Raw genomic sequence first — 236,517 nt, 5'->3', positions numbered from 1 at the left:
GCCCCTGGCACATTATACATTGCAGCTTGATAGTATAATCACAGGAGCACCCTCTTGTATAAGAGCAGTAGCAGTTGCAGCTATGCTTAAAGACAAGGCAGCAGATTTAGTGCTGGACCACTCATTGATCATACAGGTTCCCCACTCAGTAACAGAAATACTTAACCAGGCCAGAACTAAGCATCTTTCTGCAGCCAGGTTAACTAAGTATGAGGTAGCCCTACTAAGCCCTACCAATGTGACCATTAACAGGTGCACGGTGTTGAATCCTGCTACATTGCTTCCAACGCAGGATTCAAAAGAGGGGAATAGTGAGGGAGGCATACAAACACCTGTTGATAACATACCAGGTAATGGCAATAAGGAACACAACAGTGAGGATAATGAGGGGGATAATGTACTGCAAATACAGTCACATAAAAATACAAATCAAAATTTTTCTGACCATGATTGTCTTGAACTTATGGAAATGAAGGACCTAGAAAATGTAACAGATGTTCCCTTATCTAATTCAGACTGGGAATTGTTTGTAGATGGCTTTAGATATTATCATGAAGGGTCCTCGAGAACAGGGTATGCAGTCACCGCCTTAGATGAGGTATTGATTCAGCAACCACTCCCACCTTCCTGCTCAGCACAGGAAGCAGAGTTGAGGGCACTCACTGAGGCATGTATAATGGCTGTAAATCAGACAGCAAACATTTACACTGACTCCAGGTACGCCTGGGGTGTGGCCCATGATTTCGGGCCTATTTAGAAGAGTAGGGATTTTATGGGCTCGGCTGGTAAAACCATTAAGCATGCTGAGCTCATTACATTGTTGTTTGCAGCCTTACAGCTTCCAAGTAGAGTAGCCATTTTAAAGTTGCAAGCACACACCAAGGAGAAAACAGCTGAGGCCAAGGGGAATGCCAAAGCAGATGCTGCGGCTAAGCAAGCTGCTCTGTTAGCTATCCCAGCCCTCTATGGTATAGAAACAGACACAAAGAAAGACCCTTTGGACATACAGGCTTTACACCAGTATCAACAAGCCATAGAAGACGAAAAGAGATGCTGGGAGAAAGAGTGAGCCACCTGTGTTAATATGCATTGGGCTAAAGCCACCAGGTGGTGCCTCCCAAGGGCCTTATATCCCCTGATGACCCAGCTGGCCCACGGTCCAGTGCATAATTCAAAGGAGGCCATGGTAAATACGGTGCTCCAGCACTGGATAGCACCAGGCTTTAATGCAGCAGCTACAGCATACGTAGCATCATGCCAGGTGTGTGGGAAACAATCCAGGACAGACAGTAAACGTACCACAAAGGCATACACCAAAGCCATAATACCCATTTCAGAGACTGCAGATGGACTATATTCAGTTGCCTAGGGTGGGGACATATGAGTACACCTTCGTTTGTACAGACCTCTTCTCTAACTGGCCAGTGGGCATGTAGATACTAAATGTTACCCTCAAACTAAAGATACAAAAGATGATGGCACAGGCAGGCAAGACATGGGTGGACTGTCTGTCCATAGGTTTATATTCAGTAAGAACCACCCCCAGTAAGAAATATAAGTTGTCACCTTATGAGATACTATTCTTAAGACCTCCTAAGACAGGGTGTTAGTCCTCCCCAACAGTTGCAGCACAATCATTCAGATTTAACAGACTATGTAGCTACTCTTTGTAATCAAGTGAATAACATCCATTTTTTTAGTTTTCTCCTCCCTTCCAGACCCAGAAGCAGTACCTGGTGTACATTCATTGGAACCGGGCGATTGGGTATACACTAAAAGACACGTCAGAAAGTCTCTGGAGCCAAGATTTGATGGTCCATATCAGGTTCTGTTGACTACACCAACTTCAGTGAAAATTGGAGGAAAGAGCACGTGGATATACCTTTCACATTGCAAGAAGTTGACGGTCAAGATTGAACCACCATCATGAATCCTTTTTGTGTGATAATGTTGGCTATACTTAGTGTAAGGGTATTGCGCACACACCAGGGGACAACAGGAGGACAAATAGAGTACTCTAGGGTAGTCTATGGTAACCAAACTTACCAGTTACACAGATTTAATGTATCCTGGTCAGGAGGTTCGATATATGTAAAAAGTTTGGGACAGTATAATATAAGGCATCTCTACTGGGCACCAAGGGAGCATGATAATATTACTATCATAAGTGGAATAAAAATTAAGTGTTGTACTGATAAGTTTACGGGTGATAAAGGATTTACGAAAACATGGACATAGGGTAGTCAGTGTGTCAATAGTACGGACCCTGGTATACCCATAGGAAGCCCAACAACTATAGAAAGAGGTGTAGTGCTAGTTTGCACTAATACCACGCAATTACCAAATAATTCAGTAATAATGACAAGGATGTACGTCCTAAGTAGCAAGCCCACTATAAGGAATGACTCACTAGTTAAAGTTCCCTCCACTTGTGTAAATGTGGGTACCCAAAGACAAACCACTATATTAAGATTTAATATTTCTTTCCCCCCAGATCCAAAATGCTATAACAGACAAAAGAGAGAATGGTATGATACATTGCTAGGAGCATCAGGTACAGGTATAGGGTTACTTAATAGTATAGATATAGAAACTTTAGCCAGTAAAATGAGTAATGCAGGAGAAGATATGAGAAGATTAGTTACAATGCAAGCTACATGGATACCTACAGTATTTACCCCATTACAGGCCAGTATATCTTGGGATAATGAATATTTACAGGTGTTCAATAGTACATTGTGTAACACACTTTACCTGTCAACAAATGTTTCTGAACTGTTTAGTTGGACTGAATGTTCTCTCAGAACCATGCATCAACATATGCAAAAGGGTAAAGCACAAACACAGTTAATGACAGGTAACGAACAAGTATACAGAAGGATGTTTAATATATCTTCTTTGTTATGGATACAAGTTCAGGGAGAGAAGATGTACAGTTTGTATTTCAGGTGACTGAGATACCTCCCCATAACCTTACAGTTATTCTCCAAAGTATCATTAATGCCATTAATAATACAGACAAACTTGCTCACCACTTACAGAAAGTAACTATTCTGCCCATCATGCACAAATGCAGACAATTGTAGAAGCAGAGAAATTGGTGGAAGTAGCCACACAATTAAAAGATAATTTACAGCACCATTGGTGGGATGTGTTCACAGGTAACTCACCTTCAGTCACAAGGATGTTTAGTGGTCTCATTCACCCAGTAATCGTTATAATCATTGTATTAATTTTGCTCATTCTGTGGAATTGCTATATATCTTATAATATCAGAAAATGGTAAATAAGGCATCTGCACCTGTAGGGACTCTCTCTGTCACACATAAGAAGAGAGCCTCCGAGTGGGAAGAGTGTTCAGTGTGTGAAAGAATTACATTGATCACACCTGAGAAGAAATGTGTTTTCTGTAGTACTGATGTCGGAAGAAACCCCTCTTTCTAGGGAAAGATGCGCCGGGATTCTTGGTATTCAGGTGATGAATGATGCTTGTATCTACTTGCATAGGGTGACTATGGAAGTAATATAGTTACTATGAAAGCCATGACTCCAGTAAGGGAAAGATAGTATGTTTTAATAAAAAGAGGGGACTGTGAGAGTCTATAATAATTTATAGTGTTTATTTAAAACATACTGTATGATTCCTCAGAAAAAGCCATTTTCCTTTACACAAATATCATGAGATTAAACCACATTACGGTATACTGAACGAGCAGTTACAAGACAGCAGCAGCTGAATGATCCCAGAACAGGATACTAAGGGGCATATTCAATAGGCTGCGAGAAAAGCCAAAAACCTGCACCTGCGAGGTATTTCCTGCAGGTGCGGGTTTTTTATAAAAACACGCGCCGGGAGGTTTTTTTTTGCGCACCTCCTGAGCAAGCGTGATTTTTCCAGAAATCAATGTTCTTTGGAAAAATCACGTGTACTCGCTCTGACACCCCCCTCCCCAAAGGACTAATTAAGCAATTGGAAGTATCCAATTAGCTTAATTAGTCCTTAATTACTCACCTTCCGAAGCGCTGTCTTCTCATCTTCTGCATCCAGCGTCGGGAGCCGGCTCTTCTGCTGCAGCGGAGAGTATGTCAGTGTGTGTACTGTATGTCAGTGTGTATGAGAGTGTGTGTGCTGTATGTCCGTGTGTATGAGAGTGTGTGTGCTGTATGTCAGTGTGTATGAGAGTGTGTGTACTGTATGTCAGTGTGTATGAGAGTGTGTGTGCTGTATGTCCGTGTGTATGAGAGTGTGTGTGCTGTATGTCAGTGTGTATGAGAGTGTGTGTGCTGTATGTCAGTGTGTATGAGAGTGTGTGTGCTGTATGTCAGTGTGTATGAGAGTGTGTGTGCTGTATGTCAGTGTGTATGAGAGTGTGTGTGCTGTATGTCAGTGTGTATGAGAGTGTGTGTGCTGTATGTCAGTGTGTATGAGAGTGTGTGCTGTATGTCAGTGTGTGTGCGAGTGTGTGTGCTGTATGTCAGTGTGTATGAGAGTGTGTGTGCTGTATGTCAGTGTGTATGAGTGTGTGTGTGCTGTATGTCAGTGTGTATGAGAGTGTGTGTGCTGTATGTCAGTGTGTATGAGAGTGTGTGCTGTATGTCAGTGTGTGTGCTGTATGTCAGTGTGTATGAGAGTGTGTGTGCTGTATGTCAGTGTGTATGAGAGTGTGTGTGCTGTATGTCAGTGTGTATGAGTGTGTGTGCTGTATGTCAGTGTGTGTGCTGTATGTCAGTTTGTATGAGAGTGTGTGTGCTGTATGTCAGTGTGTATGAGAGTGTGTGTGCTGTATGTCAGTGTGTATGAGAGTGTGTGTGCTGTATGTCAGTGTGTATGAGAGTGTGTGTGCTGTATGAGAGTGTGTGTGCTGTATGTCAGTGTGTATGAGAGTGTGTGTGCTGTATGTCAGTGTGTATGAGAGTGTGGGTGCTGTATGTCAGTGTGTGTGCTGTATGTAAGTGTGTATGAGTGCATGAGTGTGTGTGACACCCGGTGTGGTGTGTGTGGCCCCCCCCGGAATGGGCGCTGGGAGAACTACATCTCCCAGCAGCCCTTGCTCCTCCCATCAGCCCCGGGATTCCCAGCAGCCCCCTCTCCAGTAAGAAGAGAGAGGGGAGGCCGCCGGGAGCCGCGGAGACCCGGACAGGTAAGTGACTTTTTTTTTTTTTAATTTACGCGGCGCGTGGTTTTCAGTGATGAAAACCCCGCGCCCACTGTTTTTTTAATTGAATCCCGTGGGTATCGGGAGCGCGCATACCAGCGGGATTTCGAAATTGGCCGCGAGGAGCACAAGGTTTTTCCCTCGCAAAACCTCGCAGCCAATTGAATATACCCCTAAGTCTGGACATTGTGAAAAAAGACAAACTGAAGATACATTGACACATCCTATGTACTTGTTAAACCAATCATATGTATTCTATTCTGTCAAACCATTTTTGGCAAATGTTTGTGACAGCAGTTTTCTGAACTTATAAAAGACGTGCTCAAAGGGGATGTACCTGTGAGAGCTAAGTGCAATTCATCACATATTGTGTTGAGTTTCCTTATCTTCCCAGCTGGCTGTAAGGAAAATTGATAAAGCACAGGAGTAGTGTTTTGCATACCATGATCCAGGGGTAGGAAGCCTCGTCACCCCAACACGGTCTGTGTCAGCGTTCCTTCCCCGGGCCCTCCTCCTCTCTGCTCCTTGGCGTGCAAACGTTGCTGGACGCTTGTTACAGGTGGCATCATGGTCCGGGTCCCCCCACATACCTCTCCTATGATAAGGCCAGTGTATGCAGCACCATTTCCTACCAGGCTCTGCCTGCGTAGTTTATTATAGCGCTGGTAGTGCAGGATATTATTTCTGCATTGTATGTGACTTAATGCTAGCGCTGTCTGCCTGTACTTTCACTTCTGACTGTCAGCCATTTTACTATACCTGTTCTTCTGCTTTGCCCATGCCCTCAATGTCCTCTTTGAAGGATGTTACGGATCGCAAGGTGGAAATATGCCTAAAATCCATTTATTCCCTTGCTGGAGGGGCTTCCAGACCGGCTATGGACGTGTGCTGGATGGCCAGAGCCATGGAGTGCTGGGCAGATAACTTGGAGGCATCTCTAGACACTGACTCTTCAGCCAAGCAGGTGGGGCTAGTGGGCAATCTCAGAGACTCAGCCACGTACATCAATGAGGCAGCCTTAGATATGTCTCATTTCCAGAATCTCCTCGGCAGCAGTAGTGGCTCACCGCTCCCTGTGGTTGTGCTCTTGGAAAGCGGTCGCAGATTCCAAAAAGGGTTTGGAATGCTTGCCTTTTAATGGACAGGTCCTGTTTGGCCCTGATCTGGACAAAATTGTGGCCACGCTGGCAGCAGCTAAATCTGCGTGTCTGCCAATGGCTACAGTCCCATCAGGGTCTGGTGCTTCGTCCTTTTGGCCTTATAGAGCCCAGGGTAAGTCCTTTCCGAGACAGGGCCAAGAAATCTGCTAAGCCAAAGAAGCAGGCTTGGAGTACAAGACGTCCTACTCTCAAGTTGGACGATAAGCCTTCAGCCTGGCAGAACAGGCCTCACCTTGGAGGACCCCAGTGTGGGAGGCCGGCTTCTCCAGTTCGCCCAGTGCTGGTGTCTGACCACCATGGACACTTGGGTAAGAGGTGGTCTCTCGGGAGTACGTCCTCCTTATGGCGAAGGCCTCCCAGCTGGGTTTTCACCACAGGCCTTCAGTCAGATCAAAACAAAACCCTGGAATTCCGGAAAGTGTTGCACTCTATGCTCTAAGCTGCAGTTGTAGTGCCTTTTCCGTTACCCCTGAGGGGAACGGGGTATTACTCCAATCTCTTTCTGGTACAGAAACCCAATGGGTCTTACCGGCCCATCCTCAACCTCAAGTCCCTCAACAAGTCCTTGAGGGTTCCTCGGTTCAGGATTGAGACCCTGCATTTCATCGTTTTGGCAATGGAGCCTGGGGATTTTATGGTGTCTGGGGATATTCAGGATGCTTACCTGCATATCCTCATTTTCTCAGCACACCAGCGTTTCCTCAGGTTTGCAGTGATCGATCAACGTTTCCAGTTTCAGGCACTGCCCTTTGGTCTGGCCACAGCGCCTAGTGTGTTTACCAGAGTCATGGCAGTTATGGCAGCCCACCTGCGGATGCAGGGGGTTCGCTTGTTACCCTATCTGGACGACCTCCTCTTGCCAGGGTCTCCAGAGATACTTCAGTGCCATCTGCAACTGACAATATCTGGGTTGCAGAGCCACGGCTGGCTGATAAGTCCTCTCTGGTTAGCTCACCGAGGATGCTTCATCTCAGAGCCCTGTTGGACTCCCAACATCAGAGGATCTTTGTGACGGAGGAAAAGATCTCTGCATTACTGGCAAAAGATACCCATTTGCCTGCAGAGTTGTTGAGTGTCTATTCACTCGGCACTGAGGTTACCGGGATCCATGGTATCGATGTTCGACATAGTGAACTATGCCCAGTTTCACTCCAGACCTCTGCAGAAATTGATCCTTTCCAGATGGAATGGGTTGCCCCATCGGCTAAAGACACAGACAATAGTGCTTTTCACGGAGGTACGTCTGTTTCTGGCCTGGTGGCTATAGACTGCTCACCTAAACAAGGGGCACTCCTTTTTGGATTGCGGACTGGGTCCTGCTGATGATGGACGCCAGTCTCCAAGGCTGGGGAGCTGTATAGGGTCCACACTTGTTCCAGGGAAGGTGGACTTCGGCCAGTATTCAAAGCTCTCCAGCAGGCAAGACATGTTCTCCACGGAAAACCCATGCAGGTACAGTTGGACATCGCCACCTCGGTGGCTTACATAAACTGCCAAGGAGGAACACCGAAGTCAGGCGGCCCTGACAGAGGTGTCCCGCATTCTGGCTTGGGCAGAAGGCAATCCTCAACTGGGAAGCAGACTTTCTCAGCCGTCAAGAGGTGCATCCAGCGGAATGGTCTCTTCACCAGGATGTGTTTCAACTACCGGTGAACAAGTTGGGCCTTCCAGAGATAGACCTCATGGCCTCCCGACACAACATCAAACTGCCTGTGTATGGGTCAAGAATAAGAGACACGGAGGTTCTTCTGGTAGATGCTCTGTCGGTCTGGTGGACCTTTTAGTTTGCGTAACTCTTCCCTCCGTTCTCTCTTCTTCCTCGAGTAATTCACAAAATTCAAGCAAGAAGGCAACATGCTCCTGCTGATGGCTCCAGTGTGGCCCAGACATCACTGGTACTCAGATCTTTGGAGTCTCTCCATACATTGACACTCAGATGCTGTTGCCTCAACGTCCAGACCTGTTGTCTTAAGGTCCTTGCCATTACCCAGACCTGGGTCGTCTGTCTTTGATGGCGTGGCTGTTGAGACTGCCCTCTTAAGGTCCAGGGGTTTTTCCAGCTCTGTAGTTAACACCATGCTCAGAGCTCTGAGTGGTGTCGCCCTAGAGGCTAGGATCCTCAGGGGTTTAGGATATCCAGGGCTTTGGCTTTAGTTCAGACGGGCTTAGATCATGGTCTTCACCTTGCTTCCCTGAAGGGGCAGGTTTCTGCCCTGTCAGTGTGGTTTCAGCATAGGATTGCTACTCTTCCCAATGTCTGCACCTTTATGCAAGGTGTACTTCGCATTTCAGCCTCCCTTTGTTCCACCAGTGGCTACTTGGGATTTGGCTGTGGTCCTGAGGGCTCTCCAAGGTCCGCCATTTGAACCACTGGGCTGTGGATTTAAAATGGCTTACAGCCAAGACTGTGTTTCTTCTGGCTATTGCTTCGGCCAGAAGGGTGTCAGATTTGGGGACTCTCTCATATCGCCCTCCCTTCCTGATTTTTCATAGGGATAGGGCGGGCCTTCGCACTCGCCCTGGTTTCCTACCTAAGGTGGTATCTAGTTTCCACATTAATGAGGAAATCATAATACCGGCCTTTAATTCCCCAGACCCCTCTGCTGGTGAGGCCTCCTTGGATGTGGTACGGGCTTTAAGGATTTATGTTGACCGTACCAGTCCATTTCGGAAATCGGACTCCTTGTTTTTCCTCTATGGTTTCCATAAGAAGGGTTGGCCTGCCACAAAGCACACTTTGGCAGGATGGATTCGCATGGTGATTTCTGAGGCTTACATTCATGAGGACCTTCCTGTACTGTCCTCTCTTGTAGTTCACTCTACTCGGTCTGTGGGTCCTTCGTGGGCAGCTCGCTGTGGTGCCTCTGCTTTTCAGCTTTGCAAGGCTGCCACGTGGTCTTCTGTTCAAACCTTTGTGAGGTATTATGCATTTGACACCTTCGCCTCTCAGGATGCTTCCTTCGGGCGGCGGATTCTCCTTTCAGCACAGGAGCATCCCCACCCTTAAAGGATACTGCTTTGGGACATCCCCAAGGTATCCTGTGGATACCCTATGGACCCTGAAGTAGAAAATATGAGATATGGTAAGAACTTACCATTGTTGTCTCTATTGCTAAGAAGTCCATATGGTTCCACAGGACTCCCACCCTGTCGTACCTGTACTGCAGATGGGCTTTGCTCTGGTCACCGTTTTTTCCGTCTCCTTCTGGTGAGAATGTGATTCTTGTGTGTTCCAGACTTTCTTCTCTCTTTGTTCTCCACCTCCGGCCCATGGCTTGTTACGTAACTGATTGCCTTGGCTAGGGGGCGGGGTACAGGAGATGGACCCCAGTGCATCCTGGGAGGGTGAAAATTTTACTCTGTGGTGCCCAATGACTACCGCCATCGCCAATACCCCACAGGTACCCTGTGGAACCCTATGGACTTTGTAGAAATAGAGAAAACAAGGGTAAGTTCTTACCATATCTCATATTATTTATATAAAAAAAACCAGAAAGATAGGACAAAAGACTTTATACTATTACCCTACACGTGATTAGTCAAAAGACTTTCATTCTACTTATCTCCATCTGTTCCCAGATGGTCTGTTGATTACTCTTGGAAACCTGCATGGAGGTACTGTGGGGATTCCTAGCATTGCCTTTTCCCCTTCCCAGCGCGGTGGATACAGTAACCCAGGTAAAGCTTACGGCTGCTAATTCATGAAATATTAATTTCAGTGTTCCAGTGAGCACACAAATATTTGAATTAGCAGTTCCACCATTTTGTAGGTGACAGTAGTCTCACTCTGCGAGAGTGCTGAATCTGCAGTTACCCACAGGGTGTGAGATGGCATACCATATCTGTATTATGCAAGGAACACATACATTAAGGCGTCAGCCTTAATGATTGAAATTTCATTCTTTTTTGGCACTCGCCAAACAAAACATACATACCATGCCAATGCTTCGATCTCACCTGGGACCTTTATCGTAGAACTAACCCCCGGCGCCGGCAAGCAGGTCGGCAACCTTGGCCGAGTCCTCACAGCACAGGGAGGACCCCAGCCGCACATCGGGGGCAACGAACAGGTAAGGGCGGCTCTAAGTGGGCTCTCTGTTAGCCCCGGCCCATGGTGTGATCCCTCACGGAGGCTTCCCGCCATTGGATTACTCCTCCATCCAGCGGGCTGGGATTGGATTGTTGAGCATTATTTGCCTATTATACTGCATTGAATGTGACTTTGCTTGTTCTTTTTTTTCACACTATTGTCTCTGTCTATCTTTCTTACTATAGCTGTGAAAGGGGTCAATTCCCCTTCTGTGGCCTCACTCATTGTTTAATTTATGTGGCCCCTACATTCAGTGCACTGTTCCATATTGTGCACCCCTGTTATATAACTAGGTGTGTTGGACCTTTCTTGGAACACTGTACAATGTATTCCAGGAACAAAGTGCCCAAGGAGGTGGAGGCTCCTTTGCTGCCTACATATAGACACTGTTCTGCTGGTCTTTCCCCACAGGATGCAGTCAAGGATGGTCTCTGTATCCGGTGTTACTCAGACACACAGCGTGACGTCCCATCTACTGCTTCCAACCAGGAACCGACATGGGCCGCCAACTTGTCACAGGTAATGTCGCAGTTGGTGGATCGCTTTACAGCTCCCACTCCTGTCCTTCCTACTTTGTGGGTCCAAGCTTCCCCCATTATGCAGCCTCATTTGCAGCTGCCTGTGCAGGAACCCCCATGGATGAGCACCTTCTCACAGTCCGTGCAGGACTTCGCTCAGGTGTCAGCCTCCTTTCAGCAATTGCTAGATAAGGACCGTACTTCTTGGAGCAGCCCGTCCTGGCATGAGAGCTTTGTCTCCCAGATGGTTGATGTTTCTGTTTCCGAACTTTCCTCAAACCAGGAGGAGGATTTTTTCTGGTGCCTCTGAGGATGAGACCTCATCGGTTTAGGAGGAGCCTCTCAATTGGACGTTGGTGCCTTAGTTAGGGCAGTCAGATCAGTCCTTTCTATTGAGGAGGAGGAGGAGCTGGCTCCTAGACCCAATGCGCCGGTTTTCAAGCATCAGAAAAAGGTTTCAGTGGAGTTTCCTTAATCTGAACTGCTTGATGAAATACTAACGGAGGCTTGGACCACTCCTAACAGACAGATTCAGGTCTCCAAGCGCATTGCGTCCTTTTACCCGGGCCCTGCCGAGGAGTGTAGCAAATGGGAGTCTCCTCCTGTTGACACGCACATTGCCCATCTTATCAAGAGTTCTACCCTCCCTATATCGAATACGGCTTCCCTCAAGGATCCGACTGACAGGAAGTTGGAAAATTTCCTTACGGGAATTTATGCGCATACAGGTGCTACTGCACAATCGGCCATGGCGTCTGTGTGGGTGGCCAAGGCGCTTGAGTGGATGCCCTAGATGAGGGCTGTGGCCGGAGGCCGGCTCCACGTGTGGAATGGTGGCCGCGGCACTGAAGGGGTTAACCCCAGTGCTGTGGCGCCATTTTTAATTGGACCACAGAGGCTGGACGCCATAGTTAAAATGTATTAGCGGCGCTAGGCGCCAAATGTTTTAAAAATTTGGTGGCCACGGCAGGGATGAGGTAACCCCCGGTGCGCCACACCGGGGGAGAACGGAGTGCAGGTAGCCGCTCTGCGTTCCACGCTGGGACCTGGGAGTGTAAATCCTGGCGTCCCAGCTCCACAGGGACGCTGCTGGTCCCTCCGTGCCAGCTGCTTACTGCGGCCAGGCAGCGGAGGGCAGGGTTGAGAGCGCAGCTCCCGCCGCCCCAGCTATCCGGCAAGGTGGTAGGCGCCGGGGGCTGTGTGTTGTGCTACAGCTCACGTTCCACCTCCGGAGGCTGCCGGGCTATGTGCTGACTACTGGGGACCGGGAGCAGAGCTTCTGGCGCTCCAGTGCACCGGACAGCAGGGAGCTACTGCAGCCGGGACTCATGTCCCGGACTGCAGGGCTCAGTGGCCACCCGCTGGGAGACCAGGACAGCCGGCTCCCAGTGTAGTGGCAGATGGGGACAGAACGCAGCTGCAACCGGGACAAGTTTGTTCCGGACTGCAGGGCTAGGGTCTCCCCAGGTGGTGCTGTGCGCTGGGGGGCTGGTAGCCTAGCTCCCAGCAACCCCGCTCCACAGCACAGCATGTGGGCAGTTAACCCTTGGTGTGCTGCACCGAGGGGAGGACTGCAAGGGCCGCACACTGGGGGATCGGGAGAGCCCGCTATCCATACCCCCAGTGCAGGTAGCAGCGTCTGCATCCTGGACTGAGCCCCGTGGCTGCGGACTTAGATGGCAGCAGGGGGAGCCTGGCAATGAGTGCCAAGCACTGCTTATGCTGCAGAGTGCAGGGGACCGGGAGATTAGCTCCCGGTGCCGCCAGCACTGGTATAGGGAAGCCCGGTGCTGGGCACAGTAAAATAATAAATAACAGAGAAACATATTCCAAATGGTTCGTGCAGCACTGAGCCAGGATAGCAGGTCCTGGGCTACAGAGCTGCTGTGTGTAACGGCCTGATGCAGGGCACAGGATTGGTGTATACAGTATGGAAAAACAGAATGTATTTTTTAAATGTATTATTTAAAGTAAAATGCACTTACCTGTGGTCTGTGAAGGTCCAGGGGGATCCGGAGCTCTCTGTGGGCTGCTGGGTCCCCCAGCCTCTTCCCTAGGGGAATAAAATGTTCCCCTATGCAGCCTCATGCCTGGAAGTGGTATGAGAAGGTGCATAGGGAGCTGGCTAATGCAGCCAGCTAACTGTGGCAGGGAGCTGCAAATGAGCTTCCCTTCCGTGCCCAGGGTCCCTGCTTGCCCACCTCTGGAGCTCAGATTCAGGCAGAGGTAGCAAGCTTGGTCCCTAAGCAGATTGCTGGAAGTCCATTTTCGGAGGGAGATTCTTCTCTCCCCAGGCGTTTCCTAGCTCCGAGGTTGAGCCCAGGCACAGGGGAGTCACCACTCCCACTTGCCATGAGGGACAATGTTAAACGTGCATGTGGCTAGCACATGCACAGGTCATGCACTTATGATGATTGGTTGGAAAACCACAGGGCGGGCTTACCCCCTGTGGAAATGTGTATTAGAGTGGCATAAAAGGAGGCTTCGTGTCTGGTAATATTGTACATCCTTGTAAATCCCGTGTGGAAAAGACCTGCTGTAACATCTTGTATGCTGATTATTCCCCTTCAATCTGAAGCCCCCCTTCTTTTTTAAGACTGAGAGCAATAAACACTGTTGCCTTTACTCCGACTACATCTGTACCCTGTGACCAACAAAATTGCGCCAAAACGCTATTCCGTTCTGCTGTTCTGGGTAAGAGCTCAGCGTCTCCAAGTTCAAGCCCTCTGCCAAGCTACCGTGCAGACCTGGTCCATTGTGAGGGATCAGGTGGGAACAGCTGACACCAAACAGAAGGTGTCCACAGTTAATCAAACGCATATGCAGCAGAAGTGGTTCCAGGTGCCGAGGTAGGAGCCTGAGTGTACCTAATAAGCAGTTCCAAACGCTGATGGTAGAGTTTGGTGGTGGAAGCTTCAGTAAACGCCCACGGCGCATTGGGCGGAGTCAGTGACAGGCAGTCACTGACGTGAGTGGGAGACCAAAAGCGCTAACCCGTGACTTGGGCCGGCCTAGACGAAAGGTGTCCGGTCACAAGGGCCTTACGTCCCTTATCTTTGGTGGCGCATATTAAGCAGGCCGCTCTTGACACCAGCGTCTTTACCTCCAAGGTGTCAGCTTCTTCTGTTTCAGCCAGAAGGGCCCTCTAACTGTTCTCCTGGCATACTGACTTGGACTCTAAGAAGGCCCTTGAGGCCCGTCCTTATTCTGGCAATGTTCTCTTTGGGCCGGAATTGGACATAATAGTGGACACGGTGGCAGCTTCAAAGACAGCATTTCTGCCTTCAGTGGCAGCCCCTAGAGCTCAAGCGTTTTCCTTTCGCCCGCAAGGGACAGTCCATTTCTAGGTCCCATACTTCTTCCGCTAAAACCCAGAAGCAAGCAATCCTGGCTTACCAGTCGCCCAGCTGTAAACCAGCCGACAAGCCTATCGACTGATGGGACGGTTCTGTCCCTGGGGGACCGCAGTGTGGGAGGCCGGCTTCTGCTTTTCTCCTACGTCTGGATGGTGACCATGTCAGATGCCTAGGTTTGCGGCGTGGTCTTGCAGTGCTACGCTCTGACCACCGTAGCAGAGGGGCTCTGGCTTCTACGCCAATCTCTTTTTGGTTAAGAAGCCAAATGGTTCCTTTCGCCCAATCCTCAACCTCAAGTTTCTCAACAATTATTTGCAGGTTCCCAAGTTCTGTGGAGTCTTTGTGCTACATTATTTTGGCTTTGGAACAGGGAGATTTCATGGCATCCTTGGACATCCAGGATGCTTATTTACATGTGCCTATCCGACCAGCGCTTCCTCCGGTTTGCAGTCAAGGATGAGCACTACCAGTTTTGGGCCTTGCCCTTTGGTCTTTCCACGGCTCCTCATGTGTTCACAAAGGTCATGGCAGCGCACTTGCAGCACAAGGGTAACAGAATTCTCCCTTACCTGGACGATCTACTTATCCTGGCCAGGACTCCGGACATGCTCAAGGAGCACCTTCATCTGACAATAGATCTTCTCCAATCACACGGTTGAGTCATCAATTGGAGGAAGTCCTCCCTGACTCTGGCCCAGGAGATGCTCCATCTCGGGGCGCTGTTGGATTTGCGGGTTCAGAGAGTTTTTCTCCCAGTGGACAAGACAGGATTAGGGGGTTCTTACTTAATCACCGGGTGTCAATCCAAAACCAGCATGCAGATCCTGGGATCTCTGGCCTCCACCTTCAATATGGTGGATTACATCCAGTTCCACTCCCGGCCTCTCCAGGAAGAAATTTGGGCTTGCTGGTACGGATCCCATTTCCAGATCAGCTGCAGACAATCGTCCTATCTCGGGAGGTTCGTCTCTCCCTTGTGTGGTGACTCCAGAGCTCCCACTTGGACAGGGGTCGCCCCTTCTAGATTCTGGACTGGGTCCTTTTCACGACGGATGCCAGTCTTCGCGGGTGAGGAGCTGTGACTTGCCAGCAGTCCTTCTAGGGTCGTCTCCCAATCAATGTCCTGGACCTTTGAGCTGTCTTAAGGGCTCTGGGTCAGACTAAGCAATTCCTTCAACATCGCTCAGTCCAGGTGCAATCAGGCATAGCGATGGCCATCGCTTGCATAAACCATCAGGGCGGCAGTCGCAGCGCCATGAAAGAGGTGAGTCGCATTCTCCTTTGGGCACAGTGTCATGTTCCAGCTCTGTCTGCAGTTTTCATTCTGGGGTACCAAAAATTGGGAAGCGGACTTTCTAAGTCGCCAGGACGTCCACTCGGGCGAGGGGGACCTTAATCCGGATGTCTTTCAGCTTCTAGTTCATCGTTGGGGCCTGCCGAACGTCGATCTGATGGCATCTCTGTACAACCACAAGGTACCAAAGTACGGATCTCGCACCACAGACTCCGGGCTCTTCTGGTGGGCGCCTTGGTGGTTTGGTGGACTTTCAATCTCATGTACATATTCCCTCTGATCTCACTTCTGTCAAGGGTTTTGTGCAAGTTCAAGTTTGAAGGCGGCACCGTGATTCTGGAAGTTCCCGATTGGCCGCGGAGGGTTTGGTATGCTCTGCGTCTTCCTCCTTTCATCCAGATCTGACTCGTCTCGCTCTTGAGACATCTGTCTTGAAAGGTAAAGGTTTCTCGCGGTCATTCGCACCATGTTGAATGTGCGGAAGCATTCATCCGCTAGTTTTTATCATCTGATTTGACTTGTATACTTCTCCTGGTGTCCTTCCAGGGGCCTTAACCCCAGATTTATCAGGCTTTCCCGAGTTCTCTCGTTTCCACAGACCGGTCTGGATTTGGGTCTTTTTCTGTTGTCCTTAAAAGTACAGGTCTCTGCCCTTTCAGTTCTCTTTCAGAAACAGATTGCCTTGATGCCGGATGTTCATACCTTTTCTCTGTTGTTCCTCCGGTGGCTCTGTGGGACTTGTCCCTGGTTCTTCGGGCTCTTCAGTCACCTCCCTTCGAGCCTTTGGATTCTGTGGGCCTTCGTTAGCTCATGTGGAAGACTATTTTACTTCTGACTTTTGCTTCAGCTCGGAGACTGTCAGACTTGAGCGCAGTGTCGTCTTGCTCTCCTTTTCTGGTCCTTCACTTGGACTAGGGCGTTCTTCAGACTCGACTAGGCTACATCCCGAAAGTTGTTTCCAGATTCCACCTCAATGAGGAGATTGTGGTCCCGGTTTTTCAGTCTTCGGAGGCCTCTTTAGATTTTGTGAGGGCCCTCTGCATCTATGTTGAACATACCAGGGATATCGGGAAGTCAGATTCCCTTTTCATTCTCTATGGCCTCCACAAGTGAGGCTGGCCGGCTGCCCAGCAGACCTAAGCCAGGTGGCTCCGCTTAACCATCCGTCATGTGGCGGACCTTCCGACCCTGGCCGTGGTGACTGCTCATTCCACAAGGTCGGTTGGTGCCTCTTGGGCAGCTCGTCGGAGTGCAGCTTTGCAAGGCCGCTACATGGTCTTCTATTCACACATTTCTCCGCTTTTATGCTTTGATACCTTCGTCTCCGTGGAAGCAGACTTTGGGCGATGGGTACTCAGTGCAGCTCAGGAGTGTCCCCTCCCTTAGGGGGATTTCTTTGGGATGTCCCCTATGGATAGATGAAGAAGAAAGTGACATGTCTTACCTGTTAAGTCCTTTTCTTCAAACTCCATGGGGGACACAGGGCACCCGGCCTACCTTCTACTTCTTCCCATTCCTGCCTTAGGCTTGCTAACTTGACTGGCCTGCCTCGGCTGGGGGAGGAGGATTTTAGATATGCGCTGACACAGCCATCTAAATTTGGTCCAAAGTCGCTCAGATGCTTATGCTCGCCCATTTTTCCTGCTTTGAACACATTAACTTCAAGAACTGACTGTTCCCTTGCTGCCTAATGTATCCCAGCCCCTGACAGGTGTCATTGTAACTAGATAATCCATGTAATTCACTACAACTGTCAGTAGTTTTAATGCTATGGCTGATTGTATATGCAATCAATTGGTAATTGTTATAGGATAGTAATATCTAAAGGTATTGAAAGGTGGTGCCACCATATTGTGATGTCTTGAAAATGCCCAGACATGCATCAATTGTAATCTGACATCTCGTGAGTCAGTAAGAACACCGGACAGGCTGCTCATGGCAAGCTGATGTGAATTAGAGTTTGAACGGGGCATGATAGTGGGGGCTCAACAGATGGAACATATAATTTCCGAAGTTGTGTCGACAATCAACATTCCTCAATCTACGGTGTCGTGAATATATAATGGTAGGTATTACAACCCACCGTGGACAGTGCAGTGGCCGAACACGGTTGCTTTATGATCGTAACCAGCGACGTCTGGCCAGAATTGTCTGTGGTAACACACAAGCGACGATGGCTGAAATCACATCCACATTCAATGCAAGAGGTACCAGACGCATATACAGCAGGTCAGTGCAGTGTCGTAGCTTCCATAGGATATGGGAGCAGAAGACCAACCAGAATGCCCGTTAACACTACAATACCAGACATAGAGCCTCACCTGAGCTTGTGATGTCACTAATTGGACGGGTTGGGTATGGCAGACTGGCAGTCGGGATGCTGGCTGTCAATACTGACGGCGGCATCTCATTGCTCTGAATCCGGACAGGGGCTGATTAAGTATTCCAACCCTCCCACCGCACCCTTACCCACCCTGTTAGTGCCTAAACCTTACCATCCCCCTTTAGTGCCCAAACACCCCCTCCCCCCCAGCTAACTTGGCCCACTATACTTACGTTCAGGATCCCAGCATCGGCATCTGATGGGATTCCGGCGCTGGTGTCCTTGCTGCAGGTCGTGATTCAGGCACTGGGATTTCGGCTGGCAGCTTCTCGCGCGGCGGTCACCTAAATACATCCCAATTGGACCCTAGGGGACAGGCAACATGTGGCATGGTTGGATGAGTCATGGTTAGTTGTTTTGGGCTGATGGTAGGGTTTGGGTGTGGCGCAGGCTACATGAGGCCATAGATCCCGGTTGTCAATAAGGCACTGTGCAGGCTGGTGGTGGTTCCATAATGGTGTGTTGATGTGACATGGGCTTTTTACGCTGGTCTAGCTGAACACGTCATTGAACGGTAACTGTTATGTTACATTACTTGATGACCATTTGCAGCCCTTCATGGACCTTATGTAACCCTACAAGGATGTAATATTCCAGCAGGATAATGCACGTGTCATCTGTCCCAAGTTGTCCAGAAGTGGTTCAAGGAGTGTTCCGACGAATGGTGTGGCCACCACGATCGCCTGACATGAACCCAATGAAGCATTTATGGGACTTGGTGGAGAGGTCCATTCACACCCAAAATCCTGCACCTACAACTATCAGAGAGCTGTGAGAAGCTATCCAGACGGCATGGGTCACCATCTCTCCAGAGGTCTTCTGTCCATTTGTAGTTGAGTTGCTGGGCTAGCGGGTCCTACACGATACTTTTGGCACTTGTGTGTGTGTGTGTGAGATTATATATATTTTGTATATATGATCTCCTAATTAAACAAAATTGGTTGTGTACATCAAATATGAAATCTATCAGTTTGTTATATATGTAATTATAGTTGCAAGAAAATCTTATTATAGAATCAGTGTATTAGCTAAAACCCTAATGAAAGGAACAGGACTCCCATCGTGTGAGACTATTTATCATATCATTTATACGAGATTAAAAACTGCTCACATAAAATTCAAGCGCTTCTCTGTAAAGCTGGCGGCGTTCTCTGGCGAAATTCAGCTGGACATAGACTCAGGGATCCCACTGTTACTAGGCAAAATTTTTAAACAAAACAAATCTACCCGGATTTTTGCCCATAGGGCCGGGTCCGACAACGGTCTTTCTGCTTGTATACATATATGGCAGAAGTTCCCAAACACGGTCCTCAAGGCTCCCCATTCCTTCAGGTTTTAGAGACATCCATGACTGAGAGCAGGTGGTTAAATCAAATTGATTGAGGTACTAATTAAGTCACCTGTGGTCAAGCATGGATATCCTTAAAAGCTGGACAGTTAAGCTGGCCACACACTAGACCAACTTTCATCCAACTAGTTGATTGGTTGGAATGAAAATCTGGTAACGTATGGGAGTAACTGATGATCAGCAATTTGCTCCTAAATGCCGGAAAACAGAGGAAAATGGTCGTCAGACAAGTTTGTTAAATATTTGATCTAAACCAGAGGTTCCCAAATGCTGTCCTCAAGGCTCCCCAACAGCTCAGGTTTTAGAGATATCCTTGGTTGAGCACAGGTGACCTAATTCAGAGCCGTAACTAGACTTTTTGGTGCCCTATGCCAGAGAGACTTGACCCCAAATTCACATGAATATGGCACACATGGATGTTCTCTATCTTCTCACCAGCAGACGTGACCTCTCCCAGCAACTGCCCTACAGTCAGTCTGCTGGTGGCTCCTCTGTCAGTGTGTGCTGGGCGATGTGGAGGTGGCTGCTGGCTGAGGAGTAGCGTGGAACCATGGCGCCCGCAGAAAGTGTATGTCATAGCGCACCCTCCCTGTACCGAGCTGTGCCAGTGGGGTATGGCCAGCCTGTGGGGGAATACTGAAGTGAAAACAATAACAGCAAACAGTGGCAGTATCACGTTGGGCATGGAGGTCCCATTGGGGGAATAGAATGCTTCGGACATTAATGGGTAGCACCTTGGCACGGTTTTATTTGTGCACCTAGGATCTGACTTTTATCTCCTTTGAATCATTGTTATTAGTCAATAGAGGAGATTGTATTATATATTCTGATCATGTAACTTAAAGTGACAGAGTACATGTGCTAGAGTGAGATTCCACATGGCGCACAGCTGATTACTGCAATCACTGCCCCGAGCAGCTGTCACTGGAGTGGGAACACCTATGGGAAGCTCCATTCTCAGCTATGCGCCTACTGCGCAAATATACATTGCACCTATATTATGTGAGTACTACTAACCATGTTCTGTCTACCACCATAATTATTATTTCAGGTCTCCTAATATTTTTTTAAAAGACCTTTCAAATAACACTGTGTGGCCATGCCTGGCACCTCCTCATTACTTTATATAGCAAAGCTGTGACACTTTACCTTATAATTGATGTTTAGGATATTACCTCAGATGTGTCACTTTTAAGCCCATTGAAGCACAGAATGAGGAGAGGAGGGAGGCGATCACAGAGGAGGGGGAGAGGAAGGTGCTGGTCAGAGAGGGGAGGTGACAGGGGCCAATAAGAAAAGGAGAGGGGAGTGGTGGTGACAGAAGCCAATCAGAAAGGAGAGGGGAGGGGCAAAGAGCCGATCCCATGGTAGATAGGGGAGGGAATTAAAGAGGTGAGAAGTGAACGTAATCACTGTGACAGGAAAGGGGAGGTGACAGAAGATGGTCACAGAGGAGGGAGGGCCGGAGAGGAGGTGACAGAAGATGGTCACAGAGGAGGGAGGGCCGGAGAGGAGGTGACAGAAGATGGTCACAGAGGAGGGGGGGCCGGAGGGGAGGTGACAGAAGATGGTCACAGAGGAGGGAGGGCCGGAGGGGAGGTGACAGAAGATGGTCACAGAGGAGGGGGGGCCGGAGGGGAGGTGACAGAAGATGGTCACAGAGGAGGGAGGGCCGGAGGGGAGGTGACAGAAGATGGTCACAGAGGAGGGGGGGCCGGAGGGGAGGTGACAGAAGATGGTCACAGTGGAGGGGGGGCCGGAGGGGAGGTGACAGAAAATGGTCACAGAGGAGGGAGGGCCGGAGGGGAGGTGACAGAAGATGGTCACAGAGGGAGGGCCGGAGGGGAGGTGACAGAAGATGATCACAGAGGAGGGGGGGCCAGAGGGGAGGTGACAGAAGATGGTCACAGAGGAGGGAGGGCCGGAGGGGAGGTGACAGAAGATGGTCAGAGGGCCGGAGGGGAGGTGACAGAAGATGGTCACAGAGGAGGGGGGGCCGGAGGGGAGGTGACAGAAGATGGTCACAGAGGAGGGAGGGCCAGAGGGGAGGTGACAGAAGATGGTCACAGAGGAGGGGGGGGGCCGGAGGGGAGACAATCTGGGCAGCCTGAGGGAGCATGAAATGTAGAAACGGATCTCAGATCCATAACTTATATAGGATATAGAGCAAACAAACCAAGATAAAACTAACAGGCAGCCGTCATACTGTGCAGTGCCCCATGAATTCCAGAACCCTGGCTGGCGACCTCTGTCCATTTTGGCGCCCGGCGATCATGCTCCACTGGAACCACTCTCGCTACTCCCCTGGTTGCCCCCTGGAGCAATGGTGCTCTAAGCATTTACCAATATGGCCAAAGCCCAGCTCTGCTTCTCATCATGTATTCAGCTCCCAAGGAGGAGGCATTTGTACCATTCACTGATGATACCAAATCTTTCATTCAACGCATCTGATTGCCCATAATGTAAGGCAGGTGGATCAATAAAATGTGTGCCCATGTCAGCAGAATGTCCGGTCTAGCTTTGCTAAAAGATAAATCAAAATTCACCTCAAGGCTCTACCCCATTGTTCCACAGATACATAGTCTTACCCACATCCTTTCCTATAATCCCCAATATAAGTTGGAAGAAAGATTCCCCAATGCTGGAGGTGGTATCAGGGGAAGGGGCATCATCATGGGCAGAGGGCAAGGATCCCATTGGATGACCACCTGAAAGTCTCTACCCACGTGAGGCATCATCTGGACACACAGGATGTTGGGAATAACATTTTGTCACAATGTACTGTAATCATCTCTCCAATGTTCCCCTAGATGAAGCCTTGTGGAGAAAGTGGAGCATTTGCCGTAAGCAACCAGCTTCCGTCAGGTCAGACTTTGTTAGATGACCGGAGCTTTGAACAACTGTTCCACTCTATCTCTCTCCAACTCTTGATAATCTCCCACTTTGTGTGTTCTGTAGGAGACTGTGCTGTGCAGTGTCCATGGGGAACATGGAGAAGGACAGGCGCCCTTCATGAGTCATGGTTATATCTCTATCACTATAGTGTTGGCCGATGGCAGGTTCTAGTTACTGAGGTTTCTCCTGTTCTGAGCCTGGATTTCTCATTATAAAATGCAATAATGTCCTGCTCTCTTCCAGCACCGCAGAACCAGGCTCGGCCACCCACAACCCTCATTTATAAAGTATATGACAGCCCATGCTGTGACAAAGGTGAGCTATACACACAGGGCAATATTCAGGGTGTGATGCAAATGAATACATATTCTCCGCAGTTTTTTTATTGCTCATTCCAACCCACCACAGATCTATGGTCTCTTAAAGCTTCACGGCATCATCTCACAGAAACGTGTTGGAGCAGAGTCTTGTGAAACCCTCGGTTATGTACATGTATAGACAACACTCGCTCAAGACTTTATATAACTCAGTCATGTAAAATATTCCTACAGACTAGGCCAAATTCTAATCACATTTTCATATATAAATCAGAAAACTTCAATTGCACTGTTCCACCTTTTCCTACAGGTCACAACGGTCTGGTTTATATACAAAAAGCTCACCACACACTACCATCATAGTTGCCTACCTTTGATACTCTCTTCCCGGGAGAAGCCCAAGTAAGAGAAGCAGCAGGGGGCCGATGGGGGCGGGGCATGACATTTCGCATCATTAAGCCCCGCCCCCTCGCGGTAAAATTGTCGCGATTGGGTACAATTTACATAGGGGCGGGGCGGGGCCAAAAGCTGTGATTCATGCAGAATCACAGCTTAAGCCCCGCCCCCTTCACGGAGACCCGCGATCGCCGCGGGTATTCTCATTCTGCCCACTTCACTACGAAGTGAAACCCTCGGTTATGTACATGTATAGACAACTCAGTCATGTAAAATATTCCTACAGACTAGGCCAAATTCTAATCACATTTTCATATATAAATCAGAAAACTTCAATTGCACTGTTCCACTGATTTATATATGAAAATGTGATTAGAATTTGGCCTAGTCTGTAGGAATATTTGGGACAGGTCCTCTCACTTTGTCCATACCTAACAAAAAGGTTTGGTCACCTACATCTTGCCCCTCATCCCCCATTGCTTAGTAATGGTGCATATACACGGTCAGATTTTCCTTCAGATCTGTACGATAACCATTTTAAAAGTCATTCAATACTTCATATCTGAAGGAAAATCTGACATGTCAGATGAACGATGCGCGTTCCCGATGGTCAGATAACGATATCTGACATCTGATGTGTTTGCAGTCAGGTTTGGACGATTCCATTAATTTTTTTGCAGTCGGAAATCGTTCATCTGTCAGTGTATATGCACCTGAACTCTCCTCATAGTTGTAGCTCCATTAATTTAGTTAGCAGACTTGCGTCCTACCAGATGATTTCTGTCTCCATTCTGTGCGGTCGTATTATACTATACACTTGCATTATGTTGCACAACTCAAAAAATGAGTTTATTTCTATCATTTAACCATTTCTTTGAATTGTATGTAATATGCACATTTTTATTTTATGTCCATTAATCATCTTCTGAGTGACGGTGGAAGAGAACATCCCATATCAGCATTAAAGACAACAGATGCTTTATTCACGTTAAGGGATGCGAATGAGTCCTCTCCTATTACTGGTTTGTCCAATTCATCTCCCAATCTATGTGAGTGGCAGCCAGTCTGCCGAGGATTGGAAGTGTGTGTCCGGTTACAGGATCCTTACAGTAGATGCCAAACGCTACTCCCCTGTGCCAGCTACCCAAGTCTATAGGGAGGGACTGGTGGGATTCAGCCAGCACCAATCAGGATGCAACACACACGCACACAGAAATAGGCTGTTCCAGATGCCAGAGCCTGTATAGTGGCGAGTTACCTGCCCACGATGCAGCGTGATGAGTCAGTAACAGGCGGTCACCATAGGTGCTAAGTCCACTTATAACAAGTAGAATTGGGCTTGTTTTTTTTTTGGTGTACATCGCCGAGGCAGCCCTGGAGGTAAGTGAATGTGTGTATATTTGTTTTTTTTTTTACACTGGCAGTGACTGCTGAAGACTGAGGTCAACTTATTTTCTCTGATGAATCCCCTTTCAGATTGGAATCTGGAAAACCGCTTGTCCGGAGAAGGAAAGATGAGCACTACCATCAGTCCTGGGTCATGCCAACAGTAAAGCATCCTGAGACCATCCCTGTGTGGGGGTGCTTCTCAGCTACGGGAGTGGGGTCACTCACAATTTTTGAACACAGCCATGAATAAAGAATGGGACCAAAACATCCTCCAAGAGCAACTTCTCCCAACCATCCAAGAACAGTTTGGTGAGGAACACCGCCTTCTCCAGCATGATAGTTATCACTTTTGCCGTATAGCGAGGTGCTCCAAGTGGCTCGGGGAACAAAACATCAAGATTTTGAGCAGCAAATTTTGTGTAAACCAATACTTCTCACCATTGTAATTAATGTACAGCCATGGGCAAAAGTTTTGAGAATGATAGAATTGTCTTTATGAGAATAATAAATGTAAATATTGGCCTGATCAATAGTAATTCCACTATTCAGGAAAATAATCTGGATCATTGCTGAAGATATCCTCTATATCAAATTATAATACATACCATATATAGTCTATACATAACACACCTTACCTCATTACTGTGCTATCTCCTCTCACTCCTTCTACTGTACCTAGTCTCCTGGCCAGTTCAACCTCATCATCCCGTCATTAACGCTACAGCTTTGGGGGGGGGGCGCATCCTCTTCCCTTTTGTTCCTTTCCCTGCACTCTCTTTACGGCTAGGGCTCCTTGTCCATCCGCTTGAGAAAGTCGCCCTGAAGGCGAGGAAACGGTGAAGGCGAGGAGTGCTTGCACCTGTCAGCTACTGTGGAAGCTCCGGTATTTGCCAGACTCAGCATCCCAGCGTGGAGCTTCATGGGGCACCTAAACCCCTGCTGTGCCTGCAGTATCGCTGCCCTGCTGGTCCCGGCAGGCCCATATACCCATCAGCACAGAGGACCACCCCCTCCACTATCTTTGGGGTAAGGATTTGCTTTGCAGGTGAAGCCATTGTATTTCCATTATAGGATTCACTATGTCACCTGTATTAGTGAATAGAAGTGGAATTCTCTGCAATCGATGGCCTAAGTGGACGTACCTAATTCATGTACTACATAAAATGACTCCTTGGAGCAGAGTGTGATTTTCACACCTGGAACACCAATGGTGATTGATACCTAATTCATCTCTTATTGAATAGACCAAGCAAGACTGAGAACTATTAGTGATTGTGGATTTTATAGATGTAGCTTTGTGTTATTGCTTGGGACAAGTCGCTTTTTCTTGACCCACGCCCAGGAGAGATTAATGTGTTAATTGAATTGAAAATTCTCTTTTCCAGAATACGGTATTTGTGTATAAGCACCACCTTGGTTTGTCCTTTGTGCCCTCCCCCAGCGACTCTGGCACTGTCTGCCCGGCCATACAATGGGTACAGGATCATTGAGAGCTGTAACAAGTGGCCCAACCCCGTCCCCTGTACCTCTCCATCCGTGGTTTACGGCGATGTTTGTATTTCTGCTCTGTCCTCATGCGATGTTCTCACTGTTGTGCATTGTAAGTATACGTACATTACTGCGTCTGTGGTTAGGTGTAACTCTTGCAGAGGACAGAGTGCACACCATGTGGTTCCTAATAATCATTCCATGTGTATATTTCTATAATATTACTGCAAAACAGATCAGCACTGCGTATAGTGGGGCAGATGTATGAAGTTCTGGAAAGTGATAAAGTGCAGAGTGATAAACGACCAACCAATCAGCTCACAATTGTCATGTTACAGGCGGTGTTTGAAAAATGACAGGTGGGAGCAGATTGGTTGGTCATTTATCACTCTGCACTTTATCACTTTCCAGAGCTTCATACATCTGCCCCAATAAGTGACAACTGTAATATAAGAGACTAATGCTGCAGCTATGCTAAACACAATACATGGAACGATCAAAAAACAGGAATATAAAATGACAAAAATGAACACGATTAACACAAAATACAGCAACTGTCTGAGCAGAGGGTTTTAGCATATCTGCAGCAATATTCTCTATCTTATTTATTTTACAGCTTTTAAACATTACATTGTACCTATGCAGCACTGTCTCTTTTTGTTTATTTTTTTTTTTGGCCTGTAACCATTTAACAGCAGAGAGAAAAGGAGACTTATGTCTTAACAGGCAAGTCCTGTTCATTGAACTCCATAGGGGACACTGCCTGTCAGCCTATACCCCAGCGTCATCAGAGTCTGGGCACCACAGTTACAATTCTTCAGAGAAGTACGGCCCAGGCGGCTCCTCCTCCCTCCTACCCCCAGGCGGCTCCTCCTGCCCCCTCCTCCCCACCCCCAGGCGGCTCCTCCTGCCCCCTCCTCCCCACCCCCAGGCGGCTCCTCCTGCCCCCTCCTCCCCACCCCCAGGCGGCTCCTCCTCCCCCCTCCTCCCCACCCCCAGGCGGCTCCTCCTCCCCACCCCCAGGCGGCTCCTCCTCCCCCCCCCCAGGCGGCTCCTCCTCCCCCCCCCCAGGCGGCTCCTCCTCCCCCCTACTCCCCACCCGGCTCCTCCTCCTCCCCACCCCCAGGCGGCTCCTCCTCCCCCCTACTCCCCACCCGGCTCCTCCTCCCCCCTACTCCCCACCCGGCTCCTCCTCCCCCCTACTCCCCACCCACAGCAGGCCAGTCACGTTAGCAAGCCTAAAGCTGCATACACACCTAAAGATTTTCATCCAACTAGTTGATTGGTTGGAATGAGAATCTGGTAACGTATGGGAGTAACTGATTATCAGCAATTTGCTCCTAAATGCCAGAAAGCAGATGAAAATGACGTCAGACAAGTTTGAACAAATTGTTTAGATTAAACATTTAACAAACAACAGTTTTTGTCCATTTTCCGGCATTTAGGAGCAAATCGCTGATTGTCATTTGTTTTCATACCTTACCAGATTTTTATTCCAACCAACCAGTTGGATGGTTGGACAGAATCTTTACGTGTGTACCCAGGCTACAGCAGGAGTGGGAAGAAGGAGAAGGAAGACCTGCACACACAAAACAAAAAACACCCAAAGAGACAGGGAAACCAGATAGAGAAATCCCGCCAGCATCAGGGTGGACACCCTGTGTCCCGTATGGAATTCGAAGAAAAGGACTTATGTTTTACCTGTTAAAGTCTCCTTTTCTTCTTCACTAGTCCATAGGGGACTCAGGGACTACGCTGGGGATGTACCAAAGCAATCCCCCTAAGGGAGGGGACGCTCCTGAACTGCACTGAGAACCTGTTGCCCAAAAGCCGCACCTGCGGAGGCGAAGGTATCAAAATAAAAGCGGATAAACGTGTGAACAGAAGACCAGATGGGCGCCTTACAAAGCTGCTCCGCAGAAGCACCATGTACGCGTGGTGGATGGTTAGACAGAGCCACCTGGCTAAGGTCTGCTTCATAGCCAGCCAACCACGCTTGTGGAAAGCGTAGAGTATGAAAACGGAAACCATTTTCGGAATGTAACAGTCTAGTCTGAAGAACGGCCCCGTCCGAGTGAAAGACAAAAAAAAGGAGAGCGTCACGACCGTGCACTCAAGTCTGACCCTCTCTGAGTCGAAGCATTAGCCAGGAGGAAAATAGTTTTCCACATGAGCCCATCGAATTCAAAGGCTCGAAGGGAGGCAACTGGAAGAGGCCGAAGCACCAGGGACAAGTCCCACGGAGCCACCACAGGAACAAATGGAAGCTGTACATGGAGAACACCCTGAAAGAAAGTACAAATATCCGGCATCAAAGCAATCTGTATCTGACAGAATGGGCCGAATGGGCCGAATGGGCCGAGACCTGTACTTTTAAGGAAGACAGACAAAGACCCAAATCCAGGCAGGACTGTTGAAATGAGAGCGCTCGGGAAAGTCAAAAATGATCTGGTGCGAGATCCGTAATTTTTTTACCTGGTTCAACCGAGATGCCATCAGATCGACTTCCGGCAAGCCGAACGATGAACTAGAAGCTGAAAAACGTCCGGATGAAGGGCCCACTCGCCGGAGTGGACATCCTGATGACTTAGAAAGTCTGCTTCCCAATTGTGGACCCCCGGAATGAAAACTGCCGTCAGAGCTGGAACATTATGCTCCACCCAATGAAGACTGTGACGGACCTCTTTCATTGCGCCGCCCTGATGGTTTATGCAAGCGACGGCAGTCGTGTTGTCCGATTGTACTTGGACTGGGTGATGCTGAAGGAATTGCTGAGCCTGGCAGGGAGAATTCTGATACCCTTGCACTGCAAGTGAGCTGCCATAACCGCTGTAAACGGCACATGTAAATAAGCATCCTTTATGTCCAAGGAGGCCATGAAATCCCCCGATTCCAAGACAAAAATGATGGAGTGCAAAGACTCCATACGAAACTTGGGGGACCCGCAAATACTTGGATGGAAGGAGCCGTTCGGCTTCTGAACCAGGCAGAGATTGGCGTAGAAGCCAGTGCCCCTCAGTTCCTGTCCCTCAGGATCAATTACCCTGGAGGCTAGTAAAGAGCAAATTGACTTCCGCAGCACTTTTGCCTTTCCCTGATTTCCTGGAAGTCTGGTGGTAAAAAAACCAGTGACGGGGGACGCCTCCTGAATGTCAGAGCGTAGCCCTGCGAGACTACGCCACAAACCCAGGCGTCTGACGTGGATGTCTTCCAGACGTTGGAGAAAAGCCTCCCACACTGGGGACCCCCAGGGAGAGGTCCGCTCCATCAATCGGAAGGCTTATCGGCTTGGTTTGGCCGCTGGGCGTCTGGTAGGCCAGGACTGCTTGCTTCTGGGCTTGGAGGTCTTAGCGGAAGAATTCTGGGACCTTAAAAAGTACTGTCCCTTGGCCTTTCCTTGTGGACACAAGGTCTAGGTGCTGCTGCCGAAGGTAGAAACGATGTCTCAGAAGCCGCCACCATGGCCACAATTTTATCCAATTCTGGCCCAAGTAGAACGTCACCGGAACAAGGAAGGTCCTTCTTAGAGTCGAATCAGCTTGCCAAGAGCGCAGCCAGAGGGCACTTCTGGCCGACACAGAAGCAGACACCTTGGAAGTTAATATGCAATTGTCAATAGCCGCTTCATCTAGATAGCCTGCTTGATATGTGCCACCAGAGGTAATAGCTGGTGGTCATGGGTCCCTGACGTAAGGCCCTCCCTCCAGGGCATCCACACAAGCACCTTGGCCACCCACGCAGACACCATGGCCGGACGTGCAATAGCACCTGCATGAAAATAAATTCCCTTAAGGAAATTTTCCAGCTTCCTGTCAGTTGGATCCTTGAGGGAAGCCGTATTGGAAATCGTAAAGGTAGAGCTCTTAAATGAGATGAGCAACATGCGCGTCCCACAGGAGGAGACTCCCATTTGCCACGCTCCTTGGCAGGGAGCAGGTAAAAGGACGCAATGCCCTTGGAGACCTGAAACAGCCTGTTCGGAGCGGTCCAAGCCTCCACTAGTATTTCCTCAAGCTGATCAGAATAAGGAAACTCCACTGAGATCTTCTTTTGATGCTTGAAAACTGGAGTCCTTGGACTAGGAGCCAGTTCCTCGTCCTCAGTATAAAGAACCGATCTGACTGCCTTAACTAAGGCAACAACATCTACTTGAAGGAGAGGTTCCTGAACAGACAAGGTCTCATTCTCAGAGGCATCGGACAAATCCTCCTCCTGGTCAGAGAGCTCTGAATCAGAAAAGTCAACCCTCTGGGGGACAAATTTCTCCCGCCTGGGCGGTCTGCGTCCAGAAGTACTGCCTCCTTTCAGCAGATGCTGGATAGGGACCGAGACATGAGCTAAACCCTGCACTGATTGTGAGAAGGTGCTCATCCATGGGGGTTCCTGTGCAGGCAGCTGCAATTTACGCTGCAAAATAGGGACGGCCTAAGTAGGAAGGACAGGAGCGGGAGCTGTAAGGCGATCCATCAACTGCGACATTACCTGCGACAAGTTGGCGGCCCATGTCGTGTACTGATAGGAAGCAGTAGAAGGGACGTCTCGCTGTGTCTCTGAGTAACACCGGATACAGACCATCCTGGACCGCATCCTGTGGGGAAAGACCAGCAGAACAGTGTCTATATGTACGCAGCAAAGGAGCCTCCACCCCCTTGGGTACTTTGTTCCAAGAAAGGTCCCACACACCTAATGTCTTCCAGGAACACTGTACAGTTATATAAACAGGGGTGCGCAACAGGGAACAGTGCACTGAATGTAGGGGCCACACAAATTTGACAGAGGGGGAGTTAACCCCTTTCATAGCAAAGAAAAATAGACAATAGTGTGAAATATGAGAACAAGCACACAGTACATTCAATGCAATATAATAGGTAGAAAATACTCAACAATCCAACCCGTGTCAGCTGGATGGAGCTAGACTGTATAACCTGACCCGAGGAGAGGTATGCAGGGAGCCAGCCTCTCTGAGACTGGGCTGTAGGGAAGGAGGAGCCTAGGCTGGGCTGTAGGGAAGGAGGAGCCTGGGCTGGGCTGTAGGGAAGGAGGAGCCTGGGCTGGGCTGTAGGGAAGGAGGAGCCTGGGCTGGGCTGTAGGGAAGGAGGAGCCTGGGCTGGGCTGTAGGGAAGGAGGAGCCTGGGCTGCACTTCTCAAGAAATTTGCACTGCACCATGTATAGCATTACTGTACAACACACCTTGCACCTAACATTGCATAGCATTACTGTACACACACCTTGCACCGTACCTTGCATAGCATTACTGTACAACACACCTTGCATAGCATTACTGTACACACCTTGCACCGTACCTTGCATAGCATTACTGTACAACACACCTTGCACCGTACCTTGCATAGCATTACTGTACAACACACCTTGCATAGCATTACTGTACACACCTTGCACCGTACCTTGCATAGCATTACTGTACAACACACCTTGCACCGTACCTTGCATAGCATTACTGTACAACACACCTTGCATAGCATTACTGTACACACCTTGCACCGTACCTTGCATAGCATTACTATACAACACACCTTGCGCCGTACCTTGCATAGCATTACTGTACAACACACCTTGCTCCGCACCATGTATAGCATTACTGTACAACACACCTTGCTCCGCACCATGTATAGCATTACTGTACAACACCTTGCACCGTACCTTGTATAGCATTACTGTACAACACACCTTGCACCGTACCTTGTATAGCATTACTGTACAACACACCTTGCTCCGCACCATGTATAGCATTACTGTGCACACACCTTGCACCGTACTTTGCATAGCATTACTGTACAACACACCTTGCACCGCACCTTGCATAGCATTACTGTACAACACACCTTGCACCGCAACTTGCTCCGCACCATGTATAGCATTACTGTACAACACCTTGCACCGTACCTTGCATAGCATTACTATACAACACACCTTGCGCCGTACCTTGCATAGCATTACTGTACAACACACCTTGCTCCGCACCATGTATAGCATTACTGTACAACACCTTGCACCGTACCTTGCATAGCATTACTATACAACACACCTTGCTCCGCACCATGTATAGCATTACTGTACAACACCTTGCACCGTACCTTGCATAGCATTACTGTACAACACACCTTGCGCCGTACCTTGCATAGCATTACTGTACAACACACCTTGCACCGCACCTTGTATAGCATTACTGTACAACACACCTTGCACCGCACCTTGTATAGCATTACTGTACAACACACCTTGCTCCGCACCATGTATAGCATTACTGTACAACACCTTGCACCGTACCTTGCATAGCATTACTATACAACACACCTTGCACCGTACCTTGCATAGCATTACTGTACACACACCTTGCATCATACTTTGTATATAACTGTACAATCCTTTCATTCTACCTTGTATGTTATTGTACAACACCTGGCACCATACCTTCTATTACATTACTATCTATCTTATATAAAATTACTGTAGAACTTTAAGATGGAACCTCACTATTTACTCTCTATAGCATTATACCTTATATTATATGTGCATTGGCAGAGCATTACACCTTATATTATATGTGCATTCTATAGCATTATACCTTATATTATATGTGCATTGGCAGAGCATTACACCTTATATTATATGTGCATTCTATAGCATTACACCTTATATTATACGTGCATTGGCAGAGCATTACACCTTATATTATACGTGCACTGGCAGAGCATTACACCTTATATTATACGTGCATTGGCAGAGCATTACACCTTATATTATACGTGCATTGGCAGAGCATTACACCTTATATTATACGTGCATTGGCAGAGCATTACACCTTATATTATACGTGCACTGGCAGAGCATTACACCTTATATTATACGTGCATTGGCAGAGCATTACACCTTATATTATACGTGCATTGGCAGAGCATTACACCTTATATTATACGTGCATTGGCAGAGCATTACACCTTATATTATACGTGCATTGGCAGAGCATTACACCTTATATTATACGTGCATTGGCAGAGCATTACACCTTATATTATACGTGCATTGGCAGAGCATTACACCTTATATTATACGTGCATTGGCAGAGCATTACACCTTATATTATACGTGCATTGGCAGAGCATTACACCTTATATTATACGTGCATTGGCAGAGCATTACACCTTATATTATACGTGCATTGGCAGAGCATTACACCTTATATTATACGTGCATTGGCAGAGCATTACACCTTATATTATACGTGCATTGGCAGAGCATTACACCTTATATTATACGTGCATTGGCAGAGCATTACACCTTATATTATACGTGCATTGGCAGAGCATTACACCTTATATTATACGTGCATTGGCAGAGCATTACACCTTATATTATACGTGCATTGGCAGAGCATTACACCTTATATTATACGTGCATTGGCAGAGCATTACACCTTATATTATACGTGCATTGGCAGAGCATTACACCTTATATTATACGTGCATTGGCAGAGCATTACACCTTATATTATACGTGCACTGGCAGAGCATTACACCTTATATTATACGTGCACTGGCAGAGCATTACACCTTATATTATACGTGCACTGGCAGAGTACATAAATAAAACGACACAATAGAGTAACATCTAGAAAGGTTTTTATTTCAGGCTTTTACAATAGAAAGGTCCCACTAAGATATCGCTATGAAGACAGATGACAGACAGTCACAGAAACCTGTCACTGAGGCTTCTCTCAGCAGCGTATCAAACACCCCCCCCCTCAATGCTCCAGCACTGACCCCCACCCAACGCCGGACCCCCGGACACAACTTCCTGCGCCCTGTGCCACTACAGCTACTCCCTCTACTCCCCCCCCCACCCGGACACTGATGAGCCGCCACGCAGAGCCCAGCAGCCGTCCCGACTCCACGACACGGTTTAGCGCAGCCTCGCGATCAGCTGTGGGCGAGGGTCCGTATTCTCGTGCAGCTGAAGTTTCAGGCTTCATTAAAGTGGTCAACTTACTATATATTTGGTAAAGGTCTGATAGAAGATAATGTATAATTGCTCTGGACACGCTCATCTAGTGCAGGACCCCCACTAAAAACCAGCTCCAAAATTTTACCCAGAGTTAACCCCCCTGCTGCCAGCACTATTGCGCCATGACGGTGCTGGGATCTCTGGAAAAGATGGAGGCTGCTTCCTCCTCCTCCAGAGACCGTCGCCCTAAAGACACGGCAGTAACCTTACACTGCGTGCCCAGTAGGGATATTTAGTTCAAATTCATTACACTCCGTTACTGGACTCTCTAGGCTTGCTGGGACTATTGGTGCAGAGAGAGAGCGAGAGCAGGATGGATGATTTTATGCAGTGAGACATTTGGCACATTAGGGGAGAAGGATCGTACTGCCTTTATGTATACTAAGTACCGATGTTGGAGAAACTGGTGAATGTACTGGTGTCCGGCAGTACTATCGCATCGTTGCACACCTAAGTAACCAGGTGCAGAGAAGTACCGAGCCGGCAATTGTGGAGGACAAACATCTACGCTGGAACCCAACTCACCCATAAACTGTATTCGTTAGTGTAAGTTTCTAACTGAAAAACGTGGAACAAAATTGCAGAGCCGTCCCGACCGGTCAGCGACCAGCGGTCATCGCCTTCGATGTACAATCATTGCGAGTAACAAATCAGACTGAGCCTCAGACCCTTGTCCCAATTCTCGTCTCTTACCCATTGCTCAGTTACTTAGGGTGTAAACATTTCAGGATGTAAAATGGCCGTGATATATACTGCAAGATATCACAGGGTCAGTGGGGGGGGGGGGGGGGGGGGAGGGGAGACGACAGAACTAGGAATTATTAACACACAACGGCTGGAATGACAGACACTACGGGGGTTAGACAAGACGTTCTTCTAGAATAACGGACATGCTGGAAGCTATTATAACAGGAGATCTTCAGTAAGACCATATTTAATGTATGGGGAGAGCGACTACAAAAGAAACACATTTTAGGATTTCTCTTCCACGAACCTGCGGCTGCCACGGCTGACGGACCGTGGTTACTAAGCAGGGAGCACTCGCACCGTAGCGTAAATCAGTTCCAGGAACTGTACTCCGCAGCCGCTAACGCAGCGTTCCGATACAAGGCCAGGACTGGCCGCGGAGAGACCCAAGAAGCCAGGAGGCTGCGATACTGACGGAGAAGGCGAGGAGATTTCACAGCTGCGCTCAATATATTAAATTCCACTAGTTAGGATCCTGTTCCTGGCAGAATCAGCGGAGAAAGACCAGTTATACTGTACGGACGCGCTCCCGCTGATGGGCAAGCAGCCAGGCCGAGGAATTAGTCAAAGTTATGATTTTACATTGAAATCATTTTCGGCTTGTTCAAATAATGTCAGATCGATTCAGCTGCCCAAGCGCCCACCGAGTAAAGGGCCCGATTCAGCAGAGATCACAAATACGTGCGTAGAAGCTGCAGTGTGTACGCGCTGCGATCACACATGTACAGAGGAACCCATCGCATAGTGAGTGACATGCTGTCAGCGTTTGGAGCTGGTGACGGAGGAGTGGTCTGAAAAACGCAGGCGAGCCTGTCTGCTTGAATGCCGCTTCAGGGGCGTGTATAAATTAAGCAACGTGTGCTGTACTCAGCGTCAGCGTGTAACGAGACTTGGCGACTGCGCTGGTCAGACCTGCTGTAAATGTTCGTGACGGGCCAATGTGTGTCGATCTTACCGATGATTACGCAGAAGTGTGAGGCGTTATGGATGTGAGAAGGCAGCAGCGGGTCTCTCTAGGCTGGCTGAGCGGTGGCAGGCATTAGCGTATTGTTGCAATCCGTGCTGAATCAGGCCCAAAGTCTATCATTGCAGTAAGGATCCCATGTGCCCTGGCAGACTCTACATATATAATGGGGAGTACTTATCAAAGCTTGGACAGATACAATTGTGAGAGATAAAGTACCAGCCAATCAGCTGCTCACTTACAGGTTACAGACGCTGATCGTCTCTCCTCTCCAAGCTTTGATATAGTCTGAATCCATCTCCATGTGCAACACCCAGAGCAGGGAGCAGAATGTCTCTGTAAGGGATCATTATAGGCTGGATATTTGGTACCTGACGTTACCATTAGATATTACACTTAGGAGTGCACAGGCCACACACACAGCAATTTCAGATTTGTTGCGGCCGATCACGTGACCTTACAGAGGTACCAATGCCCCACAGAGAACGCAAATGCCATTTAAAGATCCAGCACACTAAATGGCCGCCTTCACATGTGAGAGCGCTATTATAAACATAAAACAGCGAGAGCGCAAAAGAAAATGCATGCAGTTCCCAATACCCATCAATGTATAGTAATCTTTACATTTAGCCAAACTCTCACACCAGCAATCACTCTTATTATAGAAACAAAGGGAGTGAGAGGGTTATACGGAGAAAGCACAGGCGGGAATTATACCACACATCCAAATAGTGACAGGGGGGGGGAGGGAGGGGGAGGTGGATACAGTGGGTGGGAGGAGGGTATAAGCATATGACGGACCATTTGGGTTAATCCTGATTGGTTGAGCACGGAGTAAAAATATTTAAAGACTATCAGACAACTGCAATTTTGTCACATTTTTAATGTCATTTTATTAGAAATCATGCAACAATTTTAATACAGATATAAAAAAATACAAGTGCAATAAGAACTGTGTGTAGGTACAGTGTGTCGGGGTACGATATTGCTCGCTGCGCAGCCCCTCTGCCCACGCTCTCCCATCTATTGTAGAGGCTCCTGAAGACTTTATTTACAGGTCAGTCTTTAGTGTCTTTCACAGCACATAAAATGTTAGTTCAAACCACAATGGTACAAAAAAAAAAAAAAAAGTAATTATGTCTCCTTACTATACCGTCATATACTACGTTTTCTTACATTGCGAATGAAATGCTTCCTTTCCAGGGGAAGACGTCTGTTTAGCGCTTTCCCTGGGCCCCTTCATATCACATTTGGCGAATGCTTCTTGTCCAGAACTGCTCCATAAACAGAGAAGCGGTGAACGCACCTACGCTAGGTCACGCCGCCACAGATACTAACCGGGAGCCGGAGCTGCTCTCCTCACCTCCCCAAGGTTTTAATCCAGGTAATTAAGGGACCCTGCGGTTTTCCTTCTTCCTAGGATAGAAGCAACGCTCCCTGGAGAACACAGACCCTCGGTAAGAAGTACGTGGAAGGTCATCTGAATTAGGTCCAGGTGAACAAGAGCGTTGCTTCCATCCAGACATCACATACAAAGAACTTTCCAATAGAACATGCCTCTGCCCAATATAACTGATCCGCCCTTCAACAACAGAACATTAAAAACAGAAAACACTGTCACGACTGCTCGATATGTTTAGTAGCTAGCACTGCAGAACCCCAGTCGCCGACTGAGCAGACTGGGATGAGCGAAACAAAGCATTGTAGAAATGAGTACAGGAATTCCACAGCAACGCAAGACGGAGTTCTGGAATCCTACAGTACAGACGAGTCTACGTTGTGTGCAAGTGTCATATATATATATATATATACTTAACATTTATATCATTATTCATATTAAATAATAACACAGGAACACAAGTTTGCAAATGGGGATGGAGTCACAGAGCAACCGAGGTAACCGGCCGCCGGTGGCTTCTTAACCCTGGTCTCTGGCTGGGTGATGGACGAGCCTGGTGCTCCGTAACCTCCCTCACCCGAAAAACAGAAACAACCTAGAGATTGTCGTCATTTCCGATTTGTTCATTAAATAAGAATACATGGCTCCCCCCAGGACTCCACTCTATAGAACCGGAGAAGAGCAGCTATAGGGTTTATATGACTGTACATGTTGGCCGCCATAAACACGGGAAGGGCTGCGGTATAATTTTATTAACGTGTTCTAGAGAACTACCAGAAAGAAACTGCTAAAAAAAAAAACCCACCCAATTCATAGAAACCGTCCTAAAAATAAGACACGACAGACAATTCACTTCACAGGGTGCATCTGCCCGACACCCTACGAAGGCTGATGAGAACCCATCACCGTAGCCAGACACCAGGTGAAGAGCTCGGGCCGGCCATCTCTCAGAAAGTGCATAATGTGACTGATGGGAGTACAAGCCTTGCGGTGGGAGGAAGCGGCAGATGGACCCCTTGCGCAGGACGCCATGGGAGGAGATAAGCCCTCTGTCTGGTGCGCTATGGGTGTAGCTGGGATGTAAGTGCTGTATGAAGGCTGAACAGGGTGAAGACACCTTCTCCGTGGTCCATCTCTCGCTGGCAGCCTGACGAGCTCTCAATCTGCAGGAAAACAGTGTGACGGTTTCGAAGGTGGGTGGAGAACAAGTGGGAAGGACAGATGGTGGGAGTTGTACAGGGAGGAGATCAGACAATGAGAGAGATGGAAGACGACACCACAAATTCATCATTAGATGCCTGGAAAATAAAAGCATGTGTGATAATACAACTAAGCACTATACACAAAGCGTCACCTCGATGTAGGCCTCTATCGCCCTGCAGAACGCGGCGCCAATCCGTGTCATGTGCTGTGTGTCAGGCTAATGGGACAGGAAGACGAGGGCAGGTTACGTGGCTTCTGTCCCCATGGGGTAGGGAATATAGATTGTTAGCTCCATTGGCGCAGGGACAGATGTGAATAGTCTCTGTATAACACTTAGATTATTAACCTATGTATATGGATATTACTATCATTCAGCAGATGAGGAACATTACGGCATTATGTACAATACAAAGCATTAGGGACAGCTAGAATCAAAGTTTCATACTGAAGATCCGTCTCCAGACAATGGCAGCTGTCAGGGACACTTTACAGGACCACGAATTCCACTCAGCCACTCCTATAGGTGGACATACTAATCCAGGTCACCCCATTCCCTCCTTTACATTTATACCGGCATCTGCTTCAGACTAAAACCAGACTTCTCAGAGAGATCTAGCATCTAGCACAGCATGAGGCAGCAGTATGGCGGGACACTGGACATAGTATGGCAACGCAGGTCAGTGCAGATTGGGATGGACATAACGGCTATGGTGACAGCACAGGGTAGATGGGGCTGGCAGCGACGGCTAACGTGACCACACACTGTCCCCCCCCCCCCCCCCCCCAGGAGTCAGGGCAGATTAGCGGTGATTCTTACTTGTCTCTGGTATGAGAGTATTGAAGCTCTGGATTTCCCTTTGGTTGCTGCCATTCATGGGTAGTGTCTCCTCTACGCCGTTTTCTCGCGTGTCCTCGGCTATAACTTCTATGGGTGCCACTAGGTGACTGTTCTGTGGAGGCTCCATCTGACCGGCCCCATTTTCCTGTGTGAGTGTAAAACAGAGGTATTTTACCAACAGGCCCAGGGGTATATCCAATGGGGCACGCGGTTTTCACCGAAAAAAATTAACGCGGGGATTGCGACCAATTTTCTATCACCATGGGTATTTCTTCTATTGGACACTCCAGGTATCCAATAGAGAAGAAAAAAAAAAAAAAACTCCAGCAAAAACCTGCAGGGGTTTTGGGGGTGGCGAAATGTGTAAGTAAGTATTTACCTTAAAAAGTAAAAAATATTGTGTAACAATAGTAGTTATTCCTGTACCAAAGAAAAAAAAAAAAGACATTGAATGGCAAACTTTTTTCGTTTTATTACAAACTAATAAAATTTAAAAAAATAAATAAAATATATATGATTTTGGGGTAATTTTATGCGAATATTAAAAAATATGTAGCAATTATTTTTTGTTTCAATTAACGCTTTAAATTTGGTTTGCAAAAATTTGCAAAAATGTTTAAGTTGGTTGCTAGAACCAGGAATGGCCTCAAATGACACCAATAATAATAATAATAATAATAATAATAATAATAATGTAATTATTGAACTGATTAAACGAATTGGAAACTTCCAATTGCTTAATGAGTCATTAGGAGTGGTGTCTTAGGGGCCCTGAAGCAAGTCCAGACAATTTTTCATTAAATAAGGTTTTTTAGGAAATATTAAGCTTGCTCTAAAGCTGGAAGAAAAAAAGCCGCTTTAATTTCAATAAAAATTACCAGAACTTCCCTTTCTCGCAGGCAACTGAATAGGAAACACCTTGCGGCTACGGGAAAAACCCAGCGCCACTAATTTTTTTTTTTCAAAATTTTGCCTGTAATTGGATATGCACCATAGAGTTATACTTTGCTGGGATAAAGGTGGGCCAGATGGTGCTTCACCTGGGCAGATGGGGGCAGTAACGGATTTTATATATATATATATTTAATGTATATCAGTGTCCGCATTGCATACACCGGGTCCCGTCACCCCTCGCGTCTCCTCCAGGTGTCGCTGTAACTCACATTCACGTCGTCCTGTGGTTTCTGCTTTGTCGCTTCCTCCTTCTTGGTGTTTTCCTCAGATTTGGAGTCACCACCACCACCTACAAGGATAACAGGAAAAGTGTCACTAGCGCACCTGGGATTTACCGATCTGCAATAAGCTCGGCCAGAGCCTGAACCAACCAAAGCCCATCACTTCCCCATGCTGGCCATGGCGCTCACTCAGACTGGCACAGAAACGTCTGAATGTTCTAATGTATGGCACAGCTCACTGAGCCCCACAAACGGATCATTCTAATTTGACATTTATTTAAAACAGTGAGATTTAACCACATAAGGGTGGAAGTAAGGCGGGAGAGGCACATCCTAGCTAACTGCAAATTGCAGCGTAATAACACAGCTGCCCAGGATTTGTGGGCTACATGCAACAGCAGCAGCCAGTAATTTTACCCGGCATGGAACAGCAGCAGCCAGTATTTTTGCCCGACGTGTAACAGCAGCCAGTATTTTTGCCCGACGTGTAACAGCAGCCAGTATTTTTGCCCGACGTGTAACAGCAGCCAGTATTTTTGCCCGACGTGTAACAGCAGCCAGTATTTTTGCCCGAGATGGAACAGCAGCAGGCAGTAATTTTACCCGGCATGGAACAGCAGCAGCAAGTATTTTTGCCCGGCGTGTAACAGCAGCAGGCAGTATTGTTGCCCGACGTGTAATAGCAGAAGCCAGTATTGTTGCCCGACGTGTAATAGCAGAAGCCAGTATTTTTGCCCGGCACGGAACAGCAGCAGGCAGTATTTTCGCACGATGTGTAACAGCAGCAGGCAGTATTTTCGCCCGACGTGTAACAGCAGCCAGTATTTTTACCCGACGTGTAACAGCAGCCAGTATTTTTACCCGACGTGTAACAGCAGCCAGTATTTTTACCCGAGATGGAACAGCAGCAGGCAGTAATTTTACCCGGCATGGAACAGCAGCAGCAAGTATTTTTGCCCGGCGTGTAACAGCAGCAGGCAGTATTGTTGCCCGACGTGTAATAGCAGAAGCCAGTATTGTTGCCCGACGTGTAATAGCAGAAGCCAGTATTTTTGCCCGGCACGGAACAGCAGCAGGCAGTATTTTCGCACGATGTGTAACAGCAGCCAGTATTTTTGCCCGACGTGTAACAGCAGCCAGTATTTTTGCCCGACGTGTAACAGCAGCCAGTATTTTTACCCGAGATGGAACAGCAGCAGGCAGTAATTTTACCCGGCATGGAACAGCAGCAGCAAGTATTTTTGCCCGGCGTGTAACAGCAGCAGGCAGTATTGTTGCCCGACGTGTAATAGCAGAAGCCAGTATTGTTGCCCGACGTGTAATAGCAGAAGCCAGTATTTTTGCCCGGCACGGAACAGCAGCAGGCAGTATTTTTGCACGATGTGTAACAGCAGCCAGTATTTTTGCCCGACGTGTAACAGCAGCCAGTATTTTTGCCCGACGTGTAACAGCAGCCAGTATTTTTGCCCGAGATGGAACAGCAGCAGGCAGTAATTTTACCCGGCATGGAACAGCAGCAGCAAGTATTTTTGCCCGGCGTGTAACAGCAGCAGGCAGCATTGTTGCCCGACGTGTAATAGCAGAAGCCAGTATTGTTGCCCGACGTGTAATAGCAGAAGCCAGTATTTTTGCCCGGCACGGAACAGCAGCAGCCAGTATTTTCGCACGATGTGTAACAGCAGCCAGTATTTTTGCCCGACGTGTAACAGCAGCCAGTATTTTTGCCCGACGTGTAACAGCAGCCAGTATTTTTACCCGAGATGAACAGCAGCAGGCAGTAATTTTACCCGGCATGGAACAGCAGCAGCAAGTATTTTTGCCCGGCGTGTAACAGCAGCAGGCAGTATTGTTGCCCGACGTGTAATAGCAGAAGCCAGTATTGTTGCCCGACGTGTAATAGCAGAAGCCAGTATTTTTGCCCGGCACGGAACAGCAGCAGGCAGTATTTTCGCACGATGTGTAACAGCAGCCAGTATTTTTGCCCGACGTGTAACAGCAGCCAGTATTTTTGCCCGACGTGTAACAGCAGCCAGTATTTTTGCCCGACGTGTAACAGCAGCCAGTATTTTTGCCCGACGTGTAACAGCAGCCAGTATTTTTGCCCGGCATGGAACAGTAGCAGCCAGTATTTTTGCCCGGCATGGAACAGCAGCAGCCAGTATTTTTGCCCGGCATGGAACAGCAGCCAGTATTTTTGTCCAACGTATAACAGCCAGGGGCGCCAAGAGGGGGGGGGGGGGGAGAGCAATCACACTGATCACGCCCCCCCCCCGGCTTTGAGCAGGGCTGAGGGGGCCCAGAGCGCCCCCCTCCCCAGCGTCGCAATTTTTTTCCTGGAAGGGGGCGTGGCCACGCCTCCCGCGATTAGGCCACGCCCCCTATTACCTGGGCCTGCCGCAGCTCTCAGGGGGCCTGGTAACAGCAGCAGCCAGTATTTTTGCCTTGCAACACGTTTTTGTCCAACATTACTTCTCTGCTCCCAACTTTGAATCTGCCCCAAAATAAATATTGTCATTTCAAAAGAAGAGCTGAGCGTAGCCTCCCCTGTGCGCCCCTGCCCGGTATTCAACCCCAGTATTTACCTGGCTTATGTTTAATATTTGTTTTAGAGCCACACTTTGCAGCAACCTTTGATACATCCACTTTTTTGTTCAGGATCTGCACCTAGAAAGAGGATAAATGTCAGCCTATTAGCAACCAATGGCCACACTTACACCCCCATCCATTACTGTGGTCAGCCACAGCCGCCATTACGTCATCTACCCCCCTCCCCAAATACATGACTGGGGCGCCCTGAACTCGGACATCTAGGGATAGACAGGGTTATTCCCCGCCGAAGTCTACAATGGAAATATCAATAAAAGTGTAATAAAGCGATTAATCCAGACACCCGAACAGGAAGCCAGGAATGGGGAATCAAGAGGCCACGGGCACAATACACGTACACCAGGAAGGCAGAGAGATCATCTGCGCATTAATAACGGAGAATAGAGAATATTGGGAGATAAATACAAGTTCCTGCTATACGCAGGCAGCTGCACTACAGGCCAGAAATATACTACTAATACCACAAGGCCACTGGAAGTTTAATCCAACGTATGACGTATATATACACAGTATATCGGGGAGGCTCGGAGCGGCGTCACCAGGTAACAGGACAGGCAGAGAGGTGGAGGTGTCAGTGACCCCGGTACTCACATGGGCACCGCCTGGTTTGAGGTTGCTGGATGCGGGAGGCTTTGCAGCGTGTGTTACCTGTGAATAATATGTTATTTAGTTTGTTGTTGTCCTGGCGGGCTGGAGAGAAGGCAGGAGAGACGGGCCAGGCTGGCCGAGAAGCAGAAGGGTGAATAGAGAGATGTAACAGACGAGTGCAGGCTGGGTCTGTCCGTCCGCCTGCCAGCGGGCCGCTTCCTGCCGACACGCTATAGCGTTTATATCAGATTATACTCAGCGGCGCTCCGTTATACTAGCGACACACGCCACAGACGCCTAGCTTCGTCTTATAACCAATATATGATGTCTGACACACGGGTTATGCTGGGAGTAAGATCTATTGCACAAAACATGGGAACTGCACTCAAAACCCAGAAAAGCCAAACGTTCTCCTTCCTCCCAAATCATCCTGTCCTAGAGGTTCTAATCATCTATATAACGTAACGCGCCCGACCGCTACGGACATGTTAGATCGGGGGTCTCTCGCTGTCACACAGCAGACGATAATGCTTGTATGGTGAACAAACGTATCTATATGCGGCCATAGCTATCACAGAGTCACATCTATATAAAGAGCCAAGAATATAAAAAGCGTATTCACACAACTCTATTACCCAGAATACTGTGTTTCCCGGGGGTTCGAGAACCCTGGGCCCAACCCACCAACACACATTAAACACTTGTCTTCCCCACACTGTATCTTATTCTCTCAGAGAAGGAATATAGTAAATAATCCCCCCAACCCCACCAGGGCGCATTGTAATAAAGCCGTATCGGGTTTACATACAAAAACCAGAGTATCAAAGGCAGTCGCTCGCCCCTCCAACACAAAAGCACCATCTACAAACCAAGAGCAAATGGAGGACTCTGCGCTGGAGGAGGAGCTATCATGCGGGAGCCAGCTGGCAGGTTTTCATAGGAGTAAGGTAATGAATTACACCCTTCTTCGTGATTCTATACCATGATCTACAGAGACAGTGAAGGGCCACCATTATTAGTATATACTGCGGGGACACAGAAACGAGGGAGCCAGGAAGCCGCAGGAACGCCCGTGTATGGTAATCGCTGGGTGTTCGCCGTGTCTGCGCAGCGTGTCAGTCTCCCGTCAGCCATGCAGATGTTCTGAACCAATTGGCAAGCAGAAGATCTATAAATAAATGGCGCTTATGTACACTGTGTAAAGGGTTAACGAAGGTCACGTGACTGGACAGGAGTGGTGCCTGCGGAGGGCACCAGGGGGTGAATGTGATGTGCTGGGGAACAAAGTTACTTATACGGTTTGGAATGGACACGTTGCCTTTGATGTCATCATTAATTAGTCCCTCCGGTGTCCAATGCACTGAGAGACTTCAGACTGGGGACCAGTTCCATGGTGGTGAATGATACAGCCTCCTGCAATCCTCATATAACAAACTCCCTGGGCCCCTGAAATGCCCGGGACACATAACAAGGGCTGCAGCAATACTGTCCACATGGCGTGCACGGCCTGGGAGATACGCAGGGCAGCGCACGTATGGGACAGCACGTGCATGCTCTGACCTCCTGCCTTCAGTCACTGCAGAGCATCGCGCGTCAAAGCAAATGCAGAGCACAAAAAGCAGTTAAATGTTTAACAAAGTCCCTGCTGAAATGTACAGGACCATAACTGCAGATCATACTGGTTGTATTTGGTACTTTCACAACATTATAAAGCTGGTGTAATGCTGGCCATACGCCTGCACCATTTCGGGCCGATTTTTGAAGAGTCGTAAGATGGATCTTGTGAAAATCGCGTATTATGTTAGCGCTCCGGCAGCTCCTATAATGGTATCGTACGATCAGATGTGCAGCGCATCTTGTCCGTTGTATCGTGTGCAGATCGTGCCGTTTATTTTGTTCATGCGATCCATCGTGTGTAAATTCATATCATTTCGATGACTGTTTCCCTAATGAGCCTGTGAGACACAGGATCGATCTTACGACAGACCCTGTGCTAAGAAAACCAACCAACATGCTGCCGGGACTACCAGGGAGCTCCGGGGGGCCGTAGTGAAATCGTATGATGAATGGGATCTTACGCTGGTTGTGTAGGTGTATGGCCAGCATAAACGCACACGTCCTATTTCCTCTACGTCCTGTCAGGCTAGCCCCAAGACGGTGGGTGGGCGAAGCTCTGCCTCATAGGGAGCAATGATCCTTCATGCACACATCAGACACTTGCTACTCCCATCTTACATTCCTCTTATTCGTCATTTTACTGTAATGCCACTATATAAATAAGGACTTGCATGCTTACAAATGGTGTATGCATCTGATAACCAAACACCGTCTTCTGCATTATTGCCTTAGGAATGGTCACAACGTATTTGAGAATATCAATAGAATTAATTATAGCGACCACCTGGAAGATGTACAGTCTCCGTAATTCTAGTCCTCATCCACAGCAGCCGTACGATGCACCGATAATCGCATCCACTCGCCCATACAGAAACCCCCTCCCCCCAATGTACCCGCCTGCACAGTAACCGTCTAACGAGCAGCAGGAGGTGCCACACAGCAGCCGTACGATGCACCGATAATCACATCCACTCGCCCATACAGAAACCCCCTCCCCCCAATGTACCCGCCTGCACAGTAACCGTCTAACGAGCAGCAGGAGGTGCCACACAGCAGCCGTACGATGCACCGATAATCACATCCATTCGCCCATACAGAAGCTCCCCCTCCCCCCAATGTACCCGCCTGCACAGTAACCGTATAACGAGCAGCAGGAGGTGCCACACAGCAGCAGTATGATGCACCGATAATCACATCCACTCGCCCGTACAGAAGCCCCCCCCCCCCAATGTACCCGCCTGCACAGTAACCGTCTAACGAGCAGCAGGAGGTGCGACACCGCAGCCGTACGATGCACCGATAATCACATCCACTCGCCCATACAGAAACCCCCCCCCCCCAATGTACCCGCCTGCACAGTAACCGTCTAACGAGCAGCAGGAGGTGCCACACAGCAGCCGTACGATGCACCGATCATCACATCCACTCGCCCATACAGAAGCTCCCCCTCCCCCCAATGTACCCGCCTGCACAGTAACCGTCTAACGAGCAGCAGGAGGTGCGACACAGTAGCCGGAGCCCCCCAGGCAGACAGACGTGGTTAGTGCAGATGGATATTAGAACACACATACTTACATTCCCACCACCAGGGACATGCTTAATATTGTCCTTGGAGCCACACTTGGAGCGGACGTGGGCGTAGTTGACGTTTTTGGACACTATCTGGACCTGGAGCGTGAGAGGATGGAGAAAACGACACAGAAGTGGAAAGGTACGGTTAGAGAAACACACGACAACACAGAACGGAACAGTGTTAATGAATGGCGGGAGGGTCGGCAGCGTGAAGCAGGTGTGCACGAGGAAGCAGACATAAAGCCATGAGGACAGCGACACAAACACCAACAGCAGGAGATCCCGCTATAGTCACACGTAGACGGCAGAACCACCACCTCCGTACACGGTAAGCAGAGCTCTTGGGAGAGAGACAGTGGTTCCACACACGCCGCGCCCTGACGCAGAGGTGAACGCCCGAATGTTTGTAAAAAGGTACCAGGCTTTAATTCACAATGTGCGTATTCCAGAACTGGCGTACGCAGCAAACACAGGCAACGCAGAGTCGTATGTATTTCAGTTGTACCACCACTGCCACAGAAGAAGCACCACTTGGCTGTACCATGGCGCTCATACACCAAGTTCAGAGAGGGTGCGTCAACGGAACCACAAGCCAGGCAGAGCATGACAGAAGTGTAAATACGCCAGTTTTTAGATGTACCATGTGCGGCAAATATGGGCTGGCGCAACTGCGCGCTGATGAGGAGCAAGTGTACAGATCGGAAGGGAATCATTGCAAGATGCGCACGACTCTGTATGTGGGCGAATACACACAAGGCTTCCACGCACTGCAGGAAAACGTGCGGCAGATTCAGGCCCATAATGTGTTTGGAATTCTATGAAGCCGCGACCTCTCCCTTTCAGTGTCATCACCTTATATAAAGCAAAAAGCGGTGATCGTGTACATTATATCACACAGAACGGGCATGGAGGCTCACTACCCGGCCCTACTGTGCAGCCCCCCACAAAGAACAGGGCTAACCTAGTACGCCATTAATGTCTCACACGCATGAGGGCATCACTAGAGAACATGGCATAGGGTAGAATCAGACAGGGCACCACCTCAGTGAGTACGTAGAGGGCAATTTCATGCCATGTGTGCCTTGCTCAGAGTGCAGACGCCCATGTGTGACCATTTAAACTTTGGGCTTCCGGTAAAGTTAATCTACTGGCAGTGGAAACAATCAATTCTGCATTCAATTTTAGGAGCAGAAGAGCTCCTACACCTCCCTGGCAGCTTCCTTCCTACCTTCACCCATGGCCCTGTCTCCATATCCCCAATACTACAGGCTCAGTGGTGGGGTAGGGCAGCACATAGCTAGGGGGGGCAGTGGAGGGAAGGGGCATGCTCAGGTAGGCACAGTACAGTAAGGGCATGCTCAGGTAGGCACAGTACAGTAAGGGCATGTTTGCCTATAAATGCAGAGCGGCATATCAGATGCTTGGAGAACCTGAGCCGTATTATGTGCTGCTGTACCGGGGCAGACACCAGACAATGATGGTCGCCTGCACTAGGAAAGCGCTTGTGACTGGCTGCTAGCGAATGCTGGAATAGGTGATTGCGTCATTTCCCCGCCATAGATTAAGCTTTTTCTGTGCATAGTTTAGCAGCATTTCCTCTCTCAGCACGAGGCGGAGATGTTCCTGACTTATTGAGGCCTAGTAGTGAATGCGGATTTTGCAAGGAAACCCCCCCCCCCCCCCCCCTAATGACAGACTGCTCCTACGGTTACCAGGCACACAGGAAGTGTATCCGCAGTCACACAAACACCATGCCCACCCGCCCCAATGACGGACTTTCCACAGAATTCCAGTACGAAAATACACTGGTGGCCAAAATTGTGGACAAATTTGAATGTTTATCAACTTCGAATGCTTATAAAAAAACTGTTACATGTCATGCAGTGCAATGGTTCATATATCAAATGAAAGGAAATTTAATGCTGAATTCAACACAATGAACAGAGGTCAAATATCTGCGTTACAAGGGAAGTTATGCCATGAAAACAACACTTACGGGTGAAAATATGAGATATGGTAAGAACTTACCTTTGTTATCTCTATTTCTACGAAGTCCATAGGGTTCCACAGGATACCTTCGGGTATAGGTGATGACGTCAGGCATCAGGCACCATAGAGTTAAGTTTTCAGCCTCCCAGGATGTAACTAGGGTCCTTCTCCTATACCCCACCCCCGAGCCAAGGCATCTCAGTTACGTATCAGGCCATAGGTCGGAGGAGGAGAAGAAGAGAGAGAAGAAAGGTCTGGACACACACAAGAATCACATTCTCACCAGAGGGAGACGGAAAAACCGGTGACCAGAGTAAAGCCCATCTGCAGCACAGGTGCGACAGGACGGGAGTCCTGCGGAACCCTATGGACTTCGTAGAAATAGAGATAACAAAGGTAAGTTCTTACCATATCTCATTTTCTACTTCAGGGTCCATAGGGTATCCACAGGATACCTTTGGGATGTCCCAAAGCAGAATCCTTCAAGGGTGGGGACGCTCCTGTGCTGAAAGTAGAATCCGCCGCCCGAAGGAAGCATCCTGAGAGGCAAAGGTGTCAAACGCGTAATACCTCACATCGGTATGGACAGAGGACCACGTGGCAGCCTTGCAGATCTGGACTGCCGAGGCACCACGTCGAGCTGCCCACGAAGGACCCACAGACCTAGTGGAATGAGCACTCACAGACGATGGAACCGGCAGGCCTTCATGAAGATAAGCTTCTGAAATGGCCATACGAATCCAGGCTGCCAAAGTTTGCTTTGAAGCAGGTCAACCCTTTTTATGGAAGCCATAGAGGACAAACAAGGCATCCGACTTCCTAAACGAAGAAGTGCGGTCAACATAAATCCTTCGGGCCCGCACAACGTCCAAAGTGGCCTCACCCACTGACAGGTCAGGTGAGTTAAAAGCCGGCACAACGATTTCCTCATTGATATTAAAACGGGAAACAACTTTGGGAAGAAAATCAGGACGAGTGCGCAGCACCGCCCTGTTCCCATGAAAAATCAAGAAAGGGGGGGTCACCAGAGAGAGCCCCTAAATCAGAAACACGTCTGGCCGAAGCGATGGCCAGAAAGAAAATTGTTTTAGCTGTCAGCCATTTAAGATCCACTGAGCCCAGTGGTTCAAACGGCGGTGCCTGGAGAGCCCTCAGGACCACAGCTAAATCCCAAGGCGCCACCGGTGGAACAAATGGCGGCTGAATTCGAAGAACACCTTGCATAAAGGTGCGCACATCAGGGATTGTAGCAATCCTACGATGGAACCAGACAGACAGGGCAGATACCTGCACCTTCAAAGAAGCAAGGCGAAGCCCATGGTCTAGTCCCGCCTGTAGGAAGGCTAGCACTCTAGACAGACGGAACTCCCGAGGTGCATAACCTCTCAGTCGACACCATTGGAAGAACGTATGCCACACACAATGGTATATTCTTGCAGAAGACGGTTTCCGAGTTCTCAGCATAGTGCGTACTACAGAGCTGGAAAACCCCCTGGACCTTAACATGGCCGTCTCAACAGCCATACCGTCAAAGACAGGTGAGTCAGGTCCGGGTGAAGACAAGGACCCTGTGACAGTAGGTCCGGTCGTAGCGGCAACCGCAGAGGAATGTCCACGGACAGACCCTGAAGGTCTGAGAACCAGTGCCGTCTGGGCCACGCGGGAGCTATCAACAGGAGCATCCCTCCTTCCTGTTTGAATTTCCGAATTACCCGTGGAAGAAGGGAACACGGAGGAAAGAGATAAGCAAACCGAAACGTCCACTGGACGGACAGAGCATCCACCAGAGACGCCTTTTCGTCTCTTGTGCGAGACCCGTACACCGGCAACTTCTTGTTGTGCCGTGACGCCATGGAGGTCGATCTCTGGAAGACCCCACCTGTCCACCAGAAGTTGAAAGAAGTCCTGGTGCAGAGACCATTCCCCCGGATGAACGTCCTGGCGACTGAGAAAGTCGGCCTCCCAGTTGAGGACTCCCGGGATGAATACCGCTGATATGGACGGGAGATTGTGCTCCGCCCAGATCAGGATGCGGGACACCTCTACGAGTGCCGCCCGACTTCGGGTTCCTCCTTGCCGATTTATGTAGGCCACGGTGGTGGCGTTGTCCGACTGGACCTGCACGGGATGACCGTGGAGAACCCGATGAGCCTGCTGGAGAGCATTGAAAACGGCGCGGAGTTCCAAGATGTTTATCGGAAGCTCCTTTTCCGCCTAAGTCCATCTGCCCTGGAACAAGTGTGGACCAGAGACCGCTCCCCAGCCCCGAAGACTGGCGTCCGTCGTCAAAAGGACCCAGTTCGCCACCCAAAACGGACGAACCTTGTTGAGATGGGTCGTCTGCAACCACCAGGCAAGGGACAGGCGAACCTCCGGAGTGAGCACCATCGTCTGGGATTTGAGACTCTGAGGCAGTCCATTCCATTTGGACAGGATCAATTGCTGCAGAGGTCTGGAGTGAAACTGGGCATATTCCACCATGTCGAATACCGACACCATGGAGCCCAGTAACCTCATTGCCGAGTGAAGAGACACACGGCGACTCTGCAGACAACAGCAAGGCAGAGATCTTTTCCCCCGTCACAAAGATCCGCTGCTGTCTGGAGTCCAACAAGGCTCCGAGGTGCAGAATCCTCTGAAACGGGATCAGGGTGGACTTTTGCCAGTTTATTAACCAGCTGTGACGTTGCAGTACTGCAATCGTCAGATCCAGATGGTGTAGAAGGAGCTCCGGAGATCCTGCTACCAACAGAAGGTCGTCTAGGTACAGCAACATGCAGACTCCCTGCAGCCACAGAGATGCAGCCATGACCGCCATAACCTTGGTGAACACACGTGGTGCTGTCGCCAGGCCAAAAGGTAACGCCCGGAACTGGAAGTGATCGTTGCGGATTGCAAACCTGAGGAACTGTTGATGGCGCAAAAGAATAGGGACATGCAGGTAAGCGTCCTGTATGCCCAACGACACCATGTAATCCCCAGGTTCCAGCGCCAGAATGATGGACCGTAGGGTCTCCATCCGAAACCTCGGCACCCGCAAAGACTTGTTGAGGGCTTTGAGGTTGAGGATCGGACGGCACGACCCATTGGGTTTCTGCACCAAAAACAGATTGGAATAGAAACCCTGGCCCTTCTGGGAGAAAGGAACAGGCACTATAACTCCAGCCTGGAGCATAGTGTGCAAAACCTTCCGCAGTTCCAAGGCTTTGTTCCGGTCTGATGGAAGACCCGTGGTGAAGAATCGGGATGGGGGCCTGTGCCGAAAGGAGAGGGCATACCCGTGAGAAACCACCTCGTGAACCAAACTGTCTGTCGTGGTTACCGACCAACACTGGGCGAACCGTAGCAGGCGGCCTCCCACTCTGGGATCCCCCAAAGGGAGGCCCGGACCGTCAGGCTGCAGGTTTGTCATCGGACTTGGGGGCGGACGTCTGGTACTCCAGGCCTGCTTCCGGAGCTTGGCCGATTTTTTGGGGCCAGCCTGACGGGGAAAGGACTGTGCTTTAGGCCTACCCTGGGCCCTGTAAGGCCGAAAGGACGACGTACCTGAACTGGAAGGAACTGCAGCAGACGGGAGACATGCCGATTTGGCTGCCGCCAGCGTGGCTACAATTTTGTCCAGATCCGGACCAAATAGGACTTCTCCATTAAAAGACAAAGCTTCCAAACCCTTTTTGGAATCAGCGTCCGCCTTCCAAGATCGCAACCATAAGGTGCGATGAGCAGTCACAGCTGCCGAAGAAACCCGAGAAGTTAGGGTACTGATCCATAAAGATGGCCACCGAGGAGTAGAGAGGAGGCCGGCCTGGGGGAGGAGCACTGCCACAGGGCCAATCGGCAGGTGCAGAGAGGGCTGTGTGCAGCGGGGGAGGCGCCGGCTGTGTACAGGGAAGGCGCGCTCCCCTGGCATTCAATTAACCCCTGGGACACCGCAGCGCTACCGCTCAGCTGCGGTCCGCTGTCCCAGGGGGGTAGTGGAAGCGCAGGTCCGAAACCTGGCTCCACGCTGCAGCCAGTCCCCAGGGGGCCCCCTGCCTGGGGACTCCGGACCATGTTCCAGCGGGGACCCACCGCGGGACCCCGCTGCTTACCTGCTGTCCCCCTTAAATCCGGCCATGGTCCCAAACATCTGGGGTCACCGCTAGCTGTGACCCCAGATGCCTACCAGCATCCCCGGATCAGTACCGGCGGGGGTGTAGGGAAGACAGCATGGACGTCAAGAATGACTGTCCATGCTGTACCTCCAGATGTGCAGCCACAGCTGCCTTGTAGAAAAACTTCAGGCGCTATCCTTAGCCCCCCTCTAAACAGGTGCATCCAACTCTGGGCCGGGCACCAACGAAACTGAGATGCCTTGGCTCGGGGGCAGGGTATAGGAGGGGGACCCTAGTGCATCCTGGGAGGCTGAAAACTTAACTCTATGGTGCCCGATGCCTGACGTCATCACCTATACCCCAAGGTATCCTGTGGATACCCTATGGACCCTGAAGTAGAAATCCCTGTGTACTTATGTTACTGTCCTACCAGTATTTTGTTAGGTATCCTTTATTTTTCAAGACCGCAGCACAGCGACGTGATCCAGGATTGTGGTGGTAAGTGAAAATGGTCCTTCGTATGCAGCAATTGCGGGAGAAGTTGGTGGGAATGTGACAACATCAGGAGTAAGAAAGTTTTGTTTACGCTATCAGGAGGCACAATCTATACAAAACAAAGAAGAAAAATGCCGGAAAAAGTGCACAACAGCTGTTGATGATAGGAGAATAAAACGAATTTGCGTCAGGGACAGATGGACGTCATCTGCGGCCATTAGCAGTAACCTGAGTGCAACTGGTGTTTTTGTCAGTGCAAGAACGGTACGGAGAAGACTAACGGAGGTTGGTCTAAAAGGTAGGATTCCCCTAAAAAAAGCCATTGCTGAATAAAAAGCAGCGGCAGAAACGAATACAGTGGGCAAAAGAACACATTGCATGGACAGGTGGTCAGTGGAAACACGTGATATGGAGTGACGAAACTAAGATATCCATATTTGGTAGTGATGAGAGAAAATATCGGAGACGTCGCATCGGGGAAGAGGTACATCCAGATTGCATTCAAGCAACAACAAAGAATCCTACAAGTGTTATGATCTGGGCATGTATGAGAGCAGATGCTGTAGGCCGCCTTTATGTCATAGATGGCACACTGATACCATCCTACAAGTGTTATGATCTGGGCATGTATGACAGCAGATGCTGTAGGCCGCCTTTAGGTCATAGATGGCACACTGATACCATCCTACAAGTGTTATGATCTGGGCATGTATGACAGCAGATGCTGTAGGCCGCCGTTATGTCATAGATGGCACACTGATACCATCCTACAAGTGTTATGATCTGGGCATGTATGACAGCAGATGCTGTAGGCCGCCTTTAGGTCATAGATGGCACACTGACACCATCCTACAAGTGTTATGATCGGGGCATGTATGATAGCAGATGCTGTAGGCCACCTTTATGTCATAGATGGCACACTGAACAGCAGAAAGTACACTTGACACCATCCTACAACCAAAACTTCTACCTTCTATCAGGATCTTTTTCCAGATAATGCCCCATTTTTTCCCATCAGGATTCAGCTCCCTGCCACACTGCACGGACATACAAACAGTGGTTCACGGAGAATGACATACAGGTGCTGGGATGGCCAGGAAACAGCCCAGACCTGAACCCCATAGAACATTTGTGGTTCTCGTTGAAAAAAAACTGGTACATCTGAGGCGTCCATCCAATAAAAGACAATTAATTGAGGTTATAATTGTCTCATGGCACCACATAATAAAGAAGAAAGAGCTCCAAACATTGGTTGGCTCAATGACACGTCGCTGTGCTGTTGTCTTGAAAAATAAAGGATACCCAACAAAATACTGATAGGACAGTAACATCACAAGTACACAGGGATTTTCACCATAAGTGTTGATCTCACAGCATAACTTCCCTTGTAATGCAAATATTTGACCTCTGTTTATTGTGTTGAATTCAGCATTAAATTTCCTTTCATTTGATATATGAATCATTGCACTGCATGAAGTGTAACAGTTTTTATATGCATTTGAAGTTGAAAAATATTCAAATTTCAGAAAGTGTCCGCAATTTTGGCCACCACTGTAGATATATAACATATATAAATACATGTATTGAAGGCTTTGACAGTTTAACCATATTGATTTAGTGAGTTTACAACCATTCCAAATTTTTATTCGAAAACCATTCCTGCTACATCAGAGGTAGGCAGCCAGTGGCACCTCCAGCTGCCAGTCTTCGCAAAACTGGCAGGGAATGCTGGGATGTGTAGTTCCACAGCAGCTGGAATGCCACAGGTTCCCTTTGTTCTAGAGACATAGATATTAATCACCGTCATGTGATGTCATAGAAGGCGGGGTTTACAATGCAGCACCATAATCGTGATGTCACAATTCCACGTGTAACTCCGCCTGCCACATACAGGATAGGGGTCCCGACAGACCCAGAGCCATGGATACAAGAGGGAATCCCTGCAGCAGCAGAGACGGGTAGGGAGGGGATCGCAGGAATGCTGAACACATGAGAACAGCTGAAAGTTGTACTAAAAAAAAAAAAAAATGAACAAAACTACCCGCCAAGCGCCTAAATTCTGTACGATAAAACATTAGCCAGAAACCTCCCCTCAGACGGGTCATAGTGAGAATGTCGACAGGTTCTAAATGTAAACATGGACAATGTAAACAAAGTCAAAATGCCGACCGTACATTTTCATGTAACTATTAGGGTTACGTTTAGAGTTGGGTTTTTGCTTATTTTAGCCTTACCCCTAAACCTGTTTACATGTTAAAATGCCGACATGGTCATAATGTCGATGTATAGCTATGTTGACATTTATGAATGTAGACATTTCCTTTGTCAACATTCAGAATCTGCCGACATTCTGTTGACTTTTCATACCACACGCCCACCAAAAAGGCCAAGTATAATATGGTATTGAGGTCACGAAGTTCAGTGATGGGTTTATACAGTACAGAAACTGTGACGACGATTTTACCAAACACAACGTACTTTCCACGTACTCATAATATTCACTGAATTTAAACCATTTTTGCATGGAGCGTGTTACTTCGGACTAATTACTCACATATCTATGGAGGAAAACTAGATTGGCCACACGGTCACAGAGATCCTGTATCTGGCTACAGACCGGAACCTGACGTCACGAACCTCTGCGGTTCCTCAGAGCAGGTCACATGACCTGGAGCGTGAGGGGTCTCTCGCTCTCCCCCGAGATAAAAGCTTCCAATAGCAAATCCCCAGGGACAAGCAGCAGTATCAGGTACCCCGAAGTCACAGCACTGTCAGTGTTACAAAGGACTAAACCAATATATATCCAGAATGGTTTGTATTGTATAACAGCGCTATCTGGATCCGTAATACAGTTCTGAGTGATGTCGCACTAATACATACCCAACCCCGCTGCTCTGAGCGTGCTGGCTCTTCTTTATATCTCAGGTAGCGGTACTGAGAAATGGCGCACTGGGCGGATTCTATGGCAGTACCTACCTGTAACGCAGGACTGCGGGAGGTACACAGGGGAGCATTGCCTTATGCTGACAGTACAGGTAGGAGAGTAGGGAGTCAGGAGAGGAAGGAAGAGAATCAGGAGAAGAAGTGACAGGAGAGAGCCGGCAGCGGCCCGGGACACTCACTTTCCCATTGCTCTGCTTTTGTGCGGCCTCTTTGGGCTCTGCGGGCTTAGCGCTGGCTGCTTTGGAGGCAGCGGAGGGTACAGGTTTTCGGGCTGTGCTGGTTGGCACAGGTTTTTTCTCTACTTTTGCCTGCTGAGGGAAATGTAAGACGGTTTATGAGAACAGCAATGAGAAGACATCTTACAAGTCTGCCATCCCAACATAAACCCTCCAATCAGTGACCGGCGCCGACACCGCGGCTAATACCAAACATTTACCTGCGACATAAAGGGGCGTAACTGGAAAATGGCCGATCTGCAGCAGATTTGTGCGCACTCCTGAGACTTAACCAACTGCGCTAGACAGGGCTTAAGCCTCCTAAGTAAAGACCATTCTAATATGTATCGGAGTGCTAGCTCTGAGGGACAGCCCAACTTTCACCACAGAGAACACATCCCTGTCATTGGAAATCACGAAAACAAGGCCTCGAGGGGTTACAGGCTGCAACGCACTGCCCGCTAGGTGCGGCCTCTATGCGGAGACCCCTGAAGACTTCCTGTGGGTGACATGTAAAATATGGATGGGGAACTGACAGACGGATGACCATGCACCGCCAGCTACAATAACGATCACATCTGACCAGTAACCGGCTCATCTCTGCACAGATGTCATCTCCACATACGATGAGCGTCACACAATACAGCAGCCAGTTCATGGGAGGGAATGGCAGGATGTACAATGTATCACAATACAGACCCAGGGAACGCTCACCTTGCCGCCCCCAGGCTGGTGTTTCAGGTTGTCAGTCGATCCAATCTTGGAGCGTATGTTCTTCAGGTCAGGGGCTGTTGCCGGACGAGGTTGTTTGGGAGCAGCAATGGGTCTACTGGAGGGAGCAGTGAGGGGTTTGCTGGAGGGAGCAGTGAGGGGTTTGCTGGAGGGAGCAGGAACGGGCTTACTGGTGGGGGCCACAGTTGATTTACTGGCAGGGCCCATGCCGGTTTTACTGGATGGGGCAGGTCTAGTAGGGGGCAGTTTCTTCACATCTCCCGAAGCACCGGAAAGTGTTTTAGAAGCAGTAAGTTTGGTGGCCTTGGGCCGGCTGAGGGCAGGACCGGGGCTGGCGGGAGCGGTTCCGTTGCTCTTCGTTACGTCAGCTGGAACAGTTTTGGGGCGACTCAGGTCTGAAATACAAATGGTGATATTTTAAGAGTACAGAAGTAGCAAAAAGGAGAGTTATGGTAAAACTTACCCTTGTTAACTCTTTCTTCGAAGTCCATAGGGTCCACAGGGTGACATTGGGGTGTAGGTGGGACTTGGAGGACCGGACACCAACAGCAAAGCTTTTCAATCCCAGGATGCTCCGGTCCTTCCCCCCCTATACCCCGCCCACAGCCTGGAGGCAACTTAGTTTTGTTAAGAAGCCCAAGGCAGGAGCAGGACAGGAAAGAGGAAAGACTGGGACACTGAGGAATCGCACTCTCACACAGAGAAGGAAACCGTGACAAAGAGAAGAAGCCCATAGAAGCCAGGTGCGTCAGGGCAGGTGCCTTGTGGACTTCAAAGAAAGAGTTAACTAGCCGAGGGCTGATGTCACGGCGCTGCGGAGGGATGATGGAGAAGCAGTGCAGACGTCCAAGGGACAGTCTCGTGCTGCAGCTCAGTAGTAAAAATACTAGAAATAAATATAAATCATAAAAATAAGCTTGGGATGCTTAAAGCAGCCTCACTATTAAAAATGGTGACCCAGCTCCGGCCGGACAACAACGAAACTGAAGTGCCCTCAGGTTGTGGGCGGGGTATAGCGGGAAGGACCGGAGCATCCTGGGATTGAAAAGCTTTGCCGTTGGTGTCCGGTGCTCTAGTTCCCCCACCTACACCCCAATGTCTCCCTGTGGAGCCCTATGGTCCCTGAAGAAGAAATGAAGAACAAAGACGTATATTTGGCTATCACCAATCTAGATCCAAACCGGATTTATTCATTATAATCAAAAAAGCAATTGCTGCGGTTCTCCCCTTCCCCCAGCACAGAGGAACCCCATGTCAGATCACACCTCCAACACCCGCTCCAGACAGTACCCCATCTATCCGTACATCCAGCGTGAGCGCCAAACTACATACCAATTGGGGATTTAGTCAGATTTGGCTTCTTGGCATCTGCCGCCCTCACATCATTCTTAAGAGCTGAAAAATAAGAGGGGTTCAGTGATGCCAACGGCTGCAGATACCATGTCTGCCAGTTACATGGAGGTATAGGACTAGTGCCAGCGGGCGTGACTACTTACATGTTGGCCGTTTTGGGGTGACGCTGGATTTTGCGGTAGGCCCTCCTGCGGTATTTGCAGCTACCGTGGATGAATTGAGCTTGGGGGCAGCAGGGCTGGCCTTGGCGGCAGACCGAGGGGTGGTCACAGGAATCGGGATCTTCTTTTCTGGGGTCTTTACAGGACTCTGCCAATCACAAAAATGCCACTTATTCATGATACAGCACAAAATGATTGGGATGAAACAGTAAAATCCCCATTAGTTCATTTCTCAGGTTCCAGTGTTCACTTCAATAACTCTTATTAGGAGATCTTATGTCACTGAGTAACAGAATAAGCCACAATAACAGCACCGCTCCTGCCAGTCTATTATTAGTATACATGCTGCAGTATCCAACCCTAACCCAATGCCCGATCTCTTCCTGTCCTCTATACAGTAACTAGTGTGTGTTATGTGACCCGCCATAGGCACTAACAGAATAAGGCACAATAACAGCAGATCTCCTGCCAGTCTATTATTAGTATACATGCTGCAGTATCCAACCCTAACCCAGTGCCCGATCTCTTCCTGTCCTCTATACAGTAACTAGTGTGTGTTATGTGACCCGCCATAGGCACTAACAGAATAAGGCACAATAACAGCACCTCTCCTGCCAGTCTATTATTAGTATACATGCTGCAGTATCCAACCCTAACCCAGTGCCCGATCTCTTCCTGTCCTCTATACAGTAACTAGTGTGTGTTATGTAACCCGCCATAGGCACTAACAGAATAAGCCACAATAACAGCATCTCTCCTGCCAGTCTATTATTAGTATACATGCTGCAGTATCCAACCCTAACCCAGTGCCCGATCTCTTCCTGTCCTCTATACAGTAACTAGTGTGTGTTATGTGACCCGCCATAGGCACTAACAGAATAAGCCACAATAACAGCACCGCTCCTGCCAGTCTATTATTAGTATACATGCTGCAGTATCCAACCCTAACCCAGTGCCCGATCTCTTCCTGTCCTCTATACAGTAACTAGTGTGTGTTATGTGACCCGCCATAGGCACTAACAGAATAAGGCACAATAACAGCAGATCTCCTGCCAGTCTATTATTAGTATACATGCTGCAGTATCCAACCCTAACCCAGTGCCCGATCTCTTCCTGTCCTCTATACAGTAACTAGTGTGTGTTATGTGACCCGCCATAGGCACTAACAGAATAAGCCACAATAACAGCATCTCTCCTGCCAGTCTATTATTAGTATACATGCTGCAGTATCCAACCCTAACCCAGTGCCCGATCTCTTCCTGTCCTCTATACAGTAACTAGTGTGTGTTATGTGACCCGCCATAGGCACTAACAGAATAAGGCACAATAACAGCAGCTCTCCTGCCAGTCTATTATTAGTATACATGCTGCAGTATCCAACCCTAACCCAGTGCCCGATCTCTTCCTGTCCTCTATACAGTAACTAGTGTGTGTTATGTGACCCGCCATAGGCACTAACAGAATAAGGCACAATAACAGCAGATCTCCTGCCAGTCTATTATTAGTATACATGCTGCAGTATCCAACCCTAACCCAGTGCCCGATCTCTTCCTGTCCTCTATACAGTAACTAGTGTGTGTTATGTGACCCGCCATAGGCACTAACAGAATAAGGCACAATAACAGCAGCTCTCCTGCCAGTCTATTATTAGTATACATGCTGCAGTATCCAACCCTAACCCAGTACCCGATCTCTTCCTGTCCTCTATACAGTAACTAGTGTGTGTTATGTGACCCGCCATAGGCACTAACAGAATAAGGCACAATAACAGCACCTCTCCTGCCAGTCTATTATTAGTATACATGCTGCAGTATCCAACCCTAACCCAGTGCCCGATCTCTTCCTGTCCTCTATACAGTAACTAGTGTGTGTTATGTAACCCGCCATAGGCACTAACAGAATAACAAGAGATATGGTAAGAACTTACCTTTGTTATCTCTGTTTCTACGAAGTCCATAGGGTCCACAGGGTTGACCTTGGGGTATAGCTGGATCTGGATCCACGGGCACCACGCAGTTAAAGCTTTGCTGCTCCCAGGATGCACTTGGGTCCGTCCTCCTCTATACCCCGCCCCGGCCACAGGCACCTCAGTTGGTAAGCAGCTAAGGCCGGAGGAGGAGACTAAACAGAGAGAAGGAAGACTGGAACACACAAGAAACCATACTCACAGAAATGGGAGACGGAAAACCGGTGACCAGCCACACAGCCCATTTGAAGCCAGGTGCGTCAGGGCGGGCGCCCTGTGGACCCCATGGACTTCGTAGAAACAGAGATAACAAAGGTAAGTTCTTACCATATCTCTTGTTTTCTACTTCAGGGTCCATAGGGGGTCCACAGGGTTGACCTTGGGGATGTCCCAAAGCAGTTCAACTAAGGGCGGGGACGCTCCTGTGCTGAAAGGAGTACCCGGCGCCCAAAGGATGCATCCTGAGAGGCGAAGGTGTCAAACGCATAAAACCTCAAAAACGTCTGAATTGAAGACCAAGTAGCCGCCTTACACAGCTGAACAGCGGAGGCGCCACGTCTAGCAGCCCAAGAGGGACCCACAGAACGAGTGGAATGAGCCTTAACAGAGGCTGGCACAGGTAAACCCTCCTGCGCATAAGCCTCACAAATAACTGAACGAAGCCAACGGGCTAACGTTTGCTTGTTGGCAGGCCAACCCCTCTTGTGAAAACCGAAGAGGACAAACAAAGAATCCGACTTCCTAACCGAAGCAGTCCGGTCCACATAGATTCTAAGTGCCCGGACCACATCCAAGGAAGCCTCACCAGCCGAAAGATCAGGTGACTGAAAAGCTGGCACAACAAGTTCCTGATTAATGTGGAACTTTGAAACCACTTTGGGCAAAAACTCAGGACGCGTGCGGAGCACTGCCCTGTCCTGGTGAAAAATCAGAAAAGGAGGGCGACAGGAAAGCGCCCCCAATTCTGAAACCCTCCTGGCCGAAGCAATTGCCAGGAGAAAAATGGTCTTAAACGTCAGCCACTTGAGCTCCACCGACTCAAGCGGCTCAAAAGGAGGACCCTGCAAGACCCTCAGTACCACCGTCAAGTCCCACGGAGCCACCGGAGGCACGAAGGGAGGCTGGATCCTGAGAACACCTTGGAAAAAGGTGTAAACATCTGGCAGTGTAGCAATCCGTCGCTGAAACCACACGGACAAAGCAGACACATGAACCTTCAGAGAGGCCAGGCGTAAGCAGAGGTCCAAACCCGATTGAAGAAATTCCAAGATTCTGGAAACCCGGAACACCTGCGGATCATAGTTTCTGGATTCACACCATTGAAAATAAGTGCGCCACACCCTGTGGTAAATCCGCGCGGAGGCAGGCTTGCGTGCCCTAAGCATGGTACCAATCACTGAACTGGAGAAACCCCTAGACCTCAAGACGGCTGTCTCAAGAGCCACGCCGTCAAAGACAGCTGACCCAGATCCGGGTAAAGGCAGGGCCCCTGAGACAACAGGTCCCGACGCTGAGGAAGAAGGTACGGAGCGTCGATGGAGAGGCACCTCAGATCGGAGTACCAAGGACGTCTGGGCCACGCCAGAGCCACCAGCACGAGCGTGCCGCCGTCCTGCTTGAATTTCCGCAGAACCCGAGGAAGTAAGGATATCGGAGGAAACAGATACGCCAGGTGAAACGTCCATTTCACCGACAGAGCGTCTACCAGACAGGCGCCTGCGTCTCTTGTCCTTGACCCGTAAACGGGCAACTTGTGATTGTGACGGGAGACCATCAAGTCCAGCTCCGGCAGCCCCCACCTGTCCACGAGTAGCTGAAACACCTCTGGGTGAAGCGACCATTCCCCGGGATGCACATCGTGATGGCTGAGGAAGTCCGCCTCCCAATTGAGGACTCCGGGAATGAAGACTGCCGAGATCGCTGGAACGTGACACTCCGCCCAAGCAAGAATGCGAGACACCTCCGACATTGCTGCCCGACTGCGAGTTCCCCCTTGGTGGTTGATGTACGCCACCGTGGTGGCGTTGTCGGACTGCACCTGAACCGCCCTTCCGTGAAGAGCGGGGCCGGACGACTGCAGGGCCCTGTACACAGCCCGCAGTTCCAGGATGTTGATGGGGAGAAGTGCTTCTTCCGCGGACCAACGACCCTGAAGCGATAATGAGCCGGTCACTGCCCCCCAACCCCGAAGACTGGCATCCGTCGTGAGCAGGACCCAGTCCGGGATCCAAAAGGGGCGCCCCTCGACCAGATGCACCGTCTGAAGCCACCAAGCCAAAGACTGCCGAACCTCCGCGGACAACACCAGCATCTGAGAGCGGATCCGGTGAGGTAACCCGTTCCATTCCGATAGAATCAGCCCCTGCAGGGGCCGGGAATGGAACTGGGCAAATTCCACCATGTCGAATGTCGACACCATGGACCCCAGAACTCTCATAGCTGAATGGACCGACAGGCGGCAACTGCTCAGGCAACTGTGTATCCGCAGCTGCAGGGAGGAGACCTTCTCTGGAGTCAGGAAAATCCGCTGCTGACGAGAATCCAGCAGGGCTCCCAAATGAACCATCCGCTGTGATGGAATCAGGGAGGACTTCTTCCAGTTTATCAACCACCCGTGTGCTTGAAGACAAGCAATGGTCAGGTGGAGATGTCGAAGAAGCACCTCCGGGGAGCTCGCCAGCAGCAGAAGATCGTCCAGGTACGGCAACAGACGTAGACCCTGACCCCGAAGGTGGGCAGCCATAACCGCCATCACCTTGGTGAACACCCTCGGAGCCGTGGAAAGGCCAAAAGGCAACGCCCGAAATTGGTAGTGATGGTTCAGGATAGCAAACCTCAGATACCGCTGATGTGCCGGTGCTATGGGCACATGGAGATAGGCGTCCTCGATATCGAGGGAGACCATATAATCCCCGGGTTCCATCGCCAGAATGATGGAACGTAACGTTTCCATCCTGAACCTGGGAACTCTGAGGTATCTGTTCAGAGACTTCAAATTCAGGATAGGGCGATGAGAACCATTGGGTTTCTGTACCAGAAACAGAGTAGAATAGTACCCCGTCCCGCGCTGAGACTGCGGAACGGGAACAATGACCCCTGCTTGTAGCAAGGATTCTATAGCTACCTGAATCTGACCAGCTTTGGTCTTGTCCAGAGAAGGACTCGTACAGAAAAACTGGTGGGGCGGCCTGAACCGAAAAGACAGGGCGTACCCCTGAGAGACTACTTCTCGAACCCAGGCATCCGTGGTGGTATTGTGCCAACACTGGGCGAATTGGAGAAGTCGGCCTCCCACTCTGGGGTCCCCCAGAGAGAGGCCCGTCCCATCAGGCAGCAGGCTTATCCTCCTGCTTGGAAGAAGGGCGCCGAGCACTCCATGCCTGCTTCTTGGGCTTGGGTGCGGCCTTGGTCGCCGAATGTCTCGGGAAGGACTGGCCCTTGGCCTTACCCTGAACCCGAAAGGCAGAGCTCCTCACTTTAGCCGGCGCAGAGGCCGAAGGGAGAAAAGCCGACTTGGACTTAGCCAAAGTATCCACTATTCTGTCCAAATCCGGACCAAATAGTAAATCACCATTAAAAGGCAAGGCCTCCAGACCCTTTTTTGAATCTGCATCAGCCCTCCAGGACCTCAGCCACAGGGAGCGCCGAGCAGATACCGCTGCAGCCGACACCCTAGAAGTGAGCAGGCTGGCATCCAAAGACGCTTCCCCAATATAGGAAGCTGCATCCCGCATCTGTCCCACTAACGCTCTCTGGATATCCGGAGCCTCATCAGGAAAGGTATCCTCCAAGGCATTGGCCCATGCCTCAATGGCTTTAGCCACCCAGGAGATAGCCATGGACGGGCGAGCCACCGCCCCGGAAAGAGAATAAATGGACTTTAAACAAGTCTCCACCTTCCTGTCCGTGGGATCCTTCAAAGAGGAGATAGACGGCAATGGCAACGTCGCGCTTTTGATCAAGCGGGTAACGTGGGAATCCACCGCCGGCGGAGTTTCCCATTTCCTGCAATGAGCTTCAGGAAAAGGATAGTTCGCCGCCAACCTCTTCTGTGGATGGAACCTCTTACTAGGTAATTGCCAGGCCGCCGCCATATGATCCGATAATTGATCAGACAGGGGGAACACAGTTGAGGTCACCTTGGCCTTTTTAAAATTAGGAAACTTCGACCTAGGGGCAGGCGCATCATCCTCAACATGTAGGATAGCCCGCACCGCCCTAACTAAGGCTGGAACATTAATGGAGGACTTAGCTTCCACCTCCTACCCCATGACATCAGAGTCAGAGTCCTCATGGATTTCTCCATCATCTGAGGATACTTCCGAGTCCGACAACTGCGCAGCTAGTGAACTCACAACCGGACGTTTAGACACCCTTGGTGGCACATCACCTTGCAACATGGACTGAAACGCCGAGGATGAAGCCGCCAGACTCTGTACGGAGCTGGATAGAACATCCACCCAAGGCGGAGGAGCCGTCGGAGCAACACTCTGCAAAGGCACTACAGACTGACACGTCCCTGGGGAAGACTGCACATACACAGGCAGTCCCGAGTAAGGACCCACAGTCTGGGCCCCGGGGGAAGACCGCAACATTTGTGGAACCCTCGGGGAATGGGGGATGGTGGGCTGCGGTAACGCCCTAGAAGGGACCGCTGATGGGACCGATAACCGGTCCGCAATAGACGCCAGCACCTGTGAAAACATCGCCCAAGGAGGGTCCTGTGATACAGGGGGGTTGGAGGGGCCCGGTACCAGCTGGCACCGCCCGCACAGACCATCCTGAGATAAGTCCTCCCCATCAACTCCAGCAGCACAGCGTCTGCAGGAAAATAGCACAGGAGCCACAGAGCGCTCAGTCTCCTCATCAGACATGATACCGTAAATCACAAGAAATAGGTATCACCAGAGGAATTACGGTTTTAACACCCGCGCACTCACCAGTATGCGACACAACAGCCCAGATATGGTACTGTGTAGCACACAACAGTATGTGACTGACCCCACAAATACGTGTTTTATATAAGTGAGGGTCTCAGAAAAACGCCCTTCCCCCACACACCTGCCGGGCCGTAGGAGAAGGAAAGGGATAGTTATAAGCTGACAGTAAGGAGAATAAGTCACAGACAGGCAGCACTAGCAATAGTCACATACAATGCAGAAAAGTTAGTACTCACTGCACCTTCCGCTACAATCAACCGCCCAGATTCAGTGTCTGGGAGGGCTATAGCGCTGTGTACACTGTCCTTTAGCAGGGGAGAGGTACACAGGGGGACCGGTCCACTTGATACCGCCTGGGAGTCTGCGATGTGCCAGTAAAGATGGCCGCCGGAGACCTCAGAGGAGGAGTGGCCGAGATAAGAGCAGCTCAGCGACGCCAGACTCCTAGTTGAAAGGCGCGCTGAGCTGAGGGGAGGTGCCGCTAGACAGGGAAGGCTGCCTCCCCTGGCTAGCAATTAACCCCCGGGTTGCCGGTCCCGCTACCAGCCTGATACCCTGGTGGTCTAGCGGACACGCGGGGTATTCCTCAAGTGAGGGGGAGCCCGCCGCCGCCGCTAGCGCCTCCGGTCTGTCCCCAGAGACCCGAGGCTCCTGACTGCATTGAAGTATCCGCGGGCCGCCGCACGCGGCGACCCGCGGCTTACCTGATCCCCGTCGCGTCCGGCAGCAGTCAAGGGAGTCCCCAGAGCCCGGCTAGTACAGGCTCTGGGGTCCCGCCGCGATCCCCAGAGCTGTACTGGCGTCGCGGCGCCAGCGGGGAGAAGGAGCGGCAGCGTGGACGTCCTAAAGGACAGTCTGATGCTGCCGCTCTAACAGTGTAAAAAAAGAAGAAAAAAATAAAAAATTCTCTTTTAAAATAAAGCTTAGGGGCTGCTCCTGCAGCCCCACTGCGACAGGGTGACCCGACTCCGGCCGGGCACCAACTAAAACTGAGGTGCCTGTGGCCGGGGCGGGGTATAGAGGAGGACGGACCCAAGTGCATCCTGGGAGCAGCAAAGCTTTAACTGCGTGGTGCCCATGGATCCAGATCCAGCTATACCCCAAGGTCAACCCTGTGGACCCCCTATGGACCCTGAAGTAGAAAAGCCACAATAACAGCACCTCTCCTGCCAGTCTATTATTAGTATATATGCTGCAGTATCCAACCCTAACCCAGTGCCCGATCTCTTCCTGTCCTCTATACAGTAACTAGTGTGTGTTATGTGACCCGCCATAGGCACTGATTAAGGCTTGGTGCATTTCTATGTACTTTATTAACAGGAAGAAAACGTATGCTATGCCTCCCCCAACGCTAGCTCTCACTGGGACCGTACACTAACACCTGAGTATTGTATGATGTAATAACCATGGCAGAGAGGTGGCAGCTGGCTGTGCTGTACACAGGAACACCATCAGGCTTGGGGCACACGTATTTGCAGCGACAAACGCTATTGATTTAGCATTGACTGGCCTGAATAGTGCTGGAAGCTGCCAGCATGAAGCATAATTAATTGCGCAACTCAGTTAAGAAGAAAGAAATTCTATTGTAATTTTAATTAATTACACCAGATGGCCCCATTGAAATCCAGCACAGCGAGAGCACGTACGACATGTGCTAAATAAACCGCGTACTGGAGGCGAGAGACTCCACGTATCCTGCAGAGCTGTGTAGGAGCAATTAACAAGTACCTCGTGCCTCCGTGGGTAATAAATCTATTCAATGTTATCCCGAGTCAGACCAAGCTTATAGCACACCGTGTCTTATGCACGCGATACAATATAATTCACCATGATCAGAGTAGGTAGGGTTTATTATCCCATATATGTAAGGTGATCACATGACTTTATGACGCTCACTGATAGGTAGAGGATGGGGGGGCAATACATGTGACCAGACCCCGGACAGCAGCGGCAAGACTCAGACAAAGGGCCCACACAAAGCACTAATCAGGTACCAGCAAGCGTTGAGGAATCACTTACCTTTGGCTTTGTGTCTTTAGGTGTTGCAGCTTTTGCCACACCCCCAAGCGGGCGTTTTGGGGTAGCATTGTTGTTGGGGGCAAGAGCAGGGGTGCTAGGCTTTTTGGGCTGGGTGAGTGTTGAGGAGACCAGTTTCTTGGGGCTGGGTGCAGACAGGGGTTTGCCTTTAGGGGTTGCAGCTGCAGCCTTGGATGGAGTTGCTGCTGTACCCTATATAGGGATATAAGAAATGATTGAGTCATATAGCGGATATACGGTGTGATGCAGTGTGGCCCATTACACCCCCCTAAACAGCTCACACTGATGGCACAGTACTGACATTACATATGGCCCCATAGCCTGCTGTAGGGATTGGTATGACACGCATATAAACGGGTATGAGGATCACCGTATGTTTTGACAGCTGGGTATTTGCTGATAATCCAGCGATGTCCGTAGTGAGTTTAGTACGTTATCAGGAACAAAACTTGGAAGTAATAGTAACGTAGCGTTGATTTAACATGAAGATAATCAAAACGGTCAGACAATTTATTATACCAGCGTAATGTCAAGGGGCATATGGCAAGGAGGAGATGAGAACTGCACCCAACACTGTACCCCCAGCTATCCTTTATCCTCTATGCCCAGATATATACCAGCGTAATGTCGTGGGACATATGGCAAGGAGGAGATGTGCACTGCACCCAACACTGTACCCCCAGCTATCCTTTATCCTCTATGCCCAGATATATACCAGCGTAATGTCATGGGACATATGGCAAGAAGGAGATGTGCACTGCACCCAACGCTGTACCCCCAGCTATCCTTTATCCTCTATGCCCAGATATATACCAGCGTAATGTCATGGGGGACATGGCAAGGAGAAGATGTGCACTGCACCCGACACTGTACCCCCAGCTATCCTTTATCCTCTATGCCCAGATATTTACCAGCGTAATGTCATGGGGGACATGGCAAGGAGAAGATGTGCACTGCACCCAACACTGTACCCCCAGCTATCCTCTATGCCCAGATATATACCAGCATAATGTCATGGGACATATGGCAAGGATGAGATGTGCACTGCACCCAACACTGTACCCCCAGCTATCCTTTATCCTCTATGCCCAGATATATACCAGCATAATGTTATGGGACATATGGCAAGAAGGAGATGTGCACTGCACCCAACACTGTACCCCCAGCTATCCTCTATGCCCAGATATATACCAGCATAATGTCATGGGACATATGGCAAGGAGGAGATGTGCACTGCACCCAACATTGTATCACCAGCTATCCTTTATCCTCTATGCCCAGATATATACCAGCATAATGTCATGGGACATTTGGCAAGGAGGAGATGTGCACTGCACCCAACATTGTACCCCCAGCTATCCTTTATCCTCTATGCCCAGATATATACCAGCGTAATGTCATGGGGCATATGGCAAGGAGGAGTTGTGCACTGCATTCCTTATTAGTACCCTGTGAGCTACACATCTTAATGCCATGTACCAATCCACAGGACCCTGCAATCTCGGCCCCATCACCGGCAAGGACACCCTCTCTGTCTCTGGTGCCACATTACAATTACATTTTCCTCCATGTTTATTATATTACCCCCCAGAATGTGAAAGCAGCGGCTTCTGATCCCATGTACAATAAGAAATCACAGACACATATGTAGAACCTAGCATGCACTTATGTCACTTACTAAAGAGGACCAGCCAATGCGGATATTTATAATTAATCTTTATGGCGTTTAATTCTATTTAAAGTCACATGCCCAAAACCTAAATGGCATGATGGGGGGCGGGAGCAGGGGCATAGGACGGTCAGCAATTCGGTGGCATCAGAGAGTCCGCTCACAGGTGTAAATCACTTTGGCCAGTACAGAGCACCAGTGGTCACTTACTAGTTACTAGTATAACAGGCCAGGACATGGCCCAATGTCACCATTTGCATATAGGGGCAGTAACTTGCATTAGGGGATCTATATGGGGTAGGTGTGTCCTTATTTAAAAGTAACAAAAAAAACACTATAAAGATTCATGTAAGTAACCATCGGTATGACTGATTGGCACCAGTGCCAGGCGTAGAACTCGTACCTTGACTTTCTTCTCAGGACTAGCAGGAAGTTCCTTGTTCGGTGGAGCAGTGATGTCACTTCCTGTAATAACTTTCACCGGTTCCGCTCCGTCTGTTTTCCCTGGTTGATGACATTTAGAGAGTTTGGTTATTTCGGAAGCTGCTGTAACTCTACAGGGTTCTCTCATCCTTATTAACAGAGAAACCGAGACTAAAGCTGGAAATAGATATTTGTGATGGAGACGCAGGTTAGTCTTACACTGTGCAGGAGTGATGGGGTAATAGTAATAATAATACAATACTTCCTGTACATGGTAGTAAGTGATTATATCTAAACCCCTCAATAGTGGATAAAGAAACTCAGTATTTTGTGACACAAGTGATTAGTGAACTACAAGATAAACGTGCAAAAACATAATCAGTGGCTTCCAAACATGCATCACAAAGCAGGGTAAGCCAGTCTGCCACCAAACCACAAACTGTGCCCCAATGCCTGTACACGCCACACTGCAGCCTTCTACTCCCACCGTGCCCCAATGCCTGTACACCCCACACTGCAGCCTTCTACTCCCACCGTGCCCCAATACCTGTACACCCCACACTGCAGCCTTCTACCCCCACTGTGCCCCAATGCCTGTACACCCCACACTGCAGCCTTCTACTCCCACCGTTCCCCAATGCCTGTACACCCCACACTGCAGCCTTCTACTCCCACCGTGCCCCAATGCCTGTACACCCCACACTGCAGCCTTCTACTCCCACCGTGCCCCAATGCCTGTACACCCCACACTGCAGCCTTCCACTCCCACCGTGCCCCAATGCCTGTACACCCCACACTGCAGCCTTCCACTCCCACCGTGCCCCAATGCCTGTACACCCCACACTGCAGCCTTCTACTCCCACCGTGCCCCAATGCCTGTACACCCCACACTGCAGCCTTCCACTCCCACCGTGCCCCAATGCCTGTACACCCCACACTGCAGCCTTCCACTCCCACTGTGCCCCAATGCCTGTACACCCCACACTGCAGACTTCCACCCCCACTGTGCCCCAATGCCTGTACACCCCACACTGCAGCCTTCCACTCCCACCGTGCCCCAATGCCTGTACACCCCACACTGCAGCCTTCTACTCCCACCGTGCCCCAATGCCTGTACACCCCACACTGCAGCCTTCCACTCCCACTGTGCCCCAATGCCTGTACACCCCACACTGCAGCCTTCTACTCCCACCGTGCCTCAATGCCTGTGAAATCCAGGTGTGTGCTCTAATCTCTCTGGCTTTTCACATTTAACAAAGTACAAGTTACATGATGTATATTCAATTATATCAAGTTATAAACCCCTTATACCCCTTACACTCCCTCCCCCTCACGGGTGGTCTGTCTCTCAGACTGAAAACCTCCATTGTGTTACTGTGGAGACGGTATATTATAAAACCATACTGCTCTGATATCTGCTCCCTGGCTGTGTGTGTGTTTGGAGTCGCTGCACATACATGGGGGGAGAGAGCCAGGCTGCTCTGATATCTGCTCCCTGGCTGTGTGTTTGGAGCCTCTGCACATACATGGGGGGAGAGAGCCAGGCTGGACTGATATCTGCTCCCTGGCTGTGTGTTTGGAGCCTCTGCACATACATGGGGGGAGAGAGCCAGGCTGGACTGATATCTGCTCCCTGGCTGTGTGTTTGGAGCCGCTGCACATACATGGGGGGAGAGAGCCAGGCTGGACTGATATCTGCTCCCTGGCTGTGTGTTTGGAGCCTCTGCACATACATGGGGGGAGAGAGCCAGGCTGGACTGATATCTGCTCCCTGGCTGTGTGTGTTTGGAGCCGCTGCACATGAATGGGGGGAGAGAGCCAGGCATGACTGATATCTGCTCCCTGGCTGTGTGTTTGGAGCCTCTGCACATACATGGGGGGAGAGAGCCAGGCTGGACTGATATCTGCTCCCTGGCTGTGTGTTTGGAGCCTCTGCACATACATGGGGGGAGAGAGCCAGGCTGGACTGATATCTGCTCCCTGGCTGTGTGTTTGGAGCCGCTGCACATACATGGGGGGAGAGAGCCAGGCTGGACTGATATCTGCTCCCTGGCTGTGTGTTTGGAGCCTCTGCACATACATGGGGGGAGAGAGCCAGGCTGGACTGATATCTGCTCCCTGGCTGTGTGTGTTTGGAGCCGCTGCACATGAATGGGGGGAGAGAGCCAGGCTGGACTGATATCTGCTCCCTGGCTGTGTGTTTGGAGCCGCTGTACATACATGAGGGGGGAGAGCCAGGCTGGACTGATATCTGCTCCCTGGCTGTGTGTTTGGATCCGCTGCACATACATGGGGGGAGAGAGCCAGGCTGCTCTGATATCTGCTCCCTGGCTGTGTGGTTGGATCCGCTGTACATACATGGGGGGAGAGAGCCAGGCTGCTCTGATATCTGCTCCCTGGCTGTGTGTTTGGAGCCGCTGCACATACATGGGGGGAGAGAGCCAGGCTGCTCTGATATCTGCTCCCTGGCTGTGTGTTTGGATCCGCTGTACATACATGGGGGGAGAGAGAGCCAGGCTGCTCTGATATCTGCTCTCTGGCTGTGTGTTTGGAGCCTCTGCACATACATGGGGGGAGAGAGCCAGGCTGGACTGATATCTGCTCCCTGGCTGTGTGTTTGGAGCCTCTGCACATACATGGGGGGAGAGAGCCAGGCTGGACTGATATCTGCTCCCTGGCTGTGTGTTTGGAGCCGCTGTACATACATGGGGGGAGAGAACCAGGCTGGACTGATATCTGCTCCCTGGCTGTGTGTTTGGATCCGCTGTACATACATGGGGGGAGAGAGCCAGGCTGGACTGATATCTGCTCCCTGGCTGTGTGTTTGGAGCCGCTGCACATACATGGGGGGAGAGAGCCAGGCTGGACTGATATCTGCTCCCTGGCTGTGAGCCGCTGCACATACATGGGGGGAGAGAGCCAGGCTGGACTGATATCTGCTCCCTGGCTGTGTGTTTGGAACCGCTGCACATACATGGGGGGAGAGAGCCAGGCTGGACTGATATCTGCCCCATGGCTGTGTGTGTGTTTGGATCCGCCGCACATACATGGGCTAGAGCCAGGCTGGACTGATATCTGCTCCCTGGCTGTGTGTTTGGAGCCGCTGCACATACATGGGGGGAGAGAGCCAGGCTGCTCTGATATCTGCTCCCTGGCTGTGTGTTTGGAGCCGCTGCACATACATGGGGGGAGAGAGCCAGGCTGGACTGATATCTGCTCCCTGGCTGTGTGTTTGGATCCGCTGTACATACATGGGGGGAGAGAGAGCCAGGCTGCTCTGATATCTGCTCTCTGGCTGTGTGTTTGGAGCCTCTGCACATACATGGGGGGAGAGAGCCAGGCTGGACTGATATCTGCTCCCTGGCTGTGTGTTTGGAGCCTCTGCACATACATGGGGGGAGAGAGCCAGGCTGGACTGATATCTGCTCCCTGGCTGTGTGTTTGGAGCCGCTGTACATACATGGGGGGAGAGAACCAGGCTGGACTGATATCTGCTCCCTGGCTGTGTGTTTGGATCCGCTGTACATACATGGGGGGAGAGAGCCAGGCTGGACTGATATCTGCTCCCTGGCTGTGTGTTTGGAGCCGCTGCACATACATGGGGGGAGAGAGCCAGGCTGGACTGATATCTGCTCCCTGGCTGTGAGCCGCTGCACATACATGGGGGGAGAGAGCCAGGCTGGACTGATATCTGCTCCCTGGCTGTGTGTTTGGAACCGCTGCACATACATGGGGGGAGAGAGCCAGGCTGGACTGATATCTGCCCCATGGCTGTGTGTGTGTTTGGATCCGCCGCACATACATGGGCTAGAGCCAGGCTGGACTGATATCTGCTCCCTGGCTGTGTGTTTGGAGCCGCTGCACATACATGGGGGGAGAGAGCCAGGCTGCTCTGATATCTGCTCCCTGGCTGTGTGTTTGGAGCCGCTGCACATACATGGGGGGAGAGAGCCAGGCTGGACTGATATCTGCTCCCTGGCTGTGTGTTTGGAACCGCTGCACATACATGGGGGGAGAGAGCCAGGCTGGACTGATATCTGCCCCATGGCTGTGTGTGTGTTTGGATCCGCCGCACATACATGGGCTAGAGCCAGGCTGGACTGATATCTGCTCCCTGGCTGTGTGTTTGGAGCCGCTGCACATACATGGGGGGAGAGAGCCAGGCTGCTCTGATATCTGCTCCCTGGCTGTGTGTTTGGAGCCGCTGCACATACATGGGGGGAGAGAGCCAGGCTGGACTGATATCTGCTCCATGGCTGTGTGTGTGTTTGGATCCGCTGCACATACATTGGGGGGGGGGTTGGAGAGCCAGGCTGGACTGATATCTGCTCCCTGGCTGTGTGTTTGGATCCGCTGCACATACATGGGGGGAGAGAGCCAGGCTGGACTGAGCTGTCACTAAGAATTAATTCCCGGTCACGGCCCAGGTCAGGAAAATGTCAGGACGCTCCTTCTGAAATCCGCAATGTGAATGGCAGCGCATCAGACAGACTCTCCAAGGGCCCCGGAACACAGGGCCACATCCTCACCATACAACTTTCCTAAACAACTTTTACTCATTGCAAGTCAGACTAATTACATCTGACATTTAAAGGGACTAAAAGGAAAAAATGTGTACGAGTGTTCATTCTAGGACTGTACTACACTTCTATGACGGTGCTAGTAAGCCTACTTGTATTATTAACCATAGTTTGTCTTCTCTTCCCCATGACTACTATTCTTCCCAGAGTGCTTGGGTCCTAGCGGCCAGGGAAGGGACAGCATAGTGGTCAGCGTATAATGAGATGTGAACAGGACTGGGAAGGGAGACTAATAGGTAGCACATCGTGGTGCCAGGCACAGAGCAATGCAAATAAAGAATCACAGCTACAGTTCCATTCATTGCCATCTGCAACATATTCTTCCTAATTGCCCATTCTCCAATCTATATGTTTAAAGTCGTTCAATTCTCTAGGATGCAGCATGGAGAGAGGGTTACACCATGGCGACCTGCGCAGTCCTGGATACTCAGACCCCCATGACACAGACTGGGAATTCCATGAGAGATCACCATCACTTATGCCTGGAGTGGAGATACCCCACCTGCCGTTGTGACAGACAGGGGACATCGCTGCTGTGAGATCACTATAGCTTATGCCTGGAGCGGAGATACCCCACCTGCCGTTGTGACAGACAGGGGACATCGCTGCTGTAAGCGAGATCACTATGCATGGAGCGGAGATACCCCACCTGCCGTTGTGACAGACAGGGGACATCGCTGCTGTGAGATCACTATCGCTTATGCCTGGAGCGGAGATACCCCACCTGCCGTTGTGACAGACAGGGGACATCGCTGCTGTGAGTGAGATCACTATAGCTTATGCCTGGAGCGGAGATACCCCACCTGCCGTTGTGACAGACAGGGGACATCGCTGCTGTAAGTGAGATCACTATGCCTGGAGCGGAGATACCCCACCTGCCGTTGTGACACACAGGGGACATCGCTGCTGTGAGTGACATCACTATAGCTTATGCCTGGAGCGGAGATACCCCACCTGCCGTTGTGACAGACAGGGGACATCGCTGCTGTAAGTGAGATCACTATGCATGGAGCGGAGATACCCCACCTGCCGTGGTGACAGACAGGGGACATCGCTGCTGTGAGTGACATCACTATAGCTTATGCCTGGAGCGGAGATACCCCACCTGCCCTTGTGACAGACAGGGGACATCGCTGCTGTAAGTGAGATCACACTATGAGAAGGCTGACCCCCTTATATCCCCAAGGTGGTCCCATACAGAGGCCTTCCTCCTATACCCAGCTAAGGTACAAGGGAATGGGCAATGTCAGGCATATGACAGACCGGTGTCAGGAAAATACCTGGAGTCTTTACAGCTAACTGATCATACTACATGTAAGACCACACTGTACACGTAACATGCTCTGCAAATACCCCACAACACAGGAAAAAGGACAATAAGGTAAAGAAGCATACACAGCAAGGCCAGGGACTGGACATATAATCTTATATACATATTACACAGCAAGGCCAGGGACTGGACATATAATCTTATATACATATTACGCAGCTGCACCAGTCCCAACCCCAGCTTGCAGTCTATAGCCTACCACACAAAAGACTCAAGACCCAGTGCAAGCATGTGGAGAACACACAAACTCCACACAGACCATACACCCTGGCTGACATTGAACCCATAACCCCAGTGCTGTGAGGCAGGAATGCTGACCAGACATGTACAGCTAGAATCATACCCTGTACAGAAGATGAGCCCATCAGCGCTGTAGGGCATTTAACCCTATGAGTTGTCTCCAGTGAAAGGACGGCTCCAGTAAGTCAGACATACCCCATCTAACCCCAGACCAGTCACTCGCAGCAGTTACACGATCCCCTATCCTAAGCACAGAACCTGCTAAATTACTAGTTAATATAATTACCCAATTCCTTCCCCAGAGTCTCAGCTACCTAGGACTCCCGAGGAAGCCGCCAAGCGGATGACGCGCTCTCTCATTACCCTTATGCCTCGGATGTCAGCACATAACTGTAATTAGAGGACGGACACTCAAGGTGCCTACACACATAGCGATGTGCTCACAATCCCACCATGTGTACGATTCCCCCCTGAACTCTCCCCGGCAGTCGTGGGCACGATTTGGTCTGAAACAGCTGCCAATGTGACACACGATCTATCGTGCCTCCTAAACTATCCAGTGCATCCTGCCTCCTAACTACTCCAGTGCATCCTGCCTCCTAAACTATCCAGTGCAGCGTGCCTCCTAACTATCCAGTGCAGCGTGCCTCCTAACTATCCAGTGCAGCGTGCCTCCTAACTACTCCAGTGCAGCGTGCCTCCTAACTACTCCAGTGCATCGTGCCTCCTAACTACTCCAGTGCATCGTGCCTCCTAAACTATCCAGTGCATCGTGCCTCCTAAACTATCCAGTGCATCGTGCCTCCTAAACTATCCAGTGCATCGTGCCTCCTAAACTATCCAGTGCATCGTGCCTCCTAAACTATCCAGTGCATCGTGCCTCCTAAACTATCCAGTGCATCGTGCCTCCTAAACTATCCAGTGCATCGTGCCTCCTAAACTATCCAGTGCATCGTGCCTCCTAAACTATCCAGTGCATCGTGCCTCCTAAACTATCCAGTGCATCGTGCCTCCTAAACTATCCAGTGCATCGTGCCTCCTAAACTATCCAGTGCATCGTGCCTCCTAAACTATCCAGTGCATCGTGCCTCCTAAACTACTCCAGTGCATCGTGCCTCCTAACTACTCCAGTGCATCGTGCCTCCTAACTACTCCAGTGCATCGTGCCTCCTAAACTATCCAGTGCATCGTGCCTCATAAACTATCCAGTGCATCGTGCCTCCTAAACTATCCAGTGCATCGTGACTTGAGATGGTCAGATCTGCCCTACAGCACGGCAGATCTGAAGAAGCGATGTGCGACCTGCGGGGACGCGCATCGCATTGTGATCGTGCGTGGGGACTCACGATTTGGGCATATTTTACATGATCTGTCGTTCCGATGCGTCGGAATCGGCCAGATCGGGTAAAATATCACCATGTGTGTAGGCATCTTGAGAATACAACCAGGCAGAATAACCTGCGGATGTGGACGTACCTTCTCCCGCACACAATGTGGCCCTGGATCTCTCCATCATCATCTGATCTCGCTGTTACTCTATAATGGAAGCAGCGCTTGTAGAGGCAGAAGGCCGCGATTTGACCGCAGAGGATGGTTATCCGATACAAGTATTAGCGCGCGTCACTTCAGACAGGACGTGCAGCACATTGCCATACAGACGCAGGTAGTGTCCCCCCACTAATGTGGACGGTTCCACTCTAAGATAATGGTTGACAACAGAGTTTCCCAAACTCTGCCATTACAGTCCATGTTTTAAGGATATGCATGTTTGAGCACAGGTGACTTAATTAGTACCTCAGTCGATTTGATTTAACCGTCTGGACTTAAGCATGGATATCCTTAAAACCTGGACTGTAATAGCGGAGTTTGGAGACCTAGCTTACAAGGATGCTGGCATGCACTCCACCTCTTCACCACTGGATGGCCCCATTTCACTTGGGATTCAACCCATGAACGTCCGCTCTATCACATCATCTCCATGAGAACCAGGTCAGCAGCTGCGGTGGGCTAGGTGGGGTGCACATCAGCAGCTGCGGTGGGCTAGGTGGGGTGCACATCAGCAGCTGCGGTGGGGTGCACATCAGCAGCTGCGGTGGGGTGCACATCAGCAGCTGCGGTGGGGTGCACATCAGCAGCTGCGGTGGGGTGCACATCAGCAGCTGCGGTGGGGTGCACATCAGCAGCTGCGGTGGGGTGCACATCAGCAGCTGCGGTGGGCTAGGTGGGGTGCACATCAGCAGCTGCGGTGGGCTAGGTGGGGTGCACATCAGCAGCTGCGGTGGGCTAGGTGGGGTGCACATCAGCAGCTGCGGTGGGCTAGGTGGGGTGCACATCAGCAGCTGCGGTGGGCAATGAAGGCTGAAACGCTGTGAATTGGCAGCTATACACTTTGGGGATGGAGAGTTGTTATAGAAATAGGAGGTATCACTCCATAGGTTTAGGTATTACTGGATAAATGTGAGGGCATGTTCCTGGTCATCATAGCATAGTATAAAGCTTATTCCTACTAAACATTTGGTGAGTAGGGTTACAAGTAATGAGGGGGTAAGTACAAGGTGCAGGGTGCTAGAATGAACACCTAGTACACACATACACTGAGTAAAGTGGTTTGCTGACAGGCGGGTGTATCATACGGCAATTCGGCGAGGTTTAGGGAAAGATGATAGCGTTGGACATGCAGAAAGGAGAAAGCCGGGATATTGGCTGCAAACCTGAAACCATCATCATCATCATAACATTAATCCTCAGACTCCCACCTGACCAGATACAGAGATATGTGCAGGGGGATAAGTGCTGACAATGGGGGCGATTCAATTCAGTGCGCTGTGTGGTCGAAGAATGCCGGTTATCGCGCCTTAACAAGGGTGTTAAGGCGCGGTAACCGGCATTCTCTGACCAAAGTTCTGGGCGCGCGGCTTTTAGCGTCGCGCTGTGCAGAAAGAGTCGCACACCCGACACTTTGGTCGGATTTCTCTTCGCAACCCTAGGGGCGGTGCGAGAAGAAATCCTTAGCACGCCCAAACAGCATGGTGTATTGAACAGCTTCGGGAGTCCCTCCCGTCGCTATTCTATAGCGCGTTGAATTGAATTCCCCCCAATGACTGCTGCTCTGTTGGCATTTCCATGTGACATTATTGCCGTGCAGGTGTTGTACAGGCTGAGTCTCCCACATCCAAATATTCAGAAATACAGAATGTTGTCAGATAGTGAAATTTTTGCTTTTTGAAGGATCAATGTATAGAAACTTTGTTTAAGACAGACATTTAAAATATTGTATAAAATGACCTGTATGGCTGTGTGTATAAGGTGTATATGGAACATAAATGAATTTCATGTATGTACACAAACTTAATTTGAGCCACAAAATATAGAATATATTGTATAAATGACCTACAGGCTGTGTGTATAAGCTGTATATATATAACAAATTAATTCTGTGTTGGGGATGGGATTTGGGTCCCATTACCAAGATATTACATTACGGTATGCAAATATTCCAAAATACGGAATATTCCGATATCCAAAATACCCCTGGTCCCAAGCATTTTGCATATGGGAGACTCAACCTGTATAGGCAAATCTAAGCTGGCATATTGCGGTTTTGATTTGCAGATAGTGCATACACCAGCCTTTGACCCTTGCTGGGTGTGATTATGTTACTTCTTGTGGACCTGAGTATCCATGGCTAAAATCTCGCTCATTAATTTAGTCACAATATCCCCAAAGTAATCATTAAGGGTGTAAATGTTTGGCAGAAGATACACGGAAACGTAGGTACCGGTAAAGATGTTACAGTTATTTTTACTGGAGAACAGCACCACGGGCAGGGATTCACCCAGGATGAGCCCCTTCCAAAGCTTACATCAGATAACAGTTGATGGAGCCATCGATGGCTCCTGGACACTGCACACGCTGACCCTGGTATTAATGCTAGGCATTCAGCAGGTGCACTGGTGGCCCACGTACCCATCCACTGCACACGCTGACCCTGGTATTAATGCTAGGCATTCAGCCAGGTGCACTGGTGGTATCTGTACCTATCCACTGCACACGCTGACCCTGGTATTAATGCTAGGCATTCAGCAGGTGCACTGGTGGCCTCCATACCCACCCACTGGCACCCAGACACTGCACCGTAGCAGTCTTCCCCCCCCCCCCCCCCGGTCTCCTGTGGCCATAGCCGTCTCCCCCCCCCCGGTCTCCTGTGGCCGTAGCCGTCTAAAGGTCTCCTGTGGCCGTAGTAGTCTACCCCCCGATCTCCCGTGGCCGTAGCAGTCTCCCCCCCCCCCCCCCCCCACAGTCTCCCGTGGCCGTAGCCGCCGACCCCCCCCCCATGGTCTCCCATGGCCTCAGCAGTCTCCTCCACCACCCCCCCTTCCGGACTCCCGTGGCCATCTCCCATGACCGTAGCCGTCTCCCCCCCCCCGGACTCCCGTGGCCGTAGCCGTCTATATGGTGTCCAGAGTCTTCCATGGAGGGAGGAATAACTTACTGCACCAATTTCTATTATCTATTAAGGTCTCCTCTTCATATTTAACATTACAGCTCCCTTGTTCAAAGAAATGGTCTGAATGGTATGTATTACTGTATTACTGCAAATGTGCATAGTGTGTGACGGCACTGACATGGGGATGCAGTCAGGAAGCCGATTGTCAAAATGCCGACCACCGGCTTCCCGACTGTCAAATCCCGACAGGGTAATAATGACAGGCGTCAAAATCCCGACCCGTCATTATACTTACGCCGGGAGCCCGACGGCCAGCATACCGAACGATGGATATATGACGGACGGCGGCAGCAGGGGGGTAAAAAGGGGGGGGTAGGTTAGGGACTCCCGAGGGGGGGGACGGACGGACGACTTAGGGTTAGGCACCACCCCCCCGTCCCCGGGAGGGTTAGGCAAGGGCAGTGGTTCTCAAAACTCGGTCCTCAGGACCCCACAGTGTTCACTTTTTGCAGGTCACCCAGCAGGTGCACAGGTGTATTCATTACTCACTGACACATTTTAAAAGATCTACAGGTGCAGCTATTTCACTGGTAATTATGTGAAGAGACCTGCAAAACGTGCATTGTTTGGGGTCCTGAGGACCGAGTATGAGAACCTGTGGGCTAGTGCAAAGGGGGGGGGGGTTTAGGGTTAGGCGCCCCCCCGGGAGACTTCGGTTTAAGCTGTGGGGACGGGGACGGGGGGGTTAGGTCAAGGCACCCCCTAAGGGAGGATTAGGGTTGGTGAGGGGGGGGCAGGGTTAGTTATACTTACCGGATCCCCTGTCGGGATCCTCACTACCGCCGGTCTTCCGACATCGGGATTCATGTCAGGGGCAGGATGCTCGCCAACATGTTTATGCAACAATGATTCTTTTGTTGGAGTGGCCACCAGGGAGTCTTCCTGCGGCCATGCAGCCATTCGACGGTTACTGTAACTTGTGTTCAAATCCTAATTTCAGCCCAGTGTTCACTGTGCCCAGATGCTAACTCATTAATATGTAATACTGCGGGGTCTGTAACAGGAAAGGTATGTCCTGAGGACTACCCAGAGGAGACACTAGCTATACACAAGTATGAGTGCTCGCCCATTGGCACAGCCAACTCTAGTGATGATTAGATGGCTCCATGCAGTCTACCCCTCTTCCTGATTGTCCATCCTGCCCAAGTCATGGTTAGGGGTGGGGGGTAGACGACCCTATATAAATGGCACGTTACTCTATTCCTGGGGTATGCATTCTCACATTCCATCACTAGCCCAGAGTAGAGCTACATGTGAGCAGCACTATTCCGAAGACCCTGTACAAACGCCTATTATCTGATGTAATCCTGCAACCTACAGATAAGAGCTGAACTCTAATCCCCTTCCCGGCTGTCCTGCGCTGAACCCGGCGTCCTGAATCACCGCGCTTGCTGCTGTCCTGATCCGTAGTAAGCGCTCAGGAAGATCCAGCCACAGTGACCAGCAAAGAGGCGCTGCAGCAGCAACACAACATTAGGAAGTCAGCGGTTGCAGGTGTGGAGGAAAGAACGTGGTGGTGGCAGGAGGTGGCACATCCTGCCAGCTGCACATAGTAAATACCCCAAGCACTGGTACCTTTACTGGACAGGCAGAACAATGAGGACACGTCTACCCAACTTCTCTATGTGGCTACTTCTTCTGGATTTTATGCTGACCTTATAAATGATATATTAGATTCTTATCTACATCTGTCACTAATGTAACGCAGCTCCCGGGTACGGGCGTTTTATTTGGTAGAATTATCCATTTCTACTCCATTTTGGTCTCTAAGAAGTGAATAGCTCAGGACACGATGCGGCCAGCACAGAGATCTGTGACCTTCTATTGTTAGAATGACTGAATGGGAGCAGAGATCAGGTTCTGCTGTGTACAACAGAATAACCCGACACACAGCAATAAGCTGTAACTGCACCAAGCCGCCAATCCGTACACACAGCAATAAGCTGTAACTGCACCAATCCGTACACACAGCAATAAGCTGTAACTGCACCAATCCGTACACACAGCAATAAGCTGTAACTGCACCAAGCCACCAATCTATACACACAGCAATAAGCTGTAACTACACCAAGCCACCAATCCATACACACAGCAATAAGCTGTAACTACACCAAGCCACCAATCCATACACACAGCAATAAGCTGTAACTACACCAAGCCACCAATCTATACACACAGCAATAAGCTGTAACTGCACCAAGCCACCAATCTATACACACAGCAATAAGCTGTAACTGCACCAAGCCACCAATCTATACACACAGCAATAAGCTGTAACTGCACCAATCCATACACACAGCAATAAGCTGTAACTGCACCAATCCGTACACACAGCAATAAGCTGTAACTGCACCAATCCGTACACACAGCAATAAGCTGTAACTGCACCAATCCGTACACACAGCAATAAGCTGTAACTGCACCAATCCGTACACACAGCAATAAGCTGTAACTGCACCAATCCATACACACAGCAATAAGCTGTAACTGCACCAATCCGTACACACAGCAATAAGCTGTAACTGCACCAATCCGTACACACAGCAATAAGCTGTAACTGCACCAAGCCACCAATCCGTACACACAGCAATAAGCTGTAACTGCACCAATCCGTACACACAGCAATAAGCTGTAACTGCACCAAGCCACCAATCTATACACACAGCAATAAGCTGTAACTGCACCAATCCATACGCACAGTAATAAGCTGTAACTGCACCAAGCCACCAATCTATACACACAGCAATAAGCTGTAACTGCACCAATCCATACACACAGCAATAAGCTGTAACTGCACCAATCCGTACACACAGCAATAAGCTGTAACTGCACCAATCCGTACACACAGCAATAAGCTGTAACTGCACCAAGCCGCCAATCCGTACACACAGCAATAAGCTGTAACTGCACCAATCCGTACACACAGCAATAAGCTGTAACTGCACCAATCCGTACACACAGCAATAAGCTGTAACTGCACCAATCCGTACACACAGCAATAAGCTGTAACTGCACCAATCCGTACACACAGCAATAAGCTGTAACTGCACCAATCCGTACACACAGCAATAAGCTGTAACTGCACCAATCCGTACACACAGCAATAAGCTGTAACTGCACCAATCCGTACACACAGCAATAAGCTGTAACTGCACCAATCCGTACACACAGCAATAAGCTGTAACTGCACCAATCCGTACACACAGCAATAAGCTGTAACTGCACCAAGCCGTACACACAGCAATAAGCTGTAACTGCACCAAGCCGTACACACAGCAATAAGCTGTAACTGCACCAAGCCACCAATCTATACACACAGCAATAAGATGTAACTGCACCAAGCCACCAATCCATACACACAGCAATAAGCTGTAACTGCACCAAGCCACCAATCCGTACACACAGCAATAAGCTGTAACTGCACCAAGCCACCAATCTATACACACAGCAATAAGCTGTAACTACACCAAGCCACCAATCTATTCACACAGCAATAAGCTGTAACTGCACCAATCTATACACACAGCAATAAGCTGTAACTGCACCAAGCCACCAATCTATACACACAGCAATAAGCTGTAACTACACCAAGCCACCAATCCATACACACAGCAATAAGCTGTAACTACACCAAGCCACCAATCTATACACACAGCAATAAGCTGTAACTGCACCAAGCCACCAATCCGTACACACAGCAATAAGCTGTAACTGCACCAAGCCACCAATCCGTACACACAGCAATAAGCTGTAACTGCACCAAGCCACCAATCTATACACACAGCAATAAGCTGTAACTGCACCAATCTATACACACAGCAATAAGCTGTAACTGCACCAAGCCACCAATTTATACACACAGCAATAAGCTGTAACTGCACCAAGCCACCAATCTATACACACAGCAATAAGCTGTAACTGCACCAATCTATACACACAGCAATAAGCTGTAACTGCACCAAGCCACCAATCTATACACACAGCAATAAGCTGTAACTACACCAAGCCACCAATCCATACACACAGCAATAAGCTGTAACTGCACCAAGCCACCAATCTATACACACAACAATAAACTGTAACTGCACCAATCTATACACACAGCAATAAGCTGTAACTGCACCAAGCCACCAATCTATACACACAGCAATAAGCTGTAACTGCACCAAGCCACCAATCTATACACACAGCAATAAGCTGTAACTACACCAAGCCACCAATCCATACACACAGCAATAAGCTGTAACTGCACCAAGCCACCAATCTATACACACAACAATAAACTGTAACTGCACCAATCTATACACACAGCAATAAGCTGTAACTGCACCAAGCCACCAATCTATACACACAGCAATAAGCTGTAACTGCACCAAGCCACCAATCTATACACACAGCAAATCTATTGTCAGGTCAATATGACATTTCTTATTATACAGCTACACCCTGACCCGTCCGGATATTCCAAAATTACAGTTTATGGGGTCAACCCAATAAGGTGCGAGATGCGGTTTTCTCGGAATTCATTGTGTAATACAAATAACTCGCACTAAACCAGTCAGAGTGAATTCGCATTTTTCCATTCGAGAGATGAAAGGGAAAATATTTATTTTAAGGTTAAAAAGTCAGGACATCAGGCTGAACCCCTTTGGACACCCCCCTAACGACTAATAGGCAATTGGAAGTTAACAATTAGCTTAATTAGTCCAATAATTACATATTTATTGGGGAAAAAAATAAAATAAAAAAAAGATAGCCTCATATTACCCCAAAATTAACTTTTCCGTTAGTTTAGGCACCCCAAATGTAATTACAATATTTTAATTGAAAAATTATTGTTTATCAATTTTTTTATTACAAATATTTCAAAGTGCCCTTAAAGTACCCCAAAGTCTTCTATTCTCCTACTTTTTTCTGCATTTTTGTTTCATTAGTTTGAGATTAAACGAAGGTGATTGGCATTTAAAAAAGAAAAAAAAAGCAAACAAAAATTAAAAAACACCCCACACAAAACAGCAATTAGACACCATTTAAAGACCTTCAGTACTTTACTAATGCCCACAGCCAGCCTTCCATACGGTCCTGCTAACGAAATGACCTATTTTGGTGGGGGTCCAGGATGGTCTCCCCACTTTTTCATGCACTTCTCTCTCATCGCATTTGGCAGTCAATTCCCAAACCTCCGCTGCGAGTAGCGTGAATAGGCAATTTTTAATCGCATTCAAGAATTCTCGGGAGGAGCGCATTGGTGCGAAGTCTGCGCGTTTCATGAAAAACTCGCTACTCGCAATTCACACCTAATTGGATTGACTCCCATATGTTACAAAATATAACCACTTTTTGTTACATTTCAAAATCTGTGCTCAGCACCAGCTCCCGAAACCGGATCTCAACTTTTGAGACAGATACGTTTCCAGAGGCTGTCTGTAGACCCAACTACTCATTCCCATCCCCCCCATGCCGACACCTGAGCCTCCGCAAGCTATCAGCAGCAAGTTATTACCTATACAAGCACTAACAAAAAGGTACCAACACAATGCAGTAGAAGACACCAGAGACAGCACCACCGAACAAGAGAGATAAATACATAGAACAGTCCCAATGCCGGCAGCGAGTACGGCCACCAGGAGAGGGAGTGTAATGTCGCCTGTACCGTAGGAGCGTGTGGTCTAACAATAGCTCAATGGAGGTAAACGCGCAGCTTCCGTATGTGAATAAGTAGCCCCTGGTGAATACCCCGGCAGCCATACATTTTCCCTTACACTGCCCTTTGGCCTGGCATACACATGACAGGTTACAGATGGTTATGGGCACAGATTCCATGGGCAGCACTCAGAGACAGTCCGTGCAGCAGCAGCAGCAGGTAACCTGAGCCGCACTCGGGGGTCAGTAATACCCCAAATCGCTCAGCACAACATCTGCAGCTCTCACCCACTAAACTGGATCTAAGAGCACTGAACACGTGTAACACGCACATTACAGCTAATGCAACAACAAACATCACCACGTTCTAATGCACACCTGGGAGTGCCGAGAAGGACGGGCGCCTTTCATCAGGGTCACTGTAAGAGCAGGGATTTAGGTCCTTGCCAATATGGAGTTAAATATGACCATGGCTTTCATTGTGGGAATGACACCAGCATATAGAGACCCGGGTTTGCTGCACATATGAAAAGACACCAAGATAATTTACGCAGCGTACAAAGTGGCCATAATAAACCTGTAAATAAGCGACTACATCGTCAACACTTGTGCTCTCCGACAGAGGCCCAAGATGCTTGGACGTGGAAACCTACCTTTCCAGATGGGTTGACCTTGAGGGGAGGATGGGGATACATTAACATGGGTGACATCCAGTCTTGCCTCATCCAAGACAATCCCTGAGGACCCCTCTAGGGTCCCGACATGCACAGCCTTCTCCTCGCCTTTCTTACCCACCGGCTCACCCCATGGGGCACTGACTAGATGGGTCTCCTGATGGAACTCACCCCTCTCACCAACACTTGTTTCCGGGATCTTGTCCAACTTTGCCAGATGCATCTCTGGGGCCAGGAGTTCCTGGCTGGTGAAGAGAGGCCCATCGTTTCCTTTAGCTTCCCTGGTGCCAATAGGCTCCTTTGTGCGAGAGGCAGAGAACCCACTGAGCTCCTCTCGGCTGCAGAACTCGTACCCTGCCGTCTGTTCTTCTGCCACAGTCATGGACCTTTTCATGGAGTTTGCTTGTTTTTTTGGCTGAGCCGTTTGGCTGTAGTTCAAGCCAGCAGGTGGTGATGTCAGCGCACTGTTCTCTAGGGCTCCCGGAGTCTCCGGATACTTGTCAGCAATGTTGGCAGTTAGAGGAACCGCCAAGTGCGAGCACTCAGACATCGCCCGCCTTATCGCCTTCCTCTGATATGAAGTTCTATCGAGTAAAGGGCAATCGAGCAGACTGTCATCTGTGTCCACAGTAAATCCATCCTCATCTAGGTCACAAGTGCTATTGGCTGGGTCGGGTTTAATGTCCTCCTGGGCGAGTTCCACCAATGTCATTGGTGGCTCGCAGTTGGAACCTGGCATTTGGAGAGCGCACCCATTCTTAATGCGGTCGCCTGCGACCCCCGTGTCGGACCAGGAACACCTCTCTTTATTATAGGGATTATCAGCAGGCTGGAAGGGGTTACATTTTGGATTCCAAACACTATCCTCATGGTTCAGGAGCGACTTCTCCAGCTCGTTCTCGTAAGCGGCCAAACCAAACAGCTCCTGCTCCCGTTGACGGATGGGCTCCAGGCTGGATCTATTCGCCGCTTTTTCATGGTCTGTGATCGCTTGGATTTGATCAAAATCATGAAAGTTTTGTTGAGGTCCATCTGAAGCCAGAAGCTCCGCAGTCTTGGAGCAGGTGAACGGCTCTGTTAGAAAAGGAAGGCCGCCGAAATCCGGATTGGATAGGACTTGGTTGCACTTGCTCTGCCCATCACATTCCATCTTCTCCTTGGGTCCTAGCTGCAGGCTTTTGTCTAGTTTTGTCTCAAAGAAGCACAGCTTATCCTCGTCCGTGAAGCCAGCGTTCTTGTTAAGCCCCTCTTTCAGTTTCCCTTCTGTGTTGACGTTTAGACCGATCTCGTTAAGCTTCCCCTCCGTCCTCTGCCACTCGTACTCCGCTTTGGAGCAATCTCTCTGGGGCTCGGTGCTAGGGATGCCATCTGGGTTCCGGGCATTGCACAGCTGGTTGTATTCAGAGAAAGCTGGGGGCTGCTGATTTGAGAACGACATTTTTTTTTTTCCTGCTTCGCTCGTCCTGGTTACTGCAGAGAATGAGACAGCCTCGCTCTGTGACATCACATCTGGTCCTCGCTCTCTCCATGGGAATTATTCTCTCCACCTACCGATCCTCCCCCTACAGGCTGACAACACGCTGGGAGGGAGACCCAACCATCATCCCAATGGTCTCTGCACAACACCGTACGCTGGTCGCACGATGACCTTCTAATGAATGATATTTCATTATCAAGCCTGGCCACTAAGAAATACACTGTCTGATTAGTACACGCGCTACAGACTTCTAGAGCGCGGGAATGCGCAATGGGACGATTACCGTTCGGAATATAAAGACTTTGCAAGAAATAACACTATGAATTAATGGTCTTCAAATACATCATGCATTAAAAGTTTAGCATATTTAGTTTAGGGGGCAATGGCCTCAATGTGCGTTTGTTCTTCACCTATAAGCCGGACAAATCTGTAGAGACAATTATGAATGATACATCTTGTGCTTTCTAGGAAGGAGTTTCAATGGGCGAATACAGGTGAGGAGTCGTCGTCGTATAACAGAACCAGGGCTGGAATCTACAAACGCTGATAAAAGGGGGAGGATAAAATACATGGATCTGATCATAGACGAGCATTTAATAGACAATTAGAAGCACACTGGGTACAGGGTCTCCCTGCGGCAGCGTGCATCCTGCTTAAGGATTGCTCCTGTATAGATCGAGGACTATGGATTTCTCCTTGGTAAAAAATACCTTATAAATAGAACCTCGTTGTACTTTATCCAGCGCGAAAGCTGCAGCCACTGTAGCAACAGACGCAAAAGAAAAAAGTAAATGCAAATACAGATCCGTCCACTCATTATATTCACAATTTAATCAGCAAAGTAAAATAGATTGTAAGGAGCAGCCTAAGAGCAATGTCCATGTACCAGGCTGTAGCGGTGCGCGTTCACAACGGGTCTAAATCATGAAATGGTGAATTCTCCTTACAGTATTTTATATCGTGTTCACCAAGCGCTGAATTGTAACAACGCTCTCTCATTTCGGAGAAGAACAATAAATAAAATGATACTTAAAATTAAGTTCTCTAAACGAAGGGCTCTGTAGCTATAATTAGCAGGGTTACAGACCACGTTTAATGAATGTGCAAAATAAAACAATACATAATAGAACAGGTGTGGTCACAGGATTTAGGTTAATTACCGGCAGTTACATGAGCATTAGGCAAAGGTATGACACCCCCCCCACCAGGTGCAGCGTTTCCATGTAACACCACAGGATCGCGAATTGTATGTACGGAAGAAATGGGGGATCTGGAAATCCCAGCGTCACCCAACGATCAGTGTGAGTCAGACGTGACCTGGGTTCTGTGGCCACGCGTTACACCAACAGTAACCGATATTACTGCGGGGTCAGGGGGAAACGGTCCTGCTATAGGTAAGTAATGGGGTATCTGATCAATTAGTACACACTAAAAAGGTCGACATCAGAAGGTTGACACATTCTGGTCATTACATGGTCATTAGATCGATCATCTCTTTACTGACTGGCAAAATTCAGAAGCAGCTGAACCTTTTGGTGTCGACCTTTTCACAGTCGATCTTTCACCCCACACATTACACTGCGTTATTAATGGAGCTGCAGGCTGGCAGACTATTCCTATGGACCCCTACCTAGCCCCTGTGAGGTCTGGCAAAGGACTCGTACATGGCAGCAGCTATAGAATACGGCTGGAGAAGGTCTCTCACTGGGATACACCTGAGCTGGGAGTCTGTGGATATAGGACAATGTGATCAGTCTCTCAGTGACTGTACGTTACATCTAATTACACCACACAGACAGAGCCCCCTACTGTGCCCACGGCTCCGGCCAGACCTACTTCCAGCAGGCCCCCCGAAGTGACGGACGGCTCCAACCACAGACCCTCCTCCGGCCATTTCTGCCATAAGACGCTGCTATTCTGGGATACGTAGCAATGGATTAGCAGTCGTGCGCCCGGACACATTGGAATTTACGCTGGAAGAGAAATCTCTCCGTGGACCGCGCTCTGCCATGACCCAAGCATTCAGTACATGTGCATTAGGCCGTACAATGCTGCGTTCCCAGGTTACATTACAGCCATATGGCCGCCGTACAACCCTACGACATACTGTCCCGGCATCATAACGCCTAACCTACAACATACAGCCCAGTGTGTGACTCTACACCATCCTACAAAAGGTTTCATACACCCTCCTCAGCAATTCACAAACCTAGATTGTGCTCATGCATCGGCTAATACCTTATTTATAATCTGCTTGTACTGGTATGCATATCGTACATGGAACGCATTGCACAAGCACCACTGTAACCAGCAATATGGACTCCTCTTGGTAATAGACAAACACTGCCTTATGTCATTCCCAGCCCAGACCTGCCCGGGCACCAGGGGATTGCTGAATGGATGCAATATACCCCAGGCCTGCCCACCACCAGGGGATTGCTGAATGGATGCAATATACCCCAGGCCTGCCCACCACCAGGGGATTGCTGAATGGATGCAATATACCCCAGGCCAGCCCAGCCACCAGGGCATTGCTGAATGGATGTAATATACCCCAGTCCTGCCCGGCCACCAAGGGATTGCTGAATGGATGCAATATACCCCAGACCTGCCCAGCCACCAGGGGATTGCTGAATGGATGCAATATACCCCAGACCTGCCCGGCCACCAGGGGATTGCTGAATGGATGCAATATACCCCAGACCTGCCCGGCCACCAGGGGATTGCTGAATGGATGCAATATACCCCAGACCTGCCCGGCCACCAGGGGATTGCTGAATGGTTGCAATATACCCCAGACCTGCCCAGCCACCAGGGGATTGCTGAATGGTTGCAATATACCCCAGACCTGCCCACCACCAGGGGATTTGCTGAATGGATGCAATATACCCCAGACCTGCCCGGCCACCAGGGGATTGCTGAATGGATGCAATATACCCCAGACCTGCCCAGCCACCAGGGGATTGCTGAATGGATGCAATATAAACCAGACCTGCCCGTGCAATAATGCCACTGAGTAATCGAAGCATATTTCTGGAGAAGGGGTAACATCTAATTCCTTCCTGGAGCTCAGGGGTTAAACCACAGCCTAGACCTGTCCAAACAGCAGAGCGCGATTCTACAGCGATGCTATTTTTAATCTGCTATTTTTTACCCTCATTGAACACTCTCCTTCCTCTCCCCGCATCTCACATTCACATTTTGTGATCCTATTCGGAAACTCTCGCTGGTTTCCAAGGCAACAGTGGTACATCAGGGTAATGAGGGGGATCGGTAACAGGCAGTTACATCTAATTACAAGTTATTAGTAAATGCACAGATCTGTTAAACGTAGGAATCTGGAGCAATCAAAGAGCCGCTATCTTAGGGGAACCTCAATTTCCTGCATTCAGTAGCTGGTCAGGAACCAAATCCCACCGTAACCAGACCATGAATCATTATGGGGTCTATTTACTAAGCTGTTAGGAGATAAAGTGCCAGCCAATCAGCTCCTAACTGCCATGTCACAGGCTGTGTTTGAAAAATGACAGAAGCCGATTGGCTGGTACCATATCATCATTCACTTTTATCCTAACACTGCTTAGTGACTAGACCCCTGTATCAGAGGAAACATTATATAGGCATAGCCACACTTTATACAGCAGATATGAATACGGTAAGTGACGTCTATGTTGGGTCCATGTGACTGAAGGACATAACGGGAAGAAGCAGAAAGTTTGATCATTTCAGAGTTTCATGAGGACAGAAATATAAAGTGACAACATCCCTTATGGAGAAGGCACTATACCAGCTCGTTATAAACGTGTAGGTTCTTACAGCGTAAAGGGAGCGATAGAGCCAGCAGCTGCCCAAAGGCTTAAACCACCCACAGAAAACAATTCTTATATAAAGCAGAACATTCACTACACAGTATAACCACTATGTAACAGCCTGCTGCCATACACACCGTGGTACCCTCACCTACACACTGCATGTCCACTATGTAACAGCCTGTGCCATACACACCGTGGTACCCTCACCTACACACTGCGTGTCCACTATGTAACAGCCTCTGCCATACACACCGTGGTACCCTCACCTACACACTGCGTGTCCACTATGTAACAGCCTGTGCTATACACAACGTGGTACCCTCACCTACACACTGCGTGTCCACTATGTAACAGCCTGAGCCATACACACCGTGGTACCGTCCCCTACACACTGCGTGTCCACTATGTAACAGCCTCTGCCATACACACCATGGTACCGTCCCCTACACACTGCGTGTCCACTATGTAACAGCCTGCTGCCATACACACCGTGTGTCCACTATATAACAGCCTGCTGCCATATACAACGTGGTACCGTCCCCTACACACTGCGTGTCCACCATGTAACAGCCTGTGCCATACACACCGTGGTACCGTCCCCTGCACACTGTGTGTCCACTATGTAACAGCCTGTGCCATACACACCGTGGTACCGTCCCCTACACACTGCGTGTCCACTATGTAACAGTCTGCTGCCATACACACCGTGGTACCGTCCCCTACACACTGCGTGTCCACTATGTAACAGCCTGCTGCCATACACACCGTGGTACCGTCCCCTACACACTACGCGTCCACTATGTAACAGCCTGAGCCATACACACCGTGGTACCGTCCCCTACACACTGCGTGTCCACTATGTAACAGCCTCTGCCATACACACCGTGGTACCCTCACCTACACACTGCGTGTCCACTATGTAACAGCCTGAGCCATACACACCGTGGTACCGTCCCCTACACACTGCGTGTCCACTATGTAACAGCCTCTGCCATACACACCATGGTACCGTCCCCTACACACTGCGTGTCCACTATGTAACAGCCTGTGCTATACACACCGTGGTACCCTCACCTACACACTACGTGTCCACTATGTAACAGCCTGCTGCCATACACTGTGTGTCCACTATATAATAGCCTGCTGCCATATACACCGTGGTACCGTCCCATACACACTGCGTGTCCACTATGTAACAGCCTGCTGCCATACACACCGTGGTACCATCCTACATACTGCGTGTCCACTATGTAACAACCTGCTGCCATACACACCGTGGTATCCTCACCTACACACTGCGTGTCCACTATGTAACAGCCTGCTGCCATACACACCGTGGTACCCTCACCTACACACTGCGTGTCCACTATGTAACAGCCTCTGCCATACACACCGTGGTACCGTCCCCTACACACTGCGTGTCCACTATGTAACAGCCTGCTGCCATACACACCGTGGTACCATCCTACATACTGCGTGTCCACTATGTAACAACCTGCTGCCATACACACCGTGGTACTGTCCCCTACACACTGCGTGTCCACTATGTAACAGCCTGCTGCCATACACACCGTGGTACCCTCACCTACACACTGCGTGTCCACTATAACAGCCTCTGCCATACACACCATGGTACCGTCCCCTACACACTGCGTGTCCACTATGTAACCGCCTGCTGCCATACACACCGTGTCTCCACTATATAACAGCCTGTGCCATACACACCGTGGTACCCTCACCTACACACTGCGTGTCCACTATGTAACAGCCTGCTGCCATACACACCGTGTGTCCACTATATAACAGCCTGCTGCCGTATACACCGTGGTACCGTCCCATACACACTGCGTGTCCACTATGTAACAGCCTGCTGCCATTCACACCGTGGTACCATCCCCTACACACTGCGTGTCCACTATGTAACAGCCTGTGCCATACACACCGTGGTACCATCCTACATACTGCGTGTCCACTATGTAACAACCTGCTGCCATACACACCGTGGTACCGTCCCCTACACACTGCGTGTCCAGCCGGCTGCCATACACACCGTGGTACCATCCTACACACTGCGTGTCCACTATGTAACAGCCTGCTGCCATATACAACGTGGTACCGTCCCCTACACACTGCGTGTCCACCATGTAACAGCCTGCTGCCATACACACCGTAGTACCGTCCCCTACACACTGCGTGTCCACTATGTAACAGCCTGCTGCCATGCACACCGTGGTACCGTCCCATACACACTGCGTGTCCACTATGTAACAGCCTGTGCTATACACACCGTGGTACCCTCACCTACACACTGTGTCCACTAATTAACAGCCTGCTGCCATACACACCGTGTCCACTATATAACAGCCTGCTGCCATACACACCGTGGTACCCTCACCTACACACTACGTGTCCACTATGTAACAGCCTGCTGCCATACACACCGTGTGTCCACTATATAACAGCCTGCTGCCATATACAACGTGGTACCGTCCCCTACACACTGCGTGTCCACCATGTAACAGCCTGTGCCATACACACCGTGGTACATTCCCCTACACACTGCGTGTCCACTATGTAACAGTCTGCTGCCATACACACCGTGGTACCGTCCCCTGCACACTGTGTGTCCACTATGTAACAGCCTGTGCCATACACACCGTGGTACCATCACCTACACACTGCGTGTCCACTATGTAACAGCCTGCTGCCATACACACCGTGTGTCCACTATATAACAGCCTGCTGCCGTATACACCGTGGTACCGTCCCATACACACTGCGTGTCCACTATGTAACAGCCTGCTGCCATTCACACCGTGGTACCATCCCCTACACACTGCGTGTCCACTATGTAACAGCCTGTGCCATACACACCGTGGTACCATCCTACATACTGCGTGTCCACTATGTAACAACCTGCTGCCATACACACCGTGGTACCGTCCCCTACACACTGCGTGTCCACTATGTAACAACCTGCTGCCATACACAACGTGGTACCATCCCCTACACACTGCGTGTCCAGCCGGCTGCCATACACACCGTGGTACCATCCTACACACTGCGTGTCCACTATGTAACAGCCTGCTGCCATATACAACGTGGTACCGTCCCCTACACACTGCGTGTCCATGTAACAGCCTGCTGCCATACACACCGTAGTACCGTCCCCTACACACTGCGTGTCCACTATGTAACAGCCTGCTGCCATACACACCGTGGTACCGTCCCATACACACTGCGTGTCCACTATGTAACAGCCTGTGCTATACACACCGTGGTACCGCCCCCTACACACTGTGTGTCCACTAATTAACAGCCTGCTGCCATACACACCGTGTGTCCACTATATAACAGCCTGCTGCCATACACACCGTGGTACCCTCACCTACACACTACGTGTCCACTATGTAACAGCCTGCTGCCATACACACCGTGTGTCCACTATATAACAGCCTGCTGCCATATACAACGTGGTACCGTCCCCTACACACTGCGTGTCCACCATGTAACAGCCTGTGCCATTCACACCGTGGTACCATCCCCTACACACTGCGTGTCCACTATGTAACAGCCTGTGCCATACACACCGTGGTACCATCCTACATACTGCGTGTCCACTATGTAACAACCTGCTGCCATACACACCGTGGTACCGTCCCCTACACACTGCGTGTCCACTATGTAACAACCTGCTGCCATACACAACGTGGTACCATCCCCTACACACTGCGTGTCCAGCCGGCTGCCATACACACCGTGGTACCATCCTGCACACTGCGTGTCCACTATGTAACAGCCTGCTGCCATATACAACGTGGTACCGTCCCCTACACACTGCGTGTCCATGTAACAGCCTGCTGCCATACACACCGTAGTACCGTCCCCTACACACTGCGTGTCCACTATGTAACAGCCTGCTGCCATACACACCGTGGTACCGTCCCATACACACTACGTGTCCACTATGTAACAGCCTGTGCTATACACACCGTGGTACCGCCCCCTACACACTGTGTGTCCACTAATTAACAGCCTGCTGCCATACACACCGTGTGTCCACTATATAACAGCCTGCTGCCATACACACCGTGGTACCCTCACCTACACACTACGTGTCCACTATGTAACAGCCTGCTGCCATACACACCGTGTGTCCACTATATAACAGCCTGCTGCCATATACAACGTGGTACCGTCCCCTACACACTGCGTGTCCACCATGTAACAGCCTGTGCCATACACACCGTGGTACCGTCCCCTACACACTGCGTGTCCACTATGTAACAGTCTGCTGCCATACACACCGTGGTACCGTCCCCTACACACTGCGTGTTAACTATGTAACAACCTGCTGCCATACACAACGTGGTACCATCCCCTACACACTGCGTGTCCAGCCGGCTGCCATACACACCGTGGTACCATCCTACACACTGCGTGTCCACTTTGTAACAGCCTGCTGCCATATACAACGTGGTACCGTCCCCTACACACTGCGTGTCCATGTAACAGCCTGCTGCCATACACACCGTAGTACCGTCCCCTACACACTGCGTGTCCACTATGTAACAGCCTGCTGCCATACACACCGTGGTACCGTCCCATACACACTGCGTGTCCACTATGTAACAGCCTGTGCTATACACACCGTGGTACCGCCCCCTACACACTGTGTGTCCACTAATTAACAGCCTGCTGCCATACACCGTGTGTCCACTATATAACAGCCTGCTGCCATACACACCGTGGTACCCTCACCTACACACTACGTGTCCACTATGTAACAGCCTGCTGCCATACACACCGTGTGTCCACTATATAACAGCCTGCTGCCATATACAACGTGGTACCGTCCCCTACACACTGCGTGTCCACCATGTAACAGCCTGTGCCATACACACCGTGGTACCGTCCCCTACACACTGCGTGTCCACTATATAACAGCCTGCTGCTAAACATCCTGCTATGGGTTTACATACAAAGTGACCGGTTCCACGTACGTAACCACCATGTAAATATATGGGCACACAGGGGCGTTAGGTGAGCAGCACAGAGCCTGCATGGGGTATCTTGTCTGACCAATTATGAGAAGAGGACAACAGAGTTCCCCATTTCACTCTCTAAACCCCAAATCAACTCACTTTCCTATTACAAGGCAGAAAATATTTTGCTCCACGTCACGATGAAATATCTCCAGAAACTGACAGGCAGAGCGAGGACTCTCATCTAAACGGACTAATAATGCGTATTCTTATCCCCTACACAAAATCATGAACTCTCCCCACATGATCACTACAGCGGTCAGAACATGCCAGGCCACATACATGAAACACAATAATTTTTTGCAGAGAATTAAAAATTTAGCAGCAACTGAAAGTCAGGCAGAGAAATCCGGGAAGCAGTACTAGGAGCACCCATGGGGGGGCCTACAGAAAGGACTCGGAAGCGTTAGGTAACAGCAGTACTTTTAGGCTTTTGGTAATGTTATGCTTTCAAGCTTCTGCATGGTTATGGATGGTAGCAGCAGAGCTGGAGGCCAGAGACACAAAAGGACAACATCCCATACAGATGAATCGGCATTTCTAATAATTACATTAGGTAATTCAGCAAAAAGAAAAAAAAACTATTAAAAAAAAACAAAACAAAAAAAAAAAAACCACACTTGAAATATAATTTCCACCTGAAATTGCCTGCTGAAGACTCATGTGTAACGTAACAGCCATTTGGCAGATAGTTTCAGAACTGACTCCTTAGGAGAGAGGAAAACGTGCAGCGTTTCGTTTCCACGGCTACAGATGTGTGTGAGGAAGGTCACCTACTCAGACCCGTTCTAATAACACCTGATCACTGAGACTTCAGCAGACAATTTCAGAAATCAGTACAATTTCAAACAACAAGCGATATTCCGGTATGATCTAGCTTTCAGCAAAATGATTTTAAATTTGCATGAGGTTACACTTTAACACTGTACTGTCAACAGGTAGAACATTATTCCCAGTTAGTAGTCCAACCATGCATATAACGTGTTTAAGCCACACTACTCAACGTTCCCCTCGCAGCCAGCGTCCCGACGGTAGCTCTGATGCTTAGAAGGGAATTATTATACACAAGCCACCTAATAGGTAAGATATCAGCTATATACACACCACACACTGTAGCAGGTATGAGACATCAATGATAAAACATGTGAAACATTCTTGCGTTCAGTGTTAGGAAGACCATGAATGCGCCATTTTGTTTTATGGCCAGAATAGCAGGGCCTGAGTTCTAACAAAACTAGTGTATTATTAGCAGTGTACATCACACAAGCAGCAAACAGCCAAACTTCATGCCACGATCATGGTGCAGGCATGCTCCCCAAACTCCACGCCAAAGGAAGCGCACACACCTTTCTCTGCCCTGTGCTGGCTTAGGCGGGGTTCCTTCGTCTGCTTGGCCTTCTCAGATTCAGGTCTGGCAACTCTAGAGGGTGTTGGAGCCGTACCTCTGGCCTTTGTAGGCCTCATGTAACCTTTCAGCACTTCCGATGCTTTCACTTTCTCCTCTGCCTTCTTCTGAGGTCCTCTCTCTAAGTCACCACAACTATTCGCTGCAGGCGTTAACGGCAACATCCTCAATTTGCTTTTAGAAATGTCTTTGGTGGTCCCTCCGCTCGGACCTTTAGGAGGAGGTGGAGTGGTTTCACCAGCACCACCAGATGTGGCCGCCACGGCATCACACAGAGAGTGGGATTCTTCAACAAACAGGTCACTTTTTGTGTTTTCTTGCACTTCGGTTATACCACACGCAACGTGCTCATTTCCTGCATGTAAAGGTTCCAGAGCTGCTGCCTGTCCAACTGGGACTGCATCTTTGGTGCCACAAACTAAAATTTCGTTGTCAACAGGAGTTTCAGCCATCGTCGCTAAGGTATCACCTGGTGCCACGGCATTGGACGGCAGTGTGGAAGCCTCTCCAAGACCATCGAGGTTACCGCCAGGAATACAGGTCGTTCTCATTAAAGAGCCAGTGTCAATGTGCCCAGGATGTGGCTTTTCAGGCTCAGTACTCTCATTTGTAGATACAAGTGTAGCATCCACTAGTTCGGTTACTGGAGTAACTGGGAAGTTCATCAATCTCTCCCCAAAATCTGTGTTAATTTCAGTGCTGGCTCCTCCAGTTTCTAATGGAGTCTCCCCCAACGGTAACTCTCCAGCTGAAGAATGAGGCACCAAATCTGCACCGGACGTTAAGATCCCAGCAGGTGAAGCTGCTGTGTCCGGACCTGGTTTCAGGTTGTCCTGAGATGTAACAATAGGACTCGTGTCTCCAGTTAACGTTAAAATATCTTCACTCAGCTGTTTCAATAATTCCGAATCTCTGGATGTGTCCTGATGTTTCTCCGGTTGGTCCTTCTGACAGTCAGCAGGGATAAAATCCACCTCTGCGCCACCCTTTTCTTCTGGTACAGCGCCAATTGCCTTTTCCTTCGTCGCCGCATCAATTACGGAAAGTTGCGGAGATGTTAATGGAACAGGATCAACTGTATCTACTACACCACCAGCAACAACAAGATCATCTCTACCACGTGACTGGCCAGCGTCGGCTACAGCTGCATTTCCCTTGCTCTCTGAGCTATAAGGACGCTTTAAAGACCCACGCTCTGCTTTCTTAGCACTTTGAAAGCTGGCTTCCTTGGGTTTGTAATTTGGCTCAGGGCATGTAGACGTTGGCAAGCTTGGAAGCTCCGACTCCCTCTCACCAACATCACAGGCCACCAGGGATGCAACGCCATTTGATTTTGCCCTGATTTTGCCTCTTTTACCTTTTGTTCGCCTCTCAAAAGAAATGTTATCATCAATCCGACCCTTTTCATACAATGATGCTGGCTGGTCCTTTAGTTCAGGCTGAACATGGACACTACCTGAACTAAAACTGGGTTTTGGGAAAGACTCTTTAACTTCTAGAATTGTATCTGGAGTTCCCAGAACTAAACCAACCCCAGGTTCCGTGCTCTGCAAGGCGATGCTACAGAGCTCTAGATCATCATCTACCTTTATCGTGCTCTCACATGCGACAACTGAAACCTGGTGACTGAAGTTACACAAGTCAGGGTCAGGTTCTACTCCACTATTAGCACTTAAACTACTGCCTATAGGGGTGTCATGTAAATCAGAAATACTATTTACCCGGGGAGCTGGGATTTCTTGCTCATGATTGTCCAAGGTCGGGTCTATTTTTTGCTCCTTTATGATTCTCTCGGCTTCCGCAAGTGGAACCTCCTCATCCAATTTGTTTTTTGTTTCAGTTGCCAGTAACTTGCTGGATACGTTTTTACCTGCTAGCGCCGGACAAGAGTCAAATGATAGGGGTTCTCCGGAATCTGAATTTATATTTTTGTGAACCTCATCTTTTGGACTAGATTCAGGTGCTTTTTGTTTATTATCCTTCATTTCATCTACAGGTAGACTAAAAGGACATTGCTCTTCCCTAAAGGTTTTCCTCTCAGAGTTCAATGGCAGCTCTCCCCGCACAGGATCACCTAAATCTGCCGGACCATGCATTAAATCAGTTGAGTATCCTGCAGGTGTCCAGTCACCAGCCCTTCCATCTCTCTTTTTCGGCTTGTCCCATTTCACCGGTGCGATTGTAGGAAGAGACCCCTCAGCATCATCTACTCTGGGCAGTGGGCTCTGCCCTAAAGGACAAGCAGCCTTGTTTTCATCTATTGAAGAGCTCGCGCTCTGCGTTTGTCCTGAAGCAAAGTTAGAGACATGTTCAGGATTTAAATAGGGGCACTTAGAAATGTCTGTGTCAGCAAATGCAGACACAGCGGCCATTAGAGTTCCAGGTTCTTCACTATCGGAGGGAGACTGGTGTGTTTCCAAAATTCTTTTATCCACTTGCTTGCCAGGTAGGTTGTCAAACTGGCAAAAGGAGAGTGCATCAGTGGTTTGTGGAGCAGGCATTAATTTCTCCTTAGAACCCTCCAGGATTCTCTCAGCTACTGCAAGGTCAGCTGGAGGCAAGGTGACGTTTCTGGAGGTGTGTCTGTCAAGGGGATGCTCAAATGCAAGGTTTTTGTCAAGAGGTTCCACATCTCTGGTTTGCAGGCCTGCACTGGCATACAAAGGCTCGGCGCCACCTCTGGTGAATTTAGGGACTTCTCCCTCGCCAAAGTCAGATTCCCTTTCTGTATACATTTTCCTCTGCTTAGTTTTTTTCTTTTTCTTCTTCATGGTTATCTGGACACCTTCTGGATCGCCGGCTTCTTTTGCAGCCTCTCTCCGGTGTTCCATCATGCTGTGGGCTTTTCTGTGCAGTTCTTTGGCTCGAGAGGCCAGGGAATCAGAATATTCAGGCTGCATCAGAGGCAGGTCTCTGCTATGCCTGGGCACACCAGGATCAGGAAGCATGTCTGGCACTAGCGCAGGTTTAGCTCTGCCCAGCCTGCGGTCACTTGTTTTGTACGTGTGCCTTAGGAGTGCTGTAGATACAACATGAATAGGTGAGGTTTTCCAAACTAATCCAATTTATACATTGTAAATGAGAACCGTAACCCTTATGTTACAATCCCTTGTGTATACTACCATCACTAGAACAATAGACACAAACCTCTCAAAACAGGAAAGTTTCCCTCTTAGAAGCCATAGCAAAAACCTTCAATTGGACCCTTCCCCATAATACAACATTCATGAAGGAACACAACCCCCTTCGTGATCTGGCTCCCGGGTGGTCATCTAGATGTGTATATAGTTTGTGACTGTAGAATGGTGCTTACTCGGCTTATAAAGAATGTGAGAAATAAGCCACAATGAGGAACAAAATCAGCCAATAATAGATAAGTGTCACACCTCATTTTATATCTACTTTACAACATGATACATATTTATGGCCGAGAAAGCTGCAACGGCAGGAGGGACGTTACTGACTGGCATGGCTTCCTAATTAGGTAGAACCATTATCAGGGCAAACATATCCGAACATGGGAAAAACAGGAGGGAGCCAACCGTCAAACGTGGATTACTGTGCAAGGACAGTAAATAACTGTAGGGGAGCATGACTTCAGCACAGTCCATGGGAGACACCAACGTGATGTCCACATGGAACATAAATACAGAAACTAATAACATGTGGTATGGTGACACGCTCTATAATTTCACATGAGTCCACAGCAATTGCATGAACCATACATATTTCTTACCTTGGTCTATGGGCTGCTGAAGCTCATCTATCTCTCGCTTAGGTGGCTTTTCTACTAGCGGAGATGGCTCTTCTAAGTGCAGGCTACCCTCTGTTACAGGAGAGGCCAGGGACTCTGTCAGGCCCTCCAAATCAGAAGCCAAAGGTTCTTCCTGGATTAAAGTTGCTGGTGAGGCCAAAGGTTCTTCCTGGATTAAAGTTGCTGGTGAGGCCAAAGGCTCATGCTGGATTAAGGAGTCGGGGTCCAACACCAGAGGCTCCTCCTGAACAGCAGCAGCTGGGATGGTGGCCAGAGGCTCCTCCTGGACTACAGAAGCTGGGATGGTGGCCAGAGGCTCCTCCTGGACTACAGAAGCTGGGATGGTGGCCAGAGGCTCCTCCTGGACTACAGAAGCTGGGATGGTGGCCAGAGGCTCCTCCTGGACTACAGAAGCTGGGATGGTGGCCAGAGGCTCCTCCTGGACTACAGAAGCTGGGATGGTGGCCAGAGGCTCCTCCTGGACTACAGAAGCTGGGATGGTGGCCAGAGGCTCCTCCTGGACTACAGAAGCTGGGATGGTGGCCAGAGGCTCCTCCTGGACTACAGAAGCTGGGATGGTGGCCAGAGTCTCCTCCTGGACTACAGTGGCAGAGAGTGAGGCCAGAGGCTCCTCTTCGACTACAGTGGCTGGAGGCGAGGCCAGAGGCTCCTCCTGGACTACAGCGGCTGGGGGCGAGGCCAGAGGCTCCTCCTGGACTACAGCGGCTGGGGGCGAGGCCAGAGGCTCCTCCTGGACTACAGCGGCTGGGGGCGAGGCCAGAGGCTCCTCCTGGACTACAGCAGCTGGGGGCGAGGCCAGAGGCTCCTCCTGGACTACAGGGATAGATGAGGTCGGAGGCTCCACCTGGACTAAAGAGGCATGGGGTGTAGCTGGAGGCTCCTCCTGGACTAAAGCAGTAGTGTGTTCTGCAGGTGGCTGTTCCTGAAAGGAAGAGGCAGGGGGCTCTGCAGGAATGTCTGTAGCAGTGTAGACTCCAAGTTCTGCAGGGATGTGTTCAGCAAGGGACACAGTGGGCTCTATTCCTGCCAGAGAAGTAGGTAGCACTTGTTCTGTCGGAATCTCTTCTCCGAATAGGTCCCTTCCCACTGATTGACTAATATTTGCAGCTTCTTCAGAAAGAACAGGCTTATCTTCACTTCCATGCACACACGTTCCAGCAGATGGATCAGGGTCCTTGATGGAGGTAGAAGACTGTTCTGGGCTTAGCTCAGTATTAAACAGATCTTAAAAAAAAAAATAAAAAAAAAATTAAATTTTAGCCAGTGTAAGACATAAGGAAAAAAGGACACGTGCGCCCAAATGTAACAGCCCACAATTTCCGGGCATCTGTGCTGTTCCGGCGAGATAGCTGCTAGATGTAAAGAGACAATAGCTTTGAAAGGCAAAACCAACCTCTTATTGCCTTAAAACGGTCACTTTAAAGTTGGAGCGCCTCTATTCATGGGCTATTACATTTGGGGTCTGGACTATTTTCTTGCACAAGCTGCGTTAATGCATCACAAACCCTAACTTCACATAAACACAGGAATTCCTAGGGCCAATGAACTGAACAATTAAATGGTGCATTAAGGGTTCCAATGGCAGCCAGAGATATGCTGGAGAGATGTTGGGGGCCAGAAGTTTAACACTAAACTTATATGTAATATATGTCTGTTTGCACCTTGGCTGAAGTCTAAATCTGGTCACAGACATAGCGATGTGTTCACGATCCGACATCGTGCACGATTTCCCTTGAAAACTCTCCCCGGCATCTCTGCACACGATTTGGTGTTTGCAGTGTCGAAGTGTTACATTTCTCCAGCGCATTTGTATACCAGATATACCAGAAGTATACACGCGCATTGCATCGTGAGTGGGGACTCACCCATTTTTTACTCGATCTGTCGTTCCAATGTCTCGGAATCGGCCAGATCGGGTAAAAAAAAATCGCCATGTGTGTGGCCAGCATAAGCCCCAGTTACTGCAGACATTACGCCATTTTTCTGGCTTTGCAGGAAAACTTACTGATGTCAAAGCTGAGCTATTTTTAAATATCTTCTTAAATATCTTTAAATATCTTTAAGAGTCTCCAGCAAAGAGACATTCCTGTTGCTAAGATCCACCCCTATAAAAAGGTACGTAGACATGCCCTCTGCCCGCTCACTTAACTCATTCAGATGAGCGGACACTTCCCCGAGGACAGAATACACAGGCTATTCATGGCAGGTTTTATACTGGATTAAAAATATTTCCAACAAAAACTACAGAAGAACTGGAAAACAGACTAAGAACAGGAAGAAATACAACCTGGTAAAGACTGTTCCCCACATTTTCGATGTATAGTCCAAATAGTGAATACAATGCCCTCTTCACTACAAATGGGGAGAGAGAGAGAGAGTAGAGCCCCCAACACAAGGCCCCAGTACGAGTAAAAAAAAAAAAAAGTGCCCGGCGGCTTTAGAGAATTAAACTCCTTGTGCCCCTTACCAGCGTCATGTTGTGTCATATACTGGCTGTCCAATCCGGGAAAAAGATGGCTTCCTTCGGGTGGCTGAAGGCCAGGAACGGGAACAGATTGATTCAACGTGTGTTCTTCATGTTCTGAAATGAATATATAAATATTAAAAGCTGCCCAAATCTGTTCAATAACAGCTGCGTAACACAGGACGCCTACCTCAGAGTCACAGTAACAGGAGACTGGATTATCGAGAAAGTGAAAAATAAATCAAAGACTACAAAAAAAAAATTAAAAAAAGTGAATAAAACTGGATAAAACTGTACTTGCAAAATCCCTAAACTCCGATAGGGGCAGCCAGTGCCGGGAGGAACACTACTAGCTGCGGCTGGAAAAACACTAAGAGCCCTCTCCCCAAACCCAAGTGAGGTTACGGGTGACTGATCAAGCTGTCGGCGGGTGGAAAGTTATGCCGGGTTTGTGAGTCAGCAGTTTCTTCTCCAGTCATCTCCGCTAAAAATCACAGAAAGCAGAGGAAGAAGCTTCTGGCCCATTAAACACAGCTATCCTGAGAGCTCCGAGCAGACAGGAGGAGTCCGCTGGTGAAATGTGAATGAGATCCTGGGACAGCTGCACGGAGGGAGCTATAATACTGCACATGACCAGGCACTGGAGGAACGATCGCTATGTGAGGCTAATGCTGGGGATCTGATCACTGCAATGTAACACACACACACACACACTGATTGTATCTACACATTACCTAGACCAGAACCTGATCACTGCAATGTAACACACACACACTGATTGTATCTACACATTACCTAGACCAGAACCTGATCACTGCAATGTAACACACACACACTGATTGTATCTACACATTACCTAGACCAGAACCTGATCACTGCAATGTAACACACACTGATTGTATCTACACATTACCTAGAGACCAGAATCTGATCACTGCAATGTAACACACACACACTGATTGTATCTACACATTACCTAGACCAGAACCTGATCACTGCAATGTAACACACACACACTGATTGTATCTACACATTACCTAGAGACCAGAACCTGATCACTGCAATGTAACACACACACACTGATTGTATCTACACATTACCTAGACCAGAACCTGATCACTGCAATGTAACACACACTGATTGTATCTACACATTACCTAGAGACCAGAACCTGATCACTGCAATGTAACACACACTGGTTGTATCTACACATTACCTAGAGACCAGAATCTGATCACTGCAATGTAACACACACTGATTGTATCTACACATTACCTAGAGACCAGAACCGATCACTGCAATGTAACACACACACACTGATTGTATCTACACATTACCTAGAGACCAGAACCTGATCACTGCAATGTAACACACACTGATTGTATCTACACATTACCTAGAGACCAGAACCTGATCACTGCAATGTAACACACACACACTGATTGTATCTACACATTACCTAGAGACCAGAACCTGATCACTGCAATGTAACACACACACACTGATTGTATCTACACATTACCTAGAGACCAGATTACTTTCAGGACAGACCGAACTTTTACACACACACACACACACACACACACACACACACACACACACACACACACACAGACAGAGAAACTGTCGGTCGCTGCTGCTATCTCATGGGGTGATTTCATGGCAAACATGCGGCATCTCACATACTTGCGCTCGCAGATAATACAGGACACGCGCATGGCGTTCCTGCGGCCTCACCTGGGGTGTTGTGGGGGCTGAGCGCTAGCTGTTCCTCCGCTGTCGGCTGCCATATGTCCAGAGTGGAGTCACTTTGAGGCACTTGAAATGGAAGTTTCACAGAGTCATCACTTGGAGTCTCACCAAAGGTCTCTTTATAAAATGAAAAGTGTAAGAGAGGGACGTGTCCCGATACAAAGCAATTTACACCCATTAATAAGAAAAAAAAAAAACCCTTCGGTAAGATATTTAAGGGGAAGAGGATTCAATGACATACAATGTTGGGGCCGTTGCGGCAGCATTTGAACGCTGACAAAGGCCTCCCGCATTTAACCTCACACCCCCATAAAACTGCACAATGTCAGCCTATCGTATTTACAGGAGACGTGCGCAGTGAACACGATTGTACCTCGCGCCAGCGCGTGTGACCTTACTTTGCATGTAACTGAATAGACCCCATAGAGTAATGACTAGTTTGAGGTGTCAACATGCTAACCCATACCACCAATACACCAATCAGGACAAGGCACAGCGACCGCAATGTTACGCCGTTCTCATACCCGTTCTCTCGGAAGAGTCGCCGCTCTGCAGGTCTGTTTTAGAGTAGGAATCGGTCAGCCATCCATCATCAAACGCTCCCTGGAATGATTCTGTAGGAGGCAGACACAGGTGCGGAAACATGAGTACAATCTCCAGATAGAGAGACCCCCCCCCCCCCCCCAAATATCAATACACGGTGAAGATGTGAGTAAGGGTGGGTACACACCTGCACGATATCGTACAGATTTGGACAAATCAGAACGACAAATCGGGCATATGGTGCAGTGTGTATGCCAGATTTGCGCGCTTCCTCTGTCGCATGCGTTAACGTGTGATTGGCTGTGCTGCACAGCCAATCACAATAATATCTCATGCGACATACGCTTTCATGCAGCGCTGTGCGGGCTGGGGAGAGTGGTGCCGGCATATTGGGCGGTCGGCCACCCGATCGCTCAGTGTGCAGGTACCGCCCAATATGTCAGCCGTCGGATCACAGGTCACGTCGCAAGGTGCATATCGCATCGTGTATGGGCGGCTTCAGACTGCCAACAGAGGTAAAGGGTCATAGTCGTAAAAAGCAAAGGTTGGATACAGGACGCCGGCGGTTAGAATCCCAACGCCGACATCCGACTGGGTTAGGGCACAGATACCTGCAGGTATGTATCTTACCCCTACCCTTAGCTTTAAAAAAAAATAAATAAAAAACACCCCCACACCCTAACCCTCCCCCTAACACCAATAATTACAGTCAGCATGTTGGCGCCAGCATCCCAGCCACCGGGTTATCACCTATAAATCCTTTAACGCAATCCATCCTAACAGCATAATTTGTAAAATGTATGAACATATATATATCGCCGCCATACGCTGTTATACAACATCACAGGCCCTGGAGAAATGCACAAAACAACCCGACCATCTACAGCGAAATACACCCAAAACCCATACTGGAGCCGGACTACATCACAAGGCATAAAAGCTATAAACCCCTCTATATACAGGAGATGCACAGTGGTGCCAGTAATGAAGGTAAAAGGAGGGTACCCACCTGCTGGGTTCAGGGGCTCACTTTGCAGGTGGGGCAGAGAGTCCGGAGAGTCGGTGAAGCCCAGGAGACAAGCTTCGGGTAAGTCTCCTAATTAGAGGAGAGAGAAGGACTAGACGTTATACGGGGGGGGGGGAAATAAAGTCATTCTCCTAAGCGGCTGCATTAAATAAACAAATCATTTCTTTGCTCTATAAACCTCAGCGCTATGTATAAGGAACGTACCCTAATGACATTACAGCCACTTTATACCACCTGGCCTGGGAGAGACCATCGGCACCAGGCAGTGGATACATTTCACCGAGCAGGAAAGACTGGAGTGGAGGGAAAAGGTCTCTTACATGGTATATGTATATATGGAGGCTGAACAGCATTGGATTAACCCCTAATGGATAACGTCATACTGTGAGTAACGCTGAGCCTGAAGTCCCTGACGGTGCATAGGATCTGTGGAGCCCCAAAGAGGGAGGGAACGTTTTACTTCTGGTAGTAGCGCATCAGAGTATCAATGTATCACATGTATTTGGACGGGTTTGATTATTGTAATTGGGTAAAGTGTGTACAGGTCATTCCCCCTGGCGCGGGGGTGTGATGCACTGCGAGATGGATGCTCTGCAACGTGATGGGACGCCCCAGTTTCTGACGTGCACTCAGTCCCCCTCTATCTACGCCGTAGCACAGGCCTATGCCATGATTTATTGCCGGCATCTGGTGGCTCTCTTGGACTGGAATGATAAATGAGCTGTCAGAACGCTCTGCAGCTGAGCCATGTTTATTTATAGAGTCAGGGTGGTGAGGAACAGTACCGGGGAGCTGTGCTGCTGTCTCTCTGAAGTGCTCTGTGAAGGCTGGGCGCGGGTGCACATCATGGGGAGGGTGGAGCAGATCTGACAAGACGTCTTCATCACGGTCTGATCCAAATGGATCTGAAATGAAGCAAACTAACGTTATTCTTCCTGTAACTGAGGACTAGCGCAGCCGGGGGCAACGCACAAGATGCTTTGTGATGGAGAGTATGAAGCCGGTCTGCCTAGCTAAACACAAAATATCTGCAAACCTGGAAATCAGAATGGTAAGCCAAGTGCCGACACAGGGCCTGCCCCGCCAGTCAGCCGCCATTCACAGGGCCTGCCCCGCCAGTCAGCCGCCATTCACAGGGCCTGCCCCGCCAGTCAGCCGCCATTCACAGGGCCTGCCCCGCCAGTCAGCCGCCATTCACAGGGCCTGCCCCGCCAGTCAGCCGCCATTCACAGGGCCTGCCCCGCCAGTCAGCCGCCATTCACAGGGCCTGCCCCGCCAGTCAGCCGCCATTCACAGGGCCTGCCCCGCCAGTCAGCCGCCATTCACAGGGCCTGCCCCGCCAGTCAGCCGCCATTCACAGGGCCTGCCCCGCCAGTCAGCCGCCATTCACAGGGCCTGCCCCGCCAGTCAGCCGCCATTCACAGGGCCTGCCCCGCCAGTCAGCCGCCATTCACAGGGCCTGCCCCGCCAGTCAGCCGCCATTCACAGGGCCTGCCGCGCCAGTCAGCCGCCATTCACAGGGCCTGCCGCGCAAGTCAGCCGCCATTCACAGGGCCTGCCGCGCAAGTCAGCCGCCATTCACATGGCTGGAGGCTGGCTAGGTTACCAGAAAACCAACCTGTCCCATTACATGAAAAGTGGGTATATAACCACCTTATAAGAGGTGACCAGAATTTACCAGGTTATTTAGCCAAGGAAACACTGCATAATACACATTTTATTATCTATATGTGGCTTTTTCAAGCTTGAGTTCTCATTGCAGGCAATGGCATTATTGAGGATTTAAAGGAAGACTTATACCATGAAAAACGTATCAGCCCCTCGTTGTGGACATTTGCAGACAATTATATTGGACATGTTTACCCCATTTGATATCTGGATTGCCACATATGAATCACCTAGTGTGACAGTGTACACAGCCGGTACTAACTAGGATGACAGGAGCCTTTTGTATAGTGACAGCTTCCTCAGTATAGCACCTCTCACACGTTAGTGATGAGAGATCATTGTGTGCGGTAATCGGAGGGGCCTCAGCCTGATGACAGAACACGCCCCCCCCCTGCCATCAGGGGATTAAGATATAATGCTCAATTCCAATAGCAACAGATTTCCGAGGCAGAGAGGCTTTTCCCCTTTAATCATAAGTGTGTATCATGGCGCTGTCAGACGCTGACCTACTTACAGCCTGAGATCAGCCTGTACTTCGCCGTTATATAAGAGGTGGAAATTCTGCAAGTATCGCTCCCTATTATCCCGTCTCTTCCATTTACATTCAGCGGCGCTGAGTGTTCGGGCAGCGGCTCTTAATGAACGCTGGAGTCACTTCACGCATCACTGGCTAAGCTACCAAGGGGCTGACTAAAGTGGAAGCTATTTCTTAACACATCAGCCAAAAACAAAAGTTGTTGCTTCCTTCTCAAATAGACCAATCTAAAAAGTTCAACTTCACCGAGAGGTCAAGGACACAACTGCACAAGGTCAGACAAAAACACACAGGAGACAGCAGGGCCTAAAAAAAATTGCTAAAGATTATTAGAATTGTGTAGAATCTTTGGGGTCAATTTACTAAGCCTTGGATGGAGATAACATGGACGGTGATAAAGTCCCAGCCAACCAGCTCCTAACTGCCATGTCACAGGCTGTGTTTGACAAATGACAGATAGGAATTGGCTGGTTGGGACTTTTTCTCCATCCAAGGCTTAGTAAATACACCCCTTAATCACTTAGAACTAGTGCACCTTCCGTCCCCCTTATAATTGGATGAGAATTACATGTTGCATGGTGCCTGACTGGCCTCCATTCCTTGTTTCGGATATGCTGCTCCTGTTTCCACTGCAGACATTCCTTTAATCTAATCTATACACTAATATGGATGAGGGCACATTTCCTGTCATATGTTGACACTATATAAAAAAACATAAGAAAAGCTATGTACCATTACGCATAATATGTGACATAGCCGATGTCTTTATACCAAACTAAATAGGTTAAAAGCTCTGCTGTACAATTCCACATTAGGAGGGAGGGGGCTTCTCTAGCAGAGCAGATACAGTCACTGACAGCCTGCCAGACTTGTACTGTATAAGAACACATTAGGAGGGAGGGGGCTTCTCTAGCAGAGCAGATACAGTCACTGACAGCCTGCCAGACTTGTACTGTATAAGAACACATTAGGAGGGAGGGGGCTTCTCTAGCAGAGCAGATACAGTCACTGACAGCCTGCCAGACTTGTACTGTATAAATACACATTAGGAGGGAGGGGGCTTCTCTAGCAGAGCAGATACAGTCACTGACAGCCTGCCAGACTTGTACTGTATAATTCCACATTAGGAGGGAGGGGGCTTCTCTAGCAGAGCAGATACAGTCACTGACAGCCTGCCAGACTTGTACTGTATAAGAACACATTAGGAGGGAGGGGGCTTCTCTAGCAGAGCAGATACAGTCACTGACAGCCTGCCAGACTTGTACTGTATAAGAACACATTAGGAGGGAGGGGGCTTCTCTAGCAGAGCAGATACAGTCACTGACAGCCTGCCAGACTTGTACTGTATAATTCCACATTAGGAGGGAGGGGGCTTCTCTAGCAGAGCAGATACAGTCACTGACAGCCTGCCAGACTTGTACTGTATAAGAACACATTAGGAGGGAGGGGGCTTCTCTAGCAGAGCAGATACAGTCACTGACAGCCTGCCAGACTTGTACTGTATAAGAACACATTAGGAGGGAGGGGGCTTCTCTAGCAGAGCAGATACAGTCACTGACAGCCTGCCAGACTTGTACTGTATAATTCCACATTAGGAGGGAGGGGGCTTCTCTAGCAGAGCAGATACAGTCACTGACAGCCTGCCAGACTTGTACTGTATAAGAACACATTAGGAGGGAGGGGGCTTCTCTAGCAGAGCAGATACAGTCACTGACAGCCTGCCAGACTTGTACTGTATAAATACACATTAGGAGGGAGGGGGCTTCTCTAGCAGAGCAGATACAGTCACTGACAGCCTGCCAGACTTGTACTGTATAATTCCACATTAGGAGGGAGGGGGCTTCTCTAGCAGAGCAGATACAGTCACTGACAGCCTGCCAGACTTGTACTGTATAAGAACACATTAGGAGGGAGGGGGCTTCTCTAGCAGAGCAGATACAGTCACTGACAGCCTGCCAGACTTGTACTGTATAAATACACATTAGGAGGGAGGGGGCTTCTCTAGCAGAGCAGATACAGTCACTGACAGCCTGCCAGACTTGTACTGTATAAGAACACATTAGGAGGGAAGGGGCTTCTCTAGCAGAGCAGATACAGTCACTGACAGCCTGCCAGACTTGTACTGTATAAGAACACATTAGGAGGGAGGGGGCTTCTCTAGCAGAGCAGATACAGTCACTGACAGCCTGCCAGACTTGTACTGTATAAGAACACATTAGGAGGGAGGGGGCTTCTCTAGCAGAGCAGATACAGTCACTGACAGCCTGCCAGACTTGTACTGTATAATTCCACATTAGGAGGGAGGGGGCTTCTCTAGCAGAGCAGATACAGTCACTGACAGCCTGCCAGACTTGTACTGTATAAGAACACATTAGGAGGGAGGGGGCTTCTCTAGCAGAGCAGATACAGTCACTGACAGCCTGCCAGACTTGTACTGTATAAATACACATTAGGAGGGAGGGGGCTTCTCTAGCAGAGCAGATACAGTCACTGACAGCCTGCCAGACTTGTACTGTATAAGAACACATTAGGAGGGAGGGGGCTTCTCTAGCAGAGCAGATACAGTCACTGACAGCCTGCCAGACTTGTACTGTATAAGAACACATTAGGAGGGAGGGGGCTTCTCTAGCAGAGCAGATACAGTCACTGACAGCCTGCCAGACTTGTACTGTATAAGAACACATTAGGAGGGAGGGGGCTTCTCTAGCAGAGCAGATACAGTCACTGACAGCCTGCCAGACTTGTACTGTATAAATACACATTAGGAGGGAGGGGGCTTCTCTAGCAGAGCAGATACAGTCACTGACAGCCTGCCAGACTTGTACTGTATAATTCCACATTAGGAGGGAGGGGGCTTCTCTAGCAGAGCAGATACAGTCACTGACAGCCTGCCAGACTTGTACTGTATAAGAACACATTAGGAGGGAGGGGGCTTCTCTAGCAGAGCAGATACAGTCACTGACAGCCTGCCAGACTTGTACTGTATAAATACACATTAGGAGGGAGGGGGCTTCTCTAGCAGAGCAGATACAGTCACTGACAGCCTGCCAGACTTGTACTGTATAAGAACACATTAGGAGGGAGGGGGCTTCTCTAGCAGAGCAGATACAGTCACTGACAGCCTGCCAGACTTGTACTGTATAAGAACACATTAGGAGGGAGGGGGCTTCTCTAGCAGAGCAGATACAGTCACTGACAGCCTGCCAGACTTGTACTGTATAATTCCACATTAGGAGGGAGGGGGCTTCTCTAGCAGAGCAGATACAGTCACTGACAGCCTGCCAGACTTGTACTGTATAAGAACACATTAGGAGGGAGGGGGCTTCTCTAGCAGAGCAGATACAGTCACTGACAGCCTGCCAGACTTGTACTGTATAAATACACATTAGGAGGGAGGGGGCTTCTCTAGCAGAGCAGATACAGTCACTGACAGCCTGCCAGACTTGTACTGTATAATTCCACATTAGGAGGGAGGGGGCTTCTCTAGCAGAGCAGATACAGTCACTGACAGCCTGCCAGACTTGTACTGTATAAGAACACATTAGGAGGGAGGGGGCTTCTCTAGCAGAGCAGATACAGTCACTGACAGCCTGCCAGACTTGTACTGTATAAGAACACATTAGGAGGGAAGGGGCTTCTCTAGCAGAGCAGATACAGTCACTGACAGCCTGCCAGACTTGTACTGTATAAGAACACATTAGGAGGGAGGGGGCTTCTCTAGCAGAGCAGATACAGTCACTGACAGCCTGCCAGACTTGTACTGTATAATTCCACATTAGGAGGGAGGGGGCTTCTCTAGCAGAGCAGATACAGTCACTGACAGCCTGCCAGACTTGTACTGTATAAGAACACATTAGGAGGGAGGGGGCTTCTCTAGCAGAGCAGATACAGTCACTGACAGCCTGCCAGACTTGTACTGTATAAATACACATTAGGAGGGAGGGGGCTTCTCTAGCAGAGCAGATACAGTCACTGACAGCCTGCCAGACTTGTACTGTATAATTCCACATTAGGAGGGAGGGGGCTTCTCTAGCAGAGCAGATACAGTCACTGACAGCCTGCCAGACTTGTACTGTATAAGAACACATTAGGAGGGAGGGGGCTTCTCTAGCAGAGCAGATACAGTCACTGACAGCCTGCCAGACTTGTACTGTATAAGAACACATTAGGAGGGAAGGGGCTTCTCTAGCAGAGCAGATACAGTCACTGACAGCCTGTCAGACTTGTACTGTATAAATACACATTAGGAGGGAGGGGGCTTCTCTAGCAGAGCAGATACAGTCACTGACAGCCTGTCAGACTTGTACTGTATAAGAACACATTAGGAGGGAGGGGGCTTCTCTAGCAGAGCAGATACAGTCACTGACAGCCTGCCAGACTTGTACTGTATAAGAACACATTAGGAGGGAAGGGGCTTCTCTAGCAGAGCAGATACAGTCACTGACAGCCTGCCAGACTTGTACTGTATAAGAACACATTAGGAGGGAAGGGGCTTCTCTAGCAGAGCAGATACAGTCACTGACAGCCTGTCAGACTTGTACTGTATAAATACACATTAGGAGGGAGGGGGCTTCTCTAGCAGAGCAGATACAGTCACTGACAGCCTGTCAGACTTGTACTGTATAAGAACACATTAGGAGGGAGGGGGCTTCTCTAGCAGAGCAGATACAGTCACTGACAGCCTGCCAGACTTGTACTGTATAAGAACACATTAGGAGGGAAGGGGCTTCTCTAGCAGAGCAGATACAGTCACTGACAGCCTGCCAGACTTGTACTGTATAAGAACACATTAGGAGGGAGGGGGCTTCTCTAGCAGAGCAGATACAGTCACTGACAGCCTGCCAGACTTGTACTGTATAATTCCACATTAGGAGGGAGGGGGCTTCTCTAGCAGAGCAGATACAGTCACTGACAGCCTGCCAGACTTGTACTGTATAAGAACACATTAGGAGGGAGGGGGCTTCAGCAGGCTGCCAGGCTAACACTGAACTGTGCTTTTACCCTTTATCTATACATATTAGTAGAGAGATGACGCAGGATGAGGACACTGGTTTGAGATGAGGGTACATGCGACAAAAAGGCAGAGACTGCGAGAGGTCATTATAAGACCCCAGACAGTGGGTTACGCAGCGGAGCCTCTGCAGGACTGGTAACGGTCACTTAGAACACTCCCATTATATATGTGTACAGAGTAATGACAGCAGGGTCTAGGTGTAACATAAGAGAATTAGACCTGCAGGACTGGTAACGGTCACTTAGAACACTCCCATTATATGTGTGTACAGAGTAATGACAGCAGGGTCTAGGTATAACATTAGAGAATTAGACCTGCAGGACTGGTAACGGTCACTTAGACCACTACCATTATATGTGTGTACAGAGCAATGACAGCAGGGTCTAGGTGTAACATAAGAGAATTAGACCTGCAGGACTGGTAACGGTCACTTAGACCACTACCATTATATGTGTGTACAGAGTAATGACAGCAGGGTTTAGGTATAACATTAGAGAATTAGACCTGCAGGACTGGTAACGGTCACTTAGAACACTCCCATTATATATGTGTACAGAGTAATGACAGCAGGGTCTAGGTATAACATAAGAGAATTAGACCTGCAGGACTGGTAACGGTCACTTAGACCACTACCATTATATATGTGTACAGAGCAATGACAGCAGGGTCTAGGTGTAACATAAGAGAATTAGACCTGCAGGACTGGTAACGGTCACTTAGACCACTACCATTATATGTGTGTACAGAGCAATGACAGCAGGGTCTAGGTGTAACATAAGAGAATTAGACCTGCAGGACTGGTAACGGTCACTTAGAACACTCCCATTATATATGTGTGTACAGTAATGACAGCAGGGTCTAGGTATAACATTAGAGAATTAGACCTGCAGGACTGGTAACGGTCACTTAGAACACTCCCATTATATGTGTGTACAGAGTAATGACAGCAGGGTCTAGGTATAACATTAGAGAATTAGACCTGCAGGACTGGTAACGGTCACTTAGAACACTCCCATTATATGTGTGTACAGAGTAATGACAGCAGGGTCTAGGTGTAACATAAGAGAATTACACCTGCAGGACTGGTAACGGTCACTTAGAGCACTCCCATTATATGTGTGTACAGTAATGACAGCAGGGTCTAGGTATAACATAAGAGAATTAGACCTGCAGGACTGGTAACGGTCACTTAGAGCACTCCCATTATATGTGTGTACAGTAATGACAGCAGGGTCTAGGTATAACATAAGAGAATTAGACCTGCAGGACTGGTAACGGTCACTTAGAACACTCCCATTATATATGTGTGTACAGAGTAATGACAGCAGGGTCTAGGTATAACATTAGAGAATTAGACCTGCAGGACTGGTAACGGTCACTTAGACCACTACCATTATATGTGTGTACAGAGTAATGACAGCAGGGTCTAGGTATAACATTAGAGAATTAGACCTGCAGGACTGGTAACGGTCACTTAGAACACTCCCATTATATATGTGTACAGAGTAATGACAGCAGGGTCTAGGTATAACATAAGAGAATTAGACCTGCAGGACTGGTAACGGTCACTTAGACCACTACCATTATATATGTGTACAGAGCAATGACAGCAGGGTCTAGGTGTAACATAAGAGAATTAGACCTGCAGGACTGGTAACGGTCACTTAGACCACTACCATTATATGTGTGTACAGAGCAATGACAGCAGGGTCTAGGTGTAACATAAGAGAATTAGACCTGCAGGACTGGTAACGGTCACTTAGACCACTACCATTATATATGTGTACAGAGCAATGACAGCAGGGTCTAGGTGTAACATAAGAGAATTAGACCTGCAGGACTGGTAACGGTCACTTAGACCACTACCATTATATGTGTGTACAGAGCAATGACAGCAGGGTCTAGGTGTAACATAAGAGAATTAGACCTGCAGGACTGGTAACGGTCACTTAGAACACTCCCATTATATATGTGTACAGTAATGACAGCAGGGTCTAGGTATAACATAAGAGAATTAGACCTGCAGGACTGGTAACGGTCACTTAGAACACTCCCATTATATATGTGTGTACAGTAATGACAGCAGGGTCTAGGTATAACATTAGAGAATTAGACCTGCAGGACTGGTAACGGTCACTTAGAACACTCCCATTATATGTGTGTACAGAGTAATGACAGCAGGGTCTAGGTATAACATTAGAGAATTAGACCTGCAGGACTGGTAACGGTCACTTAGAACACTCCCATTATATGTGTGTACAGAGTAATGACAGCAGGGTCTAGGTGTAACATAAGAGAATTACACCTGCAGGACTGGTAACGGTCACTTAGAGCACTCCCATTATATGTGTGTACAGTAATGACAGCAGGGTCTAGGTATAACATAAGAGAATTAGACCTGCAGGACTGGTAACGGTCACTTAGAGCACTCCCATTATATGTGTGTACAGTAATGACAGCAGGGTCTAGGTATAACATAAGAGAATTAGACCTGCAGGACTGGTAACGGTCACTTAGAACACTCCCATTATATATGTGTGTACAGAGTAATGACAGCAGGGTCTAGGTATAACATTAGAGAATTAGACCTGCAGGACTGGTAACGGTCACTTAGAACACTCCCATTATATATGTGTGTACAGAGTAATGACAGCAGGGTCTAGGTATAACATTAGAGAATTAGACCTGCAGGACTGGTAACGGTCACTTAGAACACTCCCATTATATATGTGTGTACAGAGTAATGACAGCAGGGTCTAGGTATAACATTAGAGAATTAGACCTGCAGGACTGGTAACGGTCACTTAGAACACTCCCATTATATATGTGTGTACAGAGTAATGACAGCAGGGTCTAGGTATAACATTAGAGAATTAGACCTGCAGGACTGGTAACGGTCACTTAGAACACTCCCATTATATGTGTGTACAGTAATGACAGCAGGGTCTAGGTATAACATAAGAGAATTAGACCTGCAGGACTGGTAACGGTCACTTAGAACACTCCCATTATATGTGTGTACAGAGTAATGACAGCAGGGTCTAGGTGTAACATAAGAGAATTAGACCTGCAGGACTGGTAACGGTCACTTAGACCACTACCATTATATGTGTGTACAGAGTAATGACAGCAGGGTCTAGGTGTAACATAAGAGAATTAGACCTGCAGGACTGGTAACGGTCACTTAGACCACTACCATTATATGTGTGTACAGAGTAATGACAGCAGGGTCTAGGTATAACATAAGAGAATTAGACCTGCAGGATGGATGAACTAGATACAAGAGAATGACTCCGTGTAATGGCAGCTTTCTCTAGGGAGGAACTAAAATTACTGCCTTGTACTTAATCATTTCCTCTATGGAAATGAAGGGAAATAAAACCTAATAAAACATGCAGCATAGATATCAGTGAAAACCACGGCAGTCTCCCAGTACTTCAATTCTAAACAACGCCCTAAGTGTGTAGTTTGTATGTTCTCCCCTATGGGTCCTTCAGTCTGCTACCAGTATGTTTTTAGACTGACAATTTTGGTTCTAGTGTGCTGTGGGCAGATTAGACTAAGGGCCTGATTCAGAGGCGCTATTTGCGTACGCTCGCTCTGAATAAGGGCGTCCCTTTTTTTTAATTATTTTAATTCTGACCTCCAGGCCGTTCGCACAGGCCTGGCGATGGTCGCGATTATCGCTACCATCGGCACTGCGAGGAGAACCTTGTGGTAGGGTCTCAGCACTCACAATGCCGAGTGGACTTCCAGCTCTAACTCGTGATGTCAATAGGGCCGCCCACAAACGGCAGGCGTTCCTTCGGGAACGCCTCAGTTTGTTCAGCCACCCCCCCTACAAAATGGGGCGAGCTGTCGATCAACATCGACAGCCGCCCCGTTTTGCAGCGAGCTCCGGAGCGAGTGAAGGTCTCACTCGCTAAGGGGCTTGCGCGTTGCGTATGCACTGGGCCACCAACGACCCGCTTGCGAGCGCTATGCGCTCATGAGCGCTTCTGAATCAGGCCCTAAGTGTCAACAGCGTAGGGACGGATATGAGGGCGCCCAAGATGGCTGCCTCGCCCTCAACAATCATGTAAAAGGCTTTGAGTATATTTGGGATAAAGGCGCTAATTATAACAGTTACTATTAAAGCAATTTTCCTTACAGAGCATTGCTGTAATTATAGCAGTATACTGTATGGGACGTAACACCGTCGCAGGACTGAAAACCTGAGGTGGCAGCTTCCACCAGAGAGCACACAATGACTTCAGCCCGTCTGTGTGAGCCGGCTGCGATGGAAAGTTGCTGCGGCAGCTGTATAGCGTATGACCCAGGATCACTCTCTCCGTCCTCCCAGAATAGCTGCGCTCCTGGCATGCTGAGGAGGGGGCTCCCACACAGCAATGTCACATTTGGTTACTGGCAGCAGAGTCTAGACACAATATGCCCCATTTCATGTCTACTTCAGCTGCACGGAGGGTCTGTACCATACATTCTGTATAGAGTCAGGCTGAACGGAGGGTCTGTACCATACATTCTGTATAGAGTCAGCTGCACGGAGGGTCTGTACCATACATTCTGTATAGAGTCAGGCTGAACGGAGGGTCTGTACCATACATTCTGTATAGAGTCAGGCTGCACGGAGGGTCTGTACCATACATTCTGTATAGAGTCAGCTGCACGGAGGGTCTGTACCATACATTCTGTATAGTCAGGCTGCACGGAGGGTCTGTACCACACATTCTGTATAGAGTCAGCTGCACGGAGGGTCTGTACCATACATTCTGTATAGAGTCAGGCTGCACGAGGGTCTGTACCATACATTCTGTATAGAGTCAGGGTGCACGGAGGGTCTGTACCATACATTCTGTATAGAGTCAGCTGCACGGAGGGTCTGTACCATACATTATGTATAGAGTCAGCTGCACGGAGGGTCTGTACCATACATTCTGTATAGAGTCAGGGTGCACGGAGGGTCTGTACCATACATTCTGTATAGAGTCAGCTGCACAGAGGGTCTGTACCATACATTCTGTATAGAGTCAGCTGCACGGAGGGTCTGTACCATACATTCTGTACAGAGTCAGGCTGCTGAGAATCATCTATGTGCTGCTCTATCAGCTACTCGTCTATGCAATATCTAATTGAGAACAGTAACGCGGAATGGACCAAGATCCTCATTCCAACACACATACAGCCCCAGCCCCCCTATACATCATCTCTCCTCATTCCAACACACATACAGCCCCCCTATATCATCTCTCCTCATTCCTACACACATACAGCCCCAGTCCCCCTATACATCATCTCTCCTCATTCCTACACACATACAGTCCCCCTATACATCATCTCTCCTCATTCCTACACACATACAACCCCAGACCCCTATACATCATCTCTCCTCATTCCAACACATACAGCCCCAGCCCCCTATACATCATCTCTCCTCATTCCAACACATACAGCCCCAGCCCCCTATACATCATCTCTCCTCATTCCAACATATACAGCCCCAGCCCCCTATACATCATCTCTCTTCATTCCAACACACCTACAGCCCCAGCCCCCCTATACATCATCTCTCCTCATTCCTACACACATACAGCCCCCCTATACATCATCTCTCCTCATTCCTACACACATACAGCCCCCCTATACATCTCTCCTCATTCCTACACACATACAGCCCCCCTGTACATCATCTCTCCTCATTCCTACACACAAACAACCCCAGTCCCCCTATACATCATCTCTCCTCATTCCTACACACATACAGCCCCCCTATACATCATCTCTCCTCATTCCTACACACATACAGCCCCCCTATACATCAGCTCTCCTCATTCCTACACACATACAGCCCCCCTATAAATCATCTCTCCTCATTCCTACACACATACAGCCCCCCTACACATCATCTCTCCACATTCCTACACACATACAGCCCCAGCCTCCCTATACATCATCTCTCCTCATTCCTACACACATACAGCCCCAGCCTCCCTATACATCATCTCTCCTCATTCCAACACACATACAGCCCCAGTCCCCCTATACATCATCTCTCCTCATTCCAACACACATACAGCCCCAGCCCCCCTATACATCATCTCTCCTCATTCCTACACACATACAGCCCCCCTATACATCATCTCTCCTCATTCCAACACATACAGCCCCAGCCCCCTATACATCATCTCTCTTCATTCCAACACACCTACAGCCCCAGCCCACCTATACATCATCTCTCCTCATTCCTACACACATACAGCCCCCCAATACATCATCTCTTCTCATTCCTACACACATACAGCCCCAGCCTCCCTATACATCATCTCTCCTCATTCCTACACACATACAGCCCCCCTGTACATCATCTCTCCTCATTCCTACACACATACAACCCGAGCCCCCTATACATCATCTCTCCTCATTCCAACACATACAGCCCCAGACCCCTATACATCATCTCTCCTCATTCCAACACACCTACAGTCCCAGCCCCGCTATACATCATCTCTCCTCATTTGAACACATACAGCCCCAGCCCCCTATACATCATCTCTCCTCATTCCAACACATACAGCCCCAGCCCCCTTATACATCATCTCTCCTCATTCCAACACTCATACAGCCCCAGCCCCCTTATACATCTCTCCTCATTCCTACACATACAGACCCCCTATACATCTCTCCTCATTCCTACACACATACAGCCCCCCTATACATCTCTCCTCATTCCTACACACATACAGCCCCCTATACATCATCTCTCCTCATTCCTACACACATACAGCCCCAGCCCCCCTATACATCATCTCTCCTCATTCCTACACACATACAGCCCCAGCCTCCCTATACATCATCTCTCCTCATTCCAACACACATACAGCCCCAGTCCCCCTATACATCATCTCTCCTCATTCCAACACACATACAGCCCCAGCCCCCCTATACATCATCTCTCCTCATTCCTACACACATACAGCCCCCCTATACATCATCTCCTCATTCCTACACACATACAGCCCCAGCCCCCCTATACATCATCTCTCCTCATTCCTACACACATACAGCCCCCCTATACATCATCTCTCCTCATTCCTACACACATACAGCCCCAGCCTCCCTATACATCTCTCCTCATTCCTACACACATACAGCCCCAGCCCCCCTATACATCATCTCTCCTCATTCCTACACACATACAGCCCCCCTGTACATCTCTCCTCATTCCTACATACATACAGCCCCAGTCCCCTATACATCATCTCTCTTCATTCCAACACACCTACAGCCCCAGCCCTGCTATACATCATCTCTCCTCATTCCAACACATACAGCCCCAGCCCCCCTATACATCATCTCTCCTCATTCCAACACATACATCCCCAGCCCCCCTATACATCTCTCCTCATTCCAACACACATACAGCCCCAGCCCCCCTATACATCATCTCTCCTCATTCCTACACACATACAGCCCCCCAATACATCATCTCTTCTCATTCCTACACACATACAGCCCCAGCCTCCCTATACATCATCTCTCCTCATTCCTACACACATACAGCCCCCCTGTACATCATCTCTCCTCATTCCAACACATACAGCCCCCCTATACATCATCTCTCCTCATTCCTACACACATACAGCCCCAGCCTCCCTATACATCATCTCTCCTCATTCCAACACACATACAGCCCCAGCCCCCCTATACATCATCTCTCCTCATTCCAACACACATACAGCCCCGGCCCCCCTATACATCATCTCTCCTCATTCCAACACACATACAGCCCCCCTATACATCATCTCTCCTCATTCCTACACACATACAGCCCCCCTATACATCATCTCTCCTCATTCCAACACACATACAGCCCCAGCCCCCCTAGACATCATCTCTCCTCATTCCAACACACATACAGCCCCAGCCCCCTATACATCATCTCTCCTCATTCCAAAACACCTACAGCCCCAGCCCCCCTATACATTATCTCTCCTCATTCCTACACACATACAGCCCCCCTAAACATCATCTCTCCTCATTCCTACACATACAGCCCCAGCCCCGCTATACATCATCTCTCCTCATTCCTACACACATACAGCCCCCCTATACATCATCTCTCCTCATTCCTACACACATACAGCCCCAGCCTCCCTATACATCATCTCTCCTCATTCCAACACACATACAGCCCCAGCCCCCTATACATCATCTCTCCTCATTCCAACACACCTACAGCCCCAGCCCCCCTATACATCATCTCTCCTCATTCCAACACATACAGCCCCAGCCCCCCTATACATCTCTCCTCATTCCTACACATACAGCCCCCCTATACATCATCTCTCCTCATTCCTACACACATACAGCCCCAGCCCCCCCTATACATCATCTCTCCTCATTCCAACACATACAGCCCCCCTATACATCAACTCTCTTCATTCCTACATGCTTACAGCCCCAGCCCCCCTATACATCTCTCCTCATTCCAACACATACAGCCCCAGCCCCCTATACATCATCTCTCCTCATTCCAACACACATACAGCCCCAGTCCCCTATACATCATCTCTCCTCATTACAACACATACAGCCCCAGCCCCACTATAAATCATCTCTCCTCATTCCAACACATACAGCCCCAGCCCCTTATACATCTCTCCTCATTCCAACACACCTACAGCCCTAGCCCCCCCATACATCATCTCTCCTCATTCCAACACATACAGCCCCCCTATACATCATCTCTCCTCATTCCAACACACATACAGCCCCAGCCTCCTATACATCTCTCCTCATTCCTACACACATACAGCACCAGCCCCCTTATACATAATCTCTCCTCATTCCAACACACATACAGCACCAGCCCCCTATACATCATCTCTCCTCATTCCAACACACATGCAGCCCCAGTCCCCCCTATACATCATCTCTCCTCATTCCACACATACAGCCCCAGCCCAGGAAAAAAAAATATATATATTTTTTTAATAAAAGTACTTTACATAGTCCTTAGAAATGTTTCCCCATGGAGCTGGGGTCAGTGGTTATCTCTGCACGCCCTCAATACATCATCTCTCCTCATTCCAACACATATAGCCCCAGCCCCGCCATATACATCATCTCTCCTCATTCCAACACATACAGCCCCAGCCCCCCTATACATCATCTCTCCTCATTCCAACACATACAGCCCCAGCCCCCTATACATTATCTCTCCTCATTTCAACACACCTACAGCCCCAGCCCCCCTATACATCATCTCTCCTCATTCCAACACACAAAGCCCCAGCCTCCCTATACATCATCTCTCCTCATTCCAACACACACACAGCACCAGCCCCCCTATACATCATCTCTCCTCATTCCAACACACATACAGCCCCAGCCCCCCCATACATCTCCTCATTCCAACACACATACAGCCCCAGCCCCCCTATACATCATCTCTCCTCATTCCTACACACATACAGCCCCCCTATACATAGTCTCTCCTCATTCCTACACACATACAGCCCCAGCCTCCCTATACATCTCTCCTCATTCCAACACACATACAGCCCCAGCCTCCCTATACATCTCTCCTCATTCCAACACACACACACACCAGCACCCTATACAAAATCTCTCCTCATTCCAACACACACACAGCACCAGCCCCCAATACATCATCTCTCCTCATTTAAACATACATACAGCCCCAGCCCTCCTATACATCATCTCTCCTCATTCCAACACAGAAACAGCCCTCCTATGGATCATCTCTCCTCATTCCAACACATACAGCCCCCCTATACATCATCTCACCTCATTCCAACACATACAGCCCCAGCCCCCTATACATCTCTCCTCATTCCAACACACACACACACACAGCACCAACCCCCTATACATCATCTCTCCTCATTCCAACACATACAGCCCAAGCCCCCCCTATACATCATCTCTCCTCATTCCAACACACATACAGCCCCAGCCTCCCTATACATCTCTCCTCATTCCAACACACATACAGCCCCAGCCCCCCTATACATCTCTCCTCATTCCAACACACATACAGCCCCAGCCCCCTATACATCTCTCCTCATTCCAACACACATACAGCTCCCCTATACATAATCTCTCCTCATTCCAACACATACAGCCCCAGCCCCCCTATACATCATTTCTCCTCATTCCAACACACATACAGCCCCAGACCCCCTTATACATCATCTCTCCTCATTCCAACACACATACAGCACCAGCCCCCCTATATATCATCTCTCCTCATTCCAACACACATACAGCCCCAGCCCCCTATACATCATCTCTCCTCATTCCAACACACATACAGCACCAGCCCCCCTATACATCATCTCTCCTCATTCCAAAACACATACAGCCCCAGCCCCCCTATACATCATCTCTCCTCATTCCAACACACATACAGCCCCCCTATACATCATCTCTCCTCATTCCAACACACATACAGCCCCAGCCTCCCTATACATCATCTCTCCTCATTCCAACACATATACAGCACCAGCCCCCTATACATCATCTCTCCTCATTCCAACACATAGTCGCAGCCCTCCTAAACATCATCTCTCCTCATTCCAACACACATACAGCCCCAGCTCCCCTATACATCATCTCTCCTCATTCCAACACACATACAGCCCCAGCCCCCCTATACATCATCTCTCCTCATTCCAACACACATACAGCCCCAGCCCCCCCTATACATCACTCCTCATTCCAACACATATACAGCCCCAGCCCCCCTATACATCTCTCCTCATTCCAACACACATACAGCCCCAGCCCCCCTATACATCATCTCTCCTCATTCCAACACACATACAGCCCCAGCCCCCCTATACATCTCTCCGCATTCCAACACACATACAGCCCCAGCGCCCCTATACAACATCTCTCCTCATTCCAACACACACAGCCCCAGCCTCCCTATACATCATCTCTCCTCATTCCAACACACACACACACACCAGCCCCCTATACATCATCTCTCCTCATTCCAACACACACAGCACCAGCCCCCTATACATCATCTCTCCTCATTCCAACACACACAGCACCAGCCCCCTATACATCATCTCTCCTCATTCCAACATACATACAGCCCCAGCCCCCCTATACATCATCTCTCCTCATTCCAACACACATACAGCCCCAGCCCCCCTATACATCTCTCCGCATTCCAACACACATACAGCCCCAGCGCCCCTATACAACATCTCTCCTCATTCCAACACACACAGCCCCAGCCTCCCTATACATCATCTCTCCTCATTCCAACACACACACACACACCAGCCCCCTATACATCATCTCTCCTCATTCCAACACACACAGCACCAGCCCCCTATACATCATCTCTCCTCATTCCAACACACACAGCACCAGCCCCCTATACATCATCTCTCCTCATTCCAACATACATACAGCCCCAGCCCCCCTATACATCATCTCTCTTCATTCCAACACATACAGCCCCAGCCCCCCTAGACACATACAGCCCCAGCCCCCCTATACATCTCTCCTCATTCCAACACATACAGCCCCCCTATACATCAACTCTCCTCATTCCTACACACATACAGCCCCAGCCCCCCCTATACATCATCTCTCCTCATTCCAACACATACAGCCCCCCTATACATCAACTCTCTTCATTCCTACATGCTTACAGCCCCAGCCCCCCTATACATCATCTCTCCTCATTCCAACACACATACAGCCCCAGCCCCCTATACATCATCTCTCCTCATTCCAACACATACACAGCACCAGCCCCCCTATACATCATCTCTCCTCATTCCTACACATACAGCCCCCCTATACATCTCTCCTCATTCCAACACATACACAGCACCAGCCTCCCTATACATCATCTCTCCTCATTCCAACACACACACACACACAGCACCAGCCCCCCCTATACATCTCTCCTCATTCCAACACACATACAGCCCCAGCCCCCCTATACATCATCTCACCTCATTCCAACACACAGCACCAGCCTCCCTATACATCATATCTCCTCATTCCAACACACATACATGTCACTCACAGTTACTAAGCTAATTATTCTGCCAGTGTCCCAGATCTGTATGACATGAGGGGGGAGGGGGGGGGGCTCCAGCTGAGGTGGGACAAGAATAAAATATAATCACCATGACAACCAGAATGGCACGCTCGCTGCTCGCCTGTCAGATCTAATCAGGGTGAGGAATCCGTTCTACCAGCAGGAAAATCTGCCTGTGCAGTCAGTAGACCGAGGGGCTCCATTACATATACACACACACTAATATATATATATATATATATATATATATATATATATATAGCAAGCTCCATTGTTTCACTCAGGTAGACCTCTAACATATTTAGTTTCCATCTCACCACTCCAGTAACACATTAATCCTTCACCTCTATAGTAATGCATCACTGCTATAGTAAGACATTCCCCTCCCTCACCTGTGTACCAACACATTCCACGCCCTCAGCTCTGTAGTAAAACATTTCCTTCCCTCACCCGTGTTCTAACACATTTGACAGTCCCCTCCTGCAGAAATACAATCCCTCCCCCACCACTAAGTACCACATTACCCCCACTTATCCCTGTAGTGACATTTTCTTCCTTCACCCTGTAGTATCACATTTGAATTCCCCTCCCTCACCTCTGTAGTAACACATTCCCCTCCCTCACCTCTGTAGTAACACATTCCCCTCCCTCACCTCTGTAGTAACACATTCCCCTCCCTCACCTCTGTAGTAACACATTCCCCTCCCTCACCTCTGTAGTAACACATTCCCCTGCCTCACTCTACAAATAGGGGAGCCACACCAACTGCCAGTGATATTTGGCAGCACTTGGGGTTGGAATATGATCTGTGCTGCAGCTACGCTGAGTCAGCCAGACAGGACAATGCACAGGGGAGGAAACTTTTGAAACCTTTTCACCTCTTAAGCCGCTTACACACTAGACTATTTTTATGAATGATAACGTACGATATAACGTTCAGTGTGTATGCAGTGAACTACCAACGATGCGCGCTCCCATGGGTCGTTAACTATGTCTTTTGACGTACGTACATGCAGGCCAATCTGACGACATCGTCAAGAATTGCCTGTTCAGAGATGTGCCAGGAAGACTTCACTGAGATGTATCAGTGTGTACACCCAATATCTATCTATCATATATATCTATCAGTGTGTATACCCAATATCTATCATTTCTATCAGTGTGTATACTCTATGTCTATCATATATATCTATCAGTGTGTTTACCCAATGTCTATCATATCTATCTGTGTGTATACCCAATATCTATCATATCTATCCATCATATATATGATAGACATTGGGTGTACACACTGATATATATGATAGACATTGGGTGTACACACTGACAGATATATATAATAGATATTGAGTATACACACTGATAGATAGATAAGATAGACATTGGGTGTACACACTGATAGATATGATAGATATTGAGTATACACACTGATAGATAGATAAGATAGACATTGGGTGTACACACTGATATATATGATAGACATTGGGTGTACACACTGATAGATATATATCTGTCAGTGTGTACACCCAATATCTATCATATCTATCAGTGTGTACACCCAATATCTATCATATATATCTATCAGTGTGTACACCCAATGTCTATCATATATATCTATCAGTGTGTACACCCAATGTCTATCATATCTATCAGTGTGTATACCCAATATCTATTATATCTATCAGTGTGTACACCCAATATCTATCATATCTATCTATCAGTGTGTACACCCAATATCTATCATATATATCCGACAGTGTGTACACCCAATATCAATCATATCTATCTATCTATCTATCAGTGTGTACACCCAATATCTATCATATCTATCAGTGTGTACACCCAATGTCTATCTTATCTATCTATCAGTGTGTATACTCAATATCTATTATATATATCTGTCAGTGTGTACACCCAATGTCTATCATATATATCCAGTGTGTATACCCAATGTCTATCGTATATATCTGTACACCCAATGTCTATCATATCTATCTGTGTGTTCACCCAATATCTATCATATCTATCTATCAGTGTGTATACCCAATGTCTATCATATCTGACAGTGTGTACACCCAATGTCTATCATATCTGACAGTGTGTACACCCAATGTCTATCATATCTATCTATCAGTGTGTACACCCAATGTCTATCATATCTATCTATCAGTGTGTACACCCAATGCCTATCATATATATCAGTGTGTACACCCAATGTCTATCGTATATATGTCAGTGTGTACATCCAATATCTATCATATCTATCTATCAGTGTGTACACCCAATGTCTATCATATCTATCAGTGTGTATACCCAATATCATATATATCTGACAGTGTGTACACCCAATGTCTATCATATCTATCAGTGTGTATACCCAATATCGATTATATCTATCAGTGTGTACACCCAATATCTATCATATATATCTGACAGTGTGTACACCAAATGTTTATCATATCTATCTATCAGTGTGTACACCCAATATCTATCATATCTATCAGTGTGTACACCAAATATCGTTTTCCCTGCACTACAGAAACTTCACGGGAAATCTCTCACCAATAGCATTCATATGGTGTGTACACACGGTACAATCGGTCAGCGATAACGATATTGCTGACTGATCGCCCTGCACCTTCCCGGTGTGCTGGATGATAGATATCGTTCATCCAGCACACCACCAACAACGGGCCAGCGATCCACGATCGGGGGTCCCTATGTAACCTGGTCGATATAGTTATTCATATTGTGCATTTTTATTGTATCGTGAGTACGCACCATAATAGCAAATTGTCCAGTGTGTATGAGCCTTTAGTAGTTGAATTTCTAAAAATCCCTTCTTAGTGGGCACTTATGTCATGAGAGAGAGAGAGAGAGAGAGAGAGAGTCTATCATATATATCTATCAGTGTGTACACCCAATATCTATCATATCTATCAGTGTGTATACCCAATATCTATCATATCTATCTGTGTGTATACCCAATATCTATCATATCTATCTGTGTGTATACCCAATATCTATTATATCTATCTGTGGGTATACCCAATATCTATCATATCTATCAGTGTGTATACCCAATATCTATCATATCTATCTGTGTGTATAGCCAATATCTATTATATCTATCTGTGGGTATACCCAATATCTATCATATCTATCTGTGTGTATACCCAATATCTATTATATATATCTGTCAGTGTGTACACCCAATGTCTATCATATATATCCAGTGTGTATACCCAATGTCTATCGTATATATATCTGTACACCCAATGTCTATCATATCTATCTATCAGTGTGTACACCCAATATCTATCATATCTATCGGTGTGTATACCCAATATCATATATATCTGACAGTGTGTACACCCAATGTCTATCATATCTATCTATCAGTGTGTATACCCAATATCTATTATGTCTATCTATCAGTGTGTACATCCAATGTCTATCATATATATCAGTGTGTACACCCAATGTCTATCATGGATATCTATCTGTGTGTACAACCAATATCGTTTTCCCTGCACTACAGAAACTTCACGGGAAATCTCTCACCAATAGCATTCATATGGTGTGTACACACGGTACAATCAGTCAGCGATAACGATATCGCTGACTGATCGCCCTGCACCTTCCCGGTGTGCTGGATGATGGATATCGTTCATCCAGCACATCACCACCAACGGGCCAGCGATCCACGATCGGGGGTCCCTATGTAACCTGGTCGATATAGTTATTCATATTGTGCATTTTTATTGTATCGTGAGTACGCACCATAATAGCAAATTGTCCAGTGTGTATGAGCCTTTAGTAGTTGAATTTCTAAAAATCCCTTCTTAGTGGGCACTTATGTCGAGAGAGAGAGATCGAGAGAGAGAGAGATCGAGAGAGATCGAGAGAGAGATCGAGAGAGAGATCGAGAGAGAGATCGAGAGAGAGATCGAGAGAGAGATCGAGAGAGAGATCGAGAGAGAGATCGAGAGAGAGATCGAGAGAGAGATCGAGAGAGAGATCGAGAGAGAGATCGAGAGAGAGATCGAGAGAGAGATCGAGAGAGAGATCGAGAGAGATCGATCGAGAGAGATCGATCGAGAGAGATCGAGAGAGATCGAGAGAGATCGAGAGAGAGAGAGAGAGATCGAGAGAGAGAGAGATCGAGAGAGAGAGAGATCGAGAGAGAGAGAGATCGAGAGAGAGAGAGATCGAGAGAGAGAGATCGAGAGAGATCGAGAGAGATCGAGAGAGAGAGAGATCGAGAGAGAGAGAGATCGAGAGAGAGAGAGATCGAGAGAGAGAGATCGAGAGAGAGAGAGATCGAGAGAGAGAGAGATCGAGAGAGAGAGAGATCGAGAGAGAGAGAGATCGAGAGAGAGAGAGATCGAGAGAGAGAGAGATCGAGAGAGAGAGAGATCGAGATCGAGAGATCGAGATCGAGAGATCGAGATCGAGAGATCGAGATCGAGAGATCGAGATCGAGAGAGAGATCGAGAGAGAGATCGAGAGAGAGATCGAGAGAGAGATCGAGAGAGAGATCGAGAGAGAGATCGAGAGAGAGATCGAGAGAGAGATCGAGAGAGAGATCGAGAGATCGAGAGAGAGAGAGATCGAGAGAGATCGAGATCGAGAGAGAGAGATCGAGATCGAGAGAGAGAGATCGAGATCGAGAGATCGAGATCGAGAGAGATCGAGAGAGAGAGATCGAGAGATAGAGAGAGATCGAGAGAGATCGAGAGAGAGAGAGATCGAGAGAGAGAGAGATCGAGAGAGAGAGAGATCGAGAGATCGAGAGAGAGAGAGATCGAGAGAGAGAGAGATCGAGAGATCGAGAGAGAGAGAGATCGAGAGAGAGAGAGATCGAGAGAGAGAGAGATCGAGAGAGAGAGAGAGAGAGATCGAGAGAGAGAGAGATCGAGAGCGAGCGTCTGTGTGTTTGTCTGTCCGGTTATGCATTCGGACACCCCTGCACCGATTGGGAGCAAGGTGGTCCAGATGAATCCTGACCAGGTTTTGTTGGATTCGGGTCTTGGTCAGACCTCCCATTGGTGTACGCTGTGCAGAATTTTGAACAGGGGAGCCGGTTCTTGGCCTTCCACTGGATGGATTTGGATAACATCACATAATAAAATTTAACTTGATTGAAAGACCTATACACCCCTCCCCACACACAGGATGAGTCTCCCATATCCAAATATTCCAAAATACAGAATTTTTTTTAGCTTGACTGAGAAACCTTTGCTTTTGATGGTTCAATGTAAACAAAAAGTTTGTTTAAGGCACAAAATAATTGAAAATATTTTATAAAACTACCTTCAGGCTGTGTATATAAGGTGTATATAAAACAAATGCATTCTGTGCTATATTTGGATCATTATGGTATGCAAATATTCCAAAATACTGAAAAATCTGATACCCAAGCATTTTGGATGTGGGAGATATTTTCCTGTATTTTGGAATATTTGCATACCATAATGATCCAAATATCCATATACACACACAATATATATATATATATATATATATATATATATATATATATATATATATATATATATATACATACATACATACATACACACATATATATATATATATATACTAGGGGTGAGCGGGTTCGGATTTCTGAAATCCGAACCCCCCCGATCCGAGTCCGGCTCGACTTTTCCCGCCTGACTCGGATCTGAAATCGAGGCAAAACGTCATCATCCCGCCTTCCGAGTCTCGCGGGTTTTGGATCCTATATAAGGTACCCGCGTCGGCGCCATTTTCTCACTCGGCTGTGGACAGTGAAGAGGGAGGGTGGGAGTTAGGGCTGTGTAGTGTAGTGTAGTGTAGTGCTGCTGTTGTCCACTACTTCAAAGTCCATAGGGGCTGGCTGTGTTGTGCTGTGCTGCTGTTGTTAATAGGGGCTGTGTCCACTACTTCAAAGTCCATAGGGGCTGGCTGGACTGTGTTGTGCAGTCAGTTCTCCATAGGGGCTGTGTCCACTCCAAAGTCCTGTGCAGTGTCCCAGTCCTAAAGGAGTGCTGTAGTGTTGTCCAGGGGGTGCTCTGTCCATCAGGGGTGCTCCCCCCAAGTGCTAAAAAAATAATATATTTTCTGTGTTTGTGAATTGTGTGCGCAGTAGCCGCACGTGCATCAACAAAGTAGTGCCAAGCGTGCGCCTGTGTCATAAGTAAAGGGCCGGCTGGTTTGACCGTTAAAGGGTGCTGTAACCCCCGAAAGTACACTCCAGTCCAAACCAAAAAAAAAATTATTTTCTGTGTTTAGCCGCACGTATATATCAAATCGATATAACATAAATGGAGGACCAAACTTTCTCCGATAAAAATAAAATAGAGAAAGATCAAGAACCACTTCCTCCTAGTGCTGAAGCTGCTGCCACTAGTCATGACATAGACGATAACATGCCATCAACGTCGTCTGCCAAGGCCGATGCCCAATGTCATAGTAGAGGGCACATACAATCCCAAATGGCAAAGTTCAGGAAAATGACCTTGAAAAAGACATTTAAATCAGCTGAAGAGAAACGTAAACTTGCCAATATGCCATTTACGACACGGAGTGGCAAGGAACGGCTAAGGTCGATCCCTAGTATGTTCATGACTAGTGGTTCAGCTTCACATGACGATGGAAGCCCTCCTCCCACTAAAAAAATCAAAAGAGTTAAGCTGGCAAAAGCACAGCGAAGAACTGTGCTTTCTAAGAAGATATCACAAATCCCCAAGGAGAGTCCAAGTGTGGTGGTGGTTGCGATGCCTGACCTTCCCAGCACTGGACGGGAAGAGGTGGCTCTTTCCACCATTTGCACGCCCCCTGCAAGTGCTGAAAGGAGCACCCACAGTCCACTTGCTGATATGCAAATTGAAGATGTCACTGTTGAAGTACAACAGGATGAGGATACTGGTGTAGCTGGCGCTGAGGAGGAAGTTGGCGAGGAGGATTCTGATGGTGATGTGGTTTGTTTAAATCAGGCTCCGGGGGAGACAGTTGTTGTCCGTGGGATGAAAAAGCCCATCACGGTCATGCCTGGGCAGAAGACCAAACATTCCACCTCTTTGGTCTGGCAATATTTCTATCCAAATCCGGACAACTGTCTTGCCATATGTACCATATGTAAAGGTGAAATAAGTAGGGGTAGGGACGTCAACCACCTAGGAACATCCTCCCTTATACGGCACCTGCAGCGCGTTCATAAAAAGTTACTGTCAAGTTCAGAAACTTTGGCTAAGACCGTAAGCAGTCCAGGGACACCTAAATCCCGTTGTCCTGTTGTATCCAAGCGCCTGCAAACCACACCGTCAACTCCCTCCTCGTCAATTTCCTCCTTAGTCAGGATCGGAAGTAGTCCTGCAGGCCATGTCACTGGCATGACTGACTCTCCTATCCGGGATTCCTCCGGAGGATCCTGCATTGCTACGCCTACTGCTGCCGCTGCTGCTGTTGCTGCTGCTGGGAGTCGTTCATCATCCCAGAGAGGAAGTAGGAACACCACTACTTTTACTAAACAATTGACCCTCCAACAGTCCTTAGCGAGGAGGATGAAGTACGACAGCAGTCATCCTGAAGCAAAACGTATAACTGAGGCCTTGACTGCTATGTTGGTGTTAGACGTGCGTCCGGTATCCGCCATTAGTGCAGTGGGATTTAGACAATTGCTGGAGGTAGTGTGTCCCCGGTTCCAAATCCCGTCTAGATTCCACTTCACTAGGCAGGCGATACCGAGACTGTACAGAAACGTCAGAAAAAGTGTCCTCAGTGTCCTGAAAAATGCCGTTGTACACAATGTCCACTTAACCACGGACATGTGGACAAGTGGAACAGGGCAGACTAAGGACTATATGACTGTGACAGCCCACTGGGTAGATGTATCACCTTACGCAGCAACAGCAGCAGCGTCAACAGTAGCAGCATCTCAGAAACGCCAGCTCGTTACAAGGCAGGCTACGCTGTGTATCACCGGTTTCAGTAAGAGGCACACCGCCGACAACCTCTTAGAGAAACTGAGGGAAATCATCGCCCAGTGGCTTACCCCACTTAGACTCTCCTGGGGATTTGTGATATCTGACAACGCCACCAATATTGTGCGGGCATTACATCTGGGCAAATTCCAGCACGTCCCATGTTTTGCTCACACAATAAACTTGGTGGTGCAGAATTTTCTGAAAAGCGACAGGGGCGTGCAGGAGACGCTTTGGGTGGCCCGAAAAATTTCTGGCCACTTTCGCCATTCAGCGACTGCGTGCCGAAGACTGGAGCGCCAGCAAACACTCTTGAACCTGCCCCGCCATCACCTGAAGCAAGAGGTTGTGACGCGGTGGAACTCAACCCTCTATATGCTTCAGAGGATGGAGGAGCAGCAAAAGGCCATACAAGCCTATACATCCACCTATGACATAGGCAAAGGAGGGGGTATGCACCTGACTCAAGCGCAGTGGAGAATGATTTCCGTGTTGTGCAAGGTTCTCCAGCCCTTCGAACTTGCCACACGTGAAGTCAGTTCAGACACAGCCAGCTTGAGTCAGGTCATTCCCCTCATCAGGCTTTTGCAAAAGCAGCTGGAGAAAGTGAAGGAGGAGCTAAGACGGAGCGATTCCGCTCGGCATGTGGGACTTGTGGATGAAGCCCTTCATTCGCTTTGCCAGGATTCCAGGGTGGTCAATCTGTTGAAATCAGACCACTACATTTTGGCCACCGTGCTTGATCCTAGGTTTAAAGCCTATGTGGTGTCTCTCTTTCCGGCCGACACAAACCTGCAGAGGTGCAAAGACCTGCTGGTGAACACACTGTCAGCTGAAGCGGAACGTGACACGTCAACGGCTCCTTCTTCATTTTCTCCCGCAACTGGGGCTGCCAGGAAAAAACTTAGGTATCCTAAGCAACCCGCTGGCGGTGATGCAGGGCAGGCAGGACCAAGTTTGGACATCTGGTCCGGACTGAAGGACCTGGCAACAATTTCTGATATGTCTACTGTCACTGCATATGATACTGTCACCATTGACAGAATGGTGGAGGATTACATCGGTGACAGCATCCAAGTAGGCATGTCAGACAGTCCATACCTGTACTGGCAGGAAAAAGAGGCAATTTGGAGGCCCCTGTACAAGCTGGCTCTATTTTACCTGAGTTGCCCCCCCTCCAGTGTGTACTCCGAAAGAGTGTTTAGTGCAGCCGGGAACCTTGTCAGCGAAAGGCGTAGGAGGTTGCTTCCACAGAATGTGGAGAAGATGATGTTCATCAAAATGAATTATCAGCTCTTCCAGGGAGACCAGCCTCCAGAAGGTACAGAGGGACCTGTGGTGGTGGATTCAAGTGGGGACGAGTTAATACTTTGTGAGGATGAGGATGTACACACTGAAGAGGGTGAGGAATCGGTGGATGAGGAGGATGAGGATGACATCTTGCCTCCGTAGAGCCAGTTTGTGCAGGGACACATTAATTGCCAGCTTGTTTTGTGGGGGCCCAAACGAACCAATCATTTCAGCCACAGTTGTGTGGCAGACCCTGGCGCTGAAATGATTGATTTGTTAAAGTGTGCATGCCCTGTTTATACAACATAAGGGTGGGTGGGAGGGCCCAAGGACAATTCCATCTTGCACTTCTTTTTTTTCTTTGCATTATGTACAGTTTGGGGCCTAGTTTTTCAAACTGCCATCCTGTCTGCCACTGCAGTTTCACGCCTAGATGGGTCACGTGTTTGTGCCGCCCACTCGTGTCGCTTAGCATAGTCATCCAGCTACCTCGGTGCAACCTTTTGGACATGAAAACACTATTGTGAGGTGTGAGGTGTTCAGAATAGACTGGAAATGAGTGGAAATTAAGGTTATTGAGGTTAATAATAGCATAGGAGCAGAGAAACCAACAAATTCTGTGATTTTAGCTGTTTTTATGCTTTTTAAAAAAAAAATACAGATCCAAAACACAAAACCCAGAACCCAAAACACGGAAGGGTGGTTTTGGCAAAACCAATCCAGATCCAAAACACGAAGAAAGATCCAGATCCAAAACACGAAAAGTGGCCGGTGCACACCCCTAATATATATACACACACACAAATGAAGCACCTGAGCTGACTGAGAACCCTGGGTACACGAGTAGGATGGCAGCTGTAACCGCGACGTCATGCCCTAACCTCGGCTGGGTTACTCTACCCCAGAAGGAGTTTCATTTTGGGGATTTGCAGCCATTGGCATATATTACATCCAGACAGCCCTATGATGCCAGGGTTGTGTATTTGTTGTGGCAGCAGCGTGACACAATCTTCAGCAGACTTTTGTAAAATACACAAAGCACCCTGGTCACCAACACAGAGGTTCCGAACAAGGTGTATAGAAAATATCTATATATCCGATTACTCCCTGCCAACATGCACGTAGAAAACACACACACACACACACACACATATATATATATATTATGGTTTTTGGATTGTGGGAGGAAACCGGACCACACGGAGGGAACCCACGCACACAGAGAGAACAGATAAACTCCAAAGAGATAGCTTGCGATACAATTCCCACAAAACTCTAAAGCTGCCCACACACATGGCGATATTTTACCCGATCTGGCCGATTCCGACACATTGGAACAACAGATCGTGTAAAATTGTCAAATCCTGAGTAAATCGCGAGTCCCCCCACTCAGGATCACGATGCGATGCGCGTCCCCGCTGGTCGCACATCGTATAGTCAGATCTGCCGTGCAGTAGGGCAGATCTGACAATCTAGGAGGCGATGCACTGTGAGTCTGGATGCAGGAGAGATCGTATGAAGATTGGACACCAAATCGTGTACAGAGCTGCCGGGAGAGTTTCAAGGGAAATCGTACACATCGGCTCATCGTGTGCAGATCGCGTGTGTGTGGGCACCATTAGTCTTGTGAAGCAGCAATGCTAACCACTGCACCACCATGCTGTACATCCTGTACTTCTGGATGAATCGCTAGCACCACAGACTTATGTGTAACGGCCAACGTAAGGACTCCCGACGAGCAATAGACACCATATTGTCTGATGGCTATTTGCCTGCTGTATTCCTGTGACCTACTAACAAGAGCTAAACTCTAATCCGCTCCCCGGCTGTCCTGCGTTGAACCCAAAGTCCCGATTCACCGCTCTGTCTCCTGTTATGATCTGGAGTAAGCGTTCAGGATGAACCATCCATGGGCAGAGGCAAAGAGGTTCTGCAGCAGCTACACAACACCCAAATGTAAGAGGCTCCATGTGCCAGGAAAGGAGCCTGGCACTATTAGGTGTTGAGTGACACAGTGAGGAAATGCCAGTGACCGCAGGTTTCTCCCTAATCACTAACAGAAATATTCTGCTGCCGTCCAACCATGGTAAAAATTATCCTCCCTTCAGTGGATAAATCTAGCCTCCTTGCGCGCTAAACAGCCCTTAAAGTTGTGTCATGCCGTGGCGTGATTTGGTAGCGCCAAGTGTCTTTTCGTGCAACTTTTTACCTTCAAATGCGTCTTAGTAACACTAACGTAGCGTTTCGTATGCATACACCTGCAGTCACACACACAGAACACAGGCATACGGAATATCGTTTTACTCAGCAGAAGCTGCTTGTGCTAAATAGTCACATTGCTGTGCAAATAAGACTCATTTGAAGGTAAAAAGTCTTACAAAGACGCTCAGCGCTACAGAGCCATGTGGCGCTCCGGCGTTGTGTAGCGCAACTTCTAGCCCATGGAGGATAGATGTATGTGGGCACATCTGTATATGTACTCTGGCTGAATGGATCAGACCACTTACATACTGTTGTGGATGTATATAAAGATGCCTCGAAAACCCACATCCCCAAAGTGCTTCTGAGGAGTCTTCTATTTTGGCTTCCAAATACCCAATCAGGACCGTGTCTTACATGGCTTCATCCACCTATCAGCAATCAGAACGCGAGAAAGGGCCGAGCGCCCTGATGGGCCGTGAGGAACCACACTTAGGGTACAGGGATAACACACAGAAACTTCATACCAATGCAAGGCAACGTAACTGGTAAGGAGCAGGGCCAGTGCACGTAATCGCCTATTACCTTCGTACTCTTTGCGCCGTTACTGCTCATTGTGCATCAAATTCTCCCAGTAAATGTTCTTTTGCGTCACAGGTCATAATCCCGCAGTACAATGCAGGTTCGTTATACAACGGCTACGGACAATGGTGCAGCTGAAGCCTCGGTAACTGCGTCACGTCCTCTCCGCATGCGGCTTGGGTGCAAACACGAGACCTAATCACTTTCCTAATAGACCCGTCAGTCACAGCCCAAAGCAGTCCCAGCCTCTACAATACCCTGCCAACACCTACAGGAACAACCTACAGACATTAATCAGTGCGATGTAGCACATCGGCCGGCGTGTAACCCCCTATGTATATAAGGGAGCAGGGACTATAAAGTTGTAAAGACGACATCTGCAGGACATCATTGTTCCTGGTGAGATCTGCTGCTGGGCCTCAGTAGCAGATTCTGGTCACCAACGTATAATATAGGAAATGTGGAACTGGAATGTGACGAGCTCATTTGTAGCCTCTCCTCGTTACATTTCTAATTCACTTCCAAACATTATCTCGGTGATAACTTCTTCCCCATACAACATGGATTATTAAGCTTTCGTATTACATTATAACAATCTGATACACCATAAACATGATTGTGCATGGTAGGTCAGATGAGCAGAAGTCTGGACACGGCCTCTAGTTGTGCGCTTGGCCATTTCAGCCTCCAGAGTCGCAAATTAGCAATAGCATGAGACTGGTGGCAGAGCTCAGTGACCATCAACGTTGCCCTGCAACAGGCTCCCCGTCACCTGAATGTGCCCTTATGGTGAACTGGAAACCCGTCTAGAGAACGCGGTTCTACTGCTCCAGAGCCCAGTGGTGGTGCACTGTAAACTACATTAGCACTTGGTGGCCCCGTTTTGTGACTTACCATTTCGCATATAAAACAGTTTCAGGCCTGGCCAGCCTGTGGCTCTCCAGCTTTCCCATTAGCAAAACTGAGGCAGGGCATGCTGGGACTTTTCACAACAATTGGAGACCCACAGGTTGGCCAGGTCTGCTCTAGAATAATGAATCACGTATCGATGTCTGATGGACAAAGCTGGGTTTAGCAGAGCCCAAGAGAACACCTTCTGCCTGTACAGGTACTGCCAACTATAAGGTTTGGTGGAGGAGGATTAATGGTCTAAGGGCTGGGAGTCATGGGTTGGCCTGGGCTTCTTTGTTACAGTGAACTAAAACAACATGTTAAAATGCTACAGTGTACAATGCAATCCTAGCGAATTATGTGGTAACGGTTCAGAGGAAGGCCCTTCCCTGTGCCAGCATAACAATGCCGCCACCCTCCCCGTCGCCATGACAATGCCCCGTGTACAACTAATTTCTGAACCTTGCTGTGGAAGAACGTTACTGGGATGAATTGGTTGCGAGCCGCATACACACCAAGCGTGGCCAGCGGATGGAGAGAATATATTCTGCTCTTTTCATGTAGAATCCTAGCGTATATCGGCAAAGCTCGTACATAAAGGTATATTGCATAACAGCGCACATCATGCCTGTAGGCCGTATCCACAGACATACCCACTGACAGGCGCTCTGCTAACAATCTCATCACCAAGACATAAACCTCACAGGCAGCCGAGAGACAGAACCATTCTCCTTCGCTCACATCAAAGGCCAGACCTGACGCGTTACAGAACGGCGTTATCTGTCGCCCAGTAGACTCCTGACACCACCTACATCAGACGTCGCTGGGATTCCTGCAGCTGAAGCCCAGGTCACAGTGTTCCCATCGCCTGACAATATCATATAACACAAAGCTACTGTTCTGGGTTACTCTACCATGGCTTCAAGCATAGCTCATTATAAAGCTGGTCACTAGGCACCACAGCTACACCGAGTGCTACGGCTGGCAGCGATTCCTAGCGTCACCCATCAAGCATAGCTCATTATAAAGGTGGTCACTAGGCACCACAGCTACACCGAGTGCTACGGCTGGCAGCGATTCCTAGCGTCACCCATCAAGCATAGCTCATTATAAAGGTGGTCACTAGGCACCACAGCTACACAGAGTGCTACGGCTGGCAGCGATTCCTAGCGTCACCCATCAAGCATAGCTCATTATAAAAGGTGGTCACTAGGCACCACAGCTACACCGAGTGCTACGGCTGGCAGCGGTTCCTAGCGTCACCCATCAAGCATAGCTCATTATAAAGGCGGTCCCTAGGCACCACAGCTACACAGAGTGCTACGGCTGCCAGCGGTTTCTGGCGTCACCCATCAAGCATAGCTCATTATAAAGGTGGTCCCTAGGCACCACAGCTACACCGAGTACTACGGCTGGCAGCGGTTCCTGGCATCGCCCATCAAGCATAGCTCATTATAAAGGTGGTCACTAGGCACCACAGCTACACCGAGTGTTACGGCTGGCAGCGATTCCTAGCGTCACCCATCAAGCATAGCTCATTATAAAGGTGGTCACTAGGCACCACAGCTACACAGAGTGCTACGGCTGGCAGCGGTTCCTAGCGTCACCCATCACAGATTTCATGCCAGTTTATCTCCGGATAAAAACCCCTGAGATGGGGAAACCTGTCATTAGAAGGGATGATCAGCGTCACTACTAGGAGACGCAGCATTTGCAGTACGCTGACGTATCATTGTGCAGACAATTCCATATAAATACCATTGGTAACATTGTGTTTTCTTTTCTCCAATGTGTCAGGAGTTCGAAGACCGTCCAATAAAATTGTACAGACCATTACATACAATTATCCCGACTACTCAAAAAAAAAAAAACCCATAGGAACACCATCATACAGGAGTGTCCAGTCTGTGACTTAAATATGTTTGGTAAGATAAAAAAGTTGAACGTTTTAATCACTCCAGCAGGAAGAAATATGGCCGACAAGAGCAGATGAGATATTACACTGGGAGAGGGATAAAGGAAGCGGAGCTCAGAAGTCGGTGTAGAGGGGATGAGATGCATGGCACAGCTGAGAGTGGGGAGACACTGCCATCTAGTGTAGAACAATGTATATAGACTACTCACAAGAATGTAACTAACTGGAAGAGACAATAGTTTTATTCCCTGTATAAAAGAATCTGCTGTACAGAGCATAACATGGCAACAATTAATGGCCGGAGGTTCTGCCCTCTTACCAGCAATCACCAACGTTTTCACCTATTCATACAGATACTGTATATTCTATTCTGAGTCCAGGTAGAGTCCTTACCCCAGCTGACAGCCCCCCACTCCAATTTACTGTTACATTGTATAGCCAGCACCACCCCAGCCTCCCATGTATTGTCACACAGCACCACCTGCACCACCCCAGCCTCCCATGTATTGTCACACTGTACCACCAGCCTCCTACATACTGTCACAGCACCACCAGCACTACCCAGCCTCCAATGCATTCTCACACAGCACCACCAGCACTAACTACCCCAGCCTCCCATGTATTGTCACACAGCACCACCAGCCTCCCATGTATTGTCACACAGCACCACCAGCACTACCCCAGCCTCCCATGTATTGTCACACAGCACCACCAGCACTATCCCAGCCTCCCATGTAGTGTCACACAGCACCACCAGTACTACCCCAGCCTCCCACATACTGTCACACAGCACCACCCCAGCCTCCCATATACTGTCACATAGCACCACCCGAGCCTCCCATGTATTGTCACACAGCACCACCTGCACCACCCCAGCCTCCCACATACTGTCACACAGCATCACCAGCACTACCCCAGCCTCCCACATACTGTCACACAGCACCACCCCAGCCTCCCATGTATTGTCACACAGCACCACCTGCACCACCCCAGCCTCCCACATACTGTCACACAGCACCACCCCAGCCTCCCACATACTGTCACACAGCACCACCCCAGCCTCCCATGTATTGTCACACTGTACCACCAGCCTCCTACATACTGTCACAGCACCACCAGCACTACCCAGCCTCCAATGCATTCTCACACAGCACCACCAGCACTAACTACCCCAGCCTCCCATGTATTGTCACACAGCACCACCAGCCTCCCACGTATTGTCACACAGCACCACCAGCACTACCCCAGCCTCCCATGTATTGTCACACAGCACCACCAGCACTATCCCAGCCTCCCATGTAGTGTCACACAGCACCACCAGTACTGCCCCAGCCTCCCACATACTGTCACACAGCACCACCCCAGCCTCCCATATACTGTCACATAGCACCACCCGAGCCTCCCATGTATTGTCACACAGCACCACCTGCACCACCCCAGCCTCCCACATACTGTCACACAGCATCACCAGCACTACCCCAGCCTCCCACATACTGTCACACAGCACCACCCCAGCCTCCCATATACTGTCACATAGCACCACCCCAGCCTCCCATGTATTGTCACACAGCACCACCTGCACCACCCCAGCCTCCCACATACTGTCACACAGCACCACCCCAGCCTCCCACATACTGTCACACAGCACCACCCCAGCCTCCCATGTATTGTCACACTGTACCACCAGCCTCCTACATACTGTCACAGCACCACCAGCACTACCCAGCCTCCAATGCATTCTCACACAGCACCACCAGCACTAACTACCCCAGCCTCCCATGTATTGTCACACAGCACCACCAGCCTCCCATGTATTGTCACACAGCACCGCCAGCACTACCCCAGCCTCCCATGTATTGTCACACAGCACCACCAGCACTATCCCAGCCTCCCATGTAGTGTCACACATCACCAGCACTACCCCAGCCTCCCATTTATTGTCACACATCACCACCAGCACTACCCCAGCCTCCCATGTAGTGTCACACAGCACCACCAGTACTACCCCAGCCTCCCACATACTGTCACACAGCACCACCCCAGCCTCCCATATACTGTCACATAGCACCACCCGAGCCTCCCATGTATTGTCACACAGCACCACCTGCACCACCCCAGCCTCCCACATACTGTCACACAGCATCACCAGCACTACCCCAGCCTCCCACATACTGTCACACAGCACCACCCCAGCCTCCCATATACTGTCACATAGCACCACCCCAGCCTCCCATGTATTGTCACACAGCACCACCTGCACCACCCCAGCCTCCCACATACTGTCACACAGCACCACCCCAGTCTCACACGTAGTCACACAGCACCACCCCAGCCTCCCATGTATTGTCACACTGTACCACCAGCCTCCTACATACTGTCACAGCACCACCAGCACTACCCCAGCCTTCCATGTATTCTCACACAGCACCACCAGCCTCCTACATACTGTCACAGCACCACCAGCACTACCCAGCCTCCAATGCATTCTCACACAGCACCACCAGCACTAACTACCCCAGCCTCCAACGTACTGTCACACAGCACCACCAGCACTACCCCAGCCTCCCATGTATTGTCACACAGCACCACCAGCACTACCCCAGCCTCCCATGTAGTGTCACACAGCACCACCAGCACTACCCCAGCCTCCCATGTAGTGTCACACAGCACCCCCAGCCTCCCATGTAATGTCACACAGCACCCCCAGCACTACCCCAGCCTCCCATGTATTCTCACACAGCACCCCCAGCACTACCCCAGCCTCCCATGTAATGTCACACAGCACCACCAGCACTAACCCAGCCTCCCATGTATTGTCACACAGCACCACCAGCACTACCCTAGCCTCCCATATACTGTCACAGTAACACCAGCACTACCGCAGCCTCCCATGTACTGTCACACAGCACCACCAGCACTACCCCAGCCTCCCATGTATTCTCACACAGCACCCCCAGCACTACCCCAGCCTCCCATGTAATGTCACACAGCACCACCAGCACTACCCCAGCCTCCCATGTATTCTCACACAGCACCCCCAGCACTACCCCAGCCTCCCATGTAGTGTCACACAGCACCACCAGCACTACCCCAGCCTCCCATGTAATGTCACACAGCACCACCAGCACTACCCTAGCCTCCCATATACTGTCACAGCACCCCCAGCACTACCCCAGCCTCCCATGTATTCTCACACAGCACCCCCAGCACTACCCCAGCCTCCCATGTAATGTCACACAGCACCACCAGCACTTTCCCAGCCTCCCATGTATTGTCACACAGCACCACCAGCACTAACCCAGCCTCCCATGTATTGTCACACAGCACCACCAGCACTACCCTAGCCTCCCATATACTGTCACAGTAACACCAGCACTACCGCAGCCTCCCATGTACTGTCACACAGCACCACCAGCACTACCCCAGCCTCCCATGTAGTGTCATACAGCACCACCAGCACTACCCCAGCCTCCCATGTATTCTCACACAGCACCCCCAGCACTACCCCAGCCTCCCATGTAATGTCACACAGCACCACCAGCACTACCCCAGCCTCCCATGTATTCTCACACAGCACCCCCAGCCTCCCATGTAGTGTCACACAGCACCACCAGCACTACCCCAGCCTCCCATGTAATGTCACACAGCACCACCAGCACTACCCTAGCCTCCCATATACTGTCACAGCACCCCCAGCACTACCCCAGCCTCCCATGTATTCTCACACAGCACTACCCCAGCCTCCCATGTAATGTCACACAGCACCACCAGCACTTTCCCAGCCTCCCATGTATTGTCACACAGCACCACCAGCACTATCCCAGCCTCCCATGTATTGTCACACAGGTTCTAAATTCACAGAGAGAACAAAGCTGCACTAAGATTTTATAATCATCTTCCTGAAGATCTCTATTCCAGCGAGTTTACCTACACACTTACCAGGTGTCCGTCCATCATCTTCCTACCGACATCTAAGCAGCCAAGTCAGTAACTGGTAACGCACCGCAGGGGCGCAGAGCATTGCCCACAGCCAGAACTCATTACTTCTGACCTATAACAACAACAACTTCTGATTGAGGCGACCCTGCAAATCTCGGAATGCCGCTCCCAGTACGGTCCTGCAGCATCGCTAATTACTGTAATGGGACAAGAGCTCCGTCCTGAGTGACCAGATAGGGCAGCACAGGGTAACACGCCTTCACACGGGAGTGACCAGAAAGGGCAACACAGGGTAACACGCCTTCACACGAGAGTGACCAGAAAGGGCAACACAGGGTAACACGCCTTCACACGGGAGTGACCAGAAAGGGCAACACAGGGTAACACGCCTTCACACGAGAGTGACCAGAAAGGGCAACACAGGGTAACACGCCTTCACACGGGAGTGACCAGAAAGGGCAACACAGGGTAACACGCCTTCACACGAGAGTGACCAGAAAGGGCAACACAGGGTAACACGCCTTCACACGGGAGTGACCCGAAAGGGCAGCACAGGGTAACACGCCTTCACACGGGAGTGACCAGAAAGGGCAGCACAGGGTAACACGCCTTCACACGGGAGTGACCAGAAAGGGCAGCACAGGGTAACACGCCTTCACACGGGAGTGACCAGAAAGGGCGATACAGGGTAACACGCCTTCACACGGGAGTGTCCAGAAAGGGCAACACAGGGTAACACGCCTTCACACGAGAGTGACCAGAAAGGGCAACACAGGGTAACACGCCTTCACACGAGAGTGACCAGAAAGGGCAACACAGGGTAACACGCCTTCACACGGGAGTGACCAGAAAGGGCAACACAGGGTAACACGCCTTCACACGGGAGTGACCAGAAAGGGCAACACAGGGAAACACGCCTTCACACGGGAGTGACCAGAAAGGGCAACACAGGGTAACACGCCTTCACACGGGAGTGACCAGAAAGGGCAACACAGGGAAACACGCCTTCACACGGGAGTGACCAGAAAGGGCAGCACAGGGTAACACGCCTTCACACGGGAGTGACCAGATAGGGCAACACAGGGTAACACGCCTTCACACGGGAGTGACCAGAAAGGGCAACACAGGGTAACACGCCTTCACACGAGAGTGACCAGAAAGGGCAACACAGGGTAACACGCCTTCACACGGGTGTGACCAGAAAGGGCAACACAGGGTAACACGCCTTCACACGGGAGTGACCAGAAAGGGCAACACAGGGTAACACGCCTTCACACGAGAGTGACCAGAAAGGGCAACACAGGGTAACACGCCTTCACACGGGAGTGTCCAGAAAGGGCAACACAGGGTAACACGCCTTCACACGAGAGTGACCAGAAAGGGCAACACAGGGTAACACGCCTTCACACGGGAGTGACCAGAAAGGGCAACACAGGGTAACACGCCTTCACACGGGAGTGTCCAGAAAGGGCAACACAGGGTAACACGCCTTCACACGAGAGTGACCAGAAAGGGCAACACAGGGTAACACGCCTTCACACGAGAGTGACCAGAAAGGGCAACACAGGGTAACACGCCTTCACACGGGAGTGACCAGAAAGGGCAACACAGGGTAACACGCCTTCACACGGGAGTGACCAGAAAGGGCAACACAGGGAAACACGCCTTCACACGGGAGTGACCAGAAAGGGCAACACAGGGTAACACGCCTTCACACGAGATCCCTTCCTTTCGGGTTTAGATGGGAGCAGATCTGAGACTGAGATTAATTATAAGCTGGACACACACTGAGCAAATTTTCATCCAAATGACCCATAACCTGACTAACTAAAACGACAATGAAGTTGGCTTCACACGCTACCAACTTTAATCACATCTGCACGATATTTACCCTCAATGGGGGAAATTCAATTCAGAGTGATGCTGAATAGCCCCGGGAAGGAGCTATTCACTCCACGGCACCGTTTAGTCCGACTATAGGATTTCTTCTCACAACCTCCTGAGGTGCGAGCAGAAATCCAATTTAAGAGCCGGCCGAGATGCAGTTTTCCGGCTTAGCGCGGTGCTAAGCCTTGCAGCCGGCTCTTTAGTTGGAGAATGCTGGTTAGCGGGACTAAACTCCCAATATAAGGCAGAGTTACCGGCATTCTCCAACTCAAGTGGTTCCAGTCAGACTTAACAGCGCGGTCCATTGGATAGCGACGGGAACTCCTCCATGGCACTATTCACATGGCGCTGAATTTATTCGCCCCTAAAGTAAGTTCACACGAGCAGGGCCCTCTTCCCTCATGCACTTTTCCCTCCCTCAGTTATACCGTCATCTCCTTTGGGTTCTGCCGCACAGCTGGTTATTTGGGTGGCGTGACGCTGCTGCAGCTGCGATGTGCATCATCCATCTCCTGTACTGGAAGTCACTTCTTTCTTATTTTGTTCATATGTTTCACTGTATGTACTATGTAAGGCGCTGCCGGTCCCCTGAGGCGCCATAGAAATAAAGAATAAAAACTTGCATCATCTCCCCATACAGCCACAGATAAATAGAAAAATCTGGACAGTAGGAGCTTGCTAAGAAGCAAGTCCCCCCCCTCCCTGTAGTGAGAATCCCCTTCCCCATTTATTAAAGTTTCTGGAGGTTTTAGGTTTAAACTTGTAGATTTGTCTTCATCTATGTTTTTCCTGGGCAAACTGCAAGACCCAGCAAGCGTTGGGGTGGTAACATGAGGTTCTACAAGTGGAAGTATACCCCAGCAACCGTACTGGTACTTGTAGTTCGCCAATGACCATGTTTAATTATTGATTTTTTTTCTCACTATTACCCTGTAGCCTCTGGGCACCAGATGTGGGGAGAACCCAGGTGCTATTGTCACACTAGGACTGGCGATATCTAGGAGGGGAGCATGCACGGCCTCCCTCGGGAATCCAGCCCTGGTGCCAATCGACCTATTGCTGGTTGGAACCGTGGTGGGGGGGGGGGGGGGGGGACTGGCACATTGCAGGTCTCCCCTCTACGGCTGGCAAAGCCCAGTGCTGGCTGCCCTGAATACATACAGAAGGGCACAGTGTCCGTCGACTTCTGTGGAACATTCCCTCATACACGACGGCTGCTTGGATTCAGCCAACCAGTGTGAACGACCATTTTTAGTTGTATTTTAGTGGTTTCACACATGGCAAAAGTTTGCCGTGTATGTCAGTGTATGGCCAACTTTACCGCAACGCTGCTGTACATAATGGACCCCAATAAAGGCCTAAACATGACAGACCAGGAAAACGCCATCACCCAGCAGATATGGCTGTAGAGGGGAAAGCATTGCAGTGTTACTCTTACACAAAACATTACACAAAGCTACAAACATTGTGTTAACTCAGCAAACACTTGGTTTAGATAAATTAGTGGTAGTAAGTAAGACAAGAGAGCTTGAGACACTTTATTACGTAGGTTAACAGAGGACATTTATTCGCTAGAAGAGAAACTCCAGACAGCTTGGGTGAGAAGTGTTAGAACATTAGTAACACCGACCAGTCACCAGGTTCCAGTGTTCCTATTTACTACAATAATGATTTGTGCACTGTGTGACAACCCTGAGACAGATTATTCTACGCAGGCAGAGCAGGCCGGAGAGGGGCAGAGCAGGCCGGAGAGGGGCAGAGCAGGCACAGAGCAGTCAGACAGCTGGACAAGGAATCCCAGGCATTCTCATCAGTGCGCGCCACGGTCTCACGCCGTTCGCCAACTCCTGCTCTGCACATCGCGTCTCCCTACTCTCCATCCCACCCCTATTGTCTGCCCACTGCACAAAGCAAAATAAACAACTGGGGGACACGATGGCAGGTCAGCATTAACCAGCAGGGAGGAGGAAAGGCACTAAGTTCTAACCAGTCCTTACTGGGGGCAGCGGAGGGTCAGACAAGTGTGTACTTTCCACGGTGCTGGGGAAGGAAGGAAACTGCCGCCAGGATCCGCCTCTCAGGAAAGCGCATATTATTCATGCTGATATATCGTAGATGGTGAAAATAAGACATTTATGGTGGAGAAGAGAGAGAAAAGCAGTAACAGGTCTGAAGGTCCATTGTGTGCTTACACGGAGACGGAAGGGTTTCAGCAAGTGAGGAAGAGGAGAAGGAGCGGCCTTCAGCAGAGAGGAGCTAACGCAGACAGCCGCGGCTTCTTCTATCCACCAGCGACCGGCAGGGAAAAGCGGATATCGGAGGTTAGAGCGCTGAGTGAGCAGAGGAAGCAGACGGGTGTCCCAGTGTTTGAGGAGCAAAGCTCTATGTTTCTAAAGGGAGAAACAAGGAACCGGGGTAGTAAACAGGGCGGGAGGAGGAGGAGGAGGAGGAGGAGGAGGAGGAGGAGGAGGAGGAGGAAGAGAAGAAAGGCACAAGGCACAAGGTTAGTAAGACACGTAACCAGCAGATTACACTACATACAGCCGTACATGTATGTTCCCGCAGGACTACTACTGATCCACCTATACACCCACCACGTCCCCAGTGCTGTCCCATGACCCGAACATTCCGCCATCAGGCGCTAACGCAGCTTTCAAGACAGACATAACCAACAGCAGCGGCGATAACCCCACCCATAAACCGCTGTGACCTGCGGTGTCCAGTAGCACAATTATCCCCGATATACCCACAAAGTCCATTGAGGTCTCTGGCTGGGACGTTAGCCTGACCTGTGCACAGTAATAGCGTGGGCTACTCTAGTGTACGGAATAGTCTCTTCTACAGAACGCGATTGTGAGCGGGTAAGAAAATCAGAAACATTTTACCGAAAGTTAATTGTATAACCGATCCCTTACTATGTAACGCAACGTTCCCTAGGGGCTTTGGCAGCCAAATGTATTATTTACACACACATAGGGAGTAGGGAGACACTTCTCAGAATTTACCTTGGAAGAATGATTAATGGTCTCAACTACACATATACAGGAGTAAGCAAAAGAAAAATGTTCTGATAAAAGAATTTGATGCAGTGATTTATGGGATCCTGTACGATTCCCAGCAGCGCCTGGCTAACAGATGAGCAGAGCCCGGCGGCGGAAGCCCGACAGCGCTGGAAATCCCGATCCTCGCTAAGGTAAGTATATACTAACCTAACCCCCTAACCCTCCTCAGGGGTGCCTAACTCTAACCTCCCCCCCAAGTGCCTAACACTAATCCCCCCTCTAAGTGCCTAACCCCCCCTCCGCTGCCTAAACCCAAGTCCCCCAGGGGGGTGCCTAACCCCAAGTCCCCCCCTGGGTGCCCAAAACCTGACACCCCCCCCCCCCCCCACGGCTGTTCGATCGGGATGCCGGGCGTTGGTCTCCCGGCGTCGGGGAAATGTCGGCATCTACATCTAGACGCCCGGCATTTCACCCTCGCCGGGATATAACAGTCGGGAAGCCGGCTGCCGGTTTCCCGATTGTATACAGATTTATGGGTTTTGTTACCCAGGGTCTGACCAGGTGATATGAGACATGGGGAGTGGTGCAAGCATCGCTGGGATCCCAGCACCTGCGCCCCACGTTATCTTTTAGATGATTGTCCCTTTAAAACCACACAAGCCACTAACTAGTGTACAGGTGACTCCGTCTACGGATCGAGGCTTCATTTTACGGGTCTCACCTTCCTCATTGAACGCTCACTGCCAAGTGCAAACCGGAACACCCATTACAGGAATCTCGCACGCGCCACATACCGGAACACCCATTACAGGAATCTCGCACGCGGCACATACTGGACACATTACAGGAATCTCGCACGCGCCACATACCGTAACACCCATTACAGGAATCTCGCACGCGCCACATACCGGAACACCCATTACAGGAATCTCGCACGCGCCACATACCGGAACACCCATTACAGGAATCTCGCACGCGGCACATACCGGAACACCCATTACAGGAATCTCGCACGCGGCACATACCGGAACACCCATTACAGGAATCTCGCACGTGGCACATACCGGAACACCCATTACAGGAATCTCGCACGCGGCACATACCGGAACACCCATTACAGGAATCTCGCACGCGGCACATACCGGAACACCCATTACAGGAATCTCGCACGCGGCACATACCGGAACACCCATTACAGGAATCTCGCACGTGGCACATACCGGAACACCCATTACAGGAATCTCGCACGCGGCACATACCGGAACACCCAATACAGGAATCTCGCACGCGCCACATACCGGAACACCCATTACAGGAATCTCGCACGCGGCACATACCGGAAAACCAATTACAGGAATCTCGCACGCAGCACATACCGGAACACCCAATACAGGAATCTCGCACGCGCCACATACCGGAACACCCATTACAGGAATCTCGCACGCGGCACATACCGGAACACCAGCATTTTATAGCTAGAAAAAGGTGGTGAATTGGATGTAAATGATTAGTGGGGAACAGGTTTACAATCAGATACAATCCTACAGCCATTATACTCAACCCACATACAGGATCCGCACTAGTGCCCTCCACATCGCTGGCATTCCTGTCACATTAGTGACCAGTGCCTGCCCCATGCCTACAGAATTAGATAATTGGCAAACGCGGCAGAAAATGACCAAAGTTGGACAGTGTACGCACTGACCCCAATACGCCCCAGCGACTTTACTGTGTGTGCAGTCACCCCAATACGTCCCAGTGACTTGAGTGCACGCAGTGACCCCAATACCACCCCAGTGACTTTGCTGTGTGCACACAGTGACCCCAATACCATCCCAGTGACTTTGCTGTGTGCGCAGTCAGCCCAATATGCCCCAGTGACTTGCTGTGTGCGCAGTCAGCCCAATACCACCCCAGTGACTTGCTGTGTGCGTAGTCACCCCAATATGCCCCAGTGACTTTGCTGTGTGCGCAGTCACCCCAATACCACCCCAGTGACTTTGCTGTGTGCACGCAGTGACCCCAATACCATCCCAGTGAGACTGCTGTGTACGCAGTCACCCCAATACCACCCCAGTGACTTTACTGTGTGCGCAGTGACCCCAATACCACCCCAGTGACTTTGCTGTGTGCGCAGTCACCCCAATACCATCCCAGTGACTTTGCTGTGTGCGCAGTCACCCCAATACCATCCCAGTGACTTTGCTGTGTGTGCAGTCACCCCAATACCATCCCAGTGACTTTGCTGTGTGCGCAGTGACCCCAATACCACCCCCAGTGACTTTGCTGTGTGCACGCAGTGACCCCAATACCATCCCAGTGACTTTGCTGTGTGCACGCAGTGACCCCAATACCATCCCAGTGACTTTGCTGTGTGCGCAGTGACCCCAATGCCACCCCAGTGACTTTGCTGTGTGCATGCAGTCACCCCAATACCATACCACCCCAGTGACTTTGCTGTGCGTGCAGTCACCCCAATACCACCCCAGTGACTTTGCTGTGCACGCAGTGACCCCAATACCATCCCAGTGACTTTGCTGTGTGTGCAGTCACCCCATTATGCCCCAGTGACTTTGCGGAGTGCCAGTTTCCCTCCGGCTCGGCACCATTTGGGTCCTGCCATAGCTGTCAGCTCTTTATATTTGTCTCATCCTTTGATCGGGGATCTCAGTTTACCATCCACCAAGGGAGCTACGAGAGGCTGCAATGAGTCAGCAAGTCATTAATAGGCGTCTCCTAATGTGAGTGACTCATGCAGATAACACGGCAGGGAGCGTGTATTATTAATTAGCGGGAGCTACCTCCAGGACGCGCAGAGCCCGGCGGGAGCTACCTCCAGGACGCGCAGAGCCCGGCGGGAGCTACCTCCAGGACGCGCAGAGCCCGGCGGGAGCTACCTCCAGGACGCGCAGAGCCCGGCGGGAGCTACCTCCAGGACGCGCAGAGCCCGGCGGGAGCTACCTCCAGGACGCGCAGAGCCCGGCGGGAGCTACCTCCAGGACGCGCAGAGCCCGGCGAGGGCTACCTCCAGGACGTGCAGAGCCCGGCGGGAGCTACCTCCAGGACGTGCAGAGCCCGGCGGGAGCTACCTCCAGGACGTGCAGAGCCCGGCGGGAGCTACCTCCAGGACGTGCAGAGCCCGGCGGGAGCTACCTCCAGGACGTGCAGAGCCCGGCGGGAGCTACCTCCAGGACGTGCAGAGCCCGGCGGGACCTGTCCTCTGCAGATTACCCAGTCTATACGTTAGCTTCCCTAACAAAGCATTGACTGATTTGGGCAACTACAATGTAACAGCATGAGTGAGCGATACGCCGAGCCCAGCAGATGTTACCGATGTACCTGTTCATTCATAAACCCATGTCCCTCTCTGCAACAGGAAGTACTCCCAATAAGAAGGACATTTTGTAATACAAATGGTGAGATGTGCCGGACTATAACCTTGTCTATAGCTGGCTGCACACTAGATTATTTTCTGCACGATTTGCACAATTTAGAATCGTTCAAGTTTGTGCAAATCGTGCAGTTACCACGAGTACGATCCGATGCACGGTCCCGCGGGTCGTTTGTCGTATCTTCAGATCTTACCTACTGCAGATAAGATCTGGCAATCTCCATAGCGATGCGCTGGAAATCATTAAGGACGCACGATAGGTCGTTCGTCACATTGCACAGTTTAGCAAGATATCGTCTGTCCAGGAGCGCCGGCAAGTTGCCCGGGGAGTTCAATGGAAACCGTTGACGACATCACATCGTTTGCTAGTAGTTTAGGGTGTGACCAGTATAACTAACCTATCAGCTGCTGCAATGAATTTACCAGTATAGAACCCGTACCTAGATGAGATACATACGGATTCGCTTTGGCAGCGTAATTGTGTAACTCAGGTCACCGTCGTCTTAGGTATAGTTCTCTCTCATAATGACATTGGCAATAGGTGAGCGCTAATACACCTTACTGGGCACAAGGCAAACTCTGTATATATGACTGACCATGACCCGCACAGGTTACAGAAGCTGCTCAGTACCGGGCACAGGGCAAACTCTGTATATATGACTGACCATGACCCGCACAGGTTACAGAAGCTGCTCAGTACCGGGCACAGGGCAATCTCTGTATATATGACTGACCATGACCCGCACAGGTTACAGAAGCTGCTCAGTACCGGGCACAGGGCAATCTCTGTATATATGACTGACCATGACCCGCACAGGTTACAGAAGCCGCTCAGTACTGGGCACAGGGCAATCTCTGTATATATGACTGACCATGACCCGCACAGGTTACAGAAGCTCCTCAGTACTGGGCACAGGGCAATCTCTGTATATATGACTGACCATGACCCGCACAGGTTACAGAAGCCGCTCAGTACCGGGCACAGGGCAATCTCTGTATATATGACTGACCATGACCCGCACAGGTTACAGAAGCTCCTCAGTACTGGGCACAGGGCAATCTCTGTATATATGACTGACCATGACCCGCACAGGATACAGAAGCCGCTCAGTACCGGGCACAGGGCAATCTCTGTATATATGACTGACCATGACCCGTACAGGTTACAGAAGCTGCTCAGTACCGGGCACAGGGCAATCTCTGTATATATGACTGACCATGACCCGCACAGGTTACAGAAGCTCCTCAGTACTGGGCACAGGGCAATCTCTGTATATATGACTGACCATGACCCGCACAGGATACAGAAGCCGCTCAGTACCGGGCACAGGGCAATCTCTGTATATATGACTGACCATGACCCGTACAGGTTACAGAAGCTGCTCAGTACCGGGCACAGGGCAATCTCTGTATATATGACTGACCATGACCCGCACAGGTTACAGAAGCTCCTCAGTACTGGGCACAGGGCAATCTCTGTATATATGACTGACCATGACCAGCACAGGTTACAGAAGCTCCTCAGTACTGGGCACAGGGCAATCTCTGTATATATGACTGACCATGACCCGCACAGGATACAGAAGCCGCTCAGTACCGGGCACAGGGCAATCTCTGTATATATGACTGACCATGACCCGCACAGGTTACAGACCTTCTGACGAGAAAAATAATGATAAATGAAAAAGAGCATAAAAATAAAAAGTTATTTCAACATCAGATGAACAGACGAGTGAAATGGAGAATAACCTTCTAATGATACTGTGTAGACCCATAAAAGCTCATTCTGCCAGAATCTACACCCGACACGCATTTATGTTCTATGCAAGTACACGCTAAAGACAGTATATGGTCACCTCAAGTCATTATAACTGAGGTGGAAACCCCCAACTGCGAGGCTTTTACCTCAGAGGTCATCAGGCTATTCCCCCGGAGACAGGATTTCCAACTACACAAAATATAATGCAAACAAGATGGCGTATCCCCAGCAAGAGCGCGCCCGCGTGAGACCTGTCACCGCCCCGATACTGTGAGAGTAATGAGATCTGTACATGGGAAGAGTATGCTGCGTGTTTGGTTATACGGCGTCCAGGAATGTTTCCTATGTAAGGGGATAATTACATAGTACACACAGCCAGAGACCAGTGCTGGCTTCACCTATTACACCGGGAGCTTACATTATAATAAAGTGCCACATTCACCAATCCGTGGGAAGCGTGCACGCTACGCCATAACAACGTATGCACATAGGGTCTCTGTCACCACGTGTTCCGGACTCCGCCACGGGTCAGAAGGGAATTAGGAGAGTGTAAATTATCACCTCCCGTCAGATCGACTGTAGAGAAGCGTTTCTGCAGAACTAGGGCCATAAAATGGGAATGAGCCCCAACATACTAATGGTAATATCGTACCTGAGACCCCCATCTCTGTGTTGTGTTCTCCGTTCTCCAGCACGGACAGGTGAGAAGCTGCAGGATAAACAGTAACAATAAGTTAGTCGTCCAACACCAATAAACACCTCACAATATGCAATGAATGCTCCGCACAATGACAGGAATGCACCAATACGTCTCCGTTACACAATACTCGTAGCATATTTTGGGTTTATAAATCCTTTAGTAGACATACAAAATAAAATGAAATCTAAAAGGCGTCTTGTCCTTTGGTGGATTTGGAATCACTGGGTCACTACATAGGGTCTCTATTACTTTATTCCCCCCCCCCATGAGCTGCGCTCAGAATTCCCAGACTGTAAGGACGATCCGCATGCCGTGACATGTACAGAACAGCCCCGGAGAGCTGCACGACATTACTCCCATGTAGGGCCATTCAGCCATAACGCAGATCCTGGGCGACATCGTATTATCTAGAGAAGGCCTGTAGTGCGGTCACCTGACGCCGGCCATACATACACACTGCGATTACAGCGACAATGTGACTGGTCCAATCACACCCCCTTGTGTTTCCTACCAATATGACCACACAGTCCGGGGCCATTGCTGGGAGGGGAACACATAGCACAGGTGCGGATAGAGGCGCCCACATGAATACAGAATAATGACATTTATCATCACTTTGCCATTAAGCAGCCAGTTTGTGAGAGATCAGAGGATCTTCTCCTCTGGAACATCACAGAATGATCAGATATCCATACATGCTGCAAATCTATATGTAGGAAGGAAGCTCAGCGCAATCGCTGCCCTGACCATGGACTCTGCACCCGCGTCGGTCTACGCCCATAGGGCATGTCTGCGACAGGAATCTGGTAGGTACGTTGCCCGCAGCATACCAGCCAGCCAATGCCGGCCTCCCCCTGCCGCACAGGCCAGCCAATGCCGGCCTCCCCCTGCCGCACAGGCCAGCCAATGCCGGCCTCCCCGTGCCGCACAGGCCAGCCAATGCCGGCCTCCCCGTGCCGCACAGGCCAGCCAATGCCGGCCTCCCCGTGCCGCACAGGCCAGCCAATGCCGGCCTCCCCGTGCCGCACAGGCCAGCCAATGCCGGCCTCCCCGTGCCGCACAGGCCAGCCAATGCCGGCCTCCCCGTGCCGCACAGGCCAGCCAATGCCGGCCTCCCCGTGCCGCACAGGCCAGCCAATGCCGGCCTCCCCGTGCCGCACAGGCCAGCCAATGCCGGCCTCCCCGTGCCGCACAGGCCAGCCAATGCCGGCCTCCCCGTGCCGCACAGGCCAGCCAATGCCGGCCTCCCCGTGCCGCACAGGCCAGCCAATGCCGGCCTCCCCGTGCCGCACAGGCCAGCCAATGCCGGCCTCCCCGTGCCGCACAGGCCAGCCAATGCCGGCCTCCCCGTGCCGCACAGGCCAGCCAATGCCGGCCTCCCCGTGCCGCACAGGCCAGCCAATGCCGGCCTCCCCGTGCCGCACAGGCCAGCCAATGCCGGCCTCCCCGTGCCGCACAGGCCAGCCAATGCCGGCCTCCCCGTGCCGCACAGGCCAGCCAATGCCGGCCTCCCCGTGCCGCACAGGCCAGCCAATGCCGGCCTCCCCGTGCCGCACAGGCCAGCCAATGCCGGCCTCCCCGTGCCGCACAGGCCAGCCAATGCCGGCCAGTAATAGCAGTGATAAGTATTAGGCAGCACAGTATAGCACAATGTGCAGGGTAATAGCAGTGATGGGTATTAGGCAGCACAGTATAGCACAATGTGTATGTAATAGCAGTGATGGGTATTAGGCAGCACAGTATAGCACAATGTGCAGGGTAATAGCAGTGATGGGTATTAGGCAGCACAGTATAGCACAATGTGTATGGTAATAGCAGTGATGGGCATTAGGCAGCACAGTATAACACAATGTGTATGTAATAGCAGTGATGGGTATTAGGCAGCACAGTATAGCACAATGTGCAGGGTAATAGCAGTGATGGGTATTAGGCAGCACAGTATAGCACAATGTGCAGGGTAATAGCAGTGATGGGTATTAGGCAGCACAGTATAGCACAATGTGTATGGTAATAGCAGTGATGGGTATTAGGCAGCACAGTATAACACAATGTGTATGGTAATAGCAGTGATGGGTATTAGGCAGCACAGTATAGCACAATGTGCACAGTAATAGCAGTGATAGGCATTAGGCAGCACAGTATAGCACAATGTGCACAGTAATAGCAGTGATGGGTATTAGGCAGCACAGTATAGCACAATGTGCACAGTAATAGCAGTGATGGGTATTAGGCAGCACAGTATAGCACAATGTGCACAGTAATAGCAGTGATGGGTATTATGGTGCATACACGGTCAGATTTTCCTTCAGATATGAACGATAACTATTTAAAAATCGTTCAGTCGTTCATATCTGAAGGAAAATCTGACATATCTGAATGATGGACGATCAACTATGCGCGTTCCAGTTTGTCAGATAACGATATCTGACATCTGATGTGTTTGCAGTCAGAATTGGACGATTCCATTCATTTTTATGCAGTCAAAAATCGTTCAAAACTTTGGTAAAATCGTTCAATCGTTCATCTGACCTGTGTATGCTCCATTAGGCAGCACAGTATAGCACAATGTAGTTATGGGTATTAGGCAGCACAGTATAGCACAATGTGTACGGTAAAAGCAGTGATAGGTATTAGGCAGCACAGTATAGCACAATGTGTATGGTAATAGCAGTGATGGGTATTAGGCAGCACAGTATAGCACAATGTGTATGTAATAGCAGTGATGGGTATTAGGCAGCACAGTATAGCACAATGTGCACAGTAATAGCAGTGATGGGTATTAGGCAGCACAGTATAGCACAATGTGTATGTAATAGCAGTGATGGGTATTAGGCAGCACAGTATAGCACAATGTGCACAGTAATAGCAGTGATGGGTATTAGGCAGCACAGTATAGCACAATGTGCACAGTAATAGCAGTGATGGGTATTAGGCAGCACAGTATAGCACAATGTGTACGGTAATAGCAGTGATAGGTATTAGGCAGCACAGTATAGCACAATGTGTATGTAATAGCAGTGATGGGTATTAGGCAGCACAGTATAGCACAATGTGTACGGTAATAGCAGTGATGGGTATTAGGCAGCACAGTATAGCACAATGTGTACGGTAATAGCAGTGATAGGTATTAAGCAGCACAGTATAGCACAATGTGCACAGTAATAGCAGTGATGGGTATTAGGCAGCACAGTATAGCACAATGTGCACAGTAATAGCAGTGATGGGTATTAGGCAGCACAGTATAGCACAATGTGCACAGTAATAGCAGTGATGGGTATTAGGCAGCACAGTATAGCACAATGTGTACGGTAATAGCAGTGATAGGTATTAAGCAGCACAGTATAGCACAATGTGCACAGTAATAGCAGTGATGGGTATTAGGCAGCACAGTATAGCACAATGTGCACAGTAATCGCAGTGATGGGTATTAGGCAGCACAGTATAGCACAATGTGCACAGTAATAGCAGTGATGGGTATTAGGCAGCACAGTATAGCACAATGTGTATGGTAATAGCAGTGATAGGTATTAGGCAGCACAGTATAGCACAATGTGCAGGGTAATAGCAGTGATAGGTATTAGGCAGCACAGTATAGCACAATGTGCAGGGTAATAGCAGGGATGGGCATTAGGCAGCACAGTATAGCACAATGTGCAGGGTAATAGCAGTGATGGGCATTAGGCAGCACAGTATAGCACAATGTGCAGGGTAATAGCAGTGATGGGCATTAGGCAGCACAGTATAGCACAATGTGCAGGGTAATAGCAGTGATGGGTATTAGGCAGCACAGTATAGCACAATGTGCAGGGTAATAGCAGTGATGGGCATTAGGCAGCACAGTATAGCACAATGTGCAGGGTAATAGCAGTGATGGGTATTAGGCAGCACAGTATAGCACAATGTGCAGGGTAATAGCAGTGATGGGCATTAGGCAGCACAGTATAGCACAATGTGCAGGGTAATAGCAGTGATGGGTATTAGGCAGCACAGTATAGCACAATGTGCAGGGTAATAGCAGTGATGGGTATTAGGCAGCACAGTATAGCACAATGTGCAGGGTAATAGCAGTGATAGGTATTAGGCAGCACAGTATAGCACAATGCGTACGGTAAAAGCAGTGATAGGTATTAGGCAGCACAGTATAGCACAATGTGTATGGTAATAGCAGTGATGGGTATTAGGCAGCACAGTATAGCACAATGTGCACAGTAATAGCAGTGATGGGTATTAGGCAGCACAGTATAGCACAATGTGTATGTAATAGCAGTGATGGGTATTAGGCAGCACAGTATAGCACAATGTGTACGGTAATAGCAGTGATAGGTATTAAGCAGCACAGTATAGCACAATGTGTATGGTAATAGCAGTGATAGGCATTAGGCAGCACAGTATAGCACAATGTGTATGGTAATAGCAGTGATGGGTATTAGGCAGCACAGTATAGCACAATGTGCACAGTAATAGCAGTGATGGGTATTAGGCAGCACAGTATAGCACAATGTGCACAGTAATAGCAGTGATGGGTATTAGGCAGCACAGTATAGCACAATGTGTATGGTAATAGCAGTGATAGGTATTAGGCAGCACAGTATAGCACAATGTGCAGGGTAATAGCAGTGATGGGCATTAGGCAGCACAGTATAGCACAATGTGCAGGGTAATAGCAGTGATGGGCATTAGGCAGCACAGTATAGCACAATGTGCAGGGTAATAGCAGTGATGGGTATTAGGCAGCACAGTATAGCACAATGTGCAGGGTAATAGCAGTGATGGGCATTAGGCAGCACAGTATAGCACAATGTGCAGGGTAATAGCAGTGATGGGTATTAGGCAGCACAGTATAGCACAATGTGCAGGGTAATAGCAGTGATGGGTATTAGGCAGCACAGTATAGCACAATGTGCAGGGTAATAGCAGTGATGGGTATTAGGCAGCACAGTATAGCACAATGTGTATGTAATAGCAGTGATGGGTATTAGGCAGCACAGTATAGCACAGTGTGTATGGTAATAGCAGTGATGGGTATTAGGCAGCACAGTATAGCACAATGTGCAGGGTAATAGCAGTGATGGGTATTAGGCAGCACAGTATAGCACAGTGTGTATGGTAATAGCAGTGATGGGTATTAGGCAGCACAGTATAGCACAGTGTGTATGGTAATAGCAGTGATGGGTATTAGGCAGCACAGTATAGCACAGTGTGTATGGTAATATCGGTGATTGGGTAATGAAGGACAGCAAGATGTTACAGGGAACCCGTCACCTCTGTGACTTCGTTTGGCTACATGTTTGTAAGAGCCTGTACATAATGCATGTTACATATCCCTTTTATGTCTTATACTTCACAGAAACACCTGCTGAATTGTGTAACCTGTATAGAAGGAACATGGAAAAGCAGTCACATGGCATCAGAAGCCAGGCGTAATCACGGTGAGACTTACGTTCAGTCTGGCTCCCACCACTTAGGCCTTTGCTGCCTGGTTCCTTTGTGTCATCATCCAGCAGGGGAACATAGTCCGTTCTGTCACACGTCTCCCCAATAACATCATCATAAGCCTCCGCCTCCAGACTGCTGATGAAGTCCCGTTTGATCTCCGGCTCAAAGTCAGGTGGAGCGTCTGTCAGGGCATCCACAAGCTCAAGGTCAGCCATTCTCTGGTCTGGGGAAATGAACGGAACATTATCAGGTTGTGTAAGAGCAATGCCACACAAGGTACCAACAGAATTATCACTATGGTTATAAAAAGGCAGGTTTCTATAGGGTCTAATAGATGCTTAATTCAAAGGTCTCGGCAGGTTTTTGCCTAGGTGTAAACTTTGTCAGGGCCACACATTGTCACACAATCCCTAAAAATGGGGACACAAAATTACACAGGTACCAGGACTGGCTATAGTGGAAAATGGCAGTCTGCCAACAACCTGTGTACAAAAGTATAATTTTACCTCAGTCTGAGTGGAATTGGTATGAATCACTGCCAGACCTAAGCCCGGCAAATGAAATACCGACAACAGCAGCTGAAGATCCCGACTAGCGTTCCCGCTAGGCTGTTTTAGCGGGGCGCACCCTGCCCTCCAGAAGGAGGGCAAAAGGCGCCCCTGTCCTCACAGCCTGCGGGTGCCGGGAGAAATGTGCGGTGACCAGGTCACAGTCGGAGAATAGACGCCAGGCGCATGCGCCTGGCATCTATTCTCCCTGTCTGCAGCGCTCGGGCGCCGCCCGGTGTGTCCGTAAGTGCCGGGCACGCCCGCAAGTATGACGAAAAAGGGAATGCATCTTATATACACGCCCCTTTTTATTGCCACGCCCCTTTTTATTGCCACGCCCCCTTTTCGGATGCACGGGCGCCTTTGGCGCTTGCACAAAGTTCAAAGTTGCCCTCTCTAGCTCCGGCGCCCTGCCTGCCGCCGGAGCTAGAGTGAACACTACCCGACTAAGGTAAGTAACACCCCTAACTCTCCCCTTTCCCCCCCCCTAACCCGCCCTTTGGGGGAGGCACCCTTGAGTGCCTAACCCCGAGTAGCCTTAGCCTAAACCTAATACCTTACCCTAACCCCCCATTCCCCTAGCGTTACCCTAACCCTCCCGGGAGGGTCCCTATCCCAAAAGTACCCCCCCTCCCTCAGGAGTCCCTGATCCTAACCCTCCACCCCTTCCCACAAGATGGGAGAATATTCCATCTGATCCCATCTTGTCAATTTTTCACCATTGTAACCAAAGTTGTATCGCTGAATAAACAGCAATAGGATTAGACGTACTGCACCTATTTCAGATTTACAGGGATAAGTTACAATAGGACAAACCTACAATTAACATGGTGTGTGTGTGTGTGTATGTGTATGTGTGTGTGTATGTGTGTATGTATGTGTGTATGTATGTGTGTATGTGTGTATATGGTTGTGTGTGTGTGTGTGTGTGTGTGTATGGTTGTGTGTGTATGGTTGTGTGTGTATGTGTGTGTGTATGTGTGTGTGTATGGTTGTGTGTGTATGGTTGTGTGTGTATGGTTGTGTGTGTATGGTTGTGTGTGTATGGTTGTGTGTGTATGGTTGTGTGTGTATGGTTGTGTGTGTATGGTTGTGTGTGTATGGTTGTGTGTGTATGGTTGTGTGTGTATGGTTGTGTGTGTATGGTTGTGTGTGTATGGTTGTGTGTGTATGGTTGTGTGTGTATGGTTGTGTGTGTATGGTTGTGTGTGTATGGTTGTGTGTGTATGGTTGTGTGTGTATGGTTGTGTGTGTATGGTTGTGTGTGTATGGTTGTGTGTGTATGGTTGTGTGTGTATGGTTGTGTGTGTATGGTTGTGTGTGTATGGTTGTGTGTGTATGGTTGTGTGTGTATGGTTGTGTGTGTATGGTTGTGTGTGTATGGTTGTGTGTGTATGGTTGTGTGTGTATGGTTGTGTGTGTATGGTTGTGTGTGTATGGTTGTGTGTGTATGGTTGTGTGTGTATGGTTGTGTGTGTATGGTTGTGTGTGTATGGTTGTGTGTGTATGGTTGTGTGTGTATGGTTGTGTGTGTATGGTTGTGTGTGTGTGTGTATGTGTATGTGTGTGTGTGTGTGTATGTGTGTGTGTGTGTGTATGTGTGTGTGTCCATATTGCAGCTATAACGGATCTGAAAACTATAACGGGTCATGTACTAACTTGCAAGACCCAGAGAGCAAATGTCCACTTTCAGCTTTCAGGGGTGGGGAACCTTATTTCTGCCAAGGGCCATTTGGATATTTATAACATAATTCACGGGCTCGGGCCAGGCCACGCCCCTACATGTGACATCACTTGGGGGGAGCGGTGTGACCATCTGAAGCATCGTAAGGACGATCCAGGCGGCACTGCTGCATCGATTCTGGCTGCATTGGCACCCTGATAGCCAGCAGTGGCTAGCCGAAAAAAGCTCCTAGATTTATTGACTTGGCAGGGACAGACAAAATGATTTTGCAGGCCTTATACGGCCCGCGGGCCAGACGTTGCCCACCCCTGAGCTAAGTAAAGGTGTGGTTACAGTCCCTTTTAATGAATGAATGTACCATACATTTTGCTCGGCTTCAATTCCCCAGACACAACCTACATTTGAAGAGTGCAGTTAGGTGACAGACATGAGCGCTGGCACTTAATGTACAGACAATCCCCACACACTGCTCTAAGCCCCGCACAGATTAAGCAACGCTAACAAATACAGAAAGACATCCAAATTGTGCTGTGACTGCCATAAATACCCATTTACAGATCTAAAGCTTCCAGGCTGTCCACACTGCACACTAATCCCAGATCACCAAAATGCTGAACTCCTCTGGATTTAGGGCCGAAAGCTTTTTTTTGGGGGGGGGGGGGGGGGGGTGATAGACAGGAGCAAAGTACTGAACACGCTATAAAGGCCAGCAGCAAGAGTGACACCTTATATGTAACATCACACAGTATAACCAGCATCACAGCAGGCATAACGGAGCGCGGGAACACAGCGACAGCTTATAGATCCGATCTTTACAATCTCCCCGACCTGCCGCAATCTGAGAACAATCCATAATAATGACCAGTAATTGTCTGATTACCAAAATTATCAATGGCTGCTACAGACAGCCGAGAACAGCGGCCCGCCAGGGTGTACATAGGGGTCCCACCCAATGAGGTGCGAGTTAGTTTCATGAAACTCGCTCTGCATGAATTCTCGCTCCCGAGAAACACTTCAAACAACTAGAGATGCCAACTCGCGCTACACGCGGGGAGGGCGAGCGAATTTACTGTAACGTGACTTGGGAGAAGGACATGATAAAGTGGGGAAACCATCCTGGACCCCCAAAAAAGGGACAATGTCATTAGCACAATCATGCAGAAGGCTGTGTGTGGGCATAAAGGTGTCAAATGCGTGATAGGTGCATTAAAAAAAATAAATTAAGAAAAAAAAAAAAAACTTTCTTCGATTAGTCTCAACGAATTATACGAAAAATTCAAAAAATAAATAAAAATATAGAAAAAAGGTGTTTGGTTTTTTTTTTTCCCCCTCAGTGTCCTCAAATTAACACAAACAGTAAAAAAAAAAGCTTTCATTTCCAAAAACACCACTTTCCTGACTGAGCTCTGCGGTGGTCAGCAAGGCGCACAGGCGGTCCGCCAGGAGCGGCGATTTGCCGATCAGTATGCAGAACACTGTCTGATCCTGCACTCAGAGTCCGGCCAATAACATATTCTGTGTTCCAAAGCCGGTTCCCCATGCCACTGTGCATAAGGGACATTTATTACTGCTGCCAGGCAGATTATGAATTGGGGCACTGCTGTGTGTGGCACGATGAGTTATGGGCACTGCTCCCAGGCAGATTATTGTATTGGCTGCATTATAGTGCGTGACAAGTTATGGACACTGCATCCACTGTGATAACATCCTGCCCTTAGTAATCCTAAAGCGAACACTAGGCCGAATGCTGTACTGCACCGACCTGACTCTCCCAGCGCCTTAAAATCCTTTAAACATAGCAGGCGGCCACAGTAAATGAATCAGTTTCGCAGGTGCAGCAACCGGACTGTCGGCCTAGCTGGCTGCCAGCGACCTCCTCTGCATTTACTATTCCCATAAAGGTGTCCTCTCACTTCCTCTACAGTAACTTCATTCATTCATATAGGAATTCAGACGGCTGCGCGGTAGTAGTTTTACTGCGATATCAGCAGCTATTCTAGCTCACTATACATGTTACACATGACAGTAGTGTTAATTTAGGTATAACGTTCCCCTGGTTAGACGTTACCGATACACGAGCTACAGGTAATGGCTAGAAATCGGTCTTACAGAGAGAGACAGACGCCAGCACTGTGAAGTACCCTGGTAAGGTGGACACAGTGATCTACACAACCACGGATCATCATAATCCTGAGACATTACGGGCAGCCATTCGTTTTCCAAAGTGAGACGGGCTACAACGGAGCCCACTTCAATCTACAGACGCCCAAACAGGAGTAAGAGGACAGTATGCTCCAAATAGAAGTTTTGTCTCCCGATTCTCGTACTCGCGGGTCATTGCGGTTGTATGTGGCGCTTTGTAAGCAGATAACAAATCCCTCTCCTGCACTGATGAGCTCTAACAAGAATTAAAGTGTAGTTTGGTTTCTCAGCACTGATAGGCTAAAAAAAAACAAACAAACACACAATTGGAAATACCACCGACCAATAACCACTTTGCAAAGATCTCACTCAGTTTGCTCCCTTGGGGCGAGGAATGTAATTCCCTGGTATTGATGTAATGTCAGTCATTATGGGGTGAGGTGGAAAACTTGCCATGTCGGCACTGCTGTAAGTGACAGCTATGTGCATATATATTGTTCACTCTAGGTCCACAGCACCGGGCAGGGTGCCGGACCTAGAAATAGGCACATTTGCGCGCACACGAAAAAGGGGACGTGGCCACGAGAAGAGTAGCGCGTCTTTAAGACGTTCCCCTATTCCTAACTCTTGGGGGTGTACCCGACACTTAGACAGGAGCGGCAGTGCCCGATGCACGGCTATTTTCCCCACCAGCAGACTATTACCGGGGAGCCGCCAAAAAGGGCAGGGCGCATTCTTTGCTAAAGAAAATTGGGCATGGCGTCGCTCTCAAAAGTCAACATGAATGAGTGCTCATCTGTATGTAGCTAATGTCCTTGAGAGGTTGGTGCAAATATATATATATTTTTTTAATTTTCTTTTCTTTTACACGGATTACACGAGGGACATACTGGTGGTGATCGGGGTAAGATTAGTGACCACCAAATGCTTATCTTTATCACCACAAGCTATTTTAATTATTTTGCAAGAGTCAACTGCAGGATAAAAGCTATGTTAATGGGAAATAGTAACAAGTTAATAAATCCATACAATAGTGCACCTTCCTAGGGAGTCTTATTCAGAGATTTATGGTGCAGCCCAAACAGCAATTAGTACGGTCACATACGCAGAGACTGATGGCGTATTCATAAAAGGGGTTAAGGAGAGTCAGTGTGGACAACACCTTTTCTACATTATTATTATTACAGGAAAACATAACATATACATAACCGTGGCGCATCTAGAATACCGTGATGTATCATACAGTCTCTGGTGAGAAAGGTGCAGCAACACCTATTCTTCCCGAGAAGGATGGGGGCTACAGGAATGAGTAAATAGACATACGATATTTCATCGATGTATAGTTTAGAGTGTTTTGACTTCTGGCATCGTAACTGTACAGTTGCCGAGCGTGGACAAGACAGTCGGGCGCGTGATTTTAAAAAAGGCCAAGGAAATAATCACAAGTGTCATCCATAATTGTGGTTTGTTTAATTTACGGTCTTCATAAAGACGTCTGAAGCTGGCCACACACTAAACGACTCGCAAACGATGCAAAGTCGTTAACAATTTCCCTTGAACTCCCCGGCAGCTCCCTGGCAGTCCTGAACAAAAGATATTGTGCAGAGTGTTAAATTTTGACAAACGATCTACGAACTACCTATCGTGCGTCCTTAACGGTTTCCAGCCCATCCTTAAAGTGGTTGCCAGATCTTACCTGCAGTAGGTAAGACCTGAAGATACGATTAACGACCTGCGGTACCACGCATCGGATTATCATCGCTCAGTGGAAACTGCACAATTTGCACAAGTTTTTAACTATTTATTGTTACGATGCATCGAAATCGTGCAGACAATCGTCTAGTGCAGGGGTCTTCAAACTTGGCCCTCCAGCTGCTGTGGAACTACACATCCCAGCATGCACTGCCACCTTTTTGATATAAGAGCATGCTAAAACTATGTGCAGTGCATGCTGGGATGTGTAGTTCCACAGCATCTGGAGGGCCAAGTTTGAAGACCCCTGGTCTAGTGTGTGGGCACCTTTAGAACTACTGTAGAATGAGTCACAATACGCAAATGAAGAACTACTCCTCTTCCCCACGGTAATCAGCACGGTGAGCGCAGACTGTGCACTAGGCTTGAGTTTTATGTAATCGTTTTCTTCTTATGACCAGAGAGGTCCTTCCTATGTATTCACTATTAATTCTTGGTCTGAAGGAAGCCACTTACACCACGTGTCTAGCAAGGTCTTCGTAAAGAAGTCACCAGAAATGTGGCATAAGGAGAAGGTAGCAATGGCTAGAGCGCTGCACCAGTCTTTGCCATCTTCTGTGCAATATTTTTAGGAGGGAGAGGCCCCTTATTTCTTAACACCCGTCTGCACAAGAATGAGATTTGTGAATGGCTGTTGGGTAAGTAAAGGTCTCACACTCGGTAAATATAAGGATATCAGGCACATGGTGACTATTGCCCTGCGGGTACCATAACTGGCTTATATGTGCGCGGCAGGGGGTCACAGCAATGCATTCCCCCCCATAAGAGCAATGCCAGTGGTTACATGCCATGATCAGAGTACCACTCTGCCTCCAGTGTGCCCTTGCTCTCCACAGTAACTTGTCTGTAATCTCCTTACAGGGGATTATGGGAGAACAGTTTTAGGACGAGCAGCTACAGAAACGTGGATATTCAGCGAGGTCACAGCAGCCTGCGCACTAGTCCAGGGGCGCAGTAATGCGTATTTACAGCATCCCAAAAATTTTTCCTAATAAAAATAAAATAATTGAACATTGTTCCTTCCGACAGTGGACAGAAATTCCATATACACAGACGCAGTAAGTCTGGTCACCATCCATCACAAAACCTAAACAGTGCCACACCACTTCCACCAACGCTGAAACTAAACCCTATAACGCCTCAAGTGAACAATTTCTGCCACTGATCGTGGCGCAGACCTGCCCTAGTAACAGAGGGCGGGAGGGGCGATACCACTGCCTGGAGCTATTGACGCATCAGTCACGGGGGTCTGACAACTGCGAGCAAAACCGGAAACATTAACACATCATCTAGGAAAGAAGTCCCTAATGACTGCACTCGTGTATAACGTAACAAAAGGACAATTATTAATCATCCATTTATCAGGAGACAGAAGCACATCTGTCCCTGTAACCAGTCTCATGACTGCACTACGTTCCTAGTCCCTACAGTTGTTACAAAGTTACAGCTAAACCATAATACAGCATTTATGTAGCATTACTGCCCCCCAGTAACAATACAGATGTGCCCAGTATGACATACACTATATAGACAAAACTATTTGGCCACAGCTGTTAATTATTGAATTGAGGTGTTTCAATCAGACCCGTTGCCACAGGTGAATAAAATCAAGAACCTAGCCACATAGTCGCCATCTGCAAATGTTTGTGATACAAAATGTGTCGCTCTGAAGAGCTGTGACTTAAGCGTGGTCCTGCGATAGGCAGCGTGGTCCTGCGATAGGCAGCGTGGTCCTGCGATAGGCAGCGTGGTCCTGCGATAGGCAGCGTGGTCCTGCGATAGGCAGCGTGGTCCTGCGATAGGCAGCGTGGTCCTGCGATAGGCAGCCACCTTTGCAATAAGACAGATCGTGAAATTTCATCCCTGCTGGATATTCCACGGTCACCTGTAAGTGATATTATTAGAAAGTGGAAGCGTTTAGGAACAACAGCAACTCAGCCACAAAGCGGAAGACCACGGAAAATCAGAGCGTGGTCAACGACTGCTAAGGCGAATGGTGCGTAAAAGTCGCCAACGCTCTGCTGACTCCATAGCTGAAGAGTTCCAAACTTCCACTGGCATTAACGTAAGCACAAAGACTGTGCGACAGGAGCTTAATGTAATGGGTTTCCATGGCCGAGCAGCTGCATGGAGGCCTCACATCACCAATGACAAGCGTGGGATGGAGCGGTGTAACGTACACAGACACTGGACTGTGGAGCAGTGGAAACGTGTTCTGTGGTGTAACCAATCACGCTTCTCTGTTTGGCAGAGTCTGGGTTTGGCGGATGCCGGGAGAACGTTACCTGTCTGACTGCATTGTGCATACTGTGAAGTGTGGTGGAGGAGGGATAATGGTACATGGGGCTGTGTCAGGGTTTGGGCTACACCCCTTATCTCCAGTGAGGGGTAATCTTAGTGCTTCAGCATAAGACATTATGGACAATGCTGGGCTTCCAACTTTGTGGCAACAGTTTGGGGAAGGCCCTTTTTTATCCCAACATGACTGAGCCCCAGTGCACAGAGCAAGGACTATAATGACATGATGTGATGAGGTCAGTGTAGGAGAACGTGACTGCCCCGCACAGAGCCCTGACCCCATCCAGCACCTACGGGATGCCTTGGAACGGAGATTGTGAGCCAGGCCTTCTCATCCAACATCAGTGCCTTACCCCATAAATGCTCCACAGAATGAGTGGGCACAAACTCCCACAGAAACCCTACAACGTCTTGTGGAGCCTTCCAAGGAAAGTGGAAGCTGTAATAGCTACAAAGGGGGACCAACTCCATATTAAAGTATATGTATTTGAATACAAGGTCATCACAGTCCGTTGGTGTAATGGTCAGGCCTCCGAATACTTTTCGTCATTATGACTTCATCAGTGGGTGTGGTCTGGTCACACTGGGTATCCTCCTTATAGTGGCTTTGTATATATAAAGTTTGTTGGTGAATATCTTCCACAGCTCTCAAAGTAAAGCTGCTAAATCTTACATAGTTATTCAGTATCAAAAAGTAAGCAACAAACCTCATCTATAAAATGTCATTGGTCTATTTGCCTGTCCGATTATGGATTTGGACCCCTCTGCACCGATTCGGATGAAACCAATGCGAGGTGGTCCAGTTGGATCCTTGCCAGGTTTTAGGGGGGGGTTAGGGTCCTAGTCGGACCTCTCGTGTACGATGAGCAGAACATTGATCCGGGAAGTCTGTTTTGGGCCTTCCACTGGATGCTGCATTAACCCCCGGGTGCGCTGGTTTCGAGTAGCAACCGCTATTACACTTCCCCGGCGCCCGACAGATTACCACCCACAGCTTTTGCAAGCGGCCAGGTGATGGTCGCGACCATCGGGCTTGCGACAAGACCCTTGTGGTAGGGTCTCATTCCCGCAAGCCTAATAGAGCAGGAAACTCACTATTGACATCACTCGTTTGGCCTGCCACCCCCCGGCCCCTCCTACAAAACGGGGGGAGCTGTCAATCACAAACGACAGCCGCCCCGTCTTGCAGCGAGTCCCTCAGCAAACAAAATTTTGCTCGCGCGAGCGCACTGCCCGGCCATCGAGCGTCATGCGCACACGGGCGGGTCTGAATCAGGCCCCATGTTCACTCCCGATGACCGAAGGAGAGCAATCATGACTGACATGAGTTTGGTGAAAATGTGGGGAGCCGAGGATAACCCAAACTGCAATGCCCGAAACTGGAAGTGATCTTGCAATATTATGGCAAAACGCAGGAAGGCCTGATATGGAGATAGGCATCCTTGATATCCAGGGATTTGTGGTTTAAGATGGGCCTGACTGATTTCCTTCCAGTTTGAGTACTACAAACAGGTCCGAGTAAAATCCCGTACCTCGATGTTCCGGAACCGGAACTAGCACAGATGATACTAGTAGAGACTGGATAGCCTCCTGTAGAACCCTGGCCTTGTCTGCAGGTATTGGCAGACATAGTGAAGAACCAAGATACTGCTCTCTTAAGCTGCATACACACAAAGATTCTGTCCAACCATCTAACTTGGTGATTGGTTGGAATGAAAATCTGGTAACGTATGGGAGTAACTGATAATCAGCAATTTGCTCCTAAATGTTAGGAAACAGATGAAAATGGCATCAGACAAGTTTGTTAAATGTTCGATCTAAACAATTTGCGCAAACAGTTTTTGTCCATTTTCCAGCGTTTGGGAGTAAATTGCTGATTGTGATTTACTTTCATACCTTACCAGATTTTCATTCCAACCAATCAACTTGGACAGAAAATCTTTAAGTGTGTATGCAGCTTAAGTCTGCAAATCCACGGTTCTGAAGAGGTCTGGTTCCCAACTTGTTGAAATTTTGTTTTTTTAAACGGGCTCCCACCGCATTAGACCCCAGGTGGGAGCGGTAGACCGTCATGCCACCTGTTTATCAGCTGGTTGAGACTCCTGTCGACACAATGTGTGGCCGACCTCTACCTTTGCCGCCTCTTACCAGAGGGCTCTGCGTCCCGAAATAGCACAAGCAGATATACGAGCACTAATGTGACTGATATCCTTAGAAGCTTCTCCCAGGTAAACTGCAGACTCACGGATGTGTTCTGCTAGTAGACGTAGCTCTGCTCTGGCGGTACCTCAGACCTGTAATCAACTGGTCTGCCCAGCAAACCACAGCCTTGCTAAGCCAAGCGGTAACAACGGTGGGTCTAAGCTGAGCACCCGCTGCAGTATAAATAGACCTTAGTATTGTCTCCAACTTACGATCTTTTAGTACTGTAGCTCCCGGTACTGAGAGTGATGCTGCTTTTCTTAGAAAGACGGGAGACAGACACATCTACAAGAGGTGTTTCCCACTTCTCCATCATGGATGATGGAAAGGGATAGATAGACGGAAACCTGCGCGGAATTTGGAACCGCTTATCCGGTTGTTTCCAGACCACTGAGAGCGGTTGTTGAAGTTGTTGTGAGAACAGAAAAACAGTCGAGCTCTTTGGCTGTTCATTAAATAATTCACCCTCCTGGGATGCAGGAACTATATCTTCCGGTAATTTAAGGATTTTTCTGAACGCCCAAATTAGAGATTCTTCCCCTGGAGAGGCTGACTCTAACTTCCCTCTTCGGACTCCGTTGCGAGGAATTCATCGTCCAACTCCTCTGACTGGAGAACAGTAGTTAGAGGACACTTTGAGTCGGTCTTTGGTAGTAAGTGGAGGGTATAGATATCGCTGTACCCATAACCTGTACCACGGTGTCTAGAGACTTGGTTGGCCGAGCAACCCAGGGAGGTGGAGACTTACGTGCCTCAGCTAACTGACGTTAAGTCCGTCATAACTCCCTATATGTCAGCGGCCCATGGAGGAGCAGGCGAGGCAGTAATAGCCATAGGTGGATCCGTTACTATACAAGCATCACATAACGTGGACCCAGTGGCATGCAGCTTGGTTTATATGTTGTTACACTTAGAACAGACAAACATCTTTTGAGAAGCCTTCGTTCTGTTTGACATGGATACACACAGTCACCCAGAGGGACAGAGTATACACAGAAGAGAATCGGAAATGAAACAGAAGCCCCACACCCTTCCCACGGATAAGATTCCCTGCACTTACACCCCAGTGATTATCTCTACCAGGGACATAGGGCCCGATTCAGAGTTGATAATAGAGAGAGATCTCTCGCTCTCAACTGATCATCTTGGTGACACCAGGCTGCAATGCGGGGGGGGGGGGGGGGGGGGCAGATTTAAAATGTGCAGAGAGATTTAGATTTGGGGAGGGAGGTGTCCAAACTGACATCAAAATTGTAGAGTAATAATAAAGCTGTGCGGTATTTGTGGGATACATGTAAAAGCAGCCAGTATTTACCATCCATGCAGATTTTTGGTTATGTATTTACACCCCTTGCATTTCAACATGGTTTGCCCAAGTACACGGTTAAGTGCTCTCTCTCTATTTCCCAACTCTGAATCAGGCCCATAGGCAGGAGAATCAGCCTTCTGTGCGAACAACAGCCTCACACGGGATATAGAGAGGAGAATCAGCCTTCTGTGCGAACAACAGCCTCACACGGGATATAGAGAAGAGAATCAGCCTTCTGTGCACACTACAGCCTCACACGGGATATAGACAGGAGAATCAGCCTTCTGTGCGCACTACAGCCTCACACGGGATATAGCCAGGAGAATCAGCCTTCTGTGCGAACAACAGCCTCACACGGGATATAGACAGGAGAATCAGCCTTCTGTGCGAACAACAGCCTCACACGGGATATAGAGAGGAGAATCAGCCTTCTGTGCGCACTACAGCCTCACACGGGATATAGAGAAGAGAATCAGCCTTCTGTGCGCACTACAGCCTCACACGGGATATAGACAGGAGAATCAGCCTTCTGTGCGCACTACAGCCTCACACGGGATATAGCCAGGAGAATCAGCCTTCTGTGCACACAACAGCCTCACACGGGATATAGCCAGGAGAATCAGCCTTCTGTGCACACAACAGCCTCACACGGGATATAGCCAGGAGAATCAGCCTTCTGTGCGCACTACAGCCTCACACGGGATATAGCCAGGAGAATCAGCCTTCTGTGCGAACAACAGCCTCACACGGGATATAGAGAGGAGAATCAGCCTTCTGTGCGAACAACAGCCTCACACGGGATATAGAGAAGAGAATCAGCCTTCTGTGCACACTACAGCCTCACACGGGATATAGACAGGAGAATCAGCCTTCTGTGCGCACTACAGCCTCACACGGGATATAGCCAGGAGAATCAGCCTTCTGTGCGCACTACAGCCTCACACGGGATATAGCCAGGAGAATCAGCCTCACACGGGATATAGCCAGGAGAATCAGCCTTCTGTGCACACTACAGCCTCACACGGGATATAGCCAGGAGAATCAGCCTTCTGTGCGCACAACAGCCTCACACGGGATATAGCCAGGAGAATCAGCCTTCTGTGCGCACTACAGCCTCACACGGGATATAGCCAGGAGAATCAGCCTTCTGTGCGCACTACAGCCTCACACGGGATATAGCCAGGAGAATCAGCCTCACACGGGATATAGCCAGGAGAATCAGCCTTCTGTGCGCACAACAGCCTCACACAGGATATAGCCAGGAGAATCAGCCTTCTGTGCGCACTACAGCCTCACACGGGATATAGCCAGGAGAATCAGCCCCACACGGGATATAGCCAGGAGAAAGCCTTCTGTGCGAACAACAGCCTCACACGGGATATAGCCAGGAGAATCAGCCTTCTGTGCACACAACAGCCTCACACGGGATATAGCCAGGAGAATCAGCCTTCTGTGCACACTACAGCCTCACACGGGATATAGCCAGGAGAATCAGCCTTCTGTGCACACAACAGCCTCACACGGGATATAGCCAGGAGAATCAGCCTTCTGTGCACAGTACAGCCTCACACGGGATATAGCCAGGAGAATCAGCCTTCTGTGCACACAACAGCCTCACACGGGATATAGCCAGGAGAATCAGCCTTCTGTGCACACTACAGCCTCACACGGGATATAGGCAGGAGAATCAGCCTTCTGTGCGCACTACAGCCTCACACGGGATATAGCCAGGAGATTCAGCCTTCTGTGCGCACTACAGCCTCACACGGGATATAGCCAGGAGAATCAGCCTTCTGTGCGCACTACAGCCTCACACGGGATATAGCCAGGAGAATCAGCCTTCTGTGCGCACTACAGCCTCACACGGGATATAGCCAGGAGAGTCAGCCTTCTGTGCACACAGCAGCCCCACACGGGATATAGCCAGGAGAATCAGCCTTCTGTGCACACTACAGCCTCACACTGGATATAGCCAGGAGAATCAGCCTTCTGTGCGCACTACAGCCTCACACGGGATATAGCCAGGAGAATCAGCCTTCTGTGCGCACTACAGCCTCACACGGGATATAGCCAGGAGAGTCAGCCTTCTGTGCACACAGCAGCCCCACACGGGATATAGCCAGGAGAATCAGCCTTCTGTGCACACTACAGCCTCACACTGGATATAGCCAGGAGAATCAGCCTTCTGTACGCACTACAGCCCCACACGGGATATAGCCAGGAGAATCAGCCTTCTGTGCACACTACAGCCTCACACGGGATATAGCCAGGAGAATCAGCCTTCTGTGCGCACTACAGCCTCACACGGGATATAGCCAGGAGAATCAGCCTTCTGTGCACACTACAGCCTCACACGGGATATAGCCAGGAGAATCAGCCTTCTGTACGCACTACAGCCCCACACGGGATATAGCCAGGAGAATCAGCCTTCTGTGCTCACTACAGCCTCACACTGGATATAGCCAGGAGAATCAGCCTTCTGTGCTCACTACAGCCCCACACGGGATATAGCCAGGAGAAACAGCCTTCTGTGCACACTACAGCCTCACACGGGATATAGCCAGGAGAATCAGCCTTCTGTACGCACTACAGCCTCACACGGGATATAGCCAGGAGAATCAGCCTTCTGTACGCACTACAGCCCCACACGGGATATAGCCAGGAGAATCAGCCTTCTGTGCTCACTACAGCCTCACACGGGATATAGCCAGGAGAATCAGCCTTCTGTGCGCACTACAGCCTCACACGGGATATAGCCAGGAGAATCAGCCTTCTGTGCACACTACAGCCTCACACGGGATATAGCCAGGAGAATCAGCCTTCTGTACGCACTACAGCCCCACACGGGATATAGCCAGGAGAATCAGCCTTCTGTGCTCACTACAGCCCCACACGGGATATAGCCAGGAGAAACAGCCTTCAGTATTTGAGCTGCTGCACACTGCCTATAATTGGAGATATGCCGGCAGACAAGAGGTAGCAGCTCTGTTGCGCTCTCTGTATGGAACGCTCTCTCTCTCTGTTAATAGCACTCCCTTCTGCAGCAGGTCCTTGCAGTCAGTGTAGAAGTGCTGTTTTGGCGATAAGGAGCGGTCTGTTGCTTATTGTTACTCCTTCCTGTAGAACAGGGCGCCAGGTAACCTGACCCCATCTTTAGAGAGGTGGTGAAGGTTACCAGAATTGTGTTTTGCTGGAGCACAGCGGATTGTGACCAGCTCCTAGAAGGCACATTTCTAAACTGAGGGCTGCTGGGGCATAGAGGGGGGGAGGAGCTTCACACTTCTAAATTATTTAAAGTGCCAGCTCCAGTTATCCAGGCCTCTATACCCCAGCACCTTCCTCATGGACCGACTATAGGAACCCAGTTTATACCTGTATTCATTAGGTTAAAACCCCCTCACCTGTACATAGGAGCCAAAACACAGACAGGACACGATACTCCGTGACCGAAAGCAGCGTCACATCGCCGGCTAGCCGGCCGGGTGTACAGGAGTCCTGGCATCATATATACAACATGCTATACAGAGCCTGGCTATGTTTGCTGCAGACCTGTGGGAAATCCTCCACTAGGCGGCAGCAGACATCAGCTGCTTTATACACCTCAGTACAGAGCGGTCCATAGATCTCTGAGGGGGACAGAGAGAGAGAGGGGGGGGGAGGGAGGAGACACAGAGAGAGGGGGGGGAGGAGACAGAGAGGGGGGGGAGGAGACAGAGAGGGGGGGGAGGAGACAGAGAGGGGGGGGAGGAGACAGAGAGAGGGGGGGGAGGAGACAGAGAGAAGAAGGGGGGAGGAGACAGAGAGAAGAAGGGGGGAGGAGACAGAGAGAAGAAGGGGGGAGGAGACAGAGAGAAGAAGGGGGGAGGAGACAGAGAGAAGAAGGGGGGAGGAGACAGAGAGAAGAAGGGGGGAGGAGACAGAGAGAAGAAGGGGGGAGGAGACAGAGAGAAGAAGGGGGGAGGAGACAGAGAGAAGAAGGGGGGAGACAGAGAGAAGAAGGCAGAGCGTTAACTGGGCATAAATAACTGTACAGCTCTGATGGGTTTTGTATATATACATAATATAGGTGGTATACCGATCTATAGGTCACACAATGATTAGCAAAGTATTAGGAGACTCTGGGGGAGATGTGGTAAACGTTCCTGAATTAGGAAGGTTGGATAGACAGATCAGCCATTTCTCTGGACAGGAGAGGAACATTCGCTGAATGAGAGCGTTCCAGCGCTTTACATAGACAGACAGGAAGCTGGCAGTCTGTCCTCCATTACAGCAACACTGGGACCAGTCACAGCTCCATGGTGATAGAACTAGTAACTGCACACAAGGGATCCTGTGCTCTATGCAGACTTACATAATCCATCATACAAAACCATGCACGCAGGACCAAACCGCCGTTAGAGGGAGAGCGCACACGCAGATAGCACACCACCGTCAGAGGGAGACCGCACACACAGGAGCACGCTGCCGTCTGAGGGAAAGCGCACACTGCAGTCACAAGGAGACCACACATACAGGAGGGTGTCACTGTCACAGCCCTATTAAAAGAACACACATGAGATGTAGCTACATGGAGACTTCTCAGAGCAGCAGTGCATTATGGGACTGATTCAGCAGTGAACGCAGATCATCAGGAATCTGCGCATGTGCAGGACTCATTCTGTGAGTGTGCAGAATGTGTCCTGCAAACCCCTGAACGTCTCTGCCTGATTGACAGGCAGAGACATTTAAATGGGCGGTGGGGGGGCGGGTGTGGCTACCGTTCCCAGAAACAGGGGCGTGTATGCCCCGTTTTCCGGGAGTGGCTAGCCCAGGATCTGTGTTGATCCACAGGCCTGGAGCGGTCCACCATTGCGACCACAGATGATGATCCCAGCCTGCGACCTCTGTCGCAGTGCTGGGATTGCAAATACAACAGGGGGTGTCACACAAGGGGGTGTCACACGGTATACAATCAGGAAACCGGCTGCCTTAATACCGACAGCTGGCTTCCCGACTGTCATATCGCAGCGAGGGTGAAATGTCTGGCGTCTATATCTAGACACCCGTCATTTCCCCGACGCCGGGAGACAGGCACCTGCATCCCTCCTGCTGCATTTGCATTATTGCAAGGATCACAATTGCAAAGCTGCAATCATTAATCACATAGCAGGATGGATGCACTGAGCCACACACACAACATGTCCGTACAAAGTGTACAGGATAGCAAACACGCGAAGGACTGGTTCTAGACCATGTGGAGACCAGGGTAAACATTTCCTCTGGTCCTCCTGCCCCCTCTGTCTTACCAACGATGAAGATTAGACCAGCAACAGGTCCAACATAGCAGGTCCTAGGTGCAGGACAGAGACTGTACGCCGCTGTAAGGAGCTTGGCACACTGTGATTGGTTAGCAGAGACTGCGTTGCGGGAGAGCCTGGGAAATCCCTGCAATCAGGGAGATACAGGGAAGCGGATCACATTACGTCCTACGCAGCCGGCTATCAGGGGAGCCCAGGAACGTTGCACATTATAGATGAATTAGTACATAACGTACATATACATATTACACTAGGCTTGATTGTGGGAATTTCTGATAAAGACGATGTCCAAGAAGACGCACCAGATAAAGGCCCATTGGCCGCAGGTTATCATTACCTTTGTCACGCGCAGTTATTATTTGTGATCACCGTTTAAGCGATGCGTGTGGTGCCCCTCATTTTTCTTTGTTGTTCTAGAACTAGATTTATATTTTACATTTCTCAGCATTCATGAATGTGTCAGATGCAAGATACAACTGTCCCGTTCCCGCGCCCTCTCACAGCGCTGACGACACGCAGTGCCGAGCGTCATACAGCTGCAGTGTTTCTGCATTTCCCAGACTACGTCCCATGTCCGTCTGCAACGACACAACGCCAGTACTTGGTGGTTATTAGGCTATCTGACGGCACAGAGCGTAGCGTGACCCTGTCATACAGGAGGGGTACCCCAGGGCTCGGCCTCCACTTGTCTGGGCAGGAGGCTGTGTACACAAAGCTCCGGACCCAAATGCAACCTCATTATACAAACAACAAACTTCCACATTACACACACAGACAAACCCATTTCCTGTTCAATAAGAAACAAATCACTTCAAAAAAGGAAAAGCCCAACTTCCTAAAAAGGTTTGTCATGCAGAAGATAATGGCCGCCTGCCAGGGGGTGAGTCAGGGGCTCCCGTTCTCCAGGCAAAACGTTAAAACACAACATGCGAGTCCTGCAGCAGCGACGTAGCCCCATTCTCAGTGTTGTGTTCACGGACGCCTTATATACTAATCATTCCGCCCCGTTAGAAGCGCGATCATACATAGGCTTCATATGGCAGCAATTATGAATTTACAGCATTAGTCTTTTTTTAACCAAGGTTCTATAAGATTTCCTCGTAGATGACATTAGTCGTTTTTCCTCCGGGCGTCAACACGAGAAGATTTAGTTTTGACAGAACACGCAAAAGGGCCACGTAACGTTCTCCATGAGAAAAACAGTCTCCACTTAGGTCATCATCAGCCACGTTACATGTCTGACCCCGTGCTATATTTATTGCCACGCCAAAGCCCACTCTTACCGGGAATTGGACTGGTTTGAAATTAAAGAATAGTTTTTCACATAAATGAATTAGGAACGGTATAAAAAGGGAAAACCTGACATTGTGTATCAGTAGAACAGGTCTAACATCAATTTTTCTGAAGAAACTGGATAATATGTATCAATCTCTACATGGTATAAAATAAAGTCCATCGTAGTGATATCTCTAACGGTTCAGGCAGCGTGAGCCAAGAGCGCTCGGACGTCCATTTTTTCATCGCTATGCTTCACTAGTCACTCCCGCGCCCCACCCCCGTCACACAGTGCCGCGCCCCACCCCCGTCACACAGTGCCGCGCCCCACCCCCGTCACACAGTGCCGCGCCCCACCCCCGTCACACAGTGCCGCGCCCCACCCCCGTCACACAGTAATGTGTCATACACCTAAACCATCCACAAATGCTTTATAGAGAACTGCATCTCAAACCGTCCAGTGGTTCTCGATATTATCCCGAATACACACAGACGCCTACCGGGGATTTATTTTATACTATGTATAGATAGATACACTCACGTATACATAAACACATATATAAATATTTATACACTTAATGTATCCAGTGCTCATGTGACAATACCTTGACGGCAGGCGTCCACTTGTTGACACTTTCTTACAGATTTCCTAGAAGAGAGAGATTTGGGATTACTCACAGCAGGACTCTTACACTACAAAGCAAAGTGCAGAAACAACATTTATTACTGAGGTTTTGTTTTCTGGTGTCTGGAAAGTTATATACCACAATAATGAAGAAGTGTAACACGATAATAACCTAATAATATAGCGGAGATTACTTGGACTGTATATTGTAATACTGGGACTCAGCTAATTAGCCAGTGTGTCTGCTTCTTCTATGAGAACTCTGTATTGGCATCTTGTTACATGTCTACTAAATCAGACTATTTGTAACAAATAAAAGACATAGGGCTCTATCTACCACAATCTGCATATTGAATGCAGATTGTAGTGTAATATTAGCCAATACCACAGGGATTTACTATAAATCCCTTGCAGGGTCAGAGCTTGTGATAAAGCTCTGTCCCTGCAAATCCCCTTCGCAGCCTTATCACGGTATTTTCGCAAAAAAATACCGTGACAAGTGCCTGCGCCGACCGGCCGTGGCTAAGCCCCATCGCTATACCCCACCCTCCCTCCCTTAATTACACTTACCTCCAGTGATCGGGGCTCCGGTAAGCTGATCTCCCATCCTGCACTGGGATCCGGTCAGCTGACCGGATCCCAGAGCAGGATGGGAGACCAGCTGACCAGAGGGAGGACATCACCAGAGCCCCGATCACTGGTCCATGGACTCAGGTAAGTTTTTTTTATTTTTTTTATTTTCCAGCAGTGACCAGTGTGTGGGTCTGTTTAGCTGATCACTGGGGCCGGCTCCAGGCTCTGCCTATTAGAGCAGGAGTCCGGTAACCGGGGGAGACCCTGGATTACGCCACCTCCAGGTGGCGTTCTTATCACAGGGCTTCCCCCGGTATTTATTTTTTTCACAAGTTTTAGTAACTTGCAGACAGATCACATTTCCCATTACAATTATGGAAATGCGATCCGCTTACTAAAAATAAGTGATAATTAGGGGTTGTAGTAGAATTTTACGCATTCTACTCCAATTACCCTGTAACAACTTCATGTAATACTAAAATAATGTGAATAGGGTGTGAAAACACAAAAAACAACCTTTATCACTTTATTTTAGTAAAAATAATAAATAGAGCCCTTACTTTTAAATAACATAGTAACTTGCTGAGAAACTGGATCCAAACCACTGAAAACAGCAAAAGCTACTTAAGATCTGCAGTACAATAATATATATATATATATATATATATATATATATATATATATATATATATATATATATATATACATATATATATATATACATATACACACATACACACACACACACAGGTGCATAAATTTTGGCCTCTAGTCACCACCACAATGGCTTTAAATGAAATCGGAAAGTCTGCAGGTTAAATCACATCTTGTTTGTTTCATTTCACAGCCATTGTGGTGGTGACTAGAGCCAAAATAAGAAGATTCTGCAAAGTTTGGTCTATTAAGAATTTAAGTCAATTAAAAATAATTAAATACCAACTCAGTAATTATTGTTTTTAGACCTCTCTCTCCACAAATTAGTCCCAACAGGCACAAAAAAAGCAGGAAATCCCCTAAACACAGATGACAGACCCCTCCTACTACAGCATCACTGGAGAATATGCAGCAACTGGTCTGCATATAGAGGAACTACATAAAAACATGGCAGCATATAGAGGAACTACATAAAAACATGGCAGCATATAGAGGAACTACATAAAAACATGGCAGCCTACAGAGGAACTACATAAAAACATAGCAGCCCCTACATAAAAACATGGCAGCCTACAGAGGAACTACATAAAAACATAGCAGCCTACATAAAAACATGGCAGCCTATAGAGGAACTACATAAAAACATGGCAGCATATAGAGGAACTACATAAAAAACATGGCAGCATATAGAGGAACTACATAAAAACATGGCAGCATATAGAGGAACTACATAAAAACATGGCAGCATATAGAGGAACTACATAAAAACATGGCAGCATATAGAGGAACTACATAAAAACATGGCAGCATATAGAGGAACTACATAAAAACATAGCAGCCTACATAAAAACATGGCAGCCTACATAAAAACATGGCAGCCTACATAAAAACATGGCAAGCCTACATAAAAACATGGCAGCGTCTTTTCTATGCAGATCTGCTGTTCAACAAAAATAACAACAATTTGTCTATTAGAAGGTGAAATGATAGGACATAGGATGGGAGATGTGTGTAATAGCAGGAGAAATGATAGACATAGGATGGGAGATGTGTGTAATAGCAGGTGAAATGATAGACATAGGATGGGGAGATGTGTGTAATAGCAGGAGAAATGATAGACATAGGATGGGAGATGTGTGTAATAGCAGGAGAAATGATAGACATAGGATGGGAGATGTGTGTAATAGCAGGAGAAATGATAGACATAGGATGGGAGATGTGTGTAATAGCAGGAGAAATGATAGACATAGGATGGGAGATGTGTGTAATAGCAGGAGAAATGATAGACATAGGATGGGAGATGTGTGTAATAGCAGGAGAAATGATAGACATAGGATGGGAGATGTGTGTAATAGCAGGAGAAATGATAGACATAGGATGGGAGATGTGTGTAATAGCAGGAGAAATGATAGACATAGGATGGGAGATGTGTGTAATAGCAGGAGAAATGATAGACATAGGATGGGAGATGTGTGTAATAGCAGGAGAAATGATAGACATAGGATGGGAGATGTGTGTAATAGCAGGAGAAATGATAGACATAGGATGGGAGATGTGTGTAATAGCAGGAGAAATGATAGACATAGGATGGGAGATGTGTGTAATAGCAGGAGAAATGATAGACATAGGATGGGAGATGTGTGTAATAGCAGGAGAAATGATAGACATAGGATGGGAGATGTGTGTAATAGCAGGAGAAATGATAGACATAGGATGGGAGATGTGTGTAATAGCAGGAGAAATGATAGACATAGGATGGGAGATGTGTGTAATAGCAGGAGAAATGATAGACATAGGATGGGAGATGTGTGTAATAGCAGGAGAAATGATAGACATAGGATGGGAGATGTGTGTAATAGCAGGAGAAATGATAGACATAGGATGGGAGATGTGTGTAATAGCAGGAGAAATGATAGACATAGGATGGGAGATGTGTGTAATAGCAGGAGAAATGATAGACATAGGATGGGAGATGTGTGTAATAGCAGGAGAAATGATAGACATAGGATGGGAGATGTGTGTAATAGCAGGAGAAATGATAGACATAGGATGGGAGATGTGTGTAATAGCAGGAGAAATGATAGACATAGGATGGGAGATGTGTGTAATAGCAGGAGAAATGATAGACATAGGATGGGAGATGTGTGTAATAGCAGGAGAAATGATAGACATAGGATGGGAGATGTGTGTAATAGCAGGAGAAATGATAGACATAGGATGGGAGATGTGTGTAATAGCAGGAGAAATGATAGACATAGGATGGGAGATGTGTGTAATAGCAGGAGAAATGATAGACATAGGATGGGAGATGTGTGTAATAGCAGGAGAAATGATAGACATAGGATGGGAGATGTGTGTAATAGCAGGAGAAATGATAGACATAGGATGGGAGATGTGTGTAATAGCAGGAGAAATGATAGACATAGGATGGGAGATGTGTGTAATAGCAGGAGAAATGATAGACATAGGATGGGAGATGTGTGTAATAGCAGGAGAAATGATAGACATAGGATGGGAGATGTGTGTAATAGCAGGAGAAATGATAGACATAGGATGGGAGATGTGTGTAATAGCAGGAGAAATGATAGACATAGGATGGGAGATGTGTGTAATAGCAGGAGAAATGATAGACATAGGATGGGAGATGTGTGTAATAGCAGGAGAAATGATAGACATAGGATGGGAGATTTGCAGCTATTTCACTGCATTTGTGAAGATGAAACGCTCCATGAGTTATTATAGCAAAACTATAAAAGAAAAAAAAAAAAAACACGTCTATTCACGGAATGACCATGCCAGGGCTGCTTCAGGAAACTTCTGGTCCCTATAAGACCACTAAACCCCTAAATTGGTATATTCAGCTATAAAACCACAAGAAAAAAAAAAATCCCTAGAAAGTCACTACAGCTCTGCTAAGTGTAACCCCGCCCCCTCTGCTACACAGCTCCGCCCACATCTATAGGAAAATCATCGCATGAGATCTCACGCTTGTCGGAAAAGCCAATTCTGCCTTCAGGCTGTCACTCAGTTGGTGCTTTTCTACCTAAAACAATCATGGAAGCAAGAGGCAAAGGGTAATGTAAGAAGATGGTGGGCAAAAGTAGCAACTATGTACGTACAGAGGGCGACCGTGCGCACAGTGGAAGGCTGAGGAAACATGTACGAGTTACTCTCTTGGAAGCGCAATATATCCCTGAGGAAGTCACTGTAAACAAAACGCGAGGGGTGAATGTGCAGGACTGACTACTGCAAGGAGCGACTACTATCAAGAGCTCACACCCTGAAGTGGGTGGACACCATCTAGCCCTACTGTGATCATACTGTACGACTTACGAGCATACAGTCAGATCTTTCTTCAGATCTGAACGATAACGATTTTAAAAAATCGTCCAGATCTGTCAAATGAACGATTTGAACGATGCGCGTTCCCGATGGTCAGATAACGATATCTGACATCTGATGTGTTTGCTGTCAGACTTGGACGATTCCATTCATTTTAATGCAGTCAAAAATCGTTCAAATCTTTGTCAGATGAACGATTTGAACGACTTTACCAGATCTGACATATCTGACCGTGTGTATGCTCCATAAGAGTATTTTATACACTTGCTATAAAAACAAGGGGCGATTTAATTAAGCGCACTACTGATAGCACCGGGAAGGAGTTCCAGGAGCTTATTCAATGCAGTGCGCTGTTAGGATGTTAGAGAAGAAATCCTTTAGTCGGCCTGAGAGTGCGAGCAGAAATCAGACTAAAATGCCAGTCGCAAGGCTGTTTTCCGGCTTAGCGCAATGTCAACAGCCTCACAGCCGGCACTTTAGTCGTAGAATACCGGTTCTCACGACTAAACACCCGGGGATAAGTTGCGAGAACCGACATTCCCTGAAGTTGTAATAGTTGGACTAAACTGCTCGCCAAATTGAATTGTCCCCAAAGAACGGATGAGTACTACACAATGAGAGGCCCCAGGCCGGCTTTCTGTACTGGGGCATATTAGTCTTGTTGTGGCATCCAATGAGTCTACTGTCCATCTCCTGCTACTCAAAGATAGATAATGATTTGAAGGAGGTTTGAATAGCCAAGGTTATCACATAAGCATACTATGGAAGATGTCATTATGTACACAATCTGCTTATTATACCGCAGAAATTATCCAAACAGTACACTATAGGCGCATGTTACACTCTTAGTGTTTGTTTTGTATATTTATATTAATGTCAATTAGCAGCCTCACACCCCCAGCACGTTATCTGTAACTGACTGCGTCTCTGCTAATGGTGAAAGGTCCTAATCACTAGTGAGACAATTGCAGAGGACTTCAGGACTGTGCCCACACTCCATACAGGAGTCTGTAGGAAACATGTTGCTTAGCGGGCGGCCGGCTTGATACAAACTGTTTCCATAGTATTGATGAAGTAACGTTTCACATCACAACACAAAAGACGTCTCTTTTTCACAGCCAGAGACTCTGCAGTCAGACGGCTTTTGTTTGAGAAATAGTTTCAGCATTGCACAATCCCAGTGACTTCATCCAGTACACAGTGCAGAGACCTCATATCCCTGTGCTCAGCCAGACTCCCTGCTCTATATACACATCCAGTACACAGCGCAGAGACCTCATCATCCCTGTGCTCAGCCAGACCCCCTGCTCTATATACACATCCAGTACACAGTGCAGAGACCTCATATCCCTGTGCTCAGCCAGACTCCCTGCTCTATATACACATCCAGTACACAGTGCAGAGACCTCATCATCCCTGTGCTCAGCCAGACTCCCTGCTCCATATACACATCCAGTACACAGCGCAGAGACCTCATCATCCCTGTGCTCAGCCAGACTCCCTGCTCCATATACACATCCAGTACACAGTGCAGAGACCTCATCATCCCTGTGCTCAGCCAGACTCCCTGCTCTATATACACATCCAGTACACAGTGCAGAGACCTCATATCCCTGTGCTCAGCCAGACCCCCTGCTCCATATACACATCCAGTACACAGTGCAGAGACCTCATCATCCCTGTGCTCAGCCAGACTCCCTGCTCTATATACACATCCAGTACACAGTGCAGATATCTCATATCCCTGTGCTCAGCCAGACTCCCTGCTCCATATACACATCCAGTACACAGCGCAGAGACCTCATCATCCCTGTGCTCAGCCAGACCCCCTGCTCTATATACACATCCAGTACACAGTGCAGAGACCTCATATCCCTGTGCTCAGCCAGACTCCCTGCTCTATATACACATCCAGTACACAGTGCAGAGACCTCATCATCCCTGTGCTCAGCCAGACTCCCTGCTCCATATACACATCCAGTACACAGCGCAGAGACCTCATCATCCCTGTGCTCAGCCAGACTCCCTGCTCCATATACACATCCAGTACACAGTGCAGAGACCTCATCATCCCTGTGCTCAGCCAGACTCCCTGCTCTATATACACATCCAGTACACAGTGCAGAGACCTCATATCCCTGTGCTCAGCCAGACCCCCTGCTCCATATACACATCCAGTACACAGTGCAGAGACCTCATCATCCCTGTGCTCAGCCAGACTCCCTGCTCTATATACACATCCAGTACACAGTGCAGAGACCTCATATCCCTGTGCTCAGCCAGACTCCCTGCTCTATATACACATCCAGTACACAGTGCAGAGACCTCATATCCCTGTGCTCAGCCAGACTCCCTGCTCTATATACACATCCAGTACACAGTGCAGAGACCTCATATCCCTGTGCTCAGCCAGACCCCCTGCTCCATATACACATCCAGTACACAGTGCAGAGACCTCATCATCCCTGTGCTCAGCCAGACTCCCTGCTCTATATACACATCCAGTACACAGTGCAGATATCTCATCATCCCTGCTCTATATACACATCCAGTACACAGTGCAGATATCTCATCATCCCTGTGCTCAGCCAGACTCCCTGCTCTATATACACATCCAGTACACAGTGCAGAGACCTCATCATCCCTGTGCTCAGCCAGACTCCCTGCTCTATATACACATCCAGTACACAGTGCAGAGACCTCATATCCCTGTGCTCAGCCAGACTCCCTGCTCTATATACACATCCAGTACACAGTGCAGAGACCTCATCATCCCTGTGCTCAGCCAGACCCCCTGCTCTATATACACATCCAGTACACAGTGCAGAGACCTCATATCCCTGTGCTCAGCCAGACTCCCTGCTCTATATACACATCCAGTACACAGTGCAGATATCTCATCCCTGTGCTCAGCCAGACTCCCTGCTCTATATACACATCCAGTACACAGTGCAGAGACCTCATATCCCTGTGCTCAGCCAGACTCCCTGCTCTATATACACATCCAGTACACAGTGCAGATATCTCATCCCTGTGCTCAGCCAGACTCCCTGCTCTATATACACATCCAGTACACAGTGCAGAGACCTCATCACTGTGCTCAGCCAGACTCCCTGCTCCATATACACATCCAGTACACAGTGCAGAGACCTCATCATCCCTGTGCTCAGCCAGACCCCCTGCTCTATATACACATCCAGTACACAGTGCAGAGACCTCATATCCCTGTGCTCAGCCAGACTCCCTGCTCCATATACACATCCAGTACACAGTGCAGATATCTCATCATCCCTGTGCTCAGCCAGACCCCCTGCTCTATATACACATCCAGTACACAGTGCAGAGACCTCATATCCCTGTGCTCAGCCAGACTCCCTGCTCTATATACACATCCAGTACACAGTGCAGATATCTCATCCCTGTGCTCAGCCAGACTCCCTGCTCTATATACACATCCAGTACACAGTGCAGAGACCTCATATCCCTGTGCTCAGCCAGACTCCCTGCTCTATATACACATCCAGTACACAGTGCAGATATCTCATCCCTGTGCTCAGCCAGACTCCCTGCTCTATATACACATCCAGTACACAGTGCAGAGACCTCATCACTGTGCTCAGCCAGACCCCCTGCTCCATATACACATCCAGTACACAGTGCAGAGACCTCATCATCCCTGTGCTCAGCCAGACTCCCTGCTCTATATACACATCCAGTACACAGTGCAGAGACCTCATCATCCCTGTGCTCAGCCAGACTCCCTGCTCCATATACACATCCAGTACACAGTGCAGAGACCTCATCATCCCTGTGCTCAGCCAGACTCCCTGCTCTATATACACATCCAGTACACAGTGCAGAGACCTCATATCCCTGTGCTCAGCCAGACTCCCTGCTCTATATACACATCCAGTACACAGTGCAGAGACCTCATCATCCCTGTGCTCAGCCAGACCCCCTGCTCTATATACACATCCAGTACACAGTGCAGAGACCTCATATCCCTGTGCTCAGCCAGACTCCCTGCTCCATATACACATCCAGTACACAGTGCAGAGACCTCATCATCCCTGTGCTCAGCCAGACCCCCTGCTCTATATACACATCCAGTACACAGTGCAGAGACCTCATATCCCTGTGCTCAGCCAGACTCCCTGCTCCATATACACATCCAGTACACAGTGCAGATATCTCATCATCCCTGTGCTCAGCCAGACTCCCTGCTCCATATACACATCCAGTACACAGTGCAGAGACCTCATCATCCCTGTGCTCAGCCAGACTCCCTGCTCTATATACACATCCAGTACACAGTGCAGAGACCTCATATCCCTGTGCTCAGCCAGACTCCCTGCTCTATATACACATCCAGTACACAGTGCAGAGACCTCATCATCCCTGTGCTCAGCCAGACTCCCTGCTCTATATACACATCCAGTACACAGTGCAGATATCTCATATCCCTGTGCTCAGGCAGACTCCCTGCTCTATATACACATCCAGTACACAGTGCAGAGACCTCATATCCCTGTGCTCAGCCAGACTCCCTGCTCCATATACACATCCAGTACACAGTGCAGAGACCTCATATCCCTGTGCTCAGCCAGACTCCCTGCTCCATATACACATCCAGTACACAGTGCAGAGACCTCATCATCCCTGTGCTCAGCCAGACTCCCTGCTCTATATACACATCCAGTACACAGTGCAGAGACCTCATATCCCTGTGCTCAGCCAGACTCCCTGCTCCATATACACATCCAGTACACAGTGCAGAGACCTCATCACTGTGCTCAGCCAGACCCCTGCTCCATATACACATCCAGTACACAGTGCAGAGACCTCATCATCCCTGTGCTCAGCCAGACTCCCTGCTCCATATACACATCCAGTACACAGTGCAGAGACCTCATCATCCCTGTGCTCAGCCAGACCCCCTGCTCTATATACACATCCAGCACACAGTGCAGAGACCTCATCACTGTGCTCAGCCAGACTCCCTGCTCTATATACACATCCAGTACACAGTGCAGAGACCTCATATCCCTGTGCTCAGCCAGACCCCCTGCTCCATATACACATCCAGTACACAGTGCAGAGACCTCATCATCCCTGTGCTCAGCCAGACCCCCTGCTCCATATACACATCCAGTACACAGTGCAGAGACCTCATCATCCCTGTGCTCAGCCAGACCCCCTGCTCTATATACACATCCAGTACACAGTACAGAGAGACATTGATGTGTATTAATTATTTATATCCAGGTTCACTGCCAACAACGGACACATTACCAACCATGCCCCCTGCACAAAGAACAAACTGGGCTATGTATCATGCACGTTAGTGTCTGGGCAATTCCTGCGCTGCGGCCGTCACAGTGACACTGTTGAAATGTTACTTTTCAAGTGTTAATTTGACATGTAGGATGTTTCCGCCTCCCTACTCCACAGTCTCACATCACAGCAATGTCAGGAATGTCAGAAGTGCAGGCCGGACTAGGGGTGGCTCTGAGCATGTGAATGTGTAACCTCTGCTGAGTATACTGTAGAGTCTATGAAGCTGCTGTGTCCATACACTGTCAACTGAGGAATCACATTGTGAGCCAGGCGAGTCAAGGACAAGATACATTTATGTCCCCTATGCATTGTATTACAGCCCATCGTTACCAGGCTTCTCCGGTGGTCACAGGACTGCCTGGTGAGCTTACAGATTCCTATATCCTACCCTACAGTGTTGCTGATGCAACCACTAAATGTACATCACAAAGCACCTAGGGGTGCAGACAGGAGAGGCGCGCACATCACAAAGTACCTAGGGGTGCAAACAGGAGAGGCGCACTGAGGAAGCGCGCACATCACAAAGCACCTAGGGGTGCAGACAGGAGAGGCGCACTGAGGAAGCGCGCACATCACAAAGCACCTAGGGGTGCAGACAGGAGAGGCGCACTGAGGAAGCGCGCACATCACAAAGCACCTAGGGGTGCAGACAGGAGAGGCGCACTGAGGAAGCGTGCACATCACAAAGCACCTAGGGGTGCAGACAGGAGAGGCACACTGAGGAAGCGCACATCACAAAGCACCTAAGGGTGCAGACAGGAGAGGCGCACACATCACAAAGCACCTAGGGGTGCAGACAGGAGAGGCGCACTGAGGAAGCGCGCACATCACAAAGCACCTAGGGATGCAGACAGAAGAGGCGCACTGAGGAAGCGCACACATCACAAAGCACCTAGGGGTGCAGACAGGAGAGGCGCACTGAGGAAGCGCGCACATCACAAAGCACCTAGGGGTGCAGACAGGAGAGGCGCACTGAGGAAGCGTGCACATCACAAAGCACCTAGGGGTGCAGACAGGAGAGGCACACTGAGGAAGCGCACATCACAAAGCACCTAGGGGTGCAGACAGGAGCGGCGCACTGAGGAAGCGCGCACATCACAAAGTACCTAGGGGTGCAGACAGGAGAGGCGCACACATCACAAAGCACCTAGGGGTGCAGACAGGAGAGGCGCACTGAGGAAGCGCGCATCACAAAGCACCTAGGGGTGCAGACAGGAGAGACACACTGAGGAAGCGCACATCACAAAGCACCTAGGGGTGCAGACAGGAGAGACACACTGAGGAAGCGCACATCACAAAGCACCTAGGGGTGCAGACAGGAGAGGCACACTGAGGAAGCGCACATCACAAAGCACCTAAGGGTGCAGACAGGAGAGGCGCACACATCACAAAGCACCTAGGGGTGCAGACAGGAGAGGCGCACTGAGGAAGCGCGCACATCACAAAGCACCTAGGGGTGCAGACAGGAGAGACACACTGAGGAAGCGCACATCACAAAGCACGGCTGCCGCTTCATCACTAGACCTTCGGTAAAATAAAAGTCACCATTTTACACCTGGGACACTGCGGTATATAGCATAATTATGAGAGACAGGCCATCAGGACTGTTTAAGGTGTCGCTCCTATAATGCTATGGAAACAGAGGTCTCCGTCTGAAGGTGCAAAGCTGCTCCCGGTGAACATAGGAAGCAGAGACACCATGACTGCGAGATCCGAGTCCTGCTGCGGAACGGAAATAGTCTGGCAACAAACAAAGCTATATATATAGCAGGGCGTCGGAGCTAGAGAGAGCAACTTTGTGTGCGCGCCGAGGGGGCATGGCCATGAAAAGGGGGCATGTCTACAAGCCACGTCCCCTTTTTGTCACACTTGGGGGCGTGCCCGTCACTTACGGACATGCCGAGCAGGCCCCAAGCGCTGCAGACAGTGAGAATGGATGCCGGGCGCATGCGCCCGGCGTCTATTCTCCGGCGGTGACCGGGTCACCGCACATTTCTCCACCCGCAGGACACTGCATCCCTCGGGTGAAGACAGCACCCGCAGGCTGTGAGGGCAGGGCGCCACGCCCCGCTAAAACAGCCTAGCAGGAACGATATATATATATATATATATATATACACACACACACACACACACATACATATATATACATACACAATATAATTTTAAATACCCTCACCCTAGAAAATTAGGAATAAAGGGCATGCATAGCTATGCGAATGCGCGCACCAGCCAGAGATCGAAACTGCGATCGCAGAGGCTACACAGACCCTTAGAGTGATTGACAGGAAGTGCCGTTTGTGGGTGGTGGTCGGCCGAACGCAGGCGTGTGCATAAATTATCCACTGCGATAGAAGACGCAGCCTGTGGCCTCATAGCGTGCGCTGAGGTTAGCAATTCCTGAGTGAGGTCTGTGCGTATGTGTCCATTGTTACCAATTGTTTCGCTATGTTGCCCTAGTATACGGATGTGAGCAAGGAAAAGTGGGCGTCCTCATGTCAGGCTGTGATCACAATGCGAATGCAAACATTTAGATATACTCGCACAACGCAGTTGCTAATATCAGCGGTGATGAGCAGAATAGCGATCCTTGCTGAATCAGGCCCAAATTCTCATTTCTGCACTGTGCTACAAATGGCGCACTGACTCCTCTCCAAACCAAGTATTCGTGGAAATCTATGCGTAACCGTGTCAGATAGGCAGGTTTAGCAATGTGTAAATGAGCTCTGCTGTGTTCCAAATAACACTTGCTCAGGCTAAGATGTAACCTTGCAGGCGGAAAGAACTCTTGCTCAATAAGTGCATACGTGGGAAGGAAGACGGCACTTGCGGCTTAGAAGGTAAACAGCAGACTGAAAGGTGCGCGGTGCCCAGACTGCGGTCATGAGAGAGCAGATTTTGGCTCTTACAGCAGCTTTCCAGCAATCGCTGCGCCGGAAAAGGACCGCGCTGCAACTCGCTCACAGTTACCCCATCTACAGTTTGTACAAACACTGGGAGTGAACGAGACAAGACGGTCACACTTCAGCGCACACTGGGTGTGTGTAGTCATTGTATCCAAGGCTGCTTAATACCAATGTTTCATGTGTTTGCTCTGCAAAGTAAGACAAACAAGGTCTCCTATGCTGAAGGTCTGCAGCACCGTACATAGAACATGAACAGAAACCAGTGCAGACATTAGAGACTTGCAGCACATAGGATAAAAGCTACATCACCAATGCAGCATACACAATACCACCAATAAAGCAGCACTGGCCGAGCCCAAAGCCTTGGTGATGCTGCTGGTAATGGGGAGATGATGGTATAGGACAGAGAAGGCAAAAGTATATGCGGGACGAGGGCCCTGCTCAGGAGAGCTTACTATATTCACAGCATAGAGCGGTGGGCTAGGCAGACAGCTGGAAGGCTTTAAGTGGGTTTTGAAAGCCCATTTGAAGCTTTGGAAAGGGGTTGATTCAATTGCATTAACAATTGAATTCCACCTGAGGAGTGTTTGGGTGAGAGAGTTCCAGAGGTGAGGTATGGCAACAGCACAATGTCACCAGGCGTCAGCTTACATGTAACAACCAGTGTAGGGGAGAAGAGCCAGACCCAGGGCTCAGTCGTTCGTCTCAGCGTGGCTGACAGCAATAGGCTGCGTTACTAAGAAGCTGCAACCGCTGATATGTTCTCCTCCTCCTTACGCCTATCCAAGGCACCACTGTAATGAAGAACATATGGGGGCGATAGGTTGCTTTTCCCCCTCGGTCCTGGGGTTCGCTAAGTGTCCGTAACCTGGACGCCAGCTGCGCACTGCTCTCCGCTCCGTCACTTACACCTGGGCATTTGGTACAGATGTAGCAGAATCTCTCTGCTGGTGACTCCTGACGATATACGATGTATCAGGAATACAATGTAGCAGGCAGGGAGCTGACTCAGGGCGCAGGGTTCGGCACTAGTCAACTGGGGAGCGGCCCGAAAGCTACATTCCCGTGAGTAACTAGAATCTCCCCTAACCCTAGTGTCTCATTGTCACACATGCTGCTGGCATACTACCTTAGAAACATACAGACTATTTGTATTTACAATAATATGCACCAATAAGGGCTATGACCTAATATTCCGTTCTGCCCGTTTGCACTGAAAACTGCTCCACTCCAGTTATAAAGACAACAGTCCCGGCTAGGACGTAATTCTCCTGCATATGTCCCACCCGCAGCGTATACCAGGTTAACCACACCCTCCTAAGGGTCACACAGATTCCCAGACACTCATTGGGCTGCCCTATTAACCACACCCTCCTAAGGGTCACACAGATTCCCAGACACTCATTGAGCTGCCCTATTAACCACACGCCCCTAAGGGTCACACAAATCCCCACTCATTGAGCTGCCCTATTAACCACACCCCCCTAAGGGTCACACAAATTCCCAGACACTCATTGAGCTGCCCTATTAACCACACCCCCCTAAGGGTCACACAAATCCCCACTCATTGGGCTGCCCTATTAACCACACCCTCCTAAGGGTCACACAAATCCCCACTCATTGAGCTGCCCTATTAACCACACCCCCCTAAGGGTCACACAAATCCCCACTCATTGAGCTGCCCTATTAACCACACCCCCCTAAGGGTCACACAAATCCCCACTCATTGAGCTGCCCTATTAACCACACCCCCCTAAGGGTCACACAAATCCCCACTCATTGAGCTGCCCTATTAACCACACCCTCCTAAGGGTCACACAGATTCCCAGACACTCATTGGGCTGTCCTATTAACCACACCCTCCTAAGGGTCACACAGATTCCCAGACACTCATTGGGCTGCCCTATTAACCACACCCTCCTAAGGGTCACACAGATTCCCAGACACTCATTGAGCTGCTCTCCGCTTCCCCTAGGATTCACCCGCTGTAGGGCTATCCAGTTTTCCCCTAACATGACGCCCACTACAATAAGAAATTAGGTTCCAGGATGATCAGGATCCCCCCCCCCCCCACTACTCTGTCCCCTAAGAGAACGTGCAGTTGCTGTTATTCACACTCCAAATGACAACCTCTAGTGCTTCATAATCTGCTCCCTAATCCTTATGTCTGCAGCACAAGATAAGGAACCCCAAATCCTTCTAACAGCCTGGTGTGTCCACAGCCAAGAAAAGGCTCTCACATTATTACCGCTGGTACTCAGCCCTCAGCAGAGAATGGATCCTGGAGTGGACAATGGGAACACGTAGGTTGCCCTAATCTGACAATGTTCTAATGTGAAGCTGGGAGCCAGATAGTAACTATGACAGATGTCCCCATTTCCCCAGAGCACTTCCTGCTGCAGCGCCCAATCCCCGGGGTCTCTGCTAACCAACCAGCCACTCGGACAGATCTGTAAGCGCAGCTGCATTGCAATTGCTGGAGGGATTCAAACCCTTCCTGTACATGATTCAGCAATTAGCCAAATTTGCCATAAATATATACCCAGTCTTATTTTGCCAACTAGCGGGGGAGGGGGGGGGGGAATCCCTCATCTAAAGTGAACTTAGATGGGGGGGGAGGGGGCGATATTCAGATGTTTTGGCCGCCCATTACTGTTCACTCATGTCGCTCCCAAATACACTGGGTTTAGATGGCCAATAAATATTAGACCATAGCTACATGTTAAATCTCGCTTCTAGAATCACTTCCTGCTACCCTCTCCCTAATTGCCCCTAACCTTACTCCCACCCCCACGTGCTTAAATAAAAAACAAATTTGAGCAGCTAATGGTACATGAGATGACACCTCCAGAGGTTTATTCTAACACCACATCTGTACACAACAGTCATAGGAAGTGTTGAATGTAGGTCGTAAGTAAATTCTCCCCCTTGTTAGTCTCACTCCTGTAACTGTAGCTTAATACAACTTTAATTTACAGCAACATTCCCAAATGACATTACGAGACCTAGGAGGAGTGGGTTACATATTAAACCATGCAAATCACCAAGTCACGTACTGTGACTATATATCTAATGAGTATACTGCGCCAGTCCTGGTACCTGACCATTAGGGCAGAACAGATGGTGTAGTGGTTAGCATTACTGCCTCACAGCACCGAGGTCGTAAGTTCGATACCCACTACGGCCCTAACTGAGTGGAGTTTGTATATGCTCCCTGCCCTATTGCGGGTTTCCTCCAACACTCCAAAGATATACTGGTAGGTTAATTGTCTCCCAACAAAACTAAACCGAGTGAGTGTGTGAGTGAGTGAACACGTGGTAGGGAATATAGAGTGTAAGCTCCACTGGGGCAGGGACTGATGTGAATGGCCGAAGCTCTGCGGAATATGTGTGGGCTATATAAATAACTGGTAAATAAAAATTAAATAGCTGTCTGGGCGTATTAGATTTTCAAATAACAGTGCACTGTAAGTGCTTTGCAATATGAAGCAAGGAAAGCATAAAACCCATAAACACTACATCGGCCGCGATAAGCTAATGCTGGGAACAGAGGCAGCTGGCGCGTGGGGGTAATACATTGCATACAATGTTATCCTAACTAATTTCAGTACACAGTAACTCCCCGCGCTCCGCACCTACAACGTAAACCACAGAGGTGTCGGCTTAATGCACCCACTGGTGCCGCAGAGCGTTTAATGATCAGACAGCCGATGCCAGCCGTACAAGGCCAAGCAGGATACGTTCTCCGTGCGGCCATGTTAGCTCCAATGTACCTGGATCACTGCATTATTTGCTGGTGCAATCCGCAGGACACGTCAGTCGGTGGCGCAGGTCATTTTAGCAACATCGCTGCTCGCAGTCTGAACTGTGTTCCCCACATAAGCACAATCTCCATGACAGTGTGATACACACATGGACAAGCAATGTACAGTAATTACAAGAACTTTAGCTTTAGATTTGTTGGACATGGACTGTAAAAGGTATGAGAGGTGTCTCATCCTTATATACAATATCCACCCAAGGATTTATAAGTCCTGTACGTGGAACTCTCACGGTCTCTAGTATAGTGAACTTATTGCCATGTACCGTCAAGTTATCATATGAATCCGGCGTCTGAGAACGAGAAGCCGCCGTAAATGTAATGCGATTGGACTTAGTGAGTAGCAAGGGGAAAAAAATAGCAGGAGTTGTGTATAGTGCACCAGGACAGCATTGTGCGGAGAAACACGACCCCCCTCTCACAACAGAAATATCCAAGCTGGGATCCTCTGATGTAATGTCACAGCTATCCCCCTACCCCACCCCTCCTGGCCAGTGCTGCAGGGAGCCAGCAGCCATCTCATCCCAAACAGAATGAACAGAAGGACAACCACGCCTGGAGACGGAAGCGCTGCGTCATCGGAAAGACCATCAAACATTCATAGTCTCTCTTCTCAGGCCCCAGTGCCATGCCAGAAAGTCACAAAACCGTTATTCTCTGCATCTCTTGTCCTGGGATTACACCCAGCGTTTCTTCCTATTACACAGAAAGAGGCTCAATTTCATGTTGTGCATTAGAGGAAACACCCGGTACTCCCAAACGATGGCTAGGTGGATGAAGAGAATGCTGTGACATCACACAGGCAATGTAGGGCTGTGCGGAACTGCGCCCATTTGGGAATCAGCCTCTCCCGTCATTGTCACAACTCGCTTTGAACTGGTCTCAGAACGTGGCTGTGCGCACATTGTTGATGTCTCCGCACGTGTGGCACGCAGGATGTACTATCACAGCACTGACCCGCCGTCCTGTATACGTGTAACACGTGCCGATAATCAGATACTGATCGCGTCCAACATTAGAGGCAATAGGAGACGGCACACTGGCCTGCATTGCAGCCAAGTTACAGAACACGGATGTGCAAAACAAATGACAAAAGTTCCTAAACTCTGTGGATGCGGTTTTATTTATAGGATTATTTTAAATACCTCTTTTACAATTCCCTGCCCATTATTACAGGAGTACTTTGATTATGTCATCAATCTGTACTCCATTATCCAGAAGGAATACCTGCACACACGTCGGTGCTTTCAAAGTCTTAAACAATAGCCGAGCGTTGAAGCTGCTGATTATCCAACTACTGCTCCTCCCCGGCGATAATCCGGCACAAGTGTCACACTCACTCGGAGGGCGGCCTGGGTGAGCGAGACACACAGAATAAGCAGTGTGTAATAACATCAATGACAAAAAGCTGCTCAGTACGGTAATCGCACAAAAATAATAGCAGCAGCTTATCGTACACACCCAGTATCAGGTGCGGAGACGACTGTCGCTTAATATTACCAGGCGGCTCAGAGCCAAACATGAGCCAATATCCCAATTAGTGTCCCATTTAGGAAACAATTTTAGACCCCTCTTTCATTCACCAGGCTTAACGACTTGGCCCCAGCATGGAAGAAGAGCTTCACTATAAACGCCAGCGCCGTGCAGCAGCAGAGCTTCACTATAAACGCCAGCGCGGTGCAGTAGCAGAGCAAAGTACACAATTAGACAGTGCAGAACAGACCTTCGCTGCAGATATTGAGATTTACTTCCAGCTCCGCCCGGCACCAAGCCAAAACCACAAAACGCCACTGAGCAAGACAAACAACACTACAATATCAAAGGTTTTCTTACAGTTCCTAAGTAAAATACAGCAAATTGTGCCCCAAACAGGGTCATATCAGATAACACTCCCAAAATCTCACCATTAATACAAAGTACGCATACACAGATCTATATTCAGCTATATCCCTGTCACTGAGCATTATACATCAGAGAGACAGTACCAGGCCTAGCGTGCTGCATAGGGTATTATAAAGGGATAACTGCTGTGACAACTTCACTGTATTAGTAATGAAAGCAGGAATGCCAGATGCTTGTCCTCATATCCCCTTACAGAGGATGGGTCCTGGATTCCCCCTAATACGCTTATAGAGACGTCACAACAGATAATCATTCCTACATCCAGGACGGAGGACACACAAATGACTCTCTCCTCCCCTCCACCCCATGGGCTCCTACCCACCTCCTAACCGGACATCAGTCAGGACCCTATGTCACTGCATTGGTTTCATTAGAAACAACCTGCTAATATTTATTCCTAGAGCCAAAACTTGTTCAAGGTCTTATTGGAGGCACTATCTGTGTTGAGTTTGTATATGTTTCCTCCTACCTCTGCTACTGTGAGGGTAAGGCACAACACACCCCATGAATAGGTAGATGCATAGGAAGTAACTGCAAGCTTCCAGACACTTAGGGGTAAATTTACTAAAGTGAGAGTCTTTAGAAGAGAGTTTTAAAAGTGACGTTGCCCATAGCAACCAATCAGATTCTAGCTATTATTTTCTAGAAGGTGCTAGTTAAATGTTAAGTAGAATCTGATTGGTTGCTATGCGCAATATCACTTTTAAAACTCACTTCTAAAAACTCTCACTTTAGTCAAATTTACCCCTTACTCTCAGTCCACCCCCACTTTCAGAAGTGCATTACCCCGCAGATGTCCTCTCCGACCGACGCAGTACTATCGCCCTTTATTTGCACCGGATTAACGGCCACATTTGTGCAAGCAGGACATTTTGCTTTCAGTCTAATATCTACCTGAGAATTCCAGTGCTACCGAGAAGTCACCTTCTGATCATCCAATTCACTGACAGCACACGGGACATTCAGGCTTTATCACCACCTCTCAGACATCTTACATACACTGATCTAAATGCAATCTACTGCAGGCCCATAGCAGGCAATGATGGCTTAATGAGGATCACACAGGCAGTGAGTCAATGGAGACAGCGGCAATAAACATGATTACACTTGGCCAACCACATTGCTGAATGATGCTTTGGTTATGATGGTTTCATGGTGATAATTAGTGATCCGATAGAATCTGACAGCATCACCAGTAGCTGAGGTTTGCAGACATTTTGCAGCGTCTGACCTCCCAACAGCAGACTGGAAGCAAACTTTAGGATTTAATATTCATTTGAATGAACTGATATGACAGACGCCTGCATTGCTCATGATAATGACTGGCCCCATCATTAATGTCTAGCGTTCAACATTAAAGCGTACTGTAAAGTGTCCCTGATAACACGTATGAGGGACCAACATGAAGGATGTAGCGGAGGGCTTCAGGGGATTGGGGAAACGTCCCTTCTCAGTGGAGTTCTTCTTGAGAATTTCTATTGTAATCAGGGGGGGCTCCAACTTTATGCTGCAAGCTAGTCATGAGAGCTGGGGGTCCCCGGTAAGCTAAATGGGGCCCTACATTACACACAATGCTGGGTACAAGAAACCACACACACACAGACTGCAGCATCAATGTACTATGGAACAATAACATCACCCTTCCCAAACTGAACTCCAGCCAATAGTATGAGTACTTGCATTAATAAGAGTGACATCACCCTTCAGCCGTGTGTAATAGTCACACGCTACCTGTGCAGCAAGTAACTGTGTCATGACGACACTTTGCTCTGTAACCACACGAAGCAGAGGCCTATAACATTCTTTACAGATTAATGCTGCGCAGAGCAGGTCACATCTTCCTGTGATCAGTGTCATTACACAGCACGTGTGTCATCTAGCCCTGTACCGAGCAGTGTAACAGGATACGCAGCATGGGGACAGGTGGGGGCTGTCAGGGAATGCAGCCCTCCCCCCAGGACCAGTGTGAAGGGTTGGTATAGTCAGGGGGATACACACCTCCCCTAGGAACAGTATAGAGGATGGGGGCAGTCAGGGAGCGCACATCACCCCAAGGACCCATCACTAAAGGAGACCCCACAGCACACAGTGGAGACAGCAGAGTCAGACACAGAATACAGATTATATCTTGACGGTTCATTTGTTTATTTAATGCGCACTAATTAATGGGCGTATAATGTTGCAATTCAATTGTTTTTGGGTGCCTATTAATGATCACTCTTGCAGTGCCCAATTAGATTGGGTTTAACAACGTAAAACAGCTAAGCCAGTCTAAAGTCCTGGTTAGGGTGCAGAAACTTTTCTGCTCACTTCCTCAGGACACAAGAGGGGGCGAGCAGAAATGTACGGAGCAACAATTTAATCGCTCTGTCGGACGCCCAGTGCTGACAGCTGCAGGCACTAACAATTTAATTGCCCGAGTATGTATGGTATCAAGGCAGGAGGCAGTCAGAGAGCACAGTATAGAGGCCGGAGAGACAGCATAGAGGCCGGAAGGGGGCGGGCAGTCAGCATAGAGGCTGGAGTGGCAGCAGTCAGGTAGCACAGTATAGAGGCTGAAGGGTGGTAGAGGGTAGTCAGTGAGCACAATGCAGAAGCTGAGGGGGGCAATCAGTATAGAGGCTGGAGCGGGGGGGGCAGTCAGTACAGAGGCTGGGCAGGGGGCAGTCAGTACAGAGGCTGGGCAGGGGGCAGTCAGTGCAGAGGCTGCGGGGGGGCAGTGAGCACAGTGCAGAGGCTGCGGGGGGGCAGTGAGCACAGTGCAGAGGCTGCGGGGGGGCAGTGAGCACAGTGCAGAGGCTGCGGGGGGGCAGTGAGCACAGTGCAGAGGCTGCGGGGGGGCAGTGAGCACAGTGCAGAGGCTGCGGGGGGGCAGTGAGCACAGTGCAGAGGCTGCGGGGGGGCAGTGAGCACAGTGCAGAGGCTGCGGGGGGGCAGTGAGCACAGTGCAGAGGCTGCGGGGGGGCAGTGAGCACAGTGCAGAGGCTGCGGGGGGGCAGTGAGCACAGTGCAGAGGCTGCGGGGGGGCAGTGAGCACAGTGCAGAGGCTGCGGGGGGGCAGTGAGCACAGTGCAGAGGCTGCGGGGGGGGCAGTGAGCACAGTGCAGAGGCTGCGGGGGGGCAGTGAGCACAGTGCAGAGGCTGCGGGGGGGCAGTGAGCACAGTGCAGAGGCTGCGGGGGGGGCAGTGAGCACAGTGCAGAGGCTGCGGGGGGGCAGTGAGCACAGTGCAGAGGCTGCGGGGGGGCAGTGAGCACAGTGCAGAGGCTGCGGGGGGGCAGTGAGCACAGTGCAGAGGCTGCGGGGGGGCAGTGAGCACAGTGCAGAGGCTGCGGGGGGGGCAGTGAGCACAGTGCAGAGGCTGCGGGGGGGCAGTGAGCACAGTGCAGAGGCTGCGGGGGGGCAGTGAGCACAGTGCAGAGGCTGCGGGGGGGCAGTGAGCACAGTGCAGAGGCTGCGGGGGGGGCAGTGAGCACAGTGCAGAGGCTGCGGGGGGGCAGTGAGCACAGTGCAGAGGCTGCGGGGGGGCAGTGAGCACAGTGCAGAGGCTGCGGGGGGGCAGTGAGCACAGTGCAGAGGCTGCGGGGGGGGCAGTGAGCACAGTGCAGAGGCTGCGGGGGGGGCAGTGAGCACAGTGCAGAGGCTGCGGGGGGGGCAGTGAGCACAGTGCAGAGGCTGCGGGGGGGCAGTGAGCACAGTGCAGAGGCTGCGGGGGGGCAGTGAGCACAGTGCAGAGGCTGCGGGGGGGCAGTGAGCACAGTGCAGAGGCTGCGGGGGGGCAGTGAGCACAGTGCAGAGGCTGCGGGGGGGCAGTGAGCACAGTGCAGAGGCTGCGGGGGGGCAGTGAGCACAGTGCAGAGGCTGCGGGGGGGGCAGTGAGCACAGTGCAGAGGCTGCGGGGGGGCAGTGAGCACAGTGCAGAGGCTGCGGGGGGGCAGTGAGCACAGTGCAGAGGCTGCGGGGGGGCAGTGAGCACAGTGCAGAGGCTGCGGGGGGGGCAGTGAGCACAGTGCAGAGGCTGCGGGGGGGCAGTGAGCACAGTGCAGAGGCTGCGGGGGGGCAGTGAGCACAGTGCAGAGGCTGCGGGGGGGGCAGTGAGCACAGTGCAGAGGCTGCGGGGGGGCAGTGAGCACAGTGCAGAGGCTGCGGGGGGGGCAGTGAGCACAGTGCAGAGGCTGCGGGGGGGCAGTGAGCACAGTGCAGAGGCTGCGGGGGGGCAGTGAGCACAGTGCAGAGGCTGCGGGGGGGCAGTGAGCACAGTGCAGAGGCGGGGCAGTGAGCACAGTGCAGAGGCGGGGGCAGTGAGCACAGTGCAGAGGCGGGGCAGTGAGCACAGTGCAGAGGCTGGGCAGTGAGCACAGTGCAGAGGCTGGAGGAGGAGCAGTCAGCATAGAGGCTGGGCAGTGAGCACAGTACAGAGGCTGGAGGAGGAGCAGTCAGCATAGAGGCTGGTCAGTGAGCACAGTACAGAGGCTGGAGGGGGGGCAGTCAGTATAGAGGGTGGTCAGTGAGCAGAGGCTGGAGGGGGAGCAGTCAGCATAGAGGCTGGTCAGTGAGCACAGTACAGAGGCTGGCGGGGGGGCAGGCAGTATAGAGGGTGGTCAGTGAGCACAGTAGAGAGGCTGAGGGGGGGGCAGGCAGTATAGAGGGTGGTCAGTGAGCACAGTAGAGAGGCTGAGGGGGGGGCAGGCAGTATAGAGGGTGGTCAGTGAGCACAGTAGAGAGGCTGAGGGGGGGGCAGGCAGTATAGAGGGTGGTCAGTGAGCACAGTAGAGAGGCTGAGGGGGGGCAGTCAGTATAGAGGGTGGTCAGTGAGCACAATATAGAGGCTGAGGGGGGGCAGGCAGTATAGAGGGTGGTCAGTGAGCACAGTATAGAGGCTGAGGGGGGGGCAGGCAGTATAGAGGGTGGTCAGTGAGTACAGTATAGAGGCTGAGAGGGGGCAGGCAGTATAGAGGGTGGTCAGTGAGCACAGTATAGAGGCTGAGAGGGGGCAGGCAGTATAGAGGGTGGTCAGTGAGCACAGTATAGAGGCTGAGGGGGGGGCAGGCAGTATAGAGGGTGGTCAGTGAGTACAGTATAGAGGCTGAGAGGGGGCAGGCAGTATAGAGGGTGGTCAGTGAGCACAATATAGAGGCTGAGGGGGGGCAGGCAGTATAGAGGGTGGTCAGTGAGCACAGTATAGAGGCTGAGGGGGGGGCAGGCAGTATAGAGGGTGGTCAGTGAGTACAGTATAGAGGCTGAGAGGGGGCAGGCAGTATAGAGGGTGGTCAGTGAGCACAGTATAGAGGCTGAGAGGGGGCAGGCAGTATAGAGGGTGGTCAGTGAGCACAGTATAGAGGCTGAGGGGGGGGCAGGCAGTATAGAGGGTGGTCAGTGAGTACAGTATAGAGGCTGAGAGGGGGCAGGCAGTATAGAGGGTGGTCAGTGAGCACAGTATAGAGGCTGAGGGGGGGCAGGCAGTATAGAGGGTGGTCACGTGAGCACAGTATAGAGGCTGAGAGGGGGCAGGCAGTATAGAGGTGGTCAGTGAGCACAGTATAGAGGCTGAGGGGGAGGGGGCAGGCAGTATAGAGGTGGGTCAGTGAGCACAGTATAGAGGCTGAGGGGGGGGGCAGGCAGTATATAGGGTGGTCAGTGAGTACAGTATAGAGGCTGAGGGGGGGGGCAGGCAGTATAGAGGGTGGTCAGTGAGTACAGTATAGAGGCTGAGAGGGGGCAGGCAGTATAGAGGGTGGTCAGTGAGCACAGTATAGAGGCTGAGGGGGGGGGGGGCAGGCAGTATAGAGGGTGGTCAGTGAGCACAGTATAGAGGCTGAGGGGGGGCAGCAGTATAGAGGGTGGTCAGTGAGCAGAGGCTGAGGGGGGGGGCAGGCAGTATAGAGGGTGGTCAGTGAGCAGAGGCTGAGGGGGGCAGGCAGTATAGAGGGGTGGTCAGTGAGCACAGTATAGAGGCTGAGGGGGGGGGCAGGCAGTATAGAGGGTGGTCAGTGAGCACAGTATAGAGGCTGAGGGGGGGGGCAAGCAGTATAGAGGGGTGGTCAGTGAGCAGAGGCTGAGGGGGGGGGCAGGCAGTATAGAGGGTGGTCAGTGAGCAGAGGCTGAGGGGGGGCAGGCAGTATAGAGGGTGGTCAGTGAGCACAGTATAGAGGCTGAGGGGGGGGGCAGGCAGTATATAGGGTGGTCAGTGAGTACAGTATAGAGGCTGAGGGGGGGGGCAGGCAGTATAGAGGGTGGTCAGTGAGTACAGTATAGAGGCTGAGAGGGGGCAGGCAGTATAGAGGGTGGTCAGTGAGCACAGTATAGAGGCTGAGGGGGGGGGGCAGGCAGTATAGAGGGTGGTCAGTGAGCACAGTATAGAGGCTGAGGGGGGGCAGCAGTATAGAGGGTGGTCAGTGAGCAGAGGCTGAGGGGGGGGGCAGGCAGTATAGAGGGTGGTCAGTGAGCAGAGGCTGAGGGGGGGGCAGGCAGTATAGAGGGTGGTCAGTGAGCACAGTATAGAGGCTGAGGGGGGGGCAGCAGTATAGAGGGTGGTCAGTGAGCAGAGGCTGAGGGGGGGGCAGGCAGTATAGAGGGTGGTCAGTGAGCAGAGGCTGAGGGGGGGCAGGCAGTATAGAGGGTGGTCAGTGAGCACAGTATAGAGGCTGAGGGGGGGGCAGGCAGTATAGAGGGTGGTCAGTGAGCAGAGGCTGAGGGGGGGCAGGCAGTATAGAGGGTGGTCAGTGAGCACAGTATAGAGGCTGAGAGGGGGCAGGCAGTATAGAGGGTGGTCAGTGAGCACAGTATAGAGGCTGAGGGGGGGGGGGCAGGCAGTATAGAGGGTGGTCAGTGAGCACAGTATAGAGGCTGAGGGGGGGGGCAGGCAGTATATAGGGTGGTCAGTGAGTACAGTATAGAGGCTGAGGGGGGGGCAGGCAGTATAGAGGGTGGTCAGTGAGTACAGTATAGAGGCTGAGAGGGGGCAGGCAGTATAGAGGGTGGTCAGTGAGCACAGTATAGAGGCTGAGGGGGGGGGGGCAGGCAGTATAGAGGGTGGTCAGTGAGCACAGTATAGAGGCTGAGGGGGGGGGCAGCAGTATAGAGGGGTGGTCAGTGAGCAGAGGCTGAGGGGGGGGGCAGGCAGTATAGAGGGTGGTCAGTGAGCTGAGGCTGAGGGGGGGCAGGCAGTATAGAGGGTGGTCAGTGAGCACAGTATAGAGGCTGAGGGGGGGGGGCAGGCAGTATAGAGGGTGGTCAGTGAGCACAGTATAGAGGCTGAGGGGGGGCAGCAGTATAGAGGGTGGTCAGTGAGCAGAGGCTGAGGGGGGGGCAGGCAGTATAGAGGGTGGTCAGTGAGCAGAGGCTGAGGGGGGGCAGGCAGTATAGAGGGTGGTCAGTGAGCACAGTATAGAGGCTGAGGGGGGGGCAGGCAGTATATAGGGTGGTCAGTGAGTACAGTATAGAGGCTGGAGGGGGGGGGCAGGCAGTATAGAGGGTGGTCAGTGAGTACAGTATAGAGGCTGAGAGGGGGGCCAGGCAGTATAGAGGGTGGTCAGTGAGCACAGTATAGAGGCTGAGGGGGGGGGGGCAGGCAGTATAGAGGGTGGTCAGTGAGCACAGTATAGAGGCTGAGGGGGGGGCAGCAGTATAGAGGGTGGTCAGTGAGCAAGAGGCTGAGGGGGGGGCAGGGCAGTATAGAGGGTGGTCAGTGAGCAGAGGCTGAGGGGGGGGCAGGCAGTATAGAGGGGATGGTCAGTGAGCACAGTATAGAGGCTGAGGGGGGGGGGCAAGAGCAGTTATAGAGGGTGGTCAGTGAGCAGAGGCTGAGGGGGGGGGGGCAGGCAAGTATAGAAGGGTGGTCAGTGAGCAGAGGCTGAGGGGGGGCAGGCAGTATAGAGGGTGGTCAGTGAGCACAGTATAGAGGCTGAGGGGGGGGGCAGGCAGTATAGAGGGTGGTCAGTGAGCAGAGGCTGAGGGGGGGCAGGCAGTATAGAGGGTGGGTCAGTGAGCACAATATAGAGGCTGAGGGGGGGCAGGCAGTATAGAGGGTGGTCAGTGAGCACAAGTATAGAGGCTGAGGGGGGGGGGGCAGGCCAGTATAGAGGGTGGAGGGTGGTCAGTGAGCACAAATATAGGACTATAGAGGACCCTGCGGTGAGGGAAGGAGCGGACACGTCCCCAGCCTGAAGTGGCCGCGCAATACAGGGACATGACAGACGCCGCTTACCCGTGCTGCCGGCGCCTCCTCGGTCAGGAAGGTGACGGAAGTGACTGCGGTAAATCTCGGTTCCTCTCACGGCGGCCGCCGCTACAGCCAGCACACTCCAACACAGGCCGGCCACTCCCCCCTAACTCACCCTGACAGATAGAGCCTGCGGCCCAATCACGGTCATTGTGGGCGGGACAAGGCGCAGCAAAGCGTCTTCCTAACGACCAATTAACACGCGAGGAACGCTCTGGATGCAGCAGCTGGGAATGGGGCGGGATTCAGACAGGCAGATAAGTGACAGGAGGCTTCAGCCAATCAGCGTTCAGAATGATGGCGCCTTGCGAGGGGAGCGGCGGCGGTTGGATGGTGGATCGGGGACCCTTATCAATAGAGTGTCTCTGCGCGTGTCAGGCGGGACTCGGAAGTAGTAGTGGCAGGTTGGAAGGGGCTGCGCTGGCTGAGGAGCGGTCTTTTGTGCAGGCGCCCTCCGCCCGAACTACTACTTACCGCTGAGTTCATGCCAACCAATCAGCGTTAAGGTGCGACAATGATCGGCAACCGCCCAGCCAATGAGATTCTATCCTAAAGGCGTGGCAGCTGCTAGAATGGGCAATTCCCAGGATCCTTTGCGGCTCTCATAGTATATATACAGTGTGGTACCCACCCCCGGCACAGGGCATACATCATATACATAGTCCTCCTGTCTGTGTGTGTGCCCCTCATAGTATATATACAGTGTGGTACCCCCGGCACAGGGCATACATCATATACATAGTCCTCCTGACTGTGTGTGTGCCCCTCATAGTATATATATATAGTGTGGTACCCCCGGCACAGGGCATACATCATATACATAGTCCTCCTGTCTGTGTGTGTGCCCCTCATAGTATATATACAGTGTGGTACCCCCGGCACAGGGCATACATCATATACATAGTCCTCCTGACTGTGTGTGTGCCCCTCATAGTATATATATATAGTGTGGTACCCCCGGCACAGGGCATACATCATATACATAGTCCTCCTGTCTGTGTGTGTGCCCCTCATAGTATATATACAGTGTGGTACCCCCGGCACAGGGCATACATCATATACATAGTCCTCCTGACTGTGTGTGTGCCCCTCATAGTATATATATATAGTGTGGTACCCCCGGCACAGGGCATACATCATATACATAGTCCTCCTGTCTGTGTGTGTGCCCCTCATAGTATATATACAGTGTGGTACCCCCGGCACAGGGAATACATCATATACATAGTCCTCCTGTCTGTGTGTGTGTGTGTGTGCCCCTCATAGTATATATACAGTGTGGTACCCCCGGCACAGGGCATACATCATATACATAGTCCTCCTGTCTGTGTGTGTGCCCCTCATAGTATATATACAGTGTGGTACCCCCGGCACAGGGCATACATCATATACATAGTCCTCCTGACTGTGTGTGTGCCCCTCATAGTATATATATATAGTGTGGTACCCCCGGCACAGGGCATACATCATATACATAGTCCTCCTGTCTGTGTGTGTGCCCCTCATAGTATATATACAGTGTGGTACCCCCGGCACAGGGCATACATCATATACATAGTCCTCCTGACTGTGTGTGTGCCCCTCATAGTATATATATATAGTGTGGTACCCCCGGCACAGGGCATACATCATATACATAGTCCTCCTGTCTGTGTGTGTGCCCCTCATAGTATATATACAGTGTGGTACCCCCGGCACAGGGAATACATCATATACATAGTCCTCCTGTCTGTGTGTGTGTGTGTGTGCCCCTCATAGTATATATACAGTGTGGTACCCCCGGCACAGGGCATACATCATATACATAGTCCTCCTGTCTGTGTGTGTTCCCCTCATAGTATATATACAGTGTGGTACCCCCGGCACAGGGCATACATCATATACATAGTCCTCCTGTCTGTGTGTGTGCCCCTCATAGTATATATACAGTGTGGTACCCCCAGCGTAGGCATACATCCTGTACATAGTCCTACTGACTGTGTGTGTGTGCCCCTCATAGTATATATATAGTGTGGTACCCCCGGCACAGGGCATACATCGTATACATAGTCCTCCTGACTGTGTGTGTGCCCGTCATAGTATATATACAGCGTGGTACCCCCGGCACAGGGCATACATCGTATACATAGTCCTCCTGACTGTGTGTGTGCCTGTCATAGTATGTATACAGTGATACTCCTAGGATTGTCCTCCTGTGCCCCTCATAGTATATATACAGTGTGGTACCCTGGCCCCCAGCATATATAGTATACATACATAGTCCTACTGTGTGTGTGCCCCTCATAGTAATGTATATTATGATACCATAACCCCAGCATATTGCCCTGTGCCCCTCATAGTATGGTATACAATCGGGAAGCCGGCTTCCTGACTGTCATATCCCGGCGAGGGTGAAATGCCGGGGGTCTAGATGTAGACGCCTGACATTTCCCCGACGCCGGGAGACCGGCGCCTAGCATCCCGATCGAAGGGATGCCGTGCGCCGCGAGGGGACAGCCGCGGGGAAGGAGGGTTAGGCTAGGGGGAGGGAGGGTTAGGCACCCCCGAGGAGGACTTAGGTTTAGGCAGCGGGGAAGGGGGGGGTTAGGGTTAGGCACTTAGAGGGGGGATTAGGGTTAGGCACTTGGGGGGGAGGTTAGGGTTAGGCACCCCTAAGGAGGGTTAGGTTAGTCAATACTTACCTATCGACGATCGGGATTTCTAGCGCTGTCGGGCTTCCGCTGCCGGGATCTCTGCTGTGGTCGGCCAGGCGCTGTCGGGAATCGATTCCCATAGTGTATACCCTAGGACAGTGGTTCTCAAACTGGTTCCTCAGGACCCCACACAGTTTGCGTTTTCCAGGTTACCCAGCAGGTGCACAGGTGTACTCATTACTCACTGACACATTTTAAAAGATCCACAGGTGGAGCTAATTATTTCACTTGTGATTCTGTGAGGAAACCTAGAAAACATGCACTGTTTGGGGTCCTGAGTACTGAGTTTGAGAACCTGTGCCCTAAGATACTCCCAGGATTGTCCTCCTGTGCTCCTCATAGTATATATACCCTGTAATACTCCCAGGATTGTCCCCCTGTGCTCCTCATAGTATATATGCAGTGTGATACTCCCAGGATTGTCCTCCTGTGCTCCTCATAGTATATATGCAGTGTGATACTCCCAGGATTGTCCTCCTGTGCTCCTCATAGTATATATACCCTGTAATACTCCCAGGATTGTCCCCTGTGCTCCTCATAGTATATATACCCTGTAATACTCCCAGGATTGTCCCCCTGTGCTCCTCATAGTATATATGCCATGTAATACTCCCAGGATTGTCCTCCTGTGCTCCTCATAGTATATATACCCTGTAATACTCCCAGGATTGTCCCCTGTGCTCCTCATAGTATATATACCCTGTAATACTCCCAGGATTGTCCCCCTGTGCTCCTCATAGTATATATGCCATGTAATACTCCCAGGATTGTCCCCCTGTGCTCCTCATAGTATATATACCCTGTAATACTCCCAGGATTGTCCCCCTGTGCGCCTCATAGTATATATACAGTGTGATACTCCCAGGATTGTCCTCCTGTGCTCCTCATAGTATATATGCCATGTAATACTCCCAGGATTGTCCCCCTGTGCTCCTCATAGTATATATACCCTGTAATACTCCCAGGATTGTCCCCCTGTGCTCCTCATAGTATATATGCAGTGTGATACTCCCAGGATTGCCCTCCTGTGCCCCTCCTAGAATATATATAGTCTGTAATACTCCCAGGATTGTCCCCCTGTGCTCCTCATAGTATATATACCCTGTAATACTCCCAGGATTGTCCCCCTGTGCTCCTCATAGTATATATACCCTGTAATACTCCCAGGATTGTCCTCCTGTGCTCCTCATAGTATATATACCCTGTAATACTCCCAGGATTGTCCCCCTGTGCTCCTCATAGTATATATACCCTCTAATACTCCCAGGATTGTCCTCCTGTGCCCCTCATAGTATATATACCCTGTAATACTCCCAGGATTGCCCTCCTGTGCCCCTCATAGTATATATACCCTGTAATACTCCCAGGATTGTCCCCCTGTGCCCCTCATAGTATATATACCCTGTAATACTCCCAGGATTGTCCCCCTGTGCTCCTCATAGTATATATACCCTGTAATACTCCCAGGATTGTCCTCCTGTGCTCCTCACAGTATATATACCCTGTAATACTCCCAGGATTGTCCTCCTGTGCCCCTCACAGTATATATACCCTGTAATACTCCCAGGATTACCCTCCTGTGCCCCTCACAGTATATATACCCTGTAATACTCCCAGGATTGTCCCCCTGTGCTCCTCACAGTATATATACCCTGTAATACTCCCAGGATTGTCCTCCTGTGCTCCTCATAGTATATATACCCTCTAATACTCCCAGGATTGTCCTCCTGTGCCCCTCATAGTATATATACCCTGTAATACTCCCAGGATTGCCCTCCTGTGCCCCTCATAGTATATATACCCTGTAATACTCCCAGGATTGTCCCCCTGTGCTCCTCATAGTATATATACCCTGTAATACTCCCAGGATTGTCCCCCTGTGCTCCTCATAGTATATATACCCTGTAATACTCCCAGGATTGTGCTCCTGTGCTCCTCATAGTATATATACCCTGTAATTCTCCCAGGATTGTCCTCCTGTGCTCCTCATAGTATATATACCCTGTAATACTCCCAGGATTGTCCTCCTGTTCTCCTCATAGTATATATACCCTGTAATACTCCCAGGATTGTCCTCCTGTGCTCCTCATAGTAGATATACCCTGTAATACTCCCAGGATTGTGCTCCTGTGCTCCTCATAGTATATATGCAGTGTAATACACCCAGGATTGTTCCCCTGTGCTCCTCATAGTATATATACCCTGTAATACTCCCAGGATTGTCCCCCTGTGCTCCTCATAGTATATATGCCCTGTAATACTCCCAGGATTGTCCCCTGTGCTCCTCATAGTATATATACCCTGTAATACTCCCAGGATTGTCCTCCTGTGCTCCTCATAGTATATATACCCTCTAATACTCCCAGGATTGTCCTCCTGTGCCCCTCATAGTATATATACCCTGTAATACTCCCAGGATTGCCCTCCTGTGCCCCTCATAGTATATATACCCTGTAATACTCCCAGGATTGTCCCCCTGTGCTCCTCATAGTATATATACCCTGTAATACTCCCAGGATTATCCTCCTGTGCTCCTCATAGTATATATACCCTGTAATACTCCCAGGATTGTCCCCCTGTGCTCCTCATAGTATATATACCCTGTAATACTCCCAGGATTGTCCCCCTGTGCTCCTCATAGTATATATACCCTGTAATACTCCCAGGATTGTCCTCCTGTGCTCCTCATAGTATATATACCCTGTAATACTCCCAGGATTGTCCCCCTGTGCTCCTCATAGTAGATATACCCTGTAATACTCCCAGGATTGTGCTCCTGTGCTCCTCATAGTATATATGCAGTGTAATACACCCAGGATTGTTCCCCTGTGCTCCTCATAGTATATATACCCTGTAATACTCCCAGGATTGTCCTCCTGTGCTCCTCATAGTATATATACCCTGTAATACACCCAGGATTGTCCTCCTGTGCCCCTCATAGTATATATACCCTGTAATACACCCAGGATTGTCCTCCTGTGCCCCTCATAGTATATATATCCTGTGAGAAGGTTATTACTGCAGTGACGTGTATCTATAGACTGGGTACCTTAGGCTTGCAATTAATTTTGCATTAGTCACAACAAGTTCCTGCACGCGGATCACATCTATAATTTAATCTGTGTAGTAACATGTACATTATTAAAGCTTGTCTTTGTGACAGATTGTATCCCACTTTCTACCGTTAGCATTTTATCATCTGATTTTACAAAAAAAAGAAATGTTTTGTACATGGCAAATTCCATATACATCCTAATTATGTGTAAGACGTGATTCACCCAACTTACAGCTCTTCCTTAGAGCTGGCCTTATGTTGTGTACAAGTCTGCGAGGTTCCCTGTAGTAACTGAGGAATTTCCTTTAGGGCACAGCAAGGAGATTAGTTTGACAAATTAACTCTGTTTTCAGTGTCATAAATATGACTTCTTGGCACCTGGAAGAGCTTAAGATGTTATAAATGATCCGATAAGGTGCAGCTCTTTGTGCTTATAATGGATGTCTCGTGCCGGTCACATGGACAGGAGAGACCGGTGTGACACCTGGTATAAACTGTTTCACTGTTACACAGCCCTGTATTTTCCAAATATGTGCTATGCTTTATAGACATCATGTTATATACCTATGACCTCTGTACATCAGACCTCGCTCTCCCTATTCCTGACTTCTCTCCTGTGCTGTGTCCATGACCTCTGCCTGTTCCTGACTACTCTCCTGTCTCCTGTGCTGCCTGTATGTCCATGACCTCTGCCTGTTCCTGACTACTCTCCTGTCTCCTGTGCTGTCTGTCCATGACCTCTGTCTGTTCCTGACAACTCTCCTGTCTCCTGTGCTGTCTGTCCATGACCTCTGCCTGTTCCTGACTACTCTCCTGTCTCCTGTGCTGTCTGTCCATGACCTCTGTCTGTTCCTGACAACTCTCCTGTCTCCTGTGCTGTCTGTCCATGACCTCTGTCTGTTCCTGACAACTCTCCTGTGCTGTAGGTCCATGACCTCTGTCTGTTCCTGACAACTCTCCTGTGCTGTAGGTCCATGACCTCTGTCTGTTCCTGACAACTCTCCTGTGCTGTCTGTCCATGACCTCTGTCTGTTCCTGACAACTCTCCTGTCTCCTGTGCTGTCTGTCCATGACCTCTGTCTGTTCCTGACAACTCTCCTGTGCTGTCTGTCCACGACCTCTGCCTGTTCCTGACAACTCTCCTGTGCTGTCTGTCCACGACCTCTGCCTGTTCCTGGCAACTCTCCTGTCTCCTGTGCTGTCTGTCCATGACCTCTGCCTGTTCCTCACTACTCTCCTGTCTCCTGTGCTGCCTGTCTGTCCATGACCTCTGCCTGTTCCTGACTACTCTCCTGTCTCCTGTGCTGTCTGTCCATGACCTCTGCCTGTTCCTCACTACTCTCCTGTCTCCTGTGCTGCCTGTCTGTCCATGACCTCTGCCTGTTCCTGACTACTCTCCTGTCTCCTGTGCTGTCTGTCCATGACCTCTGCCTTTTCCTGACTACTCTCCTGTCTCGTGTGCTGTGTGTCCATGACCTCTGCCTGTTCCTGACAACTCTCCTGTCTCCTGTGCTGTCTGTCCATGACCTCTGTCTGTTCCTGACTACTCTCCTGTCTCCTGTGCTGTCTGTCCATGACCTCTGCCTTTTCCTGACAACTCTCCTGTGCTGTCTGTCCATGACCTCTGTCTGTTCCTGACAACTCTCCTGTGCTGTCTGTCCATGACCTCTGTCTGTTCCTCACTACTCTCCTGTCTCCTGTGCTGTCTGTCCATGACCTCTGTCTGTTCCTGACAACTCTCCTGTGCTGTGTGTCCATGACCTCTGCCTGTTCCTGACTACTCTCCTGTCTCCTGTGCTGTGTGTCCATGACCTCTGTCTGTTCCTGACTACTCTCCTGTGCTGTGTCCATGACCTCTGTCTGTTCCTGACAACTCTCCTGTCTCCTGTGCTGTCTGTCCCTCACTACTCTCCTGTCTCCTGTGCTGTCTGTCCATGACCTCTGCCTGTTCCTGACTACTCTCCTGTCTCGTGTGCTGTGTGTCCATGACCTCTGCCTGTTCCTGACAACTCTCCTGTGCTGTCTGTCCAGGACCTCTGTCTGTTCCTGACAACTCTCCTGTCTCCTGTGCTGTGTGTCTATGACCTCTGCCTGTTCCTTACTACTCTCCTGTGCTGTGAATCACTGGAGCCCAGTATACAAGACATATTAACATTCTTGAAATCTACAGATGGCCATAGGTCCGGTCTAGCGTGTTTTAAAGAGATTGCTGCATTCTTAAGCACTGAGAATATTTCACAAGGTACCAGAGATAAAAGCTCCATTTACCAATCTTCCAAAAATGTAGCATGTTTGGCCGAATGTGCAAGGACAGAGATGCCCCCTTATAACGTCCATGCACTCTGTAATATCGATTGTGCCTCCTTATACACCACCATCGGTCGGTCCGTTGAAACTTGCAGCAGCCCTAAGGCCAGGGTCAGATTAATAATGGGGAGAGTGGAGCTGCAACTCCAAGCCCACCATGAAAATAGGCTCATAGGATCCACTGCACTGTACTCAATCAGATAACGAAGGATCCGGAACCGGACCATTCACCACCCCACATCAGCTTTCCGAAGCTCCACCCTCAGGTCGTGCTAAAGCTCCCTTCGGCCGTCCACAGTTGTCTCACCTGGGTCACCAGACGCTCCAGTAACTGGGCCATCTGAAACTCCGCCCATTCCCACCTAACCCAGGCCCTTTTGGCAACTGAGTTGACATCTGAGCCTGGGCACAGAAATTATGAGAAGTCAGCCCTGCGGGTGGAGCGGGTGAGGCTGAGCTGCCTTGCATGGGAGCCTACTGCCCAGATTTATTAATTGTGTGCACGGGTGAGGGTGAGGAGGCAGCAGCAGAAGAGAAGGAAGACCATGGGACTTTCTCATCGGCTAGTTCCGGGTGTTGGTGGAGACCTGACCAGAGGCGCGGAGTGTAACTCACCAGTGGTCTTCACCAGTGACCCCCGTAAGGGTATATGGTCTTTGCGGTGCCCAACGAGCAGGTCACGGTTCCCTGCCCCGGTACCTCAATAGTAGCAAAGTACAGGACAGAGGAAAATGAATGGCAACAGAGTGGCTGGAATGTAGACCCAATATTGTGGGTATCGAGGTGTTACTGGTAGCAAACCAAATGGATTGATGTGGTATCACTGGAGATAGTCGTTAGGAACCGATGTAGGATTTCACTGGAGAATATCGGTAAGGACCGATGTAGGATTTCACTGGAGAATATCGGTAGGGAACGATGTTTGAGGATCACTGGAGAATATCAGTAGGGACTGATGAGTATTATTGGAGAATATCGGTAGAGACCGATGTAAGCACACTGGAGAATATTAGCCGAGATCGATGAGAGTGCACTGGAGATATACACAGCATGGAGCCGGGAACAGTGATCCGGTACAAACAGCAACTGGAAGTAGAGAAGTTGTTCAGGTGACTTCCTGTACCAGGAGTCCTGCTTTATACTATAAGGTAGCTGGTCATTGGAGGAAAGAGCCAGCTGAGTGACAGCAAGGCCACCATTGGAGGAAAGTCCGGTCAGCTGAGAAAGAAAACATGGCTGCGCCCATGACTGCAGCCTCGGGAACTCCACTATCGAGAAGAGCACAGGACCCTGGGGAGAGTTCTCAGCGCGGCTACCCGCCGCCGCACCTGACGTCTGACCGTATGGCTGATCAAGGGAAGATGGCGCTGCGGTGGGTAACGGCCGATCCCAGGCCCGAATCCTGACATTTCTATTATATGAATAACCTGGTCCTAGTGCTCAGGTTATTACCAGGGGCTCGCAGAATTATTAGCTATGTGACCTGGGCCTAATAATCACAAGTAATGGGCAGGCCCTGGGCCTGTCTAACTGTAAAAGCAGAGTGACCTGGGCCTAATGCCCTGATTCACTCTTAATGGGCCCGGGCCCAATGTTTGCCCCCTACTTTGCTGTGTCCATAGGTCTAATGCCCGACAACCCTAGTGGTCTAGGTGGAGATATATAGATATATCAAGTAATGGCCCAAAGCTGCCTAGCAGCGTGGATGGGAAGAGGCTGCAGCGTGGATGGGAAGAGGCTGCAGCGTGGATGGGAAGAGGCTGCAGCGTGGATGGGGAGAGGCTGCAGCGTGGATGGGGAGAGGCTGCAGGGTGGATGGGGAGAGGCTGCAGGGTGGATGGGGAGAGGCTGCAGCGTGGATGGGGAGAGGCTGCAGGGTGGATGGGGGAGGCTGCAGTGTGCTGCTCGTATAGCTATTTTGCAATACACCACTGCCGTCCTCTCTGGTCCTCAACTTCAGCTCCGCCTGCTGCCGCCGTTCTCAGGGCACTTGCACAGAGTTATTATCGTCTCCAGTTGCTCACTGCATCTTACCGCACCGCTGGAACTCTTCTTTGCAGCTGCCAATCTTCACAGCATGCGCCATATTGCTGCTCCAGGGCTGTTCCAGGGAGGAAGATGGCCTCCCCTACTGCTCTGTTGTGGCGATGGGAACCTGTGATGGACTCAATGGTGCCACAGGGGGGGCGCAGGCCACACCGGGGTGTCACCCACCGAATGGGGTGACACCGAAGTGCCGACTCCTCAGTGACAGGAGCCGGGTGCTGCTCGGCTGCATTATGTGCAGCACTTGGCTCCTGACACAGGGCCTGATTCAGAGCTGCTCGCAAGCGGGTCGCTGGTGGCCCAGTGCGCATGCGCAAGACCCGGATAGTGACGGGCAAACCGTCGCTTCGGGTCTCGTACCAAAGGGGGTGTGCTGTCGATGTTGAGTGACAGCATGCCCCCTTTGGTGGGCGGGCCGGGGCGTGGCTGCCCAGACGGTGATGTCAGTGGGAGAGCTTTCGGCTCTGTTTGAGCCGAGAGCTCTCTGGGGCATGCGGCCACGAGACCCTACCACAAGGGTCTCGTCGCAAGCCCGATGGTCGCGATGGTCTTAACCATCGCGACCATCATTATAGCCGCTCGGTTAGCTGTGGGTGGTCACCCACAGCTATGCGAGCAGCCAGGAGGCCGTCCAGAAAAACCAGAGGGCCGGCCCTGATTCAGAGTGAGCGTTCTGTCAGAGCATCCGGCTCTGAATCGGGCCCACAGTGAGATAGCCGGCACTTTGAAACAGACTTGTCCCTGGGGGCAGCCCGCATCTCCCGGACCCTTGGAGTGATTAAGACGGGGGTTCGAGCTGGGAAGCCGCACCCCCTTACACTACCACACTATGTATGGTTGGTTCTTTGCTAAATGCAACAGTGTAAGATTGAGCAGAGAACTATAAGTGTTAGCTCCGGTCGGCTGCCAGACCACCTTCCCCGCTTGCCCTGTACTACCAATGGGCCCCATTTTGCGCCTCCATGTTTCACTTTGGCAGAGAATCGCATGTTCCCTGTGAGCAGCGTCATTATGGCGAGAGTGCGCTATTGTCCCCAGATCCCCCGACACTCATGACTGATTTATGCCATAAATGAGAATAAGCTGAGCGGTGTTTTAGTAGAAACACAGAAATATTAATTTAGTGCAAGTGCTGGCAGTAATGTGGCAGGAGGGTGAGCTGTGCTGGGACGGGTTGGGTAGGGGATGTCGGCAATCGGGATCCAGGCGGTCAAAATCCTGACGCTGGCATCTCCACAGGGTTAGGATACAGACGCCTGTCTGTAGGTATCTTACCTCTTCTCCTACCCCTAACCCTCCCCCCCGCTGCCTAAGCCTAACCCTCCCTAGTGCCTTAACCTAACCTCCACCCCGCACCTTAAACCTAACCCTCCCCCTTGTGTCTAACCTTAACCCTCCCCCTAACCCCGATACTTTCCTTTGGGATTCCGGTGCCGGTACTCTAAGCTCTGGCATCACAATTGCCGGGATTATGACCGCATCCCGCTGTGACGGTCACACTCGGCCTCAAATCTGGGGACATTTTTCAGGTGTCTCCTGAGAGCTGAGCATGAACGTACTCTATGCACTTGTGGTCCAACCGGACGAATCAATACAAGGCCAAGGCCAAGGCGCTTTGTGAAGTTCATCGCCGGCGCCTGGTTATGGAGCTGGAATAACTTTGTCTGCTGAGTAATTGCTGCTTCCCAGAACATACTGTATATGGTGGATTCATTCTGCCGGTATGTGGATAAATAAAAAAGTTATTAGCTGGTATATCGGCCACAAGCGTTTAGAACAAATATCTGATCCTGGACTTTCCTTCAGTGCAATCATTTCTCCGATGAAGCTGGCAGCAAACGCTTGTACAAAGGGGGACGGGGGTGCACAGTAGATACAGTAGCGCTGAGACCTACCTCTGCACGTGGTAACAGGAACAGCGCACATAGAGGTAAGTTATAGCTCCAGCTGGGCAGACCAGTAGGAGCTGGTGTACCCCGCTAAGCCTGATGTCTCTGGGTAAGTCTTATGTATTGCTGCATAAATCACACACACTCACTATCTCGCTATAGACATCTCACTTCCTCTAACAATACAGAAGTTTGGTTTTGATTTAAAAAAAAAAAAAAAGAATAAACAAAAAACACATCAGACTGTTATATGCTGAGACTTCGGAATCACACGAGACTATTGGCGTATCTATAATGGGTGCAGGGTGTGCGGTGCAGAGGAGGGGGCTCGCATCCTGCACCCGGGCCCTCTCCTCTCCTAAACCGTCTATGCACGAGTCCTATATGTATATGGATTCTGGGGATTATAGAATGATACCTTTTTATTGTTCCTTGTCCACGTCATTTGCTGTCTCTGGTCACCAGAAATGCCGCGACAGGCGTCAGCCCGCTGCTCAGCACTCCAAACTTGGTAGCACGTGAAGTATTTATGCCCGATTCCTGGCCTGGTATTCTGGGTTGTGTTATTTCACCTGTGGTACGTCTGTAGTGATGTGGTATTGACGGGAAAGTCATCCGCACAGCAGAAGGGATCTAAAGGAGCCGAGTTTACGAGTAAATAACAGCGAGAAGCGGCGCGTTCAGCAGAGACCACTGTGGCGATGGCCCTTATGAAAATGCCTGCAAGTTGCAGGAACTAGAGCTATACAGGCGGTTTCTTCTGCAGATTTAAAGCGTCAATAATTTTGTTCTCATAAAAAGCTTGGTCTTTGTCTGGGCACTAACAGCAACACTGTCCCCTGGTTTAAATGACTGGACTACAGCTGCCCCTTTATCATGCTCTCATGCTCAGCTTCTACAAGGTCTCTGGCAACATGCTCAAAGGGGAGCTGTACACTAGATCAAAGGGGCCTGCAAGTAGGTCTAGGCCATGTTCCCCTTCAGACAAGACAAGATCAGCGACATCTCTTGGCTGCCAGACTCCAGGTCAGCAGAATATATGTAAGTCTTGCTCGCATGTCTTGTCCTCACAAAAAAGGTTTCTATATAAATGCAAATTTCTGCCATTTCTAGTACCAGGGGAATGTGCATCTGTGGAATAACTAGTTCTCTTCCTTTCTCTTTAAAAGTACTAACTTGTACTAACTAGTACAACTAGTCATCTTTAGCTATGAAAAATGTTATCTCTATCAGGCTGGAATGACATCTATACCCCATTATCCCTTATCACAGCTCTAAATGCATTTGTGTATCCCGGGCTCCTGCTACAGTAATTCCTGGCAATCCAGAAAACCTGCTACTGCAATACCTGGCAATCCTGGAAACCTGCTACAGCGATACCTGGCAATCCAGAAATCCTACCAGTTCCCAGGCCAGTGCATTATGTCCATTGTTGTTGCATGACTTATGATCCTAAGTTCCCTGTGTGTTACCAGTGCTTCCTAGCACAGCCCACGATACTCCAGCCTGGAGTGATATTCCAAGTCCATTCCATGATACTCCAGTCCGGAGTGATATTCCAAGTCCATTCCATGATACTCCAGTCCGGAGTGATATTCCAAGTCCGTTCCACGATACTCCAGTCCTAAGTGATATTCCAAGTCAGTTCACACTACTCCAGTCTGAAGTCAAGTTCCAAGCTCACCAGTTCAACTCAGCAAGTCTTCCTGCCGGTCCCGGTCCGGTTCCTCCAAGTCTTCTACTAGTTCCACTCCAACGCTACAAGTTTCCTGTTCTTGTCATTTATCACCAAAGGCAGTTCTCACTGCTATACAATTCTTTTGCAAATAGAGCTATTTACCTCAACCATGGTTCCAGTCAAGCCGGTCTCCATTGAATCCACTTCAACACCTGAGTCAGGTAATTCTCAAGCACTATTCGTGACAGTATGCTGACATGCAGAAACAGTTTTCACCCAAGACTTCTATGTGCTTATTGTTTGCAGTAGCAAGAGATACTGTATATACAATGTTGAAATGTAATGTCACTATCTGCACCTTCTCATGAACAATGCACAAAGAATCTTTAATATTTGCCAAATATAGTAGAAAAGTCCAAAAATCTGAATTTGCTTAATAATAATACAATGCTGTCCCCTGCTGTTAATACAAATAGAACTTACAGTGTGTATGTGACCTTGATAAATGTTTTGGCAAACTTTGATGCATGCTCTGAATATGATATGATATGCAATACAGAAGCTATATAAATCTCTGTTACGCCTAATAAAAGTTATTGTCTGATACACTATTGTTGTGCATCCACTTCCTCTCCGGCCATGATAACCTTTCCTTTCGCAGATATCCTGGTTACCTGACAACTTGCCTTTATCAACTGGAGGTTCCCACCGAGATCCCCTGTTCCTGAGCACAGACAGACACCACGTCTGGTGGGTGCTGGATGACAGAAATGCACACCCGCACAATATGCAGAATTATTGTCTGCTCTCAAAGCTTTTCTGTTCTCCCATGTCCAAATAGTCAGTCTGTTTCTGGGTAAGACTCGGGGATCGTAAGTTTCAGTAACCAGGCTTTTATATGTTATCTTGTGTTATTAGGCGGATGATGGAGTGAGTGATTGTCTTATGTTGCACACAGGAATGTGTGTCTGTACCTTTTGAAACCTTGGAGTATAGACTAACTCATGTACCCTAGATCGGCTTATCTGGCGGGTTTACTTGGATGCCCCTAACTCCTTGGTGGAATGGGTTGATAGACTGCCTGTGTCAATTAAATCTCGAGTCCAATTCTTAGGCCACTGTATATCAGCTAGAGCCAATGCACATTACAGCTGAAAGGAGAATGGCTATTTCAGAGGAACCACTTCCCAGACATTAAAACAGCTTAGGGCATTTCTAAAGCCTCATAACCAATTGTAGGGAGTGGATTTCTAATGCATCACAGAAGCTTCGGGTACTGTATGATGCTCTGAAAGGAGATCTTAAGCATGGACACATAGATCTGACAGACTACCAAAGCCTAATTTTCACACAACTAAAAAATTACATCCTTAGTGCCCCAGCTTTGGCACATCCTGATTATAGTAAACCCTTTATACTTTTCCGTCATGAAAATTCAGGCCATATCTAGGGTGTACTCCCACAGGAACATGGTGGAAAACAAAGGCCTCTTGGATACTACTCTTTACAGTTGGATCCTATAATAAGAGGAGCACCCTCGTGTGCCCGTGCTGTTGCTTCTGCAGCCGTACTTATAGACAAAGTGGCAGATATTGTCTTTGGGTACCCACTTACAATACAGGTACCACATGCAGTTAATGTAATACTCAATCATGCCCAAACCAGACTCCTCTCAGCTGCCAGACTCGCCTAGTATGAAGTAGCATTACTCACACCATCTAATCAGGGCCGGCAACAGAAATCTTGGGGCCTCTTACATTAATATCTCTGTCACCGGGCTTGCATCCAATATCACCATCAAAAGATGTACAGTTTTGAACCCAGCTACCCGATTACCGTTTGATAGAGGGGAAAAATAATAATAATGATGATGCAGATGACAGTGCAGGAGATAGCTAAGGGGTAGGAGGCTCAGATATACCAACTTTTTTCTCTGATCATGATTGTCTTGAATTAATGAAACTAGAGACAAGTGACATTGCCACGGTGGCTGATGAGCCCCTTCAGAATGTGGAGGGTGAGCCGCACACAGGTTATGCAGTAACCACAGAAACTGATATTCTCATACAGGAGGCTCTACCATCTTCCAGCTCAGTGCCAAGCTGTGGGCCCTGGCAGCCACGTGTATGTATGCAGAAGGGCAAACAGTACATATTAATACTGATTCAAGGAATGCCTATGAGATCGCTTATGATTACGGCCCAATATGGAAGAGTAGAGATTTTATGGGGCCATCTGGTAAGCCTATGAAAGATGCAGATTGCATTAGATCCTTGTTTGCTGCTCTACAGTTGCCTAGGCAAGTGGCCATTATAAAGGTAAAAGCACACACCTGAGACAATACTGTGGAGGCCAGAGGGAATGCATTAGCAGACAGGGCAGCAAAGGAGGCTGCCCTGGAACCACCCCCAGTTAACGTGTTAACAGTATCAGTAGAACTATTCAACCCTAGCCTACTGCAGAAAATGCAAGCGCAAGCCCCACAGAAGGAAATAGCAACCTGGAAAAGAATAGGAGTGGAGGAAACAGAAGGGAGGTGGATCAACGCCATTGCCTGCCCCACTCACTCTACTCAGTCATGGTTCAGACACTTCATGTGAGAGCACAGAATTCCTAACGTCAATACTTTAAACAAACATTGGGTAGCCCCTGGGTTCACGCAGGCAGCACAGGCCTATACCATGAGCTGCACAATCTGTGCCCTACATAACACAGGCAAAACAGATTCTGAGCCTCTTAAGGCTAACCCTAAGACATATTTCCCATTTCACAGATTACAGATTGACTTTATACAGTTACCCAAATTAGCAGGCTATGAGTATGTGTTGGTGTGCGAAGCTGGGTGGCCAGAGGCCTGGCCCTACAGGTCAACAAACACAAGGACAGTAGCAAAATAATTGATTGCAGAAGTGATTTGTAGATATGAAGTATCTGAAGTAATAGAGAGTGACAGAGATACACATTTTACTAGGGAAATTTGAAACCACATCTCGGCAGACCTGGGAATCACACAGGCTCTACATACCCCATATCACCCCCAAAACAGTGGCAGGGTGGAAAGACTGAAATATACACTCAAATCTTAATTGCAGAAACTGATGGGCTGAAAGGAAGCTGGTTAGAATGTTTGCCCTTGAAACTATTCTCAGTCAAACATAGTCCCAGTGGGCACTGGGAAGTATTAACTTACCCCCTTTGAGATATTGTTTGGGTCTCCAGCTAGATCAGGATGTTATTTCCCTCAGCAACTGCAGCATGAGCATGCAGACTTGACACAGTATGTCATCCACTTACAACAAAAACTAAACAAAATACACCACTAAGTGTCTGCCTCTATCCCAGACCTCAATTTCTAAGGAGAAACCCATGACCCGGAGACTGAGTGGTCATAAAGAAACAAGTGAGGTAAGGATTGAATTCATGACTTGAAGGCCCCTACCAAGTTCTTCTCACTACCCCGACCTTAGTCAAGGTGTACCACTTACACTCTGGCCGTGACAACCTTTCCTTTTGCAGATCTCCTGGTTACCTGACAACTTGCCTTTATCATATCATTTCACTGGTCCCATGCAAACTCCTGCAAGGGGAACTGTCCTAGTATCAGGCTACAGACCTAATCTCTTGTACTGTGCATCAGCGTTCCATCTATGGCCTGTCCCAGCAATACAGTGCTGTGCCTCTTACCGTGATGCCTTCCTCCATGAGTTTTCCATGGCTCGTCCGACAAGTTTCCCAAGTTAACATCCTGGCTTTGACTAGCTACCTCCTGTCAGAGATTAAAGTTTTGCACCATGATGAAGGAATATGGCTGCCTCAGCACTAAGGCAGCTACCACCTTGGATGTGTGTCCTTAACTGTAACTGGTAAGAGGGTTCTGTCCTACACCTAAGTGGTTCCATGTAAACCTGAGAAAATTATCACTGACTCCAGTCACACTGTAGTGTAGACAAGAGTGAGTTTACTAAGACCAACACCACAGCTCTACGGCTTCCTGAAACAACCAGGGCTACCATGCAATAGGCAGGGTAAACCGGAACAACATGAGACAGGCTGCAGTCTATGGGCTCCTTCTAACAGGGGACACTGGGCCCGCAAGTGACCCAGACTTCCACCTTTAACACATTCTGGCCTGGTTATTTCCCATGATTGCACTCTCATGTGATACTCTGATTTAACAGCTGTTTTTGTTGTGGCACGGCATTAGGCAGAAATGGTCATGGCTTCAACATCTGCTGTATTGCATGAAATATCTCTATGGAGATGGTGAATTCCTTGAAGTTCTGTGGATCACACTACAGGATGACCTGAAGGCCCCAGTCCAGGCCTTGAGTGAAGTGATCTATTGTCAGTTTCTCTATGATTCAATCTGACAAATTTTCCTCTGGTTCTTAATAGTCTTAGTCAAATCAGATAGCTGCCCTCCCGACGGCTATAAATATTCACTGTGATCTCTGCATCATATGGAGGTCTCTATGATACTCTCTGTATTATATGGCAGTCAATGTGATATTCTCTGCACTGTATGGTTGTTACTGATGCTCTCTGCATTATATGGCGGTCACTGATACTCTCTGTATTATAGGAGAGTCACTAATACTCTCTATTATATGTCAGTCACTAGGATGTTCTCTGCCTTATATGGTGGTTACTGATGCTCTCTGTATTATATGGTGGTTACTGATATTCTCTGTATTATTATATGGAGACCTCTGTGATGTTCTCTGTATTCTATGGGGGTCCCTGTGATGTTCTCTGTATCACATGAGGCCACGGTGATGTTCTCATTATTATATGGAGGTCACTGTGATGTTCTCTGCATAATACGGCAGTCACTGATTCTCTATGTATTGTATGGGGTCAATGATACTCTCTGTGTTATATGTCAGTCTGTAATGAATCTCCCCTGTATACGCATAAGTCCCCTAGAGCAAATTTAGGGAAGGCATCTGCCTATAAACCACCCGTTGTTCCCATAGAGTATGACGCATTCATCTGTACTTTGGATGCCACCAGGTCTTAACCTCCGGACAGTAGGGGCGTATACAAACAGCAGGAGTTTGCAAAGTAAACAAGGTTAATATTAACCATGGATCAGCCTGCAGCTGTGGACACAAGATAGAATGCACACTAATAACAGTATCAGCAATACTAAGTAATAATATTGCAGGATAATTACCCCAGAGCAGTGTGCACTGTAGACAATAACAGAATATTATTGCATATAAACTACATAAAATAGTGGCAATCACAAACAACAGATATATTGCAAGTTGGTATAGCAATAAACTCAGATTCACATGCAGCTGGCAGTATGGAATTGCAACATAACATATAATGCAAAATGGAATAGCAATATATAAACCAGCATGTGTTTTGCAGATTATAATAACAGCAAGATATATGTACATATATTGCAGGATGGAATAGCAAAAGTACACAAGTGCAGAGTGGATTTGCAGCACAATGAATATTCCAGGTATACTTGCAATGGAATGCCAAACAGAAGATACAGGAACAGGGACTGGATAGCACAAATTCCACAAGAAACTCTCCAGCAAGGCAGGAATGGTCTGGCTGCCCTATAACAGAAATCAGAGCCAATCCTATGTGAGCAAAAAAGACCAGCATCTGGTAATTACCACTATGAGCAGCTGAGTGCTCTATGTTAACAGAGGCTTCCAAGCTGGGAGTAGTCACCCTGGACAAAACCTCACTGTGGCTGTCTAAGCCTGTTAACCCTCTCAGCTCTGGCTGGAACCTGCAGCAAGCAAATATGAGCTGTCACGACAGCACATAAGTCACTAGGATGTTCTCTGTATTATATGGTGGTCACTGTTGATCTTTGTATTATATGGCAGTCACTGTGATGTTCTCACTGATGCTCTCTGCATTATATGGGGGTCACTGATACTCTGCATTATATAGCAGTCAGTGATTCTCTCCTATATGTCAGTCACTAGAATGTTCTATGTATTATATGGCGCTCACTGATACCCTCTGTATGACATGTCAGTCACTGTGATGCTCTCTGTATTATATGGTGGTCACTGATACTCTCTGCATTATATGACTGTCACAGTGTGCCGGACCCCGGTCATCTCTAACCGGATCCGGCAGCACTGGTGTCCCGGCGAGTAGCGGGCGGGGAGGACCCGGTGCACGCTGCCAACAAAGCCTCCGTCTCTCTGTCTCTTCCCACAGTAGATGGCAGCGGAGAGAGTCCGGCACTGGCTACTTCTGGCTCCTGCTGTTGCGGCTGTGTGCAGGTGGCCACGGCTCCCCTAGGGGCGGACGCGCGCCGTTCTGCAGGAAGATTTAAAGGGCCAGTGCACTTCTTTTGGTGATGTCACTGGAGGTGCCTATTCTAGCCCTGCCTTTAATAGGAAGTTTCTGGGAACACTCCTGTGCCAGAGTATAGGCTCATTTACCATACTCCAGTGTTCCTGTGATATTCCGTTACCTGTTTCTGACCTTGGCTTCGTTTGTGACCCTGATTTTGCCTGACCCCTGGTACTGCATCTGATATCTGGTTTTGACTTCGGCTATCCCCTGTGACCTGTTTACGCCTGCTCTCTGGTACTGTCTAGTTGGTTTGACCCAGCCTGTCGACTAAGCTATACGCACCTGTATAAGGGAACCTATCCTGAGGACCGTGACCTGTGTGTCAGATGCAGCCAAGCCCATACCTTCTTGCGAGGGCCCTGGTGAATACCGCTGGCACATTAGTCAACTCGCAAAATACGGACCGCATCCATAATCCATTCAAGAGTTGTGACACTGTCACTGAGGGCCTAATTCAGCAAGGAACGCAGTTGCTTATATGCATGCAATCGGCTGATTAATTTGCGCTGCGCATGCATATGCATCGCAGTGTGTGTGTGCGAGCTAGGCGCTGAGTTAGGAATTGAGAACGCAGTGACTACGCAGACCCATGGCAGAGTGATTGATAGGAAGTGCCATCTGTGGGTGGTGAAGGGGGGGGTTGAGGAACGCAGGCGTTCCAGTGCATTTCAAAATCGTTGCAGGGGCATGTATAAATGATTCACTGCAATACCAAATGCCGCCTGAGGTGTCATAGCGTGCACAGAAATAAGCAATTCCTGAGTAAGGTCTGGCCTTCACTAACTGTCCGATGTTACCGATTGTTTCACTATGTTGGTCAAGTATATGGATGTGAGTAAGGGGAAGTGGGCTTCCTTATGTCAAGCTGCAATTGCAATGCGAATGCAAACATTAAAATATCACTGCTGATATTAGCAACGCAGTTGTGTGCGCATAAGCAGAATAGCGATCCGTAGTGAATCAAGCCCTAAAGGCTCACTGTATTATATGTCAGTTATTGTAATGCTCTGTGTATTATATGGCAGTCATTGATGCTCTCTGTGTTATATGTCAGTCACAAGGATGTTCACTGTATTATATTGCGGTCACTACAGTTCTCTGCATTATATGGCGGTCCCTGATACTTTCTGCATTATATGACGGTCACTGGGGCTCTCTGTGTTATGTGTCAGTAACTGTGATACTCTGTAATGGGTAAGGTAATGTAGTACAGGCAGAAATACTTATTACTGAGACAGTGTAGCCTGCATTTTCCAATAAAATGTGACGACACCACAGAATAAATGCAGCAGGCACTGGGCGCTGTCACCTTAATGTAAATGGATTAAAAATGAGATTTGCTCTCACTCTACAAACATTTCAGTCTTTACAATGTTGATATATGTATGCAAGCAAGCCAAGGATGACTATCTACTGGGTGAGGAGAGGCGTGCCGAGCTGTGTATTTGCCCCAGGTGACAGGAAGCCTAGCGTCACCCCTATATACTCAGATCTGTACACATTGTTTCTCCATTATAACCTCACATTCATAGGCGAATAAAGTAGCCACTTCCTATCATAGGGCTGCTCTCCGATCCCACCTTTTCCTCTGGAAGGCTGGTGTATTGTAGAAGCAGATTGTAGTCCTGCCACACAGAGGATTGTAGTCCAGTTATTCTCAGGGAAACAGCATGACTCAGTTTCCAGGGTGTTGGAAGCCGGCCGTACACAGCTGCTGTTACTTATCAATGTCTCTGAGGGAGACAGACATGGGCCTCCCCTCAGCTGGGAGACTGCCATCCACATCCTCAGCAATCAAGTAGAGGAAATTAGTTGTAGACATGTCTGGATAGCACAAGTGACGTCTGACAACACAATATATAGATGCACTGGCATGGGGCTGGGTTACCTAGTGGCAGCCTACTGCAATGTAAGCACTATGTCCAGGACTGACCTTACCCCTTACAGGACTGTTATACTAATCCCCTTCCTTACCCTGTACAGGAATGTTATACTAATCCCCTTCCTTACCCTGTACAGGACTGTTATACTAATCCTCTTCCTTACCCCGTACAGGACTGTTATACTAATCCTCTTCCTTACCCTGTACAGTACTGTTATACTAATGCTCTCCTTACCCTGTACAGGACTGTTATACTAATCCTCTTCCTTCCCCCTGTACAGGACTGTTATACTAATCCTCTTCCTTCCCCCTGTACAGTACTGTTATACTAATGCTCTCCTTACCCTGTACAGGACTGTTGTACTAATCCTCTTCCTTACCCTGTACAGGACTGTTATACTAATCCCCTTCCTTACCCTGTACAGGACTGTTATACTAATCCCCTTCCTTACCCTGTACAGGACTGTTATACTAATCCCCTTCCTTACCCTGTACAGGACTGTTATACTAATCCCCTTCCTTACCCTGTACAGGACTGTTATACTAATCCTCTTCCTTACCCCGTACAGGACTGTTATACTAATCCTCTTCCTTACCCTGTACAGTACTGTTATACTAATGCTCTCCTTACCCTGTACAGGACTGTTATACTAATCCTCTTCCTTCCCCCTGTACAGGACTGTTATACTAATCCTCTTCCTTCCCCCTTACAGGACTGTTATACTAATCCTCTTCCTTCCCCCTGTACAGTACTGTTATACTAATGCTCTCCTTACCCTGTACTGGACTGTTGTACTAATCCTCTTCCTTACCCTGTACAGGACTGTTATACTAATCCCCTTCCTTACCCTGTACAGGACTGTTATACTAATCCCCTTCCTTACCCTGTACAGGACTGTTATACTAATCCCCTTCCTTACCCTGTACAGGACTGTTATACTAATCCCCTTCCTTACCCTGTACAGGACTGTTATACTAATCCCCTTCCTTACCCTGTACAGGACTGTTATACTAATTCTCTTCCTTACCCCGTACAGGACTGTTATACTAATGCTCTCCTTACCCTGTACAGTACTGTTATACTAATGCTCTCCTTACCCTGTACAGGACTGTTATACTAATCCTCTTCCTTCCCCCTTGTACAGTACCGTTATACTAATCCTCTTCCTTCCTCCTTACAGGGCTGTTATACTAATCCTCTTCCTTCCCCCTTACAGGACTGTTATACTAATCCTCTTCCTTACCCTGTACAGGACTGTTATACTAATCCTCTTCCTTCCCCCTTGTACAGGACTGTTATACTAATCCTCTTCCTTCCCCCTTGTACAGGACTGTTATACTAATCCTCTTCCTTCCCCCTGTACAGGACTGTTATATTAAACCTCTTCCTTCCCCCTGTACAGGACTGTTATACTAATCCTCTTCCTTCCTCCTTACAGGGCTGTTATACTAATCCTCTTCCTTCCCCCTGTACAGTACCGTTATACTAATCCTCTTCCTTCCTCCTTACAGGGCTGTTATACTAATCCTCTTCCTTCCCCCTGTACAGGGCTGTTATACGGTCAGTGACAATTGATGACCGATTGCATGAAGCTGTGAGACCTCCATATCCAGATTATTATTAGTGACACTTACATAGCGCCAGCAAACTCAGCAGCGCTGTACAATACATTTTAATTAGTTTCTGTAAATATTATTTGTGCAATTGGTGCATTCTGGCATCAGTCCTGATAATACCTTACTCGCTATAGGAATAGGATTCAGCAGGGGGGAGAGAAACATTTAGTAAACATAATGAGGGTGTCTGTGCTTCTGTGTGTTTTCCTTTATATACGTTTGGTCGTCACTATTCCTAAGCATGACCTGTATATGAGACTTCCAACAACTCTCTATGGGCTCTATTTACTACAATCCGCATTTGGAATGCAGATTGTAGTGTGAGATTACCGACTGAATTCTGTCGAAGCTGAGTAATTGGCTGAGACAAATTCAGTTTAAAATTGAATAGCAGCGACGCCATCTTGCGACTGGCCGCAAGACGCCATCTTGAAAATGAGATCGCAAGACGCCATTTTGCGAATGGCCACCTAAGCGCCATTTTAGATAAACTCACACGTTGATACATGTGGCGATAAGACTATTAGCACCATGTGATTGCATCTTCCATCATTTCTCATATACACAATAATACGCATAATCGCGCTGTTAACTAGTCGCATATTAGCGAATGAACAAGACCCCGAATGAAAACACCGTTTAGTAGCTAAATGCGCATGCATCTGTCCCCAGTTAACTAGCGTATCATATCAAACCCCGTACACTCACACATTACATATTCACTTACAAGAATCCATTAGCTTTAAGGTATAAGATTTAAGTTTGTTCAGTTGGTATAAATGCTGTGAAATAAGGATATTTGATAACTAAGGTTTTATACATGCTAAGAAAGCCGTGTTTGGTTTTGTGCTGATGCGTACTCTTTCCACAGTATTCCGGTCTTATCGGTGGGGAGATCGCATCATGCATTCTCGAGTTATGGACCGCAGAGACTTCAAGCAACAAAATGTATTAACTGTTAGGATGTTACAGAGGGGCGACCCCCAGTTGTTAAAGGCTGGGTGAGTCTATTTGAACCAGCCTGTTAAATGCTCCGTAACAGATGGATCCCCCTTGGTAACCAATAGCATCAAACGTCTCTATTGTTTTGCCTATTCCTGGGGGGTATAAATATGTGTGCTCCAACACTGGGTCTTAGTCTTCGTGCTGAATGCTGATAGACGAGGGGTTTCTTGCTGATGCCTAACACCTGGTACCGGAAGCGCTGCGTATGTATACTGTACTTGGGTCTGTATAATTCCTTTGCGCCTAAATTGTGTCTGGATCAATTGCGTGTAACTGACTGTACTTTTACTTGAATAATACTTGTGCGTTGGAACCACAGATTCCAGGTCTAAGTCTTTATTTACTGTATGACTGCGTACGCAAATTAGCGTCATCCTTAGAAGGTATAGGCAGGATATTAGAAGGTATAGGCAGGATATTAGAAGGTATAGGAAGATGTGTATAGAGGTTCTGATCCAGTATCGTTAGTTGGGGGCTCGTAGTGAAGTCACTTACCTACTCACACGGTACATATGGCTATCGATATTTCAGCAAAGGGTGGAGTGGCCACATGCAGGGTTTGCCTGCAACCGCTTTGTGCTGAAAGATCGCTATCCGTCTCCGTGTGAATCAAGGAAGCTGACTAGAATCCAGGGACAAGAGGAAAAAGTTTGTTTTCCTCCGTTGATAGAACCTTGCGTTTAAAGGGGTGTCGCAGTACTGAGTACGCGGCTAAGTCGCAGGTTTGCGCATAGTAAAGACGCACTTTTGTGTACGCAGCTAAAGGTTGTCATACGGTTGTGTGGTAGTCGCATTATTGTGTATGCGACTGGTCGCACAATAGCGTATACGTACTTCCGGTTGTGCTGCCACGTGTTGGAACAAAGCCGTTGAGGTTTACATTTTTCAATTATTACCAATATCTGCATTAACGTGTATTTTTCTGCGCAGGAAAAAGTGTGTAACAGTGAGTATTTGTTGGTAGGGATAACTTGTTCCCTACAGTTAGAGGTACCGTATGACCTTTAAGGGCTAAGTGCTAGTCGCTCGGTAAGCAGCTTTACCGTTCTATACACAGTAGCAGGTGTACATGTTGTCTTTGTTGTAGAGAGGTGTGTGGAAGTGGCAGACATAAACTTCCATAGGTGTGGAAGTTGCCTTACTCAAGGTGCCCACACACATAGCGACATTTTACACGATTTGGCCGATTTCGACGAATCGTGACGACGAATCGGGTAAAAAAAAGTACAAATCGTGAGTTTATACTCACAAGCACGATGCCGATGCGCGTCCCCGCTAGTCGTATATCGCATCTTCTGATCTGCCGTGCTGTAGGGCAGATTAGCCAACCATGAACCCGATGGACGCCGATCGTGAGGGTTTTTTCTTCCTCACGATGAATCGTACGATTCATCACACAATGCGGAATTTGACTGACAGAAGCCTGGACACGCCCCATCGCCATCTTGTGCAGCATCGTGTATGGAGCAAGACAGTCGCACTTTGGGAGCCTGCACACTGAAGTCTTGTTTTGTTGGATATTTGGTGAGTATTTGTACAGTTTGCAACCACACTGACCACCAATGTGTGCCCCCAGGCAATAAATGCATGACCCAGCCACCGCCCGCCGTATTGAGGTGGGCGGTGGCTGGGTCATGCATTAAGCTCCCCCACTGCCCACCAATGTGTGCCCCCTGGCAATAAATGCATGACCCAGCCACCGCCCGCCGTATTGAGGCGGGTGGTGGCTGGGTCATGCATTAAGCTCCCCTACTGCCCATCAATGTGTGCCCCCAGGCAATAAATGCATGACCCAGCCACCGCCCGCCGTATTGAGGCGGGCGGTGGCTGGGTCATGCATTAAGCTCCCCCACTGCCCACCAATGTGTGCCCCCAGGCAATAAATGCATGACCCAGCCACCGCCCGCCGTATTGAGGTGGGCGGTGGCTGGGTCATGCATTAAGTTCCCCCACTGCCCACCAATATGTGCCCCCAGGTAATAAATGCATGACCCAGCCACCGCCCGCCTTGGGAGCCAATAGCATCAGCAACAAACTTCTCTATTGTTTTGTCTATCCCTGGGGGGTATAAATATGTGTGCTCCAACACTGGGTCTTTAGTCTTCGTGCTGAATGCTGATAGATGAGGGGTTTCTTGCTGATGCCTAACACCTGTAACCGGAAGTGCTGCGTATGTATACTGTACTTGGGTCTGTATAATTCCTTTACGCCTAAATTGTGTCTGGATCAATAGTGTGTAACTGACTGTACTTTTACTTGAATAATACTTGTGCGTTGGAACCACAGATTCCAGGTCTAAGTCTTTATTTACTGTATGACTGCGTACGCAAATTAGCGTCATCCTTAGAAGGTATAGGCAGGATATTAGAAGGTATAGGCAGAATATTAGAAGGTATAGGAAGGTGTGTATAGAGGTTCTGATCCAGTATCGTTAATTCGCATTGCGAATTCAGGCAATATCACAGATTTACTACGAATCCCTTGCAGGGACAGAGCTTGCGAGAAAGCTCTGTCACTGCGAATCCCATCCGCACACTAGTCATGGTACTTTCGAAAAAAAATATTGTGACTAGTGCCCCGCGCATGTGTCGACCGGTCGCTGCTGCTACCCCCCGGGCGCTAAGCCCTGCCCCCGCGAACGCGGACCTCCCCTCTCCCTTAACTACACTTACCTGCATGATCCGGGTTTCGGTGATGTCTTCCATGTCCTCCGGTAATGTTATATCCCATACTGCATTGGGACCCGATTACCTGTTGACCGGACCGCAGTGCAGCATGGGAGACCAGCTGACCGGAGGGGAGACATCACCGGAGCTCCGACCACCGGTCCCTGGAGTCAGGTAAGTAATTTTTTTTTTTACTTATTTTTACACTCTATTAGCGTTTGATCTGTTTAGACCACACAGCTGATCACTGGGGCCGGCTCTGCTCTCCCAGTTAGAGCAGGGCAGGAGTCCGGTAACCGGGGGAGACCCTGGATTACGCCACCTCCAGGTGGCGTTATTATCACAGGACTTCCCCCGGTTGTTTTTTTCCACAATTTATTTTTAGTAACTTTGGCCAGAACGCATTTCCCATTACAATTATGGGAAATGCGATCGGATTACTAAAAATAAGTGATAATTAGGGGTTGGAGTAGAATTTTACGAATTCTACTCCAATTGCCCTGTAATAACTATAGGTGATACTAACATAATGTGAAAAGGGTGTGAAAACACAAAACAGCCTTTATCACTTTATTATAGTAAAAATAATGTTAATAAATAGAGCCCTATATTACAGTAGGGGGGACATATAATGATAACATCAATGTTGGGTACATTATCTCCTGTATCTGAGGTATGGTAGCTGCAGATATGACACATGTATGACACACACAGACATGATACAGTGTAAATGACAGAGAACGTGCAGGGAGCTCCGGAGAGCGCGGAGTTTATATGATCTCATCTCCCCATGTGGCTCATACAGGAAGGGGCCGCAGGCAGCTGTTACTATGGCTACCGGGGACCATGTGGTTTCTGCGGCTGAATGTATGAAGGATGTTATCTGGCAGCTAACATTACTATTATACATCTCAGTGATATTTCCATTACATACTTAGTACACAAACGCTATAAGTATAATAAATATATTTCTACATACATATAGGATTCAGAATGGGAGTAAAGCAAAGAAAAGCAAGTAATGGAGGATACACACGGTCAGATCTGTCAGATGAACGATTTTACCAACGATTGGAACGTTATTACCAACAATTTGAACGTTATTACCTAGCTCAGGTGTCTGCAACAGGCTTGCCTACCCTCCCGATTTGGTCGGGAGCCTCCCGAATATCGGGTGCCGCTCCCGACCCCCCGGAAAGGCAGGCAAGCCTCCCGGCTGCCGCCTAGCCCCCAGACTAATAGTAAAAATCCCCGCTGGCGAGGGGCCCGATGACGCGATTCGCGCTGAATCGCGTCATCGTGGCTCCGCCCCCTGCTTCACAATGCCTTTTTTCCGGCATTGTGAAGAGGGGGCGGGGCCACGATGACGCG

General features: G+C 49.2%; 1 protein-coding gene across 11 annotated transcripts; it reads right to left on the bottom strand.

Moving 5' to 3' along the window:
• Window positions 1-33,414: 33,414 nt before the first annotated feature.
• On the bottom strand, window positions 33,415-208,098 carry LOC148474522 (uncharacterized). Of its 11 annotated transcripts, none has more exons than XM_088458483.1 (23): window positions 207,952-208,098; window positions 181,193-181,236; window positions 162,085-162,303; window positions 156,597-156,653; window positions 108,600-108,719; window positions 107,797-107,883; window positions 106,769-106,858; window positions 106,230-106,361; window positions 104,496-104,609; window positions 101,990-103,252; window positions 98,195-101,272; window positions 69,521-69,621; window positions 67,431-67,640; window positions 58,488-58,653; window positions 58,324-58,386; window positions 56,974-57,386; window positions 56,224-56,355; window positions 46,527-46,619; window positions 43,338-43,394; window positions 42,722-42,803; window positions 40,128-40,207; window positions 38,944-39,109; window positions 33,415-38,221 (listed from the first exon to the last, which is right to left on the bottom strand). In XM_088458483.1, the coding sequence occupies exons 3-23, from the start codon at window positions 162,293-162,295 to the stop codon at window positions 38,214-38,216; spliced, it is 6,723 nt and encodes a 2,240-aa protein (XP_088314609.1). In that variant the 5' UTR covers window positions 162,296-162,303; window positions 181,193-181,236; window positions 207,952-208,098; the 3' UTR covers window positions 33,415-38,213. The 11 variants fall into 11 exon arrangements, with proteins under 11 accessions (XP_088314609.1, XP_088314611.1, XP_088314610.1 ...); XM_088458485.1 differs by having other exon boundaries at window positions 33,415-38,086; XM_088458484.1 differs by having other exon boundaries at window positions 56,224-56,352.
• Window positions 208,099-236,517: the final 28,419 nt, after the last annotated feature.

This window comes from Taudactylus pleione, unplaced genomic scaffold (assembly GCF_031769625.1).
Source record: "Taudactylus pleione unplaced genomic scaffold, aTauple2 ptg000838l, whole genome shotgun sequence".
Taxonomy (NCBI): Eukaryota; Metazoa; Chordata; class Amphibia; order Anura; family Myobatrachidae; genus Taudactylus; species Taudactylus pleione.
Note: the sequence above shows the minus strand (reverse complement) of the source record. Positions and strands in the feature narration are given on the sequence as shown.

Bases quoted from the DNA above. Each gene is read 5' to 3' on its own strand.
- LOC148474522 (XM_088458483.1), bottom strand. From the start codon at position 162,295: ATGGCTGACCTTGAGCTTGTGGATGCCCTGACAGACGCTCCACCTGAC. The intron at 104,610-106,229 runs GTGAGGCCGCAG...TATTCATTTCAG, and splicing joins CAGCCCCCACAACACCCCAG to AACATGAAGAACACACGTTG. The intron at 46,620-56,223 runs GTGAGTGTCCCG...CTCACGCTCCAG, and splicing joins AAAAGCAGAGCAATGGGAAA to GTCCAGATAGTGTCCAAAAA.